The 247,221-nt window shown below is 39.2% G+C and overlaps 14 protein-coding genes, 1 long non-coding RNA gene and 1 other non-coding gene across 21 annotated transcripts; 8 read left to right on the top strand and 8 right to left on the bottom strand.

Moving 5' to 3' along the window:
- Positions 1-969: 969 nt before the first annotated feature.
- LOC106176748 (uncharacterized) lies at positions 970-3,370 on the bottom strand. The gene is made up of 3 exons (XM_013559259.2): positions 2,970-3,370; positions 1,936-2,002; positions 970-1,508 (listed from the first exon to the last, which is right to left on the bottom strand). The coding sequence occupies exons 1-3, from the start codon at positions 3,338-3,340 to the stop codon at positions 1,059-1,061; spliced, it is 888 nt and encodes a 295-aa protein (XP_013414713.2). The 5' UTR covers positions 3,341-3,370; the 3' UTR covers positions 970-1,058.
- Positions 3,371-3,449: 79 nt separating this feature from the next.
- On the top strand, positions 3,450-8,735 carry LOC147760337 (5'-deoxynucleotidase HDDC2-like). Its single transcript, XM_086994145.1, has 6 exons — positions 3,450-3,620; positions 4,094-4,218; positions 5,904-6,006; positions 6,288-6,356; positions 6,926-7,064; positions 7,825-8,735. The coding sequence occupies exons 1-6, from the start codon at positions 3,564-3,566 to the stop codon at positions 7,908-7,910; spliced, it is 579 nt and encodes a 192-aa protein (XP_086850271.1). The 5' UTR covers positions 3,450-3,563; the 3' UTR covers positions 7,911-8,735.
- Positions 8,736-19,625: 10,890 nt separating this feature from the next.
- On the bottom strand, positions 19,626-24,550 carry LOC147760336 (chitotriosidase-1-like). The gene is made up of 8 exons (XM_086994308.1): positions 24,366-24,550; positions 23,602-23,858; positions 23,213-23,337; positions 22,722-22,845; positions 21,877-22,062; positions 21,378-21,504; positions 20,571-21,059; positions 19,626-20,333 (listed from the first exon to the last, which is right to left on the bottom strand). Coding segments are annotated over exons 1-7 (957 nt in total). The 5' UTR covers positions 24,502-24,550; the 3' UTR covers positions 19,626-20,333; positions 20,571-21,057.
- A 3,790-nt stretch (positions 24,551-28,340) lies between these two features.
- LOC106176741 (uncharacterized) lies at positions 28,341-37,863 on the top strand. Its single transcript, XM_086994410.1, has 5 exons — positions 28,341-29,766; positions 32,586-32,642; positions 33,231-33,282; positions 34,556-34,613; positions 36,822-37,863. Exons 1-5 carry the CDS (start codon positions 29,263-29,265, stop codon positions 36,886-36,888), a joined length of 738 nt encoding a protein of 245 aa, XP_086850536.1. The 5' UTR covers positions 28,341-29,262; the 3' UTR covers positions 36,889-37,863.
- Positions 37,864-39,089: 1,226 nt separating this feature from the next.
- Trnae-uuc (transfer RNA glutamic acid (anticodon UUC)) lies at positions 39,090-39,161 on the top strand. Its single transcript has one exon. It is a non-coding gene; the product is annotated as a tRNA-Glu (tRNA).
- A 907-nt stretch (positions 39,162-40,068) lies between these two features.
- On the bottom strand, positions 40,069-44,629 carry LOC106169270 (chromatin accessibility complex protein 1-like). Its single transcript, XM_013548681.2, has 3 exons — positions 44,458-44,629; positions 43,584-43,704; positions 40,069-40,960 (listed from the first exon to the last, which is right to left on the bottom strand). The coding sequence occupies exons 1-3, from the start codon at positions 44,590-44,592 to the stop codon at positions 40,863-40,865; spliced, it is 354 nt and encodes a 117-aa protein (XP_013404135.2). The 5' UTR covers positions 44,593-44,629; the 3' UTR covers positions 40,069-40,862.
- A 67-nt stretch (positions 44,630-44,696) lies between these two features.
- On the top strand, positions 44,697-50,447 carry LOC106169269 (elongation factor 1-delta-like). 2 transcript variants are annotated; one of them, XM_087019128.1, is made up of 8 exons: positions 44,697-44,831; positions 45,355-45,535; positions 46,607-46,681; positions 48,409-48,466; positions 48,776-49,027; positions 49,408-49,533; positions 49,803-49,918; positions 50,093-50,447. In XM_087019128.1, the coding sequence occupies exons 2-8, from the start codon at positions 45,386-45,388 to the stop codon at positions 50,129-50,131; spliced, it is 816 nt and encodes a 271-aa protein (XP_086875254.1). In that variant the 5' UTR covers positions 44,697-44,831; positions 45,355-45,385; the 3' UTR covers positions 50,132-50,447. The 2 variants fall into 2 exon arrangements, with proteins under 2 accessions (XP_086875254.1, XP_086875255.1); XM_087019129.1 differs by lacking the exon at positions 46,607-46,681.
- A 49-nt stretch (positions 50,448-50,496) lies between these two features.
- LOC106176752 (RCC1-like G exchanging factor-like protein) lies at positions 50,497-58,772 on the bottom strand. Its single transcript, XM_087019127.1, has 12 exons — positions 58,631-58,772; positions 57,411-58,002; positions 57,039-57,105; positions 56,580-56,743; positions 55,921-56,049; positions 55,712-55,778; positions 55,152-55,285; positions 53,812-53,922; positions 53,185-53,349; positions 52,107-52,280; positions 51,388-51,473; positions 50,497-51,002 (listed from the first exon to the last, which is right to left on the bottom strand). Exons 1-12 carry the CDS (start codon positions 58,694-58,696, stop codon positions 50,925-50,927), a joined length of 1,833 nt encoding a protein of 610 aa, XP_086875253.1. The 5' UTR covers positions 58,697-58,772; the 3' UTR covers positions 50,497-50,924.
- Positions 58,773-58,808: 36 nt separating this feature from the next.
- On the top strand, positions 58,809-70,096 carry LOC147760333 (transcriptional regulator Simba2-like). Of its 2 annotated transcripts, none has more exons than XM_087019131.1 (4): positions 58,809-58,976; positions 60,132-60,274; positions 67,816-67,916; positions 68,433-70,096. In XM_087019131.1, the coding sequence occupies exons 2-3, from the start codon at positions 60,140-60,142 to the stop codon at positions 67,903-67,905; spliced, it is 225 nt and encodes a 74-aa protein (XP_086875257.1). In that variant the 5' UTR covers positions 58,809-58,976; positions 60,132-60,139; the 3' UTR covers positions 67,906-67,916; positions 68,433-70,096. The 2 variants fall into 2 exon arrangements, with proteins under 2 accessions (XP_086875257.1, XP_086875256.1); XM_087019130.1 differs by having other exon boundaries at positions 58,810-58,976; positions 67,816-67,911.
- LOC147760334 (uncharacterized) lies at positions 60,292-63,040 on the top strand. The gene is made up of 2 exons (XR_015335684.1): positions 60,292-61,907; positions 62,633-63,040. It is a non-coding gene; the product is annotated as an uncharacterized LOC147760334 (long non-coding RNA).
- A 53-nt stretch (positions 70,097-70,149) lies between the features above and the next one.
- On the bottom strand, positions 70,150-80,624 carry LOC106176750 (gamma-tubulin complex component 5). Of its 2 annotated transcripts, none has more exons than XM_087019125.1 (22): positions 80,501-80,624; positions 79,852-79,958; positions 79,423-79,534; positions 79,010-79,106; positions 78,603-78,679; positions 77,772-78,013; positions 77,190-77,279; positions 76,825-76,921; positions 76,481-76,697; positions 75,896-76,092; positions 75,501-75,616; positions 75,023-75,303; positions 74,359-74,605; positions 73,668-73,830; positions 73,279-73,341; positions 72,974-73,065; positions 72,643-72,730; positions 72,148-72,268; positions 71,825-71,976; positions 71,005-71,219; positions 70,751-70,851; positions 70,150-70,423 (listed from the first exon to the last, which is right to left on the bottom strand). In XM_087019125.1, exons 1-22 carry the CDS (start codon positions 80,570-80,572, stop codon positions 70,368-70,370), a joined length of 3,003 nt encoding a protein of 1,000 aa, XP_086875251.1. In that variant the 5' UTR covers positions 80,573-80,624; the 3' UTR covers positions 70,150-70,367. The 2 variants fall into 2 exon arrangements, with proteins under 2 accessions (XP_086875251.1, XP_086875252.1); XM_087019126.1 differs by having other exon boundaries at positions 75,032-75,303.
- A 117-nt stretch (positions 80,625-80,741) lies between these two features.
- Positions 80,742-89,274, top strand: LOC106176751 (NADH dehydrogenase [ubiquinone] flavoprotein 1, mitochondrial). Its single transcript, XM_013559265.2, has 13 exons — positions 80,742-80,869; positions 81,241-81,311; positions 81,433-81,522; positions 82,137-82,285; positions 82,613-82,811; positions 84,577-84,681; positions 84,995-85,120; positions 85,708-85,773; positions 86,181-86,347; positions 86,689-86,842; positions 87,284-87,338; positions 87,805-87,914; positions 88,535-89,274. The coding sequence occupies exons 1-13, from the start codon at positions 80,824-80,826 to the stop codon at positions 88,634-88,636; spliced, it is 1,440 nt and encodes a 479-aa protein (XP_013414719.2). The 5' UTR covers positions 80,742-80,823; the 3' UTR covers positions 88,637-89,274.
- A 31-nt stretch (positions 89,275-89,305) lies between these two features.
- On the bottom strand, positions 89,306-99,896 carry LOC147760332 (uncharacterized). Its single transcript, XM_086993961.1, has 6 exons — positions 99,729-99,896; positions 97,645-98,324; positions 94,675-94,857; positions 94,271-94,459; positions 92,811-93,821; positions 89,306-92,316 (listed from the first exon to the last, which is right to left on the bottom strand). Exons 1-6 carry the CDS (start codon positions 99,868-99,870, stop codon positions 91,885-91,887), a joined length of 2,637 nt encoding a protein of 878 aa, XP_086850087.1. The 5' UTR covers positions 99,871-99,896; the 3' UTR covers positions 89,306-91,884.
- Positions 99,897-100,325: 429 nt separating this feature from the next.
- On the bottom strand, positions 100,326-164,542 carry LOC106176738 (3'-5' exoribonuclease HELZ2-like). Its single transcript, XM_086994172.1, has 34 exons — positions 164,268-164,542; positions 163,227-163,525; positions 158,653-158,762; positions 157,706-157,737; positions 154,698-154,746; positions 154,036-154,236; positions 153,710-153,752; positions 142,922-143,034; positions 142,373-142,573; positions 132,198-132,261; positions 130,857-131,032; positions 127,955-128,074; positions 127,541-127,580; positions 126,241-126,311; positions 123,942-124,119; positions 122,407-123,636; positions 121,259-121,547; positions 120,154-120,376; positions 116,367-116,513; positions 115,620-116,131; positions 114,767-115,237; positions 113,661-113,855; positions 112,494-113,271; positions 112,072-112,147; positions 107,383-111,340; positions 107,058-107,158; positions 106,030-106,176; positions 105,331-105,465; positions 104,624-105,138; positions 104,247-104,387; positions 103,310-103,540; positions 102,814-102,970; positions 100,824-100,991; positions 100,326-100,444 (listed from the first exon to the last, which is right to left on the bottom strand). The coding sequence occupies exons 2-34, from the start codon at positions 163,486-163,488 to the stop codon at positions 100,326-100,328; spliced, it is 11,253 nt and encodes a 3,750-aa protein (XP_086850298.1). The 5' UTR covers positions 163,489-163,525; positions 164,268-164,542.
- On the bottom strand, positions 134,455-138,976 carry LOC112042656 (uncharacterized). The gene is made up of 2 exons (XM_024077528.2): positions 137,635-138,976; positions 134,455-135,784 (listed from the first exon to the last, which is right to left on the bottom strand). The coding sequence occupies exon 1, from the start codon at positions 138,780-138,782 to the stop codon at positions 137,661-137,663; it is 1,122 nt and encodes a 373-aa protein (XP_023933296.2). The 5' UTR covers positions 138,783-138,976; the 3' UTR covers positions 134,455-135,784; positions 137,635-137,660.
- A 70-nt stretch (positions 164,543-164,612) lies between the features above and the next one.
- LOC106176737 (uncharacterized) lies at positions 164,613-182,365 on the top strand. 3 transcript variants are annotated; one of them, XM_087019440.1, is made up of 13 exons: positions 164,613-164,742; positions 166,931-168,309; positions 170,688-170,807; positions 171,446-171,517; positions 171,764-171,979; positions 172,422-172,523; positions 173,271-173,381; positions 173,713-173,909; positions 174,277-174,422; positions 175,987-176,029; positions 176,575-176,761; positions 177,073-177,208; positions 177,476-182,365. In XM_087019440.1, exons 2-13 carry the CDS (start codon positions 166,956-166,958, stop codon positions 177,525-177,527), a joined length of 2,736 nt encoding a protein of 911 aa, XP_086875566.1. In that variant the 5' UTR covers positions 164,613-164,742; positions 166,931-166,955; the 3' UTR covers positions 177,528-182,365. The 3 variants fall into 3 exon arrangements, with proteins under 3 accessions (XP_086875566.1, XP_086875565.1, XP_086875567.1); XM_087019439.1 differs by having other exon boundaries at positions 164,613-164,770; XM_087019441.1 differs by lacking the exon at positions 171,446-171,517 and having other exon boundaries at positions 164,613-164,770.
- Positions 182,366-247,221: the final 64,856 nt, after the last annotated feature.

The following is a 247,221-nucleotide window of genomic DNA, read 5'->3' as shown; positions in this document are numbered from 1 at the left end:
TAACACATTCATAAGAATTGACCGTACTCAAATACCACCCTCCATTCACGAAGCTCGGGGCTGGACCTGGGTGGCCCCTTGTGGCTGTTGGCTGGCGCAAGAAGTTATAACTTTATAACTTCTTGGCTGGCGGTTTCAACAAATGGGGTAACAACATCCCCAAGTCTCAATAAATCTTAAGTTTGTCAAGCAAAATTTAAATTGAAAGATATCAGTTGTACGACTGATCAGAGACAAATTTCCTCTCTCGGAGAAGCTGAACACAGCATAACAAATAACTACGGTAATGACTAGATTGAAAAATTATCAGTTTTTCAGAAACATAATTTTGGATCCATTAAAATATTTTTATAAATAGCATTTGTGGTGTTTTAAATGCACCGAATAGATCCATAACATAGTCTGCTTTTCATTTTTTTTAATTTTTTTTTTTACCACTCAATATAAATGCTCTAATTTTACAAATCTATGCCATCAGAAAACAGTATTGATAAAACTCGCAGTTTCCCCCCATTTAAAAGATATAATCATCGCCGTAGTTCACCATCGCACCGAGAGGCGCTTTATTGCAGGACTACTGCATCGTTTTACAGTGACAGACATGCTAATAAACAGTTCTATATACATTGGCCTGATTGGTCCGTCATAACCTAATGACTTTGCATAGATTATCAAAAAGAATTTCTACAATGGTGCTTATTATAAAAGCAAACTTAAAAGGGAAAAAATAATCTTTTCCGTCCTCGTTTGGTGGGGGCAGATATGGATCTATTTTGTTTTAAAACACGTGCCCTCACTCCTTCCATTACTGTCATGTTTGGCTCTTATTTCCTTCTTTGCCGTTACTTTAAGAGAAGGCACTTAATCACATGGTAAGCTTCTTGGTAATTATTAAAGTATAAAAATTTGTTAGTGACGCAGTCCATTACACATCCCAATAATGAAATGAAACAATCCACCAACCACATATTTAAATTTTTTTTCTATTTTTATTTATAACAATAAAGATAATGTACAAATAAAGAAAAACAGTTCCATGAAGCAGCAAGCGTAGCAGACTAACTTTTGGGTGCGTCTGGTTCTCCATCACTGCCTACATCAACTGAGTCATCTTTGTCCAAGCCTTTGTCCCATTCATCACTGTCCCAGCCATCTATGTCCAAGTCAACTTTGTCCAAGCCTTTGTCCCATTCATCACTGTCCAAGTCATTTTTGTCTAAGTCATCTCTGTCCAAGTCATCTTCGTCCAAGTCACTTTCGTCCAAGTCAATTTTGACTGAGTCATCTTTGTCCCTGTCACTTCTGCCCCAGTCTTCCAATGCCTGATCCACCATCTCCTGGTCAACGTCTTCTGACTCTTCAGAAACTTCAAACAAGTCCAAACCCTGCAGGATGTCCGGGTCCAAGGTCCCCAAGGGGTTGGCCAGCTGCTCCTCAATATCCTTCCCTCCCAGTGGCCCCATCAGCACTCCACTGGCCTCCAACGCCGTCACAGATTTGTAGCCCATCTGAAGTGGAGATACAAATGTTTCATATCACATTTTTAGCCAATCTCAAATGAAGATACAATTGTTTAGAGCCAATCTCAAGTGAAGATACAAATGTTTCAGACCACATTTTTAGCCAATCTGAAGTGGAAACAAAAATTTTAGAGCCAATCCGAAGTGGAGATACAAATATCTTATATCACATTTATAGCCAATCTGAAGAAGGATACAATTATCTTATATCACATTTATAACCAATTGGAAGTGGAAATACAATTGTCTTGTATCACATTTATAGCCAATCGGAAGTGGAGATACAACTGTGTACAGCCAATCTAATTCATAAAGTTACAGATCTTTACAAAAATTACTTAGGACATGTATGCACCCTTATCTTATGGCCCTGATGGGATAAAGAGGTCAAGGAAGAAAGTAAATGGCTATCTACCTTAAATTTTGCAGCTAATTCTAAATCTTCTAATCTTACTCTGACTTTACTTCCGATTCTGTAGTGCCTGAAAAATACACAATAAATCTATCAGTTTGTTATTACTATGTTAAAATAAACATTGCATCGATTCACACTATAGTGGTAATTAAGGTCTTCCACATTTTAGCTTACTAATAGGAACATGCCTCTTATCAAAGAGGCTCATTACCATGTACCAAGCTTATAGAAAAAAGGGCTCACTATGTGACTGCCTGATAATATACTGGGTATAAATAATCAAATCTTTCATCAATTAAATCTCATCTAATCAAAATAAACTAAGAAAACTGTCATGGAGAAATACACCCACCCCCCCACCCCCCACCCCCCTCCACTGGAGACTGAACTATACATGTAAGGGATCATTCAGAATGAGTGCTAACTGGTCCACAGCCTAAATATGGCAGACATGAAAGGAAGACTGCTAAACCTGTAATGGTCTCTCCACCACTTACATGCCTCCACACGCATCGTCCCTGAAGGGGCACAGTATTTAAATCTCCGCTCCATTTGACCAGATGTGTGGAGAGGTGTGTCAGAGGTGGAGAGACCATTACAGGATTAAGCTGTCTTCCTTTTTTATGTAGGTCCACCACATTTAGGCCGTGGATCAGTTACCACTTACATCTAGTTCTGAATGGTCCCTAAGGCACATGAATATTAATTGTATATATATAGGCTGTGTTCACAATTAAAGTTATAGTATCAGCAGGATTGACCTATCTCAGTCAAGATTCTTGCTAAGGTGCAGTCAATGTAATCAGCTTCACTGTCTGGCACGTACCCCCCCCCCCTTCCCAGCACAGTAATATGGCCTACATCATGGACCACTCAGTTTTCCCGACTTTACCCAAGTACTTCAAGTTACGAGGGGGCCTGCTAGACAATTAAGCTGATTGCACTGACAATGCCTTAGTGAAAATCTCTACTGAGAAAGATCGACCCCGCCTGTACGATAACTTCTATTCTGAACACAGCCATAAACTGCATACCAGTAGCTTCCTTCGATCCTTGGTTTTTCGCATATGCAATAGAATTTGTGTCCTATATCTATGTAGATATCATTCCCTTGGATTTGCTTTATCGTGCCCACTACCTCCTTGCCCATTGGATCTCCGAGCTGCATCCATTTGGAGCGGCGCAGAAGGGAGTAGAACGTGTTCTCGTTGTCAGCAAATATATTTTCCGTAGGTTTTGTATCAGTTATTTCTTGATCTTTGGAATCAGGCGAGCTGTCTATTTCTGTAGATGCTGTGGGTTGTGGTATACTCGTCTCAGATGCATAAGCGCGAGAAATACTGCAAAAGTTGGGATAAATCCGTCTGAAAAATCTGACATGTTTCAGCATCATGGTCGCAGCCATTTTTCGTTAACTCTCCTTGGGGAAGCCTCGCTTTCGATACGAGCTTAAATATTACATGGTTGTAAATCGAGATTCATGATTACGTTTTGTTGTCAAGTTGGTAGCTTCAGCCAATTAAATTGCGGCTTACTAACGGAAAGGAAGTCAGTCTTGGAAGGAGTCACACGTGCAAACCAGTGTTGTTTACAGTTAAAGACCATTCTGAGTCAAGTATATTTTCATTATGGCAGGGAAAGTCTCAGGACTTCTTGAGTTTTTCATGGTGGTGGGGCGATTGAAGGTAATCACGATCAACATTTTCGTTAATAACGTGTGAACATACACCGTTTTGGTCTTTGACCACTTAGCCTTTACATTCAAGTTTACTGGCAGTACAAGTTTACACCACGCATCTAACGTTTTACTAAAAACACAGCAATATGGCAAAGTGGTGTCGGAGGAGCGCATTGGTAAAACCATGTTTCTCCCAAAAGGGGGTAGGTGAATAAGCAGACCCAGGCTTGGGTGGGGGGGGGGGGGTTAAGTGAATGGACAGACCAAGGAAAGTTGCGTAGTGTTCATTATCATAAATATCTATACCAAGAAGTAAGCTATATTGTTAAATAAGCACATTTAAACCAGTTTTGATGCACTTTCCTGTTCCTCTTGAATTATTTCATATTAAAATTAAAAGCACAGTCAGTCCATATATACCGTATCCCATTTAAAAGCTACATTGTACATTAATGGTTACATCATGATACCTTGTTACAGCGCACAGTCCGAGCTGGGTGGGTTCAGAGACATGTGGCGCAGCCGGAGAGTGTGTCTGACCACATGTACAGAATGGCAGTCATGACACTGGCACTGGGAGACAATGACGGCATTAACAGAGACAGGTATATGGCTTTATTATTACAGGGTGTAGAGAAACACTGTCTTTCTCTAATATAGGGTGCTTAATTCTTTCTTCCTTCTAATACAGGGTGAATAAAAACTGTTTTCTTTCTAATACAGGGTGTATGGAAGCTATGTAATCCTGCTAATACAGGATGTACAAAAACTTCTCTTCTTCTATAACAGTTTGTACTGTACAGGTATTCTCTGGCTTCTAATACAGGGCATTTAAGAACCTCTTCCTTCTTCTAATACAGTATGTATACTGACTCTTCTTTTTTCCAACCAATACAGAGAACATTCAACTTCCAAGTTCTAATAAGGTGTATGAAAATTCTCCCTTCTAATACAAGGTGTATAATGACTTGGCCTTCTTCTAATACAGTGTGTGTACTGACTTGGCCTTCTGATACAGGGCATATACAAATATAACAGAGATGATTTTACAAACCTCAATAGTTTTTGAAAGAAGAAATTAAATATTCATAATTGGATAAATAAATTTGCATATCTACTGAAGAATTTTTTTAGCTTGGGATAATTAACTGATCCCGTCTGAAGATTATAAGCTACAATGAAGACGGGATGCTGAACATTTCATTGATTCAAATTGTAATCTGTTAAATCTGAAATCATGCATATTAGATATTGTTAACTTGGGAATAATTAAGTGATCCAATCTAAAGATAAAATGTTCAAATAGAAGCATAAAATTATACTGAACTGACCAATAAGAGTGAGGGGGACCACCCATCACCTCAGAAGTGGCACTGGACTTCTAGTTCAGTTGAGCTCCAGCCATGATACTATACAGGCCCGTAGCCAGCAATTTCAAAAGGGGGGTTCATTTTCTGAAAAAGTGGACCTTTTTCCATAAAAACATCATGTACCTAGATCAAATTTTACCCAGAGTGGACCTTTTCCCAGCATAAGGGGCGGTTCTTTCGAACCCCCCCCCCCCCCCCCGAACCCCCCCCCTGGCTACGGGCCTGCTATACACGCTGTTTATTTGCTCAGCTTATATTAATAAAATTCCATAACCACACCAAATCTAGTTGGTTATACAAAGTATTCTTTCTTCTAATAGAGGTTATATACGAACTATTTTTCTTCTTAAAGGGGTCATATACAAACTATTTCTTCTGCTATTACAGGGTGTATACAAAGTGACTCTTCCTTGCTGTGTAGTCCATCACACATGGAATTAATATAATATGTTTGGGAGTGGTGTTGTGAGATTAATTTTAACCACATGCTGCAAAATGTTAATTTTGAACATCACACAGTATGACATTGCATTACATTACTTTACATCGCATTGCATTGCATTACATTAGTATACAGTATGGTATTGCATTGCATTGTGTATTGTATTGTATTGTATTGTATTGTATTGTATTGTATTGTATTGTATTGTATCATACTGTATTGTATTGTATTGTATCATACTGTATTGTATTGTATTGTATTGTATCACATTGTATTGTATTGTATTGTAGGTGTTTAAAGCTGGCCCTGGTTCATGACATGGCAGAGAGTCTGGTGGGAGACATCACTCCAGCAGTATCATATTGTATTTTATTGTATTGTATTGTATTGTACTGTACTGTACTGTACTGTACTGTACTGTACTGTACTGTACTGTATCACATTGTATCACATTGTATTGTATTGTATTGTAATTCAGATGTTTAAAGCTGGCCCTGGTTCATGACATGGCAGAGAGTCTGGTGGGAGACATCACTCCAGCATGCGGCATCAGCAAAGAGGAGAAACACAGAAAAGAAAAGGTTGGAGAGCAGGCCTACTGTTTTGGATATAAATATCGTCAAATGGTTTAAACCAGTTAACTAATAAGTTGTCATAAGGTCCTCAGTGTTGGTTCAGCATCTACCTATTTCTTTTTCTGTTAAAACAATTAAGTAAATTTATCATATTTTGTTTTTGACAATTAATTAAGAATAATTTGGAATTTCAAAGAAATAACATCACCCTATGAAATGTCAGGTTTTAAATTTTAGAAAACATGCCTGACTCAAATCACAAGTGAAGTCAGTTATGTTATTTACAGGATGCAATGAATCACATCACAAGTTTACTGCCAGGGGATATAGGAACAGAGGTCATTGACCTGTGGATGGTAAGGCACAGAGGTCATTGACCTATGGATGGTAAGGCACAGAGGTCTTTGCCCTGTGGATGGTTAAGCAGACTCAGATACTAGTGCAGTGCCATAATGGTACCAAACCTTAACACGGAGATAGCTTGACCAGTTATTTTATTTAATGGCAAAGTAAACACAGGTAGCTGTACACCAAAAGCATGTTGCAAAACACAGTTACTCAAAGGCAAAAATGTAGAAACAATAAATGATTGCTGCAGATATATTAATTTTGTTATTGTATGGTAATTACTAGATCTTTACAATGGGAATTATTATTATAATTATTGGTACATAATTTGGATATCATAAAATTTATATTCTTATATAGCATTTGTGGTGCATTTACTGTTGAAAAAAGAATGATAGGGTAACTTGCTTTTCAGTTTCATTCTACCACTCAGTAGTTATGTTCCAATTTTGAGAATTTATGACCTCAAAAAAGACATTACCCTTATATTTCACCATTTCTTCCATTGAAAAGGGAATCATGACTGTTATTGTGTTTATTAAGACAGCATATCTCACCTATCGCAATTTTTCCTCAGGAGTATGAGCAGCAGACATCCAAGGAAGCAGTTTATGTCAAGGACATAGACAGATTTGAGATGATTCTGCAGGCGTATGAATATGAGAGAGAACAAAGCAGGCCTGGAGAGTTGCAGGATTTCTTTGACTCCACTAAAGGTAAGAACATACTGGAAGTGGTATTTTGGGTTCTGTCCAAGTGAGTTTTGGTACACCAAATCTGATTGGTTGTCAGGTAGTTGCAAGTTAAAATTTTCATTCTTTGGCTATGAGGCAAGGGCTTTCCCAGAGTTTTGGACAGCTGCCAGCATCGTCGGACAACCTATGTTTTCAAAGACTGCTGGACAGCTTATGGATTTTTTTGGAAATATGACAACTTTTGGCATACTTGGACTCCCTAACATTTTGTAGGAAATTACAGGTGGTAATTTTGGACAGCTTGTACCCCCAATCCTGGGAAAAGCCCTGCTATGAGGTCAAGGCTATTTGGCTGTCTGCAGAACATAGTGCAGAAGACAGGGAGCTGCATATAGATGACATCAGATGACACAAGAACAAGAAATAAAATGAACACTAAGTTCATATTCCATCAGGTACACTCTACCGGTGGTTATTTGAGAATGGCATACATCCATGCAGTAGAGGTTCCGGCTTTGAGTCACAGACCTCCTTGAATGGCGTTTTTTTCTCTTGATTTTAAAACTGTGGCAGTCATTCCATTGAAGAGTCACGTGTCCTGATAATGTGTTTCTGTTTTATACCTCAGGGAACCTTGCATACTGCTCTGCCTGGGAAATGTGTGATTTAAATGCTAGAAACAAGTCAATACTTGAGATTAGAGCTAGTACAGACTGTCAAAGTTTTGAAATGTATTTTGTCACTTTTTGCTAGATTAGTATATTTTATTTACAATTTCCAGGCAAATTCAAACACCAGACGATACAACAGTGGGTACAGGAACTGGAAAAAATGAGAAACAAAGACCCTACAGATGATAAGACATAGCATTTATAATGTCACAACTCAGAACATTCTTTGAACAGACCCCATAAATGATAGACCTACTTAAAACAAAGACTCCACAGATAATATGACACAACATCTGGTCACATGTCACACCACTGGACATAACATACTGAAGGAATACTGAACTGGTGTCTCTTCCTGGTGTGACCTATTGTGCCCTGGTGTGACCCATTGTGCACTGGTGTGACCTATTGTGCCAAGGAGTGACTTTTTGTGCCAAGTAGTAACCTATTGTGACTTGGAGTGACCTCTTGTGCTAAGGAGTGACCTATTGTGACTTGGAGTGACCTCTTGTGCCAAGGAGTCACTTATTGTGCCAAGGAGTGACCTATTGTGCTCCACAACAACAATGATATGACGTCCTTCGTGACAGGGGCAGGATTGCCATTGTCGTGGGAAATATGGTTGAAATATGGTTGTTAAAGACATATGGTGAAAATGGTGGAATATATAGGACAAAGAGTCCAGTATATTTGCAGTATTTTTTTTTAACCACCTTAGGGATGTCCATGGTGTATAAACTTACAACTAATACATTTTAGAAGATTTTAGAAAGTAATTTAAAGACGATAACTAAAAGACATTAAGTTTTATTACTGATCACTGACCTAATGAAAATACAGTCAATATCTTAGCCTTCTGGTGATCAGCCAAAAAAGCACAATGCTGAATAGTCTGACACAGTGATGTCACTGCTTGTCTGACTTTGCAAAAGCTTTTTTGTTTGTTTGTTTTTTTCTGTGAAAAAAGCATTTACTTTCATATGAAAATATGTAATAAATTTAACTAGTTTTAGCTATAGAATATGAGAACCTTGTTCGTTTTGTCAGAAATCTTAAAACCGTTCACACACAGCCGAAGCCTGGGAAAGTCCTTATATCAGTAGTTAAGTAGCATTGTTTTATAAGCAGAAAGGAATATTTATTCACGTCTAATAAGCCATATCCTAATACACCCGCTCTTTCGCGGGTTGAATGCGGGGCATAAACGCGTCCAGTACTCTTCTTTCGCCTGTCCATGGCGATGGAGTTCAACATTGGCCTAACCAGCACACAAGCCTACCCGGTTGTTTAAATCCGCGGTCCGTTATATGTCATACTAGAAAACCACTCCGAGAGCGCAGACCTCTGCCAAGGCAGCGATTTTAGTTTATTATTGATTGATTATTGATCCGGATCACCACCAAAAACTAATCATCTCTTCCTTGGCCCACTTCTGACAGTTCCTGAAAATTTCATCACAATCGGTCCATAATTTTTTGAGTTTATGTTGATGACAAACAAACAGACAGACTAAGAGGGGTGAAAACATAACCTCCTTGGCGGAGGTAAATATAGGCCTACATGTTTGGCTGAAAACATTCCATTTCAGCCGACGGCAACATATTAAACGTTACAGTCTAAACAGTGCCGTTCTTGTTGTGCCTGAAGCTGAAGTCTGCGTGGCCTTACAGCGGGTTTGCATCCATTATGCGGTGTATCATCCACGTGCAATGTCACCCACGTATTGAGATAGTTCAGTCAACGTGTCCAGGTAATAGGTTAATGCCTGTCAACTTGTGGTTTTTGGGACAACAGTAAGGTCGATGTCGGTTGACGGCGTCTCCTGCGTCAGAATTTTCTCTCTGTATCCAGGCGAGAAGTCAAAATTGATTTCAGCAACGTGACAAAAAGTAACCCCTACAGGTTTTTTAAATTTTTCTCGAGCAGACGACAACAGTTGCACTTCCGCCTCCGGTTGTTCCCTGCCACCTTGTTTAAACGGAGTCTGATTCCCATTCTCGTCGCTAGGTTGCGTTTCCATGGTTTCCTTCCCAATAGTGCTGTCATCCGGCGGTTTGCTCGGCGCCCATTGTTTCACCCAGGCAACCATGCTAGACAAGTCTGGCTTGATGCTGTACAACCCGTGAGCCACCGTGGTCTGATACTCGTTTTCTTCTTCAAAATCCGTGTAATACACATCCTCGCGAACCCAGTCCGCGCATTTCAAGATGAAGGCCACGAAGAAAGCAGCCACGGCCAGAAACGGTATCACCGTCAGCCCTTGTTCCGGCTGCAATAACGGGGCTTCTCCATCTGCGGTGCACCGGCTGTGTTTGCCCACCCCCGAGTGACACGTTAAACACTCCAGGCAAAACACAGGTGTCGTTATGTTTCCCGATTTTCCTGACACGATGCCGTAGGGTGGAGACGACCTCGATGAGTTCGTGGCGGTGGCGTTTGGCTGATGTTTGGAAATAATGTCTTCTAATACGACACGTCCCGGGACAGAGGTGGAGGTCTCGAGAAGCGTGGTCTCCAGACTTGCCGTCACGCCATCGCGTAGGAACAACTGACTGATTGTAACTAACGCCAAAACAAACGCCTCGCAGCGGCCCAAATACATGTCACCCCTGTGATAATCCTACGTTATTTTCTCCCTTAAAGGACCACGTTAAGTAGGCGGCAAAAGTTGACAAGTCAAGCGCCCCACTCGACAGTGGGAATGTGCGTGTTGATGACAGTGAGCCAACTTAAAATACAATACTGCGCAATTCCTGTAAGGGGCAAAAATCCTGATATGTGTAAGCACCTGTGGTTATCCAAGTCCAGGTAGAAGTATATACACCAACGTAAAGTTTCAATACAATAAAGATGAGGGTCAACTCCCTTCTTATGCTTAATGGATGAGAATACTTCAATGTTACTCTCTAAAAAGCACTTTTAAGTACTTAAAAATAGTCCAAAGAGCTGTTTGTCCCCGCGTGGATCATCGATATTGTATGGTCCCTTCACACAGAAGTGCAGAGCGTCCTGCCTGGTATTAAACTGGATGAATCATGACAGCGGGCGGTCCTTTCAGAACAACAGTATAACGTAGCAGTCAAACTCGTTTTCTATTACGTGTCTTTGAATACAGATGTGTCCGCGCTATTTAATCAAGGTCAATCTTCCCAGATCTCCGTTTCACCTGAAGAGGCTTGAGAAGCATTATGTCCATTATGTCATCTGAACAGCGGTTATGTAATGAAGTCTAGCTCTGTTCTTTCTCTGAACAGATATATAACTTCCACGTTAAATTAAAGCGTCACCAGGCTGTGTGCGTATTTACCGTGTAGAAAAGCATCGCCAAAGTCCACCGCGGAGACGAATTTACCGAACTCCACCCAGGAAGCAAGATTACCCGAAGTCCACAGTGTAGGTGGTTTTAACAACGAAAATTCGGGACTCAAAGAAGTTAAACTTCCCTGCTAAACTGCCACCTGTGTTACTCCCAGCTAACAATAAATTACTTTAAACGTTGCCATAAATTTCCTTCAATACTTAAATACATCGCTTTTTAATGCGTCCCGTTTTAACTCATTGCCTAAATTCAGAAGCGAAGCGAAATAAAGCTCGACAATAAATTAACTGCATAGATGTGACAATATGTTAAAGATTCAGATGTTGCCAGGGCAACATGCTAAATAGGATGTCGAAATCTGATAAAAACGTGAACGATTTTGTGACCAGTCCCAGAGTATCAAAAAGGGTGTGTGTGTGTGTGGGTGGGTGGGGGGGGGGGGATCCGCCATTATCACCCTGAAGGTCATCTGTTAATGCCTTATCTGCAACTGTGTGCGTGCGCGGAGTGTCCTTACCTCTCGGATCACCTGCACCAGACTTTTGTCTTGTTAGAGGACATTGTGGAGAAATCTGATACATCTAACTGTGGATATTTCTAATTTGATTGGCCCCGATGCAAGTTTAGTAGAAAATTGAACATGATTGGATTCGTTGGATCACTCCTCCCATTAAGACTACAGGCGCGGCCTCTCTCAGGAACTCACAGGGAGAGGTTACTCCCTTGGAAATTGGTAGATTTCTAATATTTCTTCACCCTGGGTTTACTATATAGTTAAAACCTAAACTGTAACACGAGAAAGACAAGTCAACTATATAATAATAATAGTAATAATAATAATAATTATCATTATTTTATTTACGTCACACGTTTAAAAATAAACCCCACCCTACTATGGGTTACTACAGGAAGAATTGGTGCACAAAAATTTATGAACGTATTAACTACTAGTAGAGAAGCTAGAAAAGGTGTGGCAAAAGCTTCTTCCACCACCCCTTCCCCTCGCTCATTCTCTCCCGATCTGCCAAATGTAGTGCGACCTGATTGATATCGATTCTTCATCATTATCGACGGTCCTCAATAATCTACCTTAATTCTCATGTAGTTGTAGATGATGTTTTATCAAATCTCGACGCGTGCTGGCCTTAATTGGTTTTCTATGGCCAGTCGGTCAATTATGTTCACTTTGAGAGGAGGGCCGTGTTATGTAATGCAGTTGAAGAGTTTAGTTAAGGGAATTACGCCTGACAACGAAGTTACATTTATAATTGAATATTACCATGTTTGGCGCGAGATCGATCCCTTGCATTTCCTTTGTTAATTTTATATATGCTGCGCAATTATGTGCACTTATTTAGATTTCACGGTCAAAAATAATTTCCATGGGATGATATTTTCACCCTTCCTGTATGATTTGATACGTACGAGTGCGTGTGTGTTTAACTCATTGCCCGACATTTATGCTTCTGTAAAAACTATTCAAATCGCGGAACCGTGTCGTAGTGAAATTTTGTGGTGCAAACATAGGAGGCCGATAATACTGCTTATTATATCTGATCGTCTCTGTAGTTGCAGGGGGCGTTAGGTTTCACCCTTATTTATATTTTATTACTGTTTGTGTATTGTTTTTACTTTTACTTGATTAACTGTTTATTCTAATATTTGATAACTGTATCCTAATGTACGTAGCCATCAACTAATTGAACATGTTTACCAAATAAACAAACCCTTAGGTTTCAAGTTCCAATATCTCTAACCCTCTTGATTAACTTCCAGGCAGCCGTGCTAATTTTAAACTGTGTGTATCTAGGTAAATCACTTCTCGACCCGTGTCACTTATGATACAGCTTTATTTACCCTAATTGCTTCACCGGACAAACTACGTCTTAACGCAAGAGTAAAGAGAGCTCCGTGAGTAGTAAGTGTATCAACTAACACGAGGTTAATATCAAGAATGACAATGTGGTACAGCTGGGTTAACAGCTTGGGAAGCGAACTAAGGCCCCATTTCCAATGACATTTTTGATCTACTTAGATCGATCCAACTCCACAGGGACTTTCGCTGAATGCAATCAGATTGAGAGATTAATACGTCTCTTCCTAGCGTTGAATAAAATACAGAAAAGCTGCTGGTTATACAAGTACGTTGGAAACAAGAGGAGGCGCGTTAATCTGTTAATCTGATTGCATTCAGCGAGAGTCCTCACGGATTTGGATCGATCTACTTGGACCGATAGTTTCATAAAGAATGAGCCCTAATTCTGTATTCAGATGAACCCATGGTACTAGCTGGATCGATCCAACTCCGAGGGGATTCTCGCTAAAGCCAGACAATTAAGCTGATTACTTTGACTGCACTTAAACGAGAATCTCTGCAGAGTTGGATCGGTCCAGCTAGACCGACAAGTTTATCTTAACGCTCCCAACGAGGAAGAAAACCGAGATGTTGCTTCGAAGTTTAAAAAAATTCTTCCACGGTTCTTGAGCTAATTTAATAGGTATCTTCTTTCATGAGTAGGCCTACTTTGAAATTGCACTCCCCTTCCCTTTCATATGCAGTGGAGCTACGAGACCTTTTCTTTATCCTTATGTCACTTATTGTAAAACAGCATTTCAGTTGGCGTGCTTTTTGCCATTGAAGTTATATAATGATGTTGTTTACCAAGGTATCAGTAGGGGACATTAAGTTGCAGCTGTGTATCGTCAAGTTTAGTCCCCAATCATTGTATGATATCTGTGGAGGGTGTGTATGTCTTGGTGTGTGTGTGTGTGAGGGGGATGCAAGCGGGATGTGGGGAAGGGGGTGCAGGTATTTTTTGCCGAACATGTCCTGGAAATGGATTTTTCACAGGGACTCATCCTCCGCCTTCATATTAAGTCAATATTACCATATGCCACGGGTCCAGATGTCCATGTTAACCTCCACAACCCGCCTTGGCCAGCATGGCCGCATATGGTCTTGCCCACTAGTTTGTGGAATGGCCTCTTCAGCTGTGTCTCTATTAAGAGTAAGACTATCATAAAGTATCATAAAGTTCTCCAAGAAATGCCATGTCCGCCAAGTGTGCACTTAGCCGATTATAATATAGAGGTAATATTTGTCAGACTTACTGTGAACGTCAGAAAGGCAACTGGCAATTTAGAAATGGTCGTAGAAGCGCCGAAATTGCGTGTTATTATTTCGTAACCATGGCCAACAGTTTCTTAAATTAATTTGTCGAGCAGCAATCTGTGATTATGATTACATTGCGATATCGATTGACACGGCAGTGGTGTTAGTTACTGAATTAATGTAACAGGTTGGTACATATCTGGAGAACTAGGCAAGGTCGGTTCATTTTCTTTAATTGCATATATTGAGAGAGAGAGAGAGAAAGAGAGAGAGAAAGGGTGGGGGAGAGAGACTACTCCTGTCTGCGTGCCGTCCAGTGCTGTCCGAGTGAGAGAAATAAAACTAATGAATCTTCCAACCTTCCTCAGCCTGAGATATTGATAATTCACTAACTAACCAACAACGCTACTAACATTTTTATTTTCAAAATAATAAATAAATAAAATAAAAATTCGTAACATTGGGGATAAAGTTGTCATCACGCAATAAACTGACTTGATAACTTGGTTACTTGATTGTTTTTTTGTTTTTTTTTATCGAAATCTCAAAGCCCATCGTGAATTTTGCGTGTCACAAATTTCTTGTTTGGCAAGTGAGCCGCAAACACAACGGCAACGAAAAATATTAAGAGAATTGCATATGCCAAAATAAAAAAATGACAGATCATAACATAATACGGAATGTAACTTACAAGTCTGATTGTTGTATGACGTGATACAGGTTAATGTATAAAGAGAAGTGGTGGCTTGCAGACCAAGGTGTCTGGTCAAACTATACTTCTCTAGACCAATCATTGGTCCAACTTGGGAGCTGACTTTGTGTGATCTGGTAACCGTAAACCATATAGTTGTTGTTCGCAAATATACCTTGTCTACTGTGGACTTGCTTCTGTTGAAAGTTGATAGCCTATATTGATTTATTTATGTTTTTATTTACATTCACTTGTGCAATATGTACATAATTATCAATACTGTTCATAATTAAATTGCACGTAATGTGCACGTACAAAACATAATATCAAAATAAGCCCATGTTCTGACTGAATTACCCGTACCCCGCCCCCTCTCCCCTTAAACACAACCCCACCGTTGAAGTAACCTCAGTAGGCCTATATTTTTATATTCTCTTCTGTAAGAGTTTTTAGGTGTAAAAAGACACTTTAAAGATTTTAGTCAGTATGTGATGAGCTTTCAACAAATATTCAACTTCTGAATCTGTAAATCTGTATAAATCCAGATTTGTGCGCACGCCCCCCTCTCCCAATGTCTTTCCTCTCTGTAAAATACTACATTTATATGATGAATATTGTGCAATATTATTACACAACCATTCCTGTGGAGACAGCGTCAGACACAGTATGTAATGAGCTATCGTCAACTGTCACTACCGTGACTCACATCAGGGAGGATCTTATTAAAGGAGATAAATTGGAATGTGACATATACCTTTTACATTACCGCAACCAGTAAATGCGACACGAAAATAAGAATAAAATAATTTTCCTTCAATCAACAGATAATATTGAAATAGAGGCTATTCACCCAGATAGCCTCATTCCCTGATGATGATGATGCTCTAGATAGACATCGAAATGTTGATGCTAAACAATTTCAATATCAGCTGCTGACTGAATAAAAAGTTTTTTTTTCACACTCTTTTTTCCTACTTTGACTTAACGTGGAAATAACATTTAGAAGAGGACGTGCTATTTTATCAACAAGCGGCACCGGTGGCACAGGCAGGGAGGGAAGTCCTGTAACCTGGTCTGGCGGTGAAATAGATTGTTTCTTAATGCTAGCTTCCAGTGCCTCATACGGCAGCTGGATTGTATCCTCCTATTTTATACTAGAGGCGACAGTGATGAAATCAATTCCATGCACAAATTCTGTCTTACAGCGGAAAAATTGCCATGAATTTGCCATGAACATATCTAGCTGTGAATATTTTGTGAAAAATGCACCTCTGGCCCCTGTAGAGGGCGGTGTCCTTCCACAGATGGTGAGAATGTCTACCCCTAGTCTGAATCGGGCCCCCCCAAAATATGCCAGACTTATTGTTATTAATTGTAAACATGCACTGAGTGCGGAATATGAAGAACTAGACAATATATATTTACTTTTACAGGGACTTAAAGCCTTGCCTGCATTTTACGTGGTCTAAAGAAGATGCCAACTTTATCAAAACCGTAGGTTTGTTTGCAGCTATGAACGATAACTAATAGAACCACTGCAATTATACTGAAAAATGCCTCTCCTCCCTTTTATGGTGCACTTTTTTCTATTAAACCTTGTTATACAATAACGATCTCTCTCTAACGTGTCAAATACACTCTAAGCATTTTTTGTACCGGAGATAATCTCTTTTAAGACTGCAGTTTCTTATACAGCAGTTATTAATGGCAGCGCTGTTATGAAAAAAAAAATCCACGAGAAGTTTTAATGTATTTCAAATATTTACAGTCACACAGCGAGCAGAGGAGCAGCTGGTGAAAGAAGATCAGGGTCGGGTTTGTGAGCACAGTTTTCCGTCTTCGCCTGAGCGCTTTCTCTTGTATAGAAGTCCTGAAAAACTTTCAATAAATGGGATAAATCCGTTTGAGTGCAGGTATCGACTTTCTGTACTGTCATTTCCGTTGACATGTTTGCCTTAATCTCAATAACGCAGTCCCTTGGAGTGTTCGTCGTCCGGCGTTCTTTTTTCAAACCCGTCCCTTTAATTATTTTATCTTTGGAAATTCTCTGTGCGTTTCCATGTCTAGAACATTGGTTTGAATGTGCATTTTGTTTCTGTGTTCTCCCGTTGGGCAAGTCTTTGCAATCTTTCATTTCTTTAACGGTGAAGTCTGTGTCCCCCTCCTTGTCCTGGGGCGCGCAGGGTGGGGGCTGTATCATGGCCGCCATATTTGGGAGAAGCCGAGAAGTAATATGAAATAATCCGTGAGCAACGTTCTTTTGAGGACCGATGTACTTCGCGTCCTCCTTGTAGTCGCTGAAATACACGTCCTCCTTAACCCAGTCTGAACACTTTAAGCAGAACGCTATTAAGAACGCTGACAGCGCTATCACCGGTATGATAACGATGTGGTCCTTGTGTATGGCGGACTCCATTTCGTCCGCGCTGAGAGTGCGCCCACTGGCCGCGTGCACAGTGTACGTATTGTTGTCGTACACTCTTCCTTGCATGGTGTTCTTTAACAGCCCGGCGGCTGCAGTTTTCATAAGACCACGCGCAGTATAACTGGGGCTCCGGTAACTGGTTGTTTTTGTCGTTGTTACATAGGTGCTGATCCGTGGTGTGATTACGCGCTCGAGCGCCCCCGGCTTTTCACGCGAACGTGCCATGACGTAATGGATAAAAAGGCCATGTGAAGTCTAAACAAGCGTTTCTCTCTGGTCTCTCCTGTGGCTATAGTTTCTCTGGACAGGCCTGGTCACTGCATTTTTCGACCACTTCTCTGGACTCCCTGCTTTAAGTTGCTTAATCCTAGCATCGTCGTTGTGAAACGTTCATTCTCGTGCTTTGTGATACATGTCAGTCCTATGCGTTCGCGTGCATGTCGCTTTTAGGAACCGTAAGCGCCTCCTTGTGCCTCAGTTGTACCTTAATTTTGCTGTAATTTCACTGTGCGCGTTCACGCCTCACTGTTACACAGAGACCGCTATCACGATCGCCTGAATCATAGCAACACGGTGGTAAATGTTTTAATTATGCGATGTCGCTGCCAACACTAGAGATTCCTCTGTGGCCATGCCTTCCGGCTGACCTTCTGGCAGCGGAATGATTTAGCTGGTCACACAACGTACTGTGTCAGAGTACATGTGTCCAGAGCTGTTCCCGTTCTTCATGCATAATTCCGATATAATGTAGCACCCGCTTTATCGTGGCTAGCTCCACCCTGATATAACTGAGCAGTAGGCGCGCGTGTCCACAGCTGCAGATACACTGTATACCTGGTTTAACAACCTATTTTAACACTGCCACGATGCTGCTACTTCGAATGATCAAATGCAACCAAGGGCCAGCAACGCAGGGCTCCACAGGGCGGATTCCCGGCTAGATTCCACACACGCGAACCGTTCATTTAAACGCAAACGCCATTAAAGTAGAAAATGACTTCGAAGGGGACGGGTGTTAGAATGGAGCTTCAAGAACGGGTTGGGGTGTTAAATGCAATATATGATTACGTTATGAAAGCGTTTGAGTGGTTGTTCATTAATATTTGCAGAGCTGTTTCGGAGACAAAACAACGCAGAGGTGGATTGTCAAGGCCAGTCCCCACTCGCAATACAGTCACAATACACTGAGCTGAACGGAAAGCTTTATGGGGTGATGTTTATGTTTTGTACACAGCCAGGTTCGTGCACAGAAAGCCATTGTTTGTTTGCTTTTTATACCGGCACGGCGTCTTGTGTATTCAATGTATTAAAGGTCTGCGATTAGGGAGCTAGGTGCATAGTCTGACTTCCCTTCGGATACACTAGTCCGTGGATGGGATTAGTAGGGTTTAAATAAAATCTTATTGGATACGATTTCAACCCGCTTTCGTGTGATGCACTCAGCATACTAGTACACGCGCACACTCAGTCTGCACGAAAATTTTATCAAAGTTAGAATGTTCTCTATACGGAATAAAGCCGCCAAATGAATTTTCTTCTGGAATAAACGCAATTTCTGCTACTCGCGAACCATATTGCTTTATCCGTCCCTGCACTTGGATTTGATGTTTTATTCCACTTTAATATAATGATTTAGTTCTAAATAACTGACTGGCCAGTCCTTTAGAACATCATGTCGTTCTGAGTTTTTAAGATCAGAACTGGGGAAGATAAGTAGATTTGCAGGATATGTAGACACAGAAATTGGAAATTTTCATTTTCATTCGTACAGTACACATTTTAACATTTCTCATGTCTGCGACTTATACAAGGCAAGCAAAATCTCTACTTTTAGTGCTTTAATTCTCCTCTATTGCCCTTAACCGACCATACAGTAAAGCCACTTGTATACAAGGAGTCTGAGTGGCAAGACTGGATAATCTATGAAGTCCACCCAAACAGCAACTTGCAGTCCACAGTGCTCTTTGTTATTAACCTTTTTTTTTTTTTTTTTTGTTATGGTAACCGCCACAAGTGTATCAACAGTTCAGTTATGACGCCCGTTTTGATAAAACATGAGTTTATAATGATCTGTTTATTCTCTGATACATGCGAATTTAACATGCACGTGAGCACCTGTCACCCGTCCCATATACCGTCATTTCCCGTTATTTCATGCGCTCTCCCGCCCTTGCCTCTTCGCGTGGCTTATTTCATGGTTTTGTAAGTTTTCCCCACTCTAAAATCTTGCCTTCAAGTTAAGTTCGTCGTGTACGAGCTTAACCTTTACTTAACCCATCATCAAGATTGCAGTTTATACTTCCTCTATAAACACTACAACCAGCATACGCGTCGGGAAACGAACTTATGACGGCACGTGGATTATCCCTCAAAGCGTTTTAAGTTAAGTATAACCAAACCCCACACTTCTTTGCATGCTTAACAAGACAAATTGAATTCAGGTAAGATATATTTACAAACTAGTTGATACATTCCCTGCTATCAGTCTGCTTTGCATGAGAAAAAGAGGTGGAGAGGGTATGCCTGAGACTCCTGCTTTTGACGCAGTAAATTAACAGAGCAATCTCATCTGAAGAGAGGGGAACAACTAACGCAATCTGTCAAAGTTTTTTCATTCTGAGCATTTTTTTTTTCTTACCATTATAAAGGGTTGTGTACAATTAGCAAATAATCGTGGCGTAAGTGTAATACTTGAATATGAACAATGTATTTCAAAGTATGTAATGTCAAAATACAATATTTGACGTTTGTCCATCACGTGACGTCACGTACATTCTTATACCACTAACGTTAAAAAGCTACGGCGCTATAAAAGCAGGCACTTTCGTTATTTTAATATGTGATCTCAGTTTCAAGTTCGGACGTCACTCACTACCGTGACGTAATTGTTGGATACCGTGACGTCATTCTAGTGGCAAATACCGTAGCAGGCATGCTGGATGGCGTTGAACTGAAGATTTGAAGGACAACGCAGGCGGTATGCTACCCACTTATCATACGACCTGATACACACGTAGTAAGCCCCGCATTCCGTGACGTCACCATGAAGACCCGCACTCGGGCACGAAAACACTGCAGTTAAAATATACAGATTTAGTTTAGAACACGAATACGTTCTGTATCCATTAAATAGATGCGACTTAAAACCCATTTGTTTTTATACTTTCTTGAGTAATTTGCATACAATTTATGCATTAAATTATCTTATTTTCTACAATTTTTGCAATAGAAACTTCCTATTTCTTTAAATATAAACAATACTACAATGCCTCTCTAACACATTTACAGGTAGAACACAACCTCTCTTACCTGGTGGTATTCTGACGGGATAATTTCCACGCGCATGTCCATATCCGGTGTGTCCCAAAACTGTGGAATGTGGCTGGCGAGTAGTGTAAATACTACTTGGATGGCCTCGTCGAGTCTGTTCATGATAGAGAACAGGTTTGAAGGGCTGAAACCCGGGCCTTTGGTTGGGTGTTCTTGGAGGTCCGTGCCCCTGATAACTTGGTCCCTGTTGGTGGTACCCAGGGGTGCTGGGTGCTCTATGAGGTCCGTGCGTGTCATAACCCAACTCTGCTTTTGAAATGCTCTGCAGTCTGTTCTCATGCCTTGATGTGGGTGCGCGCTGTGGTCCTTTCTCATTGAACAGTTTACCGACTTTGTAATTACCACGTAAGATCTCGTTTATTCTCGTGAGAAGGGGGTAGGGTCCCTGGTTACAGCCTTTTCCACTGAAGTCATCCATTTCTACCGACCAAACAAAAGCTCCTCCCAGATTTCTAGACATGATATTTTCTGCCTGGAAATAATTATGTAATATTACGTTATAAATGTATATGTTACCGTACAATAAACAGCAACTAATGTACACGTCATGTGTCCGAACAACAACAAGTTTGTACCACAAAGCCAACAAAACCAATATGATCGGATGTAAGTGATGAGCGCCGTAAAAATCGGAAATAAGAAACCCTGCCACACAACGCCGAGATTGCTCGTATGAAAGTACCTACCAACAGCACGGTAGCATTACTGTTAAAATGTAAACTAAGAATGTAAACTGAGAGAGAGAGAGAGAGAGAGAGAGAAAGTGGAAAAAGAGAGGTGGCCTACATGCCTTATAAGTTACGCTCTCCACGTCGTCATATCCGCCCCACTGACGGTCACCATAGTAATATGGACTCATCTGGTCTGCGATCCAAGCACGGTTCCACCTGCCGCTTCTTAGGTTCTGGCAAATCTGAAAGTTTACAATGGCAGAAAAATAACAGGCTATTGCTAGTTATAAAGACAATAATATTCCTGCATTAAAAAAGAAGCAATATACACAAGGTATGGATTCGAATTGCATCTTAGTGTGTCGTGAAAGTCAGTGGTGGATTTTATCTTTTGTGGCTGTGTGTTGAAGTTACACCAATAAAGACCAACAGAATACGGGACCATATCAAACATTCCTCATATAGTCTCAATGTTTTGTATACTGTATACATACATGCAAGCAATAAGATTTAAAAGATTTAAATTGAAAGGTCTTTTCTGGGACACAAAATTTATCATCAGTTTACATATGAATGCATGCTACAAGAAACTTTGACCAGAAGGTGGTCATTACCTCGTAGTAGGCCATAACTCCAGGCTCACGTGTGTATTTCCCGCCTTCTCCCGCGCCGGTAGCTGGCGCCATGAGCCCGTGCTGGGTGGGGTCCCTGAGGGTGAAGGTCATGGAATACGTTGCTATGCCAACAATTATTTGCTCTTTCCGTGCTCCCTTCCCTAGCCAGAATTCAATTGTCCATTGCTAATGAAAAAAAGACTTTGTTATGACGACATTTCGATTAGATTTGCTGATGTAAAAGTGTAGCAAAGGATACCTCGTAAAAATTGGAATGGATGAAGTCAGTTTGAGATAAGACAAGACGAAGATTTATTTGTAATATACATTATTGGGATTAAATTGCCCTGCAAAAGCGCCATTGTGCTTAAATAAGTAGTAAGAATGAAATAATGTTAAGGCGTAGTATAAAAAAGGAATACAGATGAAGGAAAATGCGAAAAAATCGTTGTTGAAACTTATTTTAAAAGATAGCTACAATTCGTATATTTACCATTATTTTACTACAGTGGGCATGACACATTGTATGTGCAACATAGACATTGTAATCCAGCGTTGACATCTCAAGACATTATTCTGACATGGTATACCTTTTTGAATCAGGAATGACATATGGACAATATGGCCGACAAAACGGACCCCACGATACGGACAAGGAAACAAAAGGGGGGGGGGGGGGGGCACGTAAGAGATGGAGGGATGAGACAGACGAATATTTCAAGAAATTAAATTGGAAGTTCGAAGCCTAAGATAAAAGACACTGGAAAAAGTATGTCGAGGCCATTAACCAACATTGAAACACTATAGGCCCTCAACGCTGATAGTGATGATAATGATAATAATACCTGGTTGAGTTCCCTGTCCCTGTCCTTCTCGTCCGCCCTGGGGTACAACCCACTGTGATGTCCCGTGAACTTCTCCCACATCCCGTGGTAGTTATACGCCATAAGCAGGAAGTAGTCCACGTGGCTACCGGGAAAATAACATATTTTGTACAATTATATACAGGCATTTGCATTTTTTCAGAGCAAGTAATATTTTTTACAACCGACTTTTATCCGTTGTAAAAGATATCTAACCTCTTTGCATGCATCTTTTCGTAATTAATCCTCTCTCTTTCTCTCTTTATTGCAGAACCTGCTCTAATACTGGTATCATAAGTGAGGTACGTTCTTAGCTATGCCATAATGTTTATTTGTAGCTAACAAACCGAATGGCTAGCTTTCAAGAAATATGAGACTCTGGATAGACGCTTGTAGACGCTTTTATTTTTTACTTCATAATGTGTAAGAGAAGAAAAAAGATTTCATATCACACTATCGATAATGTGCCTTACGGTATGAGCAATTCCGGTTCGTAACTCTTGCTAATAAAGTACATGCCGCCAGCTGTCGCTAATGTCAAGAGGAGTTTATCCTTTCCCGAGATCTGGGCTTCACTGCGGAAAGCCTCTTGCAGTTCCTGGATACAATGTAAAGATGTCACAATATTCTAATCTAAATTGTTTTCTTATGCACATTCCACCAATCATAAGATGCTATGTACGTAAAAGAACAAAAAAGAAGTACAATAGTACAAACAGTGGCGATTTCTGATTTGCGCGGCGTTTGCACGTGGCCAGTCCATTAAAAGTTTTGATAATAAATTTAATTTTCAGATAATTTCTGCAAATATTGTATGTCTGTGTCGTCTTCGTAAAACCTCTCGGAATTATCTCTAGCTTACCTTCATTAGCTTTGTAAACCTCTGTTTATCCTCTGGGGGACTACCCCTGGCGCCAGGGAACTCCCAGTCCATATCAAGGCCGTCAAAGCCGTACTTCCGGAGATATCTGACCACGTTTCTCACCCAGGCCTGTCTGTTCTCTACGCTGGACATCATGGGGACGAACTGCTTGGAGCCCTGGGCCCAGCCACCCACGGCCAGGAGCACCTTCAGGTCCGGGTTCCTTTGTTTCAGTGCTACGGTTCTCTCATACAGACCTAGGAGGGGGTGTGTCGGCTTAATAAAGCTTGGTTTTGTTGCAGTGGATGAAAATAGGCTCCCGTGCGTTTGCTTTTTTAAGGTACCATTAAGGAGCCATTTTTTTGTGCAAAATTATTACAACTGATAAAAACGTTTGTCTCACCAAGACAGTTGCGTTTGAAACTTTGTGGGATATATGTGGTTTTAAATTAACGCAGTGAAATAACTTTAAAGATGCTTTTAGTCAGGACAATGAATACATTGGCTCTCATTTGCATATGACAGTTACGTCACACCTATGTGACGAATATGACGTCAAAATTATTTCCTCTGTAATTGACATGATCTCTTCTCGTTACTTACATGCATCTTTTCTCTACCCCACCTATGACAAGCTGTAAGCAATCGCATGACACTTACAAGGGCGTTCTTGCGAAAAAAACTTTGGCATTATTATACCTCCATTCCAGAACATTTCCCCCCTCCCACCCATCCCCCTTCCCCTCCGCCACCCCAGTCCTCACCTGGCTTCCCCCCACGTGATATGTGATTTCGATTGGAAGGCTTCAGATTTCTTCCGTCGGGGGACACATCCACGAAGGCAAACAGCACGTGCGTACACAACTGAGGGTTTATATCCTCAGGAAGGAAGCGCGCCATGCCCTGCCTGGACTGGGCAAAACTGCTGTAGTAACAGAATATTTTCTTGTCGGCTGGAAGGAGAACAATTAAATGGATAATACTGGTAATCAGAAAATTGTCAACTTATCTGCCTGACTTTACTGTGAATACCGTACATGCATACATAAATTGTTGAAAATTGAGGAAACTGCAATATATTGGGACATTGATGAAGTACGTATATTTATGTAGCCAATATAGTTTGTTATTATTATTATAATTTAACGAATCGAATGATACGCTCGTCAGGACAGTGCAGTCTTTCATACATGGTAGTTACTTGTTACTATAATGTTTTCTGTTTAGTTTTGCATTCATTACCTTTTGTTGGTGCCCATAGCAAGCAGGCCAAGGTGACAAGGTAGATCAAAACCTTAAAAACAAATATTGAGAAGAAATGACACTTTTCTTCGAGATTGAAAACCTATTTTCAGACCTAATAAATTGTGCTAGTATAGAAAATAATGTATCAATATCATTTACAAGTCTGTCTCATTTTCACTCTTTCAGCCGTTAGTTGCTTCCAGTCGTTAGTTGCTAATTTCATATATTAGACGCGGGTTCTAAAATTTGTAAAAGGTGTCAGAATTATCATAATAAATAATCATTTTCACGTATTCTGTAATATTGGGCCGTTTGGGATGTCTTTTTATAATTCATGGTTTTATTCAGCAGAAACAATGTAACATCGTTAATAAAAATAAGCAGTTAGCATCAAACAGACAAGATCATTTGGAACAAACGCATACTTACAGTTTCTATCTCACTTACCTCGGTCATCCTCGTCTTGTATATACGGTAGTCCGGGTGTAACTTTTTCACTTTAAATCACCAAGAGTAGTTTGTATGTCTCTCTACGATGTCATTTTGATTCGCCTTTTAGATCTGGTTGACACAAGGATGCCGTCCCTGTGACGTATTATAGGTCTATTGGGCGCTGCCCACACTCGTTATAGAACACAGGTGTGCTCTCATAATTAGTAATTACCGTACTGTTCACAATATTCGCGCAGGTCATATCACCAACGTCGTCTCTCTCTGAAATGGCTTGTTTAAAGCACGTAATTTATACATTTTTTTAAAGAAGAACAGGAGATAACGATTTTGGGGGAATTTTATAACTACGAATCTTTGATGCATCACAAAATAGCCTGTCGTTAATTCACCAACGGCTAAAACGTTCATATTACGGTCTACAAGTATGCGATTTCTCAGTCGCAGCTGTTTCCTAAGACGCGGGGCGTGGTTGCTTGTCTGTACTGGTAGAATGTCATGGCATGCTTTGGAGTTGAACACTAACTTTGGAGTTTTACATTAGCCAATATACCGACCTAAAGATTGAGAAAGGGAATTCCTCGAAGAAGCTTGGAATATAAGGGAGATATAACAGATTTGAGGGTTGAAGTTTCTTCTTGCAATGAGATACGAGTATATTTTGCGCATCCTGTCCAATGATTTTAAAATCTTTTCTCAAATATTGATTCCTTTTAGGAAAAAAAAACATAAGGTCGAGGTATTTTTAGAAATGTATTATTGCCCCACCAAACATAATTACACGGTGTGCAAACAGGCACCTCTGTCACCTCCGGTAGACCTAACACGACCTTGGTGACACAGCTTGCAGTGGATGCCACATTAACAGAAACACATATATTGAATGTAACAGCTGAGATGTAGCAACACAGATTACACTGGCAATATTAAAATATATGAAAACTCTCTCGCTACTTTGATCCATCTATTTAACATGTAAATAACAGGGGCGGAGCCAGGATTATTTGAAGGGGGTTTCGGGGATGCGAAGTCGACTCTCCACCCCCCACCCCCACCCTCTCGGCGTGGGGTTCGGGGCCCGCTAAAGGTCCCGAATTTTTTTGGTATTTTAGAGGGCGAACGGTGCCATTTAGTACGGTTTAGAACTATGATTTAGCTGGTCAAAATTTTATTTCAGGAGGGTAACATTGGTGTGATTTTTTTTTCAAAAATCGAAGGGAGGGTCAGGACCCCCCTGACCCCCCCCCTTAAAACCGCCACTGAAAATTGGGCCGTCTTCCACACTTCAACATTCGACTCGTTCCGATAGCCTACGAGACAACACAGACAGCCTCGTGCAGAATTAACCTGTTTATTCCCAGCGCAGTTTCACAAAGAGCAGTTTTCCAGAAAGATGCATGGTGACAACACCATCCTCAGAAATCACATTCGATTGCATAAAGATATCATGCTTTGTGTGTGTGTGTGTGTGTGTGTGTGTGTGTGTGTGTGTGAGAGAGAGAGAGAGAGAGAGAGAGAGAAAGAGAGAGATGACTGCAGTCATTCTGTCGTTCACACATACAAAGTAAGTGGTCTAGTATAAAATGGATGTGTTGTGCTTCGCTATCGCAGTCTTCTGCAGAAACATTATGAATAGTAACTAAGCAGGGGAATAAATCGAACTTTAATTTGTTTAATCTGTTTTATGTTATGAAGTCGAAATTTATAGTGGTTTTAATATTTAGCAATGTTTTTATCTTTATTATTCAGTAATTTTATCTGAATGTCCTTTTATCTCTATGTATCCATCCAACCGTTTTTCGGTTTTCCAGATATATTAATAATGATAATACGAGTAATTATTATCATATTTTATAAATCACTGGAATAACATATGTTTGGGTGAATGTATATCATAGACGTTTCTTAATTCAGTGTAAAGTCGCAAAAAGTTAGAAATGGTTTTTGCCAGGTATGCACAGGTGTAACATTTCAAGCACCTCTGTTTGTACTGGTACAGCTGTTGTAAACTTGCGTTCTTTATTGTGAAATGTGTGTTCAAATTAAATTTTAAATACTCCAATGGAAAAAAAATAAAAAAGAATTGCTCGAAAAATGCATGGTCACAATCTAAACAGCAACGCCATGTTAATGTTTCTGTATCTAGTTGACTTTAACAACAAATCCCCGCGGCGTGTTTACACTTGGCTTAATACAGAGCCCAGTGGAATTAAAGGGGTCCAATTTGGCGTTTCTGCAGCTCCAGGTCTTCCTTTTGGGTACCTAAAAATGCTCTGGGCCTGAATTCAATTAATTGCATGGCATAAAGCAGCCAACTTGTCTTCATACCCAGTTAACAATACCACACTAATTTTTGCACTCTTCCAAAGAGAGGTATTTTTACCAATTTTGCAATGTGCGAACGTTCTCCGTCAATAATTATAGGGGATTCTCAATAAAAATTATCACTTATATTAATTACTGCCGCTGATTTTCACTTCAGCGTTAAAGTTCAATTAAGTTAGTGCAAAAACGTAGAAGACCGCTTAATTCCATGAAAACTGTTGCTACACAACTCAGGTAACCATACACGGCTTAATGTTTGCCGATCGTTTTGATTACATTCTTATCATCACAGAAACACACCACATCTGAAAACCACACTGTTTTTTGTTGACTGGGTTTATTATGACCACCGCAACTGGTTCTATTTGTGGATCGATTGTATTTAATGTCACCGTATTTAATGTCTCACTCAAAGACCGTGGAGCGTTTCTTTTCATTTGATTACATAGCTGCCTCTGGCAACGACATGCCAACAATCTCGCCTTTGATCCCATGTCGATACCCGTGGAAATCGGGGCTCCCAATGTAAACGTTGACGTGATCGATTAGTTAAAGAGACAGCATTCATTCACGCTCGTGTCCCCGGGGTGGATGGATTGAGGGGGAGCGGCTCTACAGGGTGCTTAGAAAGCAGAATACACATTAAAGACTTTTTAACTGCGCACAAGCAATAAATCAACGTACTCAGTTCACTGGAAGACGTTCAATAACGTCTATGAACTGAAGGCGTATGGCTTATTGTTTGGCGAGTGCTTAATGCATTGTGTAAAGCGAAATAAACATCATTTGTAGTTTACATAGTGCTCTAGCTCTCTCCCCGCCTATGAGCAAAAATCAAGAAGATGCCAAATTAACAAACAGATTTAGCAGGTCAATATCCTAGCTACATCGTTCACTGGACTGACCGATAGCCACAATACATTTGGCCGTGTTTCCCTGCTGGAGCGTGGCCGTGGAAATGAAAAGAAACAAACGCGTAATGTTTACATAATTACGACGCGGTGCCCCCCTTTGTGAACCCGTGGATTAAGTAGTGGTGATTAAACACACAATCCGTGAATCGATTGCCATTCAGCTGGTCCCGAGGCAACACTCCACAGTGCAGTGTCACTGAATAACGTAGGTGGCAGAGAAAAAGCACGATACACTTATTACTTTCCACTTTGTGCTGATACATGTATACCTAAGGAAAGTCGTAGCTAAACTGGAAACACCCTGAAAAGACTGACAGACGCCGAATGACGTGGAGGGGGTAGTGTCACCGTGGACATTGACGCAGATTAACGGTGACTTGTGTCAGTACGAGGCACGAACCAGATCAATCAAATGGGCCCCAGGTGAGCGCCAGAAGACAGTTAGATCCTGCACCCAACGTCCACACCCTGCGTTCAGGTAGCTACAGGTGACATATGTATTAATGAGGTGATCTAAAACTTAGAATCAGTTGTGAAAGAAGACCGAAAACAGTGTGGATCTAACCACTATGGCGACGCCGTAAGGAACACGGCTATTTCTTCCCTGAGAGGACACCGTTATAACAGTGATCATTGTGGAAGAGGATACTAACTGACATTAACTGTAGCCAGTAGAGACAATAAGGATACGAAAAATAACCAAGAGGGATCTAGAATCTACAGAGATATGGGTTCTGGCTCTAGTACGTCGAGGCAGAGTAGCGCCAAGAAACAAGTACCCCAAAACAACATGAAAGACGTGAACCAAAATCAGCAGAACCTCAAGGAGCAGAGGAGAGTGGAGAGGACCGAAAATCAAATCAACCACGAGGACAGGCGCGTCCGTGAAGAGGACGAGGTGGGCAGTTTAAAGGAGGAACTGGACAGAACAATTTCTAGAGACTACGACAAAATGCCCCCTAAGAGGGGCAGTAGGTCGACGCTAGATAGCGGGATCAGTAGAGACACATCAGATGGATTATTGAGACACGAGCACACGGCGTTAAGCCAGCAAGAACAGGAGGATCTGATTCTGAACGAGTTTCACTCCTCCGAGACGGAGGAGTACCCAGAGAAATACGCCGATAGACTGAGGAAACAGCAGCAACACGACACCGTGGCGTTCGCTCTGGGACGAGAAAAGACGGTGTTGGTTCGGAACCCAGAGGAATGGAATATCGATACTTCTCCGGTATGACCAGTTTGTCGGTGGTTTGCCCAGTGGGAGTAAAAGTGGCAGTTTGAGTGCGGTCAGGATTGGGGGGGGGGGGGCACTCAAGGGGAGTGGGGGATAGGGTGTTTATAGTAATCCCCTCCCATATATGAGAGAGAGAGAGAGCGAGAGAGAGATTGGACACAATGTAGGGATTATGTAAAGTTCGGGAGCCACCAAGAGTACGAATAGGTGTATCTCATACAAAGATATCCCCGAGACTGCTGGAATCCCCCCCCCCCCCTTTCACCAGCTCCAACCCCAATCCCGCCCACACCCCATCCCCGATTTTTTTTCTTTTTTCTTTGGTGGATGCCCCGTTTTTTCCTTTGGTGGGTGCCAAGTTAAACTACGACCCCTATATATTTCAATGGAGCCTAGATAAAAACGAACGCGACAGTTGCTACAATTGCCGGCACAAACAAATCGTTAATCACGGCGAGTTTCACGGCAAGACCCATTTTAATTCTACTTTTTGAAAATACCGTGCACAAAATACAAGCTATCAACGTCTCTATTTAATCTTTTCAAACAGTTAGAAGTGAACAGGTGTATTACGTGAATACCGCGAGTTGATGTTAAACGGATAACCTCCTGAACCCTTCTTGTAACAAGTGCGCCCTAAAAAATAGGTAACCCGACACGCGCCATGCATGGCTACGCAATGCTTCTATCCCGCTACTTTTACAGGTAAACAGAGAAATATAAAGAGTGACCAGGTTATGAATTATGAAGTTAATAAACTCGAGTTCGTGAAGTGATATTTATGAAGGTCAAGCCTGTGTTACGATTCCTATAATCTAAAGAATAATCCAGGTTTTAACAGGCAAAGGGAGAAATATAAAGAGTGACCAGGTTATGAATTATGAAGTTAATAAACTTAAGTTAGTGAAGAGATATTTATATTGGTCATGCCTGTGTTACGTTTTGTGGAAAGTAAGTAAAGAGATTGAGTTTACCAGCTAAAACAGTTCACAATAAGAAAATTGACACCAGTGATTAGCGAAAATGTGTAACTGAAACATTATCTTTCGATATACTTCCATAACTTTGATGTCCATACAGAGAAAGCTAAATGGCTAACGCCGTTTCCCATTGATGATCTGAGTAAGGCTAAATGTGTTGACAAATCCTTGTTAGTGAAACTCTACACCGGCACCTGTAATGTATACACAGTTTGGCCATATAGTGTGGCGGAAATTGTTCGTCCAAAATTCTATTGATTCAGTCCACAAAGCAGAATATATTGGGCCGGAATATTTAGATACATGTAATACTAGCCACTGGATAGAAAGGCAATGCCACTAAAGTGAGGTGTAAGATGTCGTGTACACAGTTTGTGTGGCCTGGGCAGTTTGTTATTATAACTGATGATGGAAGTTGACTTATTGAACAATAGTGGTCTTAGACCATTCGAAGGGAGCAGCGACCGTGACTAGTGGCACCCATCAAGAATTAGAGTGAAAAATTCCCAGTTTCTCCAAAATTAGATGTTCTCTCTGCAGAATCATGACAGATCCGTCACTGTAAAAATGCACATCCGGGAATCTTTCTGTGAAGATGGGTGCTAGGAACAATGGAACAATTCCTCGTGCTGTTTCTGCACAGTTCTAGTCAAGCGGTTCCTTCTTGGTATTTTAGTAATAATAATAATGTTAATCTTCTTTTCTCCTCAAGCCAAACTGTGTTGCCTGAGTGAAAACTAGGAATTGATAACCACTATGAGACCATACAATAAACATGCAGTGCTTTAAAATATGGCAATAACTTCTCTTATGTCAGAAATACAGTTTATGAGAACACTTGGCTGGATAGACAACAAGATCCTGGGTAGATGAATGAAAGGCGACCTGGGCTCAATACCCCCTCCCCCCTCCCCTCCTCCCCGACAGAATTTCCCTGGCCGATTACTCACTCGGCTTTCCACCCTTGGCACCATAACATCCACTAATGTATGTTGTCTGTGTCCTAAAATAAACCAAGATATTTCTCATTAAAGCATTATGTCATTAACAGTATTGAATTTGGAGGCCGAGTACTTCTCAACGTTATTACACAGCACAATGTTTTATTCATGCCGGCCGTTGTAAGGATTTCTGTTTCAGCAGCGCTTGTTCAATAACTCGGTCCGCGTGTTCGATAGATGTTTTATCTCCCATGATGAGACTGAAACCCATTCAAAACACGTCGGCTGTAGAAGCCAAACGTAGATTAGTTCGTTGCCCAAGGGATCCTGGCTGTTTTCCTGTTAATTGTACGCCATGTTGACGTGGGCAGGTATGGTGGCGTCCCGTTACTTTGGGGAATCTTGAAAATTCACGAGTTTCTAAATTTTGCAGCTTACTTTTTTTAAGATGAGAAAAATTGTTTTGGTACATTTTGAAGCTTCCCCTTGAGGAGCGCTGTGAACTCCACATTTTTCCACCGTTCATTGTCCTAAATATCTTAATTTCGGATCACTCCACCCGTAGTCAATGTAAAGAATCCAGGTGTCGATAAAATAATTAAACACTCTCAGACAATTTAGCTATTTTTCCAATTGCCATTTAAAGTAATAATTAATGAAGTTCCTTTCGTCATCCCTCTTAAAAGAAACTGGTGATGTATTTGTAAATGCATCAGCCGAAGTATATTAAAGATGTATAACGTACTTCACCTTTAAGTGACTCTTAACAGTACCTGTTTCCCGAAATAACATTAGTCAGTTCTTTGGTTACAGTTGATCCTTTTATTCGGTTATTTATAAATAATACAACACTTTTGGTGCACTGACTCACCTTTTTCCTTTTATATTTCAGAGAGAAACAGATGGCTTTGATCCCAACAAATTCAAAGCAGTGAATAAGACGACAATGGTAAGACATTTATATCAATATTTGCTTCTTATTAGTAAGCCGCGAGTGACTTGATCAGTAGACATGGTAACGGAATATTATAGAAATTACACAAAAGTGTTTCACGCAACATGCGAAAGTTTTTTTTTTTTTTTTTTTTTTTTTTTTGAACTGGGTATTAGACAAGTAATAGTGTGCGGACATAATATTTGGACCAGAATTGCAAAGATGTTATTTGACCTTTATCGCTAGAACACCAATGGTTTACATCATCATCATCATCATCATCATCACGATAATAATAATAAAAATAGTAATAATAATAATAATAATGATAATAATAATGGTCTATTCAGCCACTGTGTGTGTGTGTGTGTGTGTGTGTGTGTGTGTGTGTTATAAGAAATCATATTTCCATTTCAAAACAAAACGAGCGAGTCGGACAAAGAAAAAAAGATAACAGACGTCAATTAAAATACTGTTTACTATTAAAAATATGCAGTAGTTAAATAAAAGCTTTTTAGACACCATTTTGGAACAGGCAGTTTGCTTGAACGGTTCATCTGCATTGTAAAACAGAGGTTCAGTCTGTGATTCACTTATTTCCAGGAGGTGACTGACAACAAGGAGGACGAAGCAGTGGCCACTGAACCGTCACACGGTAAGTTGACCACAGGGTAGAAAGGGGGGTCCGTTTTTTAGGAATGACAGGCCACGGAGGGCACCGCTCAACCCCACCCCACCACCCCACATCATTAGACCCGTCTCAACCCCACTCCCCTTTATCCACCCCTTACCAATCTACTCTACTACCACCCACCCCATATCACTCCACTCAATCCCACCCCACTTTACTCAACCCTCCTCAGTCCTATCCACGCTATTCCACCCACTTCCCTACAACCCTCCTAACCCTACTCTACCCCCCTCTCCTCTCCCCCCACGTCACTCCCCTCCCCTCCACTCCACTTCACCCCACCCCTCCCCACGCCACCCTAATATACTCCCCTCGACCCCACCCACCCCACTCCACTCCACCCCACCTAGGACTACTAGGACCCACCTAGGACCCCCTCACCTCTACCCACTTCACATCATCCCACACCACTCTACTGACAAGTTTAAACCCGCTAAATCACAGTATCTGTTGGCGTTCCTCATAGAAATGTCCTCGTCTGTGAGGAAAGATCTCTCACCATCTCAGTCGTCAATACGTAATCGAGACTGTCTTATCGATGTGAAGTCTCTGATATTGATGTTATGTCACGGTGTGCCTTTCATTAAGTTAAGGGCACGTGCTCTCGTTGCACTCACATTGGTGTCGTTATGTAGGCCTTTGACGTATGTCAAACGCTTATTTCCCTCAAGAGACTTGGGTTCATACATAGGGTTAGTACTGAATAGAACTATTTCGGAATGACCCAATCTCAGTTGACAAAATTAATGTGTTTTTTGTCTACTACTCTTGATCGGTCGATCAGTTGCCCTGTGAATTGTATCAAGGCGACCTCTGTAATTGGATAATCAGTTTTCTGTAAAGCGATCCCGCTGAAATCGACGTTAAACTTTCTGTAATCAATGCAACGTCTATACCAGGACTGACAGTTGTAATACAGCCTTGCTCGAAAGATATGCATAACGGAATTTAGTCTTTATATTTTTTCTGTCTAAATGAAAATCATTACAGCTGAATTTATTGATATTTCAATCTTATTCCAATTTGCAATATCGATGTCTAATGTTTCTTTATTCTATTTTAATAATGTTGGAACATTAATTGCCGTCGTCGCCACTCTCTCTCTCTCTCTCTCTCTCTCTCACACACACACACACACACATACACACACACACACTTGCTGGGGGATCTTGTAACACGATCACTGTTCGAACGGTCAAATATACAATGTAAAACGTCATGTTTTATTCTGTTTCAGAAGAGACAGATGTGCAACCAGAAACGGATCCATTGAACATGTCCACAAAATCTTCCAAGTAAGTACATGTAAACATCGTTATTAATTCATCTAAGAATTATGGGAATTGCACGATGCCATTAAACGTCTCACGGCACGCTCGACCATATAGTGGGATGTGCCACAAGGACTGGTGTACCAGAAATAGTAGTCCTAGAAATGAAAGTCAGGGATCCCATATACTTTGCTCAGGTGAGGGAGTATCGGGGTTAGTAGGCCTATATGGGACAAATATCACCTGTACAAAGTAAAGGGAACTTAGTAAAGGGGTTCTTAGTGCACTACCATTCCTGTCACACCAGCGCCATTTTGGTTATAATATAATCACCAGGCGTCGAATTCGCTATGCCTGGATATCACCCACTTCAGTTTCAGTAGTTTGCCTGTCGGCTGATGTATCTGTGAAAATGAATTAAATAAATTAACAGTAAGATTGCTACAAAACACATCGAACACTTCTTTGCATATCGAATCACACTTTACTGGTCCCACTGTTCTGACGCCGTCATGTACGAAAAACGCTTTGATTTCCCAACAGAGTCTACGCGGTGACGTAAGAGTCCAGATTTATTAATGTAGTTTCGCTCTGCTCCAGTGAACACCAGAGTTATCTCAATATTCCATTAGAAGGGATCGATCCCCACTGTTGGCACTATAGGTCGCTATGTTAGCACCCAGAACAACACAAATTTAAACAAATCTGACACGTCATGCAGAAATGTCAGTATGACGTCACACCGGCAATGCCAGGTTTATTGCCAAAAAGAGAAAGAACACTCACATATCCTAACGCACACTCAGAATTTTTATTTCCCAAAACTCAAACCTATTAGATCTGCAAAGACTTCTATCTCAGGGGAGCTTAAAAGTTTTAATGACTAAACTTAGTTGCATTGAACCTTTTATAAAAAGTTGATTGATTTGATGTTTTAATCATTGTATTCTTCATTTATGTTTTAGTGGAAAATGCCATAATGTGATTTGGTTACTTTTATCACTCTCTTCAAGTGCGTGTACAATCCAACTTTAAATTATAAATATAGTCTATGAATTCCTTACCCATCCTTGTTAACCTCAATTTTTATATGTTACTAAGATAAGCTATTGGCAGGTGCCAATAGGTAGAGGTAACTGATTTGAAAGGGATTGCAGCGGTTTGTAAGATATCCATATTTCACTATAAATACATTGTAAATAACTCATAGAAATACAATAAATTGTATTTTACCCCCAAAACGGCGCTTAACAATATTACTTTGGAATTTGTGCTTCCCATCACATCACGTGACTTCCATAGATGGCTACACTATGTAATAATCTATTATAGAAAAAAAAACTTTTTAGAAAAAAAAAAAGGGAATAATTTTGAATGTAGGAATGGATTCATTTACAATTGGTAATTATGGAAAATTTGTCCTTTCATCATCATCATCATCATTTAGAGCCTATAGTGTTCCACTGTTGGACAAAGGCCTCAGCATGCTTTTTCCATTGTTTCCTATCCTGAGCCTCAGATTTCCAATTTGTCCTTTACCCCAAGAAAATTCATTTTTTGGCCAAAATGAACAGTTGTTATCCCTTTAACTTCGCTTCCTTCGATGTGAAGTACACGCCAAATTGCCTTCCCAAAAAAGTCTTTAAATTAGCATAGATGTTTGCATGCAACGTTCCTTTTTAATGACTGATATCGCCCATGAAATCTAGATCTAGTCTTATTTGTTTTTCCAGAGCGTGATTCTTTTATTTATAAGTTTTTCAACTTTGATTTCCTTCTTTTTAAAAAGCATGGTTCGCTTAAATATACCTAAACATAGGGGCACGTTACTAATACAAAGGCTGTCCCGAAAACGCGCTCTATTATGCAAGTTATCGACTGTGTCGCCAAGAACAAAACTTCTAGTTGCAGATTAATTCGATTAATTATTATCGATTGCAATCATGAGGAGACGTCTACTGTCTTACGGCAATTAATTAAAGGGAACGGATGGCAGACGTGGAGTATTAATATCAACTGCTATAAACATTGACAGCACAGTAAAAAATATGGTCTATTGTCGAGGAGACGCTTGTTGAAATTGAGTTCCCGATACCTTTTTTATGACATGAAGACAATTAACCTATTATATTTAATTAATATTATTATCGTAAGGTTACTGTAAAATTGCTGTTTTAAAACGATGACAAGGCATTTTTAACTGATAATCATAATTTGTTTGTTTTGTTTCAGAATTCTCAAATATGACGTCACGGAAGAGGAACTCATGGAAAGCATTGCCAACGAGTACGAACTATGAGACACTGAACGCATGCGCAGACACAGCAGGGAGGCAAAGGCCTGACGTCATGCGATGGTTCCATGATACAACATACCGATTGGCCATGATAAAACTGGTCACAGCTCGTGACTTGACATGTTGCCATAATGATAGGGGCGGGGCTTGGTTTCTTCGCCACGACACAGCGTGCTATTGTGCCATGGTACGGATTTGTACATGCCGCAGAACGGTTGTCCATTTTACAGATACGGCTTTCCGGGACTTAATTAAGTGACGTCACAGAAAGACCAATATTTTTTTTTTACACTGGAAATGCCATGGAAATAATAATTCTACCTGGATGTGCGGTAAACATCAGACTGAAAGGATATGATTATGGAATGAATATGCCATTTATTACACTGGCAATGGTACTGGATGGTAATGAAAGATGTATAGTTTTCACGTCGCCAGTCCTTAAGATGAATGACAAAGAGTATTGAGCTGTTACAGATGAGGGATTTTTTTCATAATAAACAAGATGATAAATGATGCAGCACCGGGAACATACAGAAAACACTATTCATGCTGAGAGCTTCATCTGTCTTGTTGTGCATTACTGTGACAATGATACATTCTCTGTACACGGCTAGTTCAATCAGTACAAAAAACACTTACATTAAGTGTCTCCTGGGACTTAAATCACTTGGGGGCGTTCAGAATGAGTTAAGTTGCATAAGCTACTGCGCACAAACTCTATGTGGGGTTCTTGCTGAATGCAAACAGATTAACAGACTAACATGCCTACTTGTTTCCAAGGTATTAAATAATTACCAGCTTTTCTACATTCTACTTAGCCCTGGGAGGAGGCGTGTTCTCAACGGAGCCAAAATTATGTTATGGACAATGTCTCATCTTTACACAAAAATGTACACAGTGTTTTATCGTTGCGAAAAGGCATACTCGCTTTTACTAATTGCTCAATGTTTGTTATAATAAATTATTCGAACAGTTCTTATGAAAGATGTGAAATTGTATTTCTGCGTAGAAGTATTCCGTTATGGAATCTGTATGCCTATCTCTGGAAGGCGTTTATTTAATATTTGTAACGATTGTTCCTGTAAGAAAGGCTTTGGGTTTTTTGCCTTAAAATAAGAGCCATTGAAACTACATCAAAGCATAACTTATTTGTTTTATAAGTTTTGTCAGCTGTTTCCTTTACATATTGATTAAACAATGGAGAAGCACTAAGGTAATGATTTATGGGTAAAAAGTGTAATGCGCTAATTGCTAAACTTATCTGTGATATAGCTTTGATAAGCACTCCTTTGGTTGCCATGGTAACATCCTATGATACCATTAAATTGATTTTGTTGTTGAATAGAGAAAACTTTAGATCATTGTCTCCAAAATACTTGTGGCGTCACTGATATTTCTTTATTAGAATTACCTTTACAGAAATAGATGATTACATAGAATTATGATAAAAAACCGGAGTATCAATAAAGATATTTATACAACAAAGTGGCCCTTGATATCGACCAGGCGTTCTTCAACAAAGACGCGTTGAACAATTGTCTCGAGTTCGTTGTTCTTTTTGTCTCAACAGTTATGTTTTTGAAATAAGATATGTCATAATTTTTTAGGAAACATATTACTGTCACCAGATGGAAGCTGTCGATGATACTCAGTAGCCTACATTGTTCGATACAAATATATAATGATTCAGTTGGATTTAAATGTCAAAATTCAGTTCCATTGCTGGGTCAGTTCAGATGGTCCTTGGGGCGTTTTTTCTGTCTCTTTCCTTCTTATATGTTTTCTCTCTTTCTCTTTTTTTTAACAAAGGTCCATTCTTAAACTAAATTAAGGAGAGAGGCGTTTGCTTGAAACTCCCAGCCGCTGTTGACCAAATCGCTGCGCTGTAGGCCTACTGGTCACGTACTCTGTGAGTCAAAGGTCTCGCTTGTAGTCAATCACAAATTATGGTATCTCTCCTTCGATTTTGTAAACTTTTCTATAGACCCTGTGATATCAGAGGCTAGTGATCACGTACTTTTGAAATAATAGAAAACTTCTCTATAGGGATTGCAATTAAATTTCCACTCTCTGCAGTTTTGAAGAAAATTATATGCCAGCAGTTGTGCGTATTTGCTTCCCTAACTGCTGTGTGTATTTGCTTCCGTAACGAACAGACCCTCAGTTTTATTATGTGGTACAAAACCCCTTAGAATACGAGCTCCGATATGGTCTAGTGGTTAGGATTCCTGGCTTTCATCCAGGCGGCCCGGGTTCGATTCCCGGTATCGGAACGATGATTTTTTTGTTTAATTAGTTTGTTTGATTAATTAGTCCATAATAACTAAAAATAAAAATAATGGAAACTGAGCTGCCTGGGAAGTGGTTTGAACTTAGTGTTTTTCTAGTTTTCTGAAACAACAGTCCTGGGCCCCGTAACTCAAAAGCAACGCAAATTGCGACTGAGCGCAAGCGTCTCGATTCCAGAACTCACCCATACTCGCCCCATATGAGAGCCTCGAAATTAAAGGTGATATCGCTATTCGCGATGCTTTCGAGTTACGGAGCTCTGCTTTTTCTGTGGGATTATGGCTAAAATTAGCTCCTTTCACACCTGATGTTACACGACAGGATGTGAAAACTCATCTGACATTTCTAAGAACCATAACAACGATTATCACGTTGCGGTGAATATGGTGTTTAGCACATTGTAAAATGAGCGTTTACTTTTATTACATTCATTGTTTATTCACTGGTATTTGCCAGGTATATTTGCTCTATGGATTACAGTAATGACTTGATCTTTTTAAGGGGGAAAATTGTTGATTTAACACATAGTGTATTTTCCGTCATAAATTCTTAAAGTGAGAAAAATCTGATTGAGTGGTTGCAAGAAAAAAAAACAAAAAAACAAAAAAAAAAAAACGGAAAAGCAAGCTCCATTTTAGTGCTATTCTATATAGCAAAAGCACCACATATGCTTTGTAGAACTATGATTTTTAATGATTTGGAAATCATGTATCTGAAAATTTGATAATTCTTCCCCATTGAAAAAACAGAGTCATCAACGTAACTAGTAAACACAACTATCCTCATTTGACAGATGTTATATAGTACTTTTGTCACAAAGGTAGAGATTCCCCTGTATTATTGTTATCATCAACAGTAGTGAAAATAAAGACAACTGTACCTTTTGTACCAAATAAACAATTATGATTCATTATCTTTATTATCATCCATCATTATTAAACCAGACACAATAGATCATGACATCATGTCGTATACTCTGACAAAGACAGCAAAGACGGCAACAATTTTTTTTGCAGACTTCCCTTCCGGACATGCACATGGATATTTTACATCACACTCGGTCTGAGAATCTATGTTGTCACAAACAGACTGGAAAACAACATGAATAAATGATGTGGATTACGTGTACTGTGCCAGTTTGGGGCAAGAGCACTGCCACTATTCACAGCTATTGGATCACAGCATTATGAGTACATCGGTACTGCAGTAGAACTTTAGGGTAAAAAAACTCATAAATATAAAAATTCATAAATATCTTCAATGCTGTTTTTGCTCCAAGGTTTTCATGTAGGTTAAGAGTAAACTTGTGTATTTCTGCTATGGCAGAATCATTCCACAACTAAAACCCATTTTTTCTTTAAGATTATTTGAGTCGTAACTCTCCCTGCCAAACCTGGCAATGTGGCAAATGGTGTAAGGAATGAAGTTCTACACCTGGGCATCTTTAGTCCCAGTTACAGGAAACAGACACTGTGCAATGACATGACTGATGCTTTGGGTGAGAGTTCCATGAATATTCTCAATGACGATACTGCATTCCATCTACGGGCAATTTTAGTCCAAGCCCATGTGCTACTACATGAAGTTTGCCATCTGATGAGTTGAGATGAGCTCCATGATATCCACATCAGGACGTGTCACAAGTAAGTTCTATGACTCTGGAAAAGGTTTCGTTAGGAGACTTCTCAGTCTAGGACCACCACATCTTCGTCATCGTCACTGGAGGCACCGCCATTGAGCTGAGATAAATACTCCTTGGCTAGGATTTTTCTTGGAATGATATCTGAAAGAAAAATAAATTGAGAAAAAAATTACTTAATACTATGGTTACCATTGATATCATTAAAGGTAATTTATATGAGGTTTTCCCAAACAAACAAACTTTCCTTGGGGGTAAAAAACAATTTTCTCCTACTCATAAATCTTGCTTGTCCATTCCATTAACTTGGATTTGATGTACACGTTATATTACATATTAACAGAAGTTCATCATGTTTCATTAAGATTTAGCAGCAAATGACATTAAACATTCAACACATTGACACAAGAACATGAAACAGACCTCATAAAATTATATAACCATTTCCTGCAGTACAAGATCAATCTACATTGTCAATGATTGAGAGCAGTGCCATTAACACCTTAGTGAAGCAATATTTTTCATACAAACACACATCAACACTAACGTGTGTTAAAGCTGGCATTATGAGTTGCTGTGTGATAAGTGAAAGTATAATAAAAGGGATAAAGCTCAATTAAGTCACACTGCAGCAACAATCAAGCAGAAATTGAAAGTTCTAGTTGCAGCGGGTTGAAAAAGAGACTAACATAAGTCTCTGAAGCTGGGACAAACATGTTAATTAAAAATTAAAGACTTACATTTGTCAAAAATTGAAAATTTCTTAGAAAACCAACAAATAATTAATTCAAAGATAAGAACATTGCAAGACACTTGTACACATCTGACAACCATCCAACATGTGGTGGTTTATAAAAATATTTTTTTTTTGGGGGGGGGGGGGGGGGGGGGGGGGGGGGGGGGGGGGGGAAGGGCTGAACCCCAGAACATTAATAGTAAATGCCACAATGTTTCCCTCATCCACAAACGATAATGTCATGAAATTGATTGCCAACCTAAAACCCTTTAGAAATTAAAACCCTTTGGAAACTTAGAGTGAAAATCCACAATAATATTATATCATATGAAACTATCCCCAGGTATGGTAATCCTAGTAAGAAGGATTAATTGCATATTTTCTCATTTAAAATGACATGAAGTGTACCACATCAAATATTATTTTGTTTGCTCCAAGATTTAAGAGGCCTAATCATATGCAAATAATAGAAGTCAAGGCAAAGAAATTCAATAGCAGTTACATTAGCTTGTAATTCTATACACTTTGTGGCAGACACAGAACTTTCAAATAAGACTGTAATGCAAACTATCATGCTGAATCAATTAGAACAATATTTTTTCAAACACCAAATATGTTATACATCATGAGAGTAGCCTTTTGGAGCACCATTTCCTGAATATGAACAGACTACTGAAGGCATCAATAATGTGTAATTTTGTAATTATAATCATCAATAAAGGGCAAATCTTAGGCCCAGAGCAAACTCAAAAATTAATGTAGGTGTGCGCACTGATCTGTCTCTTTCTCTTGCTAAAACCATTATCAGGCAAAAAAAAAAAAAAAAGTACTAGTACATCATTATATCTACTGAAATTTGGAGAAAAAAAATGATTATTCTTTGTTTTCATTGTTTAATCAATTAATGTATTTATCATCATTATGTGTGTGTGTGTGTGTGTGTGTGTGTGTGTGTGTGTGTGTGTGTGTGAGTGCTTGTGTGCGTGCCCACATACGTGTGTGACTGGTTTCTCATGTTACCCAACTTTACGAATCAGTTTAAGATGTTTTACTGAGGTCGAGTTAATCTTACACAATCCATTGATATCCCATATGAGTGTGGAAAATATTGATTCTTTTTATGAATTATTTCCCCACTCTATCAATACACCTTCCAACCTATTGATCCTCGTGTAAACACTTTAATATCAGTATATTAGATACCTGTTAGAAACCATTATTGTTCAACATCAGATCTGCTCACTCTGTGACCTCATTGACTCTTGGAACATTTCTCAAAGTAAGGTCAATAACTTTGTTATTTTATACCTAATATATCTGTTAGAAACCATTCTTGCTGGCCATCAGATCTGTTCATTCTGCGCCCGACTTCACGTGACCTCATTGACTCCAGGACCAATTCTTAATCAGAGTCAGGTTAATTGCTATATATTATACCCATATCTAGGGTAGCACTGGGAATGTTTTTTTTTTTTTTTTGCTTTGCCAAATCACTACTCTTTCATCACTTTTTTTCTTAAAATGTCCTAAATTTAACTAAAAACAAGTCAAATCAACCCTGTTTTGTGTAGCCAATTTAAGTCGGTTTTAGCATAGGGCTGAAAAGGGGAGTTTTAGCACTAACTCACATATAAACCTGCTTAGTACCTGACAGAAATGGTAGCAAGTTTCTTTGTCCTCTTAAGCAATGATAGAAAATGTCACCACTGCACTGGCAGGATTGTGTCACAGCAGGCAGAACATCTAACAAAATGTGCTGTCAGAAATGACAGAACAACAGACATATTGTGCTGACAGAACTAAATGAACAGCTAGCACAATAAACTGCCACAACTAACAAAACACCTCACATAAGTGATACCAGCAATACATTTTTTTTCAAACTGCTTTCTTATAATTACAATACAATGTCACAAGATACTTATCTACTGACCATGAACAAATAAAGATATAAAAGATAAAAACTGATCCCTGAGCGGAGGCTGAGAGGGTCAGTATGATAAATCAAAGATAATGCTTGTCAATGCTTACCATGTAAAAATTCTAAATTATCATCTGTGTTCACAATTTCAGCCAGGTCTTTATAGTCCACTTTGTTCTCCTCTCTGCTTCTCTTCAGTGCTTCTACAGCCAGGTCCTGCACAAACAGCTCCTGTAAAACAACAAATAGTCAGACCTGGACACAGGACACGAAGATTGAGTTCAGATTCCAAAATCTTACCAAATGGATCTATCTAACTCTGCTGGGGATTAGCGCTAAAGTGCATTCTTAATTGTCTGACACGCCTCTTCGAGTAGCTACTTAGTAGTTAATTAGCTAATTACCCCTAGCAACTCGGGGAGGCATATCAGACATTTAAGCTGATTACAGTGATTGCACTTAAGGAGTATTTCTTGCAAGAGTTAAGATTGATCCAGCTAGTATGATGGGTTTGTCTGAATGCTCTCATAATGCATAGTTCCACCAATATTTATGTGTTAGCCACTATTTACTTTTTCTGATATTCAGTATGTGTGCTAACACCTAAAAAGACATTATTACATGGCAATACTATTGGTATTACGATTTTTGTGTTGTTCAAAGAGCTGTCGACAGTAAAATTGTTCCTTTTTCATCAGCATGGGACTTGAGGAGTTGAGGTAAGAGAAAAAAGAATTTGATACTCAGTAGCTCTAGCATTGGAGTGGACTCATTATTCTTATTGGGTGTATTTAATTCAAAAATACTAGGTTTATCGATTTAAATCGGATTTTTGACTTTTTGATCAACTAGTGTGATATTCGAAAGACGTTTTATGTGAATTTTAGTTTCACTGAGTAAGATCTGCCTCTGTCAACAACAACGGGAAAGGGACGGTTAGTAATGACGTTACGATGGATAGTTGATGAGACAAGTAAAACTTACTGTTGCCTTTGCTATAAGAAACAGGCAATCTTGGCTTATGTTAGAAACATCTGGGGAGCTCTTCATTATCGTCTTAATCCTAGACAGAGGCAAAGATATTTGTGCCGCCTTTTCTGTCTTTTCTTTGTCCGCCATTTTGACGCTATGATTTGCCTCGTGACAACTATAAGGAAAATTGTGAATGATTAGACACTTTTACACGTGAATCAAAATCACTTAATTTTAAAAATTTTCTGTTTAATTAAATTTCGGATTTTTTGGACAAAATACAAAATATTTTAATTTTCTTCGTTTGTCGATTTGATGCGAGACAGCCATTTCGATGTCGAGGCTCCACATGGCCTTTTGCTTCCGGTTTCAAACCTGTGCAGTCGGTACGTGAAAGCTCTGCCAAATTTTTGTCAAATGTTTGAAATGACGAACAGAAATATTGAAATAACCAATTGCCTAGTTAAAATTAATGCTTATTGTCATGTTTTTGGTAACTTAAAGACGTGTCTCTTCTCATGAAAAAGAAAAGAGTGCCCCGGCGTTTGGTTGTTTCACAAAAACTTGTGACACGTTTCAACAACATGTGGTGATTTTTTTCTTGTCAAAGGTGGACTAAAATAATGTACACCAGCGTAACATTTACACAGAGTTCAATTTTGATATTTAGTATCCATCTTCTTACTAAATCATAATCGTGGAGTACTTGCATAATAGAGATTGCTAAATTTTCAATATGTTGGGCGTGAGGTCATATTATTATCATTGTCCAAGTCTGGCATGACTATACAGGACTGTGGTTTTAGGTTCAGTTACCAGTTTGATTAAACAATCAAGGTGACAGAGAGGCTTGGATATGTGCGACCATGTTCCAAAGTAACGTGCCATTTTTTATTTCTGTATACTCAGTACAGAGTTCCTTCCCTAGCACCAGCAGACAATGGCAGCGGCAATGATGCAGGAGAAAGTGTGGTTTGACAAGTGGCGCTTTGATGACGCTGAGCGCATGTACCAGGAGAAACTGGCCGGCACCGCTGGTGCTCAGACGGGAGGTGCCAAGGCTAGTCCCACTAAGACAGGTGGACAACAGGTGAGAAAACAGGTGATCATTGTCAGTGCTGCATGATGCTGACTACAGACTTATCTAATTTTTTTTTTTGCCTTGCTACATTGATAAGGCCTCATTAACCCTTTGTTAGAAACTCCAGAGGCCATATGTATCCACATCTTGGGAAAACTGTTTTCTGTCACAAACTTTATATGCTCAGATTTTAAGTCCTTTTATAAAGGTTCACAAACCACATTTTAGTCTTTGTAGTACACTTTTGCTCCACTTCTGCATGCCATTTGGAAATGACATAAAGCCTCAGAACATTTCTAACACAGGGTATCAAGATGCTTTACCTTTGTAGCATATAAGGCCAAAAACTGAGGCAAACTACAGACTGACACTATTCCAAGGTTGTGGAGGATCACACAGTAGGCCTGTAGTCAGCAATTTCATAGAGGATGGGGGTGGGTCTGAAAAAGTGTACTTTACCCCCTTAGTTAATCAAACTTGAAAAATTCTATAGAACTTGGGTCAAAATTTGAGTCTTACTGCACCTGTTCTGTCCATAATGATGGTTCTTTCAAACTCCTCCCCCCACCACCTGCCTTCAGGCCTACATAGCATATATAAAGCGCCGGGTAAAAGGTATACTGGTATTGTAATTGTATGGAGAGGACAGCACTAGCATCAGCTAATTGAAAGAAAATAATATTTTTTCTGATATTTTTCACAGAAAGTTTTTATTGAGAGATAATATTTCAGAACTTCAGAGTTGTGTTGTGTTGTGAAGTGACGCAATATGTTCTACGTGTTCTACCTGTTCTGTTCTGTTCTGTTATTTGACTCTGTGGTGAGAAAGGAAGGTGAAAAGGGCATTCAAACTTAAAGGCTACTTTTTTTTACTACCATTTATGAAAAATATTTTATTTTGTGAGAAATCATAATATGGCAATAGGGTTCTTTTTTTTTCACTTTACATTTTGGTGATTTGTACTCAGTTTTTCGTACTTAATTTTATATCAAAAGCATCTTGCTCTTGTATTACTGACCGTCATCTCTCAACTGCAGAGAGACTAATTTTTTGTGGACATTGTTTTGATCTTATTGTAGGGGTCTAAGCACAGTGAACTAGTGGATCAGATTATACAAGCTAGGCAGAGAATTCAAAACACATTAAAGTCAGATGTGAGTAATTTGTTGTTCAATGTATATCCATAGCATCTTTTATTTCATAGAGTATTGTAATGTTATGCACTGAACATTTCAATCAAATTGTCATGGAAAGAAAAAAGGCAGTGACTCGCATCTTTCTCAGTGATCAACCCTGTGCTTCTAAGACTCCATTCCCATATCTAGATTGATTTAACAGGATCAATCCATCTCCAAGGGGTTTCTCGCTAAATTGATTTCAGCTTAAGTGGCTTTGATGTCTAGCATGCCTACTGAAGCTGCTAAATTACAATAAATTACCCCCTAGCAGCTTCAGTAAGCGTGACAGACATCTAAGCTTCTTAAGTTGATTGCAATTTAGTGAGAAACCCCTGAGAGATGGATCAATTCTGTTAGATCGATTTAGGTATGGGAATGGGGTATAAGCTTGGCATTTTATGTATCTGTATATATTTCAGTGGAAGACTCTTACCTGATTTTTCTCCTGCCTTACCAACCCCTAGCTTAGCATTATTCATTTATTACCTAGACTTAATTGTACTTTGTCCTTTTTATTTTGATGTCTCGTGTATTAGAATTGAAGATAGCAGATGTGTTATGTTTTTTTTTTTTAAGTATGAGACAAGGGATATTTAAAAATCATTATTTGAATATTAACCTAGGAGATGTTCTTAGTCTACTTCAAGATTAAAAAAAAAAAGAAAAGAAACTCCAGATGCTCAGGATAATTGGACTAAAAAGATTTGAACAAATTTGATTTTTTTCCCATTTTTATATGATACAGTGAAATAAGTTATCAATTTAAAAAAATAAAACATAGTTGTTTCATCCCACTTATGATTTGCAGAAAGAAAAATGGATTTTTAAGATTTTAAAGAATAAAACATAGTTGTTTCATCCTATTTATGATTTGCAGAAAGAAAAATGGATTTTTAATACTTTTTTGCATGTATTCTGAAAGTTTAAAAGCTTTTTTTGTCTGTAATGACATTATTGCTCAACTGAACTATTTCCAATACGTCTTGTGCTTAGCATTCATATTCTTTTAGTAAGAATGTGCAAATAATTTTGTAATGCATGCTCTAATGGCAGGCAAATTATTACATGAGAAATATTTTTTTATTTTGTTTTCGTCATTTTTTTTTCTTTTGTTTATTGTGACTTCATAAATTTATCACCAAGTTGAAATGAGCTATTTGTTCTTGGCCTTTTCTGTGATGCATGTGATAGATGTAACAAGTTGGATAAGGGTTATGTATGTATGATGAGGAAAGTACAGGTGGCAGTTAATAATTTTACATTTTTATCCAGATGTCTTGAGGATGAGGCATTTAAATGAATTATCACAATGAGTTAACCATGTCATTTTTAATTGATAGTTTGCACCATTGAAATTTTTGAATTGCCAATATTTCTTTATCCATGTCATTTTTAATTGATCATTTGCACCTTTGAAATTTTTGTATTGCCTGTGTTTCTTAAATATCAGGTCTTAGTATGTTAAGTGCTCCAAAGCTTCTTTAGCAATCTTTAAATTTCATTTATACATATGATATATAATATACCTATTTAATTTTTACTATGTTAAAAAGTAAATTTGTCAAATCCTGTTAACAATATAAGTTGCAGGATATTGAAGGACTCGCGGGGGGGGGGGGGGAATCTGCATATATTATGTATTGCAGAGATCTGCTGTAATCTGTCTGTGTGTATTTTATATTATATAATATTATATATTGCAGGGATCAGCTGTAAGTGGAGACTCGGCCATGCTCGGTAGAATAGAACATCTGGAGAAAGGTATCTTTTTTTAAATAAAGGGTGATTCCATTAATTTTAAATTGCATACATGTAAAAAATTGACAGCTTTTCAAAAGTCCAAAAAGTTATTTGTTCCATAAATTTCATCTAAAAAAGAGCTTTTCAGAAATCGAATAATTGATTTGTTTTATTTAATTTTGAAGAGTGATGACAGGCGAATGCTATTCTTAGCCAAATCCGTGCTAGGTCCTTACAAGAATTGCTTTGTGATCTAAGCATGTGAATTTTGAGTTAATTGAGATCCGTCAGTCAGCGTCCACATAATGGTCACTGTGTTGTGAATTCCAGTGACCCAGGACCTCCAGGCCATGGTCACAAAACTGACCTCCAGAATCTCTGCCCTGGAGAGTGGAAAGGGGGCAGCACCGGCCAAGACAGCACCTGCTAAACCAGCACCCGCTAAGCCAGCTCCAGCAGATGATGATGACGACGATGATGATGATTTTGAGCTGTTTGGATCTGGTGATGAAGACGAAGATGCAGCAGCAGAGAAGCTGAAACAAGAGAGACTGGAAGCTTATGCGGCTAAGAAATCTAAAAGTAAGGAGAATAAAGTGTTTGATTTATGTGGACATGGCAGGGGGTAGTTGGCTTGTTAGTAAGAAAAAAAAGTTGTAGGCCTTATGTTGTCAAATACTCTTCCTTGTTATCAAATATCTCAAATTCAGTAAATTCAATAAGTTTGTTATTGATTTGTTATTTAATTTATTTTTTATGGTATTGAAATGATGCAAGTTCTATCGGACTCTTGTTTGCTTCGTATGAATGGGCAGATATATAAAAAAGAGAATATTCCTATTACCCTAGGTTGTCTTATTTATAACTTTGTATCATGTTCACCTAGACATTAAAGATTAATATTATACTTTCAATTTAACACTAAGATGTGCCTGAGATATTGTATTTTTCTACAATTCCAGAGCCTGCTGTGATCGCCAAGTCCACCGTTGTCCTTGACATCAAACCGTGGGATGACGAAACAGACATGGCGGAGCTGGAGAAGTCTGTGCGTTCTGTAGCTATGGATGGGCTGGTGTGGGGAGCCTGTAAGTACATTTGGGTTCCTATAATGTGATGTGCTCTGCTGGTTGGAAATGAACACATGCATGCACACACACAAAGACACTGCTTTGTTCTGCTTCACTTGCCTTTAAGTTTTATTTCTATATTCAAGTGTGCATGTCCTGTGAATTCAGATGTGACAGATACCAGGATCATAATAACAAAACTTGTTTCTGTTTGAAGGTTACATGAAGAAAAAAATTAACCTTTTCCTAAACTGTTATATCTGTATATTTTACCTTTTTCTTTTCAGCTAAGCTAGTCCCAGTTGGTTATGGCATCAAAAAACTTCAGATTATGTGTGTAATAGAAGATGATAAAGTCAGCACTGAAGATTTAGAAGACCAAATTCGTGAATTTGAAGACTTTGTAAGCTTACATGTGTTAATTTTCCCCCTCATTAACAGTGGTGCAGTCTAAGACTATTATAAATATCTTCTTCATAACTTGGCAAAGGTCATTTAGGTAAAAGTTAACAATTTTTGTTTGTTTTTATGAGAGTGTATTTTGGATTTTAATGATTTTTTTCTTCTTCTTTTTCAGGTCCAGAGTACAGACATCGTTGCGTTTAACAAGGTCTAACTTCAGAAATTCCAGAAATAAAATCTGCGACAACCAACAAACACTCGGCAATGCCAATGTAGACTTTAAATTAAAGTGCGGTGCCGAGAGCCTCATCTCCATCTGGGATCCCGCAGTCACAGAGTATTAAGAAATAACTGTACTTAATACCATCCTTACATTGAATAAATTTGAGAAAAGCATGTACATAGTTGTGAAGGTAATTCATCGTTGTGTTGTAATTAACCTGAGCCGTCTTGTGCTGTTATGCCAACTTCAGTTGTCTGCAGTGAGCAGTATGGAAAGTCAATAAACTCTCAATTTGTGTTTACTGAAATACTGGACTCTTATTTTTATTATTGACATGTTCATAAAAATCATCAAATAAAATCATTTCAGGTGTGTAAAAGCATTTTATTCCCAGTCACTAAATGCTACGAATTACTTTCAATTCTTGTAAATTACCCATTAGAAACATTTTATTAGAGTTATTGCACATTGTTTGCAACATTATCTCAAATTGTTTGTTGAGGTTGGAGTTAGACTTTGAACTTGTTTAAATACAATCCTCTCCTGAGCTTAATCATTTAAATAAGCCTGAAGACAATTCCCGACAAAGAATACAATCCTCCTTCAACTTGAAAGTTTGATAAGAAAAATTCTAAGAACAACCAGAAGTAAGTATTGTACCAGTTCAAACAGAAGTAGTATCAGACCTGTATTCTTTCAATTCAGTCCACAGTCATGGTCACAACAGAGGTCACTACATATTTTACAACTACTGGTCAGTTTTAAGATGACCACTGATAAAACTTCAGCAAAACGACTTCCCAATGCAGACCACATGGTCCACCCCACAGCTAACAGCCTCGGCCATGGAGGGAAGAGAAACCTGGGGATATAAAACAACTTTTAAGAACACATTACTGAAATGAGGAAATATAAAATGTTACTGTAACTGTTGTAATACATCTGACCTACAAATTCTCTGCTCAAGCTTTAGTTCATATAAGCCAATGTCAAAATTCTTGGATTTTGGTGGTTGTATTTACAAATTGCATACAAAATGAGGTGCAGAGGTAGACAAAAGAAACTATTGGAAGACCACATTAAAGAATGGACAGACCTGAGCTTCTGCCAGATCCAGGCACTGGCACACAACCGAAAAAAAAAAAAAAAAAAACGGAGAAGTTTCATGTGCTGATTGTCAGCGCAGCACCTCTGTGACTCCATATTACGGAATTAAGAAAGGGAAAAGAAGAACGAGGAAGAATTACCTTGAGAGGGAAAAATTGGTCCTTTCTGGTGCCAAGGCCCAGGGCGCCAGTTTTGTTCTTCCCCCACATGTACAGGTCTCCTCTGTCTGAAATGGAGGAAATTTGATATTGTGCATTAAGACATGAAACTGCCACTTTAAAACTAATACCCCCTTTACACTGGACGGCGTCCTTTCTGCGACCATGAATTTTGGCATCGCTGTGGTCTTAATAAGGAGGCACGAGCATTGATTTGGTATCAGAATGAATGCTCAATGGTCGGCCAGTTGTCGGCACGTAAAGTATTATAATTCTTTAACTCTCAAATGGGGCCGAACTGCTGGACGCAGAAGGGATGCCGTCCAGTGTAAAGGGGGCTTAACTTACAGTTTAAATGGTAAGAACAGACAAATATAAGTAGGTATTGACACAAGATTCTTCACAAGTTTAACTTACAGTTATTTTAAAATATCTTTGAAGTGTGCTAAGAGACAAACTGAGTGGGAAATTAAACTAATGATAACTTAATCTTCTCTTGACCCACTTGTGAAGTTTCATTATTTTTAAAATACAATTTGACTAGAACCCCCCCCCCCCCAAAGATAAAAAAAAAAAAAAAAAAAAAAAAAAAAAACTCACCAGATTAAGACAACATGTGGAACCAACCAAAATAAATACTGAAAACCCAGAAAATCCAGCATATTCCAGAACACTTTCCCCCCTGCTTACTCTACACCTACCAGTAATAGCAGCAAACTGGCTGAGACCACTGGTCAGAGAGGTCACCTTGGTGTCCGGAGTGAAGTCATTTCTGCCAAACAGTATGGGAGGGATCCGTGTGGGTACTGGGCTCTGGTCTAGTGCTGGTCCCTTCCCCAGGATACCATAGCCCCAGACATAGACCTCTCCACCCTCTGGGGGAGATTACAACATGACATATATAAATATAAACAAACAGTATGATAGGGATCCTGCTCTGTCAGTTGATAATTCTTACAGCAGAATGGACCATAACATGTATAAACCTATATAAACATTTATAAACAACATGGGAGGGATCCCAGATGGGCAGAATAACACCCCATTTCCATAGATTAGATCGACCTACTTTAGATCGACCTAACTCCCTGGGCGTTCACGCTAAATAGCTGTCAGCCGTGCGGACACGAAAGTTAATTACCCTCTTACAGCTTGTAGTAGGCGGGGCGGACATTTAAGTCGGATTATCTGAAAGTAATCTAGTGAGACTCCCCGCGGGGATAGATCGATCTAAAATCTATGGGAATAGAGCCTTAGTATCATGGCTGATGCAAGCTGCTTTTATCAGGTGAGAATTCTTAAAGCAGAATGAGAATACAACATGTAACTGATTTTGGAGTGAGTATCATATAACTGATGTTATCTGTTACATCAAGTTAATCTTAAACCAGAATAAGAATAAAATGCAGCAGGTTATAGAGTTTAGTATCACAATGGATGTTGTTAGATTCCGCTCCATCAGGTAAAACCTAGACCATAATGAAAATACAACTTATCACAGGTTACACAGTTAGTATCGATAGCTCATGTAATCCGTTCTAATAGGCAAAACTTTCTAAACCAGAATTTCTCCATACAAAGACTACATCCATTTAAATATGCATGAATCATTATAACATAAAAATTTCATGATACAAATCTAATTTTTGAAATTGTAGCCGACTTTACTTTAACCACAGAATCTTTGTAAGAAAACAAAAAGCCTTTAATTTTTTTACAATAGTCTACTTGACATTTCCTAACAGATGAAATAACTGATACAAAACCACCTAGACTGACCATTGACTAGCCCACAGTTTGTGCCTCCGGCCGCCACCTGTGTCACTTTACCAATCTTGTCACTGATCGGGAGACGTCTGGGTTCGGTGACCTGCGTCCGGTCCTTCTCCACACAGTCCAGTTGATAGTACTCATTGTTACCCCAGCCAAACATGTCTCCCTTGTCTGGAATATAGAGACAGCACAACATACATCCCCTGACTGAAATATGGGATAAGTATAATTATTTTATACATTGTTATAGTATACTAACTGAAACCACCTCTCCCTTGTCTGGAATATAGAGACAGCACAACATACATCCCCTGACTGAAATATGGGACATATTACTTTAGACAAAGCTATATTAACTGAAAACTAGGACTTGACACACACACACACACACACACACACTCTAACAAGGTCACATTTTTTAAAGATACAAGAACTGTTATATATGTTATCAGATATTCAAATATATTCTAAAACATGTAATCACATATCCAAATACATATTATTTCAAACATTTTCAAAATACATGGTGGTTTGATTCAAGCAGTGTCCATTGAAAACTACTTCAAACAGCCTTAAAATATGTGCGAATACTGCATCATCGGAACTTTGTCATCCTCAGGTGTGATCTCTCACCTGACACAGCCAACATTGTGTCCGAGCGTCCAGCGATGTGGACAATCTTCTCCCCCTGTAGATCACCCCGGACCAGAGTCAAACTGTCAGCACAATCATGGTGGCCAAGACCTGGAGAAGAAAACACAGGTGTCCTCTTCTATGAGAGACTTTGAAATAAATCTTTACAAGGCATAAATACTTGTTTAAATAGAATTAAAAGAGTTTGTATATGTGATCGGCAATGTATTTACATTTGGGAGCTGGTTAGAAAATGACTGGATGGTGGATTAACCAGAAACAACATACCTGTCTATCTGTCCATTTAACAACCCCCCACCTACCTGTCTATCCACCTGCCACCACACCTACCCATCTGTCCATCTACCCCCCTCCCCGCCCCCCCCCACACACTTACCTGTCTGTCAATCTACCCCCCCCCCCCACACACCTACCTGTCTGTACATCTGCCCCCCACCACCACCACACACACCTACCTGTCTGTACATCTGTCCCCCCCACCACACACACACCTACCTGTCTGTACATCTGCCCCCCACCACCACCACACACACCTACCTGTCTGTACATCTGCCCCCCACCACCACCACACACACCTACCTGTCTGTACATCTGTCCCCCCCCACCACACACACCTACCTGTCTGTACATCTGTCCCCCCCCCACCACCACACACACCTACCTGTCTGTACATCTGTCCCCCCCCACCACACACACCTACCTGTCTGTACATCTGTCCCCCCCCACCACCACCACACACACCTACCTGTCTGTACATCTGCCCCCCCACCACCACCACACACACCTACCTGTCTGTACATCTGCCCCCCCACCACACACACCTACCTGTCTGTACATCTGTCCCCCCCCCCACCACCACCACACACACCTACCTGTCTGTACATCTGTCCCCCCCCCCACCACCACCACACACACCTACCTGTCTGTACATCTGCCCCCCCACCACCACACACACCTACCTGTCTGTACATCTGTCCCCCCACCACCACACACACCTACCTGTCTGTCCATCTGCCCCCCCACCACCACACACACCTACCTGTCTGTCCATCTGCCCCCCCACCACCACACACACCTACCTGTCTGTCCATCTGCCCCCCCACCACCACACACACCTACCTGTCTGTCCATCTGCCCCCCCACCACCACACACACCTACCTGTCTGTCCATCTGCCCCCCCACCACCACACACACCTACCTGTCTGTACATCTGCCCCCCCACCACCACACACACCTACCTGTCTGTACATCTGCCCCCCCACCACCACACACACCTACCTGTCTGTACATCTGCCCCCCCACCACCACACACACCTACCTGTCTGTCCATCTGCCCCCAGACCACAGGTGTAGAGCTGCCCACTCTGGGTGAGTATTGCAGTGTGGTCCTGGCCACAGATCACCTGTCTGATTTCCTCATCAAATGGCACTTTGTTCACTAATGGGTTGTGGCTGCAAGGAATGGTAAAATAAACTGAGTAAATACTTTTATTATTTTTATCTTCAACCTCACACACACAATGAAGAGAGTACTGTTCTCAGAAAAAATGTTATGATGCTTTACACATGGACTTTGACTGGCTTATCAAATGAACCAACATCAACTTAGTTTTAGGAGTTTCAAATCAAAAGGTTGACAGCAAAGACATGACAAATTAATACAAATAATGTATATCAATATACTTGTCGACATACAAATCAAACTTATCTGAACATAAATAATAGATCTAGCAACTTCCATCACATCTTACACTGCCACATTTTGCACAACTGTTTTATGATCATAATTATTATCTATACTCACCCAAACACATCCAATCGCTAACACCTTCCCCTTTTCCCACAATTTTTTACTTATTTCTAATGATATCTACTCACCTATACTCTTCCCCTTCCACAATTTTCCTTCCACACTGCCCACAGCTGTTGTTGCCCAAAGTGAACACTGGAAGAAGAAGTAATTCAACTGATTTAATAGGGAATCTCAAGATTTAAAGTGAGATTTTAAAAACCTGTTTCAACTTTCCATAGAAATGCCCACGTCAAACAAGCCTTTTAAAACCATAGCAACCAATTATCTGATTTACCTCCCTCTGTATCCGTGGCAACCACAGTGTGTGCCCTCCCACATGCCACATGGGTAATTTTGGTTTTCTCTGGGAATTGAAATGGTAACAGAATGGGTGCAGGCTCTATCAGGTAGTCTAGGAACCTCCCTGTAATGAATAATTGACAGTACGTTGATATTTTCGTGAGTGTTTTACTGGAAGAGTAATTTCTGTAGTTTACCTGCTTAAAACAAAAACAAAAAAAAAAGAAAAAAAAAAAAAAAAAAAAAAAGAAAAAAAAAAAAAAAAAAAAAAAAAACAAACAAACAAACAAACAAAAAAAAAAACCGAGGTGGGATATAAATCAGCATTTAACAACTATGGGCCTTATGAAAACACTGTGAAGCAGTGTGGGGTTATATACCTACCCGATTCCTTAGGAGCCTCATGAAAACACTGTGAAGCAGTGTGGGGTTAACACTGTGAAGCAGTGTGGGGTTAACACTGTGAAGCAGTGTGGGGTTATATACCTACCCGATTCCTTAGGAGCCTCATGAAAACACTGTGAAGCAGTGTGGGGTTATATACCTACCCGATTCCTTAGGAGCCTCATGAAAACACTGTGAAGCAGTGTGGGGTTAACACTGTGAAGCAGTGTGGGGTTAACACTGTGAAGCAGTGTGGGGTTATATACCCACCTGATCCCTTAGGAGCCTCCTGGTACCCAATCTGTGAGTCGGAGTTGATGCCTGTCCCCAAAATCACGTGACCTTCACCTGACCTCTTAGCTACAAACACAGTGAAGCCGTTGCCACAAGCTGCGCTGATAGGCTGGTAGTTATTTGTTTCGAGAAACATAAACCTGCCAGGGGAAACAAAGCTTTATATATTGTTGAAATACCCAATCAAATACTAGTAACAGAAGCTACTATTATTTTGGGTCATCTTTACTTGGTTAAACAATGATATTTTGTCTATTCACTTAATTTAAACATTTTTCGTAATAAATGCTATTGAACAGCTATTGTGAAGAACACATAAAAAAAATGAACAATGACATTTTGCCCCTTAATTATAGCATATATAACTATTGTATTTTATCTTTTACATAATCATGAAGCCACTTAAAATGACACATATTATCTGCATTTTGTCACCTGTGGGGGAAACTCTGGACCAGCTTGGGGTATTTTTTACCCTTGAGTCTCAGGAAGGTTGGCAAACCTAAGAAAAAAAACTGATTAAACCAAAGTTACAGACAAAATGCAGAGAGTGTAGGTAAGTTTCTGAACAACATGTCAAAAAGTTTAAATTACAACATAAAGCAGATATTGAAAACATCATCTGTTTTGTTTAACCACATACTCATACCCCACCCTCACCTTCATATAAGACCCCCATTCCTGTGTTTCTCCCCAAACCCTCAACTAAGACCCCTCCCCCCCCCCCCCCCCCAGTTTCTCCCCAAACCCTCATCTAAGACCCCCAGTTTCTCTCCAATTAAACCCTAGAAGAGACCCAGCCCTCACCTAAGGCTCCTACTCCTGCGTATCCCCATACATACACTCTGGTGGAACGTGCTGGTTCAGCAGAGGCATACTGATACACAATCTCCTTCTTCCTCTCCCTGTCGTACACTCTTGTCATCCACTTTGCCATAAAACGTTTCACTCCCCCTCCTGAGTGTGGCAGAAGAGGGTTCCCTAGTGAACATACTCCCTCACAGGCCACTCCAGCTAACAGGTTCCTGTGGCTCACTGAGTACCTGCTCTTCCAGCTGAGGCTCTTTGTGTGAGTTGACAGAGTGTGCAAGGGTTGAACTCGGTTCACAGTACTGCTGACCCCCTCATGGGGCCTCTTTAATAGCACAGTCTGCAGAGGCCTGTGTGGAGTGGTTATGTTTGTCTGTGTGCCCCTGTGAATTACTTGACAAGATGCACTAGTCCTGACATTGCTTAACTTCATGCTGTGATCTTGAGATCCAGGGGTTTGTGGAAGTTTGGTGTAATATGGCAGACTTGCTTCTGGAGACGACCCTATACGTTTAGCGTGGCATCGGTTACAAGTAAAGAATGGCGTGACAAGACAGTGTTCTGTTCTCATTGTGGACAAAAACCCTTTCTGAAATTGTAAAGGACACAAAATAAATTCCAAGACATATTTATCTATAATTTAAAAAGCTGAGTGATAAATTATATTCAATTAATATTCCTAGTTTCCAATAAAATAAGCCATTTCATATTTATATAGTGATGTCTTTGAAATTGAATTTTGTAAAAATAAATCCTGGTGTCTGTCAAGACATGTCTTATAACCAAAACTAGGAATATGAACCTTAAAACGAGTACAGAAGTGAGTAAGGCTTCGTTCACATGCAATGTCTATTTTCTATTCGCGCTATCTTATGATCACGGTCTGTGCACTGAATATCCCGCCGCGTAATTACTGGCAGCGCGAGCCAGTTACTTATAGTAACTTATAGTAACTGGCTCGCGCTGCCAGTAATTATGCGGCGGGATATTCAGTGCACAGACCGTGATCATAAGACATGCCGCAAATAGAAAATAGAATTTAGAAAATAGACATTGCATGTGAACGAAGCCTAAGCTCCCGTGAGTGAGTTGGGGGGGGGGGGGGGAGTGTAGTTGTTGTTTCATTGGACATATTGAGAAAACTGACTTTTGCCAATGACATACACATAGAGAGATTCTACGTGTTGTTATAGAGTTCACATTTTTGTTTTCCTTACCCTCCATATAAACCTCAGTATATTTGCATTTTGCCCTAAAGCATGATACGACGTGGGCGCAGCCATCTTTAAAATTACCCCTAGTCAACTGGTGAAATGTTTAATTTATAAAAATTGTAAATACTGCACCAAATGAGAAGTGTTTTTTAAAGTTATGGTTTATAAAACAATTTAAAATGACTTTTCGATATCTTTATGGGTACTACTTTCCAATACATATGGTTTTGAAAACATACTTCTTCCGTATATGGAAGACTATGGTAAGACAGGTACTTCCGGTTGTGAAACTCAACGCACCGCTTCGCATCATTCAAAAGTTTTCAAGCTTTTATAGCTTGCTGGAATCGTAAGTACATTATTTTATAATTTCATTAGTATTTCGGTAGCATAGTTATACTGCAATCGGGTATCTTGTCATCATGGTGTCTCTATTTTCCGTGGCGGGCAAGGTGTTACAGAGCTTAAACAAGACGACAGCTGATCAAAATTGGCGACAAGAGATAACAAGACACTTTTAATTCTTTTTATTCAACCCTCGTTAGTCTTGACCACTTCTGTCTTGGGATGAATTAGCACTTTTACGCCGATGAAAGTGTGACTTTGGTTCTACAAGACAAATACGTGTTTTTAAAATCTGAAAGAAAAAATGACTGCTGTTCGTTCTAGTAGTGTGTTTGTTTTGCCTTGTTGCATCAAGGGTTCATTTGATGTGCAGTTTTTAATCTGTGTGTAATAACTATAATTTGGCATTAGGCGACTGACTGTTGCAGTAGAATGCATTGATTATTCAACAATGTTTTATCATTGTCAAAACTGTGTACTGTATATTTGTTTTATCATAAAAATTATCCCGTATGTGCAGCACCCTTTACAAGGAAATAAAAAGTTAACTGTCAGTGGTGAATGAAGCATGACTTGGTCCATGAGGAAATACAAATAACCATTTATTTCCTTATCACATTTACAGTATAACTTTGTTCATGTAATTTTTTGACTTGAATACTGTGGAAGAAAATTAATGACTTTGAGTAGAAATAATGACTGAGACCTCAGTAATGCTGTATTAAGCCTCATCTCAGTATAAAAGCAAGGCAAAATAAGAGTATAGAGAAATACAGCAAAATGAAGTAGAGTGTGAATAAGATATTTTTATTTCAGCAATTTCGATAGAAAAATTATATTTACTATTTTTCTCATTTAAATAATTAGTTACAAGGAACTTTCTAGTAGGTTAATAATTTTTAGATTCATACCTTTTCCATTAATTGTTGAAAGTTTCAAACATCATTCTCCGAGTGCCACAACTCATTTGTTATGGACCTTAAAATAATTGATATAATTGATATATATATTACTGAATATCCCAAGAATTGATTTACCTATCCATATTCTTAACATCTTACAGGTATTATTATATCATTGTAAAACCCAAAAACTGACAGTATCAAGTAATTCAACATCATGGATAAACAATTTGTAAACAGCAGTTCCAATATTTCAGTCTAAACAATGGCTCGCGGACAGCAGAAAATCCAGTCCCAGCAGAAGAATGCGGAGAAGCAGGCCAAGCTGAAGAAGGCACAGTCTGGAGACCAAAAGAAGGCTGCTGCCAAAGCTCTGACATTCAAGTGCTCTGTGTGTATGGTAAGTACCGTCTCTCATCCCAGACATGCTGAAAACTTTTCAGACTGGCCGAACATTTGGATCGGAATCAAAATCATCTCAACTGAATGTCCTCCCAGACATGGAAATCTCAGAGCTCCCTCAACTTTTTTCAAATTACTTTACAGATAAGATCAAGAGCATTCGAAATGATCTCGTTTCTTATACTTCTGTAGAAATCTCAGAAACCCCAGTTACCTGAACTCATGCAGTATTGACTGAATTTTCACCTGTATCAGAAGAAGATGTTTTAGCATTAATGAAAAGCATGAATTCTAAATCTTCTGCCTTAGATCCTGTGCCAACACATATTATCAAAGAGTGCATTACTGTTCTGGCCCCAGTTATTTTAAAGATAGTGAATCTCTCTTTTACAACAGGCATCTTCCCATCCAACTGCAAAGCAGCAATTGTTAGACCCTTGTTAAAAAAACAAGGCCTGTGCAAACAAGTGTTTAAAAATTATCGACCAATATCAAACTTGCCCTTCTTAGGGAAGTTTCTTGAGAAAATGGCATGTATACAACTGAATAACTATCTAGCTCAAAACAGTCTATATGGCAAGTTTCAATCAGCTTATAGAGAAGGACATAGCACAGAAACAGCTCTCCTAAGGGTTCATAATGACATCATGCTTTCTTTAGACAAACAAAAAGATGTTATTTTAGCCCTTTTAGATCTGTCTGCTGCATTCGACACCATTGACCACAACATACTTCTGCACAGACTACAGTACCGATTTGGAGTAAAAGATTTAGCACTTAATTGGTTAACCTCATATCTAAAAGATCGAACACAAAAGGTGTCAATTGAGTCGTTGCTATCAGAGCCCACTATTTTAGAGTATGGTGTCCCTCAGGGGTCTGTGCTAGGTCCATTGCTCTTTTCATTGTATATGCTACCAGTAGAAGACATTATAGTTAAACATGGTCTCAACACTGTCCAGGGTTCTGCCGAGGCCGCGATTCTGCGAGATTCTCGCCAAAAAAATAAAATTCTCGCACAAAAATTACCAAAGATGCGAAAATTCTCGCATACAAACCGAATGAGGGTGCTATCATTGTTCTTGAGATGATAAAACACACATTGAGAGTGGCGTCTAAAATTGTTTATCTAAATAATCATCACCGGTATAAATTTCTTCGCATCGTCTGCTGCATTGACTTGTTAACACAGTGTCCTTAACGTCGTCATATTGCGACGATGTTTTACTGCATGTGTACCCTCGTAAGAGATCGTTTCAAGCAGCGTCGTCATTTGTTGTCGTAATATCAATAGTACCTCTTCATGACTACAGTCCAATCGGCAATCCTCGGGTGACTCCGCTGCACTCGGCCTAAAGTAGGTTAAGCGATTGAGCGGTTTTATTGGTTCTCTCACTCGCGGGACAGTCAACCAATGATAGACGGCGTGACAGTGATATTCAGCCTGGTGAAGCGTGGTTAAAATGGCGGCTTCCTCGCCGAAAGCGAAAGTTAAGAAACAGAGATCTATTTTAAGTTTTATGCCAAAGTCAGGTGAATTCGTCTCTCCGCCTGACAAGTCTGAGAAAAGGAAGAAACAAATTTCTGAAGATGCGACTCCAGATGAAACTGACAGTTCGTCGACGATAAAGGTATGGTCATTCCGTGGCGTTTTTATTTTACGTTTTGGAAGGACACTTGACACTTCGTTTGAAAATGTGAAAGAAAGTAAAAAAAAAACGGTAATAGGCCCATTTTTGATACGATTATTCCTCTATATGTGAGTATGAAAATTAAAAAAAAAAACGTTAAAAAATGACGGGTCCCGTTTCTGGTATGCTTATTCCTCCTATGTGAGTATGATAATATGAAAAAGAAGTTTAAAAAGTTAGGAGGCCTGTTTTTGATATGTTTATTCCTATCTCTCTATAATGTATATATATATATATATATATATATATGTGTGTGAGAATAAAAATTTGAAAAAAAGGAAATGTTTAACTTCAATGAAGAAGTAAGGAGACCTGTTTATTCCTCTGTATATATGTGTGAGAATACTAATTTGAAAAAAAAAATAGGGCCTCCTAATCAAGGATATTTTCATAGAATGCACTCAACCAAATGTGTGACCTATAAATTTTTTTTTACTTTAGCCTTTATTTTAAAAAGTAGTCAATATTGTGAAAACGATAAATCAAAGATAAAAATGTCCTTCACAAACACTAACACCCAAACACAATTTTTCCTGATAAAAGTGTTCATTAAGTCATGATTAATCATCAAAACCTAAAAATTCTTTTGGATTGTGGTGTCTGGTTCCAGAAATTATAAGTTTGTAAGTAGGAGAAATTTTAACTTTTTTTTTTTTTAATTTTAGGTCTGCAGACCAAATACCATCGAAGGGCCTGAAAGAAAGAAACCAACAGTAGTGCCACAGAAATTTCAACACGATTGGTTAAGAGATTATTCTTGGCTCTGATAATGAGGCAGATGCTATGGACAGTACAGATTAGCAGTGTATCATTGTTGGCACATAGCCTTAAAGTGAAAGTTTTTATAAAAAATCATTTGCAACTGTATATACATACAGTCTATGTAAAATCACTTTCAAAGTTGAATCAGTTCAGTTTGTGAACTTTAATAAAATACCAGTACAGACTAGCAGTGTATGTTTTTACGTAAAATATCATTTTTCCTGATCTCCCACTTTTTCTCAAAATCTCCCCAACTTTTTAGCTCAGAGGGGAGAATTCTCCCCCCTTTTTTGAGACCTTGGCAGAACCCTGACTGTCATTTTTGCTGATGACACTCAAATTTATGTCACAAGTGAAAGTAATCGCTCCATGGCTATCACCTCAATAGAAACTTGTCTAGTTGAGATCCGAAATTGGATGAAAACAAACATGCTAGCACTAAATGATGGAAAAACTGAACTAATATGGTTTACATCAAGGTCTAAGTCAGACAGGGGAAATGCAATGAAATCTGATATTTGTATCGGTGGTGTCAACATCAATCCATCTAGCTATGTGAAAGATTTAGGTGTCACCTTTGATCAGTATGCAACTATGGATAGACGGATCTCTGAAATTTGCAAATCGGCATCATACTCACTTTGGCGAATTAGTAAGATACGTGACTTACTGGACAAAACTTCAACTGAAAAACTAGTCCATGCTTTCATTACTTCTAAGCTTGATTATTGCAACAGTCTCTTATATGGTTTAGGCAAAAATCATCTGAACAAACTTCAATTAATTCAAAATTCTGCAGCTAGGCTGGTAACTAAAATGGGATGGAATAGCCGAGAGCATATATTACCTGTTTTGATGGAACTTCACTGGCTTCCAGTAAGAGAGAGAATTTTATTTAAAATTTTATGTGTCATTTTTAAAGCAGTCACTGAGAATAAACCACTTTATATCTCAGAACTTATGAAGCAACATCAGCATGGAAGAGTTACCAGGTCTTCAACTTTTAGTCATTTACTTTTAGAACACAGTGTCTTAGAGAAAAAAGCTGGTAAATTTTACGGTGAAAGGGCATTTATGATATATGCACCCAAAGTTTGGAACACTTTACCCTCTGAAATACGAGCAGCAGGTGACATAGATACTTTTAAAAAGCTTTTGAAAACTCATATTTTTAGAATAGCCTATCAGTAGCTATCATATAGTTAATTTTAGTTTTTAATAAGGTGTACTGTAATTTTATGATTAATTATTGTACCACCAGCGTAGGCGCTGGCGGTACACATGGTTTTAGTCCCGACCCGTATGTTCCGCCGGCTCCGCCGGCTCCTGCGGCTCCGCCGGCTCCTGCGGCTCCTGCGGCTCCGCCGCCAAGTCACCGTTACCGCTTCTCCTCCTAGACGGTAAGGGCCTCCATACCCATCTCTTGGATTTAGGTCACCTATAATCTCAACTCGTTCCACGTAAAATTTGGGCTTTGTCGGTATTGGGGTCTAGGTGTGGCACTCATTGCAATGCACCCTTGTCCAAAAATGGCAAAATTAAATGCTAATTATCTCCCCTACAGAAGGAATTATGGGAAATATTTCTACAGACAGCTTTCCAAAAGTCATATGTGTAGATTTCAAATATGCCCTTGGATTTGACCTTTGACCTTTATTTTAAGGTCAAACGGGCCAAAATTTTCAAAAAAACAAAATTTTTGCCGAAAAAAAAATTATTTGCGGTCTTATTCAGACACCACACAGACTTAACTAATAATATTAATGGAAAGTGTTACCCTTCAGGTCATCTTTCATCTCCGTGAATTTGGGGTCAATCGGTGCATTTTCACGGAAGTAGCGGCCATAAGATATCGAAACTGAAAACTGTCTCTAATTCGGGAACCGTTAATGCTAGACACCCATTCTTTTTTGCATTTTGTAGAGCATGTAAAGCCCAACACTGGAGGTGGTCTCCGTTTTTTTGTATTCCATACGGTTTTCGAGTTACGCTGTATCAAAAAGTACATATTGGTGGTGAAAGCAAAATGTGCAGTACGGTAATGGATAATAAATTTTGAACTCCGGAAAAATAAAACATAAGGCTTGGCAAAGCAGACAACTTGTGGTCCAAAATGAAATTATTTCATCAAATTTGAACATCTGGAACTTCAGAGCACCTCCCATTTCAAGAATTTTGACCAAAATGACCTTTTCTTTATTTTAATTAATTTTTTTTGTAGGAAATTTATGGCACATTATGGTAACTCCAAAATTATAACATTTAGTCCCTTATATCTCCAAAACTGGCAGAGATAGGTCCATAGTTACTATTGAAATTGAATAGGAAGTCATATACTGGCAATCTAAATGTGACCTTAAAATTGACCTTTGACCTACTTTTCACCATGAACTGAACTTTGCAAATTTTGCTTCCTTTTTATCTCCAAAACTGGCAGAGATAGGTCCATAGTTTCTATTGAACTTGAATAGGAAGTCATATACTGGCAATCTAAATGTGACCTTAAAATTGACCTTTGACCTACTTTTCACCATGAACTGAACTTTGCAAATTTTGCTTCCCTTTTATCTCCAAAACTGGCAGAGATAGGTCCATAGTTACTATTGAAGTTGAATAGGAAGTCATATACTGGCAATCTAAATGTGACCTTAAAATTGACCTTTGACCTACTTTTCACCATGAATTGAACTTTGCAAATTTTGCTTCCCTTTTATCTCCAAAACTGGCAGAGATAGGTCCATAGTTACTATTGAAGTTGAATAGGAAGTCATATACTGGCAATCTAAATGTGACCTTAAAATTGACCTTTGACCTACTTTTCACCATGAACTGAACTTTGCAAATTTTGCTTCCCTTTTATCTCCAAAACTGGCAGAGATAGGTCCATAGTTACTATTGAAGTTGAATAGGAAGTCATATACTGGCAATCTACATGTGACCTTAAAATTGACCTTTGACCTACTTTTCACCATGAACTGAACTTTGCAAATTTTGATTCCCTTTTATCTCCAAAACTGGCAGAGATAGGTCCATAGTTACTATTGAAGTTGAATAGGAAGTCATATACTGGCAATCCAAATGTGACCTTAAAATTGACCTTTGACCTACTTTTCACCAAGAACTGAACTTTGCAAATTTTGCTTCCCTTTTATCTCCAAAACTGGCAGAGATAGGTCCATAGTTACTATTGAAGTTGAATAGGAAGACATATACTGGCAATCTAAATGTGACCTTAAAATTGACCTTTGACCTACTTTTCACCATGAACTGAACTTTGCAAATTTTGCTTCCCTTTTATCTCCAAAACTGGCAGAGATAGGTCCATAGTCTCTATTGAACTTGAATAGGAAGTCATATACTGGCAATCTACATGTGACCTTAAAATTGACCTTTGACCTACTTTTCACCATGAACTGAACTTTGCAAATTTTGATTCCCTTTTATCTCCAAAACTGGCAGAGATAGGTCCATAGTCTCTATTGAAGTTGAATGGGAAGTCATATACTGGCAATCTTAAAGTGACCTTAAAATTGACCTTTGACCTACTTTTCACCATGAACTGAACTTTGCATAGTTTGCTTCCCCTTTATCTCCAAAACTGGCAGAGATAGGTCCATAGTTACTATTGAACGTGAATAGGAAGTCATATACTGGCAATCTAAGTGTGACCTTGAAATTGACCTTTGACCTACTTATTATCATGAACTGACATCTGCTAATTTCTTTCTCTTTTAACTCCAAACCTGGCAGAGATAGGCCCATAGTTACTATTGAACGTGAATAGGAAGTCATATACTGGCAATTTACTGTGACCTTGGAATTGACCTTTGACCTACCTTGCGATGAACTTAACTTTGATTGTACCATTTTTAGTAATATATATATTTTTTGCATATTTTGAAAATTCTTGTTGATTGCATTTTTACAGCTTGTCAAGCACAAGACTGGTGGCTGTGTTCCTTATTTTGTATATGTGGGGGTCTATATGAATGCGCTTGCTCCAGCTGGTGGTACAATATTCGGAGGCGGTATCGCCTCTCTGATCCTCTAGTTTTAAATGTTGTCACTTTAGGTTCTTATCATTTTAGAATATGAATAATTGGTTCTTTAAATTAGTTCTTAGTCCTTTAAAATTGTAATGTGTTCTTATATTAGTATCGTGTTATTTAGCTCTTTTAAGTGAATGTTGTAAGGCGCATTGAGATTTTTAATGGAATGCGCCATAGAAAAATAAATTATTATTATTATTATTATTATCGGCAGTAATGAAAAATTTGACGGACCAAATGGATTTTTGTCGGACCAAAAATCATTCTATTCGTTTGAGACAGAAACTACAAGTACGATTAGGGTAGTTTACTTTGTTTATGAATGTGATAGTTTTGAAATGGAAGGGAAAATTGCTTTGGGTTTCATATAATTTTATTAGTGAAGTATGTCGAATGATGACTGTAAATTCAAAATTGCGGCTCTTAAAACTCCTTTGGACTGACCACGTCCAATTTTTTACCGCCAGACAAATTTTCCCTTGTTGATCTCGGTCCCAGTTTTGTATGGACCAGACTGTGTGTATGTGGAACAACGCAACATTCACATGTTCAATAAACACTGAACTTTATTCAACACCTAACCATTATACTAATGCATCATGGGAACGGAACACAATGTCAGAGGTCACGGTCTCAACTAACACAATCATCAACAGTCATGACTGATCGGACCAACAGTTTCAGCATGTCTGTCACCTCCCCCACTCCTTGTTTACTGTGAAGACTTGATACTTAAGCAGTGTTTTTCAGTGTGTAATATTTTGAAAGCTTGTACAGAACTACTACAAGTATTTCACTGGAAATTGTACCAAACATTGTGTGTGATGTTGTGAAACTGTTATTATATCATTATTATTTGTTAAAATTTGAACTGTACTTGTTTTGTTATGGTGGTTTCCCATTGCCGTCAAAGTTATTTGATTTTCATGATAGAAAATTAAAGTAAAATGGCTCATTTTAAAGGACAGCACATCAAAATATTTTTCTGTTGCAATATCAATGTAATCGTATCCCCAGTTTACCACTTTCTCTCCTAGGCTCAGATGCCAGACCCAAAGACATACAAACAGCATTTTGAAAATAAACATCCGAAGGCCACTTTGCCAGATGAACTGAAGGAGGTGTAAAGTGAGGTATGGTAAGGTAGCTTAAATTATCACAAATTATGGAAAAACAATGTATAAATTCTATACAGCTTATTTATTCTCAAATTTTCAAGAGATGTTTAGCATAACGTAGTGTTTGATTACAACTTCCTTAAGCCCCCTTTACACTGGACGTCATATCTTCTGTGGCCCATAGTATGGCCTTGTTTGAGAGTAAAAAAATACTTAACGTGCTGACAACTAGCTGATCATTGAGCATTCATTCTGCAACCAAAGTGATGCTTGTGCCTCCTTTCTATGACCACAGCGATGCCAGTTTCATGGTCGCAGAAAGGAATCCATCCAGTGCAAAGGGGTTTCACCTCGTCCTACTGCAACCAGCATCATTGTAGTCATTGTTGAAACTGGTGTGGGAGAATATTGGGACAATTTCTTGTCTATTGATGAATCAGTGTGTGTTTACCTTCTAAAATGATCAAACAGACGCTTATTTGCTCCACGTTCTTATTGAAAAACTCTTGGCTAACTGTTGTATGTTTTTATTTCAGACGAGAAGCATGCCCATGGTTAAAAACCCTCCATTCTGGTTAGAGTAATAGAACAGGGAAGACAGCACTTCCACCAGTTTTATCATTGATGATGACAGGGATTTATTTGACACTTTTCACCGTTCAGGATAAACAGCTGGGATGTTATTGGACCCATCGACCAAGAGAAGGAATGAGTTACCAGTTGATATTGCCATAGAGATCGATTCTGTTGATTGCAAATATACGTACATAAAAAGAAGTACTAATCAGATATGGAGGAATTGACAGGGCAGAGACTTCGAAGCATTATCATAAGTCATTAGTTTTAGTTTCAAAACATTTGGTTCATGTCAGCCCCAGATAAAGAAAAGAAAAATTATCAGTTTTCTCTTTCATATATGATGTTTAATACTATTGACCTCAGACTGCTCTCTGCCTCATTTTCAAGGGACACGCATACTTGTCATTTAGCATCAGTAAGAGGCTGGGTGGAGGCTGACCTAGTTTCATATCAAACTCCTGCTGTCCATATACACCATTGCATTCTTCTCATATAATTATACACATCATCTTTTATAATACTGATCTCTTACAGGAGAAAAAGTTCTAATTATCACTTTTAAAATCATTCAGTTTGTCAAGTGTTATAACAGTGTTGACAGATTGCAACTGACCGTCTTGTTACTGTCATAATTACTAGATACTTCAGAATAGTTATTGGTTTTCACAACACGGTGCCAGTGTGCCATTAAAGAGTGTCTAATCATTATTTTGGAAATACCTTCAAAGAACTGAATCATTAAGCAATAGCCATGCAAGCCATGGTAGTTTATATATTAATGTATTATGTTGTTTCCATGCCAGCATAATGACATTACTTATGGCAGCAGAGGAGGGTTTCTAATTCTCCCTTTAAGTTATGAAATGATTTCATTGTATCACTGATATTACTGGGCAATATGGCCTCACGTGGACCAAGTCGCCTACACAGCCAGGGATTGGTTTCTTCATTATGTATTTTCTAGAAGTTAACAGCTAGTTGGAAGTAGGACTGCAAGTTTCATTATCCATAAAATTCACAATTATCCCCCATTGAAAATATAGTTATTAATGTAGGCCAGTTCCATGCACCATTAATGACAGGTTGAGGCATTCTGGCCATCTTTACCTTTTCCTAACAAGAAGTGAAATCTAAGATGGTTTTTAAATGTGTAAATTTCATACATTTACATTTGAGAAGAGTTCCATTCACAGAGGTACTACTTCAGACCACATGTTGGCTTAACTCACACCATCAGATAACAAGGTTTCATAGTGTTTTTCATGCGAGTCTTTAGTTGTAACGACAGCAAAGCTTCCTCCAGAGAACCCTCCATCCTTTGGACTGCCATTAGCCTCAAAAGACGGCCTACTTGTCTGAAGATGGCTGGACAGCTTCCAAAATTTTTGGGTTGGACTCCATGTAAATTGATGAACAAACTACAGTGTAACTTTTTGGACTCCCTTAAGTTGTAATCCAAATCCTGGGGAAATCCCTGATTGATAGAGTTTCAACCAATTGTTGATGTGAAGTAGTCCCTATGTGAAACAATTTTCAGATTCCATTTGTCATATGTCGGTTGGGGCTCTTGTACATTTCATTTCATGTGAAAGGTGAAATAAAGAGAAAACATTTTAAATGAGATGTTGTTTTGGTCATTAACAAAAATGATGGATAAACTTATTTAGAACAATATGAGATAAGCATTTTTAGGTTTTATTCTGTTAAATGATCACATGAAAATGCAAGTGTTTATGTTCCATGAAAAAGAAAATGAAACGACATAATTTGTTAATAACTTAAGTAACTGAATCTTATTATTACAGAGTCATTTGTGACAGTTTATGTCAATCAGGTGATCTCGTTCTTCTCGATCCACTGGCATTTGTGTCACCTGACAGTCATGTGATTTGTCACCTTGTCTGCTGCTGCTCCAGTGATGTTGACAATGAAAACGCAAGAGACTCCACTGAAAAACGCAAGAAAAAAAAATACTCAAATGACCATATTTTGAACATCAAAAACTGTCAGCAAATGATTGGATATTAGAAGAGAAAGAGGCAAAAATGGCATTTGCTGTCCATTCACATTTAAATGCGGATTCTGTTTTTGAGAAAGATATCAGGGAATGCAGGCAGCATCAACTTGTTTTAAACCAGGCCACCTAATGCATACACTACCTAATAAAATGTGGCTGGTAGATACCAACCTGTTACATATGCTGAAAATCAATAAATTTTATTAATATCCATAAAAAAAGCTAAACAAAACTTGATAAAGTATGACTGGTACTTACAGTGAGGGAAGGAGCCTCTCTTTATGACATTATTGAGGAAAGATGTTAAAAACTTCACACAGTTCTTGAATTCATCTTCAACGTGTTTCAAATACTTTTCACTGAAATGTCATAAGTTGGATGTCAAGAATATAATAATAATAATAATAAATAAATAGATACAAAGCTGTTACATATACATAAAATCATTAAATTACATTAAAATCCAAAATCTTACAATTCTCAAATAATATGGGCCTAAATTTTTTTATCACCTGATGTTATCAATCCCAGCATTCCACTTCTCTTGGAAACCAACTGCAATATTCAAGACCCGCGTCACTGTTTCCTTGATCATGGCTACTCGCTTGTGGAGCAGACAGCGCTCATGGATCTTACTGACGTAGTTATTGTGGATGTAAATCACCTGATCCAGATCCGTGGCGAGCTCGACCTCATTTTGAAACTCGAGCCCAGTACTGTGGAGAATCTAGGTTAGAGACAGAACAAAAATCATTAAAATCAATCGATATAAAAAATTATCAAACTGTGCCCATGTCAGAAATCGAACTGCACCAGAGAATGCAACATTGCTTTGAAATTCCAGTTAACGCATTAAAATGCACTTTAAACATAAAGTATGGAGGATATCACCTTCTCAATAATATCAAATTTTACTCAATTACCATATCTTTTTATTTAGGTGACAAAGGTTTTATCAAATGACATCACAGTCATCTCTTGAACAGGCTGATCATTTTTAAAAGAAAAAATTAGGCAGTAAAAACCAAACATCATTTTATTAAATGGGACCAATTTATTTAATAATAATCATAATAATAACAATGTCTATTCAGTCAATTTAAATTATGAAACATTTATACTAAGAATCTATCATAAGTTCTCAATACAAGTCAAAGGCACTACACATGAAAGTAAAGCTAAGATCCTAAGAATGAATATATTCACAGTGAAAATAAATGTAAGCTGTTCACAAAATGGATCTATTCAATCCTCAATCCTGGTCATAACGTACAAAATTAAATGTAAACTGCTCATAATATGAATCTATTCATTTCCTTGGCCAAACCTTACCCTAGTCATAATGTACTGATGTAAACTGTTCACAAAATGCATCAGTCGCAGCCTGAATATTTGCACCCTGTGAATCAAGTTGTATGGCACGGTCTTCTCTGCTCTCTCTTCTTCTTCATTGCTTTCTACTAAAGGATCTGATTTTTCTAGATCTGAAAGAATGTTTGGGGATCTCTTATTATCTTACATATTTACGCCCTCTCTCTCTCTTTCTCTCTCTTTGTGTGTTTGTGTGAACATGCATATGCAAACATGTACAAGTAGTGTGTGTTGGCATGAAATCTCTAAAGCTTCTGTGTGACATTACCTATTAATATTCTTACCATCAAATTTAAGACGATCCAAGCAAAATTTGGCACGCTTTATCTGCAGCAAGAACTGAAAAATCTTGTTGTAGATCTCCTGGCACTTTGTGTTAATAACCACATCCACTGGCCATGGTACCTGGAACACGGGACATAAACCAAATCAATTTTAGAATATTAATTAAAGAAAATACATAAAATAAAATAAAAATGAAAATAATGAAAAGAGGCATATCACCAAGTTTCATTCACAAACATAGTCTAGCACACTTGAAACCAAAGGCACTAATCATTTTAAATGTGATACAGGCTAACTATAAAGCTGCTGATGGAACAAGTGTTGTCCTGTCTGTTTGTATGTCTGTCTGCATCTTTCAGCGCCTTCCCTCCTCCCTCTCACTGTGTAACTGTCCATCTTTCTGCCCCCCCTCCCCCGTCTGTATCTTCCTGCCCCTTTGTGCGTGCGTGCATGTGTGTGTGTCTTTCCGCCCCCCTTTCCCACCTGCTCCCTACCTTGTAATGTAGAGTCAGTCCTTCCAGAGCCTGAATGGGGTGACGGTCACGTCCCTTTTCAGCTGTGGACTGGACACTCACAAATAACCTGAATAATAACAATATCTAAATATAATCTGTAGCAAAATAAAGTTAAAATGACATATGCCAGTTATAACTGTCCTCATTGGTTGCTAATGACCTAGTCTAAGTAAGCAGTTTACTGATTGGTTGAGAAATATCATGAGATCTCTTTAACAATTCATATGATTGGTGAATCTCCAATCACAGGCCTTTAAATGTCACATGACCTACATATCAAGCACGTGATTGGACTCGAGTCTTGACCTACTTGTCAGCCTCATGTGGGAAGTGTGCCTGAAGGGTGTCATGGAGAGCCACATTTAGGAAAGACATGTCCTGCCACTGTTCTTTATGTTGGAGCTGAAATTTAAGCCATCTCATTTTTGCAATTATTTATATATATATTTTAAAATCAAATTTGCTTTTACTTACAAACACATACTTTTTAACTTCACTTAACCAAATTTCAGAACTGTCAGAAAACCTCTCTCAAGAAATGCTCATATGATTAAATAAATATAAAGGAAGTATTTGCTGTATGTAAAATTAATGTAATCTCCAGTCAAAGTTTACCTTCACAAATATCTCTCTGTAGAAATCATACATGGTGTCACCTGCTTCCATCAGGAAAAATTTCTGAAATATTGTTTTTTAATGTTTTAGTTGAATTTAGTCACCTTGTTTTATTCTTATAAAATCATTTTCGAAATCCTGTATGATTGAGAGGGAGGGATAGTAAACATGTATGTACTTCTATCTACACTCTCAAGATACAGTAAATGTTAATAAACTTTTTCTATAAAAACATCCTTTTAAAGTTTAACAGCATAAAATTTCCCTTTGTACACAGTGTGTACATGTAGTATAACATACACTTATAGTCTCTATGTAGTGCAGCATTTTGTGGCCAGTTTTCGAGAATTTCAGTAAATTTGTTCACACTCTGTCTGTAGCATACATACCCTCATAGTCTCCATGTAGTGCAGCATTTTGTAGTCAGTTTTCAAGGTGTCCAGTAACTTTGTGCACACTCTGTTGTACTTCTGTGTGATGTGCGGGTACAAACAATGTCGTAGGACCACCTGGATTGGCTGCAATGTTTCTCCCTCTAACATGTCTGAAAAACTAAAGTATGTTTTTTTACATAACTGCTCCCTGTCTTCTGTAAAATAAGTGATTCAACATGTTAAATGGAATTCTTCAGTACTTGCCGATAATAAAGCTTTTAAATCAGTTTGTTTTCGTTTCCTTACGCTTTTCAAGATTGTTGCCAGTGCATCTTAGAAGACTAGTGTTTGGCCAAATATTTGCCATCTAAATTAAAAGCAGATTGATGCATACCGGTGTTTTCTGCCTCCTAAAAAGATGAAACTAAATAAAAAATCAAATGCAAAGGTTAAGGGCTCATTTCCAATGAAACTATCATCTATCGATCCAACTCTGCAGGGACTCTCGCAGAATGCAATCAGATTAAGAGATTCACACACCTCCTCCTGGAGTTAAGTAGAATACAACAAAGCTGTTGATTACATGAGTATGTTGGAAATAAGAGGAGGTGATCCGCTGAGTTGGATCGATGTAAGTAGATAAGTAGACCGATAGTTTCACTGGGAACGAGCCCCAAGATTTACTGGTAGACAATTGCAATCTTACTTGTATTGTTCCATGTCTGTTTCCACCACATCCCCTGCTGTCAACCTGAATATCCCAGCAAAGTTGACCCTCAGCAAGGGATCATTGGTACCCTTCACCAGCATCTGTTGAGAAACACGGGCAGTGATGATCAGGGTGTTATGATTCTGTGGGCTCTGCTCCATAGGCTTGGAAGGCACATCTTGATGGCCAAGAAAATCTCGTAAGTTTTCCACAAAGGTGTCATAGAGCGGCTTGGGGTGTGAACCTTATAAAATAACAATGATGAATTAAATATTACAATAATACAGGAGAGTGCAATGAGAGATATTTATTTGAACAATCACTTAAAATATGTATAAGTCTTTGTTGGCTCTCAAGATTGTCAGCAAACAATATATAATATATATTATGCCATATTTAAACTCTAAACTCTTGATAAACAGAAAATTTATTTTGTCACTCAAATATTGCATAAGGCATCCCATAGATGTTTTAAAACTTTTATCAATTTTGAACATGACAGAGATCAAAAGCTCTTTTATCACTTGTAAACTAAGCAAAAACTGATCACTTGAAATATTTCGGCATGCTATCAGCCAGCTTCTTCAGTCTCGCAGAGACACATACTGGGGGGAGGTGGGTACTGAAATTGAGACTGATAAAGATGGATAACAGTGCTCACCCTGCCCACCTTCTACTACATCAAGCAGTCTCCCAAGGTTCTGAAACATCTCCATGGACTTCCCTGCGAAGATCACATGATTCAAGACAGGCCGCAGAAATGTGGGAGCCCAACTGGACTTCCTGTATGTCTGCTCATCACTCTGGGTAGTCCCCTCTTGGTTACTAGTGAACCCTGGTGTGATGTCCTCACTGCTTGAACTGCCCTCTACAGTTGGACTGCAATGTAGACTGAATGCTGTCTCCCAGAATTTTTCGTCCAGGGCTTTTACATTATCATTTCTATAAAAGAAAAATAATCAGCAATTTATCAATACAAAGTAATGAAAAATGGTTAAAAATATATTAATAAATAAATGAAAGCTTTATGGAGTTCTGCTGAGCTACAACAAATAACAATAATTTCTCCAGAGTGTTACATATACCTAAGGACTACTTATGAAATATTGGAGGATAACAAATATTGGCTATGCATTCACCTTTGAATAATGAATTCTTTGACAGGATCTGTGAGATTCCCATGTGTTATCCACCCATCTATGATGTCTATGTAAGGCTTGGCTGTCTGTATCCACAGTGGTAACAACAATGACACCTGCAAAAATATCATGAAATATGGTCAACAAAAGCTCCCAAAAAGTCAATAATAATAATAAATAATTGTATTCATTTTAATACAAAATTTATTAACACTCATGTAAACAAACATGTTTTTGTACACACACACACAAACAATATACAAAGAAAAGTACACTTTCTCTCTCTTAAGTTGGCACAAGCACCCATATAAATTCACACATACTCACAAGCACACACATACATACTCTCACATGCATGCATGCAAACACACACACACAAACACATCTGCACTTACTGTCAGAACCCCATCCTCTCCAGTGGAGTCATATTCACATATGGTATCATACAGAGTGCTGAGGAGGTGAGAGGCTTGTTCTGAGTGGCTCCCTCTACAGTTGACAATACCCTCTTGGTGTACTCTGTGCAGGACCTCCAGCTCGTGGAATCTAGGTCGAAGGTCATGGGTCAAGGTCAGCAAGGTCATGGTCTCCTCTGGAAATATGTCATAACACAGATTTTATAAGTTTTCAAAGATCTTGGCAACCAACATCTCATATCTCAATACAAGAATTAAGAGGGGTATATGTAAATGGAACAATTAATGTGGCAAATATATAATAATAATCAACAGTTCATTTTAAACATGCAATAACATGGTATACTGTTATGGCATGGTTAATGTGATGACAGTATAAAAATCCTTATACCTCTAAAATATTCTTTTTAGCACTGAACACAACTAAATTCATCATGTACGAAAAAGTAATAAAAATAAAATTTAAATAAAATAAAATTACATAAAATAAAATGAAACTAGGAGCTAAAAGGATTATCACACCCACTGCCCACAGTGGTGGTACAAATAAAATAAATCTCCTACCCTGTGCCATGGCTTGTTTCTCCAATATAGTCATCTGTTTTTTCAAGTTTTGTAAATAGGTGGCAGTAGTGGTGGCATAGGCCTGGTGAGTTTGACTGACAGCCGCCGCACTGTTGTCATGGTAACTATTCATGAGCACCGCCTCCACAAACTGCTGCAGTTGATAAACTATGTTCCCATATGTTGCTGTTCTCCTCAGAAAAGTGAGCAAACTATCCTAGAAGGTCAATTTATAAGTGAAAGAAATTGGTGTAAATTGTTTTTTACCAGCAACGTTCAATTAACAGTCACATTGACTTGAAACACAAGCTGGTGGCTAGAAAAAGTTCAGGAAAAAAACTTACCTGTGTTAAGTGAGAAAATTTAAGACCATCTCTGACAGCAAACTTTCCATCCCGGTCCAGAGTAAAGATGTAAGATTCAGGGACACCAGAAAGCAACCTTCAAAAAGAAAGAATAAACCCGTCAGAATGACAAGTAGGTGTGGTTTCTGAAGGGGAGGCCAAGTACCTTAACAGACTCCAAAACAGTAACAAAAAAAAAAAAAAAAAAACTGTAAAAATATGGCATGGGTCCATGGGGTTGCCAGCAATGATCTCGATCTTAAAAGACATTTTTGGCTCCCAATTGTCAAAAAAATCTCAGTACTGAGGTAGAATTTTTTTGTGTATGTGTGTGTGTGTGGGAGGGGGGGGGGGGGTGCTCTCACCATAGTGTCTCCCTGATGGCCTGTGTCTCTGTCACTAGAGTTGACCCCCTGTCATTGTAGAACAGGTTGCTGGATCTGAGGTGGATTTCCCTGCAAAAACATCAAAATATGAAATTTAAGTCAAAACTGGTAGCATGCTATGGCAATTGCTTATTAAGTTCAAACAGGCTTTTTTATTCAATTTAAACATCAAAATATAAGCCAAAACTGGTGGTCTACTTTGGTAATTTCTCCCCCCGTTTGAGCATTCCCTATTGCAGTATTTGTCAACATGATGTTCTGTTAGTGATATCATTAAGAGAATCTTAAGGTACATTCACACTTGGAAGTGCTCTTCCTGAGACACTTACACTGGGGGAAACTTGACAAAAATAAATATTAGAATAATTGAAGTGTTTGCCCTAATACTGAAGTATACCTTTTGGAAGTATCCAGCCTTAAACCACAACTATCTTTAGTATTTCAAAAATATCAGTAAGTTCAATATATTACTAAGCTGTTTTCCATCTTAAAAATAAACACCTACTCTACAGAGGTACAAATTAAAATATCACATCAACTACAATTCACATCACCACCTACATCTCTCTAGAAAAACTTGCTGAATACTGGAAACTATGAACAGAGTGGTCGCTGCCACCCCTCCAGTACTGAACCACCACATTTCTGGTCAGCCACGACTGCCCCGTGTCCACTATGGCCAAAGTCGACCTGGACGGATCTTCCTCAACTGTGATACCAGAGTCGTCTAGGGCCACCACGGCCTCTCTCTGGCCTACATGTGGTTGCCTGTCTTCTTCTTCTTCCTCATCTTCAGACCACACCTTGATATATATATATATATATATATATATATATATATATATATATATATATATATATATATATATATATATATATATATATATATATATGAGTGAATTAGTTAATGAATGAGTAAATAAATAGAATGAATGAATAAATAAATAATGGAATGGATGAATGAATGAATAAATGACTGAATGAATAAATAAATAAAAACATAACAAACATCTGCTATAATGGCTTGACATCTTCTGTTTGTCTCTGCAAATGACTGGACAGGAAATCTGAAGTGTGACCTTGATTTTGTTTTTAAGTCACGTGAGCAGGCTCTTATTTGAATCATTCTCTGCTAAACTGCTTATCTTGGAACATTAATAGTACTGAAGTCAGTAAGGGGTCATCCATTGGGAGAGGGGGGATTACTGTCCTCTGTATGCTTTTGAAAAATAAAAGAAATGATGATCTAAATTGATGTCAAAGGTCATCATTTTATCTCTTCACATTGTGCACTGTGAAAGGGGGGGGGGGCTGGAAAAATCTTCCATCTGACTTGTTAAAATTATGATAAAAATGGATGACCCCTTTAAGTTAAGGAGACTGAATTCATACCGGAGACTCTGGGTAAGGCCCATCAGGCTCTAGTCCCTCCATCAGGTAGGCACCCCAGTCAAAGACCTCCACCTCCTCTGGAACACAATGATACATACATCAATCTGACTTCTTTTCACTAGAGGAAATTTCCATGCAAAATATTCATGATAACGAGTAATGTCAAATAATCATTTGTGGTAAAAATAGCAGCAATCTAACTTCATTTATCATGGTATATATGTAGACAGTACTTAACCTGGCTCATATGATAACTCACTCTTTGTTCCCAGTGTGTTAGATGTGACAGTGTGTCACTGTGTACCTCCTCTTTCCAATTCTCCTGATATGTGAAATGTGTTATTGTTATGTCTATTGCATCAGATGTGACACTGTGTCACAACTAACACAACTGATGTTTCACTTACCCTGTACCTCCTCTTTCTGACCTTCCTCATATGTAGACCGTGTTGGAGCATCAGCCAGAGTCAAAAGTAATGACAGCAAGGCATAATGGGTGTCTGTCTAAAAAAAAAATGGCAGAGACAAACTAGTAAGTAGGTAAACCAAATTTATTTTTAAAAAAATCACCCAATTCAACAAGCTTTTTGAAGACTTTGAAAAAGCATCTACAGGTTTAACGGACTATTTTCTAGGATATATATATAATTAATCACTTTTGACCAAACTAAGACCCTTATTTTCTACAATTAATTTCTACTTGTGCAATTTGAAGGTACACGTAACTTGAAGTATTTTCAAATTTCATTTAAATTTAGTCTCTTTTCAGCTCAGGTCATGTATTCAATGAAAATAGGACTTCCAGAGATGTTTCACCTACTTTTCCTTCTGTTTTGCCCTCAAACACTGGACTGGTCAGGAAACTGTCTGTGAGACTGTTGAACTTCTCAGCCTCCACATGATTAGAGTGGATTCTCAACTTTTCATGAATGCTGTGAAAAGATTTTTTTAAAAATAATTTTCATTTAGCGATAAATAGGACAGAGAATGATAATGTGGTAATAGTAAGGCTATTACTAATTCATTCTTTGTCAACACAAACTAAAATTTTCAGTCCAGTTTGAGATAACAATGTCATAACTTGTGAAAGTAAATAAACAACCAGTAACCCTCATTACAAATACCAGTAAAAGACTTTAATTTCTGTTTGGACCAAAAGATCTTTAAATTCTGATGGCCCACTCAAATGGCCTTGTAGGCTGAAGTGTTTGTAATATTTACTTTAGTAAGTTTTAATATAAACACGTACCCCTTTAGTGCTCTGGATACTTTATGGCTGTCCACTGCCAGGAACCTGTGATACTTGAAGTTGGACAGAGCAAACTGGAGACACAGGGCATAATTTTCTTCTCCTTGCTGAAATATAGTTTTTTTTTTTTTGTTTATTTATCTATTTATTTATTTATTTACTTGTTGCATGCCATTAGTATGTGGTCTGTGATGTTTACCACCAAATGATCAGTAAATTTATTATGAAGCAGACTATTTCAGTGTGCCATGGTGCTTTGATAAAACAAGGACAAACTGAGAACCTTGAACAAGATCAAGTTGATGTCTTGAATTGATCATACTTAAGTCTCAAGCTTCCATTTTTAAAAATCACGAACAATCTCTTCGATGTCCCACTAACGAATTGTTCCTTAAAATTTTAAGTACCTTAAATATCAATATACACATTCAAACAATACTTTATCACTTATGGCTTTCAACTTTTGCGGTTCCGACTCAGTGACAGTTTCTGCCCCCGCCCCCCCCCCTCCCTCCCCCCCCCCCTTCTCCGACAAAATATAAACAAAAATCAAGAAACAATTCCTAAACTTTATCACTTTGGGTGTGCTATGAATTTATCGTGGTAAGACAAAAATAAGCAACCGTGTTGTTCTTGCTGTGCATCTCACCTCAAAGCCGGCTATGGCGTTGATCAATTTTCCAGTTTCTTTTTCAACTTTTACCCACCGCGCCATTTTCATATGTTTTCATGTCGCTAGAGGGCAGCTGTGATGTGTAAGTCCCGACATTTTGCAATTCAAATCTATATTAAATTAACATAACATGTAAAGAGCACAATAAGTAAAATTTTATTAATGAAAAATATTAAGATTATCAAATTTATCATTATTACTTTTTTCATATTTATATAGATTTGCATAACACTATTTGTTGCGGAGAAGCAGTCGCTGTTTCGGCCATATTGAAATTTATGTAAGCAAAGTTTTAAAAGATGGGAACTCTAGCGAAGATTACACCTGCTTTTCGTTGCGCTCTCGGTAAGTCACGGCATAAAAAATTTCAGGAATAATGAAAAGAGAACAATCTCTACATAAAATACTAAGATGCGGAGCAGACATTTCAACATTTTGAGGAAATGTTAGCTGCAAGTAACTTGCACCAAAAAGGCGAAATTTACGTTCGCAAGACCAAGTAAGAAAAGAGATCTGTTAGATGACATTTGATATTTTGAGGCCCTATGATTCAGGACTGATGTCTTAGACAACTACCATAACATTACAATTTCACTAGAGAGACGACACTGACTAATTTACAATCCAACTTTTCACATTGTGAACATTAAGTTTCTTCCACCCAGTAATCTGTTTCTAGACATCTGGAAGTTATTTTGTCTTGTTTTTGTTTTCAGTTCCAAAGTCTTGCCTACCCTCTCTCTCAGCTGTAAGGCACAATACAACTGCCACCAAGAAGGAGGAAAAGGTAGAGTTATGTGAAAAGTTACATAATATTCTGCCCATATGAAAAGGAATTATTTCAAAACACTAGTCTTCCTTAGCATGAGTTGATGAAGTAATTCACTGAGTAAATATACTTTTTTCAGACAGTCTTTGGACCCTTGAAGGATGAAGACAGAATATTTACCAATTTATATGGTCGCCATGACTTTAAACTGAAGGGAGCATTGCAGAGGGTAGGTGTATCATAGGACAACTTCATGTAGCCTTTGACATAGTAACAGTTACAAAGTCTTAAAAGCAAGGTTTTCCCCAGAGAGTCACCCAGCAGTCATTCGGATGGCCACACTTGCCTCAAAAGATGACCAGATGGCTTAAGGAATTTTTAGAAAAAGATGGGGTGGGAACCTGACTTGCCTGGTTTAGTCTCCTTGTAAATTGGTGACAAAATTACAGCTTTACTTATTGGACTCCCTGTACTGGAAATTCTGAGGACACCCCTGCTTAAAAGACTCCATGCTGAATTAGCTCAAGTAAATTGTCACTGTTGTAGCTAGCTTTAATTGGTTGTAGTAAATACTGTAGTAATTCACATATTTCCCAACCCACACTGAGGTATTGTAGTCTGAGCACTTATAAATATTGAAATTTGTTAAACACTAAAGAGTTCCTTTTTCAGATTTTAAAGATTATCACTTGTAGTTTTAAAAACAGCAATTTAATTTTTTTTCCTGAGATTGTTTATGGATCATATCTTTTTGTACTCTCTGGGCATTTTTTTGTAGTTGGAAAAATTGATTTAATTATATTGAATTTCATTCTCTGAGTGCTGCAGTCTCTCTGGTTGTAGGGTGACTGGTATAAGACCAAAGAGATCCTGTTGAAGGGACACGAGTGGATTCTGAAGGAGATCGTAACGTCAGGTCTCCGTGGCAGAGGTGGTGCAGGTTTCCCAACTGGGATGAAATGGGGATTTATGAATAAACCAGATGATGGGAGGTGAGCTTTATAGAGACCAATGTACATTTTAAAAGTATTAATGATATAGAGTGTGTTGATTTCTAAGAAACTTAAAACCAGGACCTCTCATTCTAAACATTTGATTAAAAACTTTAATTTTGTTTTCTTGTTGCTCATCAAACTAATAAAAATATTCTGATTTGAACCAATCTTAAATGGCAAAATTATTGGTAATTTTTTGCTTTTTCTGAAACAATCTGGTACTGATAGCACTCAGTATTGAGTGACTGTGTTATAAAAGAATGTCCGCTTGCACTACCGCTGGACTCCTTCGTTCTAAGTACCACACAACATTCATAACTTCAGGCCAAAATACCTAGTTGTAAATGCAGATGAGGGGGAACCTGGCACATGTAAAGACAGAGAAATTATGAGACATGACCCGCACAAGCTCGTTGAGGGTTGCCTGGTCGCAGGTCGGTCTATGATGGCACGCGCGGCGTACATTTATATACGTGGAGAGTTCTACAATGAGGCATGTGTGCTTCAGCAGGCAGTCAAAGAGGTATGGTGGCTTTTGGATTGATTGTGACTTAACCTTATATACCTAAGTGCACTACTGTATATATAGAACATAATGAGATGTATTCAATTTAAAAATTATACCAGATGTATGATGTGGATTTAACTTAAAGGGATAATAACTCTTCATATGAGATCTATATTTCACAATAAAAACATTGTGAATAACTCATAGAAATATAATATATTCTGTTTTACCACAAAACCGGCAGTTATAGCTATTACTCTGATATCTGAGCTTGTCTTTAGACGACGTAACCTCCATTGATAGCTATACTCTGTTAAAATCTCTTAAGAGATTTTAACAAAAAACCAAACTTTTTAGAAAAAAACCAGGGACTAACTTTGAATGTAAAAATGGATTCATTAACCATTGGCAGGGATGCTAGTCTTCCGGTTTTTACCGGAATTCCGTTTTTTTGCGTCCTGTTATAAAATTTTCTGGTACTATATTTTGTTCCGGAATTCTCGTTTTTAACGTGGTCGCGGACTGGACGAACGATGCGTCAGAGGAACGTCGCATTTCAACCATTGCGACAGAGCTGCGTTTCAACACAATATCTAGTCACAACCGTAGCACGTGATTTATTTATGGCGCTTGATTGGTTGGAAATGTAGGCTTTAATGTCGGCACCCATGTGGAAAGTTTTGACACCGCGTGCGCGGAATTTTGAACTAAACCAAACTAAATGGATTTCGCGGAGAGGGGAACAGACGATATTAGAAACATCGACATTACTGTCAAAAATAGATTTAGTTGGAGTTGGCTGGAGGAAAAGGACAATAATGACGATTTTTTTTCTACCTATGTTCGGAAGCGAAAGTCCCCCGGAGAAGCTTGGTGTGTATGGTGCAACGACGTGATCCGGTACGGAAGCAGTGGTAAAAAAGCTCTGAAAAACCATGCTAAAACAACTAAGCATGCCAAAGCACGTAGTTGTGTAAAGGGGGCCCAAAAGTTACCATCTCTATTTAGTTTCAATGCGGGCTTAGCCAGCGGTGCTGGTGGTGGCAGTACTAGTACTGCGGGGCCTAGTGGCAGCGAAAGCAGACCTAGCGGTGACAGTGAAATTAACAGATAATGTGGTGATTGAGGCAACTGCCAAAGTGTTGGGGTGTAAACTACACATAGTGACCAGTTCTGCAGAGGGGTCAGAAACAGATGTTTTAGAAACTTTGATTAATGAGACTGCAGTTGGAGCCCCACTGTTGCTTGGGCATTACCACGAAAGCCATTACCAATCTTTGAAAATGATAAATGAAAGGGATTAACATTTAGTGACTATCATTATCATGCTGGTGATTATCAAGCTTACGTGAGGGATCATTACAGTCTACTGTGGGTGGTAGGTGTTTATGTACTGATGGCACTTCCATCTTGTCAATGTCAAGATTATCCTTGGAAACAACTGTTGAAAATTACCATGAAGTTGTGATGACATATATTGCAATATATTTATTAAATAAAATTTGAAATATAGTAATTGTTTCATAATCAATTTGTACCCCCCCCCCCCCCCCCCCCCCCCCCAGTCTTTGCCAAAAAAAAGTTCAGGTTTTCTTTCCGGACCCCACTAGCATCCCTGCATTGGTAAGTATGAGAAAATTGTTGTTCACTCCAGGAAAATTCATTTTTTGGCCGAAACGAAGAGTTATTATCACTTTAATAACAAATGCATGTTATACCTGATGTAATTTTTAGTATTGAATATGGAAAGACATTTCATTCATTTGATGTGTTATTCCAGGCGTATGATGCTGGTTTAATTGGCAAGAATGCCTGTGGTTCGGGTTACGACTTTGATGTCTACGTGTTCAGAGGAGCAGGAGCCTATATATGTGGTGAAGAAACGGTGAGTACTGCTGTCTGGGTTATATAATTATGTGGTGAAGAGACCAATAACACTACTGTCTCGTTTTGCTTAGTAAACTTATCTGACAATGAGTTCACAGGTCCAGGTCATTTTTGGTCTTAAAATGTTAACATGAAAGGTTACATACTGAGATCTTAGCTTCAAGGTAAACATTGAATTGGCTAAGCAAAAAAACTTGCTAGCAGTTCATGGGCGTGCGTACTCATGCACACACAAATGCACACATGCAGGAGAGAGAGAGAGAGAGAGAGATAAAACTATGTTCACATATTACCTTACTCTGATATTTCAGGCCCTGATTGAGTCTCTAGAAGGTAAACAAGGCAAGCCGCGGCTGAAGCCCCCATTTCCAGCAGACATTGGAGTATTTGGATGTCCTACCACAGTGTCTAATGTGGAAACAGTGGCAGTAGCTCCTGTAAGTACTTGGTGCCTAGCAGAGGTGGGGTTTACATTGAAGTTAGGTTGACCCATCTTAAGTTAGTAATTTGTGGCAGTAGCTCCTGTAAGCACTTGCTGTTAGAATTGCTGTCTAGCACTAATTGAGTTCACATTTGAAGTTAGGTTTACTTATATTGGTACCACTAAAGGCAGTGATTCCCATAAGTTCTTTTTGTCCAGCAGAGGTGGAGTTTACATTGAAGTTAGGTTGACCTATCTTAAGTTAGTAATTTGTGGCAGTAGCTCCAGTAAGTACTTGTTATTTAGCAGAGGTGGAGTTTCTTAACATTGAAGTTAGGTTTACTTATCTTGATACCACAAGAGGCAGTGACTCACTTAAGTATTTGTTGTCTAGCAGAGGTGGAGTTAACATTGAAGTTAGATTGACCCATTTTGGTACTACTAGAGGCAGTGACTCCCGTTAAATATTTTTTGTTTAGCAGAGGTGCAGTTAACATTGAAGTTAGGTAGACTTATCTTGGTACTACTAAAGGTACTACTAAGGTCTTAATAGCTAGCAGCATGAAGTTGTGTTTACATTGAATATTATTTGTCATGTTCCAGACCATATGTCGCAGAGGAGGAGACTGGTTTGCTAGCTTTGGTAGAGAAAGAAACAGAGGAACTAAGGTGAGTTGAAAATGTAAATTAATGCGTATTTATGAAAATGTAAATAAATGTAAATTTATGAAAATGTAAATTTATGTAATTTATATAACAATTATAGGATTCTGAAAGAGCAGAAGCCTTGAGAAACTTCTTTTAGCATTACATTTAAGAAGTAGATAAGTTTTATCGTCACGTTTGCCTCCCTTCTGTTGATTTTTAAATTAAAATAATTTTCAAGTATTGATGCATTTTTTCATAAGATAGCGTGTGATACCAGACCTTTTCAACTTGACATTTTGCAGGCATTTAACATGGCATTATCATAGCATCAGGACATAATTTGAACTCAAAACAAAAAACAAATTTAAAGCAAATTCTAACTCTGCTTCCTATTTCACAGTGACTTTATTACATGTTCTCTGTTGCAGTTGTTCAACATCTCTGGTCAGGTGAACAACCCGTGTACAGTGGAGGAAGAGATGTCCATTTCGCTGAGAGAGCTGATAGACAGACATGCCGGGGGCGTCATCGGGGGCTGGGACAATTTACTGGGGGTCATCCCCGGGGGGTCCTCTACGCCGGTCATACCTAAAAGGTGGGTGCTGCCATTTTTGACATTTTCTGAAATTTTGGAAGTGTTTCTATTTTATTTTATTTTTTGTGTGAAAACTGAAATAAAGGACATGATTATCAAGTTACTGGTCGCTATGAACATTGTAACTGTTATTACAATGTTTTGGTTAGGAGGTGATGATGGTATAGTTATTGTAATGTTTCAATGAAGAAATGGTAATGTTACTGTTATTGTAGTGTTTCAGTGTTGATGTTAGTTTCATTGTAATGTTAAGGTATTTGTGAAGAGGTAATGTTATTGTTATTGCAATGTTACAGTATATATGAAGGGGTAATGATGTTACTGTAATTGTAATGTTTCAGTGTATGTGAAGAGGTGATGATGGACTTTGATGACTTAGTACGTGCACAGACATCTTTGGGAACAGCTGCTGTCATCGTCATGAACAAAGACGCTGATGTAATCAGATGTATATCTAGGCTTATGGATTTCTATCACCACGAGAGTTGTGGACAGGTAAGGCTGCAGAACGGTAATAACTCTTGGATTTCAAACTGATAAGTAAATGGACTTCTGTCACCACAGGAGATGTGGACAGGTAAGGTTGCAGTACGGTAATTACTCTTGGATTTCAAGCACTTTAAATTAAGTAAAGGCATTTTCACCACCTAAAGCAGTGAATGGAATCTTATAACCATCAGAGTTGTGGCCATTTATGTTCGTTTGCTGTATGGTAATTATTCAAAAACCATGCACACATAACCAGCTGATGGAATTAAACAATGTAGTAGTTTGAAAAGTTTGGCCTTCGTGATAATTCCTTTGATTTGCACGAACATGTGTTAATCCTTGAAAATGATTTTGAGGGGAAAAGTGCCTTAAAGAAAATTATTTTGAAATAATAAGAATTAAATGTGAATATGTTTTATGATAGCAAGTGGCCTTCTTGTATTTCAGTGTACCCCCTGTAGAGAAGGTGTTGGCTGGATGGCGAAAATTTTACACAGGTTTGGTAAGTTATCCACGCTGTATAAGCTTATCATAAACATTGCTCTCTCTCTCTCTCACTTACAGACACACACACAATAACAAAACAAATGAGAAAACATCCTATTTAGGAAACAGTTACCAAATAGTGTTGGGCCGCTGTCAAATGGAATTCTCTTGTGCATGGGGAGACCCATATTGAGGATAATCACTAGACCTGATGTGAACAACTCCCATTAGATCTCACTTTCAATGCTTTCCACTCTGCCACTTATGTGAATGTCTGTGATTTGTATAGGGTGTTTCACATTTGTTTCACATAAGTCGGTAACATCAAATGCTAGTTTCCTGTTAATTTAGTGTTTGACAAATTAAAACAGAATAACAGTAAGGATTTTCAGTTATAACTCTCTTCTTAAAACTAAGAGGACCATCTTATTCTGCCCATTATGTTAGCCGTCAAATTGAAGCATTATTTCATCCCATTGCAGTGAAGGGAAATGCCAGACCTGACGAGATCGACATGTTGTATGAGATCAGCAAACAGATAGAAGGTCACACAATCTGTGCACTGGGAGACGGTGCTGCCTGGCCTGCACAGGTAAATCCTTCTCCAAATGATATTTTTACGTACAGACACAGATCTATGTCCAGATTATGTAATACTACTTTGTGCAATATCATTTTAAACTTAAAGTCTGTACACATGACAGCATTTTAAACTTAGTCTGTACACGTGACAGCTTTGCTGCATTTTTACAAGTTACAGTGAAGTAGAGTTTACAAGGTTCATGGATGGGTTTTTATGAAATGTTTGGTAAAGGTGTGGAGGTCCTCGTATTGCATGCACTGCTCCTAAACCTTGAAACACAAAAATTAAGGAGGGGTGTTGCCTAAAGGAGGAAGCTTCTTGTTTCAAAGAATCAGTTTTGTTTCAACGTTATTGAGATTTCCCTATGATTTTTCAGCTGAAGGTTTGAAAACATTTACCAAAGAACAGGAGTTGTAAATGCCAACAGCTCATGTTCCCTCCATAGACACAATTAAACCCAGTCAAATTTTTCTCATAATTTTAAAGCTTGAACAGGTACTTTTGATCTTAGGTTGAACAGGCTGTGGCTTGGGGTAAAAGTAAAAGACTTGCAGCCAATCTCAATTCTTGTCTTTATTTCAGGGTTTTGTTGTGTCACTTCAGAATCTCATTTCTTGTCTTTATTTCAGGGTTTGGTGCGCCACTTCAGGCCTCAGCTGGAGGAACGCATGGCTCAGTACCACGCAGGGCAGGAAGAGAAACAGGCTGCCATGTTGTATCCTCACGCTTAAAACATGGCTTAAGACTTGACTTTTGTTTAATGTAACAAATTGTAAAAAAATATGAACTGGTTTTACTTGGATGTTCTCGTCCAGTGGACATGACTGAACTCAGTCTTGTACGATGTTTTGTGAAAGGAAGACGGAAGACACAGGACGAATTGCTTGCTAGCATTTATGAATACCCAGGGAGGTAGATGGTTTTGGGTACACTGATGTCATCATACATAGACTAAGGAATGTGATAAGGATCATGTTCACATATGCCATTAAAACTACAGAATGACAGGTGTTGTGTGACACTGATATGAGCAAACTTGCCCATGAGGCATGTGTGGACGAAATCTTCAAAGTGGAATTTCGTGGAATTTTGACATTTGGAAATTCTCCATGCAAAACATTTTGTTACTCAAATTTAAATCATGCAGCAGTGTGTTTATTGGCTGCAAAGGAAAACATTTGAAATTTTGTTTTATTTATTTGCATACCTTGATTGAGGCCATAAGAAAATAATTCTTCTTGGAAATGCACGTAATATTTTGACCATAACAGCAAAAGCAGCACATATTTCATGAAGTGGACACTCAGTCTTAACTTTGTCTTCTGGAAGGTTCAATTTTGTGTTGAAATAAAAGTTACAATGTAAATAATGGAAAGTCTTGTTACTGTGTCATTGGTTTAAAACCTTGACATTTTTCTTACCAACCTGAACTTCATATTGAAGAAAAATCTACAAATTATTATGCATTCACATTTAATATTTATTTAAATCAAGAACAGAAGTTGGTAAACAAATGAGTTTAATGTCATTGTAATGACGCAAAAAAAAAAAAAATAATAATAATAATAATAAAAATAAATAAATGAATAAAGAAAAAAATAATAAATAAAACAAAAATAATAACCAGAAAAATCATCAGTTAACAATTAAAATTATAATAATAAGTAACCATCAGTTATCATTTTAACATAATACTATCCTAAACAAATTGTTTACAAAAACTTAGAGGCATAAATCTTCTACATATCAAAATAAATGTTTTTGATTGCCAAGCATTGGATACTTCAAATATTTTAAATGACAAATATCTTAAATGTTGAAACTCCCATTAGTTGTAACAAATTGAAAACTCAATATTCTGCAATGATTATGCCAGGTAATATCTGAAAAATATCAAAAACATTCTAAAAAGGAAAAATAAAATAGAGCAGCCTATGAAATGTAATGACAAATAATTTATAAATAAAAGCTTAATGATAAACGGAGACAATTACTGTCGAGAAATAAATATTGTTCTTGTCGTTTCTGTGAGCTTATATTGCACTCATTCCATTTGATCTATTACAGTAAACTATGATTGTGTAATACTCTCCCCTTAATTACTCTGATTGTAAGTACCAGTAGCTAATTGGAATCCCTTTCAACATTATAACATAAGAAATAAATAGACCATGTAAGAAGAAAATTAAGTAATACTAAATATATGGAAAACACACTATCTCCATATTTCAAATGATCTCTTCTATTAGAACGAGCATAGACCACCATCACGTTGTTCATTGCAGTAAGTATTTGTTCCTAGCAATAAAGAGATTAAATAAAATATATCGAAAAAAAAAAAAAGAAAAGAAAGAAAAAAAACTCAGCAACAAAAGTGTTTGGCTTACTCTTCAAGCCAAAACTACTTTCATTACAAAAAAATTTTTCTTCTCACTTCTCTTGGTCCATGTAAGATACATCTAGTGTAAAGAATGCCAGTTTCACTAGAAAATTCTTGCCCCTTTTACAAAAATTGCACATAAAGACAAAAAAAAATGTCTTCAGACATAAATCTTAGGGCTAGTGTGGAATACAAAATACAAAGATTGCTGGTAAGTACTTAACAATGGTTGTAAGAATGGCATATTGTTCAGGGGCGGATTTAGGGCGTCTTCAGGGTCTTCCAGAAGACAGTCAGATTTTTAATTTTACATTGACAGGTATCTATTTTTTTTCTGTCGGAAGACAGTCAAAAATGGAGGATGAATCAACAAAGATAATTTGGAAGACTGTCAGAAAATAACTCTGGATCCACCGCTGTTGTTGTATTGAAAGTCTTCTGTCCTCACTCTACTACGGTTAAAAATGTCACTTAAAAATTTATTCATATTTTAAAATGCACGAATCCCGCACAGCCATATTAGGTGACACAGTTTCCGAACTAATCAACGGGCACATTTTCAAGTTTGATGAAGTTTTCAAAAAGATAGATTAAATCTTCAAATTTTTACCCTAAACATGGAAGCAGTGTGAAAGGGAGAAATTAACCCAGTGAACCTGCAGTAAGAATACTCCATGTTGTTCACTATACCTCATGCTCAAACATAACAGACAGCAAAACATAATAGCTATTAATGCAAGTTACCTCAGTGACAATTACAAACACCCCCTCTCCCTTCATAGTTATTAACATAAAGCCAATTCAATTGACCTACCTCAAATTAAAATAGCATTAGACAAAGCTGACTAGAAAAGCTTCAATAATATGACATTGTATGTGCCAGCTTGCATATGTTTGACTAGAAAAGCTTCAATAATATGCACATGTATGTGCCAGCTTGCATATGTTTGACTAGAAATACTTCAATAATATATGTATGTGCCATGCATATGTTTGACTAGAAAAGCTTCAATAATATGCACATGTATGTGCCAGCTTACATATGTTTGACTAGAAATACTTCAATAATATATGTATGTGCCATGCATATGTTTGACTAGAAAAGCTTCAATAATATGTATGTGCCAGTTTGCATATGTTTATGTGCGTGCACGCATTGACACATATTTTGTTCCAAATCACCATTGCATAATAAAATGCGGCAGCAGCAGCTGTATCTTAATTGTAGTCAAAATATCAAGCCTGTCCAGCAAGAGCCTGCATCAGATACAGACATTATATTAGTTTATATTAATTGCTAGTGCAAGCATGCACAGTAGGTTTTATGTATATTTATAACTGACATCAACATATCAGATTTACATGCTTTCAGTTATCCTAGAATAATGTGCTTCACAAATGCTGGATGCTTTTGGTGGCCTATGCTATTGCTATCCAGTGTTCAAAAATTATGGCTGCAATACTTAGGGTAATTGTCAAGAGGATGACAATTTTATCCAGTGGATAATGTTATCCAGTATTGATCAAACTGGGCCTAGGTTCTGTGTCCCCAGTGGCCCAAAGCAACAGAAGCCACAATGTTTTTGGCACAGATGACCTTTAATGTGCTGCAATAAGTCTTTGGCCCATAACTGATGTGGGGGGAGCTTCCAATCCCATGGCCAATGGCTCCTGCCAAGAAGGAAGGTCACCTCCCCCACCATGCTCCTGTAACTCATCCTCTACATCTTGGTAGCTAACTTCTAGTTCATCTGCCAGGTGCTCAAGTGTAGAATCTCTAAATGCATCTCTCAGGTATTTAATTGGTTCTTTTTTAGGACTAATGGCAAGGAGTACTTGAAACAAATTTCTACAGGCACCTTGTGGATTTTCCCTAGCATTGCTTTTAAGCTTTGCTATCTCCTCTCCTGTCATTATATTAAACTGAGACAGGTAATCTAAAACTCGTCCAAAATTAATAATAAGGTCCTCAGCAAAGTCAATCATATTCTCCCTCAGTTTCTTGTACTCCATTTCACTCATAAGTCCCTCCTAGAAGAAAAATATAATAAGCCATATTTTCAACTTATATCCCTTCAAACCTTGATGTTGTGTACAAGTAAACAAATAACAGATGACAAAACACTTAATTATCCCAAACAGCCAATTCACTTTCTCATACGATTGCTTCAGATCCAAAACAGCCAATTCACTTTCTCATACAATTGCTTCAGATCCAAAACAGCCAATTCACTTTCTCATACAATTGCTTCAGATCCAAAACAGCCAATTCACTTTCTCATACAATTGCTTCAAATCCAAAACAGCCAATTCACTTTCTCATACAATTGCTTCAGAATCTATCTTTTGCTTTCACTTGGGATATGAAGAGATGAACAACTTGGCTGAGGGATAAAATGAAGATACTGCAGAGAGAGAAAATACTTAAAATAAGGAATAAATTGTTAAAATTACTGAAATCAAAACATATATTGTCATTTTAAAATATAATAGACATTACTTAATTTGACCAAATAATCAATTACCTTGACTTTATCAATCAAATCTTGTGGAATGTCCTGCTCTCCCTCTGCATGGGCTTCTTTTAACCTTAACAGCACATTGATGAAAGATGCAATACAACCCTCAACCTGAGACAACAAATAATCCACAACATCCAGAGGGCATGAATTTTCATCTGAAATACCATACATCTTCTTCACTTGGTCCCATACATCTCTTTGAGTAAGTGCCTCCTTTAGTTGTTTTATCACATCTGAAGGGACATGCTTACGGAATGAATTTGTCACATCTTCCTTTTTCATATGTGGCATGGATTCCTTGTCTGTGCTATAAAGGTTGTTAACCTGATAATTGACTGTAATATTTGTGTTGCCTGTATTAGGGAGGATCTGTCCTACAATCCCTTGCATTACTGTAGGCAACCCACCTAACTGATTACCCCCATGAGCCTGGTTGTGAGGCACTGAGTTTTCCACTGTTGTAATGGCATAAGGGTCAGTAACACCACTGTCTTGATCCCCAGCAGCCATGTGGACCCGCTGTGGGGGTAAAGGTGGAGACTCGTGAACTGATTTCCTACTAGTTTCACAGCTGACATCACCTTGCTGTTCCCAATCAGTGACTGGTCCCTGTGGTAGTCCACGATGATGGGATTGTCCTTGTTGGGGATACCATTGATTTGGTCCAGTTGGCCTATGATATACTGTCTGAGACTGGAAGTTGCCTTGTCGAAACCTCTGGTTGCCAAAGTAAGGTTGTAGTGTTGGTAGATTTTGTTGGAATTGGCCTTGTGCAACCATCTCCCCTGCTGTCTGAGACTGGAAGTCATCCTGCTGGTTGCCAATATTGGGTTGAAATCCTGGCTGAAACTGTTGGTATTGGCCTTGCGGGTTATAAAACTGGTTTGGTATTGATTGGAAGTGGTTGCCACCATGCCTCTGCATCTCACCACCTGGCAATATTGGGGCAGGCCTTACACTTTCCAGACCACCAGAATAACTAGTAAAATTATAATTGTCCATAGTGGGGCCAATCTGAAAAAAAATCATAAGCAGTAATAATTACACAAGTAGCAGTAGTAATGGCTAACATATTATGGGAGGGTCCAACCATTCTGATTCTATTAATTTTAATTGATTAAAATCAACAAAACACTGGTTATTGAAGAGAGCAACACTACCTATTACATCATGAATTGCAGGCCCGTAGCCAACAATTTCAAAAGGGGGGTTCGTTTTCTGAAAAAGTGGACCTTTTTCCATAAAAACTTCATGTACCTAGATCAAATTTTACTCAGAGTGGACCTTTTTCCAGCAAAAGGGGCGGTAGTTTCGAACCCCCCCCCCCCCCCCCCCCCCCGCCCCCCGGCTACGGGCCTGAATTGGTACTATAACATTATTCAAAGAAAATAACATCCCAAGGAGAATATGATAATGCATTATCACATTTGGATAACTCAAGTAGTTTCCTCTAACAAACTTACTGGTAACGACCAGTGGATTTCAAGCTCAGTGGATGTAATACATTTTATATCCTCTTCCTGATCTTTTCCTTCCTGTTTTACATATATTTTACTAACAAACACATTGAGACTTTCTTCTTTCTTCTTAGGGCAAAGGGAAAATGTTATGTTTTCTTCATTGTTCTCACACAACCTTATATAGTTCATAACCTGAAATGTAAAAGTGATTTTTCTTCACAGACTTTTCAATATAATAACTCTATATATATATCTTTATTTTTCTTCCATATTCTTAAAACTAATAAGGTATTTTCACCAATCTGCCATGATCATCACTTTATAAGTTCATGCTGGAACAAAACGGCCTCCTTGTCTTTATTGTTTATATCTAAATTTCACAAGAATATAACTCATTAAATATCAACCTTTTGCGGAGAATCTTCATGCATCTTCCATTTTTTCTCAAAACCCTCCAACAAAAGACTGACATCATAGGACTTTTTTTCTTCATCACTGCTCTCACTGTACCCACAAGTGAAGAATTTGAATTTCTTTTTTGCATCTAGCATTTCCATTTGCAAATCTTCCCTGGCTTCTGCTGTGACATTCTGAAACAAAAAAGTAAGTTTACCCAAGTGTCTGAAAGAACCATAAACCATAACCAATTTCCACAAATGACAACAAATGAAATTACGTTCCAAAAAAGGCCATTAGTAATAACTTTTATTAAATAAATCACAAAACATACCAACTTATCACAAACAAGACAGCAAAGTTAACAAGTGTACAGACATATAGCAGAAAAAAGCTTTACAATTACAGTGCATAAAATATGTTATTGTCAGGTAAAATTTAAGATAACTAGAGGATCAGAGAGGCGATACCGCCTCCGAATATTGTACCACCAGCTGGAGCAAGCGCATTCGTATAGACCCCCACATACACAAAATAAGGGACACAGCCACCAGTTTTGTGCTTGACAAGCTGTAAAAATGCAATCAACAAGAATTTTTAAACTATTGCAAAAAAATATATGGTACAATCAAATTTTAGTTCTTCGTAAGGTAGGTCAAGGGTCAATTTCAAGGTCACAGTAAATTGCCAGTATATGACTTCCTATTCAAGTTCAAGAGTAACTATGGACCTATCTCTGTCAAGTTTGAAGTTAAAAGAGAAAGAAATTAGCAGAGTTCAGTTCATGATAAAAAGTAGGTCAAAAGTCAATTTCAAGGTCACACTTAGATTGCCAGTATAGGACTTCCTATTCAAGTTCAATAGTAACTATGGACCTATCTCTGCCAGTTTTGGAGATAAAAGGGAAGCAAAATTTGCAAAATTCAGTTCATGATAAAAAGTAGGTCAAAAGTCAATTTCAAGGTCACACTTAGATTGCCAGTATATGACTTCCTATTCAAGTTCAAGAGTAACTATGGACCTATCTCTGTCAAGTTTGAAGTTAAAAGAGAAAGAAATTAGCAGAGTTCAGTTCATGATAAAAAGTAGGTCAAAAGTCAATTTCAAGGTCACACTTAGATTGCCAGTATAGGACTTCCTATTCAAGTTCAATAGTAACTATGGACCTATCTCTGCCAGTTTTGGAGATAAAAGGGAAGCAAAATTTGCAAAATTCAGTTCATGGTGAAAAGTAGGTCAAAGGTCAATTTCAAGGTCACATTTAGATTGCCAGTATATGACTTTCTATTCAAGTTCAATAGTAATTATGGACCTATCTCTGCCAGTTTTGGAGATAAAAGGAAAGCAAAATTTGCAAAGTTCAGTTTATGGTGAAAAGTAGGTCAAAGGTCAATTTTAAGGTCACATTTAGATTGCCAGTATATGACTTCCTATTCAAGTTCAATAGTAACTATGGACCTATCTCTGCCAGTTTTGGAGATAAAAGGAAAGCAAAATTTGCAAAGTTCAGTTCATGGTGTAAAGTGGGTCAAAGGTCAATTTTAAGGTCACACTTAGATTGCCAGTATATGACTTCCTATTCAAGTTCAATAGTAACTATGGACCTATCTCTGCCAGTTTTGGAGATAAAAGGAAAGCAAAATTTGCAAAGTTCAGTTCATGGTGTAAAGTAGGTCAAAGGTCAATTTCAAGGTCACAGTAAGATTGCCAGTATATGACTTCCTATTCAAATTCAATAGTAACTACGGACCTATCTCTGCCAGTTTTGGAGATATAAGGGACTAAATGTTATAATTTTGGAGTTACCATAATGTGCCTTAAATTTTGTACAGAAAAAATTAATTAAAATAAAGAAAATGTCATTTTGGTCAACATTCTTGAAATAAGAGGTGCTCTGAAGTTTCAGAAGTTCAAATTTGATGAAATAATGTCATTTTTGAACACAAGTTGTCTGCTTTGCCCAGCCTTATGTTTTATTTTTCCAGAGTTCAAAATTTATTATCCATTACCGTACTGCACATTTTGCTTTTACCACCAATATGTACTTTTTGATACAGCGTAACTCGAAAACCGTATGGAATACAAAAAAACCGAGACCACCTCCAGTGTTGGGCTTTACATGCTCTACAAAATGGAAAACAGAATGGGTCTCTAGCATTAACGGTTCCCGAATTAGAGACAGTTTTCAGTTTCGGTATCTTATGGCCGCTACTCCCGTGAAAATGCACCGATTGACCCCAAATTCATGGAGATGAAAGATGACCTGAAGGGTAACACTTTCCAATAATATTATTGGTTAAGTCTGTGTAGTGTCTGAATAGCAGGGCAAAAAATTTTTTTTCCGTAAAAAATTTCTTTTTTTTGAATATTTTGGCCCATTTGACCTTGAAGTAAAGGTCAAAGGTCAAATCCGAGGGTATATTTGAAATCTACACATATGGCTTTTGGAAAGCCGTCTATAGAAATTTTTCCCGTAACTCCTTCCGTAGGGTAGATAATTAGCATTTAATTTTGCCATTTTTAGACAAGGGTGCATTGCAATGAGTGCCACACCCAGACCCCAATACCGACAAAGCCCAAATTTTACGTGGAACGAGTTGAGATTATAGGTGACCTAAATCCATGAGATGGGTACAGGGGCCCTTACCGTCTAGGAGGAGAAGCGGTAACGGTAACATGGCGGCGGAGCCGGCGGAGCCAACGGAGCCGGCGGAACGGACCGGACGGGACCGAAACCATGTGTACCGCCAGCGCTAACGCTGGTGGTACAATAATGCATATTGTTTTTCATGTATCGTGATTTTTTTTTCTTTGATGATTAAGGTGCATGTCAGTTATCCATTTACTGCATTGCCAGTAGAAAAGGCACAATGACAACAACAGGTAAAGGTAATGGCCAGTACATTGTACACATATGCTATAACACGTTGTGTCTGTATGTCTGTACAAAAAAACTCTTTTGGAAAAAATGGGAGTTTTACCTTTATTTCATCTGGGGTGTCATTTACACAGTACACCTTCAGTTTCAGCAGGGTGACATGTTGAGGCTTAAATGACCCAAACACCAAAGCACAAAGGCGTTTACTGTCACATGACAAAGTGTGTTTGCAAAACTGTTGCATCATCATGATACACTTGGTATTTGTCAACACAACAGAATCACTGCTCAATACTTTCCATCGGCAGGTTTCATGTAAATGAGTTTGAGACTGCCATATGTAAAACGGATTGCTCATTCTGATGTCCCGAGTCAAATTTTCGGGACAGCTCCTTCCCATCTTTCTGTGGCGTGTGCCTGATATGCAGTGATAAAATGACAGGAAAACTGGTTTTCTGAATGTCAGGCCATGTGGGCCACAGACAACAACTGGACTTGCTCTAGTCTGGCACGATGGCAACGGCAGCATGTCTTCTTCTCTCCAACTAATACCAATGAACATTTCTGTTGTTTCAGCCAGGGCTCCCGGAGGCACTAAGAGGAATACTCCAACTTCTTTCAGATCAACATGTCCACCTTCTGGAGTGATGGAGAACCTCCTCAAATATGTATCTTTCAGCACATCTATCTGCTTATTGCTTTCTGAGGCATCGGCTGTCATCTGGGGCGATGCCAAGGATTCTGGCATTCTTTTCTCTTGTGGGACAACGCTTAGTCTGTTGCCTGCAACATTTCAAAAAAATTTAATCATATATATATATATCTATCTATCTATATATATGGCAGAGTTGGAAATAACTGCCCGTCCCAATGTCCTTGATGGTCTAATTTCATGAAGGACGGGTAAAAATAATTTGGAGACTGTCCTGTGGTCGGGCCGCACTTTGAAGTCATCAGTAGATCTGAGCGTGAAAGAATTAGACCCCAAACCAGCAATAACTCAGTTTTGCACTGGGGCAAGAAGAAGACCAACTTTCATGGAAAGATGCAAGCCCAAATCTGCTGTTGATTATTGTTGATGTGGAGCAGGGTAAAAGGAAGGCACTAGTGTTCAAGTGAGCAGCCATCAAAATCTGTTGACTCTGACAACGAGTCAGATTTTTCAGACATGGAAGAGAGAATCTGGTGGAGATGATTAAAGGAATTCATTTAGCAAAAATCTCATCAGTAAATGCAGGATTTTTTAATTAACATTTTGAAGAGTTAAAACAATCCAAACAGAATAACTTGACCTTTGGTCAAGTGAGGTTTTCATATACCAGGACAGGCACTGTGACTTGCAGTTGACATTCACCAATTTTATTCACCAAACTGATACTGTTTTACTTGCAGTTGCTACTGCTTACCATGCCAATGATTTGATAGTTTTGAATTTTAATGCTCCTTTCATGAAAATGATGTAGATACTTCAGTTAAAATGCTTGTTCTTCGGTACTGACTGTATTGACTATTGTGCATTTTGTTTCTGTCAAATGGTTTTGCTATAATTTTGTTTTAATAGATATTTGGTAAGGTGCATATATATATTTATTATTATTATTTTTAATTTACTTATTCATTTTTTGTTTTTTTATTTTTATTTATTTATTTATTTATTTATTTATTTATTTATTTATTTATTTTTTGGAATCCATGATGTATGGGTGGGGGGACAGACCATAACTGAATATAAAAATAAATTTGATTCTTTCGTATCAAGACAGCACTGGTATTATGACTTTTATTTATGAAGTTTGAAAGAAAACAACATTAAAAATGTCTTGAATTATTAAATTTAGTCATACATGCACTGTATTATCATAGTTCTGTCGATTTTATGAGGACAGGCTGGTTTATGGTAGGACAGGTAACTTTCAAGAGTAACCTGTCCTGCTGTCTGGTTGAATTTTAGGAGGAGTTTCCAACCCTGTATATGGAATTTATGGAATCATTTTTAGCAAAAAAATATTTTCCTGTCAAATTGTATCTGTACAAAATCTGCAAAATGCAACAAAACAACAGTTAAAGCATGAAGAACATTTAAAGTAATTTAAGTAAAAGGAAAATTCAGTTCAGTTCTTGTATACGACACTCCACATGTGTCACATAAAGACAGGATTCCACCATGTATAATTACAGTTACTGCACCTGTTTGTATGTCAATCCACTGAATTTCTTCATCCCCAATGGGTGTACTGTCCTCCTCTTCCTCACTCTCTTCCTTGAAACCACTCTCATCATAAAAACCATCATCCTGGTAAAATGTTCCCACATCAAGTTGTCTTTGCATCCTGGGTGCTAAATTTTTGTAGAACTCAGTACCTAAAAGCATTCATATGAAAAATTGTGTATGAATTACTTTTTCTGCAGGTAGGATCTCTTTCTCTGTGTCTATATTGAGAAATATTTGATATGCAAATTATCAAATCAAGTCACCAGTAGGGCTTCTTCAGTTACTTTCTTTTGTATGAGTCCAATACAAGGAAATTTTGCTAACAAGACATATCAAGTGCATTAGGAATGTAAAAGGAGTATGGGGAAATCAAAAGCTCAAACACTTTATTCAATTATCTCTATCTCTATTTTGTTTTAATTATGATGACAGGGGGCATAATTCTCCAAATCTCTTGGTAACTAGTTAGGAAAGAAAAATTCTGATACCTCACAACAGTTTTATCTCTCTATTCAATTAAACATATATGTTAATTCACTTTAATTTTCCATTATAATTTAAGTATAAAATGTCTACTTGCTTTTTATTCCACCTCGCAAAAAATCTTCAGCATTGACAACAGCATTCTGATCATTGTAATGCTGTAACAGCCTATTCCACACGGGATGACAACCTAACAAATTCTTGTTTCCTATAACGGAAAAGTGTATATTATGTCTTTAATTTTACAGTGTGTCTTTTCTAAATCATTTTTTTAAACTATCAATCCTACATTAATGGCACTCGTATGAGGAAATTTTTCAATTTGAACAAAACTGGCAAACAATATTTTGAAAGAATGCTTGAATAGTAATTTTTAAATACATAAACAAAAATATTTTTGACATGTATAATTTTGTGCATAAAATTGCATCAATACAACAATTTCAGCAAGCTTTTCTTAACATGCATGCACTTCTTTAAAAAGTTACCTTGAACATTTTGGAATAAGATGACAATTACTCATAAACTCACTATCTAACCTAAATTAGGATCTATTTTTTGACAAAATTTATTACAAAAATTGTTACCAATGATGATCAGTCCTTTGCGGGCTCTTGTAAGTGCGACATTAATTTGATGTTCATCTGTTATAAAGCCCAAGCTCTTTCGGCACCATCCCTGTGTTGGATTTTTGATTATCTGGTACTGGGGCAAGGAACGCACTGTAGTAAATATCACAATGTCCCACTCTCCTCCTGCAAAATGACAAAACTTCTCTTGAAACTGTTTAAAGTTATACTATGTATGTTTGAATTTTTCTCAGTGTCAGCTTATCTTTGTCTACATTATTCATTTGGTGGGTAAATCCCATATAGAAAACCTTTAAGGCATGGAAAGGGAATATTGCCTACTAAGAAGGTACCACCAGCCACATTTGAACTTACAAGTGGGACATGCTTACAACATTCATTCTACACTAGACCTATTAAGTTGTAGTGACAAACATTTCGAGTCAAACCTAACTAGGTTTAGGACAGGTCATAAGTTGGATAACACACTTAAAATTCTATGCCTCTCTTTGCTCAAGTACAACACAACTTGCTGGAAGGCAGTGCTTTTGTCTATAGCAGACATCCGGAAAACTTTTCAGAATGGCCCGACATTTGGACCGGCAGTAATGAAAAATTTGCCGGACTGAAAATCACCTTATTTGTTTGAAACGGAGACTACAATTAGGTAGCTTACTTTGTTTGTGAATGTGGTCAGTTTGAAATGGAAGGGAAAAATGCTTTGGGCTTTATATAATTTAATTAGTGAAGTATGTCGAATGATGACTGTAAATTCAAAATGGTGGCTGTGAAAACTCTTACTGGTTGTATGGGCCCACCATTTCCAATTTTTAACAGGCCGTACAAATTTTACCGGTCATGACCAATCAGACTGACGGTTTCAGCATGTCTGCTATAGTCTCCTTTCCAAGTAAAGTTAGTTTTCTTGCAATAGTTTACTTTAAAAAAAATGTGAACAATCACACTCTTAACCCCTTATCTGGATTATCTCAAAGCCACATTTTAGTTTCCTATCTAAAAATTAATGTGGCCATAGGGAACATTCCCAGACCCTCTCATACTAACTGTGGATCAATCTATCTCCAAGGGGATTCTTGCTAAATTGCATCAACTTTAACAGCTAAGATGTCTGTCATGCCTACTGAAGCTGCTAGGGGGTAATTAATTATCGTTTAGCAGCTTCAGACATCTAAGCAGCTTTAACTAAAAACAATTTAATGAGAAATCCCCTGGAGAGATGGATTGATCTTGTTAGATTGATCTAGGTATGGGAACCCAGTTATATACATTATATGCAATTCATGGCGAGTTCATTGCTATACCTTACACTTATCACATACATTGTACATAACTAATGGTGAGCTTCCAGCTATACCTTACTGTTATCACACATATAATACCTAACTCATGGTGAGCTTAAAGCAATACCATACTGTTATCATAGACATTGTATGTAACTCACTGCTTGAGAGAGCATGCCAGACAATTGAGCTGATTACACTGTCTGCACTTCAGCCAGAATCCCCACAAAGTTGAATTGATCCTGCTGGTACAATGTCTGAATCAGAATACTCCCTTACTGTTGTCATATACATCACATGTATGGTAATGACTTGATCTTTTCAATAGAGGAAAATTGTGAATTTTACAGATGCTGTATTTTTTACAGGGGCGTTTTTAGGTCATCTTCTGGGCTTTCCAGAAAACGGTCAGATTTTCAAGTTTACATTGACAAGTATCTAATTTTTTCTGTCGGAATATGGTCAAAAATGAAGAATTAAGCAACAAAGATCATTTGGAAGACTATCAGAAAATATCTCTGAATCCGCCCCTGTTTTGTCAAAATTTCTTAAAATTAGAGCATTCCTATTGAGTCGTTGCAACAAAATTGCAATTGCCCATTGAAAAGATGGAGTCATTACTGTTCCTCATGGTGAGCTTAAAGTTATACCTTCAGTTATCAAAGACATCATATGTAACTCATCAATGTCATCATCACAATACATACCCTGACTTTGAACCACTGTGCTGACATTCACTCCACGGCCAAACTCGTCACTAAGAACTTCCTGCACACGAGACACCTGAGCTCTGTACTGGGACAATACTATCACCCTCTTCTTTGATATATTGAACCCTTTCACAAATGTTCTGTATAATCTGACCTTAGAAATAGAGCAAGCCATATAAAAACAAATTACTATACCATTTGAATTTTGTTTAAAAACAAGAAAATGACTGAAATACAAAAAGTTATGCAAGTATTCAAAAAGTGCTTGCACAAATTTCAAAAGACTGAACATCTTATTTAGTTACTGTATCAATAATAGGCATGTCTGTCTTTAAGCCTTAGCTTTCTATTACAATTTGACTGACAAACATATTAATTTATCTTTTGTTTTAAACTAAGTGAAAAGCTAGTTCAAGGAATTTTTTTCATCGACAGTGTATTTTTGGTGAACATTTTTTTCTACAAGCCTAATGAAGTCTGAAATAAAATTTACCACATGCTCAAGTTCTTCCTCATTTCTTTTCGACTGTTCTCCGCCATCTGGGGTTTCAACAACTAAAGTCTCTTCCTTCCCCTCCACATGGCAAAACCTGTACCTTTTGCTTCCTTGCCAGACATATCTGCCAAGACTCTTTTCTTCATCTTCATACATTTCCTGACTATGTCCAGTCTTTAACTTTCCAGAATAAAACTCTTGAGAAGGAAACTCAACTATGTCTCTATGCTGAAAAAATACATATATGAAATAACTCAAATCTGCAGCTTAAATACATTTTTTAACATTCTTCTACTGCAAAAAATAAACAAATAAATAAATAAATAAATAAATAAAAAAATAAATATAAATTCATTAACAGATAAGCCAACTCATTTTAGTGATGTTATAAAGTTGCTTGATAGATTTTATGTAAATACAGATATATGTAAGATGGGCTTCTCTCAGTTTAGATTAGTGCTTAATTATTTTCAGGTTAAAAAGAATGCAAATATTTTGAAAAAAAAATCTTTTCAAAGCAAGGGCTTTTTTAACACAATAAATATGGGCATTGCAAACCTTTTCCATGCAGTGCAATTATTTGGCACAGCACAAGTATTGATTTTGAAAGATTTTTCCATTCAGTACAATTATTTGGACAGTACAATTGTTAATTTTTGAAGATTTTCCACGTATTACAATCATTAAGAACTTCAGAGTGGTAACATCAAGCTTTTTTCAGTGTTTTTAATCATATAAAATACTGAAATAAAATAAATAGTCACTATGTAATTCATGGCAGGCATTTTTTAATAAAAATGGACCACTTTTTTGACAAAGTGGGCCAAAATGGCCCAAACAGATTTTGACCAAGGAACATCCCTGAAAGTAGAGCAAACATATCAAAATAATGAAAAAATTTCTATGGTTTAGAAATATTTTTAATAGCCCTTACCATACGATACTGGATGTCCAGCATGATGGCCCTGCCCTCATTTGCATAACGCTCAAACAAAGAAGTCTCAAGCCTAAGATCTCTTGCTGCTTGGCTCAAGACAATTGGTCGCAGTTGCTTGTGATCTCCAATAAGCACCACCTTTGGGATGAATAGCCAAATTTTAAGGGATTTAACAAAATTGAAATTAAAGACATATTCTTTTTACATTTTTGATAATTCCATCTTTAATTTTACATGTTATTTTTCAAATTCTGCCTTTCTAAAATAATATTCTTACACTGTTCAATCATTTTTTAAGGTGGAAAGCAACAAGATTTCAATGGGAAACATTACATTAGAATTTTCTTTACTATTATTTGATCATTATTTATTACCTGTCTCGCTCTTGAAGAAACTATTGGGATGAGGCTATCAGCTTCTATGCACATTCCACACTCGTCCACTATACACTGTTCAAAGTTGGTTACTGTGACCACTCTTGAGCTTGAGCTCACTGAGCATGTGCAAAGCACCACATCATGGTGGCGAAGTTCATGCTCCTCTGCTTTGCTCACCAAATCTCTATATCTCCTTATATCATTTTCAAGTCTTTTTGCATCAAAATTCTTTGGATTTTTGAAATATTTACCAAATTCAGCATCATATTTTTTTATTTGTTTTGCATATGGGTTGGTATGGTGCCTTATTATGTGGTGAAGAGCAACATCACTATGTTCCGAATGCTGCATGGAATCTGTAGATCTTTCGCTTTTGTTTGTTTGTTCCAGAGGGACAGGAAATTCTCGTTGAACAACATTTTCTCCATATACTCTGACAATCTTTGGGCAAACTGACGGTCGTTGATCATCTTTATTGTGCAGCCTTGGGTTGAACCTCTTCTTCAGCAAACCTAAAGTGCCACAAACAATTTTGGTATATCTCTTAAAATCAAACAGACTAAAATATCAAAGTTATCAATTGAATTTTCCCTAAAAACTTTGCATAAAGAAACATTTCATCAGAGACAATACCTGTAGTGTCAAAAAGTTGTACAAAGATCCACTTCTTTATCTGGAAAGAATGTGTCTTTTTATAAATGCACCTGTTACCACATCCACAGATTTATTTGATGGTCCACAATAGAGTACTTGCTTTAGGTCCGACCCACTTCTTGTTGCCTCATTCCACTTCACAAAAAGATATACAATCCGTATCCCTGTCAACGATTTCCCTGTACCTGCATCCAAGATAAGTTAAGCTTATTATTATATTCATATTTATCCCCATTCTGTTAAAAGCTAGCCATATTTCTTAAGTAAATTGTTATTCACAGAACTTTTATTCTATCTTTAATCTACCCATCCATTTAAATTTTTCTAAATTAACGTATAGAATATCTTCAGCTCTGTTATAAATGCACTGTTTCTACTATAACCACCTAAGAACAGACATTACTTGAACTCGACTACATATATGCATCCCGCATGCCACATGTAAAGGCTCTGATTTTTGCTAAATAATATAAAACAGAATTATTCTTTTCTTAGAGACTAAATAATAATTAAGTTAATCATGACATTTCGGTCAGCATCTACCATTTTGTCACATGCACGATGATTTCACACCAGAATCCAACACCCAGAAAAGCAAACCTTATCATTAATCCCCCAAGAGTTGAAGGCCCTTGTTTCATGAAAACTAGAAATAATTAAGTTCAAATAACACTGATGTCAGTTGTAGCTTTAAAGAAAGCACCACAGTGACTGTAATTACTATAGATAATTTCGCAAAGAGAACACACCTGGAGGGCCCTGAATAAGTGTAAAAGGCCTTGAGAGAGCTTGGCATACAGCTTTTCTCTGGTTTTCATTGAAGCCAGGTAAATATGTATATCTTCTCAAAAAATTATTTTCTCTGTCTATGAACTCCTCCATGCTTTGCTCAGTCACTGAAAAAGTGAAATTGAAATAAAAAACATAATACATCACATAAGTCTCAAATTTAATTAATTCTCTTAAGGGCAATGAAAGGGTTTATTACCATCCAGATACCAAAAATGAGGTTTTTCCTGCATCTAATTATTTGATAATGCTTCTAACTTTGTGCCGATTTAAAGCAATAAATATCCTCCCTCAAGCATATAATATCAATGTTTATCTTTCTCTATGCAATTTATAAGCATAGGAAACTCAAAGCTTTGATAATCGATTTTGCACTTTCCTTTTTTGAAGCAATTGGCATGGGGCTTAACTTCATCCTTAAAAAAAGATTTTATCGGTAACATTGGCAGAGTTGACAGCAAGTGCATGGGCTTCAATACCATGCCATCATTCTGGTTTAAATGCTTTTGTTATGGAGTTATGAGCCCCTGATTACAGATTTTCATTAAGCCAGGGCATTATTTTGTTTTATCAATGGTAAAATCTGAACTGAGGGTTTTAAGAAAAGTTTTGGAGTACAAAATGGTATCATTTAATTGGCATTCAAACAGTATTCTTAAGTGCTCAGATATTTGAGAAACCAATTCTTCCAATTTTACCCCAAAATTGCAATTATGATGCCAACTGTAAGATGACGTGTGTAAATGCTTATTAATTTAGTTACTGAACACTGAAGATTTATCTGTTATCTGTAAGAATTTATGCAAGGCAGCAGATAAGGATTCCAAATTTTTGGCAAACCCTTACAGTATCCTGAAAAGGTAGTCCCCAAATTGCACATATTTCATTAGTATTATGAAAGGAAATGTGTATAAATTTCCAAGATTATTCTGAAGTATTTTTGCTGTATAAATTAATGTTGGTGTATGTATTCATGAATGAGGCTTACAAGCTTCCGGTTTAGAATCTTCAGGTAATAGGTTTCCAATGGCTATGCTCTGGGCAAGATCCGTGGCTTTGGCCAATTCATGCACAGCTCCTTCCATGCGTCTTAAAACATAAAACAACAATAAAATTAAACTAAACATAAAAGATGGAACAAATACAGATATTTATAAAAGAAATTAAAAGAAGTGGATTCAATAATATCTAGGCAAGGTGGATGGCTTAATGGTTTCTGACAAATTCTGAAACAAATATTCAGCAATTGTCATAATGAAGAAAGAATACACATATCTAGCCATAGTGGAGAATGGATGGATGATTTCATGTACCTGTTAGGAAGGGTCTTCTGGATTATTTCCACGCAGCACTTGAAATCTCCATCTTCACTATCACTTTGCTCAAGAATGGCACCTGGAATATTCTCACCAAGTAATCTGAACAACACCCTCTTGTTCTTTCCTACTGTGATCAATAGACCATGGCCACACCAAATAGGGTCGCATTTGGCAATACTGGTACATGGGAAAGAAGAGTGTTTTGTCTCCTCAGATTTGTTCATCCTGGTGTAGATTACACAGATGTAATCACCATACTGTCCACAGTCCACAATCATTTCGTTATCTTCTTCCAAGTTGAAATCACGTTCCTCATGGAAGAACTCAATATTACGCTCTTCACAAAATAAATCCCCAAGGGTAAATGTTCCATAGTATACAGTTTTGTTTTCAGTCTCCTTTGCCTCCCACACAATGCTTACATTTTGGATAGTAACAGCTTCATCATTGGCCACAGCACAGGCTGCAGACTCTATTGCCAGGACTGGAAGAATCACATTCTGGTAATGTTCAATTCCTGCATATTTGTCCATCAATGGATGTGCAGCCAGAGAATCTGAAAACATTTTGACTGGGTCCTCCCTATGTGACAAGCAGATTTTGAAGTGCGGAGTAATGCCAAGTAAACTCACAAAAGGTCTCAGTTTCCCCATCTCAACACATGAAGACATCAGGGTTTCCAACACATTTCCTGTTGTTAAGTGTAATGCTAATTTGCATTCTGGGAGGACAAGAGATTTGCCATGACTGCCCTTCTTGCTTGTCTGCTCGTGTACAAACATGTCTCCAGACACATAACTATGATATGCTGCTTGTTTTCTATAATTAAACTTTTGTATGTAACGTAACATACCTTTCAATTTGCCTGAAAACCAAAATGAAGGATTTTGCAAATTAATCCAACAGTCAACTGGAACTAAAACTTCACTTTGAAATGGATACAGTTTGAAATCCCTCTCCATTTTGGAAGGCAAAAATGTTGATTTGGCCGTCTCATATTCTTTGTTGTAAAGTCTCTTGGACCATTTGAAGCATATATCATTGTGTTGTCCATGAACTGGGGCATCCATTAAACCCAGGGTTCCATATCTTACACTGGAATATTTTCTTGGAAGGTAAGACATGGCTGGATTATTTAATGTTAAAGAAGACTCTTCAATTTGTGTGACAACTGGTGAGTACAATGCCTGGCCATTCTTTTGCAATTCCAGACTTGTTTTCAAAATTTTACAGTCTTTGCTGAACATTTTTTCCCTGAGTGAATTCTCATTGTACAACAAACAAATCTGCTGCATACTTTCTAAATTGTTGTACGAAGGCTCAGTTGGTTTTGTTTTTCCATCCAACATGTCACAGAGCAGACGTTGGACAATGAGGTCCATATATCTACGAATCGGTGAGGAGACCTGGGTGTAAATGGGAACATTCAAAGCAAAGTGAGAATAGTCTGCATCAGAATCATTTGGGTCTGAGATGACATAGCGTGCTGGTCGTTGCACATCAAACCAAGCTGCCATGGCACAGAACTGCATTGGGTAGTCCTCCTCAGATGCAAGACAATTCTTCAGATCTGACAGCCCTTCTGTGCTCTCCGCAAGACTGATCATCTTCTGCCAAGTTTGTTGTCTGACTGTAATGAACTCTGGCGAAGTTTGCGGTTCCTTCACATAATGACTCAGATAAGATGTTAGTTCTGCTATGGCACCATACTGGTTTTGCCAATCAGCTAGAGTTTCTTTATCTGGTGGAAAGTGCACTCGTAAAGGTACATATCTAAATGTTTTAGTCAGAATTTTTGCTATTGTTGCATTTGTCAAAATCATGAATTCTCCAATGATTCGCTCTGACATAGGTGACTCCTTGCCATCAGCATGCACAAATTTTGCAGCTTCTTTGAGACGATTGTGGCGTAAATGTTCTGCTGCTTTGTGCAGAAAGATTAAACTGTCTGTCAGATAACTGCCCATCTCTTTTTCAGAGTCCCTGAGAATGTCCTCTGAATCTTTGTATGACAACTGCCTTTTTGATCGAATGACTGTCCTTTTAATTTCTGGTGTACCAGGTAGGTCATCACCATTGTTTCCAATGGTGATATTCCCATTTTTATCAAATTTGAAAAATACTGATATTGCAACTCTGTCCTTCCCCTCTAAGAGACTACAGAAGTTGGTGCTAAGTTCAGTAGGTAGCATATGGTATGGTTTCTCAGGGTGGCTTCTTTCGTCTGTATCTGGCATTTCTGCAGGATAAAAGGTTCTAGATCGTAAAGCTGCCTCTTGATCTATGGGATCCCCTGGTTCAACAAATGCCGACACATCAGCTATGTGAACTCCAACTCTCACAGTATCATCTTCACAAAAGTCCACTGATAGTGCATCGTCTAAGTCCTCGGAGTCCTTTGGGTCAATTGTAAAACAGTGGAGCTGCCTACAATCCTCTCTATTTGTAAAAAAGTCATCTGGAAGATGGGATGTTTTGGGTTCTTCATCTTCTGGAACTTTTTGAGATCTCTTTGAGAGACCTCTCATGAGGGCTCGCTTCTTTTTTTCAACATCTACTGGGAATTTCTGAGACAACTGGTATTGGATTTTCAATATCTCCTGGGCATTTGTGAAGTCAGTGCCAGCAGGTAAAACTTTTACGACATATCCAAGTGGATACTGGAAGACAGGGGACCACTTCAAACACCTGACCACAAAAACCTTGCTGTCTCTCAGTCGGAGGTCTACTGGTTCCCATCTCTTGACATTTAGTCTCCCATCTTTGTCTGATGAATAAACTGCAATTCTGTTGTCAGTCCCTGTAGGGTTCATCACATGTATTTTAGGTACTGTCTTGTTTAAAGGTTTCATAAGATCTATTCTGAATTCATCAACTGTACATACAAACTTTGTAAACTTTCTGACTTTTACCTGACTCCATGTCCCTATTACTTTTCCATGGAAATCGGTGTCCAAGTTGATTTTGTCAGATGTTGGGGGATTATTGAGCCTTACAACAACCTCAGTTTTATCAAAAGCCATCCCACAGTTGCTTCTACCATAGAGATTTATCCTGGGAACTGGTTCATTTCTCTCAACGGGCGCTGCAAACCCTTTCTGTGCACTCTGTATGTAAAGAGTACAGATCTTAAACTTGCTCGGCTCCCTTTTCAACATATCCATCAATTCAATCTTTGAATGATGTTCATAATAGGTTTCTTTTTGGTCTATGTCTTTGACAAAGAAATCATAGAAATGTTCATTGAGATCCCTGTCATCATCCTCATCTTCTGCCTCACCCTCATTCATTTCTTCATCATCTGCACCCCTGGCATATCTATGTGTCTGATACAACCATGTATCCAATTTCATATCATGGAGGGTATTGGTGCTGTGTTCATCTTCAAGATTTCCATCTCTCTCAAAATGGATTTCATCTTGGATTTTAGATATTTCTTTACTGGAAACAAATTGTTCGTCATCTTTCCATTGCTTTTCTAAATTTTTGAAGATATCTTCATCACTTAATTCGTCATCTTTGTCTGAGTCTATTTCAGAGGTAAATTCTGAATCACCAGAACCAGTCATTGAACTGTAACCGGAATCTCTAGCAGTCGTATCTGTGCAGATACTTTTGGCTGTTTCATGATGTTCTGTAGTTTCCTTTCCATTTTCTGTGCCTCCCAGACGTTGGTAATCTTTACCAAGAATCTCTTCAACAATCTCACACCCAATATCTGGGTACAACGAACTTTTTTCCCTACATTCATCAATGTAGTGTTTCCATATAGTACGACATGATCCAATGCTACAAAGAGTAAAAGGATCCCCAACCACCAAAATGTGCCTCCTTGCTCTTCCCATGGCAGTATTGAGAAGACGACTGTTCTCCAAAAATCCCAAAGCACCACTAGAAGTTTCACCACTACAAGTTCGTACTGTACTCAGAATTATTGCATCAAACTCAAGACCTGTAATACAAAATGTTCCATGGTGAGACCCAACATGCTGGATGTCAAGTCAAAGTAATCTTACAGCTAGTAGAAATAATATTTCATATCTTATGTTAATCTTTTCAAAATAAGATCTAGAATAATCACCCTTTGACAGTTTGCCTGCAGATTATTTACACAAGACTTATACCATGAGATCAACTCTTGAAACAGAGAAAAAAAATTTTGTTCATAACCTAGTAGCAAAATGTTTCTAAGGTAAAATACTGCTGATTAATTTCAAATGCCTTACTAATATTGAATTCTATCAGGATGTCATATATTCAAATAGTACCCACAAAAAACACTTTTGACAGAAAATGAAACTACTTTAGAAGCTTACAAATCACCTTATGCAGTTCTGTGACTAAAGCACTGTTCTCAGAACTATGGTAGTTACTCAGACTCAGATCTTTTCAATGAGGGGAAGTGTAAATGTTACAGATATTGCATTTTTTTAGTCATACGTAATGTCTTAAAATTAGAACATTTCTAATGAGGGGAAGCAACAAATTAAAAAGCAAGTTACTATATAGTTCTTTTTTATTAATTTTGTGATTTTAAAATTATATACCTGAAAAATTGGTAATGTTGAAAAATTGGTAATGTTCACCCATTGGAAAAAATTGAGGCATTGCTGTATACATGTATATCACATTTGTTTGAATTAGGTCGTTCACTACTGTATAGCCTTATTATTTGATAAATACCCTGAATGTTTTCAACGATTTCTGTCTTGACAGCACCTAGTCTTTTCTCTTCCAGCATTTCTGAAATAACTAGCATCTGAAAATAAAAATGGGACAAAACATGTTTCTTTCTTTCTTTTTTAAGCAAAATCTAATGCTGAAACAGCATGCGTTTTAGAAGAATCTAATATTGGACCAATCAACCTGAGGCATTTCCACTGTATTACTTACTAACAATATCAGTCCCCAAAACTAAACTGTAATTGCCAGTCAGTAATTACTAGGATCAACAAACAGTTATTGCGAGTTGGACCAACAAACAATTGTGATATATTCTAAAATATATATGTAGCTTCTGGACTGACAAAACATTGTTAACCTGTATTAAACAACGCTGATTATACAACTAAGGAAACAAAATCATACACATGTTACAGTATTACCTGCCCTTCATAGGGAGTTACAACAGCCATGTTGGATGGTTTAATTTTACCATTCCCAATAAGGTACTGAACTCGCATCATCACTTCTTTGGCCTCAGGTATGTTGTAGTAGGACGCTCCAGACCTTTTCTCCTCACCTCTTGTCACCCAAAATGAGAGAGGAGGAACACCTTTTTCTGATCCAATTTCTGCAGCACAATGAAGATGACCTTGATAAAATGTCTGCCCCAGAAATTGAGAAATTTCCGGTGTACTTCGATAGTTAATTGTGAGATGAAACACATGTTGGTTGGCACTCTTTGCAGTTGCTGCTGCTTCTGGAGCTTTTTCTTTCATTTGCTTTAGGTTGAGGTGAAAGAGACGTTGTAGCAGGGACATTTCAAAATGCTGGTCCTTTGCGACTCTGCTGTATATTTTTGGAAGTAGTTGTCTATTGTCTCCAGCTAATACAACAAGAGTTTTGGGATCAGCAAGTGAAAGAGGCATAACCAATTCAGGCTCTAACGCTTGTCCTGCTTCATCGATGAAAATGTGGGTAAAAACCGGTGCCTTTGAAGGTCCAAACTTTAACAGCATGGATGCAGACAGTGTTGTTATTATAATCCTATGTCTATCAAGCTGTTTTTGCGATGGCCTGGTACAAACTGAGTACTTGACATCCTTGTAATCCTTCTCTTTCTCTATTCCATATATTCTCAAAGGATGGTCACGTTTGCTTGCTTGTTTGGAGTGTTCCATCAGTTTGTGTTCAATAAAAGACACATACAGATCTGCAGCACTGGAGAAAAAAAGGCAAAATCATAGTAAGAAAAATATAAGCCTGAAACTAGTATTCTTTAAAACTATATATCACTATTATTAATTCATGAATATAATTTAGATATTTGGTACTTTGACTGTCTCATTAACTTTAGTTCAGGATTTTCCTAGGGATTTATTTTTGTAATATACCAGTATCAATGGCTAAACAAAGTAAATTACTGACAATTTTGTTTTCCACTATTCATCTTTATACTGTAACATGTATAAAAAGAAAAATGGTTGAATTAGGCAAATCTACAACAAAAGTCAAAGCAAAACTGCAGATAGTTTTGCACCTGAAATTTTGCCCGTCTTCTACTGTAATGAGAAAAGTACTCATAAATATTACAAGACAAAAGTAAATACCTATCGAACTTGCAGCATATCAGGACTCTTTTTGAAGTATCTTTCATCAGCAGTGCCACTGCTTCTTTCAGAATATATGTTTTGCCAGTTCCAAATGCACCAAGAATAATGGTAGGTGGAATTTGCAAATCCCCCACTGGTTCAGAAAGTATATTTTTTAATATATCTACCTTTTTCTCTTCCAGACTATGTATTCTGTAAATTGACAAAAATAAATAAATAAATAAATAAATAAAGAGAATAATTACCATAAATGTAAACCAATCATACTGATTTTTTATGGCATTCTGCCTCTTTAACAAGTAAAGCCACTCAGTAAATTTAAAGAAAAGTGAAAAATACGAACATCACCAAAATTGTGAAAAAAAAAAAAAAAAAAAAAAAAAAAAAAAAAAAAAAAAAAAAAACAGAATAATTACCATTGTGTCCATTATCCAAAGCAACCTGCTTCTTTGCCAAACAAAGCCACTCAATTAATTTAAAGTAAAGCTTAAATTACATAAAAATTCGGTTTGGATGTTACGGGACAATTGTCACTAAAATTGTGCAAAAAAAAAAAAAAAACACAATAGTTACTGTTAATGTAAACTGAATTTTTGAATGCAACCAGCCTCTTTAGCAAACAAAGCCACTTAGTAAATTTAAAGTGAAGAAAAATACGGTTTGGCATTTACGGGGTGAAAGTCATGTGTCAGACAATGACAGCAACGACATGGGCAGACAGACCAATCAGAATACATACAGACACTTATTGTACTGTACATAATAAAATGTTAACTGTTCACTGAAATTTCCTACATTAACAAATGTAATCACAATAACAAAATGATACACAGCCACATGTCCATACATATTTGAAATTTATATTATAAAAAGCGATTTTGACAGAACAATTAGCGTTAAAAATTATTTATTAATCATATAAAGAGAGAATGAAAAAACTAGCAAACAACTGAAATCTATGGATCCCAAGTTTTCTTCCAAACTAAATGCAAACAAAACATTCATCATAATATCTAGGTATATGTTGGTGCATTTAACTGAAAGATATTGATTGAAAAGTATTGCGTTAGACAGGGTAGGGGTATATGTATTCGCATATTTACTTTTTCAATTCCCCAGGTAGGCAGTCCCTCATTGGCTGATCAAGAGTGTAGTCAGGGAAGAAAACATCAAGATTTGCATCAAGTCTTTCCAGGGCTAAGTGCATAAGCTGAAAATTTGTCACATCTAACTTGAACTGCACTGTCAAATATGTACAGGTTTCTGGGATCAAATCCAGATCTTGGCAACACTGGGCGGACAAGGCAAGATAGATGGAGTCTCTCGTTCGACCTTTATCTATAAAGTCTTGGTAGTTCAACACCTCTACTTCATAAAACTCTGAACTTGGAGACGTAACCAGCTGAACATAACATCTGCTAACTGAAGTGAGGAGCAGCTCCACAGTTCCCCTGCCAAACTGAAGAAGGTTTTCATCCATGGAAATTTTAGCAAAAAGATGTTTGTCTGTTTTGATGTGGTGGAGAGAAGGAGGGAGATGTGTCATGACTTCAGTCCCTGCCTTTATTCTACAACTGCAAGAAATAAATGGGTAATCCTGATTTTTCAAATCAATAATATTCATGTTAGTAACAATGGGTATCAACTTATGTTTCCACCATTAACTTGGCAATGTTCAAATTGCAGATTTCAATCAACTACTATCATAAACAATAAAACAGCACCAAAAACCAGAGAGACATCAGGTGCAAAATACAAGTTACTTCTTTCTATAAAATTTACCAAATTTTGATATAAAAATGCTCTTTATCTTAGTAACTGATTTTTAGAAAACCTTAATATGTACTCTTGGCCTGTAGGCCTGAAATACAGTGAAATAAACACAAGACAATCTACAGGTTTGGCCTTTAAAATACGTCGAAATACGTCGAACTAATATCATGGGGGCATACATACCCCTGTACAAGGCTAGCCTGCTCCTTTTGTTCTTCCATCAGCAGTTGATGCATAACACGGACATAGTTAAGATGGTTCAACTCTTTCTTATCAAAAAGTGATGTCAAGTTATAAGAAGAATCCCATGTGTTTTCCAAATATTTTCCCACAACTTCCTGCAGAGGAGTTGGATTACTAGCACAAGGGATGTAATCAGAAATAACATGACCTCTTGGAATTTGCTTCAACTTTCTTACTTTAAAAAGTTTCCTTAACACCTGTTCAGTACCAACATCAACTTTTAAAGAAACACCAAGAAAAGGCCTCTGACCAAAGTCCAGTAACAAAATTTGCTCAAAGGTTCCAAAGATGAAGGTCTTAAACAACACTCGGAGTTCATATGTATTGTTATCCACATTGCTGCACACTGAGTCTCCAGCGATGAGTTGCACAGTGTCACCTCCATCTGTCTCTATACCAAAGTGATCTCTGTGCTTGAACAGTAAAAGAGAGGCTCTCTCCAGCTTCAGATCCTAGAAATGCAAAATTTTTTACATTACTAAGCAATTTTTCTTTTTTCCAGTTTTTTTTTACATACAGCTGGTAGTTAGGAGGTAAAATTATGGTACCCACCACCACTCACACTGGTGTTGCAATAAATAGGGAAAATAAATATACCAATCACAAACTTACTGCCATAAATTACTAAAAAATGTAAACAAACTCAAGTTTACCACAAATGCAGAATCTAAATATTACAGTTCTTACCACTTTGCTGGTATCCACTTTGACAGTAAATGTGTAACCCTTATCATCATTCTTTATCTCATCTTGAAACTGTTTGTGAAAAAGTTGCTTGCCTTCTTCTGTCTGTGGATTTGGTGTGATGTCAATACCTTTCATATCATACACAATCTAAAATAAAAATATTATCAGAAACAATGTAACCACAATGAGGTGTAAAATGGATTATGCAAGACAGAAATTACCAAAATGAATAAGATGCATTTTGTTAAGTTTTATGACAAAGGATAAAGCATGAATTTACCTCATGTATATACGGTAAAGTGCCATGAATTTCGAACGGCTCTTGAATTTCGAACGATCTTAAAATCGGCCGTCTGGAGTTTTTTCTGGACCATGAATTTCGGCCAGTAAGCAATTTTGCGCGATCTTGATTTCGTGAATTTCGTACACCTTAAAATCGGCCACCAGGCTATTCTCGCGCTTATAAAGATCTAACAGTCGGCAATGTTGCCCTAGCGTACCTTTACCTGAGTACTACATGTGCGGCCCAAGGTGCAAGATAACGATCAGTACAGTTAGTTTAGGACGCTAAACAACATCGTCATATCTATTCATTCAGATAACAGGAGAATCTTTTAAGAGTTGTACTGTCGGGCTGTTGTTTCTTTACCGCAGTATTCGGTGTGAGATAGCGATCGGTAGTTTTGCTGAGGCGCACTATAGCATTGTTAACAGTAGAGACTTCAGTAACAGAACAAAAGAGCAATATTAAGAGCTGCAATAAAGATAACCATTATTGCTTTCTTGTCTCGCTCAGATCGTTCACGATCTCCCGCTGACGATCTTCCGGTAATGAAGTCCCTTGAAATGTACAAATGAAATGAAAAATATTTTTAAAAATTATAAATTCAAATGGGGAGGGATGGAGGGTTAAAAACAATCGAGAACGATCTCCGGCTGACGATCTTCCGCAAACAAAAGCCACTGAACGAGTATGAGCTTTCTCGTTTCACTCGGATTGCGACGCTGACGATACGAAAATTGCGTTCTCGTCTCGCCCTTTGGCTTACGAAGTCTCTTTAACAAATATGAAAATTGCCTCCTGGTCTCTCTCGGATTGCGAACGATCTCTCGCTGAAAATTTGAAATTTTCCTTTTTGTCAATCAGCTTTGTCAGTTGCCGTGCGTATGAAGGTCCGGAAGGTGTCCCCTTTCACAAATTGGCCTGTAGTTTGCTTAGTGTTTTGTACCGCATGAAGGTCACTCTTGTCACTGCTGCATACGGCGTGGAATGTGTATCTTAAAGTTCATAGAAACATTTTATTGTGTTTTGTAAGCTTTAGGAAGTAGTTTCATCGTGATTGAATATCAGCGTACACTACAAAGTAGTACCATTCATCTCTGACGCATCATAAAAGCTAGGTACGTCAAATTACTCTAAGAAAATTTCTTACAATGTCCACGGCTGTCCCGACAAGCCAAGACGTCATTAAAAAAAAAGTCGCAAGCCGTCTAGCCGTCTTTGAAAATATAGGCCGTCCGGTGATGTCAGCGGCCGTCCAAATGACGGCTGGACGGTTCGCTGGGAAAAGCCTTGCTCATAAGGGTATGTTTATTTAACTAGGGGCTTACTGACATCACCCAGCTTACATGCGGGTGCATGCCTCCCAAAATTATATTAAAGGATAAAATTGTAATATATCTAAGTTTAATTGTTTGTAAATTTGTAAAAATTGCCCATACCACCCCGTTAGTTTGGAGGGTTATGCTGGATCAAGTCCGTGTCAAAATTCTTTGAAACTTTGCAGGAAAAATCAATCTTCCTTTGTTTCTCTGGCTCCTTGTTTAGCCCGATGATCAGATTTATCTAGTGCCCCCAGGTCTGCTGGAGCAGCTCTTTGAAAATAACACACAGGTAGATTTTTATCTGAGATAAATATCGCGTTCGATACACTCAAGACAAAAGCTACCTGTGAGCTGAAGGGCACTTTACCCTCTAATTAAGAGGTAAAGCAAGTTCCAGCTAGATGGACGATTAAGATCGGACTTCAGATGGTAACTAGTATTGTTTACCTCAGTTCTGTGAAAGCAAACGAGAAGGGTGTCAGAACAATGGTGCATATGTAAATTATACAGAGAATTTGTACATTCAGGTGACATTAACTTAAGGGGATTTTCGATAATATTCCTTGAAAAGTACACTAGATTTATAGAGAATAATAGCATGGTTGGCCAAGAAATTATATACGCACAGTGTATCCGTGCGTATGCCTGGTTACGCCCCTGTTGCAAACCAGCAAACCATATCCTGCTGATTACATGAAAATTGCCTTCTAGCATGGACAAAAAGTCCAAGCTTCTATGCTTGCTCGGATCGCTGACGATCTCTTGCTGACGAATATAGTAAAGAAGTCCCTTGAACTAGTGTGGAAATTGGCTTATTGTCACGCTCAGATCGCTCACTATCTCCCATTGACGATCTTCCAGTCCCTTGAACGAATATAAAAACTGCCTTTTCGGTTTACTCTAGATTACCTATCTCTCGCGTTTGTTTGAAGATGGTTTCAATGACAAAACGTACACGCTTTTCAAATGCGTACATTGACGCAACTATGCGCCAGGAAATCAGTTGCTGCTGCTGGTTAAGATTGGGTTGCCCCAAACCTAGTATATTTCATCGCAGACAACAATCAGCGGTCATCTTGGTCGCAGCGCACGACGGAGAGAGAACGTAATACACAGTTCGGCTGCCGTGGCGAAATCGAAGGCTACCTGTGCGCCGCACATACCGATCTGCGGTCGTAGTGGCCTCCCCGCACAGAGGAGAGGCCGTAGTGCCGAGGCCGGCTTCTGCAGGGAAGGCTACGTATGCGTCGGAGACACCGACCCGCGAACGGCGAGATGAGGACGCATTCGCGCGTAAAGCTCCGCCCGACTTTAACGGTAAAGGCAACGAACCTGGTCGCGGAAGACACTTATCGCAGATGAAGGCTACCTGCACGTGCGCCATAGACACTGATCGGCTGTCGTCTCGGTTTCAGTGCACGGAAAGGAGCAACGGTAACACTAAGCTTCCATAGTAAAGGTTATCTGGCCGTGGCAGCGCTAATCGTCGGCCGTCTCTCCCTACGTCCACTCCCGTTCTGAGCGCCAGGATCGTTTTTGAAAAACGACACTTGTTTCTGGCTGCCAGAATCGCTTTTGAAAAACGACACTACTGATAACGATACTGTTTTGCGGCCCTAGACAACATTACCGCTCTATCTATGGGCCATACACAGTGATCGGGTGAAAGTACGTGTATACCTTTGGTCGCAATTATCGACACTCACACATCATACATTATGGTAACTCTAAATAGATCGTCGGGAGAAGATAACAGAAAGCCTAGCGACGAACAGACAACTTCCGGTCAAAATTGACAGAATTCCATGAAATTCGAACTTTCGGAAGTTCTGAGCATCTCCATTTCATGAATTTCAGCCAGAACGATCTCTTCCCAAATTTAATTATTTTTTACTGTTCGAAATTCATGGCACATTACCGTATATTATTGGTTTCCTTAGTATCATTTTCTAATGAAATAATGGGTCTCTTCTATGCATTTCAAAGCAATGTTATTGCAATAATGGTAGAGGAAGTTGCTGACGGTTCACTACAGGCATAAACTACCGTATCATAACACCTAATGTCTCAATCCCTGAAGGTATTTTGGTGGACAATGATCTGTAAATAACTCAGCTTTATTTATTTATCTTCATTGTCTTCGCTGTTGTATTAAAGAGAATTTAATATCAGCTTAGCTTACCAAATGTTTTTCTTTCTCTGTATCTTTCACTGCTAAGTAATCCTCATAAACTTGGTTCAGATAGGGATAAACTTTGGTCTCTTTCATCAGACTCCTCAAGGCATCTTTCTGTGCGGCTCTCTGATTCCATTCACCAAGTTCCTCTTCAGAATGTGCAAATGGGCAGAGATTCAGATGGTCCTCAACCCCAGAGTACAAACAGGTTTCTCCATCTTCACAATGCCTTGAATAAGAGTGACTTACTTATTATTTTTTATTCTCATGATTAGATAACAGTTATTCACTGTATGGGCATTTCTATGGAAAAAAAAACCCGAAGCAAGCAATGAAATTGTACCAATTTTATTTTTCACAATTCTATTTAAAAAACATCTCAAATACAATTAATTCCCTTACTTCTTACAAAATCAAATATGTCACTTTATATCTTTCATTAATGTATTTCGAAATATCACTCCAATCTAGTGGTGCCAAGACACTAGTACACCTGATTTGGTCTAAAAATGCAATTTCAGATCACAAACAGTTGTGCGTGGTCTAAAACCATGAGTAAGACCATTACTGCACTGACATCCAATTAAGTTGTTATGCAATATTGTCTCCCCTCACACTTTCCCCTATTGTGAGCAGAGGTGTCGTCCACTGTGAGTGGAGGTGTCCCCCATTGTGAGGGGAGGAAATTGCATAACCACTTAAGTAGATGTTAGATCATTTTTTATCTTAATAGCAAATTCAGTTAATTTTAAGACTACTGCTGTAATGACTAAGTCTGTGTAAGATCAATTGTGGTCTGTATTTTAACTTTAAGACCAAATCAAGTGCACTAGAGAATGCTCAGCATCCTGCCTGCCATGTGGTGCCCACCATCTAGTGGTGCAGAAGGCATGGTGTCTTGCCTGCCATACACCACTGTGGTGCCCACCATCTAGTGGTGCAGAAGGCATGGTGTCTTGCCTGCCATACACCACTGTGGTGCCCACCATCTAGTGGTGCAGAAGGCATGGTGTCTTGCCTGTACAACATTGCTTGGGTCGATCACCAATTCTTCACTTTTTTCTTCTTTCTGAAATCCACATGGAGGACACGTAACTTTAATTTTTTTTACCTTTTGCAAAGCTTAAAGTCTATCAAATTAGGTGGTGGTTCCCGGCAATTCCATGACTGATCGCTCCTGTTCAGCATGGAGAGCACAGACTTATGCTTTTGTGAGCTGAAATGTCTCTCCAACTGTATCTTACTGTTGCACTCCTTGTAGCAATACTTGCAGTAGAACTTTGGGAAGCAGAATCTAGTGCCAAGAATTCTGCGCTCTGTCACATCATCTGCATCCTGTTTTGGTGCTAGACTGGATCGAGATCTTTCAGATGCAATCACCAATTCATCCAGACTGAGAACTAAAAATAAAAACAAATATTTGAATGTCTATGGAAATTTACTGAATTTGTAAAGTTCAACTTGGCATGCATTTTTTTTTTCTTTAAAAACTAGAAAACTTGAAATAAAACATATATCCTTCAATTTAGGAGATAGTTCACATTTAATTTCCTAAAAGTTTTGTCAGGTATGCAGAAAAACAGTATAATTTTAATAACTCAACTCCTTATTCATACAGATACCAAAAAAAAAAGAAAAGAAGAAACCACCTTCAGTATTGCTCTTGCCGGGCTCAACAATATTCAACAAACAAGAGGTTGCTAACTTAAACAGTGCCAAAATAAGAATAAACTTTACATTTTAGCATCTAATGGCAGCTACTCCTGTAAAAATGCTTCACCCCAACCACACACAGAGCCTATTCAAAACAAATGATCCTCAAATCAACTGATCTGCAAGTCAAATATGGCAGACCCTACATGAAAGCAAGACGGATTAATCCAGGATGGTCTCATCGCCTCCACACAAACCATTAAATGGATAAAATCTCAGCTTCAATTAAATTGCTAGGCGCCTGCAGGGACCAGACATGCGGATGGGGAGACCATTACAGGATTAAGCAGTCTTGCTTTCATGTAGGGTTCGCCATATTTGATCCACGGATCAGTAGATCTGAAGACCTTCTGTTCTGAATGGATGAGAACATAGGAATCAGTAAACTATGATGTGATGCGGCACTGGTCACTTGCACTAATTCATTGCCTTGAGGCAGTTTGAAGGTAAAACCATTTTAAAAATAAATTTTCCCCTTTAAGATAAATAACTTAATAATTCAGATGCCTTCAATATACTTGCATGCTACTTTTAAGTTAACCTTACCACCATTTTTCTGCATCCATTCCCACAGCGATTTCTCCATAGTAGAGTGAGCATAGGTACACTCCTTTCCCCTGAAGCAACGATTAAAGCTTTTTATGTTGACACACAGGTCAAACTGGTCCCTCTTAACATCTGGCAATTCCCTTATTTCACAATATTTTCCATCTTCCAGACGGACAACACACAAATAAGTATCTGGGTTCCATGGATGCAACTGCTTGTAACAAAATTTAAAATCCACTGATGGACCAACAATGAGATTTCGGTTTTTGATGTAACATTTACGACAAGCATACTGCACCTTCTCCTGACACTTGACTTCACTAGCTGGTGTAAATGTACTTGCAGATGATATGGAGTCCAAATGTTGGATTCTTGCTGACAACACTTCTGTATTTTCTATGACTGTTCCAAGTGTATTTTTCATTGTTTGGGTTTTCTTGTCATGAGAATTTAATTTCTTTAGATTTCGTATGAAGTCTTTTCTGGACCAATTATTGATTGTTTCTAGATGCCATACATCCCTTTCAATATCAAAATGTGCCTTTGGGCAATCTACGTCAGTACAAATTCCTTTGGCACATCTTTGGTACATATCACTTTCAGCATAACCACGTGGTCTTTCTCTTATTGGAATGCGGTTTCTTCCTGTACCAACAATACTTTCATGTACAAGTAAAAACCCCTCAACTTTCCAGCGATGCCCATTTTCACAGCAATCTTTATCTTTCACTTTCCAACTGATAACTGTCGGTTTCATGAAAAAGCACTTGCGACATACAAAAACTAATTTTCCTCCATATTTCTGTATCAGTTCTTGCGGAGTTTTTGGTTTGGGATGATAAGCATATCGGAGTTCATCAATAAAATTAAGAATCTTGAACTCATGCCTTTGTTCCTTTTTCCACAAAATCTTTTCCTCTTTGCTGTGGGGATATTTGCATTTCTTAACTGGAAAAGGTGAAGATCTCCCATGCAAATGAGTTTTGCAAAGGTCAGTAAAAGTATTGTATAAAGGAGCCTTGATCCACAACCACAGTTTCCCACCCTTGCGCTGAAGTAGTAAACGGTCTTCGTAGCAATTTTCATGAGCCTTCCAGTCATACCAGTAAGCATCCCCACTGTTTTCAGATTCAACACAGCAAGAGGAGCATGCCAGTTGTATCCTTACATCTTGTAAAGGAAATTTTGCTTTGATCCCAACCACCTGTCCGGAGTCTCTCGAAATTCCTAAAATAAACATAAATAAAAGATCAACACAACTGGAATAAATAAGTATTAGTACGGAGTTCAAATACAGAGAGAGTTCTTTTTAAATTGTAGACACTTTTATCAAAACAAAACTAGGCAAAGGAAAGGCAACAAATTCTGTGTCACAATAATTGTAGGTGGTGCCAAAGGGCAAAATTTTTTGTAACAGGACAAAAGAAAAGTTTTTGAAATGGATTAAATCCTGAATATGTTTCATGATTGACTGAAATGAAGTATAAATATCAGAATGCAGAAAACTCAAAAAATATCCTGAGAATACACACCACTTCCTCTTGTGGTCAGTTTGTACTCTAATGGTGCATCACTCTTCTTTCTGTCATCAGGAATAGATGTATCTGTGAGCTTATCCAATTTGCTAATTATCTCTCTTTCATCAGTTCTCTGAGGTAAATTGCCTTCTTTTGCTTTTACTGGTGCAGGTGCAGACGCTGCTTTCAGTTGCTGAACCAGAAAAAAATACTATGAGAATTTGAAATCACCACCATTTTCTTGGTGACAGTATCTTTCTATTTATCAGTCAGATAGACAGTTAACTAGTGTATCAGCTACAATCCTGTACTTTTTGGTTTAAATGTGTTTGTTATGGATTGATGAGCCCTTAATTACAGATTTTTTTAAACAAAGGCATTATTTTGCTTGATCAACGAAAAAATCTGAACTTAGACCCCATTCCCAGAGATTAGATCGATCCAACAAGATCGACCTAACTCCCTGGCCCCCGTTTCACAAAGAATCTTAAATCCGTAGTCGATGGCCTAGCTAGGTCGACTACGCTAGGTCGTCTACGCTGCAGTCGACTAGGAGTGTTTCACAAAGAATCTAAAGTTGTAGCTTGGTGTGCTTACTGTAGTCGACGCGCACGAGAAACTCTTCAAGAAAAGGAGGTTTAAAATTTCAAAAGTTTCACAAGACATGACGTTTCATGGCCTCTTTCGACCGAGAACGATCGTTTATCAACAATAAAAATCAGCCAAAACACATACAAAGTTTGTTTTTGAACTTTATTGAATAGTTTAACTTTGATACAACTTTAAAGTAGCAGTTAAACATTAGCTTGTCGTGGAACACTGCTGACGGACGTCTAGTGGTCAAAACATAAACAAACACGCGATTGGCTGGGTGAAGTGGCATTTTATTTTTTTATTTCAATATTCCATAAATGTCAGTGCTATTCAAGGATATTATAACACAATATCTTGAATGAGGTATGTTCTTTCCAAATTTTTGTCGTTTATGCTCTCATTTACCGAGTTTTAGTTGAGCTTGCTGACTTAAGTCTCCTCCCGAGGAGGCTAGACATCCTCGACTAGCAGCTAAGAAAAAAACAACGTAAGCGACCTTTTAGATTCTTTGTGAAACAGCACTTAGTGACATAACGACTTTATTACGTTGGTAACCAAGCTCTTAGTCAGGGAAACCGACTTAAGTTTTTTTTGTGAAACGGGGGCCTGGGGGTTCACGCTAAATAGCTGTCAGCCGAGTGGGCACGAAACTTAATTACCCCTTTACAGCTTGTAGTAGGCGGCATGGACATTTAAGCTGAGTTATCTGACAGTAATCTAGTGAGACTCCCCACAGGGATAGATTGATCTAAAATCTATGGGAATGTGTCAAATGTGTATTAAATGTGTCAGTAAATCGGTATTAAAACAGTGATCGTGGGTGCTCAGGTAAAAGAAAAATTTGAGAAACCGATTTTTCAGTTTTTACCCCAAAATCGCAATTATGATGTCACTGGTAAGATGACATAAGTGTAAATGTTAATTAATTTAGTCACTGAATACTGAAGATTTATTTACTACCAAAAAGAATGCATGTAAGGCAGTAAATAATACCGCCGTCACACTAGAGGTGGAATAAGCAAGAATGCCGTCGAAAAGACAATTCTTTGTGCATTCGAAGTGCATTCTAAAAATTCCAAATGCATTCCAAATATTTTTACCCATTCTTTTGGCCGTCCTGAATGTTTTGCTCATGTTTAAAACTTTTGAAGTGGTTCTAACTGCACTATGATTGCATTCTAAATACTCTCATGGCATTTCGACAGCATTGGAAACATTCTGATCACATTCGAGGGAGAACCGAAATGGTAAGACACTTCAAATCCTGCTAGAATGAGCCAGAATGCAACTAGAATGCATCTCGATCCTATTTCAACAATCAAACTACACTTGTCGGCATTCAAAGTGTATTCTAAATATTCTGACTGCATTCCGACAGCATTATTGATATTCCTAGTTTTCCAACTACATTCTGGCTACATTTGAGAGCTAATACAGGCGAAATGTGCACGAATTATTACAGGCGAATTCAAGCGCATTCTGAGTATTCCAACGGCATTCTTACAAGAATTTAGGTCAATTTGAAATTTCTTCCGAAATGTAGTACGAATTTTGAAATTTAGTCATTCTGGCTGGTTCTACTTGATTCCTGCAGATTCCGAATAAGTGTGAAGGGGGCTTAGAATTTTGGAAGAAGGGTGACAATATCCTTTAAGTATATGCTTATCCTTAATGGCCACATATTTAAAGATAAGTGACAAGACATTGTTCTGGTCCATACTTGTCTCCCTGCTTCTGGCTTTCGAGGTACTTGCTTGTACTTTATCTTCTTTACTTTTAGGGTCTTCGATTCTACAAGTACAAAACAGAAATATGCATTTAAGCAAAAAAAAAAAAGGACTGTATACCATCAGATATGTCACTGAAAAATTTTAAAGCAGCTAGGTACTAAAAAGAAAAATAGTCATCAGTACATAACTGAACAAACTGACAAAACTTTACAAGACAGGCTACAATTTAACTGGCATTTGCCATGGGGTTACTATCATAGACTGACTGGCAGTGCAGTTTTCTATTTTTAGGGAATATCCAACAGAAGACTGGCATTTTTAAAATGTCGCCCACAACCAGAACCCTACAGCTGTGCCTTTTAAAAAATTCCTTGCATACGGTAAAGTCTTGAAAATTTCGTCGGCAGGATTTATTTTTAATATTCATTTTCATTTTATCTTTAATCCGCCCCTTGCGGTATATCTTTGGCGGAGAATCGTAATATTCTCAGGACTTTGTTCGCGTAATATCATATCAGAGGGAGATCGTTCGCCATCCTTGCTACATCTTCACATCTTCACATCTTTTCACATCTTCACTGGGAGATTGTTTGTGATGTAAGCAATAAAAAAATGCAGTTTTCATATTAGTTCAAGGAACTTAAATTGCGGAAGACCAACAACGGGAGATCATTATTTTAACTCCCTGTAAATTTTTCGAAAGTTACAGATGGTGATTTTAGAAGGCCTGACACTCAATCCTGGGAAAAGCCCTGCATGCAACAAACGTTCCCAAGAGCGTAATTTTTTTTTAATATGTCGCGTCCAGGTTATGATGCAAGGTTGCAATTAGGCTTATCTTGATTCTTCTCCTCTATCAGGAGGTATGTTTCTTACCGAGAATATAATTCTCAACATGTTTTCCGGTACAGTAAGTTAAGTATAACTTAATTGAGATGCACTAATAAATAGATTATTATTTACCACCAGAAAATGACTTAGGAAGTAGTAATAAATATCCTACAATATAGGAGGGTCAAAGGTAACAGTCGCTAAGAATAAAAGCCCAAACTTTGGCAAAGGCATGATTTTTGAAAATTTCGTCATACCCAAGAGTCGGAGAGAGGTAATTTTGAAAAATTAGTCGGATTTACACAATTAAAAATATTAATTAATTTTTAAGTAACGAATTTTTCAAGACTTTACCATATACATGTAAGCTATTATTTTTGTTTTATCTTCTGTCATTACGTTTTGAAAACTGACTCAATTTTCTACACCAATGATACCTTTGCAACACTTATATCTTACCTTGGTAACGCTTACGTATTTTTTCTTGGTACCTCTTAGCCTTAAAAAACAAGGAAAAAGGATAAAAAATTACATCTAAAACATATACATGTATAAGCACATTAGTTCCCAACAAACTATTCAGTAACTTCAAACACTACTTGTACTAATAATATCTTAAGCATGCAATGTTGACAAAATTATCTAAAAACCTATCAACTTTGTGCAAAATTGAACTAAAAACTTTAAATTGTCAAAAAGCTATTATATTCCTTTTATTCTAAACTAAGGTCTTTTATTCATTAATAAGTAATACATATTAAATTATCAAATTGTTCATTTTGAATAACAAGGCAGCATAGCTGTCAAATGTACAGACAGAAAGCAGTGTCTGTTCATAAAAAGTAGAGAAACCACCAAAGCATGATGAATTACCCTGATCCCCTCCGCAATATTTGTACCCTCCAACCATTCCTCATTCACTGCTGTCTGTGAGCCGCTAATGGCTTCCATTTTTTCAGTGCAGAGTTTTCTCAGTTCAAGCATATCCTTTTCCTTAATGTTAAGAAGTATTTGAATTAAAAGATCTCTTCAAGTTATGGAGGATCACACATCATTTACGTACTACAAAACATGCAACAGCCATTAATGAATATTTTACTCTATGCCCATATCACATAAAATTAAGTGAAGAACATAATAAACTACTTAGCTTTACATAAAAATATGACTAGTTCATAAACTGCAAAAGGTAACAGTTTTAAAGTGCCAATGAGGAGGATTTTTAGTGCACTTTAAGGACAGTAAAAACTTTTTGATAATATTTAACAGATAACAACAGCGATTTTAATATCGCAAAAAAAACGAAATTACCCCATCTTGTCGAACCTCACCTCCTACCAACCATACTGACAGTTTTAAATAGTGGAATCTGGCAGAAGTTGCAAAAACTGAGCCTGAAGCATGGGTTCAAGACTTTTTGTTTTCCCCATATTGTTACAGAGTATGAAAGATGTCAAGAAAAGGGGATCAAATGAGGTTATTTTAAGAAAATTTTGTTAAGTAGAAATTTTCAGTGGGAAAACCTTATGCTTTGTACTACTGAATACCCTTAGCAAAATAAAAAGTTTGCAGCAACAAGTTTGCAGGGTTTGCAAGAAAATTTTATTGCTCCAATTTTGCAGCCATATTGCAGCAAATTTGCAAGAAGAATTGCAGTTCTCAGCAAAATTGCTGCAAATTCGCAGCAGGCTTGATATTTTGCTAAGGGTTGCCAGGTAATGCATTAAAGGGTTTGCTTCATGCCGTCAGAATGGCCTGAACGGAACATATTCTTCAGAAAACATGCCCAACTAACGATATCTTTATCCAAATACACAAATTAAAAGCTCATTTTGTGAATTTTTGGCTTTAAAAAACGTCCTATTTGCTCGGCCTGAGAGTTAATGAGCTACGTTGTCACGTGGTCTGATGACGACAATCGAGCCACTGGAGAATAGAGCGTGCTTAGCTGTTAAACTGAGCTGCATTGTCTTCCTGTAAGATGACTTCTCTGGCTTCTGATAAAAGTTTATACTCATTCAAATCTCTTACCCGAGGGGTCTAAATCCTCATGAAGCTGTGTAAAACCATTTCCTGTCTAGTCAATTCTTTAACAAGCATTTAATCATGGTTATCCCAAGTTGTATAAAACACTGCATTTGAATGTTGATTATTGCATATGAGGTCCATGTTATTTGTGAAATTCAATTTATTTTATTAAACCGCTGACACTCCGTCTTGCATACTTTTATTAAACTGAGGTAAACAATGCCCGTTACCTTTACATGTCCTATCTTAATCATCCATCTAACTGGAACTTCCTTTACCTCTTAATTAGAGGGTTAAATGGCATTCAATTTGTCTTGCTTGTATCGAACGCACTCTCTATCTAAGCTTTACTCCAGTTATCTCAGGTAAAAATCTACCTGTGCGTTAGTTACAAAGAGCAGCTCCCGTAGACCTGGGGGTACTAGATATCTTTCAATCTTTACTCTTTCAAAAACAGTATAAAGTTACCTGACATATTTTCGTGTAAACTTAATGACAGGCCAAGTGTCTCCAGTTCATTCCGTACTCAATTTTACCCAAGCAAATTTTTTTCTTGAGTAGATCTTTATAGCACGGTGTTATAAGCTTACAAATTTGCAAAAAAAAAAAATTGCGTACTGACGCAGAATTTGCGTTTCAAGTTATAAAATGATAAATCTTTTAAATTATTTAATATTTCAGATGAAATACTCTTCAGAAACAAATCCTCAATGCATAAACGAATTAGGATAACGAACCATTTTATTACAGCAGTTCCCATTTTTTCTTTAATATAACGCTCTTTTTCCTGTTTTTCCTCAACACGTTTTCTTGCACGGAAGCTTCAAGATACCCTGAGAGCAATTTCTTTTATTAATGTTCGCGACCGTGTTAGAACTTAATTGTTTAATTCAAAGTCTTGTTTTTCTTTTTATATATTGGAGGTAATACCCACATATTTTACAAGCTCTTGATAAAAAGAAAAACAAGAATTTGAATATATACATACAGAGCTAATGAAACTGTTCTCTCTTAATTGTTTAAGTATTGATATTTAACGTCATTTACAAATACCAATAAAATAACCCCATGAAATAAATGAGATATATTGAAAAATATGAAAGCCCACCAAGACGAGTTTCATACCTGTTATTACCTGGCTTGGGAATTGCAGCGGTGCATAATTAACAGATTTTATTGTTAACGAGCTCTTGGTCAAATACAATGAATTTAAAAATGCATCAGCAATTAGTAAGCTTGCCAACTGATGACAGTATCTAAAAGACTATCAGCTTTTGATATGATCTAAAACACCTCAGGTGACCGAGATCGCGAGGATCGCAACTATTGTCACCAAAGTTAGCAAGTTAGTCACGGAAGACCGTCACAGATAAAGAAAGATAGTCAAAGAGTGCTGCAATTTTTGTGAATCCCACGGCAACACACTGAGGCATAAAGAAAATTGCTCAGCCCCGTTCAACACAACTTTCCAAAATCATTCTGTCTGTTTGCAGCATGCAGCTCAGTTGAGTCTCATAGACCTTTATCGTGATTGTCGTCACAGTACCACGTGACCCAGATCTGTTGCTTCATTTATGCATATTGAGGTGAGGTTTACTAAAACGCTTTTTTACTATTAATAGATTGTTTTTATAATTTTTAAATGGCGGGGATCGATTAAAACATACCTCTAGTGTATAGATTGAGTGCTGAATCTTCAAAATTCGAGAAATGGATTTTTACATGAACATTGTCCTTTAATTTTTACCTTTAAATTTTCTAAATCTCTGACTTCTTTGGCTAGCTGCAAAGCTGTATCAATAGCTTCTTTGGCTTCTTTATACATCTTAGACTTGCAAAAGCATTGTGCCCTGTAGAACTGGGCTTTCATCTTAATGTTGTTGACCAATTCTGACTGATGTACATCTTCTATCAGGTCAAGGCCTGAAAGCAGGACATCAACACCTCTTACCTCTTGTTTAAATGGAGCAATCACATTCAATATGGCTAATAAATTAAAATCCACAAAAATTGTACAGATTTGAAAGGGAATCCCCTATAGCATAATCTCATGTTTCTACTTATGAAAACTCACCAGTACAACTGTATCACTAAGTACGAGCGGCGGTTTATACAAAAATTAAAAACACGATTAGAGGCCTTAGTTTTCAGATCAGACGAACAAAAATAACGATTAGACATTGTAGTTATCAGATTAGACGGCAACACTTTAGAATTAAAGGAGGCATTCCTGAATATTGCGCATTAAAAACATGATTAGACTTCGTAGTTTTCAGATCAGACCAATTAAAAACACAATTAGACGTTGTAGTTATCAGATCAGACGGCAAAATACGACTAGTCGTCAAAACGCAACTAGAAGCCAAAACTCGATTTGACGCTAGATGGCGCTCTTGTCAATGGTCTTGGCCACCCTTGCGCCGACGTCACAGTCAATACTACGAAAATCTGACACTGACAAGTGCTTGCGATTGGCAGATTTAGGAGAGTTGACAGATGTTGTACTGTAGTAGGCTAGTATGTGATTGATACAATAGGCCCCTACAAGTCGCCGAGCTGTACGTGAAATATTACGAGTGTATTATCCAGCCGCAGGCAAGTGTTGTATCCAGCTTAAACCACAGCCTCTGATTGGCTACTACACTGCCCTTGTGATATTTTACTCATACATGTTAGGGGCCCTTGTGGTCACTTAGTCCTTTGTTGGACGATAGAGGACAAGGCTCAACATGCCTTTACAGCTCCCTTAGTCAGTGCCAGCTGCTTCGTGCAGCAGCAGCACCAACACCACTCCCACCACCAGCAGCAGTTAAGACACTGAGAAGTTTCCCCCCTGATCTGATAACAACAACGTCTATTCATGTTTTTAGTTCGTCTGATCTGATAACTACAACGTCTAATCGTGTTTTTAATGGTCTGATCTGATAACTATGACGTCTAATCATGTTTTTAAACAGCCGCCCATACCAAGACCTGATGTGACAAATTAGAATATTAAAAATGGGATTGGGAGGTAACACTTTTTTATTGTAACTACAAATATATTAATGTATAAGAGTCATTTTACTAAAAAAAATAATGTCCTTACATTCCTGGAAATTCACTGATATCATACGAACCACACGCTGAAGATCAAGCCCTAAAACAGTGATCTGCAATGAAAAATATAATAATTAAAGCTATCAATTGTAACAGTGAATGATACTGGTTTTATATCCTGGTCAGGTGTAAGATGCTGATAAATGTAAAAAGTGATGTATACGTGGGGGAATATTTGTAAAAACTGAAAATCCTGAAGAAGATAGCTTGCAATTGCTCATAACATTTAGACCATATGAAAAAAAATTATGGCAGATATTATGACAGACTAGCCAGTGCGGTGCATCAAAGATTAAAATTAGCTGGTAGAAGTTATGTACAGTGTATCAACAAATATTTTCTGGTTGTTCCTTATAAGGTCAGTCAAATTACGATGTATAGCATCATCATTACCAATTCATCATTTTTTGCATATACCTTTTGTATTGTTTTATGATGCCGCATTTGTGGCACATATAATATTTCACATTTATCACTAAAACATTTTACTCCACCTCACTCTAGCTCCATTTCTAGTCTGACATGATGCCATGGAATGCCAATAGCCTCATTAAAGCCATTTAAGACATTCCACATAGAAAGAATACAAAAAAATATCAATTAAGATGTAAAGCAAACATTTAAAAACAACTGGTTTATAAAAGACTTCAAATTTTATTTTAATAATGTCAGCATTTGACAGGATTTTAAAAGAGTGAGTTTTTTATCATCCTTACAGTCTATGGCAGTACATTATTTAGCTTTGGAGCATATATTTCAAATGCTGGTTTCTGCCTTTCTTTCTGCAGGTCAATACTTTAAATGAGATGGTTAAGTGCCAGTTTTTTTAAGCACCAGACAAGTGCGGCAAGGTGGGGGTTCACAGAATTTGACCTTATTGGGCTGAAATACTTGCCTGAGGACCCTTTTAACTTCTGCCAAATGTTATGCCATAAAACTGTATTTCAGGGGATTTATGCCCAATTTTCTGTTTTTCCAGCTTTCGAAGCAGATTTTCAGTTATCATACACGTCACTCATATATATGCTTATTATACTCTTATCTAGTAATATATTTACTATGTTTATGTATGATGTATTTTGTTGATCAATATTCTTCCCCCCAAGACATTCAAACTAAAAATATAACCCTTCTTGTCCACACTGTACTCACTTTTTTTACCCCACCCCCCAAAACTAAGTTTACGCATGGCGATTTTCAGAGGGTCATATACCCACTAGTAGAGGCCCTATGGCTGTCAAACCTGTATGGGTTTGTAAAGGAACATTAAAAATATAAAGTACAAAGGAGATCCTCGTGGCCTTTTCTTTTGTTGGCGATATATTTTAATATTAAAATATCCGAAAATTGTAAAATTTGGATGCGTGTTGCTCTTGTCTTGGCCAGTAACACCTGCTCAATTACTCTAATCACGGCAGAATTGAACAATAGACTTTACAAGAATAGGCAATTGCCCTATAACAGAGCCTACCTTTGGGATTTAAACCGTCATATTCATATTTTGATGACTTGTGATAGAAATTTATGTAGCTTTGGTCAAGACATAAACCCTTTTCAACCTGCTACTTGGCCTCAAGTTTTTACCCTTTGCTCAATAGCTGCCATCTGGATTGTACACCTGGGAATGGTATTCCCTGTAACACTATAGCTTACAAAATTAATTAAAAATATTTTTAGCCTAATAAATTTAATTATTCAGAAAATAAAACGACAAAAAACCCACATTTTTCTTACATTTAATCATATAAAGAAAACTGTATTCTTTTAACATTTCTTTTCATCTACTACTTCAACAATTATTGGACACCAATCACACACACAGCTTTTAATCAATCAACAATGTTTCATAATGCATAATTAGAGGGTTAAATGAACTTACCGTAGGTGAGTGATATTTGACCTGGATTCCACATCATCGTCGGTGACAGAATAGGGTTCACATGAGAGATGCGCGCGCAGCTCAGCGTCATATTTCAAAGTAGTTGTAGTGTGGACCACAGAGTGACAGAAAGGTTCACGGGAAGGGAACTATCCCAGGGTGGGATGTGAACCCTATTCTGTCACCGACGATGATGTGGAATCCAGGTCAAATATCACTCACCTACGGTAAGTTCATTTAACCCTCTAATTCCACATCACCGTCTAGTGACGTAATAGGCTCCACATGAGACGTTCAAAGTGTGGTCCGAACACAACACCTTACAAGGTTTTTTGAAACCAGCAAATAAAGGCACAAACACTATGTGTTTAAATCAACATGTATTAACTGCAAAGAACAATAAACTTGTTTATCAAACAACTTGTAACAGCATATTTGATGCACAATAGAAATTCATCTGCACAATTTGCAGGAAACAACTCTAACTGCACAAGTTGCAGTTATAAACAGCATATTTAAATGCTCGAAAGAACTTCATCTGCACAATTTGCAGGTAACAACTGTAACTGCACAAGTTGCAGCTAAAAAAGTAAAATCAAATAAACAGTTTATAAAACATCTCCCTGTAAATCTGAATGTCCATGTCAAACATGTGCACTAGTGCCAGACAAAATCGCATCTGCAAACTGGCCCTGTTGAGTTATTTCTTTATCGTAATATTTAGCAAATGTGCAATCTTTAGACCAGCCTGCCGTCTTCAAAATAGTGTCTAATGGCACTTTAGCAAGTTTTGCTTGTGAAGATGCTGCACTACGTGTGCTGTGTGGAGTAAATTTCTCCATGTCTATACCAGCCATATTCATAGTTTGCTTAATCCATCTAGATATGGTAGATTTGGCTGCTGCCTTAAATGGCTTTACAGATGTTAAAAACAATCTTGTGATATTTCCTCTTAAATGTTTGACACGGTCCATGTATTCCATTAAGACAGTACATAAACATAATCGTCTATCTGGTGCATATGCTGTCACTGTTATTTCACCAATGTGGTGACCTGGTCTTGACTGCTTCAGTAAATCACCAAATCTAAATGTGACTTTAGACTTATTAATTGTGATGTTACGAATGTCAATAAGATGCAAGGATTGCGTTCTTTGACCTGTCAATAAAATGGTCAATGTCACTGCTTTCTTGCTCAGTTGTAAAAGATTAAGTTTTTTCACAGGTGAAAGTTTTTTGAGGTAATTCAAAAGCAAACTTGTGTCCCATATCACATTGTTCCTTGGTAATGCAGGTCTAGAAGTAAAAACTCCTCTCATCAGTCTAACCACATGAGGATGAGCACCTGCTGGACACTTATCCACCATAATAAAAGTTGAAAGTGCTGATCTTGCTGTATTAAGAGCAGAATATCCAAGTCCCATATCAAAGCAATGGGCTAGAAAATTTACAACATCAGTTACATTTGGTGACAGGGTATTAATGTTCCTCTCACTACAATATTGAATCCATCTGGAAATGTAAGATTCGTATTGCTTGACAGTTGTATCTCTCCATGAGGACATGACCAATTTGACAGCTGTTGGCGAAAATGCCATGTCTTCGAAACTTTCCCTGACAATACAAAAGCCATTAGCTGTAGCTTTGGAAGATGATTGTCCATGTTTTTGTGTGGGTGCCACAGCAATTCTTGCTTCCTGGGAAGTAAAAAAGGACAAGATATTAACATATGGCTCAATTTTGAAAACCATACTTGAGTTGTCCAATAAGGCACTACCACTATGATACTATCCACTTGATCAAACTCTATCTTGCTTAACATCTTTCCTATTAAAGAAAAAGGTGGAAATGCATAAGCATTTATCTGTGACCAGTCAATAGACAAGGCATCTGTTGTCATAGCAAATGGATCAGGTTTCCATGATACATATTTAGGTAGTTGATTATTCAGCCTTGAAGCAAACAGATCTGTTTCTGGTAGATAAAACTGCTTAGTTATATCTTTAAATACTGTTTGGTGCAACTTCCATTCAAGATTATCATGATCAAGTCTACTTTCTTTATCAGCTTCTACATTATTTTGTGATTCAATATATGCAACTGATAACCATATATTTTTTCCCTTGCACCATAACCAAATTTTTCTGGCCAAGTTATTTAGCGAGGGTATTTTCCCTCCCATTCGAGCAATATATGACAAAGCAGTTGTATTATCTATACACATTTTAATGTGAATATTTGTTTCATCTCGTGCAAAGCATTTTAGAGCAAACCATGCAGCTAATAATTCAAGATGATTAATGTGAAAAGTACTTTCAACTGCTGACCAGTTTCCTCCTGATGTGATGCCCCTGCATGCTCCCCCCCATCCTTTTTCTGATGCATCAGAATAAATAACTGATGAAGGGTTCCCATGTGAAATCAACTTAAAACTTGAATGAATATTTTGTATCCACCAAGTCAAGTCTAGTTTCAAGGCATCATCATTGGCAATCTGCAATTTTGCTTGAAAGTCTCCTTTACTAGCTTTTAAAGCTTGATTTTTTCTCATATCCAGTGACCTATAAAAAAGAGGCCCATATTCTACACCAGGAAAAGATGCTACCAATAATCCTACTACTTTTGCCAATTGTAGAATAGTTATACAGTCCTGCTGTAAGAGATCGGTACATGCCGAAAATATTTTATCTGCTTGTCTCTTGTTTAAGGACACTTGCATTTTTACAGAATCCAATGTAAAGCCTAAAAAATCCAACTTTTGTGTTGGTTCTAAAACAGACTTAGTTGGATGCACAGTAAACCCTGCTTGAGTAGAAACTTTAACTGTTTGCATCACATTCTCTCTGCAATCTTGCAAAGATTCTCCAACTAAGAGACTGTCATCAATGTATGGACAATTCATGTGACCTAATTTCCTCAAATAGGAAAAAATTGGTTTGGTAACTTTAGTAAAAACACGTGGTCCACTCGCCAAGCCATTTGGTAAAACCTGATATTCATACAAGTTCCCATCAAATTCAAATCTTAACAGTTTCTTGTGTTCATCACAAACTGCCAGACAATAATAAGCATCTTTCCAATCTATGGTTGACATAAAACACTGAGGTTTCATAAGATTAATGGCTGACTGCAAACTGGTCATCTTAAAATGATGATATACAACAGAAGTATTAAGTTTCCTCAGATTTAAAATCAATCTGTACTTTCCATCTTTTTTCTCTCTTAAGAAAATATTGGAAATAAATTCACCTGCACAATGTTTGACCTTTCGTATCACTTTCTTCTCTAAAAGTTGATGGATTTCAGTACAAATTATATCAGATTCTACTTTATTGAAAGCATAAGTCTGAGGAATTCTTGACTGTTGTGTTGATTGGTCTATTTCAATATTGATACCATATGAAACAGTATTCAGTATATACTTATCTGACGTAAGATTTGGCCAAAACTTTTTGCACTTTTGTAAATTACCTGCAGTAAAATTTGCTATCTCAGTGGCCAATTTATCTTTTAAAGCATCAATATATGATGACCAATTGATACTGACCTCTTTAGGTGCTTCATTTTTTCTCTCTAATCCCGCTTGGGCTTGCCTGCGTGATTTGGCCTTGATTTCTTGAAATTTCTGTAGCCGTTTTTTGAAGGTGTGTACTTTTGAAAACCTCTTGGCCTATATGCTGGGCGATTACGCCCATGGTAATCTTTACGGCTTCCCACTTTTGTTGCTACCTTGTTGGTTTCATTGATACCTTTCACAACCCCGGCAAAATCATCGCCAAATAACCATTCGGTAATGGGGGTGTCCGGTGAACAAACGTCTCTGTACTCCCTGTGCAAGTCTGGTTTTATCAGTTCTCTCCTTCTAAGGGATATCTCAATGCTGCCATTGGCAACAAACGAAAACGCATTTAATACAAGAGACAAACCAGCTGGAATATCAAATGACTCCTTTTTATTTTTAGCCTCCAGAAACATATTCGCAAGTTGGGCCAGAGGTGTGAGCGCTCTGACCACCCTGGTCTGCGCTTTCTGTAATCTAATATCTTTACCTCTGGTAGCAGGTAGAATTTTATTCCACACCTCTGTATTAACTTTGGGCACTTTCAGCCCACCCAAGTTCGCTGGAGGTGGAAACTTCTCCAACTTTTCCTTAATTTTCTCATCCGAAATTCTTTTTGACGTTATTCTATTGAGAATCTCCGCCAATTCTGGCATTATACTAGGAGATGTTGCTTCTTCGTCAATTAATTCTTGGGAAATCTTCTCAAGAATTATATTCCCTTCCGTTTCACTGTGGATTTCAGTATTAGTCAGTAGGTTGTCAACTTCTAAATCCATATCAAGCGACTCCTCATCGCTAAGAGCCAACAAATCGTCTTCGTCGACTTCTAAAGGACGTTTACTGTTTTCATTGATTTGTTTTTGCATTTGCTCCATTTTTTGGAGAATTTGACCCAAAAGATCGACATTCCCTCCATTGGAGGTGTCATTCGATGTGCTAGCCGAAGCACGTGGCGTCGGCACTTTCACCTCCTCGTTAGAAATCTCCTTAGACGCACTGACAACCCGTTTCGCATGTGTTTTTATCTCCTTGTCAGTCTTTTGTTTTGGTCTACTCTCTTTGACGATAACTTTACTGGTTTTTGAACCCGAATTTTCGGGCTGATTGTTACCTTCAGAATTTTTATCCGCCATTTTTGTCGGTGTCACTGTATAAAACTTTTACCACGCTTAATATACTTTTATTGCGCAGTACACTTGTGCGCATATAAATTGAAGCGCAGTAGCAATGTGCGCAAAACAGTGCTTGTAACAGTCTGAAACGCTAATCCCAACACATGAATACAGTAGTTAGCACGATTTCGTGCATTTATTGCGATAAATATGTATCAGTGTGTATTAAAACACAAATCACTGTATTAACAGTATGTCAGCAGACGTGCTTGAGCACTCAAAAAACTCAAAACACTGCAGAAATATTAATTTCATGCAGCTTGTAAATCCGCGTACGCTTCGCTGAGAAACGGCGCAATGAAATGACGCTGAGCTGCGCGCGCATCTCTCATGTGGAGCCTATTACGTCACTAGACGGTGATGTGGAATCATCTCTTTATTGGATCTTTAAAGTTTAAGTATAAATAAGCAAATTATTTGGAAGTGTAGCAAACAATTCAAATCTTTATACTGGAAAATATTTATTACCAATAACTTAATAAATGGGTGGAAGGCATTGTAACTGCCATTCAAGACTACTCCTGTCACCCTTAACTGAATAAGACACCGACAAAGTTTTGACTCAAGATTTAAGTGAATGTTTCAAAAAAAAAAAAGTAAGGTTGATTTTCATTCTACAAAAACATCAAAGTAATGTAAATCTATATTATCCAACTGAATCCCCTTCCTGAGAAGAATGAAGAAATAAGTTCAACTTCTGTAACGGTGTAATTCATGGATTATTCTGCACTACTCAGGACCAGGAACATATACTGCTGCTTCTAAATATTTAAGTCAAACTGATCTTTTGCTCCAAGGAATAAAAATATGATATTCCATATCAATATCTCAGTAAGATCTTATCCCATTTAAAGGTGGCATTCATGGATATCTTCAGTAAAATGAAACAGAAAAAGCAGACATGATCCTAGGTTTCAAAAAAAAAAATAATAATAAATAAATAAATAAATAAAGAACTCCGAACATTTATCATGGGACTCCTAAGCGGCCAGAGGTCCGGGACACCTTGAATTGAATTAAAAAATGCGGAATTCCACGTTTCTGGGGCAAAAATTCATGTCTTGTAAAAAAAGGTCACCGAAAAAGTGTCAGTTTTCATCATTTAATGAAGCTCCCATAAATTACTGTCCTTCCTTATGGGGGATCTCCTTGCTACTTGCTTGGATCATCAGGGCTGACATTAGCTATCTGTCAGGTCATTGGTGTCCTTCAACTGTAGATACAAATACTTGTTCAAAGTAGAAAAACATCAAAAATACATTTCAGTCTGTTGGGCAGTAAGTCAATCCTCTTCACAAAACTTCTTTTTCGGGTGCTTGGATTAATCACTTTATTTTCTTTGCCATATATCTGATTCCTGGCTGCTCTTTCTGACCAGTCTCCAAACATCTTCTAGCTAAAATAACAACAAAAATTTATTCTTTAATCTACTGAATGGTTTTAATTTTCAACCAACAAAATTTAACATGAAACCCCATTTTAGGCTACAACTAAGCTTTATTTCATATATATATATATATATATATATATATATATATATATATATATATATATTATTCATGTAATTGTGATATGATTGTTACTCTTTTAATCACAAGCAATGACCTACAAAAGCAGTATTATTTAGTTGTGAGGGTTCTGTAACTTGTTGCTCTTACAAACAAAAAAGTTTACACTGCTGATATGTACAGTACAAAACATAAGCTCTTTTCACTATATGTAATAACAAATTTGCTGTGGTTCTGAGGGTCAGAGATAGCAGTATTTAGATGATGACTTAGCTTCACTTGTCTAATTACTATGCATATTTAATTCAAACAACACAGATATCATACCATTATCAACCTTCCGTCTGTATGTGAATTCGGTGTGTTAATTAATTATAAAGATGTGACGAATGTCAACTTTTTAATTACCTGGGCCCAACGAACTGAACATCTTGGCTTCGTCTTCATAAAAATTTGAATACACTGACTGTTCATGAAAGCTCCCGCTTGGTCCGAGCAAGGGAAGTCCTACAATAATAACTTGGTCCGAAGAAGTAGTTGACGTGTTCTTGCAGCTCCCCAAAGGATCCACAGCATGTGACAATGCGCTGGACACACGACTGAGTCGAGCTCACTCTCCATTTCCTCTGATGATGACACTGCCTCTCATTAGCCTCTCACACTGCATGTAACTTTTAGCATCGGGAGGTGACCCCAATCATCTTAGTCGTATCTCCTGAGTATCGCACAACCTTTCCGTCTTTGTAACGGTCTACAGAACAACAAAGTATACGCTTTGCTGCTTGAAATTCGGGAAATCTGCAGTGCATTCATCGCACGTCTTCCACCACTGCTACTTGAAACTGTCATGGCCGCCTACACGAATTTAGTTTCGAATGCATGTTAACCCCCGTATTTGAACTTAGCATATACTTATTATCCAGGAATCAATAAATAAAAACTACAGAAGACTATTTCAGTTAATTAGTCCCTAACTAACGTTGAAATTAACTTAAACATTCTTGAATGCAAATCGAAACAGTAGGAAGCAAAAATGCTTTACGATAATGTAGCCAGAAAATAGAAGAATTTGCGTCGCTGTTGCAAAATTTGTAGGCAAAAGGCCACGCCAGTGTTTTAATTTATGGTAGGCCCCTTGTCCATATTTTCAGTAAATATCAGTGAAATTATCTAAGGTGCTCTACTAGTGGAGATATAAGGCTATTGACAGGGTGGGTATCTGCGGCAGTCATCAAGTGACCTCAAATAACCTCGGTAGTTTGTAACCATAGCAACGGATTTATGATATAAATCTCTGTCGTTATAAAGATTATATATCCATCTTTCAATTTTGGTATTGACCGAAGTAATGAGTTGATCACTTGATGCACATTTGTGAAGCAAACTTCGGTGAAAAATACACCACTCACACAGCTGAAAAGTGAGACGGGAGCCACGCGAGGCAGTGAAATATTCATGTGGCTGTATCTCGACAATAACGCAACGGAAAGCTTTAATATTTTACAGTTAAATTAAGGTCACAAAGGTGATTAACTGTGGGCAAAATGAGTGTATTCTGTGAGAACCCCACCTTGCCGCTTTTTGGCTGATTTGCCTGGTGGTTAGAAAAACTTGCACTTAAAGGTACATACGAACCGAGCATCGGTGGAGCGTGGATTCCCAGTAACACATGTAAACCACTTCTACTAGATTCTTATATGACTCAAGTAAATTTGACATGCCAAGGGATAAACTGAATAGATCACTTGATCAGCCATAAAAGACCTTTAGACTGCTACTTTTTTTAAATTTATGGTTGTAAATTTAACCTACTTCCGTGACCTACTTTCCTGCCCCATTGACATACAGCTTAGAATGCCAGCAGAAAAATCTGTTCAAACATCATTTTTGGGTAAAATTAAACAATGCCTTTTGGTAATTCTCTTAGTTATACTACTTGAACCTATATGCTGGCATTTGGTTGGTTTTTGTGACAAAAAATTGACTTTGTATGCATCTTTAAATGGTTTCACCTATTCAGTTACCAACTCTCTGAATACTCACCAACGCGAACCATGTTTCTGCAAACCTCACTTTCATATCGGCCAAAATCACATCTGCATCTTTATCTCTCCAGTTGCGCAAGAGGTGAGCCAGTTTGCATGCATGACCATATATTGCTAAGGCTTTCATGTATTCTTGTTTATTGAACCCAATGATGCCGTCTTTTTTCATGACCTCGATAACTCTTTTTGCTTCCTCCGCCTACACACACACAAAAAGACATCTATTTGGTAAGGATTTATTTTTGGTTTCTATCTTTGACAATTAAATATCACAATTTGCATTTTAACACTATTGTTGTACCTCAAAATCAAGGACATTCCTGTGGAGTGGTAGCAACAAAACTGAAAAGCAGTTAATATTAATACTTCTATTCTATACAGAAGAAGTACCACAAATAATGCAAACAGCTAATTTTTTAATTGTAAAATTATGCATCTGAAAATTTCATATTTTTTCCCACTGAAAATAAGGAGTCATTTCTGTATACCATGACCAAACTTTCATAAAAAAGTATCAGGCTTATATCAAAGTCAGGGTACACTATACCTGATTTCTGTCATTGTCAACCCTAATTTGTCTGCTGATCATGCTTAACAGTATATTCCCTCGAACAAGGTATTCATCAATTATCATAGTAATTTCACTGCAGTACACAATGGCTGAAAAAATAACATATTGGCTTAATGTGAGGCTCTTGTCAAGCATATAGATGTAGAAGTCAGATGATATGATTTATCTATTATATGCTACCCTCTTGATTTCATATCTTCATGACTTCTATATACTTTAATTACTTTGAAATGATCATTCCTTATCAATAAATATTAAATCAATTAAATCATATAGTATAAATATTGGTACTGATCTTGGGTTTCACGCTGCAGTAAAAATTTACAATATACAAATTTGCAAACATTTCTATCAGGCCTCCTGCAATACACTGTTCCACAAAAGCTGTTTAAAACAGTGTTGAACTACATTTTGCTTCCATTTAAATTTTATGTCTCCTCCATCTCAGTGTACCACAAACTTTTATAGTCTCATTCATAGCAAGAAAGAAGGCAACAAGGAATATTGTTTGTTTGTGATTTGGCCAAACCAGGCCGCTTTTATTATATAACTCCTCTATCCTAATCGTATTTACAATAATGACAATGTAGCAAATTGTTGCCTGTATTAAATGTTATGGCCTTAGGGATAAAAATTATATATCAAATATTCAATGAGACTCATCATCCTAAAAATTACCATGCGACGAGTCAGCAAAAGTTATTATTTACCAACAATTTTGCACAAATTTAATTTGTGGGGTTGCAAAGAGGCCCCCACTATGTCGAATATTCAATAACACTAGTTACCCTAAGCAGTGATTCAGTATAAGCTACGGTATTGCATCCAATTCAGCTTGTCTGATTGCAAAGGCGAGGCCAATGCATTGCCTATTGCAGGATTCTCAATACAAATCTACATAAGTACGGCATGACAATGCTGTTAGCGGGTGACCTAACCCCTACTCCCTTTTTTTTTTTTTTTTTTTTTTTTAAACAAAGGAAGGGGGGAGGTTCAGTTTTTCCCATATGCTGAAAACAGCTGGAAGAGTGAACTCTCTATAATTGCCATGCCATCCTAGCTTGCACCTTACTAGTTGATTACTATTATAGTTAACAGTTTTAAGTGGTTATCTGCGGAAGGGCAATTTCCTTCCGGTTTATAGTTATCAATGACTAGAATCAAATGTGAATGAAGAAGCAGAGTCGGGGATAACCTACACATGTATGTTCTAATACAACTGATCCCCTTATATTCCTGATTTCAACAAATGTAGAGATGGACCCGCAAAGCTTGCTGGGCCGTATTATGCAAAAAGCATGACTGGGTCTTAAAAATAGAGTCAAAATTCTCATACAACATGAAAACAGCAGGTACACAAGTTGTATTTTTGCAACACTCATGTCGCCACACATTGAAATGGCTAATAATCGTGTAAGCAAAAACCGGGAATGGAGCCTGTTTGGCCCCTAAAACGGTGTATGACAGATTATTATACAGCTGTTCCAATGACCTCTGCAGTATGCACAGATCAAAAATGGACCCGCAAGGCTTGCTGGGCCACTGTTCGTTATATTTAAAAAGTAATCTGAAAATGAACCCACTAAATCTTCATGTGACAATGTCACATACTCTTATAAAGGTGACCCAATATCATCTGAACTCGGGAGAATGTAATATGGAACGACGAGACTTGATATGTGGCTGGTGGTGGGCATTGAAAGAAGTCTATGGCAACAAGTGAAAAATCAAAACTCTTAACACCATATGTCGATACTAATGTTTGATCAACCCGCAAGACTTGCTGGGCTGATGACTGTCCAGTACAGAGGTAGCCTTTAAAGGACCTGTAAAGTCATGCGCAATGACTACCCACATACAATTTCTTCTCCCTTTCCTCTGGATTAGGAAGATGGTGTGGATGCTGCAATGCGTGGACCACAGATTGACATAAGCAACAGCCGTCCTTCAGTTGAAGATGTAAAAGTTTAACTTGTAAAAGACAAGACTCCAACCATTCGTTGCTCTAGACGAATACATCCAAAGATTTTACTGTGGCATTACTGGTAGGCGACTCCACCCATTCATTGCTCTAGATGAATACATCCAAAGATTTCACTGTGGCATTACTGGTAGGCGTCTGTGTACTGGCACATTCGCTGGGCAGTGGTGCTCTTGACAGGTATACAACACTGAAAAATCAAAGTAAAAACGCACGCAGTATGATGGTCAAATATAATGCAAGCAAAGTTCGGTCAGCAGAGGAGACAAATGTGGTATGAAGGAGGAGACGGGGATGGTGGTGGGTGAAATTTTTTGAACTGAAGATTTCAGTTGCAGATTTGAGATAACTTGTAGCTTGATTGTATCATACTCGTGAACAGAATGAATCAAGCAAAATGAGGCCAGGCAGTGATGCCCCATGGTATAAGTAGCAACATGTGCCTCAAAGGAGATTACCCCTCTAGGGCACAATTGAGCATGTGCAGAATGCCCATGTGCATAAATAAGCTCTGGAGATTGTTGTCGCCATAAAATGTCGTTTGACTACGCCAAACTTTCCTTTATGTCTCCTCCATCTCAGTGTACCACAAACTTTTATAGTCTCATTCATAGCAAGAAAGAAGGCAACAAGGAATATTGTTTGTTTGTGATTTGGCCAAACCAGGCCGCTTTTATTATATAACTCCTCTATCCTAATCGTATTTACAATAATGACAATGTAGCAAATTGTTGCCTGTATTAAATGTTATGGCCTTAGGGATAAAAATTATATATCAAATATTCAATGAGACTCATCATCCTAAAAATTACCATGCGACGAGTCAGCAAAAGTTATTATTTACCAACAATTTTGCACAAATTTAATTTGTGGGGTTGCAAAGAGGCCATAACCTTGACTGGTGCAAATGCACTGGGCAAGGAAAACCCCACAAAGGAAAGAATGAAGCAATCCAATGCAGCTTGGAGAACAATGAACTTGCACAAAAATAATGGCAATTAGTAAAAGGAAAATGAGTAAGTAAATGAATTATGAAAGCGTGCATGCACATACACAGACTTTTGATAGTGGGGAAAAAGATAAATAACCCTGTAAAGAAGGCATACCTATTGACCCGTCACAGTAGGGAAGAAAGTATAAATAAGTAAACAAATATGTCATAAAAGCATGCCACTCAACCCGACGTAGCGGGGAGGATAATATAAATAAATAAATAAATAAATATGTCATAAAAGCATGCCACTCAACCCGACGTAGCGAGGAGGATAATATAATTAAATAAATAAATAAATATGTCATAAAAGCATGCCACTCAACCCGACGTAGCGGGGAGGATAGTAAATAAATGTCATAAAAGCATGCCACTCAACCCGACGTAGCGGGGAGGATAATATAAATAAATAAATGTCATAAAAGCATGACGCTCAACCCGACGTAGCGGGGAGGATAATATAATTAAATAAATAAATATGTCATAAAAGCATGCCACTCAACCCGACGTAGCGGGGAGGATAGTAAAATGTCATAAAAGCATGCCGCTCAACCCGACGTAGCGGGGAGAATATAAATAAATACATAAATATGTCATAAAAGCATGCCACTCAACCCGATGTAGCGGGGAGGATAATATAAATAAATAAATAAACATCTCATAAAAGCATGCCACTCAACCCGACGTAGCGGGTGAGGAAAATATAAATAAATAAACAAGTATGTACTAAAAGCATGCCACTCTACCCAACATACTGATGAGGAACGCATAAGTAAATAAAGAACTATGTTGGAAAAGCATGCCATTAGTCCCGATGCAGTGGGAAATAAAATATAAATAAATAAACTGACTGTGGCATAGAAAGATGCCAGAAAAATTAAGTTGAAATGACATTAATGCTGTATGAGAAAATTAAATAAATAAATAAATAAATGAAATGGAGAGGTCTGAAACTGTGCAGCATGCATGGTGTATAAGGGGGCCTTAATCTTGGTAGGAAACAAATTGGATCTAAAAGGGCAGAATCTGTTTGAGAAACTGGTAAAGAAATGTAGCTTGACCTTGAGAAGGACAATTTGGTGATGAAATGAATGTATGTAAGGTCCTGTAAAGGCCGAAATCTACTTAAGAAGCTGGTTTAGAAACGAATGTGCAAGATGCCCTGAAAATTAGGAAACTGGTTAAAAAGGTGAACCTTGGCCCTGAAAAGGGCAGAATCTGGTTAAGAAACGAATGTGCCCTGAAAAGGACAGAATCTGGTTAAGAAAAGAATGTGCCCTGAAAAGGGGCAGAATTTGGTTAAGAAGGAAGTGTACCATAGCCTTGAAAAGGTCAGAAACTGGTAAAGAACACAACGTACATAGACCCTGAAAAGGTTAGAAACTAGTAACAAATGTGAACCTTAGTCCTGAAAAGGACAGAATCTGGTTAATAACGAATGTGCCCTGAAAAGGACAGAATCTGGTTAAGAAGCGAATGTGCCCTGAAAAGGACAGGATCTGATAAAGAAGTAAATGTACCATAGCCTTGAAAAGGTCAGAAACTGGAAAAGAAGACAACATACACAGACCCTGAAAAGGTCAGAAACCAGTAACAAATGTGAACCTTGGTCCTGAAAAGGACAGAATCTGGTTAAGAAACGATTGTGTCCTGAAAAGGACAGAATCTGGTTAAGAAGAGAATGTGCCCTGCAAAGGACAGGATCTGATAAAGAAGTAAGTGTACCATAACATTGAAAAGATCAGAAACTGGTAAAGAAAGGTGAACCTTGGTCCTGAAAAGGTTAAAAAATGAATGTGCCCTGAAAAGGACAAGATCTGATTAAGAAGGAAATGTACCATAACCATGAAAAGGTTAGAAATTGGTTAAGGACACAACAAACATAGACCCTGAAAAGGTCAGTAACTGGTAGAGAACACAACATACATAAACCCTGAAAAGGTCAGAAACTGGTAAAGAAAGGCGAACCTTGGTCCTGAAAAGGACAGAATCTGATTAAAAAACGAATGTGCACAAGGCCCTGAAAAGAAGTACGTGTACCTTGGCCTTGAAAAGGTCGGGATCCGGATAAGAGAGCAAATGTGTATGAGGCCCTGAAAAGGACAGAATTTGTTTAACAAACTAAAGTGCACAAGGCCCTGATTATGAAGGAAGTTTACCTTGGTCCTGAAAAGGTCAGAAACTGGTTAAGAAAGTTACGTGGATGAGGCCCTAAAAAGGTCAGAAACTGACCTAGAAAGGAAGTGTACCTTGGCCCTGAAAAGGTCGTGATACAGTTAAGTGACCAATTTACATGAGGCCCTGAAAAGGTCAGAGTCTGATTAAGAAAAGTGAAAGGGGGGGGGGGGGGGGGGGGGGTTAGTTCAACTTACTGAGAGAAATTCTTTCTGATGGGTCCATGCTTATTAGGCTTAAGTTTGTATTGCCCCATGTCCGAAAGGTGTGCTCCAACCCGAGTGGCATTCAGCAAACAAAGTGAAAAATGATATTGTTACCACTATTATCATTATTATTATTATTGTCACTATTATAAGAACTAAATCCTCGATGATTGAGGGAACTAGTGAATGAAATGCCCTCTTAAGATGCTTGCCCAGTTGCCAGGGTGTACATCTGGAATTATGTCAGACTCCTGTCTTTGTATGTCTTGTATGTTATCATGGGGTACACTTTACATGAAGGTTTGAATCATGGTCTTATTTACTACCGAGGAGACTGAATTTCCCAGATGAAGCCGTTTATTTTGTTTTTGGAGGATTTCTTTATTTACACTCAAATATACGGCAAGTTGTCATGTTAGCCTCTAAAATAACCGATGCCCAAGATGATTATTAAATTGAGGTATATTATAAAATGCGTTCTTCTATTTCAACCACTGGTCCTAAAAACGTTAGGATTTCAAAAGCATGTCTAAGCTAGTGTGCATTTTTGAAACTCAGATATATGTATATAATATATAATATATAAATTTTATGTTTTATCTTGTTGTGAGTTCAGATGTATAACTTAATAGTCGCCACTGAATTGTTGAATGATTAAAGGAATTCAGTCTATTTCGCCAGTAACTCGTAATTCCTGTGTATTTGTTCATCTTTATAGCTCGTATTTATCTTTAGAGAACTACTACTAGGCAGCTGTCAGCCTTTATCACTATCATAACAGGTGGCCAGGATGTATTTGCTATGGTGAGGGCATAATTACCCTCAGCAGTAGGGTCAGGCATTGTAAGCCTCTATCAACTGCTTAATTAAGGGACCAGCCTCACTTAATAGGCCATAGAAGGGTCGTAAAGCTGGGTTGTAATTTTAATTTAAATCAGAGAACAGGAGACTTTTCATGGAGCCTTGTGACTTGAAAATGGGTCAGGAATACTAGACATGTTTATACGATTAACTAGGGTGGGAAAGTTTTGCAATATCCTACTGAAAGCTGAAAGAGAGAAGTCCTAAGAAAATGGACAGAGGTTATTGAATATGATAAAAATGAAGGCACTGTGCTTCAATAAGTATTTAAATCTTCCATATCTGGGGGACTTGTAATACCCATGCAAAATTATCTTGCTTACTGAAAAGTGAAAAGCTAATAACTATTTACTTCTCTGACTTAATTAAGATGCTCTATCAGTTGTAATGCCCTAAGTAAGTGAACCCAAGTAGTAGATATGTGTGGAGGGTGGGAGTTGATATAAGACCACAAATTTTCTTCAGAAGACTTAAAGACAGAGCTATAAATGTGAAACTCAATGATAAGTAAACAGTAGGTGTAAATGGTAACTTCAGTGCTAACAAAAACGAATAGTTGATGAGGAAAGGAGGGTTGATTTTTGGATTGAGCTGGTTTATAATGATGTGCAGGTCAGACTGAGCAAGATACTCTACTTTGCTAAGGTATCTACCCTGAACAGTGAAACGCCTGACGAGGAATATGATAGAAGTGGGAAACTAAAAGTAGGTAACTGAATCGGCAAAGCATGTGCCCATGTGATATCAAATAAATTTTGGGACGTTGCGTCCGCCTATGTCTTCAGGTGACTGGAGATTCTACACGCAAGGACCCTTAATTTCTTTGTGCAGTCGCAGTGACCGCTATCCGAGTAAACAAGCAACACCTGGATAAAGAACGTTTTGTCAACTGCAACTGCTAAATAGCTAGAGAAACTAAAACTTACCGCATTCATGTAACAGTCAGCAATTGTACTGTTGATCCTTGCTTGAAGTTGTGCAGAATCTGTCACTGTACGCTTCAACAGATCGAGTGAACTGCTGGAAAGTTCTCATAGAGGTAAAATGAAATTTTTTGAACTGAAGATTTCAGTTGCAGATTTGAGATAACTTGTAGCTTGATTGTATCATACTCGTGAACAGAATGAATCAAGCAAAATGAGGCCAGGCAGTGATGCCCCATGGTATAAGTAGCAACATGTGCCTCAAAGGAGATTACCCCTCTAGGGCACAATTGAGCATGTGCAGAATGCCCATGTGCATAAATAAGCTCTGGAGATTGTTGTCGCCATAAAATGTCGTTTGACTACGCCAAACTTTCCTTTTACTTGGTTAAAAATATCACAATGTCTCAATGGAAACTAAAAAATAATGTCACAAGAAATAATTGATTCAGTTAATTTTACACCCTGTGGTTCAGCCAGGTCAGCCCATTGAGATAAAAATTTCGTCATTTAAATAACAATTAATATTTTTAAATGCATGAATATGACATGGCCATATTAGGTGATGAACTATTCAAAAGAATGGAGAGGCCTATTTTCAAGTTTTACTGTATTTTCAAAGTGTAAAACTTTGGTTGGTAGAGAATTGTCTTTCAACAAAATTTTCAAGACTAACTAAATGTTCACGTTTTTACCGTAGTTAATGTAAGTGACAGCCAAAACAAGAACAATATTTGCTGCTTCCATAAAAAACTAGAGGATCAGAGAGGCGATACCGCCTCTGAATATTGCACCACCAGCTGGAGCAAGCGCATTCGTATAGACCCCCACATACACAAAGTAAGGGACACAGCCACCAGTCTTGTGCTTGACAAGCTGTAAAAATGCAATCAACAAGAATTTTCAAAATATGCAAAAAATATATATAACTTAAAATGGTACAATCAAAGTGAATTCATCGTAAGGTAGGTCAAAGGTCAATTTCAAGGTCACAGTAAATTGCCAGTATATGACTTCCTATTCAAGTTTAATAGTAACTATGGACCTATCTCTGCCAGTTTTGGAGATAAAAGGGAAGCAAAATTCGCAAAGTTCAGTACATGGTGAAAAGTAGGCCAAAGGTCAATTTCAAGGTCACACTTAGATTGCCAGGATATGACTTCCTATTCAAGTTCAATAGCAACTATGGACCTATCTCTGCCAGTTTTGGAGATAAAAGGGAAGCAAAATTTGCAAAGTTCAATTCATGGTGAAAAGTAGTTCAAAGGTCAATTTCAAGGTCACATATAGATTGCCAGTATATGACTTCCTATTCAACTTCAATAGTAACTATGGACCTATCTCTGCCAGTTTTGGAGATATAAGGGACTAAATGTTATAATTTTGGAGTTACCATAATGTGCCATAAATTTCCTACAGAAAAAATTAATTAAAATAAAGAAAAGGTCATTTTGGTCAAAATTCTTGAAATGGGAGGTGTTCTGAAGTTCGAGATGTTCAAATTTGATGATATAATGTCATTTTTGACCACAAGTTGTCTGCTTTGCCAAGCCTTATGTTTTATTTTTCTGGAGTTCAAAATTTATTATCCATAACTGTACTGCACATTTTGCTTTCACCACCAATGTACTTTTTGATACAGCGTAACTTTGGAGATAAAAGGGAAGCAAAATATGCAAAGTTCAGTTCATGGTGAAAAGTAGGTCAAAGGTCAATTTTAAGGTCACATTTAGATTGCCAGTATATGACTTCCTATTCAAGTTCTATAGTAATTATGGACCTATCTCAGCCAGTTTTGGAGAAAAAAAGGGAAGCAAAATTTGCAAAGTTCAGTTCTTGGTGAAAAGTAGGTCAAAGGTCAATTTCAAGGTCACAGTAAGATTGCCAGTATATGACTTCCTATTCAAGTTCAATAGTAACCATGGACATATCTCTGCCAGTTTTGAAGATAAAAGGGAAGCAAAATATGCAAAGTTCAGTTCATGGTGAATAGAAGGTCAAAGGTCAATTTCAAGGTCACAGTAAATTGCCAGAATATGACTTCATATTTAACTTCAATAGTAACTATGGACCTATCTCTGCTAGGTTTGGAGTTAAAAGAGAAAGAAATTAGCAGAGTTCAGTTCATGGTGAAAAGTAGGTCAAAGGTCAATTTCAAGGTCACATATAGATTGCCAGTATATGACTTCCTATTCAACTTCAATAGTAACTATGGACCTATCTCTGCCGGGTTTGGAGTTAAAAGAGAAAGAAATTAGCAGAGTTCAGTTCATGGTGAAAAGTAGGTCAAAGGTCAATTTTAAGGTCACATTTAGATTGCCAGTATATGACTTCCTATTCAAGTTCAATAGTAACTATGGACCTATCTCTGCCAGTTTTGGAGATAAAAGGGAAGCAAAATTTGCAAAGTTCAGTTCATGGTGAAAAGTAGGTCAAAAGTCAATTTTAAGGTCACATTTAGATTGCCAGTATATGACTTCCTATTCAAGTTCAATAGAAACTATGGACCTATCTCTGCCAGTTTTGGAGATAAAAGGGAACCAAAATTTGCAAAGTTCAATTCATGGTGAAAAGTAGGTCAAAGGTCAATTTTAAGGTCACATTAAGATTGCCAGCATATGACTTCCTATTCAAGTTCAATAGAAAATATGGACCTATCTCTGCCAGTTTTGGAGATAAAAGGGAAACAAAATTTGCAGAGTTCAGTTCATGGTGAAAAGTAGGTCAAAGGTCAATTTCAAGGTCACAGTAAGATTGCCAGTATATGACTTCCTATTCAACTTCAATAGTAACTATGGACCTATCTCTGCCAGTTTTGGAGATATAAGGGACTAAATGTTATAATTTTGGAGTTACCATAATGTGCCATAAATTTCCTACAGAAAAAAATTAATTAAAATAAAGAAAAGGTCATTTTGGTCAAAATTCTTGAAATGGGAGGTGCTCTGAAGTTCCAGAAGTTCAAATTTGATGAAATAATGTCATTTTTGACCACAAGTTGTCTGCTTTGCCAAGCCTTATATATTTTTTTTTTCTGGAGTTCAAAATTTATTATCCATTACCGTACTGCACATTTTGCTTTCACCACCAATATGTACTTTTTGATACAGCGTAACTCGAAAACCGTATGGAATACAAAAAAACGGAGACCACCTCCAGTGTTGGGCTTTACATGCTCTACAAAATGCAAAAAAGAATGGGTCTCTAGTGTTAACGGTTCCCGAATTAGAGACAGTTTTCAGTTTCGGTATCTTATGGCCGCTACTCCTGTGAAAATGCACCGATTGACCCCAAATTCACGGAGATGAAAGATGACCTGAAGGGTAACAACTTCCAATAATATTATTGGTTAAGTCTGTGTGGTGTCTGAATAACAGGGCAAATAATTTTTTTTTTCGTAAAAAAATTAATTTTTTTGAAAATTTTGGCCCGTTTGACCTTGAAATAACGATCCGGATGGGACTAAAACCATGTGTACCGCCAGCGCTAACGCTGGTGGTACAATTATACCTATCAATTCTATTTATTTGAAAGTTGACAACAAATTTTTGACTATTCCAAATTTATATCAATTCCCCCATGTGCAACCAATGGAGAGAGAAATTTTGAAAAAATTAACAAATTTACCTTTGTGAAGATCTTTCAATGCCATTAGATAATGGCCCTCACCCTGGAAGATAAAAAATAATGCAATTGGTATAAAAATCATTTTATTGCAATAGTCACAAAACAGATGGTTCAATAGACTTGAAAAAGAATATTTTAAATAATCTTTTCAAATCACTGATTAAACCTTTAAATGCAAGTGCAGACATACATTAAGCATGTAAATTGCATAATTACAGACAGGCAGATAGACAGACATATAGACAGACAGACACAATTACACACTACAGACAATTCCAAAGATGGCCAAAAACATATATGAATATAAAAATCTCTCAGGAACATACCATCATCTGATAACAAAGACAGCGATTAAAATAAACATTTGCCAGCAGGGGGGTGATACAAATGCCTTTCTGCAGGTGGAATTTCTCCACATACTCCAGTGCTCTGCTTAGATGCTCTGCAGCAACATCAAATTCCCCTCTTTTAAATGGTTCTTTGCCACGCTCCAAATACACCATAACCTCCTCCTCATATTTGGCAATCTGCAAAGAAAAAAAATCAAATCTATAAGAACAAAATACCCAAGACCTCAGACCTCAGACTACAAATGGGCTCAAGTAAAATTAAAGGGAGGGGGGTCATTTTTCTTAAAAATGTGTTCTTTAATGTCCACCATTTGTTCTGTGGGACAGTGGTTGGAAAGACACTAGTAGCCCAAAGAGCTGGTTGACTGTCTGTTTTTACGAACATACCAAGACTATAGAAGCCTATTCAGAACAGCTGACTAACAGATCCATGGATCAAATATGGCGACCCAATTCAAAGCTCACTGCTTAATTCCCAATTAGACACTGAACAGATTTCCTGCAGGGATAACACAACAAGCATTCAAGTGGGTCGGCCATATTTGATCCACAGATCTGTTAGTCTTCTGTTCTAAATGTGATTTAAGGTAAAGTAGTAAATACCTATTTCCATGTCTTTTCTGATATTCTCTACTTACTTCTTCGTCATGAGCTTGTGGCTGTTCTGGGGATATGGGCTGAGCTTGCCTGAAGATGTTAATTTTAAAATGAGTTTTACAAAATATGAAACCTAGAATCTCTGCAAGGCACTTCTAAGAAACTCTGACAGTTTAAAAAGCAAGCTGGATTCTTATCCTTACGTACACTTTTAGACAAAAATTTTTGTATAAATGATATTGAAACTAGAGGATCAGAGAGGCGATACTGCCTCCAAATATTGTACCACCAGCTGGAGCAAGCGCATTCGTATAGACCCCCACATACACAAAATAAGGGACATAGCCACCAGTTTTGTGCTTGACAAGCTGTAAAAATGCAATCAACAAGAATTTTTAAACTATTGCAAAAAATATATATGGTACAATCAAATTTAAGTTCTTCGTAAGGTAGGTCAAGGGTCAATTTCAAAGTCACAGTAAATTGCCAGTATATGACTTCCTATTCAAGTTCAAGAGTAACTATGGACCTATCTCTGTCAAGTTTGAAGTTAAAAGAGAAAGAAATTAACAGAGTTCAGTTCATGATAAAAAGTAGGTCAAAGGTCAATTTCAAGGTCACACTTAGATTGCCAGTATAGGACTTCCTATTCAACTTTAAAAGTAACTATGGACCTATCTCAGCCAGTTTTGGAGATAAAAGGGAAGCAAAATTTGCAAAGTTCAGTTTATGGTGAAAAGTAGGACAAAGGTCAATTTTGAGGTCACATTTAGATTGCCAGTATATGACTCCCTTTTCAAGTTCAATACTATGGACCTATCTCTGCCAGTTTTGGAGATAAAAGGAAAGCAAAATTTGCAAAGTTCAGTTCATGGTGAAAAGTAGGTCAAAGGTCAATTTTAAGGTCACATTTAGATTGCCAGTATATGACTTCCTATTCAAGTTCAATAGTAACTATGGACCTATCTCAGCCAGTTTTGGAGATAAAAGAGAAGCAAAATTTGCAAAATTCAGTTCATGGTGAAAAGTAGGTCAAAGGTCAATTTCAAGGTCACATTTAGATTGCCAGTATATGACTTCCTATTCAAGTTCAATAGTAACTATGGACCTATCTCTGCCAGTTTTAGAGATAAAAGGGAAGCAAAATTTGCAAAGTTCAGTTTATGGTGAAAAGTAGGTCAAAGGTCAATTTTGAGGTCACATTTAGATTGCCAGTATATGACTTCCTATTCAAGTTCAATAGTAACTACGGACCTATCTCAGCCAGTTTTGGAGATAAAAGGAAAGCAAAATTTGCAAAATTCAGTTCATGGTGTAAAGTAGGTCAAAGGTCAATTTTAAGGTCACATTTAGATTGCCAGTATATGACTTCCTATTCAACTTCAATAGTAACTATGGACCTATCTCTGCCAGTTTTGGAGATAAAAGGGAAGAAAAGTTTGCAAAGTTCAGTTCATGGTGAAAAGTAGGTCAAAGGTCAATTTCAAGGTCACATTTAGATTGCCAGTATATGATTTCCTATTCAAGTTCAATAGTAACTATGGACCTATCTCTGCCAGTTTTGGAGATAAAAGGGAAGCAAAATTTGCAAAGTTCAGTTTATGGTGAAAAGTAGGTCAAAGGTCAATTTTAAGGTCACATTTAGATTGCCAGTTTATGACTTCCTATTCAAGTTCAATAGTAACTATGGACCTATCTCTGCCAGTTTTGGAGATAAAAGGGAAGCAAAATTTGCAAAGTTCAGTTCATGGTGTAAAGTAGGTCAAAGGTCAATTTTAAGGTCACATTTAGATTGCCAGTATATGACTTCCTATTCAACTTCAATAGTAACTATGGACCTATCTCTGCCAGTTTTGGAGATAAAAGGGAAGAAAAATTTGCAAAGTTCAGTTCATGGTGAAAAGTAGGTCAAAGGTCAATTTCAAGGTCATAGTAAGATTGCCAGTATATGACTTCCTATTTAACTTCAATAGTAACTATGGACCTATCTCTGCCAGTTTTGGAGATATAAGGGACTAAATGTTATAATTTTGGAGTTACCATAATGTGCCTTAAATTTCCTACAGAAAAAAATTAATTAAAATAAAGAAAATGTCATTTTGGTCAAAATTCTTGAAATAGGAGGTGCTCTGAAGTTTCAGAAGTTCAAATTTGATGAAATAATGTCATTTTTGAACACAAGTTGTCTGCTTTGCCAAGCCTTATGTTTTATTTTTCCAGAGTTCAAAATTTATTATCCATTACCGTACTGCACATTTTGCTTTTACCACCAATATGTACTTTTTGATACAGCGTAACTCGAAAACCGTATGGAATACAAAAAAAACTGAGACCACCTCCAGTGTTGGGCTTTACATGCTCTACAAAATGCAAAAAAGAATGGGTCTCTAGCATTAACGGTTCCCGAATTAGAGACAGTTTTCAGTTTCGGTATCTTATGGCCGCTACTCCCGTGAAAATGCACCCATTGACCCCAAATTCATGGAGATGAAAGATGACCTGAAGGGTAACACTTTCCAATAATATTATTGGTTAAGTCTGTGTGGTGTCTGAATAACAGGGCAAAAAAATTTTTTTTTGTAAAAAATTTCATTTTTTTGAAAATTTTTGCCCATTTGACCTTGAAATAAAGGTCAAAGGTCAAATCCAAGGGTATATTTGAAATCTACACATATGACTTTTGGAAAGCCGTCTATAGAAATTTTTCCCATAACCCCTTCCGTAGGGTAGATAATTAGCATTTAATTTTGCCATTTTTAGACAAGGGTGCATTGCAATGAGTGCCACACCCAGACCCCAATACCGACAAAGCCCAAATTTTACGTGGAACGAGTTGAGATTATAGGTGACCTAAATCCATGAGATGGGTACGGGGGCCCTTACCGTCTAGGAGGAGAAGCGGTAACGGTAGCCATCCGGCGGAGCCGGCAGAGCTGGCGGAGCCGGCGGAACGATCCGGTCGGGACCGAAACCATGTGTACCGCCAGCTCTAACGCTGGTGGTACAATAACAGAGGTGTTAGAAATTTGTGAAAATCATTTTTACTTACAGTTCTTCCTTGGCAGGATCTTCCCCATTGTTCTTTAATAATTAAATAACAAAAAATCTTTAAAAACACATTTTAACAAATTCGTATTGTTCACTCAAAAAATAAGAAAAAAGAACATCAATGCACCAATCTTGCAAATAGCAATGTTTACCACAATATGTTAGATATATAAAGCATTAAATCAAAGTAAAAAAAATTAAATAAAAATACAAATTTTTTTTTTACATAAAATTATTTTATAAAAAAATTGATATCATCAATCAATAAACCAAAAGTAATTATAAGATGGTTATATCAAAGAACACATTCAAAAAAGCAGACTGAAGGGCAATTCAGAAAAGATGATCAGAGTACTAACTGATTCGCCAACTAAATATGGCCAACCCCACTTGTAAAGCAATGCCACTAATTCCATGTTGGTCCGTTGCTGCAGGGGCCTAGCAATTAAACCTTGACGCCGAGATTTAATTTGTTTTATCATCAGGAATCAGTGGCATCGCTTTTGTAGTGGGGTCAGCCGTATTTAGTCAGTTTGTACTTGAATCATCCATCATACTTCTGAATGCCCTAACAGATCCATGGATCAAATATGGCCGACCCACTTGAATGCTTGTTGCATTATCCCAGTAAGGAACCTTTTCAATGTCTAATTGAGAAGTAAGTGGCAAGCTTTTTAGTGGGTCACCATATCTGATCTGTGGACCTAGCTGTTAGTTCACTGTTCTGAATGTGCTCTAAGGCCTCATTCACAACAGTGGACTATGTAGTCGGTGGAATAAATATGGCCGCCTCACTTAAATACTTGTTGCGTAATCCCTATGGGATTCTATTCGGTTAAGGAGATCACTAGATGGCAAACTTTAAAGTGGGTCACCATACTTGATCTTCGGACTAGTTAGTCAGCCACTGTGAATGCAGCTTAATTAGTAATTTACATTCCCACAAACCTGTTCAGAACCAGGTGTTGTACTGGGTCCTGGGTTAGCCTCCACATCTCCTGCCACCAGCAACAGTAGTCCTATTAACAACAGCAGTCTCAGGCCGGCTGACAGGTACCCTTTAACATCAAATTTTTTTTAATAATGTGAAAAACAGAACAAAAAAGTCCATGTGGGTACATTCATGTCTATTTAAGGTTGCACTTATTTAATTTTATGGATGACATTCTCTGGAGACCCTGAAACATGTGCACAAGAGTGAAAAAAATGTAGTACAAGGCAGCAAAGCTGTCAAATGTACAGACAAAAAACAGAAAATAAAGATGCAAAAAAGGTCATTTTGTCAATTTTGATGCAATAATAAATAATGCTTATAATAGCACTGTCAGTCAACACTGAATTTTAATCTTGCACAACAGGTAACATGGTCAATAACAGGAGCAGACCCAGAGATATTTTCTGACAGTATTACAAAGTATCTATGTTGATCCATCCTCCATTTTGATGGTCTTCCAACAGAAAAAAATAGATACCAGTCAATATAAACTTAATAACCTGACTGTCTTCCGGAAGACCCAGAAGATGGTCTCAATCCACCCCTTCAATAAGATTACAGTTTCAGGACCATGAGAGTTCAAATTCACATTATGAAAGTCTCAATATTTGAAAAATGATGACAGTGCATAAAATAATATTACATAATGTTTAAAGACATAAAAAACAATACAACTGCTTATGTAGAAATACAGAAAATGTGCAGAGCCCCAGGCAGATGAGAGTTAAAAGTCACAAATGCAAGTGTTTGAGAAAAAATTATAAAGGAAAACAACAAAACTAGAAAAGCACTTTGAGAGTGCAGACCTCTGCCAAGGCAGCAATTGTTGATTATTATTGATAATTGATTGATTATTGATCCGGACCACCACCAAAAATTAATCATTGTCCTCTTTGGCCCACTTCCGACAGTTCCTGAAAATTTCTGCAAAATCGGTCCATAACTTTTTTGTGTTATGTGGATGACAGACAAACAGGGGTGAAAATATAACCTCCTTGGCAGAGCTTGAGGTAAATATAATTCCAATGAAGATGCTATTCAAACTTTTAATCTTCCAGTTTGGTATATATATATATTTAAAACTTATTTGCAATATTAAACAAAATTTACCTGCATAATTATCACTGCTTCCTTATTATTAATCTAGCAGAGAGCTTTACCTTTGGGAGTTTACAGGGAAATATCAACAAGTGTGCTTTACGTAATCTCATTTAATGACCTATTAAAGCAAATGACTTTATAACTCTGAAATTAATCTAGTGATACCCAAGGGTAATTTACAGACTGACCCACTCAAAGGTCTTCAGGCCCATAAGTCACACCTTAAGAAAAGCACAAAACCATAATGCCCAAAATAGGAGACTACCAATCCTGATGCAATAATACATTATGTTTAACTGCACAGTCAACATCAACTTATGCACAACAGGTAACACAGACAAAAGTAAAAGCATAAGGCTCCAGGCCCATCAGAGTTCAAGTTTATACTTAGAAAGTGCCAGAATGAGAAAAATGAAAATTTCACAAAAAATGCATAAATACAATAAACATGATAATCCAATAGAGCTGGTTTTCTCATGAGCTGAAGGCCAATCCTAAAAATCGTACTTGTAAGTTTAAAATTATAATAAGTGGCACAGTTTTCTTTTCATAATGTTTGCAGTAGCAATGCAAAAATATTGTTGTCAATTTTGATGTAACATTACATAATAAATTATAGAATAATTATCACCAATCTTTGATTATTGACAATAAATAGCATGGACATGTAGAAAATTTGATTACCATTCGGCTTCATGTCCATGGGAGCTCCGAGTCCCACAATAATTATGCCAAAAAGATAATGAATATTTCACTCAAATGTATAACTTCCAGAAAAAGAAGCCAATTAGACTGCTTTTCCAACTCATTCTGCATTTTAGTCCTGTGTTTCTTTTTTAAAGGTTTTACAGTCATAACACGGTTTTCCCATAATGCTCATCATAGCAGCCGCACCAAAAATTGTGTTTTCTTCTATTTTGATGCAATATTACATAATGCTTAACAGCATAATGACCATCAATTTTTAATAATAGAATATTAGTAACATGGACATTCAGAAAACGTGACAAGCAAAGGTCTTCAGGATCATGGAACTTCAAAGTCACACCTTGAAAACACCAATAAGTGAAAAATTAAATTTTCACAAAAAACTGTTTAACTGCCAGAAAAAATTACCAAACAGACTGCATTGCCAACTGAAGCTGTATTTTAGACCCATGTTTCTTTCCTGTATGTTTGAGAACGGTAATTGACATGATTTTTGTTAAATGGTCATTATGAGAGCAGTGCCCAAAATAGGGGTTTCTTCAAATTTTGATGCAATATTACATAATGTTTAACAGCATAATGACCATCAATTTTTAATAATGGAATATTAGTCACATGAACATTCAGAAAACATGACTAGCAAAGGTCTGCAGGCTCATGGAACTTAAAAGTCACACCTTGAAAATGCCAATATGTGAAAAATTAAATTTTCACAAAAACTGTTTAACTGCCAGAAAAAATTACCAAACAGACTGCATTGCCTACTGCTGTATTTTAGCCCCATGTTTCATTCCTGTAAGTTTGAAAACAGTAAGTGACATGGTTTTTCTTAAATGGTCATCATGGGAGCAGTGCCCAAAATAGGGGTTTCTTCACATTTTGATGCAATATTACATAATGTTTAACAGCATAATGACCATCAATTTTTAATAATAGAATATTAGTAACATGAACATTCAGAAAACGTGACTAGCAAAGGTCTGCAGGCTCATGGAACTTCAAAGTCACACCTTGAAAATGCCAAAATGTAAACAAGACAGCACTGTTCTGAAATGGGTTTATTTCCATTTTTAACATTTTTTTAACATAAAACAAAATAAACAGTTTGTTGCCATTTTTATATGACCAACTAAGAAAATTGATGAGATGGGAAAAATATCAATAGAACCGTGTTAAATGTCCAACTTCCTCCATTCTGAGATTCTGAACATAGTGGATTCATGAATGCATCTGACAAACTGCAATGATATGAGTTTATTTCCATTTTTGACACTTTATTACACAATACATGATAACAAGTTTACCATCATTTTTAAAAAATCAACTAACAATGTTGTAAAGATGCAGGAAATGTCAAACAAACACTTTTACATATCTTATTAGTTCAATAATGAGACTGTTAACATGCCTAAGAATTGAATGTGAGGAAATGTGAAAAAACAGCATAACTTCTAAAATAAAGGCCAGATCATGCTGATTTTCGAACTTGACCTGCGTATTATGAATATCCATCAGTTCTGTTAGTTTTAAGCCAAAAGGTAAAATGTTATTTCACTTATCGTGTTATCGGTGTTGCATATATGCTGAGAAAAGTGAAAAAACAGCGTAACTTCCCTAAAAATGACCCGATCATGCTGATTTTCGAACTTGACCTGCGGATTATGAATATTCATCAGTTTTGTAAGTTTCAAGCCAAAAAGTAAAATGGTTTTCTACTTATCGTGTTATCGGTGCTGCATATATGCTGAAAAAAGTGAAAAAACAGCATAACTTCCCTAAAAATGGCCCGATCATGCTGATTTTCGAACTTGACCCGCGTATTATGAATATTCATCAGTTCTGTAAGTTTCAAGCCAAAAGCCAATTCCACTTATCGTGTTATCGGTAAAAGTGCACGACGGCGACGACGGCGACGACAGACGCAGATGATGGCTATATGTACAGACACATCTGTGTCTGTACATAAAAAAAAAGGAGAGGGAGGGAGATATTAAAAGAATGAAGCACAGGATTTTTAAAGCATTCTAAGTACATGAATTGCTTATTATGTTGAACCTAAATTTCTAAGGACAAGTAAAATCTTTGGATCGCATTTTAGCAGTAAAATAGTCTTAATCATTTAATATAGTCACATAAGAGAGAGAGAGGGAGAGAGAGAAAGAGAGACATGGCTCTAAAAATTGTAAGCTCTAAGTTAAAGGGATAACAACTCTTCGTATGAGATCTATACTTCACAATAAAAACATTGTAAAAAACTCATAAAAATATAATATATTCAATTTCACAACAAAAAAATGGCAGTTTAAACAATTATTCTGAACTCTGTGCTTGTATTCTAACCATGTGACCTCCACAGATGGCTGTACTCAATAATAATCTCTTAAGAGATTATTGCAAAAAAAAAAACTTTCTTGAAAAAAAAAAAATAGGGACTAAATTTGAATGTAGAAATGGATTCATTAACCATTGGTAAGTATGGGGAAATTGTTGTTTACCCCAAGAACATTCATTTTTTTGGCCAAAATGAACAGTTGTTGTCCCTTAAAAAAAGTTTAAAGGTAAGAGTTTGAAACAACTCTGGAGCAGAACTCTTATCCCTGTCCATCCCTCAAAAATAAATAAACAAATAAGATAAATACAAAAATTAATCAATTAATTAAAATAGATAAATAAATAAAACTGATTTTTTTAAAGCAAGTCTATGAATTGCCTCCATTACCTCTGAGATTTGGAATATAAGCGCATAACTGCTGTGCAAAGGATTTTCTAGGAGAGGCTGTTTTCAATCTTTTAGCCCCTAGGGCACTGGGCAACTCCTCATTTTGTTCAACAGGCAAGACCTTGGCTACACAATCATGATTTGTGGTTCTACACTTTCGTTTCCGGTGGCTGTTTCTGTGAGGGTCATCTTCACTGCTGGCCGAGGAAGAGTGTGTAAAACAACCTATTCTCAGCCTCCATGCCTCAACTGAGATTCCCATTATCTTTCAATGTGAAAGTTGCACACCACAAATCTATCTGTAACACAATATACTTTTCTTTTTTAACATTTCAATTATTTAAAGAAAAAATTGTGGACTTGTTCTTCCTTATATAACTGTGCTGTTTCAGATTATAAGATACAGGCTACATGTAACATGATCAGAAACTAAAAAAAAGTGTTTAAATAAACAAATAGTAAAACTGTGGCAGAAAAATGTCCATCATAACTACTATTTCAAACAACTGGATAAAATATTCAGCCATGGCAGACTAACATTCAAATTCTAACATACTAGCTAAGTATACTAGTATATACTATTATAAAATATAATTAATATAATTAACTTATATTAATAGATGACAGATTATTCAAATTTAACTTTGGTAAGTTTTAAATATTTTCCTTCTCTTTAATTCTGCACAAACACACGATTGCCTGGGTGAAACAAATGTGCTCATGATTCCTTGTCAAAGATCGAGTTTTGAACTGTACTAATTTCGATTCCCTTCATATTTTATAAGACAACTTTTAAAAATAGAAATCGGGGCCACCAATATATTTTCCTTTCATTGTATAGCTTAATAAATCAAACGGTTAATCTATACTCAGATATGTGGCTATCTATTTGCCAAATTTCAATCTAGTATTATAAAAAAAAAATCATGAACTTGGCATCTTCTTCCGCGAAATTTAGTACATATCAAAAATTGGGAAGTTTCTACCACATTTCTAAGTTTTTATCTATTCAAAGCTGAAACTATATAAATATCAGCTTACCTCGAGTCAAATCTGTTATTAAATAAGTCTCCTTTGGTTGCAAAATGTAGTAAATTGAAGACACACCGAGTGCACCGGTATTTGTCTTTGCGGAAGTAATTCTATTGTTCAAAACGAAAGTTGGGAATTTTTTTTTCACGGCACACGTCAAAACGTTAGTTATGATGTTAGCAATGAGGTTTTATAAAAAGACGTTCAAAACTCCTATTTTTTCGTTGTATTCAAATACATGAATTCAATAAAAACTTTTTGAACTGGAAAAGTTTATCATCTTGGTTGGGATACACCGCTGGGCCTAGGGTTGCCTGGTTCGGGGATATTTTAATTATAGTTTCGTATCATGTGCCAAGACAAGCCCTCATCGAAGCAGGAAGTTTACATTGTCAACAGGTGCGACCTACTCAGTAGCACAGAAGAGACGTGAAAATGGCAACGTTTTATTAGCTTTGCAGCGGCAGTGTTTCATCAGTTCTTTGTGAGTGTATTTGCTGATGTTTTAAAAGGTATATTTTAAACCGTTTCAACGTTAATATCTTTGGGAATAATAATTATCTTCTTTGATGCCTTTAATTTATTTGTTCTTTTAAACGTGCAATGCTGCACTTTGTGTATTGTGATTCTATGATATTTAGTGCATGATAACTAGAAAAGCACTCAGACAGCGCAGACCTCCACCAAGGCAATTCAGTTCCCATAATTGTTATTAATTATTTATCAGGTATCTAGTTAATCAGCTGTTTTCTTGGCATCATTGATTTTTGAACCACATGTACATATTGTACTGGGTGTAAACAAAAAGAGAGAAACCAAATATACATGTAGGCTCTTTCTCACATTGATTGGAATCCTTCACAAATTTCTAGATTCAAATGAGGATCCAGATCTCCACCAAAGTCTTATCACTTTTTTAGTCATTTTAATTCAGGCCTATTCCCAAAATTTTGTCAAAATCCATCAAAATACTTTTTATGTTAAACTGGTTAGATTGTACCTACACAGCCAGTTTACAGAGTAGGGTGAAAGCATTAACAACCTCTTTGTCACAGTTAAATGCTTTGAAAATATTTCTCTGCTAAACTGAGATGGCTTAACTCAGATAGCTAACCGACTACATGTACATATACAGTAGTTTTAAATTAAAATTACTACCTGGTTCACTTGGGTGTGAGTTTTTTTATTAGAGTCAAATCAATAATTAGTGATATAACAGTGACGGTTTTCTCTAAATGCTCCATTTTCAAATAAATAAATTTACTAGTATCAATAAATAATGTTATATAGATAAGAATAAAAGATGAAAATTGTCAGAGGACACACAGAGTAAAAAAAGGCTTCATGGAACTTAATTACCAAGGTTACATGGTCACATGGACATACATGTACGTATATCTAACCCTATCAGGAGCAGTGTAATAGCCCTCTCTTGGAAATCCTAGTCAGCTAACCCAGGCACCTGACCTAAGTGTGTATATATATATATATATATTACCAAGGTTACATGGTCACATGGACATACATGTACGTGTATCTAACCCAATCAGGAGCAGTGTAATAGCACTCTCTTGGAAATCCTAGTCAGCTAACCCAGGCACCTGACCTAAGTGTATATATATATATATATATAAATATATTACCAAGGTTACATGGTCACATGGACATACATGTACGTGTATCTAACCCAATCAGGAGCAGTGTAATAGCACTCTCTTGGAAATCCTAGTCAGCTAACCCAGGCACCTGACCTAAGTGTATATATATATATATATATAAATATATTACCAAGGTTACATGGTCACATGGACATACATGTACGTGTATCTAACCCAATCAGGAGCAGTGTAATAGCACTCTCTTGGAAATCCTAGTCAGCTAACCCAGGCACCTGACCTAAGTGTATATATATATATATATATATAAATATTACCAAGGTTACATGGTCACATGGACATACATGTACGTATATCTAACCCTATCAGGAGCAGTGTAATAGCACTCTCTTGGAAATCCTAGTCAGCTAACCCAGGCACCTGACCTAAGTGTATATATATATATATATAAATAATATAAATAATTATAAATAAGTAATTGGTAATATATATATATATATATATATATATATATATATATATATATATATATATATATATATGTGTATATATATATATATATATATATATTTTTTTTTTTTTTTTTTTTTTAACTGGGGTTAGGATTGTGTTCATTTTTATTATACTGTTGTAGCTATCTAGCTTGCAAATGTTTTGTGCTCAGTGATTTATAAAAAATATAATTATAATAATATACATAAAGAGAACAGAATATGTTTCCCTTTGGTTATAATATATATTGGTGACATGTGACTTAAGAATCCCATATTGACAGAATTTGTGACAGAATGTGTTTTCTAAAAAAACTCCTCAATAAAGATCATTGTGATATTTGTTATAAATCTAATGGATATAAAATAAATTCATCCATTATTTAGATTTTTGAAGGATGATGGGAAAGGCCCAGCTGTAGAAAATGATCGAGTCAGATTAATTTTCATTTATACCAGTAAATGTGTTCTACATTGATATCATAGATTAATAAATTTATGAAGGATTTGATTAAAAGAGATAGTGTGAACATGTTAAAACATTGATTATTTCTGTATCATCCAGGAACATCTTCAGCCCATAACGTAGAATGGACCAGACTCTAGGGGAGAACCAGGCGGAGTGTTCAAAAATAAATGGTGGAACCTACACTTGTGAAATAGACACTGAAGACAATGTCACTAGGCGTAACAACACAAAACCTGTGGAAGATGGGACCGGTGGTAGGATCACATCGCAGCTGGAAAGAGGTTCAGATATTTTCCGTCAGTCGAGAATTTCTCGTCAGATCAATTCAGCATTTGGTTTTCTCGATGATCAGCTTGACGATGTTGATTATAACTATGAGGAATCAGATAAACTGGGTGGGACTGCTGAGTCTCACGTTCAAAAGTCTCAGAGTACACTTAAACAGAACTCATGCCCTGATAACACCACTGTATTAGGGCAGATAAGACCACCACTCGATAAGAGCAATTCTGCGGAAGTATTACCCTTATCTGATAGGCATCCTTCCCAGAATGGCGTAAAACATGATTATACAAGTGGTAATGGATCTTTGGTCACGGAATTGAGGAGCAGTAGTGAAGAACATGGCGGCAAGCCAGTGTCCCTAAATCACAAACCCCCAGTAATATCACCGTTAAGACCAGTCATTAATCAGCAAAGTTTGCCCAAGCTCAGTGCCCCAGATGTAGTCAAACATTCCAATACAAACTGTGATAAGATTGTTGAAGTTGCTGATAATGAGGTCAGACCGAGTATAGGAACGGTCAATGGTGAAGAGACACAGGTGCCACCTGGTGAGCTAGCACCTGTGCTGCCACCTGGTGAGCGAGCACCTGTGCTGCCACCTGTAATGGCACCTGGTGAACATACCAAAGATAGCACTGAATCAACCCAGTCTGCTACAGCTGGTGCTGGCAGAGACTTCAATAACCTTGATGAATCAGAAGGAGGCTGTGCTTCTCAAAATAATTCCTCACAGTCTGGCCATCTCGCTGTTCATGCCAGCTGTGGCACAGGAACCTGTCCACCTGGTGACATGTCTGTGACACTGAGAGCTCCATTGGAAAATTTACAGTCACAACAGACGACGTCTATGGGATCAGACAGTCTTAACACCAAAAGCCTGGATGCTTCACAAAACAAAGAAAACAATGAAAATCACCAAGCATTTGGGAACGGGGTAACCTCTGATGACAGGGAAATGGAGAAAACAGGGGATGTTAATGCAGAAACAGCACTTAACGTAAGTGGAACAAGGATTATGGACACTACCCAGTCCCAAGAGGTGGCGCTACCAGTTGTCAGGAGGCTGAAGTCAACAAAGGCCATGTCTCGGAGTCAGGAGTCTCTGGAAGGGATTGTGTTGGCTGATGGTCAGGGAAGAGCAGTGGAATCGCCTTCTAAGAGCAGTGATGAGACAGATGACGAGGATGAAGGTAGGGAGAATGTTGTGCATTGCGTTAATTGTGTTAGGTGCGATATTTTTACTGGACATGATAATGGCCAAATTAATAACAGCTGACTCACTAGTCCACTGATCAAATATGGCGCCCAACTCAAAAGCTTGTCATCTAATCCACTTATAGACACTGAATAGATTCCCCACAGGGATTACCCAACAAGCATTCAAGTGAGCTCGTCATATTTGATCCACAGACTAGTTAGTCTGCTGATGTGAATTCAGCCAATGACAGCATCTTTCAGTATAGTAATTACTCCAAAATTTCAACCATTTTTCTAAAATTATTATTATTTAAAGTTTCCCCTCTTTATTTGCTCACAAATGGCACACCTGTCTTGAAGCTCGATCAGTATTTATAATTTTCTTATTTAAAAACTTAGGAATTAAAACATATTGCAACACAGTGTAATGTTTGGACAGCTGATCAATGTACGTAATCAGTCTCTTTTTTTTCAAATGGAATGAAATGAAATGGAATATTTTTAAGCGCTGAAACAAATATCAGTTAAGGCCTGTTGTTTGAAGTAGCTGACTCATTGCTGTTGGTTTGAAAGATTTGAATGACAGTTGATGCACATAACCTAAAATAATACAGATGTATAACACATAACTGTTAATTGTTCCCAAGTTCAGAGACAAATGTTTTGGTTTTTGATGTAAAATTTAGCTCCACACGTATGCAATATGTACAGTGAAAAGTGGAGGAAAAGAAGGACAATTTCTTCTTAATGTTATATACATGTAAAAAATTATATACTAGTATGCTTTCCTTCAGTGTGAGGGGTATGAAGCACAGATTATCTATATATATTATTTATTAAGTGTCATTATGTATTATTTTATCTGCAAGTTTAAAAATCATTTTGATAACAAAAAGAATGTACATAATGTACAGTATCTCTCTTTTCCATAGAAAAGCATACTCATCACATCTTAATTTAGCATGCTGTCACAGATATCATTCAATAAAGGCATGAGAGCCATGCTGTATCTTAAGGACAAGCCAAATTTAACCAACATATTAACTAGCACGTGATATATGCTGTGAGCTTAAGGAAATCTGAGATAATTTAACCACTTAATATCGTACCTTCTGCTTAGGTATGGTACAGTAATAACCCAAATATTTCAAACACCTTTTTTTCCAAGATATTTTATTACAAGATTTTATAATTATCTTTTTAAATTTACTTTTGCATAAAAATCTGACATCAATCAAATTTAATTTTTAAAATTGTCAAATTATTTTTAGATACTTCTGTCAGATAAAACATTTTTGGAAGAGCGTGTTTGAAGTATTTTGTATGAATCTTGTGTGTGGAATAACAGTATGGATTACTGTTGGGTCCTCTTTCTGGCCTTTGTGTTATGGTCTTTGTTCAGCCCTCACAATGTTTGAATGGGTTACACATTAGAGATCACTCATGCACTGAAACCAAGTGCTGTTATTTCTCCAAAATTTCAAAAGACAGCTAATTCAAATATATTTGAATTTTTCCAAGTTTTGACACTTTTAGGTCACTAGCAAAGTCTTGTTTTAAGACTGAAACCCAACTTTGTAATAATATTTCAATATTATCATCAAAAGCTTGCACAACAGATAATGCAATTTATCAAATTTGTATGAATTTCTTGAGCAGCTTAAGTATTGGGTGTGGCATTTCATGTACTGCTACGTACCCCTCAGGGAAATCACCGTGTGACTCGGGTTGACTTAACAAAATGACTTAAGGCCAAAATTGGTCTTAACTGTTAGACCAAGATTTATTATATGCATTTTGACCTAAGATACATATATATAATTTCATCATATCCCTCTCTAATGGTATATTGAATTTTTTAAAAAAAGAAGAAAGATTGTTATATGAATGTTGTAGACTGGTATACTGGAATTACTTATAGTTGACTATACTTTGGATTTGTCTTGGCTCAGAGCAAAAAGAAAACGTGCCATCTTATCATTAGAATAACAATTTTTTTAAGTGGCTTAGATGAGCTGCCTAGTAAATGTTTTTAAAAAGCTTGGCAGTAATTTGACCCATTTTAACAATAGACCATGCAAATAATGGTGTAATGCTAGTGGGTAGTTAATATGGAGATATTGAAGCCAAATAGGTATCAGATGCACTTTCTTTGTTGAAAATTCTATGCAAAGCAGTCATTCATGGCTTTATATAGATATACATGAACTTGTATAATGTTTAGAATAACTTAATGAAAAGATGTATGAGTATAGAGAGCATGTTTATGAAGCTGAAACTTTTCATTAATTGGTTTGGTCTCATCTGTTTCATATAATATAAAAGAAAGTATATTATATTTATAGCATATAATGATTTATTTTCTCCTCAGGGATGTATGTGGAGAGTTATCGTTCTTCTCGCTGGGTGTATACTGGGGAGAATGGCGACATTTCACTGCTGCCACCTGGTGGAGAAAACACAGTTCCTGATGAAGATGGGCATAATGAAGGTATGGGTCAGCCATATTCTGTTAAACAGCTAGGTGCAAATATTTGATTTTTAAAAATTGATTAACAAATATCTAGACTGTCAGTCTTCCTCGTCATCAGTAGCCCATCGCAAATGATGAAGACATTGTTCATCAGGCGCAGAATCTTTTAATTTGTGAGTATTCAATTGATTGCTTGATCTGCAGATTTTGCCACAGGAATTGTAGATCTGGTCTGATCAGATCAGATCAGACTGTCAGTACACATTGCCTGAAGGAATGGCATGCGGGATGTTTTTTTTTTTTTTTTTTAAATCTTCCAGGCATACCTTTTACGTATACTTATAGTCTGTAATAAGAAGTACTAGTATTCTAACAGGTGCACCTGCACTAATACAATAGAGTTGTTATGCTGTAGCCATTATTGGTTCTACAATGAAAAAAAGGCTGTTTAGACTGCCATCTATTGGTGAAAAATGGTATCAGTGTTATGATAGATAATTATATAAGCATAGGTCAGTTGTTAAATTTATTTTTGGTGCCAGTCAATGATTTAAGTTTCTGTATTAATATGAACTACAGGTCATTAAAGATAACGAAAACCAAGAAATACAATTTAAATTGAAATGTTTATTAAAAATGCTTTGTGCTGCTTGCAGAAGAGGTGCCTGATGAAAATCGTGTAAAAAATTATCTTCTGAACTCTTCTCAGCTGACGTCAATTAATGAAGGTAAGGTTTATTTGTATAATTTCATTTAAAACATTAATTTTTTACTTATAATTAAGATTTACAGAATTTTGGGCATAGTCGCTTAATACATTTATTTTGAATGATGCTGTATAAATGTTGTATATATTAGTTGGCAGATTGAATATTATCATTATCATTAGTATTATTATTGTTATGAAATGTTATGACCAAGACTGTAAGCTAAAGCACATTTCTACAAAAACTCTTCCTCTTTATAAACTTAAGATGAAATTTTTGACGGCGAAGAAATCGGTCCAATGGTCAGTCCCCTTCAGCGCCTCCACGACAGATTTGGCTCAGTTGGGTCAGAGTCCGTGGCATCAGACACGTCCACAACCTCAGAGAGGGACTTTAGGAGGCGCCATCAGGCTGTCTCCAGGAAATATGTACAGAGAAAATCCAGCACCCAGGCATATCACAGAATATCTCAGAGATACTACGGTAATGTGCCATGAATTTCGTACTTAAGAATTTAATTAATTATTGTGCAATCTGTATTTGAGTGATGAAATGCCTTCTAGGTTAAAGATGCTGAAAAATAAATTACAAAAATGTTCAAGCAGTAAATAGTAAATACTATCTCCACAAATCATTTCCATTATACATTATGTATGTAACAGTTATCTTTTTTCATTTTTTTAAAGTTCGATTAAAGTGCACTCTCTTACAGTATAACTAAACAAGCAAGCAACATGTATAAGACCTAAACATGCTTGTTTCATAAACGTAAACCTATAAATTGCTGTAGTTCCATGTAAAAATTGCTATACATTGGGATGGCTACGATGGGATGGGTGGGGCGTGGGGGGGGTAAGACCTCTACCACAACTTGATAATTGTTAGTTTGCAATGAAATAAGATTAAATTTTCTTATTAATTGTAGAGACTGACAAGATGCTGACTGTGGTGAAGAGACCAGGAGATGTGGACTTCGGATTTCATTTCCAGGGCAGCCATCCTCCCGTAGTGTCCACTCTGAAATCAGGTATACTGTCACAACTAACACACTCACTGTCACACTCTTTTACAACTAATACACTCACTGTCACAACAAACACATTCACTGTCACACTATTTCACAACTAACACACTCACTGTCACAACAAACACATTCACTGTCACTCTTTCACACCTAACACATTCACTGTCACAACTCACTACTGTCACAACCAACACATTCACTGTCACAAATAACACCCTCACTGTCACATCTGACACCCTCTGTCAAAGCAAATGATCTCATTGTCACAACTAACACGTTCATCTGCCAAAACTAGCACTGTATGGAATATCTAAACTCTAGCTTCACTCACCATTGCATGAGCTATAACTTGAATGTGAAAAAATTTCTGCAAGACTTTCTGAAGAACTCAAGAGAAAATTATCTGTAAGACTGGGTTCTCATACCTAGATCGATCTAACAGGATCGATCCATCTCCAAGTGGTTTCTCACTAAATTGCTTTCAGCTTAAGCGGCTTAGATATCTGGCATGCCTACTGAAACTGCTAAATGATAATTAATTACCCCCTACCTGCTTCAGTAGACATGACAGACATCTAAGCTGTTGAAGTTGATTGCAATTTAGCCAGAATCCCCTTGGAGATAGATCAATCCAAAGTTAGTAAGGTAGGGTCTGGGAATGGTCCCTTACATTTGTTTGGATCAGTGCCAAGCAAATATATCACTTGAATATTTCTCTGGTTAAAGATCTTTAATTTTTTTTTATACCAGGTGGAGCTGCAGAGGCTGCAGGATTGGAGGTTGGGGATCTTATAACTTGTATTAATGGGGTGGATATCATGGCTTGCACACACAGTGAATGTTTACAGCTTTTACAAAGCAGTAAGTAGCAGAAAATTTATCAAGTTTCATTTCTGATGTATGTTTTTTTTTTTTTTTTGCCTCGAAACAAATTATTTCTGTTCTTTTTTTTTTTTTCTATTTCTACAATAATGATATTATTATTATTTTTTTTTTTTATTATTCAAAAACGTTAATAAAAATACTGAAAGTTTCATTGTTCTCTAAAATGATGTTGCATATTAACTTATTTAAATAACTCTCTCTGATAAAATGAATTTTTTAAAAGAGTGTAAATAAAATGCTGAATTTCTCACATTATATATATGTACATCCAACAGTCTTTCTGTCTAACTTGTTATTTCTGGCCTAGATTCAGACAGTGTGGACCTGGAGATCACCTCTGCTTCCAATAACAATCTGCCTTATCACGTTGGCAGTAGAGACTCCAAGGTCCCCATGCTTACTGGCTACCTGCTTAAACAGAGCTCTAACTACATCAAGTCCTGGAAGAAGCGCTGGTTTGTCCTCAAACAAGATAACTGCCTGTATTATTATAAGACTGAGAAGGTAAGATGGTTGCTCATTGTGTTCCTTCGATAATTTGTTGTGACAGTTGTGAAATATGTAAAACTTTTTTTCTTCACATACCACACTGTCTACCATCTGTAAAGTTCAATTGCGTGATGCAGGGTTTCATCATTAGCAAATTTTCTCATGGTAGAGCATGCATTGTTGATGCTGAAATAATGAATCAGCCAAACGATACAAGTTGGCCTTTCTGGCCAATGGAAACAAAATCATTGACTAATTAGCCAGTGTGTAATTGCCAACATGCCATTTTTGCACAGTAAGCTTATAGTAGTCAAACAAGTTCTCTTTTGTCCCAAACACATTCTGACATATCCAAACACAGCCATGTCTTTTTACAATCCAGGAAAAAGATCCATTGGGTGCCATATTGCTTAGCAACTATACCATCACCAAGGCAACCGATATACACAAACGGCATGCATTCAAAGCTCTTAAATATGGGTCCAGAACTTACTACTTTGTGGCTCAGAGTGAGGAGGAGATGTCCAGGTCTGTTATGGATGTTACTGGTCTGGGCTATTACAATAACATAAGTGTGTTGTTAATTTTTGTCCTAGTTATTCTAGGTATACTTCTTATATATAGATGACAAGGTTACACTTTGTAAACTCTGGTTTCTGTTATATTAACTGTTGCTGTATGATTTCTACTATGACTGCAGTCTGAGGTGCTATGACAGCCACTCACCACTAGATGTCACCAGATGTACATGCTCATAGCAATATGAAAAAGCCAGAGTGAATAACGTTCAACTTTGCCATTTATTATTTATTATCATTTTGTTGATCAGCTAACTCTTGGCTCTGGATTCATTTACTCTGGAATACTATCTGACATCACAAAGTGACTGTGTTACATCTCAGGCCTGTAGCCAGCAATTTTAAATGAGGGGTTCTTCTTCTGAAAAAGTGGACATTTACCATGCAATCTTCATGCAATTTTACCCAGAGTGGACCTTTTTCCTACAAAAATTGTGGGCCATTGGAACCCCCTGGACCTCCTGGCTACAGGCCTGCATTTAGGCCTTGTGTTTATTGCTCAAAGGAGAGTTTCTCTTTCTGGGGTATGAAACACCTTTAGGCCCAGTATTGCTAAATGTGGATGGTTTTAAATCTTAACACATGCAGGATCTGTCTGTGTAGTCTAGTCATCTTGTGATGTATTCAGCACTTTTATGTGCAGTTTAAGTTATTCCAGATCTTAACACAGCCTGAGTTTTTATCCATTTTAACTTACTGTATAATTGTCGTGCTTAATCATGTTGATTTGATGTTTTTTAAAATGTGTCATTGTTGATTTTAAACTTTTAGGGGTTGATTCCCAGTGGAAGGATGGGTAGTGTTTTTGTTAGAAATTTGTGCAGGCATGCCACTTGGTTCCTGGACCATGAAAACTTGCATAAAATAATCAAATTTGTATTAATAAAACAAATTAACATTTACTTATCAGTAATGCAAAATTACATTGTTGGATGTAAAAGAAAAATATATAAATTAGATCATTTTAATAATATGCTCACAAACTTGACACAAAGGGTATGCTAATTTGTATCATAAATTAAATCACATATATATGAAATATTTTATTGTTAATTACATAAGATTGGTGTGACACTTTCAGTCATTAAATAATTTTTTCAGTGATATGCCTGGACGCAAATTATTATTATTATTATTATTATTATTATTATTATTATTATTATTATTGATGTTACAGTCTTTATCCTGATTACATAGTCATTTTGATGTGTTGTTGTTGATTTAATTGGGTTGTATTTATATTTATGTTGAGTTAATTATTTTTTATAACAGAAGCTTCTCTGAACTTTTAAGAATGAATTTAAGCCCCTCCCCCATCATCATCCATGCATCATCCACCAACCTCACCCCTTCTTTGATTCCGAAATATCCCGAATCCATTATTTTCATTATCTGTTCAGATTTGCTTAAAGAATTGTCATTGTGAAGTAGCAGCCTACTCAGCTTGCATGACTGTTGAGTTGCTTTGGTGCATGTTTGTTGATGCTATGTTTCATGTTTGGTGTTGTTTTTAGATGGGCAGATGCTCTGAATCAGGCTGCTCAAACTTCTAATAAGGTAAGCTTATACTGTCCAACATGGCGATAATTTTACATTATTTTGTAAAGAATGCTTGTTATGTCGAAATGATATTGTGACAGCTTACACAATATTGTATCAGTGATTTTGTGACAGCTGACAGAATATCACAACTAACACATTGTATCAGTCTAGAATGCCACAACTTACACATTGTGACAACATAGTCACTTTAAATATAAATTTACAGACAATATGACGAATTTTTGTTTTCATGTTCCAGATAGTTAACTCTGGCAAATAGAGTTGTGTGCATTTTCTGCATTCTGTCATCCTTTTATTATTTTATTTTATTTTTCTTATCAAATTTTTTTCTTTTTTTTTTTCATTCATTTATTTATTATCATGATTTTTAGTATTTAATTAAACTGGAGAATGTTACAATATTATGTTTTGACCATTTTTTCATGCATAGTCCAAATATAACAGTTTTAACTAAAAGGTGTATATGAAGAGTAAAAGATGTTGCAGATTAGGGATTATTACCAGTATAATTTATAATAATTTAATTATAATTATTCTAGATGGACACATGGATAGATGTCAGCAGTCAGAATGTGGACCTCCCAGCCCTGTCAATCAAAAACCCAGATTGCCATGGTTACCTGCATAAACTTGGCACAAATCGACACAAGTGGCAGAAGCGTTACTTTGTCTTGAAGGATGCTTGCATGTATTACTACACTGATGTGGCCTCTAATACAGCCAAAGGTGAGGAATGTCATAGGGTGGGTCTAGAGACGGTTCACTTTTACAGAAGAACTGTCAAAAGTTGGTTTTAACTAAAAGAATATCTTTGTCCGAGGATGAATCGGAGCAAAGGTCCTTGAAAAATGGGCATCATTTCTTACATTTTGTGAAACCAATCTAGTGTTGTTCTGTGTTGCTCATTTAACATCAGTCATAGTTCAGATTTTGCATTTTTTAAAGGACAGAGACAAGTAAAACAATGTAATCACATTATCAAAGATGCTCATTTTTATCCAATGAGGTATCTGCATTGCTGTTTCTTCCTTCCTCAGGTGTGTCACATCTCCATGGATACACAGTTGATGAGAATCCCAAGGTGGGAAAGAAGTTCTCCATTGGTCTTATTCCACCAGAAACGCGGATGAGATCATTTTATTTCTGTGCTGAAAAGGCGTTTGATAAGGAGAGGTAGGGATAATGGTGATTTCTATCTGAATGGGAAAAGTATGACTTCTTTGCATTTCCTCAAATGGTGCTTCTTGTGGTGCAAATTTCAAAACTGTTTATTGCACTCATTCTGGTCTGCGTGTAAACTACATGTATATTTATTTTGAAAAAAAATCTACAACACAGCACATAAACTTTCTCACTGTTCCGTCTTTCCATCACTTTCACTTTCACTTTCACTTCAATAATTTGATGCTCGTCTTACATATAATCTGACCTCGGTTTCAGATGGGTTGCGGCACTGAGGACTTCCATAGGCAGATGGGTGAAGGCAGACTGAAGATGGCAAAAAATAAGCTGAAAAAAGCAAAAAAAAAAAAAAAAAGCATGAAGTTTGAAAAAAATGGCTCTACCTGTATTTTATGAATATTCATCAGTCTCGTAAGTTTGAAGACAAAAAGTAACACTATTTTGCTCTTATTGGGTTATCACTGAGAGTACAAGGCAACGATGGGGACAGTGATGGTAGATGCAGGTGACGGCTATATGTACAGACAAATCTGCATCTGTACATAAAAAGTAATGAATGGAGTCACTAAAATAAATGCGCCTGATCATAGTGCATATATAAAATGAGTTGCATAATTGTAACTACTGTACAGTCATATGGTGTGGTATGATATGTAATATGCCATTTATCAAACATTATTCTTTCACACTGGACAACATCAAAACATATAAAGGAAACTCTCAGTTTTCTGTGAAAAGTGAGTGACTTTGTAATTGATAATCTTTCACAAAAAAAAATTACGTAATACTAAGCCAACTATAAAGATAGATAGTGGCATTTATTGTTTTGTTTTATCATTTAATCATTGTGATATGTGTTACTAGTTTCAGTAAAGACATATTTGTGACAATATCACCCTTTAAAAGTGGGTTGCCGCTCTGAACTTAGCAGACTCAATTATGTACCATATCCAAATAACATCAGATAAGGACAGTGAGTATACAGTGAACTGGAAAATTGTATAATCCTCTATTTAATTATGGTTGACACAGAAGATCATCAGACTGGTGAAAGATGCACTGATGTCACCATATCATTTATAATTGAAAGAGGGGGTGAAGCTATATGTTATTGGTGATGTCATTAAGGGGATAATAACTCTTCATATGAGATCTATATTTCACAAAAAAAAAACATTGTGAATAACTCATAGAAATAAAATATGTTTTACGACAAAAACAGCAGTTATAGCTATTATTCTGATATCTGAGCTTGTCTTCAGATCACGTGACCTCCATTGATGGCTATACTCTGTTATAATCTCTTAAGAGATTTTAACAAAAAACCAAACTTTTTAGAAAAAAAACAGGGACCAACTTTGAATGTAAAAATGGATTCATTAACCATTGGTAAGTATGGGAAAATTGCTGTTTACTCCAGAAAAATTCATTTTTTGGCCAAAACGAAAAGTTATTATCCCTTTAAGTCTTTTTTCTGTAGAAGTGAGTCAGGGTTTGAACACAGATTCCTTCAATCATTCTAGTGATACAGTTTGTACTGGTACACTGTGAGAGAACCTTATAACTTGTGATTATGTTAGTAAGGCTATTAACTTTAGTTAGTCTGTCATATATTGCAATCATAGGGCTCAGATAGATTGTGTTAAGTGTAAACTAAACTTGCCTTACTGCTCCATCTATAACTTGGTTCCCATACCTAGATCGATCCATGTGGATTGTTCTAACTCCAGACATATGAGCCGACTAAGTTGATAGCAATTTAGTGAGACTCTCAGGGAGATAGATCGATCCAAATACCTGTGGGAATGGTCCCTAGAGTACACTGTGTGAGATGGAGCACATTCAGAACAGATCCATCAACTTAATATGGCCTTCTCACTTAAAAGCAATGCTGCTTAATCCTCTGATGGCCTCCCTGCCTCCACACGCGCCATTAAACGGGTTAAATCTCAGCTCTGAGGTTAAATTGCAAGGTACCTGCAGTGACGGCACTTGTGGAGGCAGGGAGGCCATCAGTGCAGGGAATTAGTCTGCGCTGTTTTTAAGTTAGTCGATCATATTTCATCTGGGGATCAGTTTGTCTTCTACTGAATACCCTTGATGAATTTGCAAAAACATTCCAGTTATTTCATAAATCTACATATAACATATTTATTTTTTTGTGATATAGAAATGGTCTCTGTGTGTTTTTTTTTTTTTTTTTTTGGTTATGATGCTTACAGTTAATTAACAAGGAACATGTAGAGTAGGGATATAAGATTATTATAGTTTTTTCATTTGTGTAGCTTCGACACCAAGTAAAAACTTACAGATAATGTATATTTATTTAAATTTTGGATGCACAAGCACATAATTATCAGTATTCATAATTCTATGCACACAACTGCCTGTCAATTGTTGATCACAGACATAAAAAATTATAAGTGAATTAAAAAAAAAGACAAAAGGAGGATATTAGCTAAAATGTCTTATTGGTAAAAATGAGCATTAAAGGAAACCCACAGTGCATTATAAAGTCACAGTTTATGCAGACCATTTAAAATAAAATACATTTAGAGAATCAAATTATATATCCGTTTCAGGATTTATTCCTCTTTTTATGTACAGACACAGATGTGTCTGTACATATAGCCATCATCTGCGTCTGTCGTCGCCGTCGCCGTCGTCGCTGTTGTCGCCGTCGCCGTCGCCGTGCACTTTTACCGATAACACGATAAGTGGAAAACCATTTTACCTTTTGACTTGAAACTTGCAGAACTGATGAATATTCATAATACGCAGGTCAAGTTCGAAAATCAGCATGATCGGGTCACTTTTAGGTAATTTATGCTGTTTTTTCACTTTTTTCAGCATATATGCAGCACCGATAACATGATAAGTGGAAAACCATTTTACCTTTTGACTTGAAACTTACAGAACTGATGAATATTCATAATACGCAGGTCAAGTTCGAAAATCAGCATGATCGGGTCACTTTTAGGTAATTTATGCTGTTTTTTCACTTTTTTCAGCATATATGCAGCACCGATAACACGATAAGTGGAAAACCATTTTACCTTTTGACTTGAAACTTACAGAACTGATGAATATTCATAATACGCAGGTCAAGTTCGAAAATCAGCATGATTGGGCTATTTTGAGGGAATTTATGCTGTTTTTTCACTATTTTCAATATAAATGCAACACTGATAACACAATATAAGAAAAACGGATTGGCCAATTGTAATTATACTCACAGGAGTGGTCAATCTTACTAAAACACAGGTTGACTTCGAAAATCAGCATAATCGGGCCATTATTTTAGAAGTTATACTGTTTTTTTCACATTTCCTCAGATTCAATTCTTAAGCATGTTAACAGTCTCATTATTTAACTAATAAGATGCCTAAAAGTGTTTGTTTGATATTTCCTGCATCTTTACAACATTGTTAGTTGATTATGTAAAAAACATGGTAAACTTGTTATCATGTATTGTGTAATAAAGTGTCAAAAATGGAAATAAACTCATATCATTGCAGTTTGTCAGATTCAATCATCCACTATGTTCAGAATCTCAGAATGGAGGAAATTGGACATTTAACACTGTTCTATTGATACTTTTCCCATCTCATCAATTTTATTAGTTGGTCATATAAAAATGGCAGTAAAATGTTTATTTTGTTTTATGTTAAAAATGGAAATAAACCCATTTCAGAACAGTGCTGTCTTGTTTACATTTTGGCATTTTCAAGGCGTGACTTTGAAGTTCCATGGGCCTGAAGACCTTTGCTAGTCACATTTTCTGAATATCTGTGATACTAATATTTTATAATTAAAAATTGATGGTCATTAAGCTGTTAAACATTATGTAATATTGCATCAAAATTTGAAGAAACCCCTATTTTGGGCACTGCGTCCATGATGACCATTTAAGGAAAATCATGTCACTTACTGTTCTCAAACTTACAGGAAAGAAACATGGGACTAAAATACAGCTTCAGTAGGCAATGCAGTCTGTTTGGTATTTTTTTATTATTATTATTTTTTTTTTTTTTTTTTTTTTTTTTTGGCAGTTAAACAGTTTTTTGTGAAAATTTAATTTTTCACATATTGGCATTTTCAAGGTGTGACTTTAAAGAGCTTAGATGAAATATAGACCTGTAGTAGATGTTTCTTTAATCTTCCATGATCATGATCATATTACATTTAATTTGGGATACGGCACAGCACAAATCATAAAGGTCAGTGTAAAAATTTGAGGACAAAGGGTTTTCAAAAGATTAAAGAAACATCTACTACAGGTCTACATTTCATCTAAGCTCTTTAAAAGTCACACCTTGAAAATGCCAATATGTGAAATATTGCTTATCACATTTTCTGAATGTCCATGTTACTAATATTTTATTAATAACATTTGATTGTCATTATGCTGTTAAACATTATTTAATGTTGTATCAAAATTTGAAGAAACCCCTATTTTGGGCACTGCTCCTATGATGACCATTTAAGGGAAATCATGTCACTTACTGTTCTCAAACTTATAGGAAAGAAACATGGGACTAAACTACAGCTTCAATAGGCAACGCAGTCTGTTTGGTAAATTTTTCTGGCAATTTAACAGTTTTTTGTGAAAATTTAATTTTTCACTTATTTGCATCTTTATTTTCTGTTCTTTGTCTGTACATTTGACAGCTTTGCTGCCTTGTTATACAATAACCTACATATATAAATGGCAGAGATAACTCCAGTAAAAATATGGTCTTATGTAGGGCTTAGTTAAATACGTGATGGTTGTTATATACTGTATTCATGTTTTTTTCTTGCCGTTAAAACAAAATAGAAAAAAAGACAGAGGGAAACAGAGGGAGAATTCAAAAGAAAGTAGCATAAGTCTTGCATGTTGAGCTTTAGAATGTTTGCATAATACTAGCCTAAGGAATTTTGCCATTTGTAGTAAGCATTTAAGAAGTGACTTAATTAACACACATCCACTTCATCTAAGGAGGCATGGACTATGCAGAGACTTTGGAAAGCAGTCATAAAAAGGCCAGGATTAACAGCTAAATTCATTTGGTCTTTTTGAACCATTGCTGATATACTGTAGAGATAACCTTATGCTTTCAAAAATTTTGTAGTTTGGGTACAAATAAACAAAATAATAAAAACCTAGTGAAAATCTTGTTATTGTTATTGTACCACCAGCGTAGGCGCTGGCGGTACACATGGTTTTTATCCAGACCTGCAGATTCTCTCGGCTCATCTGGCTCTGCCGCCATGTCACTGTACCGCTTCCCCTCCTAGACTACAAGGGCCTGCATACCCATCTCTTGGATTTAGGTCGCGTATAATCTCAACTCGAGCCACGTAAAATTTGGGCTTCGTCGGTGCTGGGGTTGAGGTTTGGTGGCACTCATTGCAATACACCCTCGTCCAAAATTGGCAAAATTAAATGCTAATTATCTACCATTTCGAAGGAATTATGGGAAAAATTTCTACAGACCGAAAGTCATATGTGGAGATTTCAAATATGCCCTTGGATTTGACCTTTGACCTTTACTTCAAGGTGAAACGGGCCAAATTAAAAAAAATGGAATTTATTACGAAAAAAAAATATTTGCACTGTAATTCAGAAAACTACACAGACCTAACCTATAATATTATTGGCAGGTGTTACATCAGGTCATCTTTCATCTCCGTGAGTTTGGGGTCAATCGGTGCATTTTCACAGGAGCAGCGGCCATTAGATGCCGAAACAGAAAACTCTCTTATTCGGGAACCATTAATGCTAGAGACCCCATGTTTTTTGCATTTGATAGAGCATGTCAAGCCCAACACTGTTGTTTTCCATACAGTTTACTAGTTACGCTGTATCAAAAAGTACATTACGGTGGTGAAAGTAAAGTGTGCAATACGGTAATATGCATAAAATTTTGAACATCTGGAAAAGATAACATAAGCAGGTCCGTAGCCAGCAATTTCAAAAGTGGGGGGGGGGGGGGTCTTTTTCTGAAAAAGTGGACCTTTTACCATATAATCCCCATGTACCTAGGTCAAATTTTACCCAGAGTGGACGTTTTTCCAGCAAAAAGGGAGGTTCTTTTGAACCCCCCGAACCCCCCTGGCTACGGACCTGATAAGAATTGGCGCGGCAGACAACTTCTGGTCAAAATGACATTATTTCATGAAATATGAACATCTGGATCTTCTGAGCACCTCCCATTTCAACAATTTCAAAATGACTTTTTCTTTTTTCAATAATTTCTTCTTTATGGCACATTACTGTAACTCCAAAATTGTAACATTTAGATAGGTCCATAATTACTATTGATGTTGAATAGGAAGTCCTACACTGGCAATATAACTGTGACCTTCAAATTGACCTTTTACCTACTTTTCACCATGAACTCGAGTTTAGATAATTTTAGTCCCTTATATCTCAAGAACTGGCAGAGATAAGGTCATAGTCACACGGGGCGTCTCGATAGTCCGAAGGTTCATTGGTCCGAAGGTTCATTGGTCCGAAAAGTGGTAACATTTTCATCGATTTTTTAATCAAGGGTTCATTGGTCCGAAGGTTCTATAGTGAATATTCCGACCAATGAACCTTCGGACTATTAAACCTTCGGACTATTGTTTATAGTCACTATTAATTGAAGTTGAATACGAAGTCACATACTGGCAATCTGTGTTCTTGGAATTGGCCTTTGACCTACTTTTCACCATGAACTGAAGTTTATTGGAACATTTCAGTCCTTTCTATCTCAAAAACTAGCAGAGATAGGGCCATAATTACTTTTGAAGTCGAATAGGAAGTCATATACTGGCAATCTGTGATATTGAAATTGGCCTTTGACCTACTTTTCAACATAAACTGAACTTTGCAACTTTTCTCTCCCTTATATCTTCAAAACTGGCAGAGATACGCCCATAGTCGGTGACTGGGGTTGCGTGGGCCGAAATGCGGCACCCGGATTATCGATTGCGACAGCAGGACTACACATGTGCACCCAATCTGGCGCCTTCGGTGACGAGGTTGAAAGTTTCCATCCGATTATTTCGCCACAACGGAGCTGTCGTGGCTGCGTGGTAACTCTCCTGGCTTGCATGCAGGCAGTCACTCGTACGCCGGTTCGAGTCCCAGCAGCTACTGTGACAGTATTTTTGCCAGAATTAACTTTTTAAAAATTGCGATTGATAACTATAAGAGGAAACTCGCACGTACGGAGGGTGGGCGGGTCAGTCACGGAGCAGTCGGTAGCGTGCATGGATGCAAATGACACATCCAAAGCGTCATCAACCTTGGTAACGCAAAGTCACGGGTTCGAGTCCCGGATGAGGCAGGTCAGTCCATCACGACAACGACCTGGCCCCTGAATCGGGATGCCACCAGACGAGAACGAATGAGGGCGCCCGTGGGACTTAGCAAATTACCTTTTGCATAATAATACGGTATACTTTAGAAAGTTTACATCTGCGTCGACAATTATATTTCCTTTCTCTTCAGTTAAAAGTCATTATATTGGTGCCACAGATCTTGAACTTAAATTGAGCTATAGCTAACTCCGTATGGCTTGCATTTCATCAAAATGTGCCATCTTTTTGCTGGGATTAGCAGAGAGAAAACTTTTGATTTTATACAAAAGTCGCGTCACCTCCACTCCTTTTATCAGGCACCCGTTTCGTCTTTTTAAGCCCCTCCTTTCCTGTCTTGGGCCCTTGGTTCTCAAGACTGTTCATATGTTCATACACTACCCGGGGCATGTCCGCAGTCGACACTGGAAAGAGTAAAGACTACTCAATACTAAAACCGCCGAGGTGTGAACGGCTGTGGACGTCATCGTGCTCTACAACGTCAAAGGTGAAACCAAACGTTATGTCAATGCAAAGCCAAATGAAAATAACAGCATCCGAAGTCATCTTTATTACTAGGAATGTACAGAGCAGGCCTATCAATGAATACGATCCAACTTGTTTCGATTCTGTAGCTTTTCCGGTATAACAGCACGTCATACCACCTGTTAACCGTGTTCGATAGAAAAACGATATCTCCTCGGCGGAATTCTTTGCCAAATATGTTTTACGCGAAATTTTCCAAGGCTGCAATCGCGCCAGTAATTAAACACTTGAATGTATTTTTTTTTTTTATTAATTCTCTCCTCCTATATGGTCTCGCTAAAAGTAAAACCCGTCGGTTGTGCACCGCCTCTGATCCCACTGTACTCTTTAATATCATGGGTAAAGCCAAAATCAATCTTAGTATAAAACAAACTCCGAGCTCCGAGTCGGGTTGTCAAACACGGCTTCGTGTACATCATGAATTTTACCGTTCATGTCGGGGACTGGGGTTGCGTGGGCCGAAATGCGGCACCCGGATTATCGATTGCGACAGCAGGGCTACACATGTGCACCCAATCTGGCGCCTTCCGTGACGAGGTTGAAAGTTTCCATCCGATTACTTCGCCACAACGGAGCTGTCGTGGCTGCGTGGTAACTCTCCTGGCTTGCATGCAGGCAGTCGCTCGAACGCCGGTTCGAGTCCCAGCAGCTGCTGAGACAATATTTTTGCCAGAATTAATTTTTTTTTAAATTGCGATTGATTACTATAAGAGGAAACTCGCACGTACGGAGGGTGGGCGGGTCAGTCACGGAGCAGTCGGTAGCGTGCATGGATGCAAATGACACATCCAAAGCGTCATCAACCTTGGTAACGCAAAGTCACGGGTTCGAGTCCCGGATGAGGCAGGTCAGTCCATCACGACAACGACCTGGCCCCTGAATCGGGATGCCACCAGACGAGAACGAATGAGGGCGCCCGTGGGACTTAGCAAATTACCTTTTGCATAATAATACGGTATACTTTAGAAAGTTTACATCTGCGTCGACAATTATATTTCTTTTCTCTTCAGTTAAAAGTCATTATATTGGTGCCACAGATCTTGAACTTAAATTGAGCTATAGCTAACTCCGTATGACTTGCATTCCATCAAAATGTGCCATCTTTTTGCTGGGATTAGCAGAGAGAAAACTTTTGATTTTATACAAAAGTCGCGTCACCTCCACTCCTTTTATCAGGCACCCGTTTCGTCTTTTTATCATGGGTAAAGCCAAAATCAATCTTAGTATAAAACAAACTCCGAGCTCCGAGTCGGGTTGTCAAACACGGCTTCGTGTACATCATGAATTTTACCGTTCATGTCGGGGACTGGGGTTGCGTGGGCCGAAATGCGGCACCCGGATTATCGATTGCGACAGCAGGGCTACACATGTGCACCCAATCTGGCGCCTTCCGTGACGAGGTTGAAAGTTTCCATCCGATTACTTCGCCACAACGGAGCTGTCGTGGCTGCGTGGTTACTCTCCTGGCTTGCATGCAGGCAGTCACTCGTACGCCGGTTCGAGTCCCAGCAGCTACTGTGACAGTATTTTTGCCAGAATTAACTTTTTAAAAATTGCGATTGATAACTATAAGAGGAAACTCGCACGTACGGAGGGTGGGCGGGTCAGTCACGGAGCAGTCGGTAGCGTGCATGGATGCAAATGACACATCCAAAGCGTCATCAACCTTGGTAACGCAAAGTCACGGGTTCGAGTCCCGGATGAGGCAGGTCAGTCCATCACGACAACGACCTGGCCCCTGAATCGGGATGCCACCAGACGAGAACGAATGAGGGCGCCCGTGGGACTTAGCAAATTACCTTTTGTAAAATAATACGGTATACTTTAGAAAGTTTACATCTGCGTCGACAATTATATTTCCTTTCTCTTCAGTTAAAAGTCATTATATTGGTGCCACAGATCTTGAACTTAAATTGAGCTATAGCTAACTCCGTATGGCTTGCATTTCATCAAAATGTGCCATCTTTTTGCTGGGATTAGCAGAGAGAAAACTTTTGATTTTATACAAAAGTCGCGTCACCTCCACTCCTTTTATCAGGCACCCGTTTCGTCTTTTTAAGCCCCTCCTTTCCTGTCTTGGGCCCTTGGTTCTCAAGACTGTTCATATGTTCATACACTACCCGGGGCATGTCCGCAGTCGACACTGGAAAGAGTAAAGACTACTCAATACTAAAACCGCCGAGGTGTGAACGGCTGTGGACGTCATCGTGCTCTACAACGTCAAAGGTGAAACCAAACGTTATGTCAATGCAAAGCCAAATGAAAATAACAGCATCCGAAGTCATTTTTATTACTAGGAATGTACAGAGCAGGCCTATCAATGAATACGATCCAACTTGTTTCGATTCTGTAGCTTTTCCGGTATAACAGCACGTCATACCACCTGTTAACCGTGTTCGATAGAAAAACGATATCTCCTCGGCGGAATTCTTTGCCAAATATGTTTTACGCGAAATTTTCCAAGGCTGCAATTGCGCCAGTAATTAAACACTTGAATGTATTTTTTTTTTTTATTAATTCTCTCCTCCTATATGGTCTCGCTAAAAGTAAAACCCGTCGGTTGTGCACCGCCTCTGATCCCACTGTACTCTTTAATATCATGGGTAAAGCCAAAATCAATCTTAGTATAAAACAAACTCCGAGCTCCGAGTCGGGTTGTCAAACACGGCTTCGTGTACATCATGAATTTTACCGTTCATGTCGGGGACTGGGGTTGCGTGGGCCGAAATGCGGCACCCGGATTATCGATTGCGACAGCAGGGCTACACATGTGCACCCAATCTGGCGCCTTCCGTGACGAGGTTGAAAGTTTCCATCCGATTACTTCGCCACAACGGAGCTGTCGTGGCTGCGTGGTAACTCACCAGGCTTGCATGCAGGCAGTCGCTCGAACGCCGGTTCGAGTCCCAGCAGCTGCTGAGACAATATTTTTGCCAGAATTAATTTTTTTTAAAATTGCGATTGATTACTATAAGAGGAAACTCGCACGTACGGAGGGTGGGCGGGTCAGTCACGGAGCAGTCGGTAGCGTGCATGGATGCAAATGACACATCCAAAGCGTCATCAACCTTGGTAACGCAAAGTCACGGGTTCGAGTCCCGGATGAGGCAGGTCAGTCCATCACGACAACGACCTGGCCCCTGAATCGGGATGCCACCAGACGAGAACGAATGAGGGCGCCCGTGGGACTTAGCAAATTACCTTTTGCATAATAATACGGTATACTTTAGAAAGTTTACATCTGCGTCGACAATTATATTTCTTTTCTCTTCAGTTAAAAGTCATTATATTGGTGCCACAGATCTTGAACTTAAATTAAGCTATAGCTAACTCCGTATGGCTTGCATTCCATCAAAATGTGCCATCTTTTTGCTGGGATTAGCAGAGAGAAAACTTTTGATTTTATACAAAAGTCGCGTCACCTCCACTCCTTTTATCAGGCACCCGTTTCGTCTTTTTAAGCCCCTCCTTTCCTGTCTTGGGCCCTTGGTTCTCAAGACTGTTCATATGTTCATACACTACCCGGGGCATGTCCGCAGTCGACACTGGAAAGAGTAAAGACTACTCAATACTAAAACCGCCGAGGTGTGAACGGCTGTGGACGTCATCGTGCTCTACAACGTCAAAGGTGAAACCAAACGTTATCTCAATGCAAAACCAAATGAAAATAACAGCATCCAGAGTCATCTTTATTACTAGGAATGTACAGAGCAGGCCTATCAATGAATACGATCCAACTTGTTTCGATTCTGTAGCTTTTCCGGTATAACAGCACGTCATACCACCTGTTAACCATGTTCGATAGAAAAACGATATCTCCTCGGCGGAATTCTTTGCCAAATATGTTTTACGCGAAATTTTCCAAGGCTGCAATCGCGCCAATAATTAAACACTTGAATGTATTTTTATTTTTTTTTTTATTAATTCTCTCCTCCTATATGGTCTCGCTAAAAGTAAAACCCGTCGGTTGTGCACCGCCTCTGATCCCACTGTACTCTTTAATATCATGGGTAAAGCCAAAATCAATCTTAGTATAAAACAAACTCCGAGCTCCGAGTCGGGTTGTCAAACACGGCTTCGTGTACATCATGAATTTTACCGTTCATGTCGGGGACTGGGGTTGCGTGGGCCGAAATGCGGCACCCGGATTATCGATTGCGACAGCAGGGCTACACATGTGCACCCAATCTGGCGCCTTCGGTGACGAGGTTGAAAGTTTCCATCCGATTACTCCGCCACAACGGAGCTGTCGTGGCTGCGTGGTAACTCTCCTGGCTTGCATGCAGGCAGTCGCTCGAACGCCAGTTCGAGTCCCAGCAGCTACTGTGACAATATTTTTGCCAGAATTAATTTTTTTTAAATTGCGATTGATTACTATAAGAGGAAACTCGCACGTACGGAGGGTGGGCGGGTCAGTCACGGAGCAGTCGGTAGCGTGCATGGATGCAAATGACACATCCAAAGCGTCATCAACCTTGGTAACGCAAAGTCACGGGTTCGAGTCCCGGATGAGGCAGGTCAGTCCATCACGACAACGACCTGGCCCCTGAATCGGGATGCCACCAGACGAGAACGAATGAGGGCGCCCGTGGGACTTAGCAAATTACCTTTTGCATAATAATACGGTATACTTTAGAAAGTTTACATCTGCGTCGACAATTATATTTCTTTTCTCTTCAGTTAAAAGTCATTATATTGGTGCCACAGATCTTGAACTTAAATTGAGCTATAGCTAACTCCGTATGACTTGCATTCCATCAAAATGTGCCATCTTTTTGCTGGGATTAGCAGAGAGAAAACTTTTGATTTTATACAAAAGTCGCGTCACCTCCACTCCTTTTATCAGGCACCCGTTTCGTCTTTTTATCATGGGTAAAGCCAAAATCAATCTTAGTATAAAACAAACTCCGAGCTCCGAGTCGGGTTGTCAAACACGGCTTCGTGTACATCATGAATTTTACCGTTCATGTCGGGGACTGGGGTTGCGTGGGCCGAAATGCGGCACCCGGATTATCGATTGCGACAGCAGGGCTACACATGTGCACCCAATCTGGCGCCTTCGGTGACGAGGTTGAAAGTTTCCATCCGATTACTTCGCCACAACGGAGCTGTCGTGGCTGCGTGGTAACTCTCCTGGCTTGCATGCAGGCAGTCGCTCGAACGCCGGTTCGAGTCCCAGCAGCTGCTGAGACAATATTTTTGCCAGAATTAATTTTTTTTTAAATTGCGATTGATTACTATAAGAGGAAACTCGCACGTACGGAGGGTGGGCGGGTCAGTCACGGAGCAGTCGGTAGCGTGCATGGATGCAAATGACACATCCAAAGCGTCATCAACCTTGGTAACGCAAAGTCACGGGTTCGAGTCCCGGATGAGGCAGGTCAGTCCATCACGACAACGACCTGGCCCCTGAATCGGGATGCCACCAGACGAGAACGAATGAGGGCGCCCGTGGGACTTAGCAAATTACCTTTTGCATAATAATACGGTATACTTTAGAAAGTTTACATCTGCGTCGACAATTATATTTCTTTTCTCTTCAGTTAAAAGTCATTATATTGGTGCCACAGATCTTGAACTTAAATTAAGCTATAGCTAACTCCGTATGGCTTGCATTCCATCAAAATGTGCCATCTTTTTGCTGGGATTAGCAGAGAGAAAACTTTTGATTTTATACAAAAGTCGCGTCACCTCCACTCCTTTTATCAGGCACCCGTTTCGTCTTTTTAAGCCCCTCCTTTCCTGTCTTGGGCCCTTGGTTCTCAAGACTGTTCATATGTTCATACACTACCCGGGGCATGTCCGCAGTCGACACTGGAAAGAGTAAAGACTACTCAATACTAAAACCGCCGAGGTGTGAACGGCTGTGGACGTCATCGTGCTCTACAACGTCAAAGGTGAAACCAAACGTTATCTCAATGCAAAACCAAATGAAAATAACAGCATCCAGAGTCATCTTTATTACTAGGAATGTACAGAGCAGGCCTATCAATGAATACGATCCAACTTGTTTCGATTCTGTAGCTTTTCCGGTATAACAGCACGTCATACCACCTGTTAACCATGTTCGATAGAAAAACGATATCTCCTCGGCGGAATTCTTTGCCAAATATGTTTTACGCGAAATTTTCCAAGGCTGCAATCGCGCCAATAATTAAACACTTGAATGTATTTTTATTTTTTTTTTTATTAATTCTCTCCTCCTATATGGTCTCGCTAAAAGTAAAACCCGTCGGTTGTGCACCGCCTCTGATCCCACTGTACTCTTTAATATCATGGGTAAAGCCAAAATCAATCTTAGTATAAAACAAACTCCGAGCTCCGAGTCGGGTTGTCAAACACGGCTTCGTGTACATCATGAATTTTACCGTTCATATCGGGGACTGGGGTTGCGTGGGCCGAAATGCGGCACCCGGATTATCGATTGCGACAGCAGGGCTACACATGTGCACCCAATCTGGCGCCTTCGGTGACGAGGTTGAAAGTTTCCATCCGATTACTCCGCCACAACGGAGCTGTCGTGGCTGCGTGGTAACTCTCCTGGCTTGCATGCAGGCAGTCGCTCGAACGCCAGTTCGAGTCCCAGCAGCTACTGTGACAATATTTTTGCCAGAATTAATTTTTTTTAAATTGCGATTGATTACTATAAGAGGAAACTCGCACGTACGGAGGGTGGGCGGGTCAGTCACGGAGCAGTCGGTAGCGTGCATGGATGCAAATGACACATCCAAAGCGTCATCAACCTTGGTAACGCAAAGTCACGGGTTCGAGTCCCGGATGAGGCAGGTCAGTCCATCACGACAACGACCTGGCCCCTGAATCGGGATGCCACCAGACGAGAACGAATGAGGGCGCCCGTGGGACTTAGCAAATTACCTTTTGCATAATAATAGGGTATACTTTAGAAAGTTTACATCTGCGTCGACAATTATATTTCTTTTCTCTTCAGTTAAAAGTCATTATATTGGTGCCACAGATCTTGAACTTAAATTGAGCTATAGCTAACTCCGTATGACTTGCATTCCATCAAAATGTGCCATCTTTTTGCTGGGATTAGCAGAGAGAAAACTTTTGATTTTATACAAAAGTCGCGTCACCTCCACTCCTTTTATCAGGCACCCGTTTCGTCTTTTTATCATGGGTAAAGCCAAAATCAATCTTAGTATAAAACAAACTCCGAGCTCCGAGTCGGGTTGTCAAACACGGCTTCGTGTACATCATGAATTTTACCGTTCATGTCGGGGACTGGGGTTGCGTGGGCCGAAATGCGGCACCCGGATTATCGATTGCGACAGCAGGGCTACACATGTGCACCCAATCTGGCGCCTTCGGTGACGAGGTTGAAAGTTTCCATCCGATTACTCCGCCACAACGGAGCTGTCGTGGCTGCGTGGTAACTCTCCTGGCTTGCATGCAGGCAGTCGCTCGAACGCCGGTTCGAGTCCCAGCAGCTACTGAGACAATATTTTTGCCAGAATTAATTTTTTTTTAAATTGCGATTGATTACTATAAGAGGAAACTCGCACGTACGGAGGGTGGGCGGGTCAGTCACGGAGCAGTCGGTAGCGTGCATGGATGCAAATGACACATCCAAAGCGTCATCAACCTTGGTAACGCAAAGTCACGGGTTCGAGTCCCGGATGAGGCAGGTCAGTCCATCACGACAACGACCTGGCCCCTGAATCGGGATGCCACCAGACGAGAACGAATGAGGGCGCCCGTGGGACTTAGCAAATTACCTTTTGCATAATAATACGGTATACTTTAGAAAGTTTACATCTGCGTCGACAATTATATTTCCTTTCTCTTCAGTTAAAAGTCATTATATTGGTGCCACAGATCTTGAACTTAAATTGAGCTATAGCTAACTCCGTATGGCTTGCATTTCATCAAAATGTGCCATCTTTTTGCTGGGATTAGCAGAGAGAAAACTTTTGATTTTATACAAAAGTCGCGTCACCTCCACTCCTTTTATCAGGCACCCGTTTCGTCTTTTTAAGCCCCTCCTTTCCTGTCTTGGGCCCTTGGTTCTCAAGACTGTTCATATGTTCATACACTACCCGGGGCATGTCCGCAGTCGACACTGGAAAGAGTAAAGACTACTCAATACTAAAACCGCCGAGGTGTGAACGGCTGTGGACGTCATCGTGCTCTACAACGTCAAAGGTGAAACCAAACGTTATGTCAATGCAAAGCCAAATGAAAATAACAGCATCCGAAGTCATCTTTATTACTAGGAATGTACAGAGCAGGCCTATCAATGAATACGATCCAACTTGTTTCGATTCTGTAGCTTTTCCGGTATAACAGCACGTCATACCACCTGTTAACCGTGTTCGATAGAAAAACGATATCTCCTCGGCGGAATTCTTTGCCAAATATGTTTTACGCGAAATTTTCCAAGGCTGCAATCGCGCCAGTAATTAAACACTTGAATGTATTTTTTTTTTTATTAATTCTCTCCTCCTATATGGTCTCGCTAAAAGTAAAACCCGTCGGTTGTGCACCGCCTCTGATCCCACTGTACTCTTTAATATCATGGGTAAAGCCAAAATCAATCTTAGTATAAAACAAACTCCGAGCTCCGAGTCGGGTTGTCAAACACGGCTTCGTGTACATCATGAATTTTACCGTTCATGTCGGGGACTGGGGTTGCGTGGGCCGAAATGCGGCACCCGGATTATCGATTGCGACAGCAGGGCTACACATTTGCACCCAATCTGGCGCCTTCCGTGACGAGGTTGAAAGTTTCCATCCGATTACTTCGCCACAACGGAGCTGTCGTGGCTGCGTGGTAACTCACCAGGCTTGCATGCAGGCAGTCGCTCGAACGCCGGTTCGAGTCCCAGCAGCTGCTGAGACAATATTTTTGCCAGAATTAATTTTTTTTAAAATTGCGATTGATTACTATAAGAGGAAACTCGCACGTACGGAGGGTGGGCGGGTCAGTCACGGAGCAGTCGGTAGCGTGCATGGATGCAAATGACACATCCAAAGCGTCATCAACCTTGGTAACGCAAAGTCACGGGTTCGAGTCCCGGATGAGGCAGGTCAGTCCATCACGACAACGACCTGGCCCCTGAATCGGGATGCCACCAGACGAGAACGAATGAGGGCGCCCGTGGGACTTAGCAAATTACCTTTTGCATAATAATACGGTATACTTTAGAAAGTTTACATCTGCGTCGACAATTATATTTCTTTTCTCTTCAGTTAAAAGTCATTATATTGGTGCCACAGATCTTGAACTTAAATTAAGCTATAGCTAACTCCGTATGGCTTGCATTCCATCAAAATGTGCCATCTTTTTGCTGGGATTAGCAGAGAGAAAACTTTTGATTTTATACAAAAGTCGCGTCACCTCCACTCCTTTTATCAGGCACCCGTTTCGTCTTTTTAAGCCCCTCCTTTCCTGTCTTGGGCCCTTGGTTCTCAAGACTGTTCATATGTTCATACACTACCCGGGGCATGTCCGCAGTCGACACTGGAAAGAGTAAAGACTACTCAATACTAAAACCGCCGAGGTGTGAACGGCTGTGGACGTCATCGTGCTCTACAACGTCAAAGGTGAAACCAAACGTTATCTCAATGCAAAACCAAATGAAAATAACAGCATCCAGAGTCATCTTTATTACTAGGAATGTACAGAGCAGGCCTATCAATGAATACGATCCAACTTGTTTCGATTCTGTAGCTTTTCCGGTATAACAGCACGTCATACCACCTGTTAACCATGTTCGATAGAAAAACGATATCTCCTCGGCGGAATTCTTTGCCAAATATGTTTTACGCGAAATTTTCCAAGGCTGCAATCGCGCCAATAATTAAACACTTGAATGTATTTTTATTTTTTTTTTTATTAATTCTCTCCTCCTATATGGTCTCGCTAAAAGTAAAACCCGTCGGTTGTGCACCGCCTCTGATCCCACTGTACTCTTTAATATCATGGGTAAAGCCAAAATCAATCTTAGTATAAAACAAACTCCGAGCTCCGAGTCGGGTTGTCAAACACGGCTTCGTGTACATCATGAATTTTACCGTTCATATCGGGGACTGGGGTTGCGTGGGCCGAAATGCGGCACCCGGATTATCGATTGCGACAGCAGGGCTACACATGTGCACCCAATCTGGCGCCTTCGGTGACGAGGTTGAAAGTTTCCATCCGATTACTCCGCCACAACGGAGCTGTCGTGGCTGCGTGGTAACTCTCCTGGCTTGCATGCAGGCAGTCGCTCGAACGCCAGTTCGAGTCCCAGCAGCTACTGTGACAATATTTTTGCCAGAATTAATTTTTTTTAAATTGCGATTGATTACTATAAGAGGAAACTCGCACGTACGGAGGGTGGGCGGGTCAGTCACGGAGCAGTCGGTAGCGTGCATGGATGCAAATGACACATCCAAAGCGTCATCAACCTTGGTAACGCAAAGTCACGGGTTCGAGTCCCGGATGAGGCAGGTCAGTCCATCACGACAACGACCTGGCCCCTGAATCGGGATGCCACCAGACGAGAACGAATGAGGGCGCCCGTGGGACTTAGCAAATTACCTTTTGCATAATAATAGGGTATACTTTAGAAAGTTTACATCTGCGTCGACAATTATATTTCTTTTCTCTTCAGTTAAAAGTCATTATATTGGTGCCACAGATCTTGAACTTAAATTGAGCTATAGCTAACTCCGTATGACTTGCATTCCATCAAAATGTGCCATCTTTTTGCTGGGATTAGCAGAGAGAAAACTTTTGATTTTATACAAAAGTCGCGTCACCTCCACTCCTTTTATCAGGCACCCGTTTCGTCTTTTTATCATGGGTAAAGCCAAAATCAATCTTAGTATAAAACAAACTCCGAGCTCCGAGTCGGGTTGTCAAACACGGCTTCGTGTACATCATGAATTTTACCGTTCATGTCGGGGACTGGGGTTGCGTGGGCCGAAATGCGGCACCCGGATTATCGATTGCGACAGCAGGGCTACACATGTGCACCCAATCTGGCGCCTTCGGTGACGAGGTTGAAAGTTTCCATCCGATTACTCCGCCACAACGGAGCTGTCGTGGCTGCGTGGTAACTCTCCTGGCTTGCATGCAGGCAGTCGCTCGAACGCCGGTTCGAGTCCCAGCAGCTACTGAGACAATATTTTTGCCAGAATTAATTTTTTTTTAAATTGCGATTGATTACTATAAGAGGAAACTCGCACGTACGGAGGGTGGGCGGGTCAGTCACGGAGCAGTCGGTAGCGTGCATGGATGCAAATGACACATCCAAAGCGTCATCAACCTTGGTAACGCAAAGTCACGGGTTCGAGTCCCGGATGAGGCAGGTCAGTCCATCACGACAACGACCTGGCCCCTGAATCGGGATGCCACCAGACGAGAACGAATGAGGGCGCCCGTGGGACTTAGCAAATTACCTTTTGCATAATAATACGGTATACTTTAGAAAGTTTACATCTGCGTCGACAATTATATTTCTTTTCTCTTCAGTTAAAAGTCATTATATTGGTGCCACAGATCTTGAACTTAAATTAAGCTATAGCTAACTCCGTATGGTTTGCATTCCATCAAAATGTGCCATCTTTTTGCTGGGATTAGCAGAGAGAAAACTTTTGATTTTATACAAAAGTCGCGTCACCTCCAATCCTTTTATCAGGCACCCGTTTCGTCTTTTTAAGCCCCTCCTTTCCTGTCTTGGGCCCTTGGTTCTCAAGACTGTTCATATGTTCATACACTACCCGGGGCATGTCCGCAGTCGACACTGGAAAGAGTAAAGACTACTCAATACTAAAACCGCCGAGGTGTGAACGGCTGTGGACGTCATCGTGCTCTACAACGTCAAAGGTGAAACCAAACGTTATCTCAATGCAAAACCAAATGAAAATAACAGCATCCGAAGTCATCTTTATTACTAGGAATGTACAGAGCAGGCCTATCAATGAATACGATCCAACTTGTTTCGATTCTGTAGCTTTTCCGGTATAACAGCACGTCATACCACCTGTTAACCGTGTTCGATAGAAAAACGATATCTCCTCGGCGGAATTCTTTGCCAAATATGTTTTACGCGAAATTTTCCAAGGCTGCAATCGCGCCAGTAATTAAACACTTGAATGTATTTTTATTTTTTTTATTAATTCTCTCCTCCTATATGGTCTCGCTAAAAGTAAAACCCGTCGGTTGTGCACCGCCTCTGATCCCACTGTACTCTTTAATATCATGGGTAAAGCCAAAATCAATCTTAGTATAAAACAAACTCCGAGCTCCGAGTCGGGTTGTCAAACACGGCTTCGTGTACATCATGAATTTTACCGTTCATGTCGGGGACTGGGGTTGCGTGGGCCGAAATGCGGCACCCGGATTATCGATTGCGACAGCAGGGCTACACATGTGCACCCAATCTGGCGCCTTCCGTGACGAGGTTGAAAGTTTCCATCCGATTACCTCGCCACAACGGAGCTGTCGTGGCTGCGTGGTAACTCTCCTGGCTTGCATGCAGGCAGTCGCTCGAACGCCGGTTCGAGTCCCAGCAGCTGCTGAGACAATATTTTTGCCAGAATTAATTTTTTTTAAAATTGCGATTGATTACTATAAGAGGAAACTCGCACGTACGGAGGGTGGGCGGGTCAGTCACGGAGCAGTCGGTAGCGTGCATGGATGCAAATGACACATCCAAAGCGTCATCAACCTTGGTAACGCAAAGTCACGGGTTCGAGTCCCGGATGAGGCAGGTCAGTCCATCACGACAACGACCTGGCCCCTGAATCGGGATGCCACCAGACGAGAACGAATGAGGGCGCCCGTGGGACTTAGCAAATTACCTTTTGCATAATAATACGGTATACTTTAGAAAGTTTACATCTGCGTCGACAATTATATTTCTTTTCTCTTCAGTTAAAAGTCATTATATTGGTGCCACAGATCTTGAACTTAAATTAAGCTATAGCTAACTCCGTATGGTTTGCATTCCATCAAAATGTGCCATCTTTTTGCTGGGATTAGCAGAGAGAAAACTTTTGATTTTATACAAAAGTCGCGTCACCTCCACTCCTTTTATCAGGCACCCGTTTCGTCTTTTTAAGCCCCTCCTTTCCTGTCTTGGGCCCTTGGTTCTCAAGACTGTTCATATGTTCATACACTACCCGGGGCATGTCCGCAGTCGACACTGGAAAGAGTAAAGACTACTCAATACTAAAACCGCCGAGGTGTGAACGGCTGTGGACGTCATCGTGCTCTACAACGTCAAAGGTGAAACCAAACGTTATCTCAATGCAAAACCAAATGAAAATAACAGCATCCAGAGTCATCTTTATTACTAGGAATGTACAGAGCAGGCCTATCAATGAATACGATCCAACTTGTTTCGATTCTGTAGCTTTTCCGGTATAACAGCACGTCATACCACCTGTTAACCATGTTCGATAGAAAAACGATATCTCCTCGGCGGAATTCTTTGCCAAATATGTTTTACGCGAAATTTTCCAAGGCTGCAATCGCGCCAATAATTAAACACTTGAATGTATTTTTATTTTTTTTTTTATTAATTCTCTCCTCCTATATGGTCTCGCTAAAAGTAAAACCCGTCGGTTGTGCACCGCCTCTGATCCCACTGTACTCTTTAATATCATGGGTAAAGCCAAAATCAATCTTAGTATAAAACAAACTCCGAGCTCCGAGTCGGGTTGTCAAACACGGCTTCGTGTACATCATGAATTTTACCGTTCATATCGGGGACTGGGGTTGCGTGGGCCGAAATGCGGCACCCGGATTATCGATTGCGACAGCAGGGCTACACATGTGCACCCAATCTGGCGCCTTCGGTGACGAGGTTGAAAGTTTCCATCCGATTACTCCGCCACAACGGAGCTGTCGTGGCTGCGTGGTAACTCTCCTGGCTTGCATGCAGGCAGTCGCTCGAACGCCAGTTCGAGTCCCAGCAGCTGCTGTGACAATATTTTTGCCAGAATTAATTTTTTTTAAATTGCGATTGATTACTATAAGAGGAAACTCGCACGTACGGAGGGTGGGCGGGTCAGTCACGGAGCAGTCGGTAGCGTGCATGGATGCAAATGACACATCCAAAGCGTCATCAACCTTGGTAACGCAAAGTCACGGGTTCGAGTCCCGGATGAGGCAGGTCAGTCCATCACGACAACGACCTGGCCCCTGAATCGGGATGCCACCAGACGAGAACGAATGAGGGCGCCCGTGGGACTTAGCAAATTACCTTTTGCATAATAATAGGGTATACTTTAGAAAGTTTACATCTGCGTCGACAATTATATTTCTTTTCTCTTCAGTTAAAAGTCATTATATTGGTGCCACAGATCTTGAACTTAAATTGAGCTATAGCTAACTCCGTATGACTTGCATTCCATCAAAATGTGCCATCTTTTTGCTGGGATTAGCAGAGAGAAAACTTTTGATTTTATACAAAAGTCGCGTCACCTCCACTCCTTTTATCAGGCACCCGTTTCGTCTTTTTATCATGGGTAAAGCCAAAATCAATCTTAGTATAAAACAAACTCCGAGCTCCGAGTCGGGTTGTCAAACACGGCTTCGTGTACATCATGAATTTTACCGTTCATGTCGGGGACTGGGGTTGCGTGGGCCGAAATGCGGCACCCGGATTATCGATTGCGACAGCAGGGCTACACATGTGCACCCAATCTGGCGCCTTCGGTGACGAGGTTGAAAGTTTCCATCCGATTACTCCGCCACAACGGAGCTGTCGTGGCTGCGTGGTAACTCTCCTGGCTTGCATGCAGGCAGTCGCTCGAACGCCGGTTCGAGTCCCAGCAGCTACTGAGACAATATTTTTGCCAGAATTAATTTTTTTTTAAATTGCGATTGATTACTATAAGAGGAAACTCGCACGTACGGAGGGTGGGCGGGTCAGTCACGGAGCAGTCGGTAGCGTGCATGGATGCAAATGACACATCCAAAGCGTCATCAACCTTGGTAACGCAAAGTCACGGGTTCGAGTCCCGGATGAGGCAGGTCAGTCCATCACGACAACGACCTGGCCCCTGAATCGGGATGCCACCAGACGAGAACGAATGAGGGCGCCCGTGGGACTTAGCAAATTACCTTTTGCATAATAATACGGTATACTTTAGAAAGTTTACATCTGCGTCGACAATTATATTTCTTTTCTCTTCAGTTAAAAGTCATTATATTGGTGCCACAGATCTTGAACTTAAATTAAGCTATAGCTAACTCCGTATGGTTTGCATTCCATCAAAATGTGCCATCTTTTTGCTGGGATTAGCAGAGAGAAAACTTTTGATTTTATACAAAAGTCGCGTCACCTCCAATCCTTTTATCAGGCACCCGTTTCGTCTTTTTAAGCCCCTCCTTTCCTGTCTTGGGCCCTTGGTTCTCAAGACTGTTCATATGTTCATACACTACCCGGGGCATGTCCGCAGTCGACACTGGAAAGAGTAAAGACTACTCAATACTAAAACCGCCGAGGTGTGAACGGCTGTGGACGTCATCGTGCTCTACAACGTCAAAGGTGAAACCAAACGTTATCTCAATGCAAAACCAAATGAAAATAACAGCATCCGAAGTCATCTTTATTACTAGGAATGTACAGAGCAGGCCTATCAATGAATACGATCCAACTTGTTTCGATTCTGTAGCTTTTCCGGTATAACAGCACGTCATACCACCTGTTAACCGTGTTCGATAGAAAAACGATATCTCCTCGGCGGAATTCTTTGCCAAATATGTTTTACGCGAAATTTTCCAAGGCTGCAATCGCGCCAGTAATTAAACACTTGAATGTATTTTTATTTTTTTTATTAATTCTCTCCTCCTATATGGTCTCGCTAAAAGTAAAACCCGTCGGTTGTGCACCGCCTCTGATCCCACTGTACTCTTTAATATCATGGGTAAAGCCAAAATCAATCTTAGTATAAAACAAACTCCGAGCTCCGAGTCGGGTTGTCAAACACGGCTTCGTGTACATCATGAATTTTACCGTTCATGTCGGGGACTGGGGTTGCGTGGGCCGAAATGCGGCACCCGGATTATCGATTGCGACAGCAGGGCTACACATGTGCACCCAATCTGGCGCCTTCCGTGACGAGGTTGAAAGTTTCCATCCGATTACCTCGCCACAACGGAGCTGTCGTGGCTGCGTGGTAACTCTCCTGGCTTGCATGCAGGCAGTCGCTCGAACGCCGGTTCGAGTCCCAGCAGCTGCTGAGACAATATTTTTGCCAGAATTAATTTTTTTTAAAATTGCGATTGATTACTATAAGAGGAAACTCGCACGTACGGAGGGTGGGCGGGTCAGTCACGGAGCAGTCGGTAGCGTGCATGGATGCAAATGACACATCCAAAGCGTCATCAACCTTGGTAACGCAAAGTCACGGGTTCGAGTCCCGGATGAGGCAGGTCAGTCCATCACGACAACGACCTGGCCCCTGAATCGGGATGCCACCAGACGAGAACGAATGAGGGCGCCCGTGGGACTTAGCAAATTACCTTTTGCATAATAATACGGTATACTTTAGAAAGTTTACATCTGCGTCGACAATTATATTTCTTTTCTCTTCAGTTAAAAGTCATTATATTGGTGCCACAGATCTTGAACTTAAATTAAGCTATAGCTAACTCCGTATGGTTTGCATTCCATCAAAATGTGCCATCTTTTTGCTGGGATTAGCAGAGAGAAAACTTTTGATTTTATACAAAAGTCGCGTCACCTCCACTCCTTTTATCAGGCACCCGTTTCGTCTTTTTAAGCCCCTCCTTTCCTGTCTTGGGCCCTTGGTTCTCAAGACTGTTCATATGTTCATACACTACCCGGGGCATGTCCGCAGTCGACACTGGAAAGAGTAAAGACTACTCAATACTAAAACCGCCGAGGTGTGAACGGCTGTGGACGTCATCGTGCTCTACAACGTCAAAGGTGAAACCAAACGTTATCTCAATGCAAAACCAAATGAAAATAACAGCATCCAGAGTCATCTTTATTACTAGGAATGTACAGAGCAGGCCTATCAATGAATACGATCCAACTTGTTTCGATTCTGTAGCTTTTCCGGTATAACAGCACGTCATACCACCTGTTAACCATGTTCGATAGAAAAACGATATCTCCTCGGCGGAATTCTTTGCCAAATATGTTTTACGCGAAATTTTCCAAGGCTGCAATCGCGCCAATAATTAAACACTTGAATGTATTTTTATTTTTTTTTTTATTAATTCTCTCCTCCTATATGGTCTCGCTAAAAGTAAAACCCGTCGGTTGTGCACCGCCTCTGATCCCACTGTACTCTTTAATATCATGGGTAAAGCCAAAATCAATCTTAGTATAAAACAAACTCCGAGCTCCGAGTCGGGTTGTCAAACACGGCTTCGTGTACATCATGAATTTTACCGTTCATATCGGGGACTGGGGTTGCGTGGGCCGAAATGCGGCACCCGGATTATCGATTGCGACAGCAGGGCTACACATGTGCACCCAATCTGGCGCCTTCGGTGACGAGGTTGAAAGTTTCCATCCGATTACTCCGCCACAACGGAGCTGTCGTGGCTGCGTGGTAACTCTCCTGGCTTGCATGCAGGCAGTCGCTCGAACGCCAGTTCGAGTCCCAGCAGCTACTGTGACAATATTTTTGCCAGAATTAATTTTTTTTAAATTGCGATTGATTACTATAAGAGGAAACTCGCACGTACGGAGGGTGGGCGGGTCAGTCACGGAGCAGTCGGTAGCGTGCATGGATGCAAATGACACATCCAAAGCGTCATCAACCTTGGTAACGCAAAGTCACGGGTTCGAGTCCCGGATGAGGCAGGTCAGTCCATCACGACAACGACCTGGCCCCTGAATCGGGATGCCACCAGACGAGAACGAATGAGGGCGCCCGTGGGACTTAGCAAATTACCTTTTGCATAATAATAGGGTATACTTTAGAAAGTTTACATCTGCGTCGACAATTATATTTCTTTTCTCTTCAGTTAAAAGTCATTATATTGGTGCCACAGATCTTGAACTTAAATTGAGCTATAGCTAACTCCGTATGACTTGCATTCCATCAAAATGTGCCATCTTTTTGCTGGGATTAGCAGAGAGAAAACTTTTGATTTTATACAAAAGTCGCGTCACCTCCACTCCTTTTATCAGGCACCCGTTTCGTCTTTTTATCATGGGTAAAGCCAAAATCAATCTTAGTATAAAACAAACTCCGAGCTCCGAGTCGGGTTGTCAAACACGGCTTCGTGTACATCATGAATTTTACCGTTCATGTCGGGGACTGGGGTTGCGTGGGCCGAAATGCGGCACCCGGATTATCGATTGCGACAGCAGGGCTACACATGTGCACCCAATCTGGCGCCTTCGGTGACGAGGTTGAAAGTTTCCATCCGATTACTCCGCCACAACGGAGCTGTCGTGGCTGCGTGGTAACTCTCCTGGCTTGCATGCAGGCAGTCGCTCGAACGCCGGTTCGAGTCCCAGCAGCTACTGAGACAATATTTTTGCCAGAATTAATTTTTTTTTAAATTGCGATTGATTACTATAAGAGGAAACTCGCACGTACGGAGGGTGGGCGGGTCAGTCACGGAGCAGTCGGTAGCGTGCATGGATGCAAATGACACATCCAAAGCGTCATCAACCTTGGTAACGCAAAGTCACGGGTTCGAGTCCCGGATGAGGCAGGTCAGTCCATCACGACAACGACCTGGCCCCTGAATCGGGATGCCACCAGACGAGAACGAATGAGGGCGCCCGTGGGACTTAGCAAATTACCTTTTGCATAATAATACGGTATACTTTAGAAAGTTTACATCTGCGTCGACAATTATATTTCTTTTCTCTTCAGTTAAAAGTCATTATATTGGTGCCACAGATCTTGAACTTAAATTAAGCTATAGCTAACTCCGTATGGTTTGCATTCCATCAAAATGTGCCATCTTTTTGCTGGGATTAGCAGAGAGAAAACTTTTGATTTTATACAAAAGTCGCGTCACCTCCAATCCTTTTATCAGGCACCCGTTTCGTCTTTTTAAGCCCCTCCTTTCCTGTCTTGGGCCCTTGGTTCTCAAGACTGTTCATATGTTCATACACTACCCGGGGCATGTCCGCAGTCGACACTGGAAAGAGTAAAGACTACTCAATACTAAAACCGCCGAGGTGTGAACGGCTGTGGACGTCATCGTGCTCTACAACGTCAAAGGTGAAACCAAACGTTATCTCAATGCAAAACCAAATGAAAATAACAGCATCCGAAGTCATCTTTATTACTAGGAATGTACAGAGCAGGCCTATCAATGAATACGATCCAACTTGTTTCGATTCTGTAGCTTTTCCGGTATAACAGCACGTCATACCACCTGTTAACCGTGTTCGATAGAAAAACGATATCTCCTCGGCGGAATTCTTTGCCAAATATGTTTTACGCGAAATTTTCCAAGGCTGCAATCGCGCCAGTAATTAAACACTTGAATGTATTTTTATTTTTTTTATTAATTCTCTCCTCCTATATGGTCTCGCTAAAAGTAAAACCCGTCGGTTGTGCACCGCCTCTGATCCCACTGTACTCTTTAATATCATGGGTAAAGCCAAAATCAATCTTAGTATAAAACAAACTCCGAGCTCCGAGTCGGGTTGTCAAACACGGCTTCGTGTACATCATGAATTTTACCGTTCATGTCGGGGACTGGGGTTGCGTGGGCCGAAATGCGGCACCCGGATTATCGATTGCGACAGCAGGGCTACACATGTGCACCCAATCTGGCGCCTTCCGTGACGAGGTTGAAAGTTTCCATCCGATTACCTCGCCACAACGGAGCTGTCGTGGCTGCGTGGTAACTCTCCTGGCTTGCATGCAGGCAGTCGCTCGAACGCCGGTTCGAGTCCCAGCAGCTGCTGAGACAATATTTTTGCCAGAATTAATTTTTTTTAAAATTGCGATTGATTACTATAAGAGGAAACTCGCACGTACGGAGGGTGGGCGGGTCAGTCACGGAGCAGTCGGTAGCGTGCATGGATGCAAATGACACATCCAAAGCGTCATCAACCTTGGTAACGCAAAGTCACGGGTTCGAGTCCCGGATGAGGCAGGTCAGTCCATCACGACAACGACCTGGCCCCTGAATCGGGATGCCACCAGACGAGAACGAATGAGGGCGCCCGTGGGACTTAGCAAATTACCTTTTGCATAATAATACGGTATACTTTAGAAAGTTTACATCTGCGTCGACAATTATATTTCTTTTCTCTTCAGTTTAAAGTCATTATATTGGTGCCACAGATCTTGAACTTAAATTAAGCTATAGCTAACTCCGTATGGTTTGCATTCCATCAAAATGTGCCATCTTTTTGCTGGGATTAGCAGAGAGAAAACTTTTGATTTTATACAAAAGTCGCGTCACCTCCAATCCTTTTATCAGGCACCCGTTTCGTCTTTTTAAGCCCCTCCTTTCCTGTCTTGGGCCCTTGGTTCTCAAGACTGTTCATATGTTCATACACTACCCGGGGCATGTCCGCAGTCGACACTGGAAAGAGTAAAGACTACTCAATACTAAAACCGCCGAGGTGTGGACGGCTGTGGACGTCATCGTGCTCTACAACGTCAAAGGTGAAACCAAACGTTATCTCAATGCAAAACCAAATGAAAATAACAGCATCCGAAGTCATCTTTATTACTAGGAATGTACAGAGCAGGCCTATCAATGAATACGATCCAACTTGTTTCGATTCTGTAGCTTTTCCGGTATAACAGCACGTCATACCACCTGTTAACCGTGTTCGATAGAAAAACGATATCTCCTCGGCGGAATTCTTTGCCAAATATGTTTTACGCGAAATTTTCCAAGGCTGCAATCGCGCCAGTAATTAAACACTTGAATGTATTTTTATTTTTTTTATTAATTCTCTCCTCCTATATGGTCTCGCTAAAAGTAAAACCCGTCGGTTGTGCACCGCCTCTGATCCCACTGTACTCTTTAATATCATGGGTAAAGCCAAAATCAATCTTAGTATAAAACAAACTCCGAGCTCCGAGTCGGGTTGTCAAACACGGCTTCGTGTACATCATGAATTTTACCGTTCATGTCGGGGACTGGGGTTGCGTGGGCCGAAATGCGGCACCCGGATTATCGATTGCGACAGCAGGGCTACACATGTGCACCCAATCTGGCGCCTTCCGTGACGAGGTTGAAAGTTTCCATCCGATTACTTCGCCACAACGGAGCTGTCGTGGCTGCGTGGTAACTCTCCTGGCTTGCATGCAGGCAGTCGCTCGAACGCCGGTTCGAGTCCCAGAAGCTGCTGAGACAATATTTTTGCCAGAATTAATTTTTTTTTAAATTGCGATTGATTACTATAAGAGGAAACTCGCACGTACGGAGGGTGGGCGGGTCAGTCACGGAGCAGTCGGTAGCGTGCATGGATGCAAATGACACATCCAAAGCGTCATCAACCTTGGTAACGCAAAGTCACGGGTTCGAGTCCCGGATGAGGCAGGTCAGTCCATCACGACAACGACCTGGCCCCTGAATCGGGATGCCACCAGACGAGAACGAATGAGGGCGCCCGTGGGACTTAGCAAATTACCTTTTGCATAATAATACGGTATACTTTAGAAAGTTTACATCTGCGTCGACAATTATATTTCTTTTCTCTTCAGTTAAAAGTCATTATATTGGTGCCACAGATCTTGAACTTAAATTAAGCTATAGCTAACTCCGTATGGTTTGCATTCCATCAAAATGTGCCATCTTTTTGCTGGGATTAGCAGAGAGAAAACTTTTGATTTTATACAAAAGTCGCGTCACCTCCACTCCTTTTATCAGGCACCCGTTTCGTCTTTTTAAGCCCCTCCTTTCCTGTCTTGGGCCCTTGGTTCTCAAGACTGTTCATATGTTCATACACTACCCGGGGCATGTCCGCAGTCGACACTGGAAAGAGTAAAGACTACTCAATACTAAAACCGCCGAGGTGTGAACGGCTGTGGACGTCATCGTGCTCTACAACGTCAAAGGTGAAACCAAACGTTATCTCAATGCAAAACCAAATGAAAATAACAGCATCCGAAGTCATCTTTATTACTAGGAATGTACAGAGCAGGCCTATCAATGAATACGATCCAACTTGTTTCGATTCTGTAGCTTTTCCGGTATAACAGCACGTCATACCACCTGTTAACCGTGTTCGATAGAAAAACGATATCTCCTCGGCGGAATTCTTTGCCAAATATGTTTTACGCGAAATTTTCCAAGGCTGCAATCGCGCCAGTAATTAAACACTTGAATGTATTTTTATTTTTTTTATTAATTCTCTCCTCCTATATGGTCTCGCTAAAAGTAAAACCCGTCGGTTGTGCACCGCCTCTGATCCCACTGTACTCTTTAATATCATGGGTAAAGCCAAAATCAATCTTAGTATAAAACAAACTCCGAGCTCCGAGTCGGGTTGTCAAACACGGCTTCGTGTACATCATGAATTTTACCGTTCATGTCGGGGACTGGGGTTGCGTGGGCCGAAATGCGGCACCCGGATTATCGATTGCGACAGCAGGGCTACACATGTGCACCCAATCTGGCGCCTTCCGTGACGAGGTTGAAAGTTTCCATCCGATTACTTCGCCACAACGGAGCTGTCGTGGCTGCGTGGTAACTCTCCTGGCTTGCATGCAGGCAGTCGCTCGAACGCCGGTTCGAGTCCCAGCAGCTGCTGAGACAATATTTTTGCCAGAATTAATTTTTTTTTAAATTGCGATTGATTACTATAAGAGGAAACTCGCACGTACGGAGGGTGGGCGGGTCAGTCACGGAGCAGTCGGTAGCGTGCATGGATGCAAATGACACATCCAAAGCGTCATCAACCTTGGTAACGCAAAGTCACGGGTTCGAGTCCCGGATGAGGCAGGTCAGTCCATCACGACAACGACCTGGCCCCTGAATCGGGATGCCACCAGACGAGAACGAATGAGGGCGCCCGTGGGACTTAGCAAATTACCTTTTGCATAATAATACGGTATACTTTAGAAAGTTTACATCTGCGTCGACAATTATATTTCTTTTCTCTTCAGTTAAAAGTCATTATATTGGTGCCACAGATCTTGAACTTAAATTAAGCTATAGCTAACTCCGTATGGCTTGCATTCCATCAAAATGTGCCATCTTTTTGCTGGGATTAGCAGAGAGAAAACTTTTGATTTTATACAAAAGTCGCGTCACCTCCACTCCTTTTATCAGGCACCCGTTTCGTCTTTTTAAGCCCCTCCTTTCCTGTCTTGGGCCCTTGGTTCTCAAGACTGTTCATATGTTCATACACTACCCGGGGCATGTCCGCAGTCGACACTGGAAAGAGTAAAGACTACTCAATACTAAAACCGCCGAGGTGTGAACGGCTGTGGACGTCATCGTGCTCTACAACGTCAAAGGTGAAACCAAACGTTATCTCAATGCAAAACCAAATGAAAATAACAGCATCCGAAGTCATCTTTATTACTAGGAATGTACAGAGCAGGCCTATCAATGAATACGATCCAACTTGTTTCGATTCTGTAGCTTTTCCGGTATAACAGCACGTCATACCACCTGTTAACCGTGTTCGATAGAAAAACGATATCTCCTCGGCGGAATTCTTTGCCAAATATGTTTTACGCGAAATTTTCCAAGGCTGCAATCGCGCCAGTAATTAAACACTTGAATGTATTTTTTTTTTTTATTAATTCTCTCCTCCTATATGGTCTCGCTAAAAGTAAAACCCGTCGGTTGTGCACCGCCTCTAATCCCACTGTACTCTTTAATATCATGGGTAAAGCCAAAATCAATCTTAGTATAAAACAAACTCCGAGCTCCGAGTCGGGTTGTCAAACACGGCTTCGTGTACATCATGAATTTTACCGTTCATGTCGGGGACTGGGGTTGCGTGGGCCGAAATGCGGCACCCGGATTATCGATTGCGACAGCAGGGCTACACATGTGCACCCAATCTGGCGCCTTCCGTGACGAGGTTGAAAGTTTCCATCCGATTACTTCGCCACAACGGAGCTGTCGTGGCTGCGTGGTAACTCTCCTGGCTCGCATGCAGGCAGTCGCTCGAACGCCGGTTCGAGTCCCAGCAGCTGCTGAGACAATATTTTTGCCAGAATTAATTTTTTTTTAAATTGCGATTGATTACTATAAGAGGAAACTCGCACGTACGGAGGGTGGGCGGGTCAGTCACGGAGCAGTCGGTAGCGTGCATGGATGCAAATGACACATCCAAAGCGTCATCAACCTTGGTAACGCAAAGTCACGGGTTCGAGTCCCGGATGAGGCAGGTCAGTCCATCACGACAACGACCTGGCCCCTGAATCGGGATGCCACCAGACGAGAACGAATGAGGGCGCCCGTGGGACTTAGCAAATTACCTTTTGCATAATAATACGGTATACTTTAGAAAGTTTACATCTGCGTCGACAATTATATTTCTTTTCTCTTCAGTTAAAAGTCATTATATTGGTGCCACAGATCTTGAACTTAAATTAAGCTATAGCTAACTCCGTATGGCTTGCATTCCATCAAAATGTGCCATCTTTTTGCTGGGATTAGCAGAGAGAAAACTTTTGATTTTATACAAAAGTCGCGTCACCTCCACTCCTTTTATCAGGCACCCGTTTCGTCTTTTTAAGCCCCTCCTTTCCTGTCTTGGGCCCTTGGTTCTCAAGACTGTTCATATGTTCATACACTACCCGGGGCATGTCCGCAGTCGACACTGGAAAGAGTAAAGACTACTCAATACTAAAACCGCCGAGGTGTGAACGGCTGTGGACGTCATCGTGCTCTACAACGTCAAAGGTGAAACCAAACGTTATCTCAATGCAAAACCAAATGAAAATAACAGCATCCGAAGTCATCTTTATTACTAGGAATGTACAGAGCAGGCCTATCAATGAATACGATCCAACTTGTTTCGATTCTGTAGCTTTTCCGGTATAACAGCACGTCATACCACCTGTTAACCGTGTTCGATAGAAAAACGATATCTCCTCGGCGGAATTCTTTGCCAAATATGTTTTACGCGAAATTTTCCAAGGCTGCAATCGCGCCAGTAATTAAACACTTGAATGTATTTTTATTTTTTTTTTTATTAATTCTCTCCTCCTATATGGTCTCGCTAAAAGTAAAACCCGTCGGTTGTGCACCGCCTCTGATCCCACTGTACTCTTTAATATCATGGGTAAAGCCAAAATCAATCTTAGTATAAAACAAACTCCGAGCTCCGAGTCGGGTTGTCAAACACGGCTTCGTGTACATCATGAATTTTACCGTTCATGTCGGGGACTGGGGTTGCGTGGGCCGAAATGCGGCACCCGGATTATCGATTGCGACAGCAGGGCTACACATGTGCACCCAATCTGGCGCCTTCGGTGACGAGGTTGAAAGTTTCCATCCGATTACTCCGCCACAACGGAGCTGTCGTGGCTGCGTGGTAACTCTCCTGGCTTGCATGCAGGCAGTCGCTCGAACGCCGGTTCGAGTCCCAGCAGCTGCTGAGACAATATTTTTGCCAGAATTAATTTTTTTTTAAATTGCGATTGATTACTATAAGAGGAAACTCGCACGTACGGAGGGTGGGCGGGTCAGTCACGGAGCAGTCGGTAGCGTGCATGGATGCAAATGACACATCCAAAGCGTCATCAACCTTGGTAACGCAAAGTCACGGGTTCGAGTCCCGGATGAGGCAGGTCAGTCCATCACGACAACGACCTGGCCCCTGAATCGGGATGCCACCAGACGAGAACGAATGAGGGCGCCCGTGGGACTTAGCAAATTACCTTTTGCATAATAATACGGTATACTTTAGAAAGTTTACATCTGCGTCGACAATTATATTTCCTTTCTCTTCAGTTAAAAGTCATTATATTGGTGCCACAGATCTTGAACTTAAATTGAGCTATAGCTAACTCCGTATGGCTTGCATTTCATCAAAATGTGCCATCTTTTTGCTGGGATTAGCAGAGAGAAAACTTTTGATTTTATACAAAAGTCGCGTCACCTCCACTCCTTTTATCAGGCACCCGTTTCGTCTTTTTAAGCCCCTCCTTTCCTGTCTTGGGCCCTTGGTTCTCAAGACTGTTCATATGTTCATACACTACCCGGGGCATGTCCGCAGTCGACACTGGAAAGAGTAAAGACTACTCAATACTAAAACCGCCGAGGTGTGAACGGCTGTGGACGTCATCGTGCTCTACAACGTCAAAGGTGAAACCAAACGTTATGTCAATGCAAAGCCAAATGAAAATAACAGCATCCGAAGTCATCTTTATTACTAGGAATGTACAGAGCAGGCCTATCAATGAATACGATCCAACTTGTTTCGATTCTGTAGCTTTTCCGGTATAACAGCACGTCATACCACCTGTTAACCGTGTTCGATAGAAAAACGATATCTCCTCGGCGGAATTCTTTGCCAAATATGTTTTACGCGAAATTTTCCAAGGCTGCAATCGCGCCAGTAATTAAACACTTGAATGTATTTTTTTTTTTATTAATTCTCTCCTCCTATATGGTCTCGCTAAAAGTAAAACCCGTCGGTTGTGCACCGCCTCTGATCCCACTGTACTCTTTAATATCATGGGTAAAGCCAAAATCAATCTTAGTATAAAACAAACTCCGAGCTCCGAGTCGGGTTGTCAAACACGGCTTCGTGTACATCATGAATTTTACCGTTCATGTCGGGGACTGGGGTTGCGTGGGCCGAAATGCGGCACCCGGATTATCGATTGCGACAGCAGGGCTACACATGTGCACCCAATCTGGCGCCTTCGGTGACGAGGTTGAAAGTTTCCATCCGATTACTCCGCCACAACGGAGCTGTCGTGGCTGCGTGGTAACTCTCCTGGCTTGCATGCAGGCAGTCGCTCGAACGCCGGTTCGAGTCCCAGCAGCTACTGTGACAATATTTTTGCCAGAATTAATTTTTTTTTAAATTGCGATTGATTACTATAAGAGGAAACTCGCACGTACGAAGGGTGGGCGGGTCAGTCACGGAGCAGTCGGTAGCGTGCATGGATGCAAATGACACATCCAAAGCGTCATCAACCTTGGTAACGCAAAGTCACGGGTTCGAGTCCCGGATGAGGCAGGTCAGTCCATCACGACAACGACCTGGCCCCTGAATCGGGATGCCACCAGACGAGAACGAATGAGGGCGCCCGTGGGACTTAGCAAATTACCTTTTGCATAATAATACGGTATACTTTAGAAAGTTTACATCTGCGTCGACAATTATATTTCTTTTCTCTTCAGTTAAAAGTCATTATATTGGTGCCACAGATCTTGAACTTAAATTAAGCTATAGCTAACTCCGTATGGTTTGCATTCCATCAAAATGTGCCATCTTTTTGCTGGGATTAGCAGAGAGAAAACTTTTGATTTTATACAAAAGTCGCGTCACCTCCAATCCTTTTATCAGGCACCCGTTTCGTCTTTTTAAGCCCCTCCTTTCCTGTCTTGGGCCCTTGGTTCTCAAGACTGTTCATATGTTCATACACTACCCGGGGCATGTCCGCAGTCGACACTGGAAAGAGTAAAGACTACTCAATACTAAAACCGCCGAGGTGTGAACGGCTGTGGACGTCATCGTGCTCTACAACGTCAAAGGTGAAACCAAACGTTATCTCAATGCAAAACCAAATGAAAATAACAGCATCCGAAGTCATCTTTATTACTAGGAATGTACAGAGCAGGCCTATCAATGAATACGATCCAACTTGTTTCGATTCTGTAGCTTTTCCGGTATAACAGCACGTCATACCACCTGTTAACCGTGTTCGATAGAAAAACGATATCTCCTCGGCGGAATTCTTTGCCAAATATGTTTTACGCGAAATTTTCCAAGGCTGCAATCGCGCCAGTAATTAAACACTTGAATGTATTTTTATTTTTTTATTAATTCTCTCCTCCTATATGGTCTCGCTAAAAGTAAAACCCGTCGGTTGTGCACCGCCTCTGATCCCACTGTACTCTTTAATATCATGGGTAAAGCCAAAATCAATCTTAGTATAAAACAAACTCCGAGCTCCGAGTCGGGTTGTCAAACACGGCTTCGTGTACATCATGAATTTTACCGTTCATGTCGGGGACTGGGGTTGCGTGGGCCGAAATGCGGCACCCGGATTATCGATTGCGACAGCAGGGCTACACATGTGCACCCAATCTGGCGCCTTCCGTGACGAGGTTGAAAGTTTCCATCCGATTACTTCGCCACAACGGAGCGGTCGTGGCTGCGTGGTAACTCTCCTGGCTTGCATGCAGGCAGTCGCTCGAACGCCGGTTCGAGTCCCAGCAGCTGCTGAGACAATATTTTTGCCAGAATTAATTTTTTTTTAAATTGCGATTGATTACTATAAGAGGAAACTCGCACGTACGGAGGGTGGGCGGGTCAGTCACGGAGCAGTCGGTAGCGTGCATGGATGCAAATGACACATCCAAAGCGTCATCAACCTTGGTAACGCAAAGTCACGGGTTCGAGTCCCGGATGAGGCAGGTCAGTCCATCACGACAACGACCTGGCCCCTGAATCGGGATGCCACCAGACGAGAACGAATGAGGGCGCCCGTGGGACTTAGCAAATTACCTTTTGCATAATAATACGGTATACTTTAGAAAGTTTACATCTGCGTCGACAATTATATTTCTTTTCTCTTCAGTTAAAAGTCATTATATTGGTGCCACAGATCTTGAACTTAAATTAAGCTATAGCTAACTCCGTATGGTTTGCATTCCATCAAAATGTGCCATCTTTTTGCTGGGATTAGCAGAGAGAAAACTTTTGATTTTATACAAAAGTCGCGTCACCTCCAATCCTTTTATCAGGCACCCGTTTCGTCTTTTTAAGCCCCTCCTTTCCTGTCTTGGGCCCTTGGTTCTCAAGACTGTTCATATGTTCATACACTACCCGGGGCATGTCCGCAGTCGACACTGGAAAGAGTAAAGACTACTCAATACTAAAACCGCCGAGGTGTGAACGGCTGTGGACGTCATCGTGCTCTACAACGTCAAAGGTGAAACCAAACGTTATCTCAATGCAAAACCAAATGAAAATAACAGCATCCGAAGTCATCTTTATTACTAGGAATGTACAGAGCAGGCCTATCAATGAATACGATCCAACTTGTTTCGATTCTGTAGCTTTTCCGGTATAACAGCACGTCATACCACCTGTTAACCGTGTTCGATAGAAAAACGATATCTCCTCGGCGGAATTCTTTGCCAAATATGTTTTACGCGAAATTTTCCAAGGCTGCAATCGCGCCAGTAATTAAACACTTGAATGTATTTTTATTTTTTTATTAATTCTCTCCTCCTATATGGTCTCGCTAAAAGTAAAACCCGTCGGTTGTGCACCGCCTCTGATCCCACTGTACTCTTTAATATCATGGGTAAAGCCAAAATCAATCTTAGTATAAAACAAACTCCGAGCTCCGAGTCGGGTTGTCAAACACGGCTTCGTGTACATCATGAATTTTACCGTTCATGTCGGGGACTGGGGTTGCGTGGGCCGAAATGCGGCACCCGGATTATCGATTGCGACAGCAGGGCTACACATGTGCACCCAATCTGGCGCCTTCCGTGACGAGGTTGAAAGTTTCCATCCGATTACTTCGCCACAACGGAGCGGTCGTGGCTGCGTGGTAACTCTCCTGGCTTGCATGCAGGCAGTCGCTCGAACGCCGGTTCGAGTCCCAGCAGCTGCTGAGACAATATTTTTGCCAGAATTAATTTTTTTTTAAATTGCGATTGATTACTATAAGAGGAAACTCGCACGTACGGAGGGTGGGCGGGTCAGTCACGGAGCAGTCGGTAGCGTGCATGGATGCAAATGACACATCCAAAGCGTCATCAACCTTGGTAACGCAAAGTCACGGGTTCGAGTCCCGGATGAGGCAGGTCAGTCCATCACGACAACGACCTGGCCCCTGAATCGGGATGCCACCAGACGAGAACGAATGAGGGCGCCCGTGGGACTTAGCAAATTACCTTTTGCATAATAATACGGTATACTTTAGAAAGTTTACATCTGCGTCGACAATTATATTTCTTTTCTCTTCAGTTAAAAGTCATTATATTGGTGCCACAGATCTTGAACTTAAATTAAGCTATAGCTAACTCCGTATGGTTTGCATTCCATCAAAATGTGCCATCTTTTTGCTGGGATTAGCAGAGAGAAAACTTTTGATTTTATACAAAAGTCGCGTCACCTCCAATCCTTTTATCAGGCACCCGTTTCGTCTTTTTAAGCCCCTCCTTTCCTGTCTTGGGCCCTTGGTTCTCAAGACTGTTCATATGTTCATACACTACCCGGGGCATGTCCGCAGTCGACACTGGAAAGAGTAAAGACTACTCAATACTAAAACCGCCGAGGTGTGAACGGCTGTGGACGTCATCGTGCTCTACAACGTCAAAGGTGAAACCAAACGTTATCTCAATGCAAAACCAAATGAAAATAACAGCATCCGAAGTCATCTTTATTACTAGGAATGTACAGAGCAGGCCTATCAATGAATACGATCCAACTTGTTTCGATTCTGTAGCTTTTCCGGTATAACAGCACGTCATACCACCTGTTAACCGTGTTCGATAGAAAAACGATATCTCCTCGGCGGAATTCTTTGCCAAATATGTTTTACGCGAAATTTTCCAAGGCTGCAATCGCGCCAGTAATTAAACACTTGAATGTATTTTTATTTTTTTATTAATTCTCTCCTCCTATATGGTCTCGCTAAAAGTAAAACCCGTCGGTTGTGCACCGCCTCTGATCCCACTGTACTCTTTAATATCATGGGTAAAGCCAAAATCAATCTTAGTATAAAACAAACTCCGAGCTCCGAGTCGGGTTGTCAAACACGGCTTCGTGTACATCATGAATTTTACCGTTCATGTCGGGGACTGGGGTTGCGTGGGCCGAAATGCGGCACCCGGATTATCGATTGCGACAGCAGGGCTACACATGTGCACCCAATCTGGCGCCTTCCGTGACGAGGTTGAAAGTTTCCATCCGATTACTTCGCCACAACGGAGCGGTCGTGGCTGCGTGGTAACTCTCCTGGCTTGCATGCAGGCAGTCGCTCGAACGCCGGTTCGAGTCCCAGCAGCTGCTGAGACAATATTTTTGCCAGAATTAATTTTTTTTTAAATTGCGATTGATTACTATAAGAGGAAACTCGCACGTACGGAGGGTGGGCGGGTCAGTCACGGAGCAGTCGGTAGCGTGCATGGATGCAAATGACACATCCAAAGCGTCATCAACCTTGGTAACGCAAAGTCACGGGTTCGAGTCCCGGATGAGGCAGGTCAGTCCATCACGACAACGACCTGGCCCCTGAATCGGGATGCCACCAGACGAGAACGAATGAGGGCGCCCGTGGGACTTAGCAAATTACCTTTTGCATAATAATACGGTATACTTTAGAAAGTTTACATCTGCGTCGACAATTATATTTCTTTTCTCTTCAGTTAAAAGTCATTATATTGGTGCCACAGATCTTGAACTTAAATTGAGCTATAGCTAACTCCGTATGGTTTGCATTCCATCAAAATGTGCCATCTTTTTGCTGGGATTAGCAGAGAGAAAACTTTTGATTTTATACAAAAGTCGCGTCACCTCCACTCCTTTTATCAGGCACCCGTTTCGTCTTTTTAAGCCCCTCCTTTCCTGTCTTGGGCCCTTGGTTCTCAAGACTGTTCATATGTTCATACACTACCCGGGGCATGTCCGCAGTCGACACTGGAAAGAGTAAAGACTACTCAATACTAAAACCGCCGAGGTGTGAACGGCTGTGGACGTCATCGTGCTCTACAACGTCAAAGGTGAAACCAAACGTTATCTCAATGCAAAACCAAATGAAAATAACAGCATCCGAAGTCATCTTTATTACTAGGAATGTACAGAGCAGGCCTATCAATGAATACGATCCAACTTGTTTCGATTCTGTAGCTTTTCCGGTATAACAGCACGTCATACCACCTGTTAACCGTGTTCGATAGAAAAACGATATCTCCTCGGCGGAATTCTTTGCCAAATATGTTTTACGCGAAATTTTCCAAGGCTGCAATCGCGCCAGTAATTAAACACTTGAATGTATTTTTATTTTTATTTTTTTTATTAATTCTCTCCTCCTATATGGTCTCGCTAAAAGTAAAACCCGTCGGTTGTGCACCGCCTCTGATCCCACTGTACTCTTTAATATCATGGGTAAAGCCAAAATCAATCTTAGTATAAAACAAACTCCGAGCTCCGAGTCGGGTTGTCAAACACGGCTTCGTGTACATCATGAATTTTACCGTTCATGTCGGGGACTGGGGTTGCGTGGGCCGAAATGCGGCACCCGGATTATCGATTGCGACAGCAGGGCTACACATGTGCACCCAATCTGGCGCCTTCGGTGACGAGGTTGAAAGTTTCCATCCGATTGCTCCGCCACAACGGAGCTGTCGTGGCTGCGTGGTAACTCTCCTGGCTTGCATGCAGGCAGTCGCTCGAACGCCGGTTCGAGTCCCAGCAGCTGCTGAGACAATATTTTTGCCAGAATTAATTTTTTTTTAAATTGCGATTGATTACTATAAGAGGAAACTCGCACGTACGGAGGGTGGGCGGGTCAGTCACGGAGCAGTCGGTAGCGTGCATGGATGCAAATGACACATCCAAAGCGTCATCAACCTTGGTAACGCAAAGTCACGGGTTCGAGTCCCGGATGAGGCAGGTCAGTCCATCACGACAACGACCTGGCCCCTGAATCGGGATGCCACCAGACGAGAACGAATGAGGGCGCCCGTGGGACTTAGCAAATTACCTTTTGCATAATAATACGGTATACTTTAGAAAGTTTACATCTGCGTCGACAATTATATTTCTTTTCTCTTCAGTTAAAAGTCATTATATTGGTGCCACAGATCTTGAACTTAAATTGAGCTATAGCTAACTCCGTATACTTGCAATCGCGCCAGTAATTAAACACTTGAATGTATTTTTTTTTTATTAATTCTCTCCTCCTATATGGTCTCGCTAAAAGTAAAACCCGTCGGTTGTGCACCGCCTCTGATCCCACTGTACTCTTTAATATCATGGGTAAAGCCAAAATCAATCTTAGTATAAAACAAACTCCGAGCTCCGAGTCGGGTTGTCAAACACGGCTTCGTGTACATCATGAATTTTACCGTTCATGTCGGGGACTGGGGTTGCGTGGGCCGAAATGCGGCACCCGGATTATCGATTGCGACAGCAGGGCTACACATGTGCACCCAATCTGGCGCCTTCCGTGACGAGGTTGAAAGTTTCCATCCGATTACTTCGCCACAACGGAGCTGTCGTGGCTGCGTGGTAACTCTCCTGGCTTGCATGCAGGCAGTCGCTCGAACGCCGGTTCGAGTCCCAGCAGCTGCTGAGACAATATTTTTGCCAGAATTAATTTTTTTTTAAATTGCGATTAATTACTATAAGAGGAAACTCGCACGTACGGAGGGTGGGCGGGTCAGTCACGGAGCAGTCGGTAGCGTGCATGGATGCAAATGACACATCCAAAGCGTCATCAACCTTGGTAACGCAAAGTCACGGGTTCGAGTCCCGGATGAGGCAGGTCAGTCCATCACGACAACGACCTGGCCCCTGAATCGGGATGCCACCAGACGAGAACGAATGAGGGCGCCCGTGGGACTTAGCAAATTACCTTTTGCATAATAATACGGTATACTTTAGAAAGTTTACATCTGCGTCGACAATTATATTTCTTTTCTCTTCAGTTAAAAGTCATTATATTGGTGCCACAGATCTTGAACTTAAATTAAGCTATAGCTAACTCCGTATGGTTTGCATTCCATCAAAATGTGCCATCTTTTTGCTGGGATTAGCAGAGAGAAAACTTTTGATTTTATACAAAAGTCGCGTCACCTCCACTCCTTTTATCAGGCACCCGTTTCGTCTTTTTAAGCCCCTCCTTTCCTGTCTTGGGCCCTTGGTTCTCAAGACTGTTCATATGTTCATACACTACCCGGGGCATGTCCGCAGTCGACACTGGAAAGAGTAAAGACTACTCAATACTAAAACCGCCGAGGTGTGAACGGCTGTGGACGTCATCGTGCTCTACAACGTCAAAGGTGAAACCAAACGTTATCTCAATGCAAAACCAAATGAAAATAACAGCATCCGAAGTCATCTTTATTACTAGGAATGTACAGAGCAGGCCTATCAATGAATACGATCCAACTTGTTTCGATTCTGTAGCTTTTCCGGTATAACAGCACGTCATACCACCTGTTAACCGTGTTCGATAGAAAAACGATATCTCCTCGGCGGAATTCTTTGCCAAATATGTTTTACGCGAAATTTTCCAAGGCTGCAATCGCGCCAGTAATTAAACACTTGAATGTATTTTTTTTTTATTAATTCTCTCCTCCTATATGGTCTCGCTAAAAGTAAAACCCGTCGGTTGTGCACCGCCTCTGATCCCACTGTACTCTTGAATATCATGGGTAAAGCCAAAATCAATCTTAGTATAAAACAAACTCCGAGCTCCGAGTCGGGTTGTCAAACACGGCTTCGTGTACATCATGAATTTTACCGTTCATGTCGGGGACTGGGGTTGCGTGGGCCGAAATGCGGCACCCGGATTATCGATTGCGACAGCAGGGCTACACATGTGCACCCAATCTGGCGCCTTCCGTGACGAGGTTGAAAGTTTCCATCCGATTACTTCGCCACAACGGAGCTGTCGTGGCTGCGTGGTAACTCTCCTGGCTTGCATGCAGGCAGTCGCTCGAACGCCGGTTCGAGTCCCAGCAGCTGCTGAGACAATATTTTTGCCAGAATTAATTTTTTTTTAAATTGCGATTGATTACTATAAGAGGAAACTCGCACGTACGGAGGGTGGGCGGGTCAGTCACGGAGCAGTCGGTAGCGTGCATGGATGCAAATGACACATCCAAAGCGTCATCAACCTTGGTAACGCAAAGTCACGGGTTCGAGTCCCGGATGAGGCAGGTCAGTCCATCACGACAACGACCTGGCCCCTGAATCGGGATGCCACCAGACGAGAACGAATGAGGGCGCCCGTGGGACTTAGCAAATTACCTTTTGCATAATAATACGGTATACTTTAGAAAGTTTACATCTGCGTCGACAATTATATTTCTTTTCTCTTCAGTTAAAAGTCATTATATTGGTGCCACAGATCTTGAACTTAAATTAAGCTATAGCTAACTCCGTATGGTTTGCATTCCATCAAAATGTGCCATCTTTTTGCTGGGATTAGCAGAGAGAAAACTTTTGATTTTATACAAAAGTCGCGTCACCTCCAATCCTTTTATCAGGCACCCGTTTCGTCTTTTTAAGCCCCTCCTTTCCTGTCTTGGGCCCTTGGTTCTCAAGACTGTTCATATGTTCATACACTACCCGGGGCATGTCCGCAGTCGACACTGGAAAGAGTAAAGACTACTCAATACTAAAACCGCCGAGGTGTGAACGGCTGTGGACGTCATCGTGCTCTACAACGTCAAAGGTGAAACCAAACGTTATCTCAATGCAAAACCAAATGAAAATAACAGCATCCGAAGTCATCTTTATTACTAGGAATGTACAGAGCAGGCCTATCAATGAATACGATCCAACTTGTTTCGATTCTGTAGCTTTTCCGGTATAACAGCACGTCATACCACCTGTTAACCGTGTTCGATAGAAAAACGATATCTCCTCGGCGGAATTCTTTGCCAAATATGTTTTACGCGAAATTTTCCAAGGCTGCAATCGCGCCAGTAATTAAACACTTGAATGTATTTTTATTTTTTTATTAATTCTCTCCTCCTATATGGTCTCGCTAAAAGTAAAACCCGTCGGTTGTGCACCGCCTCTGATCCCACTGTACTCTTTAATATCATGGGTAAAGCCAAAATCAATCTTAGTATAAAACAAACTCCGAGCTCCGAGTCGGGTTGTCAAACACGGCTTCGTGTACATCATGAATTTTACCGTTCATGTCGGGGACTGGGGTTGCGTGGGCTGAAATGCGGCACCCGGATTATCGATTGCGACAGCAGGGCTACACATGTGCACCCAATCTGGCGCCTTCCGTGACGAGGTTGAAAGTTTCCATCCGATTACTTCGCCACAACGGAGCGGTCGTGGCTGCGTGGTAACTCTCCTGGCTTGCATGCAGGCAGTCGCTCGAACGCCGGTTCGAGTCCCAGCAGCTGCTGAGACAATATTTTTGCCAGAATTAATTTTTTTTTAAATTGCGATTGATTACTATAAGAGGAAACTCGCACGTACGGAGGGTGGGCGGGTCAGTCACGGAGCAGTCGGTAGCGTGCATGGATGCAAATGACACATCCAAAGCGTCATCAACCTTGGTAACGCAAAGTCACGGGTTCGAGTCCCGGATGAGGCAGGTCAGTCCATCACGACAACGACCTGGCCCCTGAATCGGGATGCCACCAGACGAGAACGAATGAGGGCGCCCGTGGGACTTAGCAAATTACCTTTTGCATAATAATACGGTATACTTTAGAAAGTTTACATCTGCGTCGACAATTATATTTCTTTTCTCTTCAGTTAAAAGTCATTATATTGGTGCCACAGATCTTGAACTTAAATTAAGCTATAGCTAACTCCGTATGGTTTGCATTCCATCAAAATGTGCCATCTTTTTGCTGGGATTAGCAGAGAGAAAACTTTTGATTTTATACAAAAGTCGCGTCACCTCCAATCCTTTTATCAGGCACCCGTTTCGTCTTTTTAAGCCCCTTCTTTCCTGTCTTGGGCCCTTGGTTCTCAAGACTGTTCATATGTTCATACACTACCCGGGGCATGTCCGCAGTCGACACTGGAAAGAGTAAAGACTACTCAATACTAAAACCGCCGAGGTGTGAACGGCTGTGGACGTCATCGTGCTCTACAACGTCAAAGGTGAAACCAAACGTTATCTCAATGCAAAACCAAATGAAAATAACAGCATCCGAAGTCATCTTTATTACTAGGAATGTACAGAGCAGGTCTATCAATGAATACGATCCAACTTGTTTCGATTCTGTAGCTTTTCCGGTATAACAGCACGTCATACCACCTGTTAACCGTGTTCGATAGAAAAACGATATCTCCTCGGCGGAATTCTTTGCCAAATATGTTTTACGCGAAATTTTCCAAGGCTGCAATCGCGCCAGTAATTAAACACTTGAATGTATTTTTATTTTTTTATTAATTCTCTCCTCCTATATGGTCTCGCTAAAAGTAAAACCCGTCGGTTGTGCACCACCTCTGATCCCACTGTACTCTTTAATATCATGGGTAAAGCCAAAATCAATCTTAGTATAAAACAAACTCCGAGCTCCGAGTCGGGTTGTCAAACATGGCTTCGTGTACATCATGAATTTTACCGTTCATGTCGGGGACTGGGGTTGCGTGGGCTGAAATGCGGCACCCGGATTATCGATTGCGACAGCAGGACTACACATGTGCACCCAATCTGGCGCCTTCGGTGACGAGGTTGAAAGTTTCCATCCGATTACTTCGCCACAACGGAGCGGTCGTGGCTGCGTGGTAACTCTCCTGGCTTGCATGCAGGCAGTCGCTCGAACGCCGGTTCGAGTCCCAGCAGCTGCTGAGACAATATTTTTGCCAGAATTAATTTTTTTTTAAATTGCGATTGATTACTATAAGAGGAAACTCGCACGTACGGAGGGTGGGCGGGTCAGTCACGGAGCAGTCGGTAGCGTGCATGGATGCAAATGACACATCCAAAGCGTCATCAACCTTGGTAACGCAAAGTCACGGGTTCGAGTCCCGGATGAGGCAGGTCAGTCCATCACGACAACGACCTGGCCCCTGAATCGGGATGCCACCAGACGAGAACGAATGAGGGCGCCCGTGGGACTTAGCAAATTACCTTTTGCATAATAATACGGTATACTTTAGAAAGTTTACATCTGCGTCGACAATTATATTTCTTTTCTCTTCAGTTAAAAGTCATTATATTGGTGCCACAGATCTTGAACTTAAATTAAGCTATAGCTAACTCCGTATGGTTTGCATTCCATCAAAATGTGCCATCTTTTTGCTGGGATTAGCAGAGAGAAAACTTTTGATTTTATACAAAAGTCGCGTCACCTCCAATCCTTTTATCAGGCACCCGTTTCGTCTTTTTAAGCCCCTCCTTTCCTGTCTTGGGCCCTTGGTTCTCAAGACTGTTCATATGTTCATACACTACCCGGGGCATGTCCGCAGTCGACACTGGAAAGAGAAAAGACTACTCAATACTAAAACCGCCGAGGTGTGAACGGCTGTGGACGTCATCGTGCTCTACAACGTCAAAGGTGAAACCAAACGTTATCTCAATGCAAAACCAAATGAAAATAACAGCATCCGAAGTCATCTTTATTACTAGGAATGTACAGAGCAGGCCTATCAATGAATACGATCCAACTTGTTTCGATTCTGTAGCTTTTCCGGTATAACAGCACGTCATACCACCTGTTAACCGTGTTCGATAGAAAAACGATATCTCCTCGGCGGAATTCTTTGCCAAATATGTTTTACGCGAAATTTTCCAAGGCTGCAATCGCGCCAGTAATTAAACACTTGAATGTATTTTTATTTTTATTTTTTTTATTAATTCTCTCCTCCTATATGGTCTCGCTAAAAGTAAAACCCGTCGGTTGTGCACCGCCTCTGATCCCACTGTACTCTTTAATATCATGGGTAAAGCCAAAATCAATCTTAGTATAAAACAAACTCCGAGCTCCGAGTCGGGTTGTCAAACACGGCTTCGTGTACATCATGAATTTTACCGTTCATGTCGGGGACTGGGGTTGCGTGGGCCGAAATGCGGCACCCGGATTATCGATTGCGACAGCAGGGCTACACATGTGCACCCAATCTGGCGCCTTCGGTGACGAGGTTGAAAGTTTCCATCCGATTACTCCGCCACAACGGAGCTGTCGTGGCTGCGTGGTAACTCTCCTGGCTTGCATGCAGGCAGTCGCTCGAACGCCGGTTCGAGTCCCAGCAGCTACTGTGACAATATTTTTGCCAGAATTAATTTTTTTTTAAATTGCGATTGATTACTATAAGAGGAAACTCGCACGTACGGAGGGTGGGCGGGTCAGTCACGGAGCAGTCGGTAGCGTGCATGGATGCAAATGACACATCCAAAGCGTCATCAACCTTGGTAACGCAAAGTCACGGGTTCGAGTCCCGGATGAGGCAGGTCAGTCCATCACGACAACGACCTGGCCCCTGAATCGGGATGCCACCAGACGAGAACGAATGAGGGCGCCCGTGGGACTTAGCAAATTACCTTTTGCATAATAATACGGTATACTTTAGAAAGTTTACATCTGCGTCGACAATTATATTTCTTTTCTCTTCAGTTAAAAGTCATTATATTGGTGCCACAGATCTTGAACTTAAATTAAGCTATAGCTAACTCCGTATGGTTTGCATTCCATCAAAATGTGCCATCTTTTTGCTGGGATTAGCAGAGAGAAAACTTTTGATTTTATACAAAAGTCGCGTCACCTCCAATCCTTTTATCAGGCACCCGTTTCGTCTTTTTAAGCCCCTCCTTTCCTGTCTTGGGCCCTTGGTTCTCAAGACTGTTCATATGTTCATACACTACCCGGGGCATGTCCGCAGTCGACACTGGAAAGAGTAAAGACTACTCAATACTAAAACCGCCGAGGTGTGAACGGCTGTGGACGTCATCGTGCTCTACAACGTCAAAGGTGAAACCAAACGTTATCTCAATGCAAAACCAAATGAAAATAACAGCATCCGAAGTCATCTTTATTACTAGGAATGTACAGAGCAGGCCTATCAATGAATACGATCCAACTTGTTTCGATTCTGTAGCTTTTCCGGTATAACAGCACGTCATACCACCTGTTAACCGTGTTCGATAGAAAAACGATATCTCCTCGGCGGAATTCTTTGCCAAATATGTTTTACGCGAAATTTTCCAAGGCTGCAATCGCGCCAGTAATTAAACACTTGAATGTATTTTTATTTTTATTTTTTTTATTAATTCTCTCCTCCTATATGGTCTCGCTAAAAGTAAAACCCGTCGGTTGTGCACCGCCTCTGATCCCACTGTACTCTTTAATATCATGGGTAAAGCCAAAATCAATCTTAGTATAAAACAAACTCCGAGCTCCGAGTCGGGTTGTCAAACACGGCTTCGTGTACATCATGAATTTTACCGTTCATGTCGGGGACTGGGGTTGCGTGGGCCGAAATGCGGCACCCGGATTATCGATTGCGACAGCAGGGCTACACATGTGCACCCAATCTGGCGCCTTCGGTGACGAGGTTGAAAGTTTCCATCCGATTACTCCGCCACAACGGAGCTGTCGTGGCTGCGTGGTAACTCTCCTGGCTTGCATGCAGGCAGTCGCTCGAACGCCGGTTCGAGTCCCAGCAGCTACTGTGACAATATTTTTGCCAGAATTAATTTTTTTTTAAATTGCGATTGATTACTATAAGAGGAAACTCGCACGTACGGAGGGTGGGCGGGTCAGTCACGGAGCAGTCGGTAGCGTGCATGGATGCAAATGACACATCCAAAGCGTCATCAACCTTGGTAACGCAAAGTCACGGGTTCGAGTCCCGGATGAGGCAGGTCAGTCCATCACGACAACGACCTGGCCCCTGAATCGGGATGCCACCAGACGAGAACGAATGAGGGCGCCCGTGGGACTTAGCAAATTACCTTTTGCATAATAATACGGTATACTTTAGAAAGTTTACATCTGCGTCGACAATTATATTTCTTTTCTCTTCAGTTAAAAGTCATTATATTGGTGCCACAGATCTTGAACTTAAATTAAGCTATAGCTAACTCCGTATGGTTTGCATTCCATCAAAATGTGCCATCTTTTTGCTGGGATTAGCAGAGAGAAAACTTTTGATTTTATACAAAAGTCGCGTCACCTCCAATCCTTTTATCAGGCACCCGTTTCGTCTTTTTAAGCCCCTCCTTTCCTGTCTTGGGCCCTTGGTTCTCAAGACTGTTCATATGTTCATACACTACCCGGGGCATGTCCGCAGTCGACACTGGAAAGAGTAAAGACTACTCAATACTAAAACCGCCGAGGTGTGAACGGCTGTGGACGTCATCGTGCTCTACAACGTCAAAGGTGAAACCAAACGTTATCTCAATGCAAAACCAAATGAAAATAACAGCATCCGAAGTCATCTTTATTACTAGGAATGTACAGAGCAGGCCTATCAATGAATACGATCCAACTTGTTTCGATTCTGTAGCTTTTCCGGTATAACAGCACGTCATACCACCTGTTAACCGTGTTCGATAGAAAAACGATATCTCCTCGGCGGAATTCTTTGCCAAATATGTTTTACGCGAAATTTTCCAAGGCTGCAATCGCGCCAGTAATTAAACACTTGAATGTATTTTTATTTTTATTTTTTTTATTAATTCTCTCCTCCTATATGGTCTCGCTAAAAGTAAAACCCGTCGGTTGTGCACCGCCTCTGATCCCACTGTACTCTTTAATATCATGGGTAAAGCCAAAATCAATCTTAGTATAAAACAAACTCCGAGCTCCGAGTCGGGTTGTCAAACACGGCTTCGTGTACATCATGAATTTTACCGTTCATGTCGGGGACTGGGGTTGCGTGGGCCGAAATGCGGCACCCGGATTATCGATTGCGACAGCAGGGCTACACATGTGCACCCAATCTGGCGCCTTCGGTGACGAGGTTGAAAGTTTCCATCCGATTACTTCGCCACAACGGAGCTGTCGTGGCTGCGTGGTAACTCTCCTGGCTTGCATGCAGGCAGTCGCTCGAACGCCGGTTCGAGTCCCAGCAGCTACTGTGACAATATTTTTGCCAGAATTAATTTTTTTTTAAATTGCGATTGATTACTATAAGAGGAAACTCGCACGTACGGAGGGTGGGCGGGTCAGTCACGGAGCAGTCGGTAGCGTGCATGGATGCAAATGACACATCCAAAGCGTCATCAACCTTGGTAACGCAAAGTCACGGGTTCGAGTCCCGGATGAGGCAGGTCAGTCCATCACGACAACGACCTGGCCCCTGAATCGGGATGCCACCAGACGAGAACGAATGAGGGCGCCCGTGGGACTTAGCAAATTACCTTTTGCATAATAATACGGTATACTTTAGAAAGTTTACATCTGCGTCGACAATTATATTTCTTTTCTCTTCAGTTAAAAGTCATTGTATTGGTGCCACAGATCTTGAACTTAAATTGAGCTATAGCTAACTCCGTATGACTTGCATTCCATCAAAATGTGCCATCTTTTTGCTGGGATTAGCAGAGAGAAAACTTTTGATTTTATACAAAAGTCGCGTCACCTCCACTCCTTTTATCAGGCACCCGTTTCGTCTTTTTATCATGGGTAAAGCCAAAATCAATCTTAGTATAAAACAAACTCCGAGCTCCGAGTCGGGTTGTCAAACACGGCTTCGTGTACATCATGAATTTTACCGTTCATGTCGGGGACTGGGGTTGCGTGGGCCGAAATGCGGCACCCGGATTATCGATTGCGACAGCAGGGCTACACATGTGCACCCAATCTGGCGCCTTCGGTGACGAGGTTGAAAGTTTCCATCCGATTGCTCCGCCACAACGGAGCTGTCGTGGCTGCGTGGTAACTCTCCTGGCTTGCATGCAGGCAGTCGCTCGAACGCCGGTTCGAGTCTCAGCAGCTGCTGAGACAATATTTTTGCCAGAATTAATTTTTTTTTAAATTGCGATTGATTACTATAAGAGGAAACTCGCACGTACGGAGGGTGGGCGGGTCAGTCACGGAGCAGTCGGTAGCGTGCATGGATGCAAATGACACATCCAAAGCGTCATCAACCTTGGTAACGCAAAGTCACGGGTTCGAGTCCCGGATGAGGCAGGTCAGTCCATCACGACAACGACCTGGCCCCTGAATCGGGATGCCACCAGACGAGAACGAATGAGGGCGCCCGTGGGACTTAGCAAATTACCTTTTGCATAATAATACGGTATACTTTAGAAAGTTTACATCTGCGTCGACAATTATATTTCTTTTCTCTTCAGTTAAAAGTCATTATATTGGTGCCACAGATCTTGAACTTAAATTGAGCTATAGCTAACTCCGTATGGCTTGCATTCCATCAAAATGTGCCATCTTTTTGCTGGGATTAGCAGAGAGAAAACTTTTGATTTTATACAAAAGTCGCGTCACCTCCACTCCTTTTATCAGGCACCCGTTTCGTCTTTTTAAGCCCCTCCTTTCCTGTCTTGGGCCCTTGGTTCTCAAGACTGTTCATATGTTCATACACTACCCGGGGCATGTCCGCAGTCGACACTGGAAAGAGTAAAGACTACTCAATACTAAAACCGCCGAGGTGTGAACGGCTGTGGACGTCATCGTGCTCTACAACGTCAAAGGTGAAACCAAACGTTATCTCAATGCAAAACCAAATGAAAATAACAGCATCCGAAGTCATCTTTATTACTAGGAATGTACAGAGCAGGCCTATCAATGAATACGATCCAACTTGTTTCGATTCTGTAGCTTTTCCGGTATAACAGCACGTCATACCACCTGTTAACCGTGTTCGATAGAAAAACGATATCTCCTCGGCGGAATTCTTTGCCAAATATGTTTTACGCGAAATTTTCCAAGGCTGCAATCGCGCCAGTAATTAAACACTTGAATGTATTTTTATTTTTTTTTTTATTAATTCTCTCCTCCTATATGGTCTCGCTAAAAGTAAAACCCGTCGGTTGTGCACCGCCTCTGATCCCACTGTACTCTTTAATATCATGGGTAAAGCCAAAATCAATCTTAGTATAAAACAAACTCCGAGCTCCGAGTCGGGTTGTCAAACACGGCTTCGTGTACATCATGAATTTTACCGTTCATGTCGGGGACTGGGGTTGCGTGGGCCGAAATGCGGCACCCGGATTATCGATTGCGACAGCAGGGCTACACATGTGCACCCAATCTGGCGCCTTCCGTGACGAGGTTGAAAGTTTCCATCCGATTACTTCGCCACAACGGAGCTGTCGTGGCTGCGTGGTAACTCTCCTGGCTTGCATGCAGGCAGTCGCTCGAACGCCGGTTCGAGTCCCAGCAGCTGCTGAGACAATATTTTTGCCAGAATTACTTTTTTTTAAAATTGCGATTGATTACTATAAGAGGAAACTCGCACGTACGGAGGGTGGGCGGGTCAGTCACGGAGCAGTCGGTAGCGTGCATGGATGCAAATGACACATCCAAAGCGTCATCAACCTTGGTAACGCAAAGTCACGGGTTCGAGTCCCGGATGAGGCAGGTCAGTCCATCACGACAACGACCTGGCCCCTGAATCGGGATGCCACCAGACGAGAACGAATGAGGGCGCCCGTGGGACTTAGCAAATTACCTTTTGCATAATAATACGGTATACTTTAGAAAGTTTACATCTGCGTCGACAATTATATTTCCTTTCTCTTCAGTTAAAAGTCATTATATTGGTGCCACAGATCTTGAACTTAAATTGAGCTATAGCTAACTCCGTATGGCTTACATTCCATCAAAATGTGCCATCTTTTTGCTGGGATTAGCAGAGAGAAAACTTTTGATTTTATACAAAAGTCGCGTCACCTCCACTCCTTTTATCAGGCACCCGTTTCGTCTTTTTAAGCCCCTCCTTTCCTGTCTTGGGCCCTTGGTTCTCAAGACTGTTCATATGTTCATACACCACCCGGGGCATGTCCGCAGTCGACACTGGAAAGAGTAAAGACTACTCAATACTAAAACCGCCGAGGTGTGAACGGCTGTGGACGTCATCGTGCTCTACAACGTCAAAGGTGAAACCAAACGTTATCTCAATGCAAAACCAAATGAAAATAACAGCATCCGAAGTCATCTTTATTACTAGGAATGTACAGAGCAGGCCTATCAATGAATACGATCCAACTTGTTTCGATTCTGTAGCTTTTCCGGTATAACAGCACGTCATACCACCTGTTAACCGTGTTCGATAGAAAAACGATATCTCCTCGGCGGAATTCTTTGCCAAATATTTTTTACGCGAAATTTTCCAAGGCTGCAATTGCGCCAGTAATTAAACACTTGAATGTATTTTTATTTTTTTTATTAATTCTCTCCTCCTATATGGTCTCGCTAAAAGTAAAACCCGTCGGTTGTGCACCGCCTCTGATCCCACTGTACTCTTTAATATCATGGGTAAAGCCAAAATCAATCTTAGTATAAAACAAACTCCGAGCTCCGAGTCGGGTTGTCAAACACGGCTTCGTGTACATCATGAATTTTACCGTTCATGTCGGGGACTGGGGTTGCGTGGGCCGAAATGCGGCACCCGGATTATCGATTGCGACAGCAGGGCTACACATGTGCACCCAATCTGGCGCCTTCCGTGACGAGGTTGAAAGTTTCCATCCGATTACTTCGCCACAACGGAGCTGTCGTGGCTGCGTGGTAACTCTCCTGGCTTGCATGCAGGCAGTCGCTCGAACGCCGGTTCGAGTCCCAGCAGCTGCTGAGACAATATTTTTGCCAGAATTAATTTTTTTTTAAATTGCGATTGATTACTATAAGAGGAAACTCGCACGTACGGAGGGTGGGCGGGTCAGTCACGGAGCAGTCGGTAGCGTGCATGGATGCAAATGACACATCCAAAGCGTCATCAACCTTGGTAACGCAAAGTCACGGGTTCGAGTCCCGGATGAGGCAGGTCAGTCCATCACGACAACGACCTGGCCCCTGAATCGGGATGCCACCAGACGAGAACGAATGAGGGCGCCCGTGGGACTTAGCAAATTACCTTTTGCATAATAATACGGTATACTTTAGAAAGTTTACATCTGCGTCGACAATTATATTTCCTTTCTCTTCAGTTAAAAGTCATTATATTGGTGCCACAGATCTTGAACTTAAATTGAGCTATAGCTAACTCCGTATGGCTTGCATTCCATCAAAATGTGCCATCTTTTTGCTGGGATTAGCAGAGAGAAAACTTTTGATTTTATACAAAAGTCGCGTCACCTCCACTCCTTTTATCAGGCACCCGTTTCGTCTTTTTAAGCCCCTCCTTTCCTGTCTTGGGCCCTTGGTTCTCAAGACTGTTCATATGTTCATACACCACCCGGGGCATGTCCGCAGTCGACACTGGAAAGAGTAAAGACTACTCAATACTAAAACCGCCGAGGTGTGAACGGCTGTGGACGTCATCGTGCTCTACAACGTCAAAGGTGAAACCAAACGTTATCTCAATGCAAAACCAAATGAAAATAACAGCATCCGAAGTCATCTTTATTACTAGGAATGTACAGAGCAGGCCTATCAATGAATACGATCCAACTTGTTTCGATTCTGTAGCTTTTCCGGTATAACAGCACGTCATACCACCTGTTAACCGTGTTCGATAGAAAAACGATATCTCCTCGGCGGAATTCTTTGCCAAATATTTTTTACGCGAAATTTTCCAAGGCTGCAATTGCGCCAGTAATTAAACACTTGAATGTATTTTTATTTTTTTTATTAATTCTCTCCTCCTATATGGTCTCGCTAAAAGTAAAACCCGTCGGTTGTGCACCGCCTCTGATCCCACTGTACTCTTTAATATCATGGGTAAAGCCAAAATCAATCTTAGTATAAAACAAACTCCGAGCTCCGAGTCGGGTTGTCAAACACGGCTTCGTGTACATCATGAATTTTACCGTTCATGTCGGGGACTGGGGTTGCGTGGGCCGAAATGCGGCACCCGGATTATCGATTGCGACAGCAGGGCTACACATGTGCACCCAATCTGGCGCCTTCCGTGACGAGGTTGAAAGTTTCCATCCGATTACTTCGCCACAACGGAGCTGTCGTGGCTGCGTGGTAACTCTCCTGGCTTGCATGCAGGCAGTCGCTCGAACGCCGGTTCGAGTCCCAGCAGCTGCTGAGACAATATTTTTGCCAGAATTAATTTTTTTTTAAATTGCGATTGATTACTATAAGAGGAAACTCGCACGTACGGAGGGTGGGCGGGTCAGTCACGGAGCAGTCGGTAGCGTGCATGGATGCAAATGACACATCCAAAGCGTCATCAACCTTGGTAACGCAAAGTCACGGGTTCGAGTCCCGGATGAGGCAGGTCAGTCCATCACGACAACGACCTGGCCCCTGAATCGGGATGCCACCAGACGAGAACGAATGAGGGCGCCCGTGGGACTTAGCAAATTACCTTTTGCATAATAATACGGTATACTTTAGAAAGTTTACATCTGCGTCGACAATTATATTTCTTTTCTCTTCAGTTAAAAGTCATTATATTGGTGCCACAGATCTTGAACTTAAATTGAGCTATAGCTAACTCCGTATGGCTTGCATTCCATCAAAATGTGCCATCTTTTTGCTGGGATTAGCAGAGAGAAAACTTTTGATTTTATACAAAAGTCGCGTCACCTCCACTCCTTTTATCAGGCACCCGTTTCGTCTTTTTAAGCCCCTTCTTTCCTGTCTTGGGCCCTTGGTTCTCAAGACTGTTCATATGTTCATACACTACCCGGGGCATGTCCGCAGTCGACACTGGAAAGAGTAAAGACTACTCAATACTAAAACCGCCGAGGTGTGAACGGCTGTGGACGTCATCGTGCTCTACAACGTCAAAGGTGAAACCAAACGTTATCTCAATGCAAAACCAGATGAAAATAACAGCATCCGAAGTCATCTTTATTACTAGGAATGTACAGAGCAGGCCTATCAATGAATACGATCCAACTTGTTTCGATTCTGTTACTTTTCCGGTATAAAAGCACGTCATACCACCTGTTAACCGTGTTCGATAGAAAAACGATATCTCCTCGGCGGAATTCTTTGCCAAATATGTTTTACGCGAAATTTCCCAAGGCTTCAATCGCGCCAGTAATTAAACACTTGAATGTATTTTTTTTAATATATATTCTCTCCTCCTATATGGTCTCGCTAAAAGTAAAACCCGTCGGTTGTGCACCGCCTCTGATCCCACTGTACTCTTTAATATCATGGGTAAAGCCAAAATCAATCTTAGTATAAAACAAACTCCGAGCTCCGAGTCGGGTTGTCAAACACGGCTTCGTGTACATCATGAATTTTACCGTTCATGTCGGGGACTGGGGTTGCGTGGGCCGAAATGCGGCACCCGGATTATCGATTGCGACAGCAGGGCTACACATGTGCACCCAATCTGGCGCCTTCGGTGACGAGGTAAAAAGTTTCCATCCGATTACTCCGCCACAACGGAGCTGTCGTGGCTGCGTGGTAACTCTCCTGGCTTGCATGCAGGCAGCCGCTGGAACGCCGATTCGAGTCCCAGCAGCTACTGTGACAATATTTTTGCCAGAATTAATTTTTTTTAAAATTGCGATTGATTACTATAAGAGTAAACTCGCACGTACGGGGGGTGGGCGCGCCCAGATCACTTTATTAAAGCCCATAATTTCAGCTTTAAAGATTGCCAGACAGCACACCTGAGAACAGGATTTTTGAGAGGGGGGTGGAGAGAGTTTTTGCTCTATTTCTTCCTAAATAATGACACAATCACTCTTCCAGCACTTTACCCTCACTACAAATGACCAAACACACCTACCTGACACAATATTGAAGAAAAAAATTTTTCATCCCTACCTGGCCAAAATTGAAGAAAACTGCCATATCCGGACCTTACGAAAATCACTCAAAATCACCCAAAAATGACCCGCACCAATTTTTCCAAAAAGTAATGAAAATCAGTTTACCACACCTGTCATTCATAAAATATGTGGAAACGCGCCCGGATCACTTAATTAAAGCCCCCAATTTCAGCTTTAAAGATTGACAGAAAGCACACCTGAGAACAGGATTTGGAGAGAGGGGGGGGAGAGAGTTTTTGCTCTATTTCTTCCTTAATAATGACACAAAATCTCTTCCAGTACTTTTCCCTCACTACAAATGACCAAACACACCTACCTGACACAATATTGAAGAAAAAAATTTTTCATCCCTACCTGGCCAAAATTGAAGAAAACTGCCATATCCGGACCTTACGAAAATCACTCAAAATCACCCAAAAATGACCCGTCACCAATTTTTCCAAAAAGTCATGAAAATCAATTTACCACACCTGTCATTCATAAAAAAAATGTGGAAACGCGCCCGGATCACTTCATTAAAGCCCCCAATTTCAGCTTTAAAGATTGCCAGAAAGCACACCTGAGAACAGGATTTTTGAGAGGGGGGGGGTGGAGAGAGTTTTGCTCTATTTCTTCCTTAATAAGGACACAACCACTCTTCCAGTACTTTTCCCTCAATACAAATGACCAAACACACCTACCTGACACAATATTGAAGAAAAAAAATTTTCATCCCTACCTGGCCAAAATTGAACAAAACTGTCATATCCGAACCTTACGAAAATCTCTCAAAATCACCCAAAAATGACCCGTCACCAATTTTTCCAAAAAGTCATGAAAATCAATTTACCACACCTGTCATTCATAAAAAATGTGGAAACGCGCCCGGATCACTTCATTAAAGCCTCCAATTTCAGCTTTAAAGATTGCCAGAAAGCACACCTGAGAACAGGATTTTTGAGGAGGGGGGGTGGAGAGAGTTTTTCCTCTATTTCTTCTTTAATAATGACACAACCACTCTTCCAGTACTTTTCCCTCACTACAAATGACCAAACACACCTACCTGACACAATATTGAAGAAAAAAATTTTTCATCCCTACCTGGCCAAAATTGAAGAAAACTGCCATATCCGGACCTTACGAAAATCACTCAAAATCACCCAAAAATGACCCGTCACCAATTTCTCCAAAAAGTCATGAAAATCAATTTACCACACCTGTCATTCATAAAAAATGTGGAAACACGCCCGGATCACTTTATTAAAGCCCCCAATTTCAGCTTTAAAGATTGCCAGAAAGCACACCTGAGAACAGGATTTTTGAGAGGGGGGGGGGTGGAGAGAGTTTTTGCTCTATTTCTTCCTTAATAATGACACAACCACTCTTCCAGTACTTTTCCCTCACTACAAATGACCAAACACACCTGCATGACACAATATTGAAGAAAAAATTTTTCATCCCTACCTGGCCAAAATTGAACAAAACTGTCATATCCGAACCTTTCGAAAATCACTCAAAATCACCCAAAAATGACCCGTCACCAATTTTTCCAAAAAGTCATGAAAATCAATTTACCACACCTGTCATTCATAAAAAATGTGGAAACGCGCCCGGATCACTTCATTAAAGCCTCCAATTTCAGCTTTAAAGATTGCCAGAAAGCACACCTGAGAACAGGATTTTTGAGAAGGGGGGGGTGGAGAGAGTTTTTCCTCTATTTCTTCTTTAATAATGACACAACCACTCTTCCAGTACTTTTCCCTCACTACAAATGACCAAACACACCTACCTGACACAATATTGAAGAAAAAAATTTTTCATCCCTACCTGGCCAAAATTGAAGAAAACTGCCATATCCGGACCTTACGAAAATCACTCAAAATCACCCAAAAATGACCCGTCACCAATTTCTCCAAAAAGTCATGAAAATCAATTTACCACACCTGTCATTCATAAAAAATGTGGAAACACGCCCGGATCACTTTATTAAAGCCCCCAATTTCAGCTTTAAAGATTGCCAGAAAGCACACCTGAGAACAGGATTTTTGAGGGGGGGGGGGTGGAGAGAGTTTTTGCTCTATTTCTTCCTTAATAATGACACAACCACTCTTCCAGTACTTTTCCCTCACTACAAATGACCAAACACACCTGCCTGACACAATATTGAAGAAAAAAATTTTTCATCCCTACCTGGCCAAAATTGAAGAAAACTGCCATATCCGGACCTTACGAAAATCTCTCAAAATCACCCAAAAATGACCCGTCACCAATTTTTCCAAAAAGTGATGAAAATCAATTTACCACACCTGTCATTCATAAAAAATGTGGAAACACGCCCGGATCACTTCATTAAAGCCCCCAATTTCAGCTTTAAAGATTGCCAGAAAGCACACCTGAGAACAGGATTTTTGAGAGGGGGGGGTGGAGAGAGTTTTTGCTCTATTTCTTCCTTAATAATGACAGAAACACTCTTCCAGTACTTTTCCCTCACTACAAATGACTGAACACACCTACCTGACAAAATATTGAAGAAAAAAATTTTTCATCCCTACCTGGCCAAAATTGAAGAAAACTGCCATATCCGGACCTTACGAAAATCTCTCAAAATCACCCAAAAATGACCCGTCACCAATTTTTCCAAAAAGTGATGAAAATTAATTTACCACACCTGACATTCATAAAAAATGTGGAAACGCGCCCGGGTCACTTCATTAAAGCCCCCAATTTCAGCTTTAAAGATTGCCAGAAAGCACACCTGAGAACAGGATTTGGAGAGAGGGGGGGTGGAGAGAGTTTTTGCTCTATTTCTTCCTAAATAATGACACAATCACTCTTCCAGCACTTTACCCTCACTACAAATGACCAAACACACCTACCTGACACAATATTGAAGAAAAAAATTTTTCATCCCTACCTGGCCAAAATTGAAGAAAACTGCCATATCCGGACCTTACGAAAATCACTCAAAATCACCCAAAAATGACCCGTCACCAATTTTTCCAAAAAGTGATGAAAATTAATTTACCACACCTGACATTCATAAAAAAGTGGAAACGCGCCCGGGTCACTTCATTAAAGCCCCCAATTTCAGCTTTAAAGATTGCCAAAAAGCACACCTGAGAACAGGATTTGGAGAGAGGGGGGGTGGAGAGAGTTTTTGCTCTATTTCTTCCTAAATAATGACACAATCACTCTTCCAGCACTTTACCCTCACTACAAATGACCAAACACACCTACCTGACACAATATTGAAGAAAAAAATTTTTCATCCCTACCTGGCCAAAATTGAAGAAAACTGCCATATCCGGACCTTACGAAAATCACTCAAAATCACCCAAAAATGACCCGTCACCAATTTTTCCAAAAAGTGATGAAAATTAATTTACCACACCTGACATTCATAAAAAAGTGGAAACGCGCCCGGGTCACTTCATTAAAGCCCCCAATTTCAGCTTTAAAGATTGCCAAAAAGCACACCTGAGAACAGGATTTGGAGAGAGGGGGGGTGGAGAGAGTTTTTGCTCTATTTCTTCCTAAATAATGACACAATCACTCTTCCAGCACTTTACCCTCACTACAAATGACCAAACACACCTACCTGACACAATATTGAAGAAAAAAATTTTTCATCCCTACCTGGCCAAAATTGAAGAAAACTGCCATATCCGGACCTTACGAAAATCTCTCAAAATCACCCAAAAATGACCCGTCACCAATTTTTCCAAAAAGTGATGAAAATTAATTTACCACACCTGACATTCATAAAAAAATGTGGAAACGCGCCCGGGTCACTTCATTAAAGCCCCCAATTTCAGCTTTAAAGATTGCCAGAAAGCACACCTGAGAACAGGATTTGGAGAGAGGGGGGGTGGAGAGAGTTTTTGCTCTATTTCTTCCTAAATAATGACACAATCACTCTTCCAGCACTTTACCCTCACTACAAATGACCAAACACAGCTATCTGACACAATATTGAAGAAAAAAATTTTTCATCCCTACCTGGCCAAAATTGAAGAAAACTGCCATATCCGGACCTTACGAAAATCTCTCAAAATCACCCAAAAATGACCCGTCACCAATTTTTCCAAAAAGTGATGAAAATTAATTTACCACACCTGACATTCATAAAAAATGTGGAAACGCGCCCGGGTCACTTCATTAAAGCCCCCAATTTCAGCTTTAAAGATTGCCAGAAAGCACACCTGAGAACAGGATTTGGAGAGAGGGGGGGTGGAGAGAGTTTTTGCTCTATTTCTTCCTAAATAATGACACAATCACTCTTCCAGCACTTTACCCTCACTACAAATGACCAAACACACCTACCTGACACAATATTGAAGAAAAAAATTTTTCATCCCTACCTGGCCAAAATTGAAGAAAACTGCCATATCCGGACCTTACGAAAATCTCTCAAAATCACCCAAAAATGACCCGTCACCAATTTTTCCAAAAAGTGATGAAAATTAATTTACCACACCTGACATTCATAAAAAATGTGGAAACGCACCCGGGTCACTTCATTAAAGCCCCCAATTTCAGCTTTAAAGATTGCCAGAAAGCACACCTGAGAACAGGATTTGGAGAGAGGGGGGGTGGAGAGAGTTTTTGCTCTATTTCTTCCTAAATAATGACATAATCACTCTTCCAGCACTTTACCCTCACTACAAATGACCAAACACACCTACCTGACACAATATTGAAGAAAAAAATTTTTCATCCCTACCTGGCCAAAATTGAAGAAAACTGCCATATCCGGACCTTACGAAAATCTCTCAAAATCACACAAAAATGACCCGTCACCAATTTTTCCAAAAAGTGATGAAAATTAATTTACCACACCTGACATTCATAAAAAAATGTGGAAACGCGCCCGGGTCACTTCATTAAAGCCCCCAATTTCAGCTTTAAAGATTGCCAGAAAGCACACCTGAGAACAGGATTTGGAGAGAGGGGGGGGTGGAGAGAGTTTTTGCTCTATTTCTTCCTTAATAATGACAGAAACACTCTTCCAGTACTTTTCCCTCACTACAAATGACTGAACACACCTACCTGACAAAATATTGAAGAAAAAAATTTTTCATCCCTACCTGGCCAAAATTGAAGAAAACTGCCATATCCGGACCTTACGAAAATCTCTCAAAATCACCCAAAAATGACCCGTCACCAATTTTTCCAAAAAGTGATGAAAATTAATTTACCACACCTGACATTCATAAAAAATGTGGAAACGCGCCCGGGTCACTTCATTAAAGCCCCCAATTTCAGCTTTAAAGATTGCCAGAAAGCACACCTGAGAACAGGATTTGGAGAGAGGGGGGGTGGAGAGAGTTTTTGCTCTATTTCTTCCTAAATAATGACACAATCACTCTTCCAGCACTTTACCCTCACTACAAATGACCAAACACACCTACCTGACACAATATTGAAGAAAAAAATTTTTCATCCCTACCTGGCCAAAATTGAAGAAAACTGCCATATCCGGACCTTACGAAAATCACTCAAAATCACCCAAAAATGACCCGTCACCAATTTTTCCAAAAAGTGATGAAAATTAATTTACCACACCTGACATTCATAAAAAAGTGGAAACGCGCCCGGGTCACTTCATTAAAGCCCCCAATTTCAGCTTTAAAGATTGCCAAAAAGCACACCTGAGAACAGGATTTGGAGAGAGGGGGGGTGGAGAGAGTTTTTGCTCTATTTCTTCCTAAATAATGACACAATCACTCTTCCAGCACTTTACCCTCACTACAAATGACCAAACACACCTACCTGACACAATATTGAAGAAAAAAATTTTTCATCCCTACCTGGCCAAAATTGAAGAAAACTGCCATATTCGGACCTTACGAAAATCTCTCAAAATCACCAAAAAATGACCCGTCACCAATTTTTCCAAAAAGTGATGAAAATTAATTTACCACACCTGACATTCATAAAAAAATGTGGAAACGCGCCCGGGTCACTTCATTAAAGCCCCCAATTTCAGCTTTAAAGATTGCCAGAAAGCACACCTGAGAACAGGATTTGGAGAGAGGGGGGGTGGAGAGAGTTTTTGCTCTATTTCTTCCTAAATAATGACACAATCACTCTTCCAGCACTTTACCCTCACTACAAATGACCAAACACAGCTATCTGACACAATATTGAAGAAAAAAATTTTTCATCCCTACCTGGCCAAAATTGAAGAAAACTGCCATATCCGGACCTTACGAAAATCTCTCAAAATCACCCAAAAATGACCCGTCACCAATTTTTCCAAAAAGTGATGAAAATTAATTTACCACACCTGACATTCATAAAAAATGTGGAAACGCGCCCGGGTCACTTCATTAAAGCCCCCAATTTCAGCTTTAAAGATTGCCAGAAAGCACACCTGAGAACAGGATTTGGAGAGAGGGGGGGTGGAGAGAGTTTTTGCTCTATTTCTTCCTAAATAATGACACAATCACTCTTCCAGCACTTTACCCTCACTACAAATGACCAAACACACCTACCTGACACAATATTGAAGAAAAAAATATTTTTCATCCCTACCTGGCCAAAATTGAAGAAAACTGCCATATCCGGACCTTACGAAAATCTCTCAAAATCACCCAAAAATGACCCGTCACCAATTTTTCCAAAAAGTGATGAAAATTAATTTACCACACCTGACATTCATAAAAAATGTGGAAACGCGCCCGGGTCACTTCATTAAAGCCCCCAATGTCAGCTTTAAAGATTGCCAGAAAGCACACCTGAGAACAGGATTTGGAGAGAGGGGGGGTGGAGAGAGTTTTTGATCTATTTCTTCCTAAATAATGACACAATCACTCTTCCAGCACTTTACCCTCACTACAAATGACCAAACACACCTACCTGACACAATATTGAAGAAAAAATTTTTCATCCCTACCTGGCCAAAATTGAACAAAAATGCCATATCCGGACCTTACGAAAATCTCTCAAAATCACCCAAAAATGACCCGTCACCAATATTTCCAAAAAGTGATGAAAATTAATTTACCACACCTGACATTCATAAAAAATGTGGAAACGCACCCGGGTCACTTCATTAAAGCCCCCAATTTCAGCTTTAAAGATTGCCAGAAAGCACACCTGAGAACAGGATTTGGAGAGAGGGGGGTGGAGAGAGTTTTTGCTCTATTTCTTCCTTAATAATGACACAATCACTCTTCCAGCACTTTACCCTCACTACAAATGACCAAACACACCTACCTGACACAATATTGAAGAAAAAAATTTTTCATCCCTACCTGGCCAAAATTGAAGAAAACTGCCATATCCGGACCTTACGAAAATCTCTCAAAATCACCCAAAAATGACCCGTCACCAATTTTTCCAAAAAGTGATGAAAATTAATTTACCACACCTGACATTCATAAAAAATGTGGAAACGCGCCGGGGTCACTTCATTAAAGCCCCCAATTTCAGCTTTAAAGATTGCCAGAAAGCACACCTGAGAACAGGATTTGGAGAGAGGGGGGGTGGAGAGAGTTTTTGCTCTATTTCTTCCTAAATAATGACACAATCACTCTTCCAGCACTTTACCCTCACTACAAATGACCAAACACACCTACCTGACACAATATTGAAGAAAAAAATTTTTCATCCCTACCTGGCCAAAATTGAAGAAAACTGCCATATCCGGACCTTACGAAAATCTCTCAAAATCACCCAAAAATGACCCGTCACCAATTTTTCCAAAAAGTGATGAAAATTAATTTACCACACCTGACATTCATAAAAAATGTGGAAACGCGCCCGGGTCACTTCATTAAAGCCCCCAATTTCAGCTTTAAAGATTGCCAGAAAGCACACCTGAGAACAGGATTTGGAGAGAGGGGGGGTGGAGAGAGTTTTTGCTCTATTTCTTCCTAAATAATGACACAATCACTCTTCCAGCACTTTACCCTCACTACAAATGACCAAACACACCTACCTGACACAATATTGAAGAAAAAAATTTTTCATCCCTACCTGGCCAAAATTGAAGAAAAGTGCCATATCCGGACCTTACGAAAATCTCTCAAAATCACCCAAAAATGACCCATCACCAATTTTTCCAAAAAGTGATGAAAATTAATTTACCACACCTGACATTCATAAAAAATGTGGAAACGCGCCCGGGTCACTTCATTAAAGCCCCCAATTTCAGCTTTAAAGATTGCCAGAAAGCACACCTGAGAACAGGATTTGGAGAGAGGGGGGGTGGAGAGAGTTTTTGCTCTATTTCTTCCTAAATAATGACACAATCACTCTTCCAGCACTTTACCCTCACTACAAATGACCAAACACACCTACCTGACACAATATTGAAGAAAAAATTTTTCATCCCTACCTGGCCAAAATTGAAGAAAACTGCCATATCCGGACCTTACGAAAATCTCTCAAAATCACACAAAAATGACCCGTCACCAATTTTTCCAAAAAGTGATGAAAATTAATTTACCACACCTGACATTCATAAAAAAATGTGGAAACGCGCCCGGGTCACTTCATTAAAGCCCCCAATTTCAGCTTTAAAGATTGCCAGAAAGCACACCTGAGAACAGGATTTGGAGAGAGGGGGGGGTGGAGAGAATTTTTGCTCTATTTCTTCCTAAATAATGACACAATCACTCTTCCAGCACTTTACCCTCACTACAAATGACCAAACACACCTACCTGACACAATATTGAAGAAAAAAATTTTTCATCCCTACCTGGCCAAAATTGAAGAAAACTGCCATATCCGGACCTTACGAAAATCTCTCAAAATCACCCAAAAATGACCCGTCACCAATTTTTCCAAAAAGTGATGAAAATTAATTTACCACACCTGACATTCATAAAAAATGTGGAAACGCGCCCGGGTCACTTCATTAAAGCCCCCAATTTCAGCTTTAAAGATTGCCAGAAAGCACACCTGAGAACAGGATTTGGAGAGAGGGGGGTGGAGAGAGTTTTTGCTCTATTTCTTCCTAAATAATGACACAATCACTCTTCCAGCACTTTACCCTCACTACAAATGACCAAACACACCTACCTGACACAATATTGAAGAAAAAATTTTTTCATCCCTACCTGGCCAAAATTGAAGAAAACTGCCATATCCGGACCTTACGAAAATCTCTCAAAATCACCCAAAAATGACCCGTCACCAATATTTCCAAAAAGTGATGAAAATTAATTTACCACACCTGACATTCATAAAAAATGTGGAAACGCGCCCGGGTCACTTCATTAAAGCCCCCAATTTCAGCTTTAAAGATTGCCAGAAAGCACACCTGAGAACAGGATTTGGAGAGAGGGGGGGTGGAGAGAGTTTTTGCTCTATTTCTTCCTTAATAATGACACAATCACTCTTCCAGCACTTTACCCTCACTACAAATGACCAAACACACCTACCTGACACAATATTGAAGAAAAAAATTTTTCATCCCTACCTGGCCAAAATTGAAGAAAACTGCCATATCCGGACCTTACGAAAATCTCTCAAAATCACCCAAAAATGACCCGTCACCAATTTTTCCAAAAAGTGATGAAAATTAATTTACCACACCTGACATTCATAAAAAATGTGGAAACGCGCCCGGGTCACTTCATTAAAGCCCCCAATTTCAGCTTTAAAGATTGCCAGAAAGCACACCTGAGAACAGGATTTGGAGAGAGGGGGGGTGGAGAGAGTTTTTGCTCTATTTCTTCCTTAATAATGACACAATCACTCTTCCAGCACTTTACCCTCACTACAAATGACCAAACACACCTACCTGACACAATATTGAAGAAAAAAATTTTTCATCCCTACCTGGCCAAAATTGAAGAAAACTGCCATATCCGATCCTTACGAAAATCTCTCAAAATCACCCAAAAATGAACCTTCACCAATTTTTCCAAAAAGTGATGAAAATTAATTTACCACACCTGACATTCATAAAAAATGTGGAAACGCGCCCGGGTCACTTCATTAAAGCCCCCAATTTCAGCTTTAAAGATTGCCAGAAAGCACACCTGAGAACAGGATTTGGAGAGAGGGGGGGTGGAGAGAGTTTTTGCTCTATTTCTTCCTAAATAATGACACAATCACTCTTCCAGCACTTTACCCTCACTACAAATGACCAAACACACCTACCTGACACAATATTGAAGAAAAAAATTTTTCATCCCTACCTGGCCAAAATTGAAGAAAACTGCCATATCCGGACCTTACGAAAATCTCTCAAAATCACCCAAAAATGACCCGTCACCAATTTTTCCAAAAAGTGATGAAAATTTATTTACCACACCTGACATTCATAAAAAATGTGGAAACGCGCCCGGGTCACTTCATTAAAGCCCCCAATTTCAGCTTTAAAGATTGCCAGAAAGCACACCTGAGAACAGGATTTGGAGAGAGGGGGGGTGGAGAGAGTTTTTGCTCTATTTCTTCCTAAATAATGACACAATCACTCTTCCAGCACTTTACCCTCACTACAAATGACCAAACACACCTACCTGACACAATATTGAAGAAAAAAATTTTTCATCCCTACCTGGCCAAAATTGAAGAAAACTGCCATATCCGGACCTTACGAAAATCTCTCAAAATCACCCAAAAATGACCCGTCACCAATTTTTCCAAAAAGTGATGAAAATTAATTTACCACACCTGACATTCATAAAAAATGTGGAAACGCGCCCGGGTCACTTCATTAAAGCCCCCAATTTCAGCTTTAAAGATTGCCAGAAAGCACACCTGAGAACAGGATTTGGAGAGAGGGGGGGTGGAGAGAATTTTTGCTCTATTTCTTCCTAAATAATGACACAATCACTCTTCCAGCACTTTACCCTCACTACAAATGACCAAACACACCTAACTGACACAATATTGAAGAAAAATATTTTTCATCCCTACCTGGCCAAAATTGAAGAAAACTGCCATATCCGGACCTTACGAAAATCTCTCAAAATCACCCAAAAATGACCCGTCACCAATTTTTCCAAAAAGTGATGAAAATTAATTTACCACACCTGACATTCATAAAAAATGTGGAAACGCGCCCGGGTCACTTCATTAAAGCCCCCAATTTCAGCTTTAAAGATTGCCAGAAAGCACACCTGAGAACAGGATTTGGAGAGAGGGGGGGTGGAGAGAGTTTTTGCTCTATTTCTTCCTAAATAATGACACAATCACTCTTCCAGCACTTTACCCTCACTACAAATGACCAAACACACCTACCTGACACAATATTGAAGAAAAAAATTTTTCATCCCTACCTGGCCAAAATTGAAGAAAACTGCCATATCCGGACCTTACGAAAATCTCTCAAAATCACCCAAAAATGACCCGTCACCAATTTTTCCAAAAAGTGATGAAAATTAATTTACCACACCTGACATTCATAAAAAATGTGGAAACGCGCCCGGGTCACTTCATGAAAGCCCCCAATTTCAGCTTTAAAGATTGCCAGAAAGCACACCTGAGAACAGGATTTGGAGAGAGGGGGGGTGGAGAGAGTTTTTGCTCTATTTCTTCCTAAATAATGACACAATCACTCTTCCAGCACTTTACCCTCACTACAAATGACCAAACACACCTACCTGACACAATATTGAAGAAAAAAATTTTTCATCCCTACCTGGCCAAAATTGAAGAAAACTGCCATATCCGGACCTTACGAAAATCTCTCAAAATCACACAAAAATGACCCGTCACCAATTTTTCCAAAAAGTGATGAAAATTAATTTACCACACCTGACATTCATAAAAAAATGTGGAAACGCGCCCGGGTCACTTCATTAAAGCCCCCAATTTCAGCTTTAAAGATTGCCAGAAAGCACACCTGAGAAGAGGATTTGGAGAGAGGGGGGGTGGAGAGAGTTTTTGCTTTATTTCTTCCTAAATAATGACACAATCACTCTTCCAGCACTTTACCCTCACTACAAATGACCAAACACACCTACCTGACACAATATTGAAGAAAAAAATTTTTCATCCCTACCTGGCCAAAATTGAAGAAAACTGCCATATCCGGACCTTACGAAAATCTCTCAAAATCACCCAAAAATGACCCGTCACCAATTTTTCCAAAAAGTGATGAAAATTAATTTACCACACCTGACATTCATAAAAAATGTGGAAACGCGCCCGGGTCACTTCATTAAAGCCCCCAATTTCAGCTTTAAAGATTGCCAGAAAGCACACCTGAGAACAGGATTTGGAGAGAGGGGGGGTGGAGAGAGTTTTTGCTCTATTTCTTCCTAAATAATGACACAATCACTCTTCCAGCACTTTACCCTCACTACAAATGACCAAACACACCTACCTGACACAATATTGAAGAAAAAAATTTTTCATCCCTACCTGGCCAAAATTGAAGAAAACTGCCATATCCGGACCTTACGAAAATCTCTCAAAATCACCCAAAAATGACCCGTCACCAATTTTTCCAAAAAGTGATGAAAATTAATTTACCACACCTGACATTCATAAAAAATGTGGAAACGCGCCCGGGTCACTTCATTAAAGCCCCCAATTTCAGCTTTAAAGATTGCCAGAAAGCACACCTGAGAACAGGATTTGGAGAGAGGGGGGGGTGGAGAGAGTTTTTGCTCTATTTCTTCCTAAATAATGACACAATCACTCTTCCAGCACTTTACCCTCACTACAAATGACCAAACACACCTACCTGACACAATATTGAAGAAAAAAATTTTTCATCCCTACCTGGCCAAAATTGAAGAAAACTGCCATATCCGGACCTTACGAAAATCTCTCAAAATAACCCAAAAATGACCCGTCACCAATTTTTCCAAAAAGTGATGAAAATTAATTTACCACACCTGACATTCATAAAAATGTGGAAACGCGCCCGGGTCACTTCATTAAAGCACCCAATTTCAGCTTTAAAGATTGCCAGAAAGCACACCTGAGAACAGGATTTGGAGAGAGGGGGGGGGGGGTGGAGAGAGTTTTTGCTCTATTTCTTCCTAAATAATGACACAATCACTCTTCCAGCACTTTACCCTCACTACAAATGACCAAACACACCTACCTGACACAATATTGAAGAAAAAAATTTTTCATCCCTACCTGGCCAAAATTGAAGAAAACTGCCATATCCGGACCTTACGAAAATCTCTCAAAATCACACAAAAATGACCCGTCACCAATTTTTCCAAAAAGTGATGAAAATTAATTTACCACACCTGACATTCATAAAAAATGTGGAAACGCGCCCGGGTCACTTCATTAAAGCCCCCAATTTCAGCTTTAAAGATTGCCAGAAAGCACACCTGAGAACAGGATTTGGAGAGAGGGGGGGTGGAGAGAGTTTTTGCTCTATTTCTTCCTAAATAATGACACAATCACTCTTCCAGCACTTTACCCTCACTACAAATGACCAAACACACCTACCTGACACAATATTGAAGAAAAAAATTTTTCATCCCTACCTGGCCAAAATTGAAGAAAACTGCCATATCCGGACCTTATGAAAATCTCGCAAAATCACCCAAAAATGACCCGTCACCAATTTTTCCAAAAAGTGATGAAAATTAATTTACCACACCTGACA

Source organism: Lingula anatina, chromosome 8, assembly GCF_051362555.1.
Source record: "Lingula anatina isolate TDL-2025a chromosome 8, LinAna3.0, whole genome shotgun sequence".
Classification (NCBI taxonomy): Eukaryota; Metazoa; Brachiopoda; class Lingulata; order Lingulida; family Lingulidae; genus Lingula; species Lingula anatina.
The sequence above is the reverse complement of the archived record's forward strand: the minus strand, read 5'-3'. Positions and strand labels throughout refer to the sequence as shown.

Excerpts from the sequence above, each read along its gene's own strand:
- LOC147760337 (XM_086994145.1), top strand. The coding sequence starts at position 3,564 with ATGGCAGGGAAAGTCTCAGGACTTCTTGAGTTTTTCATGGTGGTGGGG. Across the intron at positions 6,007-6,287 it reads AGAAACACAGAAAAGAAAAG|GATGCAATGAATCACATCAC; the intron begins GTTGGAGAGCAG and ends TGTTATTTACAG. Across the intron at positions 6,357-6,925 it reads AGGTCATTGACCTGTGGATG|GAGTATGAGCAGCAGACATC; the intron begins GTAAGGCACAGA and ends ATTTTTCCTCAG.
- LOC106176751 (XM_013559265.2), top strand. The coding sequence starts at position 80,824 with ATGGGAACTCTAGCGAAGATTACACCTGCTTTTCGTTGCGCTCTCG. Across the intron at positions 80,870-81,240 it reads TGCTTTTCGTTGCGCTCTCG|TTCCAAAGTCTTGCCTACCC; the intron begins GTAAGTCACGGC and ends TTTTGTTTTCAG. Across the intron at positions 82,286-82,612 it reads AATAAACCAGATGATGGGAG|GCCAAAATACCTAGTTGTAA; the intron begins GTGAGCTTTATA and ends TCATAACTTCAG.
- LOC106169270 (XM_013548681.2), bottom strand. The coding sequence starts at position 44,592 with ATGGCGGACAAAGAAAAGACAGAAAAGGCGGCACAAATATCTTTGCCT. Across the intron at positions 43,705-44,457 it reads TTCTTATAGCAAAGGCAACA|GAGCTGTTTGTGCAGGACCT; the intron begins GTAAGTTTTACT and ends GTTGTTTTACAG. Across the intron at positions 40,961-43,583 it reads TAATTTAGAATTTTTACATG|ATATCATTCCAAGAAAAATC; the intron begins GTAAGCATTGAC and ends TTTTTCTTTCAG.
- LOC112042656 (XM_024077528.2), bottom strand. The coding sequence starts at position 138,782 with ATGGCGGATAAAAATTCTGAAGGTAACAATCAGCCCGAAAATTCGGGT.
- LOC106176752 (XM_087019127.1), bottom strand. The coding sequence starts at position 58,696 with ATGGCTGCGCCCACGTCGTATCATGCTTTAGGGCAAAATGCAAATATA. Across the intron at positions 53,350-53,811 it reads CACAATGTTGGCTGTGTCAG|ACAAGGGAGACATGTTTGGC; the intron begins GTGAGAGATCAC and ends TCTATATTCCAG. Across the intron at positions 52,281-53,184 it reads AAACTGTGGGCTAGTCAATG|AGGGTGGAGAGGTCTATGTC; the intron begins GTCAGTCTAGGT and ends AATCTCCCCCAG.
- LOC106176737 (XM_087019440.1), top strand. The coding sequence starts at position 166,956 with ATGGACCAGACTCTAGGGGAGAACCAGGCGGAGTGTTCAAAAATAAAT. Across the intron at positions 173,910-174,276 it reads ATTATTATAAGACTGAGAAG|GAAAAAGATCCATTGGGTGC; the intron begins GTAAGATGGTTG and ends TTTACAATCCAG. Across the intron at positions 176,030-176,574 it reads CTGCTCAAACTTCTAATAAG|ATGGACACATGGATAGATGT; the intron begins GTAAGCTTATAC and ends TAATTATTCTAG.
- LOC106169269 (XM_087019128.1), top strand. The coding sequence starts at position 45,386 with ATGGCAGCGGCAATGATGCAGGAGAAAGTGTGGTTTGACAAGTGGCGC. Across the intron at positions 46,682-48,408 it reads AAAACACATTAAAGTCAGAT|GGATCAGCTGTAAGTGGAGA; the intron begins GTGAGTAATTTG and ends TATATATTGCAG. Across the intron at positions 49,919-50,092 it reads TTCGTGAATTTGAAGACTTT|GTCCAGAGTACAGACATCGT; the intron begins GTAAGCTTACAT and ends CTTCTTTTTCAG.
- LOC106176748 (XM_013559259.2), bottom strand. The coding sequence starts at position 3,340 with ATGGCTGCGACCATGATGCTGAAACATGTCAGATTTTTCAGACGGATT. Across the intron at positions 2,003-2,969 it reads AGGATCGAAGGAAGCTACTG|GCACTACAGAATCGGAAGTA; the intron begins GTATGCAGTTTA and ends TGTATTTTTCAG. Across the intron at positions 1,509-1,935 it reads AATTAGCTGCAAAATTTAAG|ATGGGCTACAAATCTGTGAC; the intron begins GTAGATAGCCAT and ends TCTCCACTTCAG.
- LOC106176738 (XM_086994172.1), bottom strand. The coding sequence starts at position 163,488 with ATGGGAATCTCAGTTGAGGCATGGAGGCTGAGAATAGGTTGTTTTACA. Across the intron at positions 157,738-158,652 it reads CAACACCTGGTTCTGAACAG|AACAATGGGGAAGATCCTGC; the intron begins GTTTGTGGGAAT and ends TAATTATTAAAG. Across the intron at positions 143,035-153,709 it reads ATTGAAAGATCTTCACAAAG|CCATTGTGTACTGCAGTGAA; the intron begins GTAAATTTGTTA and ends TTATTTTTTCAG.
- LOC147760336 (XM_086994308.1), bottom strand. The coding sequence starts at position 24,501 with ATGGCGCGCTTCCTTCCTGAGGATATAAACCCTCAGTTGTGTACGCAC. Across the intron at positions 22,846-23,212 it reads GAACCGGAATTGCTCATACC|CCACGTGGACTACTTCCTGC; the intron begins GTAAGGCACATT and ends TTTTCCCGGTAG. Across the intron at positions 22,063-22,721 it reads GGGACAGGGAACTCAACCAG|CAATGGACAATTGAATTCTG; the intron begins GTATTATTATCA and ends TTTTTTCATTAG.
- LOC106176741 (XM_086994410.1), top strand. The coding sequence starts at position 29,263 with ATGGGTTCTGGCTCTAGTACGTCGAGGCAGAGTAGCGCCAAGAAACAA. Across the intron at positions 32,643-33,230 it reads CAGTGAATAAGACGACAATG|GAGGTGACTGACAACAAGGA; the intron begins GTAAGACATTTA and ends ACTTATTTCCAG. Across the intron at positions 33,283-34,555 it reads GGCCACTGAACCGTCACACG|AAGAGACAGATGTGCAACCA; the intron begins GTAAGTTGACCA and ends ATTCTGTTTCAG.
- LOC147760332 (XM_086993961.1), bottom strand. The coding sequence starts at position 99,870 with ATGCAAAGACAACTTGATGTGGGAACATTTTACCAGGATGATGGTTTT. Across the intron at positions 94,858-97,644 it reads ACACCCCAGATGAAATAAAG|AATGTCACAGCAGAAGCCAG; the intron begins GTAAAACTCCCA and ends TTTTTGTTTCAG. Across the intron at positions 94,460-94,674 it reads ATGAAGATTCTCCGCAAAAG|GTTATGAACTATATAAGGTT; the intron begins GTTGATATTTAA and ends TTTACATTTCAG.
- LOC106176750 (XM_087019125.1), bottom strand. The coding sequence starts at position 80,572 with ATGAAAATGGCGCGGTGGGTAAAAGTTGAAAAAGAAACTGGAAAATTG. Across the intron at positions 76,922-77,189 it reads GCCATCAGGGAGACACTATG|GTTGCTTTCTGGTGTCCCTG; the intron begins GTGAGAGCACCC and ends TTCTTTTTGAAG. Across the intron at positions 73,831-74,358 it reads ACAGACATGGAACAATACAA|TTTTTCAGACATGTTAGAGG; the intron begins GTAAGATTGCAA and ends AACATACTTTAG.
- LOC147760333 (XM_087019131.1), top strand. The coding sequence starts at position 60,140 with ATGGCTCGCGGACAGCAGAAAATCCAGTCCCAGCAGAAGAATGCGGAG. Across the intron at positions 60,275-67,815 it reads TCAAGTGCTCTGTGTGTATG|GCTCAGATGCCAGACCCAAA; the intron begins GTAAGTACCGTC and ends TTTCTCTCCTAG.